The 229,581-nt window shown below is 44.0% G+C and overlaps 2 protein-coding genes, 2 long non-coding RNA genes, 1 other non-coding gene and 2 pseudogenes across 17 annotated transcripts, besides 19 other annotated features; 3 read left to right on the top strand and 4 right to left on the bottom strand.

Annotated features, from left to right (window-relative positions):
• Positions 3,822 to 4,116: a silencer, noted in NCBI's record as "tiled region #4192; K562 Repressive DNase matched - State 5:Enh". NCBI's record gives its function as "represses a minimal TATA promoter and a strong SV40 promoter by Sharpr-MPRA in K562 cells {active_cell/tissue: K562}" and the evidence as "EXISTENCE:reporter gene assay evidence [ECO:0000049][PMID:27701403]".
• On the top strand, positions 17,540 to 17,673 carry LOC124900407 (small nucleolar RNA SNORA70). Its single transcript, XR_007066480.1, has one exon. It is a non-coding gene; the product is annotated as a small nucleolar RNA SNORA70 (small nucleolar RNA).
• Positions 29,573 to 30,522: a silencer, noted in NCBI's record as "silent region_9251". NCBI's record gives its function as "represses an Ori minimal core promoter by ATAC-STARR-seq in GM12878 lymphoblastoid cells {active_cell/tissue: GM12878}" and the evidence as "EXISTENCE:reporter gene assay evidence [ECO:0000049][PMID:35858748]".
• On the top strand, positions 29,963 to 126,113 carry LPIN2 (lipin 2). Of its 8 annotated transcripts, XM_047437958.1 has the most exons (22): positions 29,963 to 30,020; positions 31,148 to 31,389; positions 31,990 to 32,179; positions 82,258 to 82,458; positions 88,508 to 88,603; positions 91,751 to 92,052; positions 102,395 to 102,502; positions 103,504 to 103,627; positions 105,070 to 105,415; positions 108,657 to 108,756; positions 111,664 to 111,851; positions 113,949 to 114,042; positions 114,447 to 114,516; positions 115,296 to 115,385; positions 116,302 to 116,384; positions 117,739 to 117,883; positions 118,561 to 118,709; positions 119,246 to 119,332; positions 120,908 to 121,060; positions 121,460 to 121,574; positions 122,226 to 122,329; positions 122,670 to 126,113. In XM_047437958.1, exons 3-22 carry the CDS (start codon positions 32,177 to 32,179, stop codon positions 122,812 to 122,814), a joined length of 2,703 nt encoding a protein of 900 aa, XP_047293914.1. In that variant the 5' UTR covers positions 29,963 to 30,020; positions 31,148 to 31,389; positions 31,990 to 32,176; the 3' UTR covers positions 122,815 to 126,113. The 8 variants fall into 8 exon arrangements, 7 of the variants coding, with proteins under 7 accessions (XP_047293914.1, NP_001362737.1, NP_001362738.1 ...); NM_001375808.2 differs by lacking the exons at positions 31,148 to 31,389; positions 31,990 to 32,179 and having other exon boundaries at positions 122,670 to 126,108; NM_001375809.1 differs by lacking the exons at positions 31,148 to 31,389; positions 31,990 to 32,179 and having other exon boundaries at positions 29,963 to 30,070; positions 122,670 to 126,108.
• Positions 38,710 to 39,227: an enhancer, noted in NCBI's record as "OCT4-NANOG hESC enhancer chr18:3003878-3004395 (GRCh37/hg19 assembly coordinates)". NCBI's record gives its function as "activates a minimal SCP1, AML or CMV promoter by ChIP-STARR-seq in naive and primed H9 embryonic stem cells {active_cell/tissue: H9 hESC(naive and primed)}" and the evidence as "EXISTENCE:reporter gene assay evidence [ECO:0000049][PMID:30033119]".
• Positions 43,239 to 44,161: an enhancer, noted in NCBI's record as "H3K27ac-H3K4me1 hESC enhancer chr18:2998944-2999866 (GRCh37/hg19 assembly coordinates)". NCBI's record gives its function as "activates a minimal SCP1, AML or CMV promoter by ChIP-STARR-seq in naive H9 embryonic stem cells {active_cell/tissue: H9 hESC(naive)}" and the evidence as "EXISTENCE:reporter gene assay evidence [ECO:0000049][PMID:30033119]".
• Positions 44,276 to 44,375: an enhancer, noted in NCBI's record as "active region_13035". NCBI's record gives its function as "activates an Ori minimal core promoter by ATAC-STARR-seq in GM12878 lymphoblastoid cells {active_cell/tissue: GM12878}" and the evidence as "EXISTENCE:reporter gene assay evidence [ECO:0000049][PMID:35858748]".
• Positions 44,643 to 44,792: an enhancer, noted in NCBI's record as "active region_13034". NCBI's record gives its function as "activates an Ori minimal core promoter by ATAC-STARR-seq in GM12878 lymphoblastoid cells {active_cell/tissue: GM12878}" and the evidence as "EXISTENCE:reporter gene assay evidence [ECO:0000049][PMID:35858748]".
• Positions 44,863 to 44,962: an enhancer, noted in NCBI's record as "active region_13033". NCBI's record gives its function as "activates an Ori minimal core promoter by ATAC-STARR-seq in GM12878 lymphoblastoid cells {active_cell/tissue: GM12878}" and the evidence as "EXISTENCE:reporter gene assay evidence [ECO:0000049][PMID:35858748]".
• On the bottom strand, positions 51,797 to 52,457 carry SNRPCP4 (small nuclear ribonucleoprotein polypeptide C pseudogene 4; annotated as a pseudogene).
• On the bottom strand, positions 57,697 to 64,752 carry LOC124904236 (uncharacterized). The gene is made up of 2 exons (XR_007066268.1): positions 64,137 to 64,752; positions 57,697 to 58,033 (listed from the first exon to the last, which is right to left on the bottom strand). It is a non-coding gene; the product is annotated as an uncharacterized LOC124904236 (long non-coding RNA).
• Positions 67,743 to 68,244: an enhancer, noted in NCBI's record as "H3K4me1 hESC enhancer chr18:2974861-2975362 (GRCh37/hg19 assembly coordinates)". NCBI's record gives its function as "activates a minimal SCP1, AML or CMV promoter by ChIP-STARR-seq in primed H9 embryonic stem cells {active_cell/tissue: H9 hESC(primed)}" and the evidence as "EXISTENCE:reporter gene assay evidence [ECO:0000049][PMID:30033119]".
• Positions 70,356 to 70,505: an enhancer, noted in NCBI's record as "active region_13032". NCBI's record gives its function as "activates an Ori minimal core promoter by ATAC-STARR-seq in GM12878 lymphoblastoid cells {active_cell/tissue: GM12878}" and the evidence as "EXISTENCE:reporter gene assay evidence [ECO:0000049][PMID:35858748]".
• LPIN2-AS2 (LPIN2 antisense RNA 2) lies at positions 72,998 to 76,107 on the bottom strand. The gene is made up of 3 exons (XR_001753322.2): positions 76,065 to 76,107; positions 75,438 to 75,535; positions 72,998 to 73,079 (listed from the first exon to the last, which is right to left on the bottom strand). It is a non-coding gene; the product is annotated as an LPIN2 antisense RNA 2 (long non-coding RNA).
• Positions 82,690 to 82,789: an enhancer, noted in NCBI's record as "active region_13031". NCBI's record gives its function as "activates an Ori minimal core promoter by ATAC-STARR-seq in GM12878 lymphoblastoid cells {active_cell/tissue: GM12878}" and the evidence as "EXISTENCE:reporter gene assay evidence [ECO:0000049][PMID:35858748]".
• Positions 84,974 to 85,133: an enhancer, noted in NCBI's record as "active region_13030". NCBI's record gives its function as "activates an Ori minimal core promoter by ATAC-STARR-seq in GM12878 lymphoblastoid cells {active_cell/tissue: GM12878}" and the evidence as "EXISTENCE:reporter gene assay evidence [ECO:0000049][PMID:35858748]".
• Positions 86,009 to 86,068: an enhancer, noted in NCBI's record as "active region_13029". NCBI's record gives its function as "activates an Ori minimal core promoter by ATAC-STARR-seq in GM12878 lymphoblastoid cells {active_cell/tissue: GM12878}" and the evidence as "EXISTENCE:reporter gene assay evidence [ECO:0000049][PMID:35858748]".
• Positions 96,484 to 99,895, top strand: CHORDC1P4 (CHORDC1 pseudogene 4; annotated as a pseudogene). Its single transcript, NR_026659.1, has one exon. The product of NR_026659.1 is annotated as a CHORDC1 pseudogene 4 (transcript).
• Positions 123,101 to 123,832: an enhancer, noted in NCBI's record as "H3K27ac-H3K4me1 hESC enhancer chr18:2919273-2920004 (GRCh37/hg19 assembly coordinates)". NCBI's record gives its function as "activates a minimal SCP1, AML or CMV promoter by ChIP-STARR-seq in naive H9 embryonic stem cells {active_cell/tissue: H9 hESC(naive)}" and the evidence as "EXISTENCE:reporter gene assay evidence [ECO:0000049][PMID:30033119]".
• On the bottom strand, positions 127,104 to 196,875 carry EMILIN2 (elastin microfibril interfacer 2). 5 transcript variants are annotated; one of them, XM_047437884.1, is made up of 8 exons: positions 196,301 to 196,875; positions 195,176 to 195,298; positions 157,968 to 158,143; positions 150,621 to 152,546; positions 136,022 to 136,324; positions 134,132 to 134,164; positions 133,288 to 133,416; positions 127,104 to 130,040 (listed from the first exon to the last, which is right to left on the bottom strand). In XM_047437884.1, exons 1-8 carry the CDS (start codon positions 196,555 to 196,557, stop codon positions 129,703 to 129,705), a joined length of 3,285 nt encoding a protein of 1,094 aa, XP_047293840.1. In that variant the 5' UTR covers positions 196,558 to 196,875; the 3' UTR covers positions 127,104 to 129,702. The 5 variants fall into 5 exon arrangements, with proteins under 5 accessions (XP_047293840.1, NP_114437.2, XP_047293842.1 ...); NM_032048.3 differs by lacking the exon at positions 196,301 to 196,875 and adding an exon at positions 195,785 to 196,101; XM_047437886.1 differs by lacking the exon at positions 127,104 to 130,040 and adding an exon at positions 131,926 to 132,049.
• Positions 135,323 to 135,522: an enhancer, noted in NCBI's record as "active region_13028". NCBI's record gives its function as "activates an Ori minimal core promoter by ATAC-STARR-seq in GM12878 lymphoblastoid cells {active_cell/tissue: GM12878}" and the evidence as "EXISTENCE:reporter gene assay evidence [ECO:0000049][PMID:35858748]".
• Positions 135,963 to 136,822: a silencer, noted in NCBI's record as "silent region_9250". NCBI's record gives its function as "represses an Ori minimal core promoter by ATAC-STARR-seq in GM12878 lymphoblastoid cells {active_cell/tissue: GM12878}" and the evidence as "EXISTENCE:reporter gene assay evidence [ECO:0000049][PMID:35858748]".
• Positions 188,662 to 188,956: an enhancer, noted in NCBI's record as "tiled region #4434; K562 Activating DNase matched - State 5:Enh". NCBI's record gives its function as "activates a minimal TATA promoter and a strong SV40 promoter by Sharpr-MPRA in K562 cells {active_cell/tissue: K562}" and the evidence as "EXISTENCE:reporter gene assay evidence [ECO:0000049][PMID:27701403]".
• Positions 195,124 to 195,213: a silencer, noted in NCBI's record as "silent region_9249". NCBI's record gives its function as "represses an Ori minimal core promoter by ATAC-STARR-seq in GM12878 lymphoblastoid cells {active_cell/tissue: GM12878}" and the evidence as "EXISTENCE:reporter gene assay evidence [ECO:0000049][PMID:35858748]".
• Positions 195,834 to 195,883: a silencer, noted in NCBI's record as "silent region_9248". NCBI's record gives its function as "represses an Ori minimal core promoter by ATAC-STARR-seq in GM12878 lymphoblastoid cells {active_cell/tissue: GM12878}" and the evidence as "EXISTENCE:reporter gene assay evidence [ECO:0000049][PMID:35858748]".
• Positions 200,682 to 200,976: a silencer, noted in NCBI's record as "tiled region #3375; K562 Repressive non-DNase unmatched - State 20:ReprD". NCBI's record gives its function as "represses a minimal TATA promoter and a strong SV40 promoter by Sharpr-MPRA in K562 cells {active_cell/tissue: K562}" and the evidence as "EXISTENCE:reporter gene assay evidence [ECO:0000049][PMID:27701403]".

The following is a 229,581-nucleotide window of genomic DNA, read 5'->3' as shown; positions in this document are numbered from 1 at the left end:
CATTTTTCCAAGGGTAATTTTCCAAAGGGCAAAAAAACCATATTATCGAAATGAGAGGCCAGACGTAGTGGCTCACACGTGTAATCCCAGCACTTTGGGAGGCCGAGGCGGGCGGATCACAAGGTCAGGAGATCGAGACCATCCTGGCTAACACGGTGAAACCCCGTCTCTACTAAAAATACAAAAAAATTAGCCGGGCGTGGTGGTGGGCGCCTGTGGTCCCAGCTACTCGGGAGGCTGAGGCAGGAGAATGGTGTGAACCCGGGAGGCGGAGCTTGCAGTGAGCCGAGATCGCACCACTGCACTCCAGCCTGGGCGACAGAGCGAGACTCCATCTCAAAAAAAAAGAAATAAGAAAGGCCTCTGTTCCCCTCTGGAATACAGAAATCACTGCAGTATACAAAATCAGGAATTCCTATTTGTGGGATTTTCTTACTGGGGTTGCCTTACAAAATTTACTGAAACTATTTTGTGTATGAAATATGTTTCTAAGTACTTTCATGTGCGTCAAGTAATACGTCACCCCAGTGAGGCAGTTTGTGCTCAGGTTACTGACCTCATTTTATAGATAAGCAAACTAATGTTAAGGGAGGTGAAGTCAATCAAGCCATCAGGGTCAAGTGATATGTAAGGGAGGGAAGAATGAAACCAAGTCTCTCAACACTTCCACCATTGTTATTTTCTTTCCCACAGCCCAGGAGCCCACAGGTGGGAACCCACCTTTGTTCAATGAATCTGTGACCTGCTGCTAGAGTATTCAGAGAACACATGTCCTTGACTAGGTTGGCTGGTGGAAATGACAGCTGCTCCCCAAAAAACCTAAGGATTTCCTCTATTGTGCTGCCTTGGAAAAAGGAAATTCCCATTAGTCTCTTTCTCCTCAGAGTTTACTACTATGGCTGTAATCACTGTCATTTGAGCCGAGGGACAGATGAAAAGTGGGAGAGGATAAAACAGAAGATAAGAATCAGGACAAGAGGCTTGTTCTTGAGGAGGCTTTAATAGTTTCATCAAGACAGATGGCAGCTGTCTATAAAATATGTTTTTGGGTCTTACTTCCTCCTTCACTTTGCTTTGTTGTGACAACTGGAGTTAAGTTTTAGGCAAATAAACATATAAGATCATATTTTCACTCTGAGTATTGGGATAATTAAAGCAACGGGATGCCTCACTTTATGGAAGAAATTTTCTTTCTACAAAGCAGGTTTTACGCTGCTTTCCTGAGGTTTGACGGAGGTGGCGGGACAGCTGGGGAATGTTAGGATCCATTTCTCCCACAGAAACAGCTCCCAATATATGTAACTAATAAGTGAGCCCCAGAGCAGTTGGTCCAGCTTCATTCTTCTTGTTTGTACTCCACACTTTCCTTTTGTGCATTCTGCCTGGAGCCTACTCACCTGATACTGGTTCCTGGTTGATCAAATCTCCAGCCCCTCGGGTTCTGATACCTGTTCTAGATATGCCTCCCATGACAACCCACCCATCCCAAGAACGAGCCTCCTCAAGATGTTCATGTTTGTGCTGCATTTCCTCTGTGCCCTCCAAGCTGAGTGAGAGGATTACTAGTGTAAAATGCTAATCCCTTTGGAAAAACACATTTTATTTTAACAAAGGCCCTTAAAGCTCAGATCTGGGATCTATGTTTTAGAGGAGCAGGTTCTTTCAGAATTCCAGCTGTGCCGCCCCTGCAGAGACAAAGATGGCTGGCGAACAGTGGTGAGGACAATGCCACAATCGTCTCCTGACATAGAGGTCACCTCGGTCTGCCAGTTATCAAGAAAGAGCACCTTTTCTCCCCATCTAATCCACTTACTCATTTTAATAAAAATATGATTGTCAGGATTATTATTATTATTTTTGGAGACGGGGTCTCACTCTGTGGCCTAGGCTGGAGTGTGCAGTGGTGCGATATTGGCTGTCTGCAACCTCTGCCTCCTGCATTCAAGTGATTCTACTGCCCCAGCCTCCTGAGTAGCTGGGATTACGGGTATGTGCCATCACACCTGGCTAATTTTCGTATTTTTTTAGTAGACATTGCGGGGCGGTCTCACCATGTTGGCCAGGCTGGTCTGGAACTCCTGACCTCAAGTGGGCCACCCATCTCGGCCTCCCAAAATGTTGGGCTTACAGGCATGAGCCACCACGCCTGCCAATTATTATTATTATTGAGATGGGGTTTCACTCAGTTGCTTAGGCTGGAGTGCAGTGGCACAGTCATGGCTCATTACAGCCTCGACCTCCCAGGCTCAAGCAATCCTCCTGCCTCAGCCTCCCAAGTAGTTGAGACTACAGACGTTCACCACCACACCTGGCTAATTTTTAATTTTTTTGTAAAGACAGGGTCTACCTATATTGCTCAAGCTGGTCTCAAACTCCTGGGCTCAAGCGATCCTCCCACTTCAGCCTCCCAAAGTGCTGGGATTACAGGTACAAGCCACTGTGCCCAGCCAAAATTATTTTTTAAATGATACATTTAAAACATTTTGAATGATTTCATATTTCTATTCAAGAATCAGCTCATCAGTGATAATTTTCCAGACTATCCTACTTTTTTTTTTCTTTTTTTCAAATTTTACTGCAGGATTGTGTAGGTTTGTTATAGAGGTATATTTTGTGATGCTGCGGTTTGGAGTATAAATGACTCCATCACCCAAGTAGCTAGTATGGTACCCAATAGGTAGTTTTAAAGAAAGAGCATCTTTCCAAATGACTCAAACTAGAATCTCCAGGGGAAAATGCAATACATCATGAATGACTAAAATTCAATAAAGCAAGAACTGAGTAGCAAAGGCCTGGGGGGAAATTAAGTGAAAGATTAAGAGTAAGAAAAACATCTGTAATGACAAGCAATAAAAGGAGACTATACGGAAAGGTGCAGAAATAGAGTTTACAGACATGGAAGGAAACACCAGACAATGAATGTCAGGTAGAATTGAGAGCAAGAAGAAAAAATGAGATACTTCAGAATGGTTGCTTTCGGGTGTGATGAGCATAATTTGACTTGATTAGACTGTCTAGAGTTTCTGATTTACATAATGCAGGAATAAAAGCTCAGGAGTGATGTGGTTACTGTTTACCTTTGAAAAACCCTATGTTTTTTGTCTTCTTTTAAATTCAGATTGGGTGGATCCTTTCATGTTCATTTTTTAATGTCAGTTTGTTTCTTTATAGTATTGTGAGCTGTAAAAAACAGATGAGAAGGGCCGGGCGCAGTGGCTCACGCCTGTAATCCCAGCACTTTGGGAGGCTGAGGCAGGTGGATCACCTGAGGTCGGGAGTTCGAGACCAGCCTGACCTACATGGAGAAACCCCGTCTCTACTAAAAATAGAAAATTAGCCAGGGGTGGTGGCGCATGCCTGTAATCCCAGCTGTTAGGGAGGCTGAGGCAGGAGAATCACTTGAATCTGGGAGGTGGAGGTTGCAGTGAGCCGAGGTCACGCCATTGCACTCCAACCTGGGCAACAAGAGTGAAACTCCGTCTGAAAAAAAAAAAAAGGTGAGAAGCTGCATTTAAAAAAATGACTAAAAAAAATGACAAGACTACCCTCTCCCAAGAAATTAAACATCACCTTTATAATTGAAAGGGAAAGGACATTTTCCCTTTCCCTAAGTCCTTCTGAGGCCTAAAAAAGATACCTCTCTTGTGTTTTTTTTCAAGATTTCTTTTGGTTATACTGCATAATAGATATTAAATGTTTCCTAGTTCTGTATTCCTAATGATTGAGATAACGTTGTTTTTCTGGCTTAAACATGTGAATAGATCAGAACAGAAAACAATGTAAGGGAAAAACTAAATTTTTCAAAGGCATTATGCAAAGTTTCTCATGTGAGCTAATTAGGCTTGTATATTGTGGTGGCTGATGATACAGGCTCTGGGGCCTACTGGGGTCCAATTGCCATTCTGAGCTGCGTGGCCTTAAGCAAAGTAGTTGATCTCAAGGGCATTAGTTTTTCATCTGTAACATGGAGATAATAATAAACTCTAACACTTACAGTCGTTGGGAGGATTGAGTTAATATACATGTAAAGCACTTATTAAGCCTATGTGTTTGTTGTTATTATCCAGTGAATTACAGCCACACTCAGAGAAGCCACAGAGATTAGAGGTTAGGAAAATTTGAATACTTAGAAGAAATCTTTTGGGTAGCAGTATGATTTAATGTATGTTTAAATGCTCTTGGACGAGTGCAGTGGCTCACATCTGTAATCCCAGCACTTTGCGAGGCCAAGGCAAAAGGATCCCTTAAGCCCAGGAGTTTGAGACCAGCTTAGGCAACAAAGTGAGACCTCCATCTCTACAAAAAAATTAAAAATTAGCCAAGCATGGTGGCGTACGCCTGTAGTCCCAACTATTCAGGAGGCTGAGGCGGGCTGAGGTGGAGGATCGCTTGAGCCTGGGAGGTCAAGACTGCAGAGAGCCATTATCACCCCAGTGCACTCTAGCCTGGGTGACAGAGCGAGATCCTATCTCTCTTTTTTATTTTTTGACACGGAGTCTCGCTCTGTCGCCCAGGCTGGAGTGCGGTGACGCGATCTCGGCTCACTGCAAGCTCCGCCTCCCGGGTTCACGTCATTCTCCTGCGTCAGCCTCCCGAGCATCTGGGACTACAGGCGCCCGCCATGATGCCCGGCTAATTTTTTGTATTTTTAGCAGAGACGGGGTTTCACCCTGTTAGCCAGGATGGTCTCGATCTCCTGACCTCGTGATCCACCCGCCTCGGCCCCCCAAAGTGCTGGGATTACAGGCGTGAGCCCGCGCCCAGCCGAAGAGATCCTATCTCAAAAAATAAATAAATAAACAGGCGGGGCACACTGGCTCACGCCTGTAATCCCAGCACTTCAGGAGGCCGAGGCGGGCGGATCACCTGAGGTCAGGAGTTTGAGACCAGCCTGGCCAACATGGTGAAACCTCGTCTCTACTAAAAATACAAAAATTAGCCGAGTGTGGTGGCGGGTGCCCGTAATTCCAGCTGCTTGGGAGGCTGAGGCAGGAGAATCGCTTGAACTGAGGAGGCAGAGGTTGCAGTGAGGCGGGATCACTCCACTGTACTCCAGCCTGGACGACAGAATGATTCCATCTCAATAAATAAACGAACAAATCCTCTTTGCTATTGTGTAAAAAAATCAATTTCTTTTGTAAGTTACTTGCAAAAAGTCCAAACACGAAATGCTAAACAATATGGTTGTAAGAGACCATAAACATCTTAATCTGTAGTTGGAACTAACATATCTTTACCACCAAAGTCTAATAAAGAGCAACTTCCAAGAAGCAAAATGTTTGCCTCCACTTGATAACTTCTGCTTGGAGTTTTAGCCCTGCAGTGGGCATTTGTCCTTTCGCAGCTGCACAAAATCCAAATTCCTTTATTGTGTTAGAGGGAAGATCCTACTATATGAGTCCTGGGAGGGAAAGCCAAACAGCCCAGGCCTTATTGGTTTCTACCTTGTGCTATGTTTAGCCCCCTTCTAGGTACGCAATATATGTTGGCTGAAGTGAAAATGTAAACAGGAAGGAGAAAGGTTTCACAACGAGGAAAGGCTACACGGTGAGTCAGGGCTTTGTGCTCTGTTCCCAACTAGCTCCACTGTGACTAGCTATCTTTGGTCACAAAACTGGCTCAGTTAGTTGCTATTTTCTGCATCAGCATATTTCAAAAGGAAATGAACCTGCTGACTTAAGTGATGTAAGGAGTAATCAATGAATGAAAATTAACTAGAGATATCCATACAAAATTATATTTGTATTTTATACTAAAAGATAAAATATGCCTAACTCACAAATACTCATTATAAGTTTTTTGTTTGTTTGTTTGTTTGTTTGTTTGTTTTTTAGTTTGCTTTAGTTCAGCTCCTAGGAATTTCTATACCATATGTTATTATAAACATTAATTTACTTTATTCTTCATACAATTATAAAATAAAACAGGCCAGGCGTGGTAGCTCATGCCTGTAATCGCAGCACTTTGGGAGGCCGAGGCGGGCGGATCACGAGGTCAGGAGATCGAGACCATCCTGGCTAACACGGTGAAACCCCGTCCCTACTAAAAATACAAAAAATTAGCCTGGCGTGGTGGCGGGCACCTGTAGTCCCAGCTACTCGGAGGCAGGAGAATGGCATGAACCCGGAAGGCGGAGCTTGCAATGAGCCGAGATCGCACCACTGCACTCTATCTAGCCTGGGCGACAGAGCGAGACTCCGTCTCAAAAAAAAAAAAAAAAAAGAATTGTCACTGCTGTTTATTCACCTGCCTTGCCATTTTATGGCTTTTCCCAATGAAAGGAGACAGAAAAACATTTAATGAGAAGTACACACAGTTTGGGAGACATAGCATCTTTAGCAATCTTTACATATTAAATGCTGCACATGTGGGAGCGATAAGATGTAGATCACTTCCTGTAATACCGTTTCCATGTTCCTGAAAATCTGAACATAAAAGGAATTTTTGAAAGTGAAGCTTAATTCTTTTTGAAATCTGCCTTGAATCTTTTTATAAAACAAAGGAGCCTTCTGACATGTGAGCAATAAGCCACCAATTTATCCTGTTTTACCAGCATAGATTTTAGGCTAGAACTAAAACTTCATTGAGCTTTTAGAGGTTTGGTTAACGAATTAACAAATATTGGCTAGGCATGATGGTGCTCATACCTGTAATCCCAGCATTTAGGGAGGGCAAGGTGGGCAGATCACTTGAGTTCAGGAGTTTGAGACAAGCCTGGGCAACATGGTAAAACCCCATCTCTGCAAAAAATACGACAATTAGCCAGGTGTGGGACTACGTGCCTGTAGTCTCAGCTACTCCACAGGCTGAGGTGGGAGGATCCCTTGATCCCAGGAGGTAGAGGTTGCGGTGAGCCAACATTGCATCACTGTGCTCCAGGTTGGGTGACGGAGTGAGACTGTCTCAAGGAAAAAAAAAAAAAAGAATTTACAAATATTAATTGAGCATCTACTAAGTGTCAGGCACTATGCTATGTGCCCAGGTGCATTGGTGAACAAAACAGATAAGATCCTGCTCAAATGAAGTGTGCAGCCTTAAAGGCAAGACAAGCAACAAACAAACAAATAAATGAGATAATTACAAGAGAAAATAAGCAGGACGGTAAGATGGGAGAGTAGGCTGGGTGCAATGGCTCACACCTGTCATCCCAGCATTTTGGGAGGCTGAGGCAGTCTTATTGCTAGAGGCCAGGAGTCCAAAACCAGCCTGATAAACATGGCAAGACCCCGTCTCTACAAAAAAATTTAAAAATTAGCCATGCGTGACGGTGTGTACCTGTAGTCCCAGCTACTCGGGGGTTGAGGTGGGGATTGCTTGTGCCTAGGAGTTTGAGTCTTCAGTGAACTATGATTGCACCACAGCACTCCAGCCTGGGGAACAAAGGGAGACCTCATCTCTACAGAAAAATTTAAAAATAAAAGGAAATGGAGAATAGTGGAGAAAGCAGCCTTAGAAAAGATCACCAGGGGCTGGGCGCAGTGGCTCATGCCTGTAATCCCAGCACTTTGCGAGGCCGAAGCCAGTGGATCATGAGATCAGGAGTTTGAGACTATCTAACACGGTGAAAACCCCGCTCTACTAAAAATACAAAAAATTAGCCTGGCGCGGTGGCAGGTGCCTGTAGTCCCAGCTACTCTGGAGGCTGAGGCAGGAGAATCGCTTGAACCCCGGAGGCGGAGCTTGCAGTGAGTCGACATCGCGCCACTGCACTCCAGCCTGGGCGAGAGAGGGAGACTCTGTCTAAAAAAGAAAAGAAAAGAAAAGAAAAGGTCACCAGGGAAGGTCTCTATGAGGAGGGGTCTTGGGAGCTGAGGCTTGAAGACGGAGAGAAAAGCAGCTTGTGAAGAGCCAAGGAAGGGCATTCAGGTATTAACTTGGGGGAAACTTCATGAGTGCAGGGGCAAAGAAGGGCCCCAGGGAAGGCTTTTTGTTGGAGTTGTGTTTATCCAGTATACATAGAGGAGAAGACTGGAGATAGGAGAGACCAATACCTTGGCTCAGTGCTCTAGTTCTCTTGCTTTTTTGAAAGATGTTGCCTATGATGGCATCTTTGAAATATGATAGTATTTCCTCAGGAATGCATAGGTTGATGAAAAAAACAGGTAAGCACCTGTGTTTCTTCCCTTTTAAAGCTCAGATGCCACAGGACCAGGGCTGGGGGAAAATAGATGGTAATGGAGGCATACTTTTTTTTTTTTTTTTTTTTGAGACGGAGTCTTGCTGTGTTGCCCAGGCTGGAGTGCAGTGGCGCGATCTCTGCTCACTGCAAGCTCCGCCTCCCGGGTTCACACCATTCTCCTGCCTCAGCCTCCCGAGTAGCTGGGACTACAGGCGCCCGCCACCACGCCCGGCTAATTTTTTTTTGTATTTTTAGTAGAGACGGGGTTTCACCATGTTAGCCAGGATGGTCTCGATCTCCTGACCTTGTGATCTGCCCGCCTCGGCCTCCCAAAGTGTTGGGATTACAGGCGTGAGCCACTGCACCTGGCCAGTGGAGGCATTCTTTCAATAATAACAGTAACCTTCTGTTGAGGACTTACTCTGGGAGATTCTAAGAGATTTACATTAATCTCATTTACCCTCATAACCAGACTATGAAATGAGGTACTCATTAGAGATGCACTCAGCTGCAAGTAATAGAAGACCTCAATGACAGTAGCTTAAATCGATGGTAAATGGGAGGATTTTTTCTCATATAGCAAGGACTTCCAAGGTATACAGTCCAAGGCTAGAAGAGCTGCTCAAGGATGCTGTCATGGACTCAGGATCCCTCCATATTTCTGCCCCTCCAGCCTTAAAATGTTGGTTTTTGTTTTCTGCTTATCCCCTTACAGTTACAAGATAGCTGCTACAGCTCTAGCCATTGCATGTGTGTTACAGGCAGAATAAAAGAATACACAGAGGAGAAGGAACAATACCTCAGACTTCATTTATGTCTTACTGGTGATAACTGAACCACTGCCAATTCTGTCTGCAAGAGAAGCTGGAACACACATTCTCCTTTTTTTTTTTTTTTTCCTGAGATGGAGTCTCACTGTGTTGCCCAGGCTGGGGTGCAGTGGTGCGATCTCGGCTCACTGCAACCTCTGCCTCCCAAGTTCAAGTGATTCTCCTGCCTCAGCCTCCCGAATAGCTGGGACTACAGGCGCACGCCACCATGCCCTGCTAATTTTTGTATCTTTAGTAGAGATGGGGTTTCACCATGTTGGCCAGGATGGTCTTGAACTCCTGACCTCATGATCCGCCTGCCTCGGCCTCCCAAAGTGCTGGGATTGCAGGTGTGAGCCACTGCACCTGGCCACATTCTACTTTTTATAGCCCATAAGGTAGAGGTAGATAAGGGAGGAGGGAGTTAGACTGAAGATCAGGTTTGCCAGTCAGTAGTACCTGCCAACATTGGGATATCTTTCCATGTAAGAATCAAATTTAAAAACTGAGGTTTTTGACCAGGTGCGGTGGCTCACGCCTGTAATCCCAGCACTTTGGGAGGCCGAGGCGGGCAGATCATGAGGTCAGGAGTTCAAGACCAGTCTGGCTAACATAGTGAAACTCCGTCTCTACTAAAAATACAAAAAATTAGCCAGGTGTGGTGGTGTACGCCTGTAATCCCAGCTACTTGGGAGGCTGAGGTAGGAGAATAGCATGAAACCAGGTGGAAGGCAGAGATCGCAGTGAGCTGAGATCGCGCCATTGCACTCCAGCCTGGCCGACACTGCAAGACTCCATCTCAAACAAACAAAGAAAAAACTGAGGGTTTTGTTGTTGCTGTTGTTGTTTCTTTTTTTTTTTTTTGAGATGGAGTCTTCCTCTGTCGCCCAGGCTGGAGTGCAGTGGCACAATCTCAGCTCACTGCAAACCTCCACCTCCCAGGCTCAAGCAATTCTCCTGCCTCAGCCTCCCCAGCAGCTGGGACTACAGGCATGCACAACCACGTCTGGCTAATTTTTTGTATTTGTAGTAGAGATGGGGTTTTGCCACGTTGGCCAGGCTGGTCTCGAACTCCTGATCTCATGTGATCCACCCACCTTGGCCTCCCAAAGTGCTGGGATTACAGGCATAAGCCACCGTTCCCAGCCTTTATAAACTGAGTTTTAAAGGAGTTACACTAAGACACAAAGTCACAAGCAAACAAGGGATGGATTCCATGGTTTTAACCACTGCCTATGTCAGCAGACAACCCTTCCATTACTTACAGCGTTCCAGAAATACAAAGGATGTTTGTGGCAGCAACAACATCCTCAAAGCAGCATTAGGAAAAGTGGCACAAGCATTCATAATTATCAGTCATAGTCATCATTACCAAAAACATTTATTACCAAAACTTCTATCCTAAATGACAGGGCTGCAAATAATTAAAGGACATTTTTAGTCCTTGAGGGAGTTACAAGTTAGTTGGATGAACCAGACACGTAGTGGCTCATGCCTGTAATCCCAGCACTTTGGGAGGCTGAGGTGGGCAGATCACCTGAGGACGGCAGTTGGAGACCAGCCTGACCAATATGGTGAAACCTCATCTCTACTAAAAATACAAAAATTAGCTGGGCGTGGTGGCAGGTGCCTGTAATCCCAGCTACTCGGGAGGCTGAGGCAGGGAGAATCACTTGAACCTGGGAGGTGGAGGTTGCAGTGAGCCGGGATGGCACCATTGCACTCCAGCCTGGGCGACAGAGCAAGACTCTGTCTCAAAAAAAAAAAAAAAAAGAAAAGATAAACAACAATGCACGTAAGCAGATAAGCATAGGTTTGGTACCAAGCGAATGGTTGCAACAATATAAGCGCTAGAAGTTCCAAGCATGGAGAGATTAGCATTACAGACTATATTAACCACTGAGGGCTTTGGAGATCAGGTAATTCAAGAACTCATTTTATGAATGAGGAATCAGAGGTCAAGCAGCTAAGCAGAAACTAGGACCCAGAGATAGAGTATTTTAATCCATTCCTTTTCTTCATGGCACACTGCTATCAAGGACTAAACTATTCAAGGAAGGCTTCCTGGTGGAGATGGACTTTAAGCGGAGCCTTGAAGGCAGGGCAAGAATTAGACAATCAGAAGCAGAGAAGTAGAGTGTTTCAAGTCGGCCGAATGTCATAATAAAAGCTGTAGACCTGGGAATGAGTATGATGTTTTCCCACAGTAATGAGGAGATGGGTTTGGCTGGAACAGAGAGAGAAGAAAGGGAAAGCAAGGTTGGAAGTTGGTGGAGGTAAACGCCGTGGACTCTAGCTGTCTGGAAACAGGGCCAGGACACTGCTCACTGTCACGCAACTTTCTTGCCATTGGACATAGCTGTAGGACGCTGTCCACCCACTGAGTAGATCTGTCTTTGCTGGTAAGGCCACATTCATCCATGTGTGCATCATGTGCTTATAGAGGTTCTGCAGTGTAAGACACAGGGCTGAATACTCTTGAGGAAATGACACAAATTAGCCATGCATCAGGCAGGCAAGTATCTAATAATCTGGAAAGGGAGATTGGATTTACACCTAAATAATCATATGCAGGGCCTGTATACAAGGTACACATGTGATCTATTTCAGATACAAACAAGCTGCCTTGCCATTCAATAAAATGAAAGGAAAAATGATGTCTAGTTGGTGAGATGAAGGAAAACTTTTCAGGAGAGGCAGCACTTGCACAGAACCTGGAAGAATTGGTGGAATCAAGGAGCAGGGCAACACTGCAGGAGGGAGCAACTTCAGCAAAGTTGGGTGAGGGGCAGGGAGCGCGTCTAGTTAACAGACAGGATTGGAGGACGCGTGAAGGCAATAGAGAGGATCAGAGTGAGTGGTGCATGTCACCAAACCAATCCCTTTGGGGGCTCATTGGCTGAAGAGGAACTATAGGGTGGCACTGCCATTGTGAATATCTCCAGGTTGCTCGGTTTTCCTCATATAACTGGTCCAGGCATTCAAAGGCTCGCTGTGTCTCCCAGTCTGGAGTGCAATGGTGTGATCAAGGCTCATGGCAGCCTCAACCTCCCAGGCTCAAGCTATCCTCCCTCTTCAGCCTCCTGAGTAGCTGAGACTATAGGCACAGTTAATTTTTATTTTTGTTTTTTGAGAGACGGGGTTTTGCCATCCTGCCCAGGCTGGTCTCAAACTTCTGGGCTCAAACGATCTGCCTGCCTTGGCCTCCCAAAGTGCTGGGATTACAGGTGTGAGCCACCACACCTGGCCCAAAGGCTATTTTTTAAATTGGAAATAGTTGGCTCCTAACAATTGTGTCAGTTACACCAAGCAAACATCCTTCAGGTCCCGCTTTCTTATTTATTTATTTGTTTTTGAGACAGAGTCTTGCTCTGTCTCCCAGGCTGGAGGGCAGTGGCGTGATCTTGGCTCACTGCAACCTCCGCCTCCCAGGTTCAAGCGATTCTCCTGCCTCAGCCTCCCAAGTAGCCGAGATTACAGGCATGCGCCACCATGCCCAGCTAATTTTTGTATTTTTAGTAGAGACAGGGTTTCACCATACTGGCCAGGTTGGTTTCGAACTCCTGACCTCAGGTGATTCGCCCACCTCAGCCTCCCAAAGTGCTGGGATTACAGGTATGAGCAACCGCGCCCGGCCTCTTTTTTATTGTTTTTATTTTTATTTTTAATTTTTAAATTTTTTTTAAATTTTATTTATCTTTTTTTTGAGACGGAGTCTCACTCTGTCATCCAGGCTGGAGTGCAGTGGCACGATCTTGACTCACTGCAAGCTCCGCCTCTCGGGTTCATGCCATTCTCCTGCCTCAGCCTCCCGAGTAGCTGGGACTACAGGTGCCCGCCACCACACCCGGCTAATTTTTCGTATTTTTAGTGGAGACAGAATTTCACCATGTTGGCCAGGATGGTCTCGATCTCCTGACATTGTGATCCGCCCGCCTCGGCCTCCCAAAGTGCTGGGATTACAGGCGTGAGCCACCGTGCCCGGCCTCTTTTTTATTTTTACTTTTTGTAGAGATAGGGTCTCACTTTGTTGCCCAGGCTAGTCTTGAACTCCTGGCTTCAAGTGATCCTCCTGCTTTGGCCTCCCAAAGTGCTGGGATTACAGGCATGAGCCACCGCGCCTCGTCCCTGATCCCACTTTCCAACAGTGATATGAAAGAAAGTTTTATTGAACATTATTAGGAGGTTTTTGAGTGCCACTCAGAAATGAGTTGATAAGACTCTCTGACGCCGGGGGGCTGGCTTTTCAGGAGGCTTCTATCTCCAAAACAATAATAAAAACAAAACAACATGTCCTCTAGGAGGCTAAAAAGGGAAGAGGTAAAGAGATGTCAGCTCTGCAGGAAAAGCTTTCCAGGCCCCGGCATGCTCTTCTATATGGTGATCTAAATTTAGACTCCAATCTGAAAGCAGGAGACAGACTGTTTGTTTCCATTGTAAATTCCACTTTCCCGGTTTGAATTTCCTTTAGAATCTTGTGGAGTCATTTCAAAAACTCCCATCCCAGGCTGCATCTGCTTCCAGACGGTAGACACACAGAGCTGTGTTTTGGGGTACAGGAACACAGGAAGATTACAGAAAACTTCTCAAAAGTTGAGAACCCGTGCAACTTGGAAAGGAAGGTCATTATTTGACTGTGACAGCATCAGCTATGAGGAAGGTTTTCTTCACAGTGCCCTACCTTCGCCCCCACACTGCTCTTGTTTCTTGTCCACAGAGCAGTGGGTTACTAAAGCTGATGGCTGATTGCCGATTGCATGCAGATGCCTGGGGTTCCTCCTTGTCAGCCTCCTCCTTGCCACTCCCCTGTTTGTGCCTTTCTTTTATCGCTTCCCTCCTGGGCTGACACAGAAGGTCTCAGTACTGTGTGTGTTGTGTTTTGAGGGGAGGTTGGAGCCGGAGTGGGATGTGTTATCTGAGGGTGAGGGAGGGTTGGGGACGGCAGAAATTCCAACGAGGAAACATTGGAAAATCTGTCCTTGTTCTTTCTTCCTGTATTCTTTGAGACATGTGATGATGCTTTCTTGTCCTCCTAGAAGTTAGTGGTCACAAACTAGGCCATCCCTGGGTTCAAAAGTAGTCTCCTTATAAAAGTTTTTTTGTTTTGTTTTGAGGAAGGGTCTGTCACCCAGACTAGAGTGCAGTGGTGCAATCTGGGCTCACTGCAACCTCTGCCTCCCAGGCTCAAGCAATCCTCCCACCTCAGCCTCCTGAGTAGCTGGAACTACAGGCATGAGCCACCACACCTAGTTAATTTTTGTATTTTTGTAGAGACGAGGTCTCACCACCTTGCCCAGGTTGGTCTCGAATTCCTGGGCTAAAGCAGTCGGCCCGCATCGCCCTCCCAGAGTGCTGGGATTACAGGTGTGAGCCACCACGCCTGGCTAGATTAGCTAATTTTAATAACTACATAGTGCTTAAAATTACTGAGCATTTATTTCATCACTTCTGGGGATTTTTACTTAATGACGGAAGAATCTCCTAGTGAGAACACTGAAATTCTGTTTCTACCAGAGTAGAAAATAGTCTGCAAAGCCATACACCTTCCCCTTAATTTTTCTAACATTGGGAAAAATTTGTCTAACATTAATAAGCCATTTAGATAAATAAGGAGAAAGAAAACAAAAAACTTTGTGCTGTCAACAAAAATTTATTGAATTAGAAGAACTTTCATGTAGGAGAAAATTGGAAGAGGAAAAAGAAGAGTGAAGTGTGAGAGACAACCACTCTTTTTTGCTGAAATAGAGTCACTTCCCTAACAAGATTTCACTTTCCTGATGTTAAATAAAAATTATGTTCAGGTGTGGTGGTGTATCCCTATAGTCTCAGCTATTAGGGAGGCTGAGGTGGGAGGATCACTTGAGCCCGGGAAGTGGAGGCTGCGGTGAGCCATGATTGTGCCACTGCACTCCAGCCTGGGTGACAGAGCAAGACCCTGTCTCAAAAAAAAAAAAAAAAAGAAAAAAGAAAAAAAAATCATGGGAGGTCGTTGTTTCAGACTAAGCTCCTGCACTAGGCCCCAATAGACCAGACTAAAAATTAAAATGGAGTCATCCATGCTACAGTTTCACATCACCAAACCCAAACTAAATTGTTATTTGACCTTCCAAGCAATCACGAGAGAGATAACAGCCAATTTCCCAAACAGGCCAGTGTAAATCTTCAGTCTGCAGGATAACGGCGTTCCCCCTGCTGTAATTCTTATGTAAAAAAGAAGCAGACTGACCTAATATTAACTAATCAGTTATTTTTGTATTGTTCTGTCTCCCTGTCTCCCCCTTACAAGAAAAATAGCTTTGAAACTAATGCTGGCCTTTGTTCTTGGCTTCTGCTGTCTTCAGCCCTTCCCTGTCTATAAAGACAACCCCTTCTGCTCAGCTCCGGAACACTTAACTCTATTTTATGGAATGAAGTGCTGCCCGATTCTCATCACAGCAAGGGCAATTGAGATCTTTAAACTACATTTGTTGAAAATGTGTCTTTTGACGCTAATGTTTAAGGAGCATCCCTTATCAGGGATCATTGTGCAGAGCACACACCCAAAAACTGAGGAGAAAGAAAGGAGGGGTTTAAACGTGCTTTTTTGAAAGGTTTAAGGAGACCAGACGTACCCTGGGAACATCTTCTTAAGGACAGTTCGCAATAGTTCCAACATTCCATTCAAATTTGTGGCTATTCTGAAAATAATTTAAGACAATGGCTGTTGAACTGAGCAACCTGGAAGCGCCAGGAAATTTTCCGGGCTGGCCTCAGGGTCCTCGCTGTACAGCAGCTTTCAAACACTCTGGCCAGCCGATTTCTTTCTCGGTGAGTGCTTTTAAAAAATCTCTCCTCCCCTCTATAGCTTCTAAAATGTTACTATCATTATTTGTTTAGTTATAATGTAAAATGTGGGATGATGAAGGCTTAGTGTTACAAAGGATCAGTGAAATCACCAAGTGCTAATAAATTAAATCCTTCTCACACAAAATTTACAGAACACATTTTCTCTAAACGGCCCGGTTTTAAACCATGGAAGGCAGTGTGTTCTCCAACAGGATCATGATTTTCAGAGTGAGTCTATAAGCAGGTCTCCTTAGATAGGTCGGCCTGCTGAGTAAAACAACAGCCCTGTCTAATCGCGGAATGAATTGTCCCTGACAAGAACTGCCCATGACCCGAGGGATTCAGACAGGACAAGATTCCAGAGGGGATTTCTGCCGCAGCTGCGGTTCCGTACCTTGGCCTTCAAGATCCCTGGTTTTATGACCTGGCAGCACATGACCGGTGAAAATAAGAAAGTCCATCGACCAACTGGAAGAATCTTTGTGCCCAGGACTAAGAATGATAACCATCCAGTTCAAAGAAAGCAAACAGGTTGGGTGCAGTGGCTCACGCTTGCAATCCCAACGCTTTGGGAGGCAGGCGGAACACGTAAGGCCAGGATTTCGAGGCCAGCCTGGCCAACGTGGCAAAGCCCCATCTCTACTAAAGATACAGAAATTAGCCAGGCATGGTGGTGCAGGTCTGTAATTCCAGCTACTCTGGAGGCTGAGGCATGAGAATCACTTGAACCTGGGAGGTGGCAGTGAGCTGAGATCGTGCCACTGCACTCCAGCCTGGGCGACAGAGGGAGACTCTGTCTCAAAATAAATAAATGAATAAAAAAGCAAACAAACCTAAATGGAGTGATTTGGGGCTATGTATATGTGAGTGACTTATTAGAAGAGTCCTCATGTTTCTACTAGTTTTTCTTTGCACTTCTGACCCATTTTGTGTAACTTATTCTTCCTCACCTTTTACAAAGATTTATTACAAAACAAACTGCAGTGCCTTGTTGAAAAACCATTCCTTGCAGTGCGATAGGAAAGTTCTAAAGAACACTGAGTTTGTCTTCTAAGTGTGAACGGAAATTTACAGAGCTTATAGGAGCACAATAACGTTTTAAAAAATACAGATGTGTGTATGTATTAATTCATTCTCCTTTATCCTTCATTTATTTTAGTTTTTATTGTGAAATAATAATACACACAAACACCTATGTATCCATCACACAGGCCAAGAAACAGCACATTGCCCTGCTCCAGACTTACACCTAACTCGGATTGCACTGTCTCTCTCTTTCCTGCAATTTCTGTCATTTCCTTATTTTTCTTTATAGTTGTTATCACCTATGCTTTTATCTTGAAACAGTATATCATTTTTGGAATAGAATAAGTAGAGTCATACTTTGATCTTGTGATGTTTCTTTGCTTAAGATTTTATTTTTGAAATTCATCCATGTTGATGTAAATCAGTAGGATTTCATTATATGATTACACCACAATCTAAGTATCCATTCCACCTTTAGTGGCCATTCATGTTGTTTCTTTGCAATTATGAGCAATGCTGTTCTATTTTTGTATGTGTCTTTGAGGGCACTTGGGCAAGAACTTCTAGAGGGCATGTACCTAACATTGGAATTACTGGTCCCTGTGTGTGTGCACGTTGAACTTTCTAGATAATATCAAACTGTTTTCTAAAGTTGTTACAGTTTGACTCTGGGTACCCATAGTCCCAGCTACTTGGGAGGCGGAGGCAAGAGGATTGCTAGAGGCCAGGAGTTCAAGTCCTGTCTGGGCAACATAGGGAGATCCCATCTCTTAAATAAAAAGATTTTTTTTTTAAGAAGTTGTACATGTGCAATGGCTGCAAACAGCAGCTTCCTTGGCAGTGTGTGCAGCCTGTTTCTTGTATGGGTTGCTCTAAGGGACCTTGGAGACAGGCCTTTCAGATGGGGGTTCATGTCTCTGACCTTGCACTACCCCAATGTAGGCTCCAAACAGGCATGTGAGGTGCCTTTGGAAAGAAAGCCCCAGGGCACTGTGGCCAGGGTTAACATTGGCCAAGTTATCATGTCCATCCGCACCAAGCTGCAGAACAAGGAGCATGTGATTGAGGCCCTGTGCAGGGCCAAGTTCAAGTTCTCTGGTCACCAGAAGATCCACATCTCAAAGAAGTAGGGCTTCACCAAGTTGAATGCTGATGAATTTGAAGACATGGTGGCTGAGAAGCGGCTCATCCCAGATGGCTGTGGGGTCAAGTACATCCCCATTCGTGGCCCTCTGGATAAGTGGTGGGCCCTGCACTCATGAGGGCTTCCACTGTGCTGCCCCCTCTTAATACTCACCAATAAATTCTACTTTCTGTCCAAAAAAAAAGTTGTACGATTTGGATTTGAACCAGTGATGTGCCTGAATGCTGGTTGATCACTGCATGACCTTAGCATTAGTAACACCTCCAACACTTGGCATTGAACAACTTTAAAATTGTTAACCATTCTGGCCAGGCATGGTGGCTCACACCTGTAATCCCAGCACTTTGGGAGGCCGAGGCAGGCGGATCACATGAGGTCAGGAGTTCCAGACCAACCTGGCCAACATGGCAAAACCCAGTTTCTACTAAAAATACAAAAATTAGCCAGGCCCGTAATCCCAGCTTCTTGGGAGGCTGAGGCACGAGAATTGCTTGAAACCGGGAGGTGGAGATTGCAGTGAGTCAAGATCACGCCACTGCACTCCAGCCTGGGTGACAGAGCAAGACTGTCTGAAAAAAAAAAATTAATTAATTAAAAAAAATTCAGTCGTTCTGATGGGTGTGTGGTGGTATCTCATTGCAGTTTTTTTTCTAACAATTAATTTATTTGAGAGATTCCACAATAACAAAACAGAAACCAAAAACCTTTTTTATTTCTCCCCAAATCTGGTAAGATTAACTTCTGGCATTTCAGATAACCTAACTGTCACAGAGATTTGAAAACATGATCTAATGCACAAATGCTATACAATAAATACAGCTGATAAAAATTTAAAAAAATTTAACAGTAGATAAGCTGTTGTACGTATAATTTGGTATTACACATAAAACAGTTTAACCATGTTATTTAAAATAAGATGCAGATACAGAAAACCACATTAAATGATAGCTTAATGAATTATCTTTCTTTTAATACTTTAAGTTCTAGGGTACATGTGCACAACATGCAGGTTTGTTACATATGTATACATGTGCCGTGTTGGTGTGCTGCACCCATTAACTCATCATTTACATTAGGTATATCTCCTAATGCTATCCCTCCCCCCCTCCCACCCCACAACAGGCCCCAGTGTGTGATGTTCCCCTTCCTGTGTCCAAGTGTTCTCATTGTTCAGTTCCCACCTATGAGTGAGAATATGCGGTGTTTGGTTTTTTGTTCTTGCGATAGTTTGCTGCGAATGATGGTTTCCAGCTTCATCCATGTCCCTGCAAAGGACATGAACTCATCCTTTTTTATGGCTGCATAGTATTCCATGGTGTATATGTGCCACATTTTCTTCATCCAGTCTATCATTGATGGACATTTGGGTTGGTTCCAAGTCTTTGCTATTGTGAATAACTTACTTTCTCCTGATTACTTGTCAGGCCTCTGAGCCCAAGCTAAGCCATCATATCCCCTGCCACCTGCACGTATACAATCCAGATGGCCTGAAGCAACTGAAGATCCACAAAAGAAGTGAAAATAGCCTTAACTGATGACATTCCACCATTGTTATTTGTTTCTGCTCCACCCTGATACGATATATTCTCCCCACTCCCTACCTAAGAAGGTACTTTGTAATATTCTCCCTGCCCTTAAGAAGGTACTTTGTAATATTCTCCCCCCGCCCTTAAGAATGTACCTTGTACACCTATCCCAAACCTATAAGAAGTCATGATAATCCCACCACCCTTTGCAGACTCCTTTTTCGGACTCAGCCCATCTGCACCCAGGTGAGATAAACAGCCTTGTTGCTCACACAAAGCCTGTTTGGTGATCTCTTCACATGGACGCGTGTGACATTACTAATGAAATTAAACATCTTTTCATAAGTTTATGGGCATTTGTGCTTATTTTTTGTGAAATTCATCTTCATTTTTTTTGCTAATTTTTCTACTGATTGCAAAATTTTTACTTACTGATTCATAGGAGTTCTTCATATATTCTGGATTCTAATCTTGGGTTGATTATATATGTTGCAAATATATTCTCCTGGAATGGTGCTTATTTTTGTTTTGTTTTGTTTTACTTTTTTTATGGTCTCTTTTAAAGAAGTCCTAACTTCAATGTAGATAAATGTATCAGTCTTTTCCTTTATAGTTAGTGCTTCTTGTGTCTTGTTTAATAAATCCTTTCACTCAGAATTTGATAGCGTATTCTCCTGTATTGTCTCCTAAAAATTTTATATCACGAATCACGGAGTCTAAGTTGACATTTATTATAAAAAAATCAATCACAATTTCAGAAATGGTAAAATGTGGAAAAGAAAGTATATCCTTGAAATGATGACAGGAGCACAATTTTGATTTCTCATTTAGGTCTTTAATCCAACTAAAGCTGATTTTGGGATATGTTGTTGAGTCTAAATTTAATTTTGCCATATAGATAATCACTATGGTTTGAAGTATTCCCCAAACTTCATGTGTCGGAAATGTAATCCTCAAATTCATATGTTGATGGTACCTGGAGGTGGGGCCTTTGGGAGGTAACTGAGATTAGATAAGGTCATCAGGAGTCCCCATGCTAGGACTGGTGGCTTTATAAGAAGAGGAAGAGGGACTTGAATTAGCATCCCTTGCCCTCTTGCCACCAGAAGCCCCCTGCTAGGTTACAGCACGAAGGCCTTCACCAGATCCGGCCCATCCACCTTGGACTTCCAGCCTGCAGAATTGTGAGCCAGAGAAACTTATTTTCTTTATAAATTACCCAGTGTGGTATTTTGTTATAGCAATGAAAATGAATACAATAATCAACTGCCTCCTAACCATTTATTGAAAAATCCATCTTTTCCCCAATATTCTGAATTGCCCCCTCTGCCATACATCAAGTGTCTGTATGTGTTGAACCTATTTCTGAGCTTTTTCTTACATTTAAAAAAAATGGCTAGGTGTGGTGGCTCACACCTGTAATCCCAGCACTTTGGGAGGTCGAGGGAGGAAGATCACTTGAGTCCAGAAGTTCGAGACCAGCCTGGGCAACATAGTGAGACCCTGTCTTTTTTTTTAAAATCACTTTATTAAAAAATAAAAAATATAATTACTTTTCATATTTTCTTATTTATTTATTTTTATTTTTTAAAATAGAGATGGGGTCTTCCCACATTGTCTAGGCTAGCGTTGAACTCCTGGCCTCAAGCAATCCTCCCACCTTGGCTTCCCAAAGTGCTGGGATTACAGGTGTGAGCCACTGTACCTGGCCTAATTATTAAACTGACAAAAGTTACGTATATTTACGGTGTACAACATGATGTGTTGATACATGCATACATTGTGGAATAGCTAAATCAAACGGATTAACATATTCATTACCTCACATACTTTTTTGTGTGTGTGTGGTGAGAATTTCTATTGCATTTGATTGGCCTATTTGTCTAACTGGCCCCTGAACTAATATGACCCTGCCTTTCATCCTACAGTTTTGATATATAGAAAGGTAATTCCTCCCTCTCTGTTTTTCTTCAAGAGTCTTTTGAAGAAGTAACCTCTATTTTGAATGAAATTGCATTGAATTCATAGATCAATTTATTGAGAATTAATATTTTTATGAGATTGGATCTATCTCCAAATATGGTATTTTTCTAACTAGGTCTTCTTCATAGTTTTTCACTGAAGCTTCTTAATTCTCTTTATGGAGGTCTTGCTGGGCATGGTGGCTCATGCTTGTAATCCCAGCACTTTGGGAGGCTGAGGCAGGAGGGTCACTTAAGCCCAATAGTTCAAGACCAGCCTGGGTAACACAGTGAGACCCTTGTCTCCACAGATTTTTTTTTTTTCTTTTTGAGATGGAGTCTCACTCTGTCGCCCAGGCTGGAGTGCAGTGGTGCGATCTTGGTTCACTGCAGCCTCCATCTTCCAGGTTCAAGCGATTCCCCTGCCTCAGCCTCCCAAGTAGCTGAGACCACAGGTGTTTGCCACCACTCCCAGCTAATTTTTGTATTTTTAGTAGAGACAGGCGGGGCGCGGGGGGGGGGGGGTCTCACCATATTGGCCAGGCTGGTCTCAAACTCCTGACCTCAAATGACCCACCTGCCTTGGCCTCACAAAGTGCTGGGATTACAGGCGTGATACCGCGCCCAGCCTGTCACCACAAAAATTTTTAAACAAGTTAGAAAAAATTTTTTTAATGTGGTGCTGCAAGCCTGTGGTCCCAGCTACTTGGGAGGCTGAGGTGGGAGGATCCCTTGAGCCCAGAAGTTGAGGCTGTAGTGAGCTGTGTTCGTGCCACTGTACTCCAGCCTAGGTGACAGAGTGAGACCCTGTCTCAAAAAAAAAAAAAAAAAAGAATTAAAAAATTAAAGGTCTTGCTCATATTTTGTTAGATTTATTCCTCAGTCGCTTATTTTTTGATATTATTCTAAATGTATCTTTAAAAAAATTTCATTCCAAACTGTTTATTACTGGTATATACAAATGCTAACAATTTTGCATGTTGATTTTAGCATCCAGCAACATTACTAAACTCTCACATTCATTTCAATAGGTTATGTATACATTCTTTTGAATTTTGTACACATACGACCATGTCATTGTGATTTCTTTCTTTCCAATACATACATATTTGATTTCTTTGTCTTACCTTATTCCACTATTAGAACCTCTAGTACTATACTGAATAGAAGTGGAGATGGCTGCACACTTATGTTCCTCATTTTAAAATTTTATTTTATTTTTAATATTTGTTTTTTTTTTTGAGACACAGTCTCACTCTGCCACCCAGGCTGAAGTGCAATGGTGTAATCTTGAATCACTGCAACCTCTGCCTTCCAGGCTGCAATGATCCTCCTGCCTCAGCCTCCCAAGTAGCTGGGACCACAGGCATGCTCTACCATGCCTGGCTAATTTTTTTTTTGTAGAGATGGGGTTTCGCCATGTTGCCCAGGCTGATCTCAAACTCTTGGGCAAGCGATCTGCCTGCCTCAGCCTCCCAAAGTGCTGGGATTACAGGCGTGAGCTACTGCACCCGACCCCTCATTTTTTTTTTTAAAGCAATGATTACTTATGATATTTGCTATACACTTTTGTAAATCTCCCCTTTTTTTCAAGGAAAATATTCCTAGTTTCCTATGAATTTTATCTGGTTGGATACTCCATTTGATCAAAGGCTTTTTCTGAACCTGCTGAGATCATCATAGGATTTTTTTTTCCTTTAATCTTTTAATGTGGTGAATTACATTAATTGATTTTCTCATTTTAAACTAACCTTGCATTCTTGGATAAGCCCGTTTGGTTATAATGTATTACCTTGCTGGATTCACATTGTTGAAATTCAGCTCAGGACTTTTCATGTCTATATATGTAAGAGTGTTTTGGCCTGGGATTTTTGTTTCTGACACTCTCCTGATCAGATTTTGGTATAAGGCAATGCCAGCTTCATAAAGCGAGTTGAGGGATAATCTCTCCTTTTCCATACTTTAGAGTGTGAGATTGGAATTACTTATTACTGGAATGTTCGGTAGAAATCACTGGCAAACTGTTTTAGCTAGATTTTTCTTTGCAGAAAATATTTAACAACAGATTCAAGTTCTTGGACAGTTACGAGTTTCAGTTTTATTAATTTACGCTTCTTGGAATTTCACAAAGTTCTTTTACCTTTGTTAAGTTCCACATCATGTGTGATTATAGCTTTCCCTTTATGCTTCACATTGTGTGTTGTGCCTTCTCCTTTTTCCCTGATCATTTTTCACCAGAAGTTTGAATGCAGTGTTTGGCTTAGTTGGTTCTTTCTATTGCATGTTTGCTTTCAATTTTATTATTTTTAAAATTTTATCTTTATTATTTCCTTTCTTCTATATGACTTTAATTTCCTGTTCTTTTTTAACTTTTTAGCTCTTTACATTTCAAACAATTTTCTCTTGTAATATAAGCTTTTAGTCTATAAGTTTCCCCTTAACAACTTGCTCAGTTTTATCCCTCATATTTTCATACATAGTATCAAATATTTGATATATAGCATTTAAATGTTGTCACATTCCCATAGTGCTGTTCATTGGCTCATGAATTTCCAAACAAATAGGTTTTTCTAGTTACTTCTTAAAAAAATTGATTCTTGTCTTTTTTTTTTTTTTTTTTTTAAGACGGAGTCTCGCTCTGTTGCCCAGGCTGAAGTGCAGTGGCGCAATCTCGGCTCACTGCAAGCTCTGCCTCCTGGGTTCACACCATTCTTCTGCCTCAGCCTCCCAAGTAGCGGGACTACAGGCGCCTGCCACCATGCCCGGCTAATTTTTTTTTTTTTTGGTATTTTTAGTAGAGACGAGATTTCACCGTGTTAGCCAGGATAGTCTCGATCTCCTGACCTCGTGATCTGCCCGCCTCGGCCTCCCAAAGTGCTGGGATTACAGGCGTGAGCCACTGGGCCCGGCCGATTCTTGTCTTAATTGCATTGTGTTCAGAGGATATAGTCTGTATGATAAACATTTTCCTTTCTTTCTTTTCTCTCTCTCTTTCATTCTTCTTGAGACAGGGTCGTGCTCTATTGCCCAGGCTGGAGTGCAGTGGTACAATCTGGGCTCACTGCGACCTTGACCTCTTAGGCTCAATCAATCCTCCCACCTCATCTTCCCGAGTAGCTGGGACTACAGGCACACGCTACCACAGCCAGCTAATTTATTACATTTTTAGTAGAGATGAGGTCTCTCTATGTTGCTCAGGCTGGTCTCAAACTCCTGAGCTCAAGCAATCCTCCCAAGCTCAAGCTATCTTCCTGATTTGGTTTCCTGAAGTGCTGGGATTACAGTTGTGAGCCACTGCGTCTGGCCAATGCATTCAAAATTTTCAGATTTGTTAAGACTTGCTTTATTTATTTTATTTATTTATTTATTTAGTTTTTGAGATGAAGTCTAGCTCTGTTGCTCAGGCTGGAGTGCAGTGGCCCCATCTTGGCTCACTGCCTCTGTGTCTTGGGTTCAAGTGATTCTCCTACCTCAGCCTCCTGAGTAGCTGGGACTACAGTTGTGCGCCACCACACCTGGCTAATTTTTGTGTTTTTAGTAGAGACGGGTTTCACCATGTTGGCCAGGCTAGCCTCGAACTCCTGACCTCAAGTGATCGGCCTGTCTCGGCCTCCCAAAGTGCTGGGATTACAGGTGTGAGCCACTGCACCCGGCCTATATGTGTTTTATATGTTCATATGTTACCAGCTTTAGTGAGGTTTCTGGGTCGGCTTGAGAAGTAATTTTTTTTCTTATTCTACTATTTTGCTTTTGCAATTCTGTATTTATTGGGTCTTCTATTAATCTCCCTACTTAAAGTACATGCTAACCTTTACTTCTGCTGCACAAAACTCCCAAGGCTTCAAAAATCAACGTTCAAACTCACTAGATTCAGCAAAAATCCTCCAGGCATATGCTGACTTTGGGCTCGGCTTACCTCTCTGGGTTCTGACCTTCACCCTGTCCTGGGGCAATTTCTTAATTTCTTGCCAGTTTATAGATGCCTTCCAGAATATATTTTTATTATTTTGCCCAGTATTTTTGTTTTTGTTTTCAGTGAGGGAAAGTTGGTCTAGACACCCAGCTGAGCCTATCAGATGAAATAGAAATCTTCACTTATTTTTCATCACGTATTTACTCAGCACCTACTATGTGTATAATAAGTACTATAATTGTGATCTGTGCAAGGTGGACTAGAGGCATAAGAAAAAATACATCGACTGGGGTAGGGCAGTAGGGCAATTGAGGGAAGGTGGTGGGAGGTAGTTAAAAATACAGGTTTATGCTGGGCCTGGTGGCTCATGCCTGTAATCCCAGCACTTTGGGAGGCTGAGGTGGGCGGATCATTTGAGGCCAGTATTTCGAGACCAGCCTGGGCAACATGGCAAAACCCCATCTCTACTAAAAATAAATTAAAAAAAATAGTTTTGGTTCATTCATTTGATGGCTAAATAATAACTTTTTTAGAAAGAGAAGAAAAAAATATGGGTTTAGGAGTCAAGGAGGGCTGGAGGCAAATTCTATCAACACTGCTGACGAGTTGTGAGATCTGAGGCAAGTTACCCAACATCTCTGTGCCGTAGTTCCTTCCTCTGTAAACTGGTGTTAATGATAGAAGTTGAATTACTAGAAGAGCTGGGCACACAGTGATGGTACAGAAAATGCTAGCTATTCTCTGTCCTCACAGAGAAAGAGATGCAGAAGCTGGGAATAACAAAGCTATTTTTCTAAGGTTGAATCACCTCCCCTGGGAGCTGCCAGACAGGAGGGCATAGGACCACCTCCTTCCAACTCCAGGTCGGGGATACTTGATTCTTATTCTAGAGAAAATCCTTCTCTGCTTTCCAGATTCCCTCAAAGATATGCCTTCTCCCTGGCCCTCTCCCCCTTGACTGAGACAGGTTCCTCACTGAGCATAGTGTTTTGGAAATAAAAGACAGGAAGGAAATGTCTTGCAGACAACTTCTGCTTTCCACTCTGCCAACAACCTCCTGAGACAAGCAGAATGCCTGGGTGCATTCTTATAAGGAGAAGAAGAAAGAGAGAACTCTAAGGAAAAACACAGAAGTTAATATATGAAAAATTATTCTTACCAGCTACTGTGGCTCAAGCCTGTAATTCCAGTACTTTGGGTGGCTAAGGTGGGAGGCTCGATTGAGCCCAGGAGTTTGAGGTTGCAGTGAACCGTGATCACACCACTTCACTTTGGCCTGAACAACAGAGTGAGACCCTGTCTCCAAAAAAAAAAAAAAAATCCTGTTGCAAAAGGGATGATGGAATGGCTGAAGCATACAGACTAGAAGGAGCAGGAGAGAAAATTAGAGAGAAAAGGAGCACACTGGATGCCACGCTAGGGAACTTGGCTTGCTTCGTCAAGACAATGGGTTGCCAACCACCTGTGCCATGGCCAGGTCTGCAATTCAGAGTAGAGGATGCTTAGAATTGGGCAGGACTAGAGGGTAGGGAGACCAGCTGGCATATTCCTACAATGGACCACAAGAGAAATGGCGAGGGCCTAATCACAAGCAGGGGTGAGTGGTGCGACAGAGGACCAAGAGTAGGAATCATGAGGAGGAATAATGAGGAGGAGTGATGGAAACAGCATGGGAGTAGAGGGAAATGAGACTCCCTCCTAGGTTTCTGGCAAGTATGTCTAAACAGATGACAGCGCCATCAGCCAGGATAGGAGATTCAGGTGGAGCAGGTTTGAAGAAGCACAAATAATGGGTTTGAATCTGACATCACTGTGGACCTTGCTGGTTGAGACGTTGAAAGCCACTGAGCACAGGCATGTAGAATTCAGAGGAGTTCCCACTAATGAGGGGAGGAGAGAGTTTCAAGAAGGAAATAATGATCAACAGCATCTTGCCCTGCAGAGATCATGAGGCATGGGACAGGAAAGGGGTCTGTTTTCTTCGGCAACCAGAAGGTCATAGTGACTTTAGCCTGAGCAGTTTCAGGGTTAGAGGAGGAGCAACCCTGTGAAGATGGGAGAAAACCTGAAACTCTTTCAGGTAGCTTGGGTGGGAAGAGAAGCTGTGTGATAAGTCGACAGCCTGAGGGGGAACGGAGGGGCCACAAAAGCTTCTTTTTCAAGTGCAGGAATGAAGCCAGAATTGAGGAAGAGGGGACAATTAGTGGAGTGAGGTTCCTCACCTTGGAGCTGGAAGGTGGTGGGTCAGAGGCCAGTTGAAGGAAGCGCTTTCTTCCTCTGACACTCCAGTGGAGTAGGTGGACCTGGGGTGGCCCCTCCACACTTCCTAGGGCAGGAGGTGAAGGGATTTATCATGCAACAAACATTTAATGAGTCACCACTTAAGTGGTAGTGTAAGCTGGTGGACACGGGAAAATGAGGAAAATATTAGCAATATGAACCAATCGTTCTGAGTGAGGTCTCAAACGCAAGGTTGTTTGGAGGAAGGGAGGGGAGCTCTAGGGCTTCCTGAATGATGAAAGGAAGGAAGGGAGCTTGGCAGAATATTTCCCTCCCAAGGCAGAGATAGAGAAAATAGCCTGAGAGAAACAGGAAAAGTCTAAGTGGGAGAAATGGAAGAAAGGAAAGAAAATAAACGCTAACAGCCTGTTCCAGGTTGCAGACACTAACGTAGGCACTTTATAGGTTATCACGGGGAATCCACAAAACAATTCTGTAAGAAAGACACTACTATCTTTATTTTACTGACGTAGAAACTGAGGATTAAATTCTTTCTCTAGCTTTAATTTTTCTTCTCCATATTTATAAAATCCATTGAATACGGAGGGGGATATTTTAGTCCTCTTCAATTTTTATTTTACTTGTGAAGCCAAGTGAGAAGCAGTGAAATGAGGAAAATTCCTAGTGGTCTTGTGCCAGTGAAACTACCTATGTTTCTGTAGGGCCTTGATTACAGATGGGGCAAAACTTGATCGAGTTTCACAGAAAAGCAGAAGGAACTTCAGTGAAGAAGTGGTCGCCTGCTCCCTGAATCCAAGCACTGCCCAGCTACACCAGGCACTGGTGGGAAGAAACTGGGCTGCAGCTGGATCCTTCAAGGAGCAGCTTTGTGTATGCAAATGCCTATTTCAGTACCCTTAGAACTGTATAAATGATCACACACAAGATGCACCTCATAAATTAACTGCCATTTATATAGAAGTAACATAGGCTTCTGTTCATTACTTTCAATCATAGAATAGTAATAGAATAGGCTGCAAATTAAAAACCAGTGTGCACCAATAGTATATAGCACCAGCAATCCAGTTTTTTTTGTTTTTTTTTTTTTTGAGACAGAGTTTCGCTCCCAGGCTGGAGTGAAGTGGCGCAATCTCTGCTCACTGCAACCTCCGCCCCCCGGGTTCAAGTGATTCTACCGCCTCTGCCTCCTAAGTAGCTGGGATTGCAGCCAACATGCCCGGCTAATTTTTGTATTTTTAGTAGAGGCGGGGTTTTGCCACGTTGGCCAGGCTAGTCTCCAACTCCTGACCTCAGGCGATCGACCCGCCTTGGCCTCCCAAAGTGCTGGGATTACCGGCGTGAGCCACCGCGCCGGGCCCCATTTCTTTTCTTTCTGAGACGGAGTCTCTCTGTCGCCAGGCTGGAGTGCAATAGCGCCATCTCGGCTCACTGCAATCTCCGCCTCCCGGGTTCAACTGATTCTCCTGCCTCAGCCTCCTGAGAAGCTGGGATTACAGGCACGCGCCACCACGCCCGGCTGGTTTTTTGTATTTTTAGTAGAGACGGGGGTTTCACCATGTTGGCCAGGCTGGTCTTGAACTCCTGACCTCAAGTGATCCGCCTGCCTCGGCCTTCCAAAGTGCTAGGATTACAGGCGTGAGCCACCCATTTCTTAAAAAGTATATTTTAATGCTGGGGACGGTGGCTCATGCCTGTAATTCCAGTACTTTGGGAGGCCGAGGTGCGGGGATGCTTGAGCCCAGGAGTTGGAGACCAGCCGGGGTAACAGAGCGATAAAAAGAATAAACAAAAAACAACAGAACCCCGGCATATTTTTAAAAATGAGTTGTGTAATAGGATTTTTTTTTTTTCGGTGGAGATGTAAGTAAGCAAAGGAGATGTGCTACTAGTGATCAAAAGGGGATTATAAAACATTCATTCCCTAGACTTTTTTTGCACTTTAACATTCCTTTTTGGCAATTGGGCTCTCAGTCCCACGTGACCTGCCGCAGGGTTGCCATGGGGACCGGAAGAAACTTTTTTTTTTTAAAACAAAGTAAGGCTCCTGTCGCCCGAGGCACTAGAAAATCGAGGCCCCGCCCTCACTTGGCCAGGGGCCCGGGCGCGCAGCCCAGGGACTGGGAGCGGTGAGAAGCCGCACGCCTGGCGCTCGGCGGCGGGGGCGCGGCGCGCGGCCGGGAGCGCGCGTCACGTGGCTGGGGCGGGGCCTGCGCGCTGCCCGCCCGCCAGCTGCCGGCTCGGCCGCCGCAGCCGCGGCGTCCCATTCATGAGGGCCGCCCGACTCAGCTGCGGCCCAGGCGGCTTCCAAGGCAGCGGCGGCTGCGGGCGCTCCGACCCCGCGCGCGCCCCCGACCGGCCCCGCCCCCTCGGCTTCCCTCCCCGGCGGGTCCTAGCCGTCGCAGTCCAGCCGCCGCCTGCCCTCAGCCGCCCGCTGGCCGGGAGCGGAGCCCCTGTGGGTAAGTGGGCGCGGGCCGGGCTCCTCGCAGGCGTCCCTCCGGGGCTGGCGGTGAGTGTCTGCGCCTGGGGGCTTCCCTTGGCGCGGGCCCGGGGCTGTCCTGCCGGAGGCCGGGACCCTCCGGGGCGGCGCGGGTTGAGCCGCCCCTCCTCGCGCCGCGGTCCCCGCTTCCCGGTCCTCGCGTCCCAGTCCCCGCCTCGCCGCGACCGCGCCACGTAGACGCGGCCCCTACCGCCGCCGCCGCAGGACGGACCGGCGGGGTGCGCGGGGAGCCGGGGGCGTCGGGGCGTCAGTGGTGGCTGCTGAGGACTCTGAACCCGCGCAGTTCCCTCGCCGCCGCCCTGGGGATGGTTACCCGAGACCACCCCTACCCCTGGGTTTGGGGCGCGGAGGGGAGTGCGGAAGGCGCGCGGGAGGCCGCGTCTCCATCCCGCCCCCGGCCCTGCGGGAGGGGGCGCCGGGCACGTGATCTGCGGCGAGGCGGGGGCCGCCGAGTTGCTGGTGTTTCTTCCCCGCCGCGCTTTGCCCCGTACCTCCGCCTTCAAGCTGTGTGGACCGGATTCAAATGTGGTTAGTTTTCTCAAAGCCCCCCAGCCCCCGGTGCAGATCTTAATTTGTGAGGAACACGTTCAGATACAGTTTGTACTGAGAGCCTCTCTGTCCACTTCTAACGCCAGCGGATCACCATTTTCTCCACTCGCCTGAACATTTTAAGACTCTTTTCATTGAAAATTCAAGATGACATTTTTTAGGCATAATTATGCAAACCAGTACCAGAAAGATCACCCTTCCTTTCCGAAAAGTACTGGAACTCTGAATACTTGGAAATGCTTTGAAGGACTACTTAGTAAATGGCCAAACTAATTTTTAATGCACATTTGGGGCTTACCCATTTTTTTTTTAATTGAAAACGAGGCTCTAGACTTGGTGTCAAGGTAGGTCCTGTTGAATGAAGTTCTTTACCCAGTAGTGATGATGGGTGTTACTGTTTATTAAAACTTGGCCTGGCTAGATTATAATGTTTTGACAATACAAAGTCGGTTTTGAAATACATTTTGAAATATTTACGAATTATTTAGTGGCCCATACTGGTTTATGTTTTAACGGTCTGGTGTTGATCGTTCTTAGTGGCTTCAGATTGAGAAGAAGTGGCAGGTGATGCTGAAGCGGGGGAGAAGCGGCAGAGCCGGCCACACAGTGCAGGGGATGGAGACAGGTGCTGGGCTGGTCCTCCTGCAGCATCCTCAGTTGTTGGAGGGCAGTCATCCTCAGGCCGTACCCAGCCAGAGAAGAAAAAGAACAGTGTGAAGCCACGTGTGATAGCCGTCCAACATCGGCTCTTCCCTCCAATTACATTGTAGTTGATTGTGGTATGTCAGACTGAAGTATCTCTTTTATTTCGAGACAGAGTCTCACTCTGTCGCCCAGGCTGGAGTGTAGTTGCGCGATCTCCGATCACTGCAATCTCTGCCTCCTCTGTTAAAGCGATTCTTGTGCCCCAGCCTCCCGAGTAGCTGGGATTACAGGCATGAGCCACCACACTCAGCTAATTTTTGTATTTTTATTAGAGACCGGGGGTTTCACCATGTTGGCCAGGCTGGTCTCGAACTGCCGACCTCAGGTGATCCGCCCCCCTCGGCCTCCCAAAGAGCTGGGATTACAGGCGTGAGCAACCGCCCCAGCCAGACTTAAGGTATCTCCATGCCCAACTTTTGATAGAGGTAGCCATAGAAAGCTAGAAATGAAACGACAGGTTCTGTTTTAACGTTTGATGGCACAGTCGAGAGTCAATAGGCACGCATTATGCTTAAGAGAAGCTGGAAATGAAGTGTTTGAAAACCCTTTAATACTATAGTAAAGCACTGTTAAGAAGCAAATAATAGAGTCAGCTGGGGCTTTGTCTTCTTTATTGCTAGGAGAATGTAGCAATAGAAGTTCTCATCGCCCTGTATTGCACTTTTGGTTTTAAGGACTGGACCCAGAGTTCCTGAAAGCCAAACTCCATAGCTGCTCAGTAAGTTCCAAGCACATAGCCGGCTTTGGGATGCGATTCGGTCGAGGTCTGTTGAATGAAGGTAGACGCAGCAGGCAGTTTGTCCTTACCAGTGACCTGGAAGACGGTGGCACTTCCTGAGTGAGCTCACTTACCTTCCCTGAATGGTGAGGCATGGATGAATATTCCTGGTGGTGCCACGTGTTAGAGGTGGTAAAGGGTCAAATGTTTACTTTTATTAATATTACATTATGGCTTGGTTCTCTGTGTCAGCGATTTTTCTATGCCTTGGGTACTTATTTCCTAATATATATCAGCACAGTAACGCCTAGCTGGAGGCTTTGTCTTGTTAGTTGATAGATTAGTGGTAACAGGTAGATTTGGTTATCTCCCGTAGGTGCTTAGCAATTTACATCAAGAGGCTTTTCTTTAAGTCTGATTTAAGTCTTTCCATCTTTAATTTAAATCCATTTCTTTTTACTCCGACCCCAGTGACTGTCGTTGAGTGTGTATTTGCCCGACTTGCCGTGCCAGATTGGTAGGCAGTGGTTTGGAATCTTCATTTTAAAATCCTGTTTTTCTCTCTCCAATACCCTTCACTGCTTGGTAAGTTTTTATACTTCTCAATGAGACCCAGAGTCTCGTGACCTACCATTTGCCTCCTTCATGATGAAACAACTCACAAGTTGGTAGATAGCCTCCAGTTGGCAGAATCCTATGTATAATGTGTCTTTAAAACTTGAAGAGTTTGAAGGTATTATAGCCTGGAGCAGTAAGTTTTATGGCTATACCTTGGTAATAAGACATTTGAATAACTTGGCTTAGCGGCTTTGGTAATTAACTGTGATTTTTGGAATCCACCTCCCCTGCTGTCAGCTTGAATCTTCATTTTAGTAACACACTATTACTAACACTAAACGCTTATTACATGTGTGTTTCAAGACAAGCGTGAGGGAGTTGCTCACCCTGGGGTCCAAATGAAGCAGTCAGTGGCAACCCATGTGTAGTGGGGAATGGCCAGAATCCTGCCGGGGCCACTTGGTGGGCTGCCTTGCTCTTGATTTTCAGCAGGAAGCTGGTGGAAGCTGGGGTTGGGCATCTGTCTCTGCTCAACTTCTCAGTCAGAAAGGAAGGAGAAGAAAAAAAAATCTGTTGGGAGGTAAACTGTGTTTTAATACAAGATAAAACTCTTAATGTCACTTTCAGGATTAAAATGATGATAAAGTAAACATTTTTACTAATTTGATTCACTGACTGCAATTCAGTCTTTTTCTGCTAAAGCCTTTGAATGTTGTATTTCGGTGATCAGGTTTGTCAGTTTATGTTAAAATTGTTAACAAGAAATGAGGAAGAAGGCTGGGTGCGGTGGTTCACGCCTGTAATCCCAGCACTTTGGGAGGCCGAGGCGGGCGGATCACCTGAGGTCAGGAATTCGAGACCAGCCTGGCCAACGTGGTGAAACCCTGTCTCTACTAAAAATACAAAAGAATTAGCCAGGTGTGGTTATGCATGCCTGTAGACCCAGCTACTCTGGAGGCTGAGGCAGGAGAATCATTTGAACCTGGGAGGCAGAAGTTGCAGTGAGCCGAGATTGTGTCACTGCACTCCAGCCTGGGTGACAGAGCGAGACTCTGTCTCAAAAAACAAACAAACAAAAAATGGTACTTATTTTTATAATCTTTGAATTTAGAATTTTACTAGTGTTTTTTTGTTTGTAACCCAGGCTGGAGTGCAGTGTCATGATCTCGGCTGACTGCAACCTCCGCCTCCCAGGTTCAAGCAATTCTCCTGCCTCAGCCTCCTGAGTAGCTGGGACTACAGGCACGTGCCACCACACCTGGCTAATTTTTTGTATTTTTAGGAGAGACAGGGTTTCACTGTGTTAGCCAGAATAGTGTTGATCTCCTGACCTCGTGATCCTCCTGCCTTGGCCTCCCAAAGTGCTGGGATTACAGACGTGAGCCACCGCGCCTGGCCGAAACAATTCTTTTGAAAGAGAGAAGTCTCCCTGTGTTGCGCAGGCTGGTCTCAGACTCCTGGGGTCAAGTGAGCCTCCTGCTTTCGCCTCCTAAAGTGCTGGGATTACAGGCGTGAGCCACCGCACCCGGACAGATGTGTTGATTTTAAAGTGGGTATGAGGCCTGAGCCCTGGAGTTTGAGACCAGCCTGGACAACATGGCAAGACCCTGTCTCTCCAAAAAAAAAAAAAAAAAAACACAGCTGTGGTAGTGCGGGCACCTGTGTGATCCCAGCTGCTCAGGAGGCTAAGGTCAGAGGATGGCTTCAGCCAAGGAGTTGAGGCTGCAGTGAGCCATGTTCACGCCACTGCTGGATGACACAGTAGAACCCTGAGTCTGAATAAATAAATACATGAGTAAGTGGGAAGGAGGGAAGGAAGGAAGGATCTAGGTTTAAAAATTATTTGGCTTTGGTGGTTATGACTAAGCTGTATTAGATGAAGGGAGGAGCTAAAGATGGGGAAAGCATCCTTCGGAAACTTTAAAGTTGGAACTGGTAATTTTACTCCGCAAAAAATATATGGTACAAAGTAACTTTGTTAGTGACAGATTGAATTTCTGCATTTACCTATTTCTGAAATAAAATGAAAGGGATAAATGACCTTAGAATATTGATTTAAACTTCTATTTTATTTGAGACAAGGTCTCACTTGGTCACCCAGGCTGGAGTGCAGTGGTGCAATCTCGGCTCACTGCAGCCTCCGCTTCTAGGGCTCAAGCGATCCTCCCACCTCGGACTCCCGAGTAGCTGGGACCACAGGGAGGTGCCACCGTGCCCAGCTAATTTTTGTACTTTTCTGTAGGACAAGGTATCATCATGTTGCCCAGGCTGGTCTCGAACTCCTGGACTCAAGTGATCCACCCACCTTGGCCTCCGAAAGTGTTGGGATTACAGGTGTGAGCCACTGTGCCCAGCCTAAGCATCCGTTTTTAAATTTAAAATAAGATGGTCTCTTTTTATAAAAGGAATCATAATTATAAACAAAAAGTTCATTGGTTAGTATGGGATTGCAGTTTGCCTAGAAGACGTTTTATATACCCCTGACTAAACAGTAGAATTGTATGCTGACCAAGATCGTCCTCATCTATTCAGTGCATTATGATATGACATTTATGGTTCCTGGCAAGATAGGTATGTTCAGCTGCACTGGAGACATGGCTTTAAACTTATTCGGAAAGGGAGGTGTCCAGAATGCAAACAGCTCTTAAAAAGTATTTGGAAATAATTTATTCAATATAAGGTCATCTGATCATTTGATTATATGTTTTGAATTGCCCTCCGGTATGTGCCAGCAAAACCATCAGATCGTTAATATGAATTAGAAGCTCTGATTTGGAGCTGCTTGAATTGTTATGGATATTTTTCCTCACAGTTGAGTCTATAAACTTGTGGTGTTTGTAAAACAATGTGCTTTTCTTATGAGCCAACATAAGTTAAGGAATGTTTGGGCTTAGTTGAAGCATTATAGGGGATATAATATATCTTTTGTTTGTTTTAGGAGGCTGTGTTATTTTTTTCTTTGTAAACACTGAGAGACGTCTGTCCACATATTACATTTCTTTAAACTCTTTTAACAGTATTTTTTAAAATTAATAATAGGTACCTGGATAGGTGTGGTGGCTTACGCCTGTAATCCCAGCACTTTGGGAGGCCCAGGCGGGCGGATCACGAGGTCAGGAGATCGAGACCATCCTGGCTAACACAGTGAAACCCCGTCTCTACTAAAAATACAAAAAATTAGCCAGACGTGGTGGGGGGCACCTGTAGTCCCAGCTACTCTGGAGGCTGAGGCAGGGGAATGGCATGAACCTGGGAGGCGGAGCTTGCAGTGAGCCAAGATAGCACCACTGCACTACAGCCCTGGGCGACAGAGCAAGACTCCATCTCAAAAAAGATAAATAAAAATAAATAACTAACTAAATATAATAGGTACCTATTTGACATAGCTGTAATGTCAATTTACATATGAACTATTCGAGAATAAGAGTTATTTAGAGAAATACTACTTGAGAGAGAGATAAAGCTTTGTTTTTGTTATTTAAAATGTTAAACAAATGCTGTTTTTTTTTTTTTAAAGAGACAAGGTCTCACTTTGTCACTGAGGCTGGAGTGCAGTGGGGCTATCTCAGCTCACTGCAGCCTTGACCTCCCCAGCCCAAGCAATCCTCCTACCTCAGCCTCCCCAGTAGCTGGGACTACAGGCCTGCGCCACCATGCTTGGCTACTTTTTTTTTTTTTTGAGACAGAGTCTCGTTCTGTCGCCCAGGCTGGAGTGCAGCGGCGCGATCTCTGCTCACTGCAAGCTCCGCCTCCCGGGTTCATGCCATTCTCCTGCCTCAGCCTCCTGAGTAGCTGGGACTACAGGCTCCCGCCACCACGCCTGGCTAATTTTTTGTATTTTTAGTAGAGACGGGGTTTCACCGTGTTAGCCAGGGTGGTCTCGATCTCCTGATCTTGTGACCTCCCTGCCTCGGCCTCCCAAAGTGTTGGGATTACAGGCTTGAGCCGCTGCGCCCGGCCCATGCTTGGCTAATTTTTGTATTTTTTTGTAGAGACCAGGCTTCACTATGTTGCCCAGGCTGGTCTCGAACTCCTGGGCTCAAGTGATCTGCCAGCTGTCCTGGGATTACAGGTGTGAGCCACTGTGCCCGGTCAACAAATGCTTTGTAAGAAAGGACTGATCTTCTGTTGCAGGATTTTCTAACTGGCTTAGCTGTTAAAAATAACTTACCTAGGTAGCATTATTTGAAATATAGAAATTTGGCATTTTGGGGTCTTTAATATCTAGTCTATCCACTGACATTCTTAGTCTGTTGTAAAGTGGTGCTGATGCCTTCTACTTAGGAACACTAGGTATTTCGAGGAGGTGTTTAATATTTGTAAAAGATTATCATTATTACAGTTATCTTATTGAACAACTTCTTTAGGCATTTTGCTAAGTTTTTTACGTAAAGTATCTCTCTTAAGTCACAACCACTGTACAAAGTACAGATAATAATGCTGTTTTCTAGGTGAGAACCCTGAAGCTGAAAGAGATTTGCCAGAGGCCACAGCCATGTGGTAGCGATGACCTGCCTCCCCACATTGCCTTGTTCCTATGCTGCCCCACTGCCCAAGGACTCTGACAGTTCCTGTGCATTGCTTTATCATCCCTAAGTCAATTTTAGCGTTTTGTTTTTACTTCATTATGATTATTGTTGTTCATTGTTATTTATAGCGATGAGGTCTTGCTGTGTTGCCCAGGTTGGTCTCAAACTTCTGGGCCCAAGCAGTCTTCCCGTTTCTACCTCCCAAAGTGCTGGGATTGCTGAGTTGGGCCACCACACCTGGCCGTTGTTGTTACGTTTATTAGGTAGAACTGGATAAGCTGTGTGTGTGTGTGTGTGTGTGTGTGTGTGTAAGATAGTGTCTTGCTCTGTTGTCCAGGCTGGAGTACAGTGGCACGATTTCAGCTCACTGCAGCCTGGACCTGCTGGGATCAAGCAATCCTCTTGCCTGTGCCTCCTGAGTAGCTGGGACCACAGGCATGTGCCACCATCCCCGGTTAATTTTGGTTTTAATAGACATAAGGGTCTTGCTATATCAGCTGAGGAAGATCTGAAACTTCTGGGCTCAAGCGATCCTCCCACCTCAGCCTCCCAAAGTGCTGAGGGGGTTACAGGCATGAGCCACTGTGCCCTGCCGAGACACTTTTCTTTTCTTTTTCTTTTTCTTTTTTTTTTTTGAGACGGAGTCTTGCTCTGTCACCCAGGCAGGAGTGCAGTGATGCACGATCTTGGCTCGCTGCAGCCTCTACCTCCTGGGTTTAAACGATTCTCCTGCCTTGGCTTCCCTAGTAGCTGGGATTACAGGCACCTGCCACCAAACGCTGCTAATTTTTGTATTTTTAGTAGAGACAGGGTTTCACCATGTTGGCCAGGCTGGTCTCAAACTCCTGACCTCAAGTGATCCACCGACCTTGGCCTCCCAAAGTGCTGGGATTACAAGTATGAGCCACCGCACCTGGCTGAAGCTTTTCTTTATAGATGTCAGCATCTATAAATTGGTAACAGAGAGATAGCACCTACTTTATAGGAGTGTGGGTTTCTCTGGGTTATTTATGTTTTCAAAGGCAATTGTGTCAAGGAGAGAAATACCAGCCGGGAAGATGGGGAGGTGATGTGGCCCTACCATGCCTACTTGGTGCACTTTGGAATGAGTTGGACAAGGTAAACCTGATGTTCTTTGGCCTGTGTTTCACAGCATGAGCATATCGCTGGGCTGAGACTGGATGGAATGTCTAAGCTGTATTTCTCATACAACATGATCCCTAAAACAACCTAAATATTGCTCTCGGGCTCATCCTGATAGGAAGGTGACTAAAGGTGTTGGGGAGGAGGAAATGGGCTCAGTGGGACTATGTGAGACGTGGTATGTCAGTATCCAACATGGTGCCTTCTTCAAGGATTTTCCCTCGTAATTTTGACGGTTCCTGATTTGAGTAAGTGTACACTGTGACTCCTGGGTTACATGGCACTGGACTGTGAGTAGAAGGATCCTTAAGTTAAACAGTTTCAGAGCTGAATAGAGCTTCCAGTCTTTTATTCTGTTCAGTATCGGGGGAACCAGCCCCCAATATTTTAATATAGGTTCTTTCTGTTTTCCCTAAGTGTTGGCCGGTCTGAGAAATAGACAGAGTACAAAGAGAGGAATTTCACAGCTGGGCCTCTGGGGGTGACATCACATATTGGTAGGACCGTAATGATGACCCCGAGCCCCAAACCAGCAAGTTTTTATTAGGGATTTTAAAAGGGGAGGGGGTGTATGAACAGGGAGTAGGTCACAAGGATCCCATGCTTCAAAGGGCAATAAGATCACAAGGCAAAGGCAAAATTAGAATTACTGATGAGGGTCTATGTCCTGCTGTGCACATATTGTCTTGATAAACATCTTAACAGGAAACAGGGTTCAAGAGCAGAGAACCAGTCTGACTAGAATTTACCAGGCTGGAATTTCCCAATCCTAGTAAGCCTGAGGGTACTGTAGGAGACCAGGGCGTATTTCAGTCCTTATCTCAACTGCATAAGACAATCCCAGAGCGGCCGTTAATAGACCTCCCCCCAGGAATGCATTCCTTCCACACGGTATCAATTATTAATATTCCTTGCTGGGAAAAGAATTCAGCGATATCTCTCCTACTTACACGTTCATTTATAGGCTCTCTGCAAGAAGAAAAATATGGCTGTATTCTGCCCGACCCCGCAGGCAGTCAGACCTTATGGTTATCTTCCATTGTTCCCTGAAAATTGCTGTTATTCTGTTCTTTTCAGGGTACAGTGATTTCATATTGTTCAAACACACGTTTTACAATCAGTTTGTACAGTAGTGGTCCTGAGGTGACGTACATTCTCAGCTTATGAAGATAACGTGATTAAGAGATTAAAGTAAAAACAGACATAAGAAATTATAAGATGATTATTAGGGAAGTGACAAAAGTCCATGAAATCTTCACAATTTATGTTCAGAGACTGCAGTAAAGACAGGCTTAAGAAGTTATAAAGGTATTAATTTTGGGAACTGATAAATGTCCATGAAATCTTCACAATTTATGTTCTTCTGCCTCGGCTCCTGCTGGTCCCTCTGTTTAGGGTCCCTGACTTCCTGCAACAGTTCAGAAATCCAGGTCCCATCACATTGTTGGTAGCCAGTGGAAACCCCTAATACAAGTGAGTATCTGAATTCTTTTTGAGCAGATCTGTCTTTTGAACTAGTGCTTTCTTCACTGTATCATTTGACTCACTTGGTAACTACATCTGCAGATGAGCTCCCCGCTAATGGAGTTTTAGTGGTGCTTTACTTAGTGTAATTGAATAAATGAATGATACATCAGCTCTGATGAAGAACCTTTCATTAAATAGAAATATACTCATAGACCTTTGGGAATTCCCAAATTCATGAATATACTTTTGATGTATCATTTACTCAGTTGTCTCTTTTGTAATAGGGAGATAACAATACCTACTTGACAGGCTGGTTCTGAGGATTAAATGAGGTCATATGTTAAACTGGAGCCCGCATCCACCTCTAGGTCTTACTAGGCCAGAGAAGCCAGTGTTGAGAGAGTCATAGGACAAAGGGCGAAAGGTGAATGAATGAACATTCCTCTTGTCCCGAAGTAGCTGATAGTGTCATAGAGGAATCAAGTAGGTCTGCTTCTGCGTAAAGCAGGGTTTTATGAATCAGGGACAGGGAGGGACTTAGAAGGGAGTACTGCTTGAGCGATTGTGGGAAAGTCTGAGGAACTGTCTTGGAGTTAGCTCTGGGCTTATATTTTTAATGTGAGAATTTACTGTTTAGTTAAAAGCTTGTTTTTATCTCAAAGAAAAACATTGTTTAATGTGTTTGCTTAGAATTTCTTTCTTGACCCAGAAAGAAATTTCTTTATTCTCATAGTGCCAAAGTTAGAAATCTTGTATACAAATGTTATGCACAACATGTGTTTATAAATGTAATCCTTAAGATTTTTCCATCATTTCATCTATGGCTGCATGAATTTTGTTAATGTGTGGGCCTGTAGGAGGGACCTTATCTTTGTGTTTAGAATGGGACGTCTAGAAAGCACAGTTGTCTATACCTAGTGTATTGCAGGTGAGCGTTTGACTAAAATTTAAAAATCTGCTGATTAGTTCATAAGGCCTCTAATGTTTTTCTATAAGCTTGAATAATTGATTTTCATTAGAATGGACACTAATTTTCTTAGCTTATAAAACTACATGAAATGTTATTCTCTGCCAGTTGAAAAACGTAGGTACTGGTATACCTATGTTGTTATGGTGGGTTTTTTTTTTTTTTTTTTTTTTGGTCTTTTGAAGGTCATCCTTTTAAATGCTGGCTGAATCTTTCAGTGCTATCCTTGTCATCAAATGGAAATGGACCTTCCCCCTGTAAGTGTGGTATCTTCATGACAGTCAAGAAATAGGACTTTTGTTTTAGGACATCTCCCTGTCCCAAGTGAATTAACTAGATAACTTTGTTGTATTTAAATTTCCTGGTTTGTTTGTTTTGTCTTACTAATGAGACATACCTACAGGTCAGATGGACCATAGGTGCTGATCCTGAGAGTTGGAAAGGAACTTTTCCTAATTAAAAGCAAAACAAAAAAAGCCTTACAATGCTTATATTTGCTTGGTGTTCCTATTTTCCTTCCCTTAAGTAGTTTTCATTTCTGTAAATGTGATTCTTATTCATTAGGCTATATCACATAATAGTTCTATTTATCTTTTAAAATCTTAAGTATTTATTTTTATATGTAATTTAAACATTTAAGTACATAGTACTGTGAGGTTTATTATGAAAAACCCCAGTTCTCTTTCTCACAGCTGATTACTGCTCCCTAGCAAAAGCCCCTTTCATTTCTTTTCTGTGCTTGTGGGATTTGATTCCATGCTTGTATGCATACACTACTGTAGCTTGTTTTTTTCATTTTAGACCTTCTCTATTGATTTCCTACGCTGCAAGATGAAGGTTCATCTCTTATATAACCCTCCTCTCACACGCACAATTCTTTATACTAAGCTCTCAATACCATTTTCTAATTTTCTTAATATTCATTGTTTATATTTTCATGGCTAAATATTGCTTACAGCTGAGCATATGCAGTGATTTTTATTTCTTTGCCAGTTCAAATTTTTCTTTTCTCTGGAGTCAACAATTATTTTATTGGTTTACATTTCTTAGTACCAGTCACAAATTCAGGCCCCCAGTTTCTGATAGGACTACAGAACTCTGCAGTCAACACCTCACTCATCCTGAATCCCAGTAATTTTCTGTGTTGGATTCTGAGTCCTGGATTACACATTGTCTTCTCTCTTGGCATGCCTCCTCATTTTGATGGAGCACATCCTCTAGCAGCTTTTTGAGAAAGGGTTTACAGGGAGGAAATTCTTTGAGAGCTTACGTGTCTGAAAATGTCTTTATTTGAGCCTCCTACCCAACTGATAGGCTAGCTATAGAATGCTAGAATGGAAATAGTTTTCCTTTAGAATTGTTACTTTTGAGAAGTTACCTTTTTTTGAGAAGTCTCAAGTCTTTTTAATTTCTCTCTCTCTCCCTCCCTCTCCCCCCTCTTTTTCCCCATTTTCCTATCCTTTCCCCCCTACCCATTTTTTTTAGCACCTTTCTTTGTTTCTTTTTAAAGTATCTCATTACCATCTCTTGATGAAGCACCTTGGTTTGGGATTTGCCATCTCAGTTTTTGGACGAGACACAGTCTCTTAGGAGGGAACACGGGAAGTACCCACCTTACCTGGCTTCACAGTGAATCCTTACCCCTGGCCTTGTTTCGTTACTTAGACCTGGCTAGCAGGCCCTATGTCACCAGAGTCTCCGCAGGCCAGAGGGCATAAAAACACCCAGAGACTGTAGTGGGTATTTATCAATCCTGGTGAGGCCTCTCCCCACAGGTAGAATCATCTGTAGCTGTGTACACTCATGATGTTGGGGAAGTAGCTGGCACTACGTGCCGTACATCTGATGGAGGGCATGGTGTGTATCCTGCTTTGTGTAGTCGTGCCCATATGGTGATTTTGGAATCCTTTGTGTAGCCTTTAACGTTGTCTATTATTAGCATGTTTCTGTCGTGACTGCCATAGGTGGAGCCCACAACAGTGCAGGTGTTTCTTTATCCTTTGAGCTGGGCACCTGGTGGGAACTTTCAATTTGGAAAATCATGTTTCTGACGCCAGGAAATTTCTTGTATGATTTATTTGATAATATCCAACTCCTGCCTTTCCCTACCTTTTTTTCCTCTCCTGTTTCTGTACTTTAAAAAGTCTACAAGTCAGATATTGGGGCCATTTTGGATTGATGCTCTGATATTCATCTTTTTCCTCCTTTTGCCCATTCCTTTATCCTTGTTGGATTTACTGGGAGATCTGCTTTCTACATTTTCTCCTTCTCCTCCTCCTCCTCCTCCTCCTTCTTCCCCTCCTTCCCCTCTTTCCCCTCTTCCTCCTTCTCCTCTTCCTCCTCCTCCTCCTCTTCTTCTTTTTAAAAGAAAAAAAAAAACAAAACAGAGATAGGGTCTCACTAATGTTGCCCAAGTTGGTCTTGAACTTCCAGCCTTAAGTGATCCTCCCACCTCAGCCTCCTGAAGTGCTGGGATTACAGGTGAGACCCACCGTGCCTGGCTATTTTTTAATTTTTGTAGAGACAGGGTCTTGCTGTGTTTCCCAGGCTGGTATTTATTCTCCAACCCTTCTATAGAATGTCTTAATTTTACAATTGTGTGTTAATTTCCAAGAGCGCTTTCTCATTCTTGGATGTTTATTTTTATTAGCGTCCTCTCCTAGCTGCTGGTGGGTTGCTGGCAGCCTTTGGCGTTCCTTGGCTTGCAGATGCATCACCCCAATCTCTGCCTTTATATTCACATGGCGTTCTTCTGTGTGCATGTCTGTCTCTCTGTCCAGATTTCCTCTTTTTTTTTTTTCTTTTTGAGACGGAGTTTCTCTCTGTCACCCAGGCTGGAGTGCAGTGGCGTGATCTTGGCTCACTGCAAGCTCCGCCTCCCGGGCCATGCCATTCTCCTGCCTCAGCCTCCTGAGTAGCTGGGACTACAGGCGCCTGCAACCGCGCCCGGCTAATTTTTTTTTTTTTTTGTATTTTTAGTAGAGACGGGGTTTCACCATGTTAGCCAGAATGGTCTCGATCTCCTGACCTCGTGATCCGCCCGCTTTGGCCTCCCAGAGTGCTGGGATTACAGGCGTGGGCCACGGCGCCTGGACCAGATTTCCTCTTTTTATAAGGACATCAGTCCTACTGGATTAGGGCCAGCCTTAATGACCTCGTTTTAACTTGAATACCTCTGTAAAGATCCCCTTTCCAAATAAGGTCACATTCTGAGCTACCAGAGGTTAGGAGTTCAGCGTTTCTTTTTTGGAGGATATACTTCAACCCAAACAGTGGGTTTTGAGAGTGGGGATAACACATGTGACATCCTCTGGGTTTAACAGGATGTCTAGTTAGAGCAATATTTTTAAAGATGCTTTTAGTTACACCTATCTTCACTAATGATCAGAAAGAAACTCTTAGGAAGTAATTTTTAGATTACAACTGGAGATTTTTGTTCAGACTTGTGACTGCCAAAATTTCTGCATGTTCCTGAATGTTTAATGACAGTATCTGAGTTGTCTCATTTTCACTCTTGGTTTGTTTCTAAAGTCATTTGAAGGTTGGCAAAATGACTAAAGAAAGAACAGCAGTAGTGTCTTATGAGAAAGTAAACCGTATCTATATCCTGGCATAGTTTCGTGAACATGTTAGCCAGGTTCTCATCATGCTCTGTCCCTCCATGTTATACTCTATTTCTTTTTTCAGATATGAGCCTTCTTGGAGCTTTGTTGCTTAAAAAAAAATCTGTCATGTATTTTCCTGTTCTGGGCTCTACAACGCTTTTCTTTCCTTAAAAGTGGCTCTTCCTGCTCTTCCTCCCTCTCTTCAGGGAGCAGCACCCTCTTTTATTTCCTTTATAATAGTTGTCCCAGCCTAACATATGTTGTTGTTGTTGTTTTCTCCCTCCCCACATTAGAATATAACCACTACAAGGGCAGGTACCTTGTCAGCCAAGTTCACTGCTTGATCCCCAGCTCTCAGAATAGAATAGACACTGCTGTTGAGCAGATCAGTGAGTGAAAGAGGCCTTGTTTTCTGACTTTCAAGTGCTGTTTCGCTGACTTGCTGTTGCTCTTGGAAGTCCTTCTCTCTTGTTGAAGTAGCTTAGTATGCAAGTCAGCTTGTGATAACACACTGGTGCAGCCTTACTTGGCATTTGTTTTGCAAAACTACTTAAAAATAGCCTAAATCTGAGTGATTGGTGGCATTGATTGCAGCAGTGCTGTTGGTATGGCCACAGCCTTTCCCTTTACCCAAGTGTCCTCCCAGAGCCAGGAAAGGGAGGTACCTCTCCTTACGTTTCTGAAGATTCCATTGTGGTCCCAGTGGGCACCATGCAGAATTTAATAAAGCAGGGCATGAAACTTGAGCTGTGTTTTGATTGACATTGGGAAAGACTCCTCTGCAGAACACAGGCACAGGGTGCCTGGAGCTGCCTGGCACTGGAAACTCTGCCTCACGGTCACCATGTTCTGTTTAACTGAGACAAGGAGACACTTCAGGCACTTCCAAAGGAAACAGTAGGGAAGTAGTGAATTCATGCTTACCGATCTAGCAGACTTCCCTCTGGGAAGCTGGGGGACTGCATCCTTGAGAGCTAAAAGCAAGAAATTGGAGATGTTTGAAAAACTAAGTCTGTGGCATGGGGGGTAAGGAATCCTCCTGCTACTTCTGTGACATCAGCTAAGTAAGCTGATGAATTGGTGACTTTTTGTTTCTTTTTGAGTTATACTGCTTTTAGTAATTATGGAAGAGCCTGCTCTCCCCCCACAGGAGTCATTAAACAATGATTGATGCCATATGTAAGGTTTGTGAATTGTTTATGCAGCAGAAGTCACCTTTTGATCAGAATTGGGGCACTGTCTTGGTTTCATTGTGGCACACTGCAGAGTTATAGGCATAGTGGCCTGGTACTCTGATGATGTCTTGAAAGTGACTGCTATAGCTTTGACTTCATTAATGTTCCTTTGAATTTGTTATGTTTAGAAAAATACAAGCCTCTGCCAGGTGCAGTGGCTCATGCTTGTAATCCCAGCACTTTGGGAGGCTGAGGAGGGTGGATCACATGAGGTCAGGAGTTCAAGACCAGCCTGGCCAACAGAGTAAAACCCCATCTCTACTAAAAAAAAACAAAAAACAAAAATGAGTCCAGGCACAGTGGCTCAAGCCTGTAATCCCAGTACTTTGGGACACCAAGGCCGGCGGATCACCTGAGGTCAGGAGTTTGAGACCAGCCTAGCCAACATGGCAAAACCCCGTTTCTACTAAAAATACAAAAATTAGCCAGGCGTGGGGGTGGGTACCTGTAATCCTAGCTACTCGGGAGGCTGAAGCAGGAGAATTGCTTGAATCCGGGAGGTGGAGGTTGCAATGAGCCGAGATCACGCCACCGCACTCCAGCCTGGGTGAGGGAGTGAGACTCTGTCTCAAAAGAAAAAGAAAAATACAAGCCTCCAAAAATGAAATGTACATATTTATGATGTGTTGATTCTGGCACCTCTTATGCAGAAGTTTACCATTAGCAAATATAGCAAACTTGGTGCCATTGGCAAGGCCTTTGTAGAACCAAATGATGCTTTATTTGGAGATGGTGGGATGTGGGTCTGTTATTCTGGGATATATATGATACTCAATAGATAGATAAAGATATTGGTCGAGCGTGGTGGCTCACGCCTGTAATCCCAGCACTTTGGAAGGCCGAGGTGGGTGGATCATGACGTCAGGAGATCGAGACCATCCTGGCTAACACGGTGAAACCCCGTCTCTACTAAAAATACAAAAAATTAGCCAGGCGTGATGGTGGGCACCTGTAGTCCCAGCTACTCGGGAGGCTGAGGCAGGAGAATGGCATGAACCTGGGAGCCGGAGCTTGCAGTGAGCTGAGATGGCGCCACTGCACTCCAGCCTGGGTGACAGAGAGAGACTCTGTCTCAAAAAAAAAAAAAAAAAAAAAAAAAAAAGATATTTTCCTGGGAGGTAAGCATGTAGTCATATCTTTTCTGCAACGTCACCATGCCTGTTGAAATGGAGAGGTTGGATGATGTAATTGATGGACATTATAAAAGAACCAATGTAACACTTTTATTTTTGGGATGAAGTCTTGCACTGTCACCAGGCTGGACTGCAGTGGTGCGATCTCGGCTCACTGCAACCTCCCACTCCCGGGTTCAAGCTATTCTCCTGCCTCAGCCTCCCGAGTAGCTGGGATTACAGGCATGCACCACCACGCTCAGCTAATTTTTTGTATTGTTAGTAGAGATGGGGTTTCACTGTGTTGACCACGATGGTCTCAATCTCCTGACCTCATGATCCGCCCGCCTCGGCCTCCCAAAATGCTGGGATTATAGGTGTGAGCCACAGCGCCCGGCCGTAACATTTTATTAATAAGTCTTAAGTTTGTCCATAGAGCTAATTACCTCTAATTCTTCAGTTTTGTCCTCCGTTATACACATGTAATAAGGAAGCTTGGTACCCTGCTTAAAAAATGTGACTGTGAAGGAATATGACCAGAAACTTACACAATGAAATGTACTTTGCACTTTAGGGACAGCATATACATTTCATCTATGCTGTCATTCTGGAAAACATTTTGAAACACCCCTTCCTTTTTAAATTGCTTTCAGAGTCTCACAGTGTATCCTTTTATCCCCAGCGGTGGAAAATCTTTACCCTTCAAGGTAGATTAGGTTTTTGGAAATAGCCAGAAGCCATTCAAAGCAACATCTGATGAACCACGCATGTCAGATGAATCATATTTACTTTTGGAGTATAAGAGTTCTGTGACTATGTGGTATTGACACTCATTTTTATCCTGTGTGGCACCTAAATTAAATTTAAAGATAGTTCTTTCAGGAAGAAAGGGGAGCCCTCATGTCATGTTACACAGTGGTGTATCAGTGGAATTAATTTATTGTAGCCTTCAGAGGTGATTGATTTAAAAGACAATATTCATACTAGAGTGTAGATGTGACTAAACAGTTTTACACCAAAACTTGGAAGAAGAGAAGACACTGGGGACAAATAGGCTGAAGAGTGGGGTTCAGTTGGATGAGTCTTAAGGCATAGGGAAATGGTTTGGGAAGTTAAAACATGCAAAGAGCTGATGATTGAAGCATTTAGATTTAGAAAGTCATTTGTTTTCCTTTCCAGTGTCCCTCATTATTAAATAGCTCCTTGATGGCTAGAATCCTATCCTAACAGTCATCTGCTAAGCACTTACTGTGGCATAGGTCTTGGAACTATTCAGTTCATAGTTCTTTTTTAATGAGAAGAAAAAAGAAAACTAGCATTTATTAAGCAGCTGGTGGTTTCCAGGCACCACCTCATGGGATCCTCACAGCAGTCCTACCTGACAGGTGCTCTGAACCCTGCTATATGAAGGGGGCCTGTGAAGCTTAGGTTGACCTGAAACTGAAGAAGGTTCCATCCTGGAGGTCTGTATCAAGTGGGAGAGCTGTGGTATAAAACTCCCTGTCTAAATTCAGCCAAGTCATGTGCTTGCCGGCCCACCCCTAACATGTTTGTGGGGACCCAGTCAGAACAGGCTTATCAATACAGGGCCATATACCATCTGTTTAAACCAGTGGTTCTCAGCTGCAGACAATTTTGCCCACACACCGCCCCCACCCGCCGCCGGGGACATTCAGAAATAACCGGAGACATTTTTTTGGCTGTCACCACTGGGGAGGGTGCTACTGGCATCTGGTGGTTGGAGGCCAGGGCTGCTACACTCCTCACCTCCCAAGCAAAGAATTATCTGACCAAAAATGTCAATAGGCTGAGAAAACCTGTATCTAAACTATTAAAAGCTGTAAATCCAAAGAAAAGATAAATGTTCGAGGGGATGGATATCCCATTTACCCTGATTTGAGCATTACACATTGTATACATGTATAAAATATTATTATATGTCCTCCCCAACTATGATATATCATTAAAAAATTTTTTTAAAGCTATAAATCCAGTCACCACCCCCATGGCCCGGCCTCCATGGCCACCAGTGGCCCTGCAGAAGCCTTGTCCTTTGCCAGCTGCCCTAGGGAGCCTGACCATAGGTCTGCTGCACACATCTACACTGACCAGGGCACAGGTCTGGGGCAGCTTGGCTTGTGATAACCACCTGTTCCTTTAGCTAAATTGTCTTCAAAAAACTTTCCTAGAGGTCTGAAATGAAGAAGAAAAACACTTACTGCCTTTGTATTTTGGGTTTATGATACACAGAGCCTTCTAAAGTGCAGGACCCAGGACTAAAGGCAGTATTGGTACCTGAGATATTACAGGCACTGGGCAAGTTCTTGAATGATAGGCGTACATTTATGTACAGTCTGTACTGCTTCATTTTAAGGGCTGTTACTGTGTGGTGTAAGGCTAGATTGAGCATGTTTTAACTACTTTGGCTGGGAAGTAATTGACTTTTTCAATACCTGTATGCTCTCATCTTTCAAATAGCAGTGTGGTTTAGAACCAGAGGTTTTTTACTTGGGGTCTGCAGACTAACCATAGAGGGGTTCCATCGGATCCTCAGAGCACAAATCTGTGTATGGTTGTGTCGGTATACATGTATGCTGCTGGTTTGCATGTTTTCTGTAAAGAGGGTATATTGCAAAGCTTAGTTGGGTTCTCAGAAATGAGAATGGCACAAACTACTCATGGGCTATATATATTCTCTAGGGTTACTTCTAGATGTTTAGAAGCTAAGATTAGGAATTTGTGTTGAGATCAGAAGTGGATTTGTTGTGGTCCAGTGTAATTTTTGACTGAAGGAAGAAGCTCTCTGTTGTGTGTAGGTATACATAAAATGAAAGTTACACGTTAACTTTTTGTTGAAGTTATTGCTGTGGAATCACCAAGCTCGTGGTAAAAACTAAGTTGTGGGAAATACTTTGCTTTCTACTTAGTAGAGTTGAATGCTCAGAAAGCCATAGTTTTCGAAATGTCAGATTGTTTTACCTAGAAGGATACATAGAAATTATCTAGAAATTCACTTTTTGGGTGAGGAAATTGAGGGTTAATGATATTCAGTGAGTTGTTCAAATAACCTAGGAAGTTTGTAACAGTATAGGAATAGAAGATGATATTTATAGCCAAGAACAAATATATTCTCATTTTAAACTATGGACTGTATTGACATTGCTTTACATTTCAATTAGAGTTTTATTGCATAATTTTAATTCCTATTTTTCTTCTCCTACCTTTTTTCTTTCTTCTTTCTTCTTCTTTCTTCTTTGTTCCTTTCTCCTTTCTTCTTTTTTCCTTCTTCCTTTCTTCTTTCTTTTTTCTTCCTCCGTCAGGGTCTCGCTCTGTTTCCCAGGCTGGAGCGCAGTGGTGCAATCATGGCTTACTGCACACTCAAGCTCCTGAGCTCAAGCCATCCTCCCACCTCAGCCTCTGAGTACTACAGATGTACACCACCACACCTGGCTAATATTTAAATTTTTTTTTTTTTTTTTTTTTGAGACGGGTCTCACTGGCTGGAGTGCAGTGGTGCTATCTCAGCTCACTGCAAGCTCCGCCTTCCAGGTTCACGCCATTCTCCTGCCTCAGCCTCCCGAGTAGCTGGGACTACAGGCGCCCGCCACCAGGCCTGGCTAATTTTTTTTTGTATTTTTAGTAGAGACATGGTTTCACTGTGTTAGCCAGGACGGTCTCCATCTCCTGACCTCATGATCTGCCCGCCTCGACCTCCCAAAGTGCTGGGATTACAGGCATGAGCCACCGCACCCGGCCTAAAGATTTTTTATAGAGATGAGATCTCACTACTGTATTGCCCAGGCTGGTCTTGAACTCCTGGAACTCAAGATCTGCCCACCTTGGCCTCCCAAAGTGTTGGGATTACAGGTGTGAGCCACTGTGCCTGGCCCCATTGCATAATTTTCTAATTGTAGTAAGATTCAACCATTTTTGAATGTATGATTTCATGGTATTAACTACCATTTACTATGTTGTACAACCATCACTGCTATTTCCAAAATTTTTCATGACTCTAAACTCTGTAACCATTAAGCAATAACTCTCCATTTCCTCCACCTGGTAACCTCTAATCTACCTTTTATTTATGAATTTGCCTATTCTAGATATTTCACATAATTGGAATCATATGACATTTGTCCTTTTGTGTCAGGCTTATTTCCTTTAGCATGTTTTCAGGGTTCGTCCATGTTGTGGCATGTATCAGAACTTCACTTGTTTTCATGACTGAATGATATTCCATTGTATGAATATAACACATTTTGTTTCTCCATCTGTTGATGGACAGTTGTGTTGTTTCCACATTTTGGCTGTTGTGAATAATGCTGCCGTGAACACTGGTATACAAATGTCTGTTTTCAGTTCTTTTGTGTATGTACCTGGGAGTGAAATTGCTGGATTATATGGCAATTCTATATTTATTTTTTATTGTATTATACTTTTTTTTTTTTTTGAGATGGAGTCTCACTCTGTCGCCCAGGCTAGAGTGCAGTGGCGCTATCTCAGCTCACTGCAACCTCTGCCTCCTGTGTTCGGCAGTTCTCTACCTCAGCCTCCCAAGTAGCTGGGATTACAGGTGCACGCCACCACGCCCAGCTAATTTTTGTATTTTTAGTAGAGATGGGGTTTCGCCATCTTGGCCAGGCTGATCTTGAATTCCTGACCTCATGATCCACCCACCTCCCCCTCCCAAAGTGCTGAGATTATAGGCGTGAGCCACTGTGCCCGGCCTTATTATTATTATTTTTTGAGACAGGCCCTCATTCTGGTGCTCAGGTTGGAGTGTAGTGACATGGTCTCGGCTCACTGCAGCCTCGACCTCTTAGGCTCAAGCAGTCCTCCCACCTCAGCCTTCTCAGGAGCTGTGATTATAGGTGTACAACACCACACCTGGCTCATTTTGTTTATGTTTTGTAGAAACAGGGTCTCACTATGTTGCCTACACTGGTCTCTAACTCCTGGGCTCACATGATCCTCCCACCTTAGTCCGCCCCAGTGTGAGCCACTGTGCCGAGCCTGGTAATTCCATATTTAGCTTTTGAGAAACGACCAAACTTGTTTTCTACAGTGGTTACACCATTTGACATTCTCACCAACAGTGCACAAGTGTTTCAGTTTCTCCAGTTTTCTTTCTAACATATATTTTCCTTTTTTAAAAAAAGTTGACAATTTTATTTTCATATTTCACAATATAGATAAAAACTGCACTTTTTTTGTCCCACTTCTCCACTCCAAAATGATTCTTTCTTTAATAGGAAGGGGGAGCACCTTTTCTGTATCAGACTGATAAGAAAACACCCAGAGTCACAGCATTGTGATCTCCTGGTGAAGCAGAGCAAGCAATATAAAACTGATATAGGGAGGCCTCCCCTCTATCCTTTCTGTCTGCTCGAGTCATTCTGGGCCAAGTGGGCACCATCATGGGACAAGCAAGAGGTCTCATCATTGGGGGCCCAGGCATCATTGGCATGTGGCCTCCCATGGGCAGCCTCATTCCAGGAGCAGGTCCCACTGGCATCATCCCAGGAGGAGGGCCCCGTGTGGGGTGCTGGCATCATACCAGGATGAGGAGGACCCAGAAGACTGGAGGGAGGTAGTATCATTGTCCCTGCCGGCGGGGAACAGAGATTGAAGTAGGAAGTATCTTTCCTTGTTGAAGTGCAACCCTTATTTTGTCAGTCAGGCTCTGAGCCTGTTCTTCCATCCATTTCTAATAGTAATCTTTGACATTCTGTCTCTGTTTCCTACCACTGCAATATGTCTTTCTCATAAATGGAGAGTCATGGATGAGGTGTGTGTTGCAGTAGTCACGGCCATTGGCCACTCTCTTCCTTTTTAACAGAAACTATAGCCATCGTAGTGGGTATGAATTGGTATCTCATTGTGGTTTTGATTTGCCTTTCCCGGATGGTTAATGATGTTGAGCATCTTTTCAAGTATTTATTTGCCATTTTGTATATCTTCTTTGAAGAAGGGTTTATCTAGATCCTTTGCCCATATTTTAATTGAATCATTTGTCTTTTAGTTGTTGTAGGAATTTTTAAATATATTCTAGAGTTAAACTCCCCAATTTGCAAATATTTTCTTACATTCTGTATGATTCTTTTTCTTGATCATGTCCTTTGATACAAAAAAAAGTACTTTTAGTGAAATCCAATTTATCTAGTTTTTGTTACTCATGCTTTTGGTGTTATATCTGAGAATCATTTGCCAAATCCAAGATCATGAAGATTTACCCTATGTTTTCTTCTAAGAGTTTTATGGTTTTAGGTCATTAATCCATTTTGAGTTAATTTTTTAATATGGTGTAAAGTAGGGTTCCAACTTCATTCTTTTGCATATAGAAACTTAGTTGTGTCAGCACCATCCGTTGAGACTATTCCTTCCGCCATGCAGTGGATTTGGTACTCTTGTCAAATATCAATTGGCCATAAATGTTTGGGTTTATTTCTGGACTCTCAAGTCTATTCCATTGGTCTGTATGTCTGTTTTATGCCAGTACTACAATGTTTTGATTACTGTAATTTTTTTTTTTTTTTTTGAGACAGAGTCTCACTCTGTCACCCAGGCTGGAGTGCAGTGGTGCAATCTCAGCTCACTGCAGCTTCCACCTCCTGGGTTCAAGTGATTCTCCTGCCTCAGCCTCCCGAGTGGCTGGGACCACAGGAGCCTGCCACACACCTGCCTAATTTCTGTATTTTTTGTAGAGGCGGGGTTTCACTGTGTTGGCCAAGCTGGTCTCGAACTCCTGACCTCAAGTGTTCTGCCCGCATTGGCCTCCCAAAGTGATGGGATTACAGGCGTCAGCTACTGCACCCAGCCTGATTACTGTAACTTTGAAAGTTTTGAAATCAAGAAATGGAAGTCTTCCAACTTAGCTCTTTTTCAGTATTATTTTGGCTAGTCAGGGCCCCTTGTAACTCCATATGAATTTGAGGCTTTTGGAATTTTGATAGGGATTGCCTTGAATTTGAAGATCGCTTTAGGTAATATTGGCATCTTAACAATATTGAGTCTTCCTATTCACGAACACGGATGTCTTTCTATTTACTGAGGTTATCTTTAATTTTTTTTTTCAGTGATTTTTGCAATTTTATTTGTACAAGCTTTCACCTCCTTGGTTAAATTTATTCCTAGGCATTTTTTTTCTTTTAGATGCATTGCATAATGTTTGAGATTTTAGAAATACTTAGCATAGTAAATCTGAATTTCAGCTTAAATAATGAGTCTAAGAAGGTACTGTGGAAGACATCTTGAGCTCTAGCTGGTTTGTCCTTGGATATTTAACATAACCTCTCTCTAAACCTCCATTTCTTCATCTGTAAAATATAGGGATAAAGCAAATCTGTCTTTCATGAGAATTGTGTAGATCAGAGATAATATATGCAAAGGATTAATTCCAGGGTATGGCTTAGAGTAAATACTAAATAAATAGTGCTTGGCTGCCAGGATTGTGTTTTCTTCTATGATTTCAATATAAATACCTATGTTGTACTTGAAGTATACTTTTTCAAATTGAATACAATTAATTTGTTGCAAAGGCTGAAGATTTTTACACAAACTAAATGCCCTGTTCCTGAGAGAGCTTTTTTATATTAAAGTATGTTGAGTCTGGAAGAAAAATAAAATGAAATGTCACACTTGTTCTGTTTCAATGGTGCTTTATCCTTAGAAGAGGGAGCATTTCTTCTCATGTTGCAACTTTCAGATGCCTCTTTGCTTTTTGAATCCTATCTGTGTCTTGACATTACAAGGTTAAATCTTAGACATTACCAGCATTTAACTTGAAAGAGTAGCAAAGCTGACTAACTTTTCCCCTTTTCTTTTACTACTTAGTGCATTGAGGCTTTACCCTCACTGGAGATTGCAATTACCGTCACCATCTGGAATTGGATTCATCTGTATGTGTAGAATATAACTTACATATAAAGCTGAGTATCAGTGTTTCAGGTTTTCTCTTTTTCTTACACATCTCAGTCAAGCTTTAGATTGAAGTAGGCAGATTCACTGAGTGTAATAATTTAAGAATTCAGTTACTTTCATTTTAATTTAAATTTCACCAATTAAATAAAATTCTTCATAACACTTAAGTATAGCATTAGAATTTCTAAACATTGTGAAACTAAATTCTTTATTCTCATAGCAAAGTATATTAGTCATTTTTGCCGTTTCTCCTGAAGAGCATAAATGAGCCTGCATTCAAGAATATGGAATGTTGTACATTCTGATGGGGAAATAGAGTGGCAGAATATAGTCAGGTTGAGGAGCATGGAAGTTTGAAAAAGAACCAGAAATTTGGAGAGAGAGCTGACCACAGAAACAAAGGAGGGTTGCCAGATTCTGTTGGGGACCCATTTAAGGCTACAGATAAGTAATTTATACTGTTACCCATCTGGCCTGCTGGCAGCACTCATGATGATTCTTTTTTTTTTTTTTTTTTTTTTTTTTGAGACAGTCTCTCACTCTGTCGCCCAGGCTGGAGAACAGTGGTATGATCTTGGCTCACTGCAACCTCCGCCTCAGCCTCCTGAGTAGCTGGGATTACAGGCGTGAGCCACCACACTCAGCTAATTCTTGTATTTTTAGTAGAGATGAGGTTTCACTGTGTTGGCCAGGCTGGTCTTGAACTCCTGACCTCAAGTGATCCACCCTCCTGGATTCTAAGTACACTTAAAATTACAGCAGCCGTTCGTTTCTATAGATGGAAGAAGGTGGCAGGAAGAAGAGTAATTACTAAGAGTAATTTACTAAGTAAAGCTGATTACAAATATCTTTTAAATAAAAAATTTTTAAGTAATTGAAAGAGATCACAGCAACAGAATAATTTAAACAACCATCACCAGTTTTTCAGGTGGTCGAGAAAATCTTGAATTAGAACTGTTGTGAGGAACCAGCTATGGAAGAGAAAATTGGAGTCAAAGATGGACCTGAAATGTCCACGTGGAAAAAAATAAGTCAAGGAATGTGAGGATGAGGGGTTCCTACATGATGCCGATACATTTTGTGATAATTTTCACTTATATTTTCTTTGGATTGTCTTAATGATATAATCAACTCTTGCTCACCTTATTTGTTGTTTGTTGCTGTTTTTGGGGGACAAGCTTTAAGCTATCTCACTTTTTGATCTGGAGTATAGGAACCCAGCACTGGCTTCTTCCAGCACCTTCACTTGGCCTCAGTGTTGTGATGCACTGAGCCACCCCTGTTATTGTGAGTCTATAACAAGTAATTTGTTTCTGAAAAGATTAAAGCACTACACTTTGAAAATTATTTAGTGTTTTAAAATTTGATGATAGTAAGACTTGCATTTCAACAGGATTTTTTGAGTTTGAATGAAATGGGGGTGATATAACCCCAGAACAGAAAATCGTATACCTAAGGGTGTCATCACTGTGCAAACTGCTATTCAGAGGTGAAATGGGAGAAGAAAAAGACATTTAAACAGAAACAATTAGGCAATTAACAGGCCCCCTCTTCACCCCCGACCTCCACCCCTGTCAAGCAACTGAGGCCTCAGGAGTCCTGCCTGAGCAGAACAGAGGGTTTTCCATTTCTTTTGGCTTTATTTTGTTGAAAATGTTGTCCAAAAGTTGTGACACAAGTCAGGCCATAATTACTCTGATCCTAAATTAGGCTGTTCAGCTTTACTCTCTTAATGTTCAGATGCACTTGACTGCTACAGCCAGGCAACTCTCAGTATTGTCTCTCTTGTCTCCAAATAGTGGGTAAAAGCTTGACCTCAAACATTTGTGTTGGAAGGGTTAGACCGCAGAGGTTGTTTGGTCCTAAGCTCCTTAAACTGCGATGTGTACACTGAGCATCCTCTAATTCTTACAGTAAATGTGTTGCATTAACCTTTGAACTTGGAAGAAGAAAGCTTTGGCCAGTTAGTCTTTCTTTTTTTTTTTTTTTTACATTAAAAAAATAGACTTATCACAATAGACTACAAAATGTGTGAATTTTAAAGATAAATGACAAGTCTTCAAAGAAGTTTATCTTTGGGAGAGTCACTTTAAGCTGGGCGTCTGACCTCAGGAGACCCTCCCTTGTTTTTTCTCTTCTGTTCCTGGAAAGATCTGTTTGCATTTGGTTATTCACTCACAGTTCAGTGAAATTGCCAGCCACTAGCTATCTTGTTTAGAATTTTGAGATTATATGAGGATATTATGAAACACTGGAACTTGAGTAAACTATATAACCATTACCCAATGAGCAGTTAAACTACAAATGTTTGAAAAACCCAAGAGTGGTAGCAAGAGGAATTTTATCTTGGTTTTGAATAAAACGTCAGTCCCTTTGGGGTTGTTTTCATAAACAGTGAATTATAAGTGATTCCATTTAGGAGAAGAAACACTTCATATGCTTTGGTGTAGATGGTGAGAGCCATTTGGCTCTAAATGAAAACATTTGTTTCAGGTGAGCCATGGTCCTTTACATGTTCCCTTTGTCATGAGGAGTCTTGAAAATGCAGAAATGCACTTAGGTTCTTCACTATAGAGGAATTCCGGTGGGTATTATGAAATTCTTTGTAATTGAGGTTATAAAATATTTTCATGATTTTTTAATAATCAAAACTTAGTTTTGTCACATCTTCATTGGTAATCCAGGAGCAAGGTGTTGTGTTTCCATAGTATGGCCACTGGGGGGGAGTACAATTATTTTCATGTTTTATGGTAAAATAACATGCTTGTGGTGTAAAGGTATTTCTGTTGAACCAGCTTAGTACAGCTTCAGATAAGCAAATTCTAGCTAGAAAGTTTTAAATAAATCGTTATACCCTCTTAAAAAGCCCTGTATACCTAGTCTTACATACTTATGGGATTAGTAGTAGAAAAAACAAAAACAAAGAAGGTATATATTTTACTTAGCATCATTAAAGCTGTGGAATCTGAACAGGATTCTGTTTTTCCTAACTAGCATTTTAGCTTTGTTTCCCTAAGTTAGACTATTTTTTTTTGAAAGAGTTAAGTCTTGGGAAAAAGACTTCCAAATTCTATGCACTTTTTAAAAAAAAGATCATTGAAGATGTTATACAAAAGTAAAAAGTAGCTTTTTTCAGTAGTCATTTATTTTTATTTTAGCCTGTAGAGAAAAAGTTTGACAATACAGTAGCGTTTTCCTTTGAAAATCATAGGGATGATTAAGAATTGTTGGTTGTGATTTTTAACATTTATCCATCAAGACTGAAAAGTGCCACCTTGCAGATGGTGGGGGTGGAAGCAGAACTTTGGCTACCAGCTTTGAAGGTCAGGGTGATCCACAGGTGGCCATAGGAGGAAACTTTAGGTGTGTGCCTGTTGGCAACACAGATGTTTAGAAAATGAGCTCACTTCTGATGGGTCCATAGTACATGTTCCTTGCAGTCAGGACATTCTGGGAGTCATCAGCTAAAACAAGGAAACAATACAAACACTATCAGGAAACCCCCAAATGACTGGCTTGGGTGCCCCACCTGTTGTGTAAGCTGCATTGTAGGCAAGAGTTGCTGAACAGAATTCTACCCGCTGACCTCTGCCCTGCTGGATCTCCACCACGCCTCACTTGCTAAGCCTTTGCTCCTACCTCTTGTCAGCCTCCTCCTGCTGATCCCCAGCATGTTCTTTCTTGGTCTCTGCTTGGCATAACACAAAAAAGCACTGAACCAGAAACTGGGGGGCTTCTTCTCCCTGGCACCTTTGCTGACCAGTTGAGTGACATTGGGCTAATTGCCTGACCTCTTTCTGGGCCTCAGTTTCCTCACATTTAAAGTGGATATGGTTTTTGTCTTTCTTCTTTCCACCCTCCTTACAGTTTTCCCCTTCTCCTGCTATCCAGTTGAATATTTTCTCATCTCTTCTACATTTTATTTCCTCTGCCCCTCTAACTTTTCTTTTTTTCACCTTCTTAGGTTTCTCTTTAATCTCTCTTTCTCCTACTAGCCTCCCCTTCTTGCTGACCTCTGGCTTCTTCCATTTTTCTCCACCGGCAGCACCCCAATATCCGGTTTTTATCACTACCATCTGATGCCAAGGATCCTGAACTGCAGTAGATCATGGATGAAGAGATTTAAATTTTTATTCATTGCATAAAATTTAGGCCAGAAAAACCTAAACAATTCTCTTCTGGAAGTAGGAGTTTGTGTACATGATGTGTGTTGAATTAGATCGCAAGTGACTGGGCACTTTGGTGTACTGCAGGTCCACGATACTATGCTGGGCTAGAAGGCAAGCAGGAAAACATGCTGCATGCAAGATAAGTTTTGCCATTTCTAATTTTGGTGAAATTGGTTTTTAATTCTGCCACTTAATGTTTTTATTATATGAACCTTGGTGATATGTTACTGTATTAAGCATCACCAGACACCTATTACTTGGTCAAACATTTGAAAATTTTGTCTTTTGTGAAGTTTAGATGCAGAGAAAAGGGTTTAATGTGAAGGTTAAATGGATGTGGATCAGCTAGTATATTGTTGATGAATTAACTAAATACTTTAAAGGAATGATGAACAATCCAGTTGTCCTCAGTTCTTCCTTACCTATAACTTGCCTGAATGGCCTTTTCCCCACCTTGTTCTCAAGATTGTCTCGGGGCCTTAGAGCAGCATTGTCCAATAGAAATATAATGTGAGCCACATGTGTAATTTCAAATTTTCTAGTAATCACATTTTAAAAAGTGGGAAAAAAAAAACTAGGTAAAAGTAAATGTAATTTCTTATTTAACTCAGTATATCCAAAATATCCTTTAAACATGTAGTATATATTAGAAATTATGAGTTTTTTTATTCTCTTTTCATTCTTAGTCATGGAAATCCAGTGTGTATTTTACACTTGGAGCACATTGCAGTTGGTACTGGCCTGATTGCCATTGCTCAGTAGCCACACGTGGCTAATGGCTGTTTGTGATGAACAGCACAATCCTAGACAATGGTATGAAAAAAACAGTGTATCTTAATTCAGAAATCTAATATGTTTGTCCATGTGAGTTGTGTGTTTGCGGTTTTTAGAAAAATTCAGTTAAAATTACTATGTTTTGACTTACTGAGAGCTGCCAAGGAAATACCAGGAATGTTTTAATTTTACAGTGTTGCATTATCATATTCTTGAAATTAATAAATTCTGCTTGTTATATACAGTACTGAGCAGGATATCTCCCAGAATTGTGAAAATACCTTGGGTCACACCAGTCTGACAAAGGAAAAGTGTTCAGTAGTTGGGCTCTTGGAGGCATGTAATCTGGCTGACTTTGGGAAGCTCCCTGCTGCTCGGAAAATGTCTGTAAATTACTTCCCTTACATGATTAGCTTATGTAAGATCACTCTCCATATGTGTAGTAGCTGTTTTTATTTCTAAAAAATGAGGATGTGATTGGTTTAGAGAATCATTAACTCAATCCCTGTCCTGTGTGATGGAAGCTGCAGTGGCCATCATGTGATTGGGCAGGTCTTGGTGCCTATCAGTGTAAACACATGGCACAACCTGTCCCATGCCCCTGCTTATCTCCTTTGGGGAGAAGGGGTTGAGGTATTTTGAGCAAATCTCATTGGTAAACTTGTGTATGCATTGCTTTTTTTTTTTTTAAGAACCATTTCCTTTCAGTTTTAGCCATATAACTGTGTCTGCAAGCAGTTTGTACTCAGTTTGTCAAGAGAGCAGCTTTCTGTTTTGATTATATACCTTCATCTCTGAAAAAAGACATGCTAGTTAAATTTCAAGATGTTTTACTTAGAAGATGACAAGGAAGATGAGGTGGTTTGTAAAGGCTCATTAAGTAAAACTCAAGATGTTTACCATGACAAGTCCCCTCCTGGTATCTTGGTGAGTTACATCTCCCAATGTCCCTGCTCCCTTCGCTGCTTGCTCAATCTGGACACTACTGAGAGACAAGGGGATGGCATCCACCAAAAGAAAAAGACTAATGCCCTTTCTTAGGAAAATGTAATGTTGTAGTGAATTTTATTAACTTCTAAGTGTTATGTTGAACAGAAATCTTTGGCTACCTGCCCTCCTGCATTTACTATGCCATCTTTCTGCTATCTCTATTCGTTGTTATTTAACAAAAGACTTTTTTTTCCTAGGAAAAAAATGAAGTTGCTGTTTTAAACTGAGAATTTTTAAAAATTATGTTTCAAAAATAATATATTTGGTTTCACATTCTCTTTGCATTTAAGTGTAGTAGTAAAAATCATATAAAAGTGTTACAGTTTTTGTTGGCCTAGTCATAATTTTTGGAATGGTAAACTAATATTTTGAAGCTGACGTTGTATTTGGATATATGAGAGTGGCTGCAGTTGCTTTCTTCTGTGATCATAAACAAGAATTTTTGTAAGCTTGAAGTATGTGGGGAAAATATAAATTGTATGAACTTCTTTAATCCAGAGTTTTCTCTCTTGTTACAAAATATAACTTAGAACAAGTTATGTAAGCTTAGTGTAAGTCCCAGAAATCTGCATTAAAGAAACAAAATCAAGTGACTTGAGGACAGTGTAACTCTACCTGTGGAAGCTTTCCTTTAAAAATAATAGGAAGGAAACACTATTTTCAAGGTTATTTTTTAAAATTAAGGATGGATATTTTTATGAAAACAAGCATAAAATCAGTGAGACAAAAATTAGTTTCTAAAATCTGTGGCTCATAACTTGATTTTAGTTTTAAGGTTATACAAATGTTTATTATCTTTAAAAATGTTATCACACTCTGCTTTTTGCTTTTGGATCTGTTAGTGAAAGTGTACTTACTCAGAGTTCTCAGGAACTAATGGAAAGACGTGGTTTGAATATGAATGGAAGAGTCAGGTGCTACCACGGGGGAGGCAGTTTGCTTTTGAAATCAACATTGTAATATTATAGAATGTATACACATATTGGCTCACTCACATTTGTTGTAAAGGTCAGAAGGGAGAATAGAGAACCTTGCTGACTTTTTACGAAATACTTTAAACATTCATATATTAAGTAGCACTAACACACATAAACTCTCCCTCACAGGAAGTTCTTAAGACTTGTGTCTGCTGGTGTTTTCCAGAAAGAGGTCAAGAGGTGTTTGCTTAGGCTGCATTTTATTAACGGTCCCATTTTATGTTGCCGTTAGAACATTGAAGTCTAATGAGTCACCTCCCTGTCCCATGAGAAGCATGAGTTTTCTTAATGCTAACGTTTGGGATAAGGATCTGATATCTGCTTAGTAGCCTGTAATGATTATATAGGAGTTTGACTTTATAACCTGGGTGTGTGTGGTTAGAGGGAGAACCCTGGTTTTCAGGGTCCAGGCCTTCTGTGACCTGAACACTCCTTACAAATCACATCCTTTCTGGGCACCCCTTTTGTAAGGTGACAGTTTCAGTTTTGAAAGAGTCTTTCCTCATGGTTTTGTGATTTGGGAATATAAATGTATCATATCATGATTTGGAAAACCATGAGAAGATTTCTGTGCTTTGTTAGAAATTGGGAAATTTCAAAGACCATGTTTTCATATTTTTTGAAACAAGTGAAGACAATACCTTTATTTGCTAAGGAAAAAGCTAAATTATTTTATATTCAAATAACCTGAAGTCCCAGAATAATCTACTGGCCATATTTTCACCCCATTTAGGGCAGAATATACTACAGGAGTTCTTAGCCAAACTTGTAATCCTCAGAAATGCTTATAGAATTGGAGCTTTTCTGCAGTTTAGAGCTGGGGGGGGACTCTAGAGGTCACCTGACCATTCTTGTTAGAGAGAACCCCCGGCACAGAGCCCAGACCTCTTCTCCAGCGGAAGCGAGACTTGATCTTGAGTCTTCACATCCTCACCAGCTTCAGGGGACTCCAGGAAGCCCTGAGGGCAGTGTCCCTCAATTCTCATCTCTGTGAGCTATTTATCAAAGGACATGGGCACCTCTGGTTGATGCCAAAAAGCTCAACCAGATTTAATAACACAAACAGTGGTCAGAGGTGGCAAGTCACCCTGTAGGTGGGGCACATGATACGAGGCAGCGTGCATCATGCTAAGTTAGGAAACCTTAGTCCACCCAGGATTTGGGGTGGGGCTGAGGTTGGTGGTGGGGAACCATAACACGTTGTCATTACTGATTGCTGCCCAGATTCCTAGAACAACTGGAGGTGAACAAGTCTAAAACTAACTGTGTTCCTCCAGTCTAGCATGGCCAGTGTTCAAAAAAGTAATTATTTAATTGAGTGGAATTTTATTTCCTCATAGAAATAATGTTGCTATGCCTGTCTCATAATTAGCCAGAGAACTCAACCAGAGTTCTGAGTCCTAGAACAAGGGGGAAGAAGGGCTAATGCAAGAATTTCCTCTTTCTTTCTGGATAAGGGCCAAGTTTCGCTAAAATTTTTGAGACAAACATTTTCTGAGTTCCATTTTCAAGCCATGTTTTAGCTCCCACTCTCCATAGCTAGTAACTTTGGGCTTGAAAATGATACCTTTCCTCCCTCCTAACTCCCCTAAGTTTTAGGAGTGTTTGTGCTCTTGCCACTGAGCTGTGAATGGGTGATGGTTCCTTAAGCGCAGCAGAAGTAGCTGCATTGGAGGAAGAGGATTCTAGTAAACCTACAGGTGTGCTTTGGTAGGCTCACTAGCCAAGTGACAGTGTGCACTGAAATGAAAACTCTGAGGCCTGCTAAGAGGATATATTGAGGGACCATACAAGATTACTGGTTAGGCAGTTTGGGGGAGTAAATTCTCTGAAAGTCTTTGTTTTCAAAGCATGCTCGCCACAGATGAACTCAGGAATTTGGGGGGGAGTAGTTTTGGGACTGTGGACATGAATATGTTTCGGCTATTTGAAAATTATTTATTATTCATTTTTATATTTGTGCCCCCATCTGTTTTCAGTAAGGAAGGATTTAGAAGTAGTTTACAATTAAAACATACATGCACACAGACTGCCTCCACACACACTGTATATTGCATAGCTAAGCCTATTAATGTAGAGGAAACAAAATTGTCTTCATTTAGCAAATATTTATTGTACTACAACTGAGTCCAGTAGATGCATGTAAATCAATTTTTTTTTGTTTGCCTCCACTAATATGTCGGAATTTTTTGCTGCTCTGGGTTTATGAATAACACAGCTGGGCAGATATCCAGCAAATGGCTGTATGAATGCTACCATGTTGAGTTTGCCTGGATACTTGGTCCTGATTACATACTCAGCATACTCAGTGCGTTAGAGTGCCTGGTGAGCCCTGTTTTGTAGATGTGATCCAGGTGTAGTCTTCGTGCATTGGGAAAACACACCTTAGTTACATCACTGTGCCTTTAGGTGTCCCAAAAAGTGAGGCTGCTGGCCTGGCCTAGAGGAGATGGACACAACTCTGAAAGGATCTAAATAAAAATCTCAGTTGGGCATGGTGGCTCACACCTGTAATCCTGCACTTTGGGAGGCCCAGGCAGGTAGATCACTTGAGGCCAGGAAGTGAGGCAGGAAAGGAACAGGAACTACTACACCACCCTTCTTCAGCTCTGTTCACTGTCAAGAAAACAAGAGGGTTTGGGAGTCATTCCACCTACCTGTGGTCCTGAGGCACAGCTTGAGATGTGCTACATTCTGGGATCATTTGGAGGCTTTCAAAAGTACTTGCAGTAGAATCTGCAGATGGGGTGGCCTGATCATGAGGATTCCCCAAGCACCTCAGTGACTGCAACGTGCACCGGGGGTGAGAAGTGAGCCCCAAGGACGATGATGCCCACATCTGACTCATCACTGAGTGAATCCCTGTGGAGCTTTCAAAAGAAAATACAGATTTCCCAGACAGACTGAAGCAGAATTGAAGGCAGTAGTGGAGGCCAAGAATAACTGTTTTGTTTTGTTTTGAAAATGAAACTACAGACTTTATTCAGATTCTTCTTACTAATGTCCTTTTTCTGTTCCAGAGCCCAACCTTACCTTGAATTGTCCTGTCTCCTTAGTCTCTTCCAATCGTGACAGTTCTTTAGTCTTTGCTTCTCATGACCTTGATGTTTTGATGAGCACTGGTCAGATATTTTGTTGAATTTGTCTCTACTTCGGTTTGTCTGATGTTGTCTCATAATTAGATTGAGGTTGTGTGTTTTTGGTCAAAATACCTCAAAAGTCCTTTTCAGTGAGTCATACCAGGAGTCCCTGAGGTCAGTGTGTCTTAAGTTTTCCCGATCACTTGATTATGGTGGTGTCTTCCAGGTTTCTCTACTATAGAGTTAAAATTTTTTCCTTTTGTAATGAATGTGTATCTTGGGGAAAATACTTTGAGAATATCCAGACATCTTGTTTATCTTGTTTCTCCTTCAACTTTTTTTTTTATTTTTTATTTTTTAAAAGACAGAGTCTTGCTCTGTCGCCCAGGCTGGAGTGCAGTGGCGCAGTCTTGGCTCACTTCAGCCTCCGCCTCCTGACTTCAAGCAGTTCTCCTGCCTCAGCCTCCTGAGTAGCTGGGACTACAGGTGCCACCACTCCCGGCTTCTTTTTGTGTTTTTAGTAGAGATGGTTTCATCATGTTGATCAGGCTGGTCTTGAACTCTTGACCTCAGGTGATCCACCTTCCTTGGCCTCCCAAAGTGCTGGGATTACAGGTGTAAACCACCGAGCCCGGCCTCTCCTCAAACTTTGTCTTCTGTTTTTAACATCCATTGATGGATCTTGCCTTCCATAAATAATACTGTGATATATTCCAATAGTGAGTTTCTAGTTTCTTCATTTTTTCTTCATTAATTATAATTCATCTGTAAGAGCTGTCATTTCTCACTTATATATTAATTTATTCTATCAGTGAGGACTCAAGAATATTTTATTCAGCTAATTGTAATCTAGTAATCCTGTTTTGTTGCTCAGATTGTCCTGTGTTTAGCTCTTGGGAGTATACTCCTGTTTTTTCTCTGACATACGTTTGCTCTTTTGATTTTGAGCATTTCCCAGTCTCTGACTCCACGAGATGCTCCAGCATTATCTTGTATTTTCCTGCCCACAGCCATGGAATGAATCAACCACTTTTCCAAGGAACCCTGGTTCCTTTTATTGGAGAATGATATTCAGAAAGCAAGATCTGAGCCATAGATATGCACATTGTTTTGAGAGTATCCTTGATTCTAGGTCCTCTTAACAGAGAGTTAGGATATTTGAGTGTGTTTTCTAGCTCAGGTATAAACACATCAGTGCTTGTGCATCTAGTTACCTGTGTATGTACTTTAAAACCATGGGTTCATACCGAGACCTCCAATTCCAGTCCAGCACCACAGGGTTCATTTTAGCTTCCTCTCTAGGAAGTTTTATTTTTAGAAGCTTTCCCAGGTGTTTATGATTTTTTTTTTTTTTTTGACAAGGTCTCACTGCCACCCAGTCTGGAGTGCAGTGTAGGAGGCAACCTCTGCCTCCCAGGCTCAAGCAGTCCTTTCGCCTCAGCCTTCTAAGGAGCTAGGACCTCAGGTACGTGCCACCACACCTGGCTAATTTTTGTATTTTTTTGTGGAGACTGTGTTTCTCCATGTTGCCCAGGCTGGTCTTGAACTCCTGGGCTCAAGTGATCTGCCCACCTTGGCCTCCCAAAGTGCTGGGAATACAGACATGAGCCACCACACCCAGCCCCAGCTGTTTGTGATTAATTAGTCTTGGGGAACGATGACTTTTGGATGTATATCTGTGGATCCAAAGGCTCTTACGGCTTAGTTAAGTACTCTTTGTTAATGAACAGTCTGTTCCATGGTGAAGTATCATTTTCCATAACTGGGTTAATCATCATTTCTTCTTATACTAAAAAGAATTTTTATGTCACTCCTAGCTAGCTCTCATTAGTAAAGTAAGTCCCCTGTTTTGCGTGGGAAGTGGTACAGTTTCATGGCCAGTATGCTTATAAACATTTGTCAGAGAAATTGAGCACACCTCAGGAAATGTTTAGTGGGTTGAATGCCCAGGGAAGCTGTTAAACATTTTAAAAAACATGTAAACAATCCACGCAGACAAATGACAGGCTTACGATTCCACTAAAACCAAATTTATTTTAGTCCTTGAGTTATCTTCTTTTTGATAAGGCAGCCTACATTCTTTTTTCCACGTGTAGCTTGCTTTCTAAAGCAGGTGCTCTATCAGACTTCTTGATAAGAAACCCTTCAACCCCAGTTACTGAGAGTACTGACTGTGAACTTTGGGCCTGCATGTGCTTGTTAATTTAGTAGCTGCCACCTTAGCTACAGGAGTTGCAATGGTAGTCCATCTGGCTGGTTCTTACCCTCATTTACTAGGATACAATATGGTACAGGTTGAGAGACCTTCACCCCAGGGCATTAACACAATTAGGACACGTAATTACTTGACATTTTAAACTTCCCTAATTGTGTTAATGTTAACTGTGATATTAACTAAAGTTCTTTAATGGGTGAGAGAGGATGAGATGGGAAATAAGGGGGATGAGCAAAGTTTAACATGTCCTTCCCTAGACATAGAACCTATAGTAATATATTACTTTGTTTCCAGTCTGGGGCTGTAATTTGGATAGTGGAAGAATCGTACAAATTCCTGACTTCTAGGTCAGTGTGTAAATAGAAAAAACTTCCGATAGAGTTGGAGTGTTTCAAAGTTGGAGTGTTTGAATTTTGGATAAAATTCAAAAAAATTGTATCCCACCAATGTCAGTGATAGTCAACCCTGAAAATACTGCACATGGCTTCTATAGCAACCTGCTGAAATTGTGTGCCTTTTGTATGTGGAATTAAGCCAAATAATCAGATTTCCTGGCTTATTTTAGAGTTGCTTATGGTTATCAATAGTCGCCACCAAAATAGGTTTACTACACAATTCTTTTAGAAGGTTTAGGATAAGGACATACCCCTTAAAACACACTTTTATGTTCATAACGTAATCGTATCTGTAAGACTACTCATAATAAAAGGCTTGGCTAGGCGTGGAATCCCAGCACTTTGGGAGGCAGAGGTGGGTGGATCACCTGAGGTGAGGAGTTCGAGACCAGCTTGACCAACATGGAGAAACCCCGTCGCTACTAAAAATACAAAATTAGCTGGGCATGGTGGCACGCGCCTGTAGTCCCGGCTACTCGAGAGGCTGAGGCAGGAGAATCACTTGAACCCGGGAGGCAGAAGTTGCAGTGAGCTGAGATTGCACCATTGCACTCCAGCCTGGGCAGCAAGAGTAAAACTCCATCTCAAAAAAAAGGCTTAAGATTTTTCATGTATGGTAGCATATGGAAGAATCATCATAGCCTTCTAAAAGCCTTTATGAAATTCCTACCCACACATAGCCTGAAAATTCCATAAATTTTTAGGAGCTGTTTTAGGTTTCAGTGAAACAAGAATGGGTATTTAAGATGGACATACCAGGGCTTTTGTCTGGTCATGTCTCTGGGTAACTGCTAGACTATAGATAAGTTGCTTCTCTGGGCCTCAGTTTTCTTATTAGTACAATGAATATAACATTTACCTCACCTAGTTGTGAGGATTAAATCAGATGAGGTACGTAAAATGGCATTTGGGGTTTAAACAATTTTTGTTTGTTTGTTTGAGTCAGGATCTTGCTCTGTTGCCTAGGCTGGAGTGCAGTGGCACAAACATGGCTCACACTACAGCCTTCACTACCCTGGCTCAGGCATTCCCTCCCACCTCAGCCTCCGGAGTAGCTGGGACTACAGGCATGCGCCACCACACCCAACTACTTTTTAAAAAAATTCTCTGTAGAGATGGAGTCTCCTTACATTGCCCAGGCTGCTCTCCACCTTCTGGGCTCAACTAATTCTTCTGCCTTGGCCTCCCAGAGTGCTGGGATTACAAGTGTGAGCCAACGCACGCAGCCTAAAATGGCAATTGGAAGGGGTAAGTTAGTGCCCTCTCCACTTTTTCCCCCATCATCTCCCTGTAACTAACATTAGGAAGAATAATGAGTAAAACATCTGAATTACAGCTTATGTAATTTGTTGAGGATATACAATGTTTAAAAAGTTAAGACCATGAGAAAATGAATTTGAATTTTCACCAGTATAGAGGTGAATTTACATTTTAAGCAAATCCCACATGTGAAAATCCAAACTTAAAAAACAGTTACGTTATTTTACAAAGGAAGGATTTCTCTAATAACAGGCTCCCCCAAGGACACTGAAGATTCCTTAAAAACAATACCAGTAGAAGCCCAGGCGCGGTGGCTCACGCCTGTTAATCCCAGCACTTTGGGAGTCTGAGGCGGGCGGATCGCGAGGTCAGGAGATCGAGACCATCCTGGCTAACACGGTGAAACCCCATCTCTACTAAAAAATACAAAAAAATTAGCTGGGCGTGGTGGCAGGCGCCCGTAATCCCAGCTACTGAGGAGGCTGAGGAAGGAGAATGGTGTGAACCTGGGAGGCAGATTGCACCACTGCACTCCAGCCTGGGCCACAGAGCAAGACTGCATCTCAAAAAAACAAAACAAAACAACAACAACAACTAAACAATACCAGTAAAATCAACTTTGTAAAAAGATATCTTAGCAATCCCGTTTTAAAATATCCAAATAAAATGAAATTATGTTCACACAAATGCCTGTACACAAATGTTTATAGTACAGAATGAGCATCCCTAATCCAAAAATCTGAAATCCAAAATGCTCTAAAATCCAAAACTCTCTGATGCCACAAGTGGAAAATTCCACACTTGCCCTGGTGATAGGTCCCAGCCAAGATGCAGTTAAAGCTTTGTTTCGTGTGCAAAATTAATTGAAAATATTTTCTATAATTACCTTCAGCCTATGTGTTTAAGGTGTATATGAAACATAAATGAATTTTATGTTTGGACTTGGGTCATTATGTATATGCAAATATTCCAAAATCTGAAAATATCCAAAATTCAAAACATTTCTGGTCCTGAGCATTTTGGATAAGGGGGATACTCAACCTGTAGTTTTATTTGTAATTGCCGAAACCTGGAAACAACCCAGATATCTTCTAGCTAGTGAATGGATAAACATTTGATACATCCATGCAGTGGGGTACTACTTAACAGGGAACAGACTACTGATACATGCAGCAGTATTGATTAATGTCACGTGGACTGTGCTAAGCTAAAGAAGCCAGAATCCAAAGGTACATACTGTATGGTTCTATTTATATGATATTCCAGAGATGGCAAGACTAGGGACAGAAAGCAGATCAGTGATTGGCATGGGTGGGGAAGAGGGATTGACTCCAGATGGGTTTGGGCATTTTGGAGAGCAGTCTGATTGATCTGTATCTTGATTATAGTGGTGGCTACAGCAATGTGTGGTCACAGCTAACAACTGTACACTACAAAAGGGTTAATTTTCCTGCCTGTAAAGTGTATGCTTTTTTTTTTGTTTTAAGAAAAATCTATTTTGAATAGTTCAAGGTACAGCTATTTGTAATCTTAAAACTTCATAGCTAAATTGGCATGAACATTTAGCTGGAATTTTTTCTGTGCTGATAGGTATAACCATTACACAAAGGTTAACTTAAGTAATAGTTTAATATCTTTCATTATTAATTATAAACAGAATGTTGAACTGATTACAGTTCTTAATGATTTTACTTATTGCATTTCTCTCTATTTGCCAGTCAGGTTAAATGTTCCCTGTAACAGCATCTGTCACCTCATGTACAGAGGTCAAAACTGGGCATATTTTAGCCTTGATGGGAACAGACAAGAATTAAATTATCAGAAAGTTTCATGACAAGGTTTTATTTTCATTTTGGGAAATGAAGGGAGAAGCATTAAAGAGAAATGTGGGAACAGGAACCATTTAGTTTTACAGAGCTATGATAGTTTGAAACAAGTTTGGCCATGTGAATGTTGTCGGGGCTGAGGAAGGGAGTTGGGGCCCCCTTTTGAGGGTGCTGCTTACCGTTTTAGGATCTCCTTAAGCCACACATGTTATTTTGAAATTTAACGATAAAATTGAACACTAGTTTTTCTTGCTCTGTACCAGGTTCTATTTCTGAAGAAAATTAATGTTCTGGTACATTATTGAGCACAGGAAAATTAAACTATTGTTTCCAGCCATTTTCCTTAAAGGCTGTGCTCTGTAGCATAATTATATTGGGCATTTTCGTAAAAGTCAGCTGACTAGTAGAAGATGGATAACTTTGTGGTTGTGTTTCACTTTGTTTTCTGTAATAATGCAGTTACGGCACCCTTGCCCCTGCCTCGGCTGACTTCACACTGACTTCCTCTGATGACCAGCAGTCTCTGCCGCGAGTTGCTGCTGCGCTGCTCAGTATTCTCCAGAATGATCTACTTGGCTGTCATTTGTTCTCACGGGGATATTTTTAGATTTACCCATCCTGAGGCGGTGTCATTTTTGTCACTGACATAGACTAGATTTATGCAAGTTTTTCTCTGTGAGGTCTTCAGCAGCTTCTGGAGGAAAGTATTGGTCTGAACACATGGGCATTGCTTTTGGGACTTTGGGTTAACTTCCACCATGGATTTCTTTTCTTTGTTTTTGTTTTTTTGTTTTGTTTTGTTTTTGATATGGAGTTTCACTCTGTCGCCCAGGCTGTAATGCAGTGGCGCGATCTTGGCTCACTGCAACCTCCACCTCCTGGGTTCAAGCGATTCTCGTGTCTCGGCCTCCTGAGTAGCTGGGATTACAGGTGCCCACCACCATGCCTGGCTAATTTTTGTGTTTTTAGTAGAGAGTTTCACCATGTTGGCCAGGCTGGTCTCAAACCCCTGACCTCAGGTGATCCACCCCCCGCCTCGGCCTCCCAAAGTGCTGGGATTACAGTCGTGAGCCACCGCACCCAGCCTGTTTTTTTTTTTTTTTTCCAGTGCATGGTTATATGTATCTTCACTTACCTCTTGAATTTTACTCTAAGTCAGTGAGATAAAACGCAACACTGTGTATATTTCTCCCTCTCCTTGCTGATTCTGTTCACTAGGTCTTGCATTCATTCATTCATTTATTCATTGGTCCATTCATTGATCCAAAACCACTTATTAAGAACCTACTATTGCTAGGCACTGTGCCAAGCTTTCAGGAAGCAGTGAAGCTTGCGGGACTTTTCTCTTCCTTACCGGAACTCAAGAGTTTGAAGGTAGCCTAAATGTTCATGCCGCGTGGTGGGTGCTGTGGTAGGGAGAGGGCAGGGGGCCTTGGGCACTCACAGCAACAGATCCCATCTTGTGACCTCTGCTTTCTTCTCAGCCGCTGAGCCCACACATCCTCCCCTATCATCTTTTTGATCTTTGCCTTTGTGCTCTGGGGATTCACAATCTGTTGTGGATGTACGTTCCTTTTTGATCCCACTTCCTCCTTACCCAGGGAACCTGAAACATCCTTGCTCCTCTTACGAAATACCAGATTAAGATGAAAACTGGTATTGGCTTTTGAAGAATTGTCCAGAAAATTATTGGGCTGATGACTGGGGTGGGTAGAAGATGGGGGCTGGTAATTTTTGAAGATGAAATAGGTGATGTTTATGGTCCTTCCTTAAGTTATACCTGCTGAAAAGCTGAAGTAGACACTGTCGTTGAGTAAAGGTCTGGGCCGCCACTCGGAGAGAGGGTGCATTGCTATACTGGGAAAGCGTCTTCCCTTTTCTGAGCCCTACTCAGTCCAACAAAGCAGTTCATCTGTTTATAGAAAGTGAGTGTGTTGAAATCATCATAGTGAAGTGAACTCAGTGAGCAGAAGTCTGAGCTTTCAGATTCCCTCAAAGGAAATAACATGGTGACAGATCCAAAAATCCTAATTTAAAACTTATCAGCCCTGAGAACTAAGCTTAAGGCCAGCTTCATATTTTCTCATTTTTAAAAAATTAAAAATTTTTTTCTCAACAGATTAAGTTGTTAAGTAGCATAAAGTGTTATCTGGGTTATGTTTGAAGCATGTTCTTGCTAGTTTTGCCAGGCTGATATTTGCAGGAGGGTGTTTTAGGGCTCCAGGTGGCTTTATCCAGTCAGGATCTAGCCTGTCTGATTTAAGTCCTCTGTTGGCAACATTGGAAATGGACTCTGAACAACCACGCAAAGAAACTTATGACTGGCTCATCGTTCAGAGAGATGCCAAGAGGGCAAGAGCCAGGGCCACCTGGGGTGTCAGTGTTCCAAGCTGGTGGGCCTTCTGCATCCCATCTCAGGTAGCCCAGCCCTCCCAGTCTTGGGTGGCCTTGGCTCTCCATATACGTTTCATGAATATCTGTTTGGGCCAGATGTTTCCCACCCCTGTCAGCCAGCAGATACCAAGACCTGGGTCCCGTATTATAGACATGGCTACTGGGGGCCCACCCTTGTGTTTCGGTGCCTCTCTGAGCACTGAAATCATTGAAATCCAGGGAGCCCTGTTTTTACCTTCAGATCTAGCCATTGCATTATGTGTCTGTTTAAATTCCCAAACAGAAATATTGAATCAGAAAATCCCCTCTTCTTACGTATCCCAAAGGTTGATATTGAGTAATATTTGGTTGTAATTGTGGAAGGGGTCCTTAGGCAAGCAGTCTTCCCAGGCCAGAATTTCTGAGTTTTTTCACAGAAGCACTGCCAGTTCTAGAATTTAAGTATCATAAAACAGTCAGGTCAGCTGTCATTAAAATGTCTAAAATTCTATTACTATCTATTGCTTCCACTTCTGATCCACACTTATCAGACCTTGACATCTTTATACGACAGGATGTGAACTTGAGCCCATAACAACTTAGTCTTCATAACAAACTTAATCAGGCTTAAGAGGAGAAAGTTCTTGCAACAGAGCCTAGAGTTAGTTCCCAAACTTGGGTGTCTGTCAGAATCGTGGGTAACAGATTTTTAAGACCTCATTTCCAGCTTTTTATGTAGTAGGTCTGGGTTGGGGTTCATGAGCGTGTATTTGTTTTTATCCCCCTTTCCCGTATTTTTCATGAATGAACCTACATTCTTAAGCACCAAAACTTGCTTCTATTGCAGGCAGTCCAAGGACCACTCTTTGAGAAATACTGACCTAGAGTGTGCTCCTTGCCAGTTTTCCTCATTTAGTGGGGAAAAAGAAGTTAGATATAAAAACCTCCCTGACTGCGACTTCAAACAGTGGAGGTGATGGGGTTGCTCTGATTTAGAAAGACAGAGTTTGTGATCTACGGGGAATTGACTAGAACCTCAGATCCTCCAAAGCACACCTCATCCTGGCTAAATCTCATTCTCTCAGGAGGGAGTCCTCTGAGGCCCAACACCAGCTCAGAACGATTCAAAAACTCCCCTGTACTTTTTCTCTGTAAAAGACAAAGGACAGGACAATTCCCAAGGCTCAGAGCCTTTGTGTAGTCAGTTTTCTGTTGAACTGATTTTGGAAGTAGCACAAAGTAGCAAGAGCTCTTACTTTTACATGGAACTATGCTTCCCTAACCTGGCTCATCTTCATAATTAGTTCTTAAGCTTTAAAACAGTCAGAAATTTGCATTTTTTAAAACCACCCAGAATGATTTTCATGTACACAAACTTTTGAAGCAGTGTGGTAGTAAGTAGTGTTCTTTAAGTTCAACCTTGATAGGAAGTTCCCCACCAGGTCTACTCTTTTTATTTCCATATCTCTAAGTTGGTTCATGCAACAGTCATCAAGACTAACTGATTCTCAGCTCCCTGTGTGTGTCTCTTCTACCATAGAGCTGTGCAGTCTCTTGCCTGAATTTGTTGTGGTGACTTCTGGAGTAGTCTCTCTGCCTTTAGCTACCTCTTCTCTAGTTCATCCTCCCCCTGTGACCTAATCCTGTCGCTTCCCTGAACAGAAGAAGCACTGATTGCACCCATTGCCCACATGATAAACTTGCACAGGGTCAAAGGCCTTGTGGCATCTCACTCTTGTCCCTCAAACTTAGCACACTTTCCCATAAGCTGTTCTCTCTGCCTGGGACTGCCCACTGGGAACCTTCCTTCCTTAATCTGTTCAGCCCTTTACACATACTTGCACTTCTAGAACAAATATTTTCTGCTGCTTGAAGCCTTACCTAACTCTCCCAAGTAGATTTTTTCTCTTTTTGTTCTCTAGTCTTCCTAACAGTCTCCCAAATAGCATTATCATAAGGGATTATATAAGACAGTATTTGTTATATCTCTTTCAAGAACCAAGGTCCTCTGAGAGAGGATGAGGGCAGAATTTTGTTTATCTTCATAAGGACTTACTGTAGTGACTGGCATGAAATAGGTGCTTAATTTTGACTGTGTGAAAACTGAACTGTACCAGAAACAGGCCAGTATAATGGGCATCTTTTTTTGTGATTGTTTCTGAGTTAAACCTGTAGGAGGATTACATCGAGAGGCCTTTCCCGGGTAAGGCTTCTTCCAGATTTCCTTTTTCATTGTGATGAAAAAGCTGTCTGGATACTCGGTGTATTCAGGAAGTTTGCTGGGAGGCACTGGGTTTTCGTTTACAGAGTCTGTACAGGGACTAAATCGTCCTAGAAATGAAGGAGAACACTTTGACCAGTCGCCCTACACTGCTGGGGCAGCAGGAGACCCGCTGTGTTCTTGAGGAGACATTTGGGGCTCTTTCTCCACTGAAGGTCTAGGAGCGGTGAGTGTTAGAGGCTCAGCTGTCAGCACTTCTCATGGGCCATCTTAGCTTCAGGAAGACCGCATGGGCTTTAATGAACCATCTGTTTTGTGCTCCTGGGGGGTAGGCCAGGTTGTTCTTGTGCGGCTGCTATTTTCTATTTCTTGTTTTATAAAGTGAGAATTTAAAGATAGCTAATATAAAATAATACAAAACTAAAGAAACAAATTGGCATTCTACTATGACGGGGAAAAGAAATAACCAGGAAGTACAAAGTAAGGCATTTGCTTGAATTTAAATGTCTGAGAACAGCTTCCCTCGGAAAGGCTGGATTCCCCGTCAGGGCTTGGCGTCGGGAGTCTGTGGCCCTGCTTTCAACTTACCCTAGACTGCGCTGTGTTGTATACTCTTCCTTTCTTCTGTCTAGCTAAGTTGTAACCTCCTTTCGTTCTTTGTAATCCCTTAGCATCTGGTGGGCACACTGTAAATGTTTTGTAAAATGTTGACTCAGTTAAGCACCTACACGATGTGGGCAAGCCCCTGGGGGACTGTCACCCCCTGCCCTCCCTGACCGGGGAGAAGCTTGCGGCAGCTGCTGCGTGGGTACCTTTGCGTTTCATCACTTACTTTTGGGGGGAAGTTTTTACCATCCAGAATCCCCCCCAGATTCATATTGGCCACCTCTAGGTTACTCTGGGATTCTTTGAGAAAACCATAGGGATTTAGTATAACCTGAGTTCAGCCCTCAGATTTTTTTTGCCCTCAGGGACACCACATGACCTTGAGACCCAATGATTTAAGCCATGGGTCAGAGGTAGTGGAGAAAGTTGGGACCCTGAGTATAGGTAGAACTGGGTTCTAGTGAATAGTAGACACCTCTTATCTCAATCTCAAATTTAAAATGAAATTAATAATGCCTGCTAGCATAACCCACATTCTCTTTTTGAAAATCAAATGAGGTATGTTTGAGGAAGTTCTTGAAAAATATTACATGCTAATCAAATGCAAACCGTAATCATGGGTGTCCTGAAGGAGTTTGGTCCAGGAGCACAGGGGCAAGCTGGAATGTTTACCTACATCCTAGGTAACAGTGTCCTGTTGTCTATTTCCTGAAGCATCTGGTGTCTCTCTTCCCTCCTAGCATACTCCTCATGTCCATGAGCAGAAAGTTAGCTGCAATGGCATGTTCTTTGGTAAAAGCTGTTTTAACCTCTGTCCGTAAGCCTCATGACATGTGGCGCTCCCAGGAGTCTGCTTTGTAACACTGGACCATGGTCCAGCGGGAGGGTTAATAGTAGTGGTGTGAGGAGACTTGGAGGGTAAGTATGGCTTCTTTGGATTCCCTGTAATCATTTCATCTTTAAGTAGTCAAGTCGCATTAAGTAAAAATGATACTCAGATTGCTGAAAGCAGCCCACTTGCAGTAAGAAATCTGGAGGCTTCATGAAGGCTTTTATCATGTTTACTTAGAGCATTTCTGTTACTTAGAGATGCAATTAAGGGCTTAGGTTCTAGGCTCATACTTGAGTTTGAATATTAACTCTGCCACTTAATAGTGTGCTGACCTTGGATATTTCTGAACCCGAGTTTCCACATATAAATGGGAATACCAAATCCATGGGTATCTGTGAAGACTACATGAGATAACATACAGGTTAACATAGCACTTGACACATGAGAGACGTGTAACAAGTTTAGTTGTGTGTTCGTTGGTAGTAGTACTAACAATACTAGTACCGATTAGATATTTGGAGATAAACTTAAGAAACAGATTTTGAAACACTTAAAATAGTGGTTTAGAATGTATCCATTTTGAGGCCAGTCGTGGTGGCTCACACTTGTAATCTCAACATTTCGGGAAGCCAAGGCAGGTGGATTGCTTGAGCCCAGGAGTTCAAGACCAACCTGGGCAACATGGCAAAACCCCGTCTCTACAAAAAAATACAAGAATTAGCTGGGCATGGTAGCACATTCCTGTAGTCCCAGCTTCTCCGGAGGCCAAGGTGGGAGCATCGCTTGAGCCCAGGAGGCTGAGGTTACAGTGAGCAGAGATCGCACCATTGCAGTCCAGCCTGGGCAACACAGTGAAACCCTGTCTCAAAATGAAAATAAAAGTAAATAGAATGTGTCCATTTTGTGCTGATAATTTATGAATTTTTTTTATTGTTTTTAAACTACCTTTTATCTCTGATTACTCTTTTCCTTAACAAAAGTTATTTTTGATTGAACACATCAAATAATTGAAATAATTTTAAGCAGTTTTTGTAGGAGGGGGATTGGTATTTGAACCTATTTACTGATGCTTTTTTTTTTTTTTTTTTGAGATTGGGAGTCTCACTCTGTCACCCAGGCTGGAGTGCAGTGGCACGATCTCAGCTCACTGCAACCTCTGCCTCCCGGGTTCAAGCGATTCTCCTGCCTCAGCCTCCCGAGTAGCTGGGGCTACAGGCATGTGTCACGATACAGGCCAATTTTTTTGTATTTTTAGTAGAGATGGGGTTTCACCATATTGGCCAGGCTGGTCTTGAACTCCTGACCTCAAGTGATCTACCTGCCTCGGCCTCCCAAAGTGCTGGGATTACAGGCGTGAGCCACCGCGCCTGGCCCATTTTATTTATAAATCCATACTCCATATAGTGATTATTCATTTTAGTTTCTTTGATGCTCAGCAAAAGATGCTAAGCTGATCTTCAAACTTTTGGTGAATAACGAAATCTTGAAAGCTACCATTCATTCCAGTGTGTGTCCTTTTATACCTTAAAATATTTGATAAGAAAAATATGATAGTGGGCACTGTCAAATTTTATGCATGAAGGACTAATTTGGCGTATTGAATTTTATATGCGAAGGGCCATTTGGTCTCTAATAAGTATTGTAGTTGCTTATTTTCTACTGCTTTTTTTTTTCTTCACTTTTTTATTTGAGTAATCAATAAGTACTTCTTTTCCTTCGGAGCTCCCAATACTTAATCTAGCCCATGGGAAGGTACCTAGGCCTAAACAGCACACTGTATATTACATACACTGTGTAGCAGTCAGGCCACATCTGAGCCATTGTGTCTAGCTGTCTTTAAATATCGTTTTTAAAGATGGACATAAATAATTGTCATAAGAGTCAGAGTAGACCCAATCAGTTCACATATTTTAAGGAACAAGAATGCTTAGCCTAGAATAGAAGAGACTCTGATAAATTCTTTGGTGTGTTGTGGTTTCATTTGGAAGAGCGTGGTAATATTCAGTGTGATTTCTAGTGGACATAATAGTTCTCTGACATTTTTATGGACTTCTTGGTAAAGTAGTGAGTCTCTGTCAACTGTAACGATCCCAAAACTGAAATGCAGCATAGCATGCGATGTTTAAGAAGAGACTTGTCTTAGTCAGCTTGGGGTACTGCAGCAGAATACCATAGATGGTATTTGGCTTAAACAACAGACATTTATTTCTTACCATTCTCACAGATCAAAGTGCCAGCCGATTGGGCTCTCTTCCTGGTTTGCAGACTTCTTGCTGTATTCTCACGAGGAAAGGAAAGAGAGCGTGGTCTGGGTCTCTTTCTCCTCTTAGAAGGACACTAATCCATCACATGGAGGCTCCACCCATGTGACCTCATCTAAACCTAATTACTTCCCAAAGGCCCTGTCTCCAAATACCATCACATTGGGCGTCAGGGCTTCAATATATGAATTTGGTGGTGGTGGGGGACAGAGGGAGGTCATAGATATTACTTAACTTTTCTAACCCTCATTTCTTTTTTTTTTTTTTTTTTTTTTTGAGACGGAGTCTTGCTCTGTCACCCAGGCTTGAGTGCAGTGGTGTGATCTCGGCTCACTGCACCCTCCGCTTCCCAGGTTCAAGTGATTCTCCTGCCTCAGCCTCCCAAGTAGCTGGGACTACAGGCGCACGCCATCACGCCCGGCTAATTTTTTGTATTTTTAGTAAAGACGGGCCTTCACCGTGTTGGCCAGGCTGGTCTTGAACTCCTGACTTCAAGTGATCTGCTTGCCTCAGCCTCTCAGAGTGCTGGGATTACAGGCGTGAGCCACTACACCCAGCCTTAATTGTCTTTAAAAATAGAAATAATACCACCTCTAAAGTAGTTCTGAGATAATAATGTATAAGTTTAAGAATTTGGGATGTTACGAGCTTTCAAAAAAAGAGTTGTTTCCAGTGTGATTATTGTTAGAGTATTTCAGAGATGTGTTAGAAGCATTTTTGGTATTTGTTAAAAGAATGGGCTGGATGTATTCTTCTTGTTCCAAGAATCAGCAAGTGCACTTTAATATTTTTATTTATGCCCGTAAGCCTCAAGATAGGGATGCTGCTCTGTGACCATTTTTCATTTCCACATTTTGCTTTTTGTGTGGGCATCTCCAAATGAGCCTGCCTTTCTGGTTAAATATTCTGTCTTTGCTTTTGCTCTTTTTTCTCTGTGACTTCTTGTTTGTTTCTTTCTGCATGGCTCTCCTTTGGTCTCTGTCACTCTCCATTATTTATTTTGTCCTCCCACATTTTCCCTCATCATTCATGATAAAATAGGAGGAATAGTTTATAGTGTGTTATTTTGCTATATTTTTTAAACATTTGGGTTACATCATTGTGTATCTTTTCTGCTGCTGGTTCAGAGTGTGGCTTTCCCAGGTGTTGACCAGGACAGGTCTGACTTGGTTCTTATTGTGTAGCTATGCTGGGCTAGCATGTAGGAATAAGGTATATGGCACTAGATTCTGCTTCAAGAGCAGGCTGTTTAACATATCCCTCATGCCTATGACGAACAACTGCATTTCCTCCAGACGTAACTAACGGTGAGGAAGCCTCTTTCCCCAGCTCTGTTGGGGTGACCCTTCTAGCAGACAGCTGCTCATCATACCCAGGGTGTAGCATGTTAAGCTACAGGCCTCCCTTTACTTTTGTTTTACCAGCCTTCACAATATAAATGTCATTGTTTCATTATCTGTCAAGAGAAAACCAGTTATTTGACAACCTGTATTTTTCTACATTTAGCAACTGGCATTTACACATTAGGTTTTCCCATATAACAGCACATCCCTTAACCATGGTAGTTAAAATAATCTTGAATAGGTACGGTTACACTTAATTATGAATTTTATGCTGTAGTTGATGGAAGCTTGTTACACATTTATGTTTATAAGACTTGTTTGTGGCTGAATGTCAATGCTTAAAAGTTAGCATTTTTTTGTTTATTTTAAGAAAAGGTCTAACATGTTTTTTTTTTCTTGTAATAAAATTCATTTTAACATTGCCACCACCATTCAAGCAGTAATACCAAGATTGACTGCTTGGATGCTGTTTAATTCATGTGTGTGCCATGTAGGTAAAAAGCATGTTGTGAATATGCATTACCTACAGAATATGAAAAGGATGCATGAGATCTAGCTGTGTTATTTTTTAGAACCACATGTGAATCTACAGTGACCTCAAAATAGGAATTTAATTATTAAAAACATAATGGGATGTTATATGAATATTTTGATGAAACACTATTTCCTCCCCACACTTTTTTTTTATGTTTCTTATTTTTTTAGTCTCATTTATTACTAGTTCATTTGTTCATTCATTCAATAAATGATTATTGAGCACTTGATACATGCTTAATTTGGTTTAGCTATTGAGGTCAAATCAATTATTCCAAAACCATCACCAGATTATAATTGTTTGATATCACATAAAGGATGTCATCTTATTTTGTTATTTAGGAGTAAGTTTTGCAGCACAAGCGTTTTCCAGCTTTTCTATGGGTGCATTTAAGGGCCTTGGTAACATTAGTTTTAAAATATTTTAAAAATTTCTTCCAGGGTAAAATTATCATGGCGATGCTTCATGGTGTAGAACTGATGGGCCTTGATTACACATTCATCCGCGTGTAGGAACAGGAAACAATTTAGAATCAGGGCTCTGCCGTGGCCACTCATCTGTGAAGAGCAGAGTGAATTTCTGTGCAGGCAGATATCCTGGAGGCCCCTGAGTTTTCCCAAGAAGACAGCATTCTTTCTCCCAGTTCAGTTTTGGACTCACTTGGCAACACAGAACATGATCTCTGAAACTTTTCAGAGCATGGACCTTTAAGCTCAAGGCAGCCTCCAAGCTGGGTGTAGAGAAACCACGAGCTGCTTATGGCAGACAGCCTGGAGAGCAGTCAGTCAGTCCTGTGGTTGGGTGAAAGTTGGCCTCTGAATTAGCTGGAGCATTGGAGGGGCTCTTGGTTACTCTCTGTCATTCCAGTCCCCAGAATGGCTTTCACTGAATTGTGCTTTGGCATAATATTAGGGGTGTCAGCATCTAATGAATAAAATGTGGGGGTGTATTCAGTAGCTGGAAGTAAAATCTGACATTAGGACTGAAGGGGGGGATTTGGTTTTTATTAGTGGAAAAGTTGGGGATGGGGCCAAGGCAATAAAGCCACCCCTGGCTTTAGCTGTACTTCCTCTCCTTTGAGCCTTTCTGGAGAACTCCTTGCAGACCTTTTGATTGTGATTTGAATAGTGAATTGAGGTTGAGGAACAAGAGTAAAACCCTTTTCTGTGCTTTGAACTTTGTAGAACTTGATTGCATGTTCCAGTTAGTTATATTGAGTCATTGAAGGGATTTTTCCGTAGAAGTAATGTTATAAATGGGCTAGGCTCAGGCAGACTTGCCAGAGTTTATTTAATCTAGCATGTGTCCGAACCATACTATTCTGGTAATAATAGTTCCTTACAAAATGTAGCTCTCACTAATTTATTACATTGGTTCTGTTGGAAGATGAATCTCTGGTTTCTCCCGGGGATGATGTTTGTTTTTTCTGTTTGGCTGCTATGGCCAAAGTGGATGCAGTAGCCGCAGGTTCCAAAGGGTCTTGGGCAGGAGGTCAGGGTTCTTTGGTGATTCTGTGCTGATCCTGAACTTTGGGGAAAAAGTCCCTAATGGCAGTCAGTACTATCCAGGTTGCTGAGAAAGGAAAGGGAATGCCTCAGGCCCTGGCTGGAGCAGCCTCTCAGATACAAAGGAGAATAGTCTCGGGAGGTCCGTGTGTGGAAATGCGTAGAAACAATGGTAGCATGAGACTGTTAGGTTGAAAATTAATAAGGCTAATGATATGAAATCTGGCATACAAGTGAGTAGTGTCATTTTTGTTACGACTGTTATTTCTTTGTCAATAGATCACAAATTTAGTGTTAACATCTCATCTAATTTTTGTTTCTTGTAGTCTCAAACCATGAATTATGTGGGACAGCTGGCTGGGCAGGTGATTGTCACTGTGAAGGAACTCTACAAGGGCATTAACCAGGCCACCCTCTCTGGGTGCATTGATGTCATCGTGGTACAGCAGCAGGATGGCAGCTATCAGTGTTCACCTTTTCACGTTCGGTTTGGAAAGCTGGGAGTCCTGAGATCCAAAGAGAAAGTGGTGAGTGTCCTCAAGGAGAGGAAAAGTCATCCTGAGATTCAAAGAGAAAGTGAGTGAGTGTCCTCAAGGAGTAGAAAAGTCATCCTCTATGAATAAATCGCTATTGTGAGTTTTCTAGGCCTTTTTTTTTTTTTAACCTGAATGATGTTGAGACAATGTTACGAGAAGTCAACCTTTATGTATTGCTTTTGAAGTTACTTTGAAAACCACAAAGCTCGACTGCAGAAGTCTCTTCAAGGGAAAGGGAAACTGAAAATTATTATAATAATCTTACATGTTGCAACTCAGAAAAGCAAAACAGAAACTAGATGGGGGAACTTAGACATATTTAGAAAAAGAAAAATTTCCTTTACCTTATATAGTATTTTTAAATACTTAGGCTAATACCTTCATACTAATTGTAAATGGAATAGGTGGGTATAATCAAGAACACACACACACACACACACACACACACACACACACACACACACATTTTTGAGTCGGAGTCTCGCTTTGCTGTCCAGGCTGGAGTACAGCGGTGTGATCTTGGCTCACTGCAACCTCCGCCTCCCAGGTTCAAGCGATTCTCCTGCCTCAGCCTCCCAAGTGCCTGGGATTACAGGCACGTGCAACCATGCCCCCCTAATTTTTTGTATTTTTAGTAGAGACGGGGTTTCACCTTGTTGGCTAGGCTGGTCTCGAACTCCTGACCTCAAGTGATCCACCGGCTTCGGCCTCGGCCTCCCAAAGTTCTGGGATTACAGGTGTAGAGCCACCGCACCTGGCCATATTTTTTTTTTTAAAGGAAATTAATTAATGCCACATTTTGTTTGTTTTGACAAAGCTGTAAAAACTTTTGTAATCTAAATTCTGTTGTTGATACCAGGACTTGTCCCCATATTTGACTGAAATGCTAACCAACAGACCATAGGCTGGTTGACTTTTGTTTGTTTTAGGGAAGATTCATTCAGGAAGAAGATATTTGTGTAGGTTTTTCTTATCCTCTTCAGGTTATGGAGCAGCTGGAAGTTTTGCTAGTATATCTGATGTCAATCAAATTAGAAAACAGAGCTAGTAATAACACTTGGCAGGTACACAGATTTCTCTTTCTATTCTTGCCTCGCAGTATCTACTTAAATAACATAGAAAGGCTTTGTCAACATTTTAAAGCACAACAAAAGAGCCTCACCATTTTCTGGCACAGACCTAAAAGTATGTGGTAGAGGACCACTGGTGTAAGTCGAAAACATTTATTTTCAGCTTTTTGCTATTTTATATAGCTGAGCTTTAAATAGAAATTTCCCTCTATTTAATTAAACTTAAATGTTATTTTGAGAGTGAAAGAAAATGGATTTCACAAAACTAGATATTCTTTTTCTTTTTTTCCTCCAGGAAAAACATCTCATTTCTAGGTATTACAAAATCAGTTTCCACTGGAGAACCACATTTCAGGGTAGCAGGGCTTGTGTGGTCTGGCCTCTGTTCAGAGTCACCCTTTAGAAAGCAAAAGCAGTTGCAGTTTACTTAGGGACTTAGAAACTTTCCATTGCAAAACAGTGTTATTTAGCCATAGTTTAGGTTCTCTGAAATTTTTTCTTTCTTTGTGGTAACACCAATAGTACTTTCAGACTGGACCTGTTCTGGGGGAATTGGCAACAAACTGAAATTTCCCATTAGTTGTGTATGGATCTATTGTAAAACTGCTGATAAGGTATCATCATCATTATTTTTTTTTTTTGCTGAGATTGTTTTTTATCACATTGGATCAGTGTCTGGCCTTTCAAAATGGAACCTGAAGGCAGATGTATTTATAAGCATGTATGCATCTGTAAATGGTGACCAAGTAGATAAAACACCTTTTCCTGCTTGCTGTGTGCCTCTAATTTAGGAAATAATACAATTCCTGTGCAAAAGCTACACAATCGTTGTGTTACTATCTTGTCAAAACGTTGCATTTTTAATAGGAATGTACTCATGAGACACAGGAAAAGAGAATTTTTTTCCTCCTACTCCCTTAGTATCTCAGAAACCCAAAGAATATGTTTGGGAGGAAATTTGGCCATTTGATTTACCAAAACAGCTTTCCTGTGAGAAAACTGAAAAACTGTGAGAGTAAAACTGAAATCATGCCTACTTTGAGATACACTGGCAATTTGCATTAACTATTTGTCTTATTTTAAGTCAGTTTGGGTTAGGGAAAGCTGGCCATTGATGTGAAAGTAAGACCCCAAATTTTCAAATACGGGTGTACCTATGAAGTGAATTTGAAATCATGACCACCTTAAAACCACTGTTTAGAGAGATGTAGTATAATAATTTTCCCACTGCCATTGATACGTAATTGTTTGGTAGAACAGCAGTACTCCCAGTAAATTTAGTAACTTAGGAGTTTACTTTTAGAAGGTAAATGTGTACTTGATATTTTAAAATTTATTGATATCAGAAAAAGCTGATTACTTGATTATTTATAAAAGTTTTTTTTTCTTTTTTCTGTTTTTTTTTTTTGTTGTTTTTTTTTTTTTTTTGAGATGGAGTCTCGCTTTGTCGCCCAAGCTGGAGTGCAGTGGGGCGATCTCTGCTCACTGCAACTTCCGCCTCCCTGATTCAAGCGTTTCTCCTGCCTCAGCCTCCCGAGTAGCTGGGATTATAGGCGCGTGCTACCACGCCTGGCTGCTTTTTGTGTTTTTAGTAGAGATGGGGTTTCTCCATGTTGGCTAGGATTACCTGATCTCAGGTAATCCACCCGCCTTGGCCTCCCAAAGTGCTGGGATTACAGGTGTGAGCCACCACGCCTGGTCAGATTATTTATCAAAGTTAAATAACCCAGTGTATTAAAACTATTTTCATTGCTGATAACAGAAATTTACCCTCTACTAGCTTAGGCAAAAAAGCTTGCTGTCAGAATTCCCTTTTTCTTTCCCCACCTCTGCTCTCTGCTTCCACTTCTGTTTTCTCTCTAATGTAAAATGGCCACCAATACCTCCAGGCTCACAATCTGTTAACTCATCAATCCCAGTGGAGAGAGAGCTTCCTACAGAAGTATCAGTATTTAGTCTCCCTGTCAAAGGAACGGACATATCTCTGGGACCAGTTTCTGTAGCTGGGAAAGAGATATATTTATTGGCTTGGACAACAGCCCACCTCTACTCCCTAAAGCCACACCAGAAATACAGGTTGAGTATCCCTTATCTGAAATGCTTGGGACCAGAGCATTTTGGATTTCATTTTTTTCATTTTTTGGAATATTTACACTATACTTACTGGTTGAGCATCCCAAATCTGAAAATCTGACGTCTGAAGTGCTCCAGTGAGCATTATCTTTGAGTGTCATGTAAATGCTCAAGAAGTTTCAGATTTTTGAGCATTTTTAGATTTCAGATTTTTGGATTTGAGACACTCAGCTTGTATATGATTTGAAACAGGATGAATAGACTCCCAAAAGACATTTGAGATATTCTTACCCAAAGAGTGGTAAGCTAGTTCAAAAGTCTAGTACATCGACTGTTTCTCAGAGATACCAGTTTCATTTCAGCATCTTAGTCCTATATTATGTTCAGCACAATTAAGCCACAGTGTAAGAAGTAAGACTATATGGAAATGAGGGGTTATTTTTAAAACTGTTTTACTAGAATTTCATACATCAAATTAGTGTCCTTTTTAAAATAATCACGTTGGTGGGAAGAATTTGTTCCAACTTGGTGTTCTCTCAAAATATTTTTAAAACCTTTGTGTTGTTGTTGCCTGAAGAGTTCACAGCATATTCTTTTAAGTATTGCCAATATTAGCATAATTTGATGTTAGGTTTAATTTTTGGAAAGACCAAACTCCATTTAAAGTCACACAAAGATGATAAGTAGTCACATTGAGAAATGTCATACTTGATCTCTAAAAGTAAGGGCTGTGAAGTGTTAATTTTTCTGAGATAGTGTATGAATAGTTTAGAGTCTGAATTTGCATGTTAAAGAAGCATTCTTCTATTTTCCCAGCTACACTGTTTAAATGGATAGCCTCCAAAAATGAAATTAGTTGCTCAGATTGTCCCAGTTTGACTGTTAGTGTATGTCCTTCAAGTTGAGTTCCTTTGAAATGCTCCCATCAGTTTTTGAACCCTTCCTTCCTGGTACCAGAAGGTGTTCCAGAAGAAGCTACTTTCCCTGCCTCAGCTCTGGCATTAATTATTTTACGCCAGTTCCTTTTATTGAAGAATAGTATTTACGAACAAAGATCTGCTTATTAGGCGTGCTCGTAACTCCTGAGGTATCATTGCTTCTAGGCAGCCCAAGCTGGCAGAGCCAGGAAATGGGTGGATGTGTGCACGTGTACACACACACACACACACACACACACACACACACCCCTGCATCTATATATGAAAATCATGAGGGCACACGGGTTCCTCCAATTCCCATCCACCATCGCAGGCTTCTTTCCCCCTCCTTATTTATAATTTTTTTCTCTTTCAACAGGAAACATGGTTCTGATTATCGTCAGTATATCTGCTTAGTTACTCAATCCTAGGAAACACAAAATAGTTTCAGAATTGCTAACTCAAATCTCTGTGAATGTATTAACTACTGCACAATGTTTGTTTGGAGTAACATATCAAATATGTCTTTAGACTTATAATACAAGTCAAAATACTGTTTCCAAGGTAAGGTTAGTTCCATTCTTCCTCACTTCAGTGTGGTTATGTTATTCATACATAGGAGGTTTTTTTGTTTGTTTTTGTTTTGTTTTGTTTGTTTTTCTTTTTGAGAGAGTTTCGCTTTTGTTGCCCAGGCTGGAGTGCAATGGCGTGATCTCGGCTCACTGCAGCCTCCGCCTCCTGGGTTCAAGCGATTCTCCTGCCTCAGCCTCCCGAGTAGCTGGGATTACAGGCGGGCGCCACCATGCCCAGCCGATTTTGTATTTTTGGTAGAGGCGGGGTTTCACCATGTTGGTCAGGTTGGTCTCGAACTCTTGACCTCAGGTGACCTGCCCACCTTGGTCTCCCAAAGTACTGGGATTACAAGCATGAGCCACTGCACCCGGCCCATACATAGGAGTTTTATAACAAGCATTTTGACAAAATATGTTGATAAGGTTTGGATGTCCCCTCCAAGTCTCATGTTGAAATGTGAACTCCAGTGTTAGAGGTGAGCCTGGTGGGAGGTGTTTGGATCATGGGGGCAGATCCCTCATGGATGGCTTAGCACCATCCACTTGGGGATGAATGAGTTTTTGCTGAGTTGACAAGATCCAATTGTTTTAAAAGTGTGTGGCACCTTTGTGTGGCACCCCCAGTCTCTTGCACCTGCTCTCACTATGTGACGTGTCTGCCCCCACTTCGCCTTTCACCGTGAGTAAAGGTTTCCTGAGTCCTCCCCAGAAACCAAGCAGATGCCAACGCCGTGCTTGTACAGCCTGCAGAACCATGAGCCAGTTAAACCTCTTTTCTTTATAAATTGCCCAGCCTTGTGTATTTCTTTATAGCAAACACAAAAATGGCCCAACGCATATGTCTACCTGAATTTTTTTTTGACATGATATTACTTATCCCATCGTTTCACCTGGTTCTTGGGAAAATGGAACCGCCATCATCAGTGACCAATCACAGCACTGATTGTCACCTGTTACTTACGTAGTGATCTGTGGGCAGAAGAGCTGTCGGTGAAGTTGTACTTGATGCAGTTGCTCACAGCTCACATACTGAGGTTCCTGAAACTTGTGTGTATCTGAACCGTGTGAGGTGAGGCCTGCCTGTGCCATAACTTGGAAAGTGTGCAAATGTTTGACAATAATATTTCCCCCATTTTAAATTTGAAAAATAATTTTAAAATTTTTATATGTTGTAAAAATAGATGGTGAAACACTTTCTTTCAATTCCTGGTTGTCCATCTCTCCCTCTGCCAGCTCCATTTGGCTTCTTAGGGGTTGGGTAGGGGCAAGTAGCAGTGTTTCTCAGAGGCTGTAGTTCTAGGAACCTCAAAACTATGCTAAGTTTGACTTGAGAACTCAGAGTTCTGGTTTAGTTTAACTTGAAGGAAAGACTCCTTGAACATTAAGTCATACTTTGTTTCTCCCATAGATTGATATAGAAATCAACGGCAGTGCAGTGGATCTTCACATGAAGTTGGGTGATAACGGAGAAGCTTTCTTTGTTGAGGAGACTGAAGAAGAATATGTAAGTTTGCATGGGTTACACCCTCCTTACACAGTGTGCTCAGGCCTCTGGTACGTGGCCCAGACGGACCGTTTAGCAGTTTTTTATGGTTGATTGTACAGAGGACTGTTGTTGGCAAGACAAGCTTTAGTTTCATGTTGAAGAACTAAGCTGTCAAAAAGGAACTGAAGGGATGAGGAATTTTTCTCCATACAAAGTTTCAGGGTGCAGGGAGCATGCTGAATGCACATACTTGCACTTTTTCTAAGGGAAGGCACATCACTTTCTAGCTTTAATGAGCTTTCTTACTTAGTGTTGCTTCTGGTTCACATATTGACTTGAATACATTCAGTTCTGCCTGAGTAGGGCATTTCTCTTCTGGCTATGTGTTTATCCACATGTGCCCTTTGGACTGGGACTCATGTTTACCATTTTGGTTGGGATATTACATCCCTCACCTTGAGTAGTCAGGTGAATTAATTTATTATGATCTCAAGAGAGTTAAATTAATTGGCCTATATCCTTTTATAAGTGATTACATGTTTGACTTCTTCTAGCAAACGAGCATGATTTGTTAAAATCCCCCCTCCCCAGCACACACATTCTGTATGTACTGATTTGAACGCTAGTTAACGACGGATTCTTGATGGATTCAATGTGGATCTTTTTATTTATTTATTTATTAATAATAGATTTTACATTCTCACTAAAGAACTCAGATCACGTAATGTGCATCTTTTTAAAAATTCTTTCAAAGGCATCAGTACATCATTCTTCATAAAGAATAAAGTCTCAAATAGCAAAACTGATAAGCATCAAGTTATTAAGGATACAGGACTACTTTTTTGGCTTTGAAGATGAACTTACAGTTTGATACAATAAATTTACAAAGAAAATTATTACCAAAAAATACGATAGCAAAATGAGATTGTTTATCATTTTTTGATTGAGAAACCAACAACTTAGGTACCAGTAGGTAAAGCAGCATTGAAACACTATGATTTATGAAGGGGAAGCTTGATCAGACTGGTGCTTTTTCTAGTTTCTTCATTACTTATCTTTGTAATACCTTGTTTGCATTTACTTGGCCTAAGCAACATTTTTCCTTATCAGAGACAGAGGCAAAGAGCAGAATGAAACATAATAAATGACATCTGTCAAAAAAAAAAACCACTTTTTGTATGTTTCTTAAAATTATTTATAATTCATAACACTGAACTTCTAGATCAGCAGGCACCGTAAGCGAGAGGACTGGGTTATTGATGTTAACCTCGTTTTCATGGCTTATTCTGACAGTTCCGCTAAAAATTATGCTCAGCAAGGACAACTTGGAAAATGTCAACTTTCCAGCCTTTTTCTCCCTATTCCACATATGACTACATTGACCAGAGTTTATCTTGTGTAGTATGCTTCTCCTTAAAATAAAAAATTGTTAATTTATCCAACAAATGTTGGAATTACTACTCTATGCCACATGCTATGAATACAACATGCCTCTGTTCCTCTAGGGGTTCGTCATTTAGAGTAGGATAAAGATGACCAAAAACCCAGTTTGTTGCCATTTATTTGATTTTTTTCTCTCAGATTTTTCTCATTTAATTATATGTCATCAACATTCTTTTCAAGTCTAGTTCTAAACCTAACTCTGTGCTTTTAATAGCTGCACAGTATTCCATAGTATGGACATACCATAGTTTGTTTAACCATTTTCTTGCTGGTAGGCGTTCAGGTTATCTTCATCCTACAAACATTGCTATAATAGAACTAAGAAATACCACCAGAAACAAAAAGAGCTTTCAGTAAGTAAAATAAAGATCATTGAATTAAAAATCCTCAAAGTCAGAGACCACGACCTCTCATCTGGGTTTCTTTTGGACATTCAGAATATCTTATTACAATTTCTCTGTAAGTGTGTGTTTCTGGTGAACACAGATTTCTCCTAGCTAAATCAAACTTTAGCTTCAGGGTAATATGTTTATCAAAGCTAAGTTCAAAAGCTTAATAAAAAAATAATTACAGAAACCTATACATTTTCAGAACTATTGTTTAAAAGCTTGAGTATTTTAAATTATATGAGGTTAATTTTTTTGTTGTTTGTTTTGAGATGGAGTCTCGCTCTGTTGCCCAGGCTGGAGTGCAGTGGCATGATCTCGGCTCACTACAACCTCCCCCTCAGGTCCAAGCAATTCTTCTGCCTCAGCCTCCTGAGTAGCTGGGATTACAGGCATGCATCACCAGGCCCAGCTAATTTTGTATTTTTAGTAGAGACAGGGTTTCACCATGTTAGCCAGGCTGGTCTCAAACTCCTGACCTCAGGTGATCCGCCTGCCTCTGCCTCCCAAAGTGCTGGGATTGCAGGCGTGAGCCACCACGTTCTGCCTGAAGTTAATTTTTATCTCTATTATGTACCTTCCATTTCCTCTGATGATACAAAAAGGAATGAAACAAATGGCTAAGACATGAATTTACTGAACACCAGACTTGATCGTTTATTTAGTATTAGGAGTTTGACTGCTTCTAAATATTGGGCCTTATTTTCTTCTTTTGAATTCCTACAGGAAGGAATATTTCTTATTTTTAAACATAAATGCTTTATGGTTTAAAAATTTACTAATGTCATTTGTTACACGGTATTGTCTCTAATTGCCTTTCTCCAATTAATTTGGCAAAACATAAGCATTGGCCGCTCTGTATCACTGCATCCTCGCGTCACTCACCTGTCCTGCTGCCCTTTGTCTGATGTAGTGTCCTTAATCTCTGCCTTCTGCTTTTTCCTGTTCTGAATGTTCTGTGTGAGTTCTTGAGAGAGTCCTTTGTAACACCTCCTGAGATTTTTGTTGCTGCTTTGATCTTTGCTTTGTGAAGAATTTAATAGGCTTAGCTTTAATTATGGCTTTGGGGTGTTCCATGCTGACTTGGCATGTCAGTTCCTTCAGATGGACTCAGTTACATGTACCCAAGTGGGCTGGTACTTAGCTGCCTCACAGGGGAAAGACCTCGTCAGAGTATAGTAGGCAGTGCCTTAGTTCAGTGGGACTTTCTTGCCTTTAGGGAATATGTATTTTTTTTTTTTTTACCATGGTGAAAATTTATATATTCAAAATATTACTGCTTTAATTCACTGTCGAGTTTGTCATGGATAACTTTTCTTTCTCCATTCTCCTCAAGGAAAAGCTTCCTGCTTACCTTGCCACCTCACCAATTCCTACTGAAGATCAGTTCTTTAAAGATATTGACACCCCTTTGGTGAAATCGGGTGGAGATGAAACACCATCTCAGAGTTCAGACATCTCACACGTCTTGGAAACAGAGACAATTTTTACTCCAAGTTCTGTGAAAAAGAAAAAACGAAGGAGAAAGAAATACAAACAGGACAGTAAGAAGGAAGAGCAGGCCGCATCTGCTGCTGCAGAAGACACATGTGATGTAGGCGTGAGCTCCGATGATGACAAGGGGGCCCAGGCAGCACGGTAGGACTCTCAGCCTGGGAAGGGTCTTGTGCGGGTACCTAGAGTTCATGTGAAGCCAGGAGCTGCCAGTTTTTTTATGGATACACAGTGTGAGGTTTGGGCTTGTTTTCCCCCTTTACAGTTTATTGTGGAATCAAGCAGCAAAGGCAGTTTCTTTGTTCCTTTCAACTATTCTATAAATATGCTACTGAAATGTCATTTGTAGCAGACTGGTTGTGTTTCTTTTCATAAAGAAGTTTCCAGGAGCCAAATAAGTTCTAAGTCAAAAGATCTGAATTAGTGATTTGCCCCTCGGTGAGCAGATCCAGTTGGACACCATGTCATCTCTGGGATTTCCCTACCCAGTGGCCTTAGGCTTGGTATGTTTTTCCTGAGGAGTTGAGTTTTGTTTTATTGGAATTGAAAAGGAATGATTTTTATTTTTTTACATGAGCAGTCTTGATCGCTGCTTATTTACCTGCTCTGTAGAAGAGCTCATTATATGCCATTTTTCATGTCAGCACCGCTTGGGGTTGAAAGGTAGCAGTTGGGAGTAGAACACGTTTTCTTATTCAAGATTCCGTTTTCTTCCACCTGTTGCACTCAGTGGCCACCTTGGCACTAGGACCGTGGTGGGGATTCTCTTTATTGGTGACGACTGGACAAGAAGCTGCTGCCCATGAGTGGCCCTGCATTTCCAGACTCTTTATTTGTGGCGGGAGCTGCTGGTCCACTTGTGTGTTTTCACCCCATCTGTCGAAAAGAGGTCACACCCTACTTCCTGGAAAACAGTGATGTTCAAGTGTTTTTCATCCTAGAATAGAGGGAAATAATTTCTTTCACTAGCTATGGAAACCAAATATATATCAAGAGTAAACCCTAGCTCAATCTGGTATGTGTTTTATTTGCCAATCTTTTGTTTTAAATGGTCAAACCAGGAAAAAAATATGCTTTGTTTTGTTTTGTTTTTTAATTGAGACAGGTTCTCCCTGTGTTGCCCAGGCTGGAGTGCAGTGGTGCAATCATAGCTCACTGTAACATTGAACTCCCGAACTCAAGCAGTCCTCCCACCTCAGCCTCCCAAGTAGCTAGGACTGTATGTGCTTACCCCTACACCCAGCTAGTTTTTAAAAATTTTCTGTAGAGTTGAGGTCTTGCTATGTTGCCCAGGCTGGTCTCAAATTCCTGGCCTCAAGCAACTCTCCCGCCTCAGCCTCCCAAAGTGCTAAGATTACAGGCATGAACCACTGAGCCCAGCAAAAAGTGTTAATTAATGTAGTATTAGTATATTATAATTATACTGCATTAATGAATAACATAGTATAATCCTTTTTTGTAAAACAATTCATTTTCCAAAATTTTGAAATCTAGATTTTAAATCTTAGAATTAAACATCTATATTTGATAGTAATTTTTTACAATTCGATATTATAAGTAACATAGCCATTTTTAATACATGAAATTTTTTTCTACTCCTCTTGTTTTATTGCTCACTAGCTGTCATGTCTGTGGTGTTCTGTCTTACTCCTCCCACGCTGAATATGTAACACTTTGATTTCAGTTCTGATAGAATGCAGAATTTCTCCAATAGAACTAAACAACAAAAGATGGAAAGCAATAGTGGAAAAGTATGTTAAGCTCTACAAACCAGAGTACACTATATTTACAAAATTTTAAAATCCTGAATGAATCAATAAATTTAGGTAATTTTTTTTGTCAGTGTCAAAATACTAGCTGAGAAGAGTTTCATCATAAATGTTCTGAACTCTACTTTTAAATATCATTGATTCCCAAAGAAATTTAAGCTGATAAAAAGTACCAGAATTTCTTAAAAAGAGACTCTTCCTGTCCTTTTCCTTCCTTCATTCAGTCTTTTAAAGGTTATTTGTCCTTCTCTTCACTAGGAGAATAAAGTATGAGATTTTTTACTTTTCTACTGCTTGACTTCAGGAATATTAAAAACATTATTAAAAGGCCGGGCACGGTAGCCCATGCCTGTAATCCCAGCACTTTGGGAGGCCAAGGCGGGAGGATCACCTGAGGTCAGGAGTTGGAGACCAGCCTGGCCAACATGGTGAAACTCCATCTCTACTAAAAATACAGAAATTAGCTGGGTGTGGTGGCAGGCTAATTACTCAGGAGGCTGAGGCAGGAGAATCACTTGAACCTGGGAGGCGGAGGTTACAGTGAGCCAAGATCACACCACTGCCCTCCAGCCCAGGTGACAGAGCAAGACTCTGTCTTTAAAAAAAAAAAAAAAATTATAAACAATTTCCTTTAAAAGTTTTGTCTTATGCATACTAAAATGTGTAGGTGGGCAAGAAACGTATTCTTTTGAGAAAAACTTGAAATGCTTACACATCTTAAGTTTTATTAGGATCAGCCTTGTAATGCTCCCAGAAGTGCTTCGTTCCTGAAAATATTTTTACCAACTAAAATTCTTCCAAGATCTACCAAAAAGAGCACTGAAGTAATGCTTTTGTCTTAGAATTTTGTTGACCTGTGTCCTTTGTCAGACATAATAGAGCAACATTTAGAATTCCTGAACAACCTACAGCTTGGGAAATTAAAACAATTTCTAAAACATATGCCAAGTTCCCTACTAAATTGTACAAGAATCATTATTCTAAAGGAATTTGCAAACGAATGTTGTAAGCCAATTGCAGAAATATTAGTACATACCTTGTTTTTCCTGATGGTGTGAAAGGCTGTATCCACTGTGTACTGATGTGTTTGACAGGTATGAATGGCTGCCAGCCTATCTCTAAGCCAGCAGCTTGCTGGCTTGGTAAGCAGGCATGTCACAACACACGTAAGCTAGGGCCTTGCAGTCGTTTTCAGGAGGTTGGTGTTTTGCTTTTTCTTTAGGTTACCATGGAATAATTGATGCTGCCACCTGGAGGAGCTCTTCCATGAAATTTCCTTAAAATAGAATCTGCTTAAATAATATAGCCAACAGAAATTAGGACTTTAAAAAAAGAAAACAAAATGTAAACATCTGTGAAAATTCAGGTTGTTTTCTGAAATAAGCACTGAGCTAAAAGGTAGACAGACTGGGCCCATTATAGATTGTAGAACAGTAGCCTCTTCATCGCTCAGGGCGTTGGTTTCTTAATCTATAAAGTGAGAGGGTCGAAGGGGCCTTTAAAAGGCCCCTTTCAGCTCAGCACCTAGACTCTGACATTATTTGAGGGAAGCTATTTACGGTCATTAACAGCATATGAAACAACGTGTTCAAAATCTAAGAGAAAAAGAAAAGGAAATCAATTGCTTTTGCAGTTGTGAGGACTAGGAATTACGTGGCGTTGCGGAATTTGCAGCTTTCCTATAGCATATTCTCCTCAGCTCCTACCACTTAGAAAAGAAATTATTTTTCCAGAGAAGATAAATGCATAAAATAGGTTTCTGTTTTGTTTTGACAAATGGCATTTCGTTTAAATTCTTTACTTTTCAAGAATTTTGTTGATAATAGAATTAAGGTTAATTGAGGCTCCTTGAAGGAGGCAGATGGAAGAGGGAATCATTCTTTAAAGCAGATTGCTATAGCACAGCTGGAAGAAACTCATTTCTGGAAATCGGAGAGCTTTAAACTATACACGGCTTTAAAAAACTGTACCTAGTAAGTCTCCCTCCCTTCCTAAAGATGGGCGTTGGGCTTAAATATAACATAGAAGCCTTGTTTGTCCTTCTAGAGGATGGATGGATGTCTTTGTGTGAGAGAGAGATTAAAAACATTGCACCTAGGCATATGTAGCCTTTTGGAGGGAAGAGACTCTGCATATTGGATGGTGTTCTAGCATAATCTTGAGTGCAAATATATGAAACATGCCACCGATGGAAATATTTCAAATACCCAGCAATAGCAAAAATGGAGGCTCAATATCACACCATCAGAAAGGAGTCTCAACTTTTAATCCACTAAAGCAGACTTACTTAAAAGTGATATCTGGGAGCTAAATCCAGGGAGCCTAAGACTTTTCACAGATAGCACCTACTGCTCTGATGATCTGCATACTTCATCTCCTGATCGGTAATTGGCTTCTAGAGAACCCTCCATGTTCTTCTGGGGTGAGTGTAGACACTCAGGGTGACATGGATCTTACAGATGCTCCCTGCCTTTTCTCTCCTTCGTTTCTGACACAGAACACAGAGAGAAGTATTGCAGGGCTCCATATGTCTTACGGGAAATGCTCTGTATCCAAATGCCAGCTGAGATCATTAGCCACGCTGAAATTCGTTGACTCGTACTGTGCTAAGGTTGCTGCTAGACGTTGTTAACAGAGTTAGTGGTCTTTGGTTATGGTGGTTAGCAGCCCCACTTATCTGTTCCATACTACCAGTGAATAGTTTAAAATTCATGTTGCACCTATAATTTATCCCACATAAATAATTCAGGCTATTTATTTTGGCATTCAATTGATTTTTTTCTCACTTTAAAAAACTGAGGTATGGAGACTGGTGCTAGCAACACGGGATTGGCTAACGCATCCTCTTGCTGTTCCCGGTGTTTGGGCCTTGCCTGTGACAGTGGGAAAAAAAATGGCCTTGCTGTGCTACAACCGGAGCTGCGGTCAGCGCTTCGATCCTGAGACCAATTCCGACGATGCTTGCACATATCACCCAGGCGTTCCAGTCTTTCACGATGCATTAAAGGGTTGGTCTTGCTGTAAGAGAAGAACAACTGATTTTTCTGATTTCTTAAGCATTGTAGGCTGTACAAAAGGTAGACATAATAGTGAGAAGCCACCTGAGCCAGTCAAACCTGAGGTCAAGACTACTGAGGAGAAGGAACTATCTGAATTAAAACCAAAATTTCAGGAACACATTCAAGCCCCTAAGACAGTAGACGCGATAAAAAGACCAAGCCCAGATGAACCAATGACAAATTTGGAATTAAAAATATCTGCCTCCCTAAAACAAGCACTTGATAAACTTAAACTGTCATCAGGGAATGAAGAAAATAAGAAAAGAAGACAATGATGAAATTAAGATTGGGACCTCATGTAAGAATGGAGGGTGTTCAAAGACATATCGGGGTCTAGAGAGTCTAGAAGAAGTCTGTGTATATCATTCTGGAGTACCTATTTTCCATGAGGGGACGAAATACTGGAGCTGTTGTAGAAGAAAAACTTCTGATTTTAATACATTCTTAGACCAAGAGGGCTGTACAAAAGAGAAACATGTGGACTAAAAAAGATGCTGGGAAAAAAGTTGTTCCATGTAGACATGACTGGCATCAGACTGGAGGTGAAGTTACCATTTCAGTATAGGCTAAAAATTCACTTCCAGAACTTAGTCGAGTAGAAGCAAATAGCACATTGTTAGATGCGCATATTGTATTTGAAGGAGAGAAGGAATTTGATCAAAATGTGAAATTATGGGGTGTGATTGATGTAAAGCGAAGTTATTAACTATGACTGCAACAAAGATTGAAATCACTATGAGAAAAGCTGAACCGATGCAGTGGGCAAGCCTTGAACTGCCTGCAGCTAAAAAGCAGGAAAAACAAAAAGACGACACAGCAGATTGAGTGGGAGATGGGAGGAAGGCTATTACGTATTTCAGAATTTTTAATACTGTGTGAAGTGGTGGCTTGCTGCTGTCATCTTTTGTTTTGTTGTTGTGTTACTGAATGTGGCATTTCAGGGTTAACATTAGGTTCTTAAAAGCCAAAGTCAGTTTATCTTTTTGTGCCTCTCATCTTTCTTTCGTGTTATGTAAGATTGATTATTCGTTTCTCCCTACTGGTAGGAACCATAGTTGTGTCCTGTACTTGAAGAGGCTGAAAAATAGCCCATAACCATAATTGCAGTATTTCTTTGTATTTCTCTGTTAAGCAAAGAAATATTAAGGAACTTTTTTTATGTCTTTGTATTATTCCATAATTAGTAAAGCTAATTGTGAATGTCCAATTTTAATGAAATGTCCAATTTTAATCAGTTTTTTTCATGGATTTGTGTTCTTACGGTACTTGAAAATATTTAAGGAAGAGATGAAGCTCTGCAGTTTTTTCTATGTGGGATGATTGCTTTTTTAAGGAGGATTAATTCTGAGGTAGTATAGTAAGTAAAGGGGAATATATGAATTGTTAACAAATTAGGATTTGTTTACAACTACTTGAATTTTTAAATTATGTCAAAACTTACATTACTTGCCAAGCAGTATGATGTAAGAGTATAGGAAACATAAATAAGAATACAGAGGTATCAATTTGATTAAAATTCACCATTTTATAAGACTAAGCAATAATCTTAAAAACCTCTTTCCTGAATATTTAAATGTGTTTGTATGGTGTTATGACTAATTGTTACTGATTTACAGACTAAGCCCTCTTAAAACCTTTAGTTAAATATAAAAAGAAATTATATATATCTTGCCTCCCTGATGGAAAACTATGTAAAATTGTAGACTTAAAAGGTTTGTGGAGGCCGGGCGCGGTGGCTCATGCCTGTAATCCCAGCACTTTGGGAGGCCGAGGCGGGCAGATCACGAGGTCAGGAGATCGAGACCATCCTGGCTAACACGGTGAAACCCCGTCTCTACTAGAAATACAAAAATTAGCTGGGCGTAGTGGTGGGTGCCTGTAGTCCCAGCTACTCAGGAGGCTGAGGCAGGAGAATGGCGTGAACCTAAGAGGCGGAGCTGGCAGTGAGCTGAGATTGCGCCACTGCACTCCAGCCTGGGCGACAGAGCCAGACTCCGACTCAAAAAAAAAAAAAAAAAAAAAAAAAAAAAAAAAAAAGTTTGTGGAAATACATTAGGATATCAGAAAACTAAATATATGGAGTTGCTTTATGACTATTACATGTTAAATAAAATAGCTTGTTTTGGAGTTTTTTTTTTTAAAGTCATGAAGAGCTTCACAATTCTAGTGATACAGTGTTGATTATATATTGTGCTTTATTTATTTTAAATATAGGTAACACAGAATTAGATCGTTTGGATAGGTTTTGATGCAGTGCAGAGCTTAAGAAGAAAAATTAGGAAATATTCTGAAGGCCAGAACTCTGGAAGAACTTAGAAAGTTTGGGAATAAATTAAACTTACATAGATTTAAAATTAAAAGGGGTTTATTTCCCAAACCCCTTGAGTCTTTTCTTTTCCTTGGCATTTGCGGAATTCTTACAAAGAAAAATTTACAGAAGTACTATTTTCGTTAATAAAGCATATATATCATTCTACTACCATTAGCAAATAACTTAGTTGTAGTTAATATAATTGTTAAAAGGTTTAGCTCTGTTACAAATAAAAACAAAAAGATCTGGCAACCAGACTCATGATGTTACACTACCATGACAAGAAACTCTGGGCAGTGAAAGTTGGACCCACATGGAGTACATAAACATCTGATACTGGGAGATGTATTTAAAATTTTTCAAGTTATATTCCATGATTTAGGAACCATTTAGAGACATGAAGTCTTTATGGGTTGGGGGAAAGGTTGATACTTAGTTTGATTAAAGGTAATGATTAATATGCCTTTTTGTTAATACTTCTTTCTGAGGCTGTCTTCCCCTAAACAGTATCTTAATCTGTTAAATGTAATTGAAATATTATTTGAAGCAGTGAGTTATTGTAACCTCAGATTAGTTACATTGATCAAAACATTGATTTATACACACACACACACACACACACACACACACGCAGCTTTTATATTTAGTCTGGTTACATTAGTGACCATGGTATTTCCTTTCTTACTTCTTAAGGAGCCTTTGAATTTCTTGTCCAGATAAAAATCTGAATAATATTTATCTTAGACTCATACATAAAGGGACACAGTTACCGTTAGGTAGCATATGTTTTACTATCGGTTTGTCAAAAAAGTTAATAAAAAATGCTTATTGATTTGTTTCTCTAAAAAACAAAACAGAAAAAAAACTGAGGTATAATTTACATACAGCAATATTCACAGACCGTAAGTGTGCAGTTCAGTGCATTTTGGCAGTCATATACATCCATGTAACCTCCGTTAGCTTTTGAATTGGAAAAATGTTAGGCTTAGAAAATGATGCGGAATTTGAAAGATGTGATGTTGTAGCACATCTGTGAGGGCTGGAGTGCCCTGTTCACACTGGCTGTGAACCTCAGCCTCCGAGCCCCCAGCCCTGACTGAAAGTCACCGTTTACATCTTTTGCTCAGTTCTGATGTATTAGCAAAACAGAATCAGTGCTTGTGCTGTTTTCTTCACATTCTACTGTGTACGCTCCACTATAGCCTCACGTCACGTGCTTAGTTTGTTACTCTGTCATGGTTTGCCTTGCAGGTCCCTGTTCTAAGGCATACCTGCCATTTTGAAAGTTCCTAAAAGGTTTCTGGAATTTCTATTTTAATAAAGGAATCTTAGGACTGAAAGGGATCTCAGCATAAATCTTTTCTGTCACTGTAGTGGGCCTAGACTAATGGGCTGTATTTTTGTCAGGATATGACCAAAAAAGGCCACCTCTTGTCTTCCTGGGGCTGTGAATTCAGGTGGTACCTGATCGCTTTTTCAATATTTTACTAAATCCTGTTTGCTTTGCTGAATTCTTCTTGGCTTACCTTTTATACTGCAGTGAAATATGTCCCAAAAGTAAAATATTTGTAATATAAAAATTCCGGTTAGAAATTTGTGTGACTTTTACATTGTTCTTTTCAGACCACTTTCACGTATGGATAGTGATGGGTCAAGCTGATGTGTCCTTTCAGAGTGGGCAAATAAAGACCATTCACAAACCTGATTTTCCCTTTCTCAGGGGAAAATTTGCCTTTTGATATTCCTTTATTGAGAAATAGAGTACTTTTTCCTAGATGTCTTTCTCAGGTATATGTTTTCTCCCCTTCAATGAGTGGTATGCCAGAGTAAGGCCCTAGAGAAAGAAGACCAGAGTTAGGAAAACCTTAAATTAAAAGATTAAGCTATGTGGAAAAACTATTACATGTCAGAGTTAGTGGTAAATAAGAGTATGTTAAGTTAAGATATAAAGGAAGAAGAGTAATATTAAAAAAGAACCTGGTTTTCTATCCCTGTGTTTAGTCCAGCAAACTAAGTGATGTGGATATTCTCATTTACATTTATTATCTGTCCTATTAGAACATTGAATTTTCTATAAGAAGCCTTTAAACTTGTATAATATGGCGCTTTATGCTTTGCAGAGTTTTGTTTGTTTTTGGGATGGAGTCTCTCTCTGTCACCTAGGCTGGAGTGCAGTGGTGCGATCTCCGCTCACTGCAACCTCTGCCTCCTGGGTTCAAGCAGTTCTCTGCCTTAGCCTCCCAAGTAGCTGGGATTACAGGTGCCCGCCACCACACCCGGCTAATTTTTGTATTTTTAGTAGAGACAGGGTTTCACCATCTTGGCCAGGCTGGTCTTGAACCCCTGACCTCGTGATCCACCCGCCTCGGCCTTCCGAAGTGCTGGGATGACAGGCATGAGCCACTGTACCTGGCCAGAGTCTTTCTTTGTGCTTTTCTTTTTACTTTTCAGAGATTTCAACATGCTACACCATGTAACTCTCACATTGACTCTGAAGTAGACAGGACAAATGATAAATTTCCAAGTAAAGATGAAAACGGGGGCCCACAGTGCTTCTGAGGGATGTTTTCAAGGTTATATGGCAAGGTAGTTATAGTAACTGAAAATCTGAGAAACCAACAAGTAAATTGATTAAAATCTTATCAGCAGTAGTGTAACCCCCTACCCAAGGTCCTTTTATGAATCTTAAAAGCATTTGTCATTTTTGGTATCATCTTCACATCTCCACATCTTGTAGATTCCAAGTAAAGGAAACCTTCTCAGATAATCCTTGGGCCAAACAAAGAAGAAAATTAGTCCCAAGGTTTTAAGAGGTTAGGGTATTGTTAAAATTTTGAGCCATAGATCTTGTTTGTCTTCAGCTAATATACATTTTCAAATGTATTCAGTAGAAAGGGGAGAGCAGTGGAAAGAATAAGGGCTTACTTGTTTTGAATCCAACTACTTCCTATCTTTTTGACTTTGAGCAAGTTACTAAATTTCTCTGGATCCTTGATTACTTAAAATCTACAATGAAATATTACCTCATTTTGTAAGGATTGAATGAAATAGACATAAAGCCTTAGTTTTCTTTTAGCCTTTGAATCACCCTTAAGGGATGGAAAAAAGAGAAATCACATTTCTCTTTTGTCCTCCCCCTATTTATTCCATATGTGAATAGTGATTGTGGTGTTTTATAGTGGGTGGCATTGGTGTATCCCCCCTTCTCCTTCATATATTTTAGAGAGAGTTAGTAATCATTTGCCCCTCTTCATTTTGATTGTTTGTAGTATCAGTAGGTTTGGGGGATATTTTAAAGCTGACAAGAATGTCATCGTTCCTGCCTTTCTTTGGTTTCTCCTTCACAGAGGATCTTCAAATGCTTCCTTGAAAGAAGAAGAATGTAAAGAGCCTTTGCTCTTCCATTCTGGGGATCATTACCCCTTATCTGATGGAGATTGGTCCCCTTTAGAGACGTAAGTATCTTTGAAATTTCTTGGTTTCTTGAAAGAGGAAGGAGATGTATTAATTAGCTTTTCTGTTAATCTGTAGTAATGATATTTCCCATTTCTCTCACACAGCCAAGGAACTGAATGTTTACTTGTAACATAAATATGAATCTTTTCTCTCAATAATTATTTTGTTTCTAAATTTGATCTGACTTACTCTAACAGTGTTGGCCAGTTGTAGATCTGTATAATCAGCATGGAATTTAGCCATCTACAGTTATTTTTTTTCTTTTTCTTTTTAGTAGAGACAAGGTCTCGCTCTGTTTTCCCAGCCTGGAGTGCAGTGGCACACTCATAGCTCACTGCAGCCTTAAACCCCTGGGCTCGAGTGATCCTCCCACCTCAGCCTCCTGAGTGACTGGGACTACAGGCACGCACCACTGTGCTCAGCTAAGTTTTAAATTTTTTTGTAGAGACAGAGTCTCGCTATTTTGCCCAGGCTATTCTTGAACTCCTGGCCTCAGGTGATCCTCTCGCCTTGGCCTCCCAAAGCACTGGGATTACAGACATGAGACATTGTGCCCACTCATCTGCAATTCTTAAAAATTCTCATCTTTTAGTGTCAACTGTTGGCTGTAAATGAATAATATAGTGAAAAAAAGTATAGTCATAACTGTTTATTCTGCAATCAGATTCTCAGGTGTTATGTTAATTTGCCTGCTTTTCCTTTCCTACAAAATTATCTTCTTTCTCATTGATTTCTTGTGAAAAGCAAATGAGATTATGAATCTACAGTGTTTGTTTACAAAGGACCTGGTAAGTCCTCTTAAATACTAGTTGGTGTCATTTTTATTATTATTATTAAAGAACTCAAGTGGAAGAAATAATTGATGCTCCCTTCCATAGAGTTTTTATATATGCAGGATAAAGTCAAGATATTCAGATTTGTTTCTTTTAATCTGTCAGGCTCAGCAAGACTGAAGGTTTCCCGACTTTCAAGTCATCGTGTGTCTTTGTTCTCTTTGCAGCACCTATCCCCAGACAGCGTGTCCTAAGAGTGATTCAGAGCTGGAGGTGAAACCTGCGGAGAGCCTGCTCAGATCAGAGTCTCACATGGAGTGGACGTGGGGCGGATTCCCAGAGTCCACCAAGGTACTAGGGTTTACTTGCCTGTGGAAAGTGTGTTAATGATTAAACAAGTGACGAATTCCTCTGCCCATAAGTAAAGGAGGCAATTTCTGACTGAGCTCTCATGAATGTAAATGATAGTGCCCTCATGTCATAAAAGTAAATTCAAAGTTAACATTTTTTGTAACATTTGGACTATATATTTGCAACCGAAGGATTTCAGTAGTATTTTGTGTATATTTCTATTTACTGAATAATAATGATTGTTAATTATTATAAGGACATTTTAAAAGGCATCTTAAACTGAAATTTTCACACTGAATTTTTATTTTTTATTTTTTGGAGACAGAGTTCTTGCTCTGTCACCCATGCTGGAGAGCAGTGGTGCAGCCACAACTCACTGCAGCCTTAACCTCCTGTGCTCAGGTAATTCTCCCACACCAGACTTTCAAGTAGCTGAGACTGCAGGTGTGTGCTACCACACCCAGTTAATTTTTTAGTTTTTATTTTTTGTAGAGACAAGGTCTCGCTATATCAGCTTGGCCTGATCGCAAACTCCTGGGCTCAAGAGATCCTCCTGCCTTGGCCTCCCAGAGTGCTGGGATTACAGGCGTGAGCTGCCATCCCCAGCCAACACTGAAATTTTAAACAAGAAATTGTTAAACCTTTTTTTCCAGCTCATAATGAAAGAAGAAAGAACTGAGAAGATAAATTTCTTGAGAGAGAAAATGTTTAGATCTTCTGTTGAATTTAGGTTTTTAAAATATACATTTTGCATATATTTGTGATCGAATTTAGACTTGCCACTTTTACACTGTTTTAACAGAGCCTTGATGTGGTCCAAGGAGGGTGAAATTTTCATTTAGTTTTCTCCCCCAAAATGAGTATTTTCTACTTCTTAGTAACTGAAAATTGTCAGTTTCCTCAGTCTTCTCCAGTATAACTTCACAGTAGAACATTTAACGTACACCTTTTTTTTTGAGATAAAGTCTTGCTCTGTCACCTAGGCTGGAATGCAGTGGTGCCATCTCGGCTCACTGCAACCTCCATCTCCTGGGTTCAAGAAATTATCTTGCCTCAGCCTCCCGAGTAGCTGAGATTACAGGCGCCTGCCACCATGCCCGGCTAATTTTTGTATTTTTAGTAGAGACAGGGTTTCATCCTGTTGGCCAGGCTAATCTCGAACTCCTGACCTCAAGTGATCTGCCCACCTTGGCCTCCCAAAGTGCTGGGATTATAGGCGTGAGCCACTGTGCCCGGCCAGAACATTTATAAGTATCATGATATTGAACAAAAGGCAATTATTAGTTTTTCTCACTTTATTATGGAATTTTTACATGTACAAACTAAGATACTTAATGAATGTGTTAAGTTAAAAATAGAATGAACACATTGCCAGCTTAGGAAATAGATTATAACAAATACTCTGAAAGTAGTTTAATTTTTAAACAATTTAACTTTTTTAGGTCAGCAAAAGAGAACGATCTGACCATCATCCTAGGACAGCTACAATTACACCATCAGAAAATACTCATTTTCGGGTAATTCCCAGTGAGGACAACCTCATCAGTGAAGTTGAGAAGGATGCTTCCATGGAAGACACTGTCTGTACCATAGTGAAGCCCAAACCCAGAGCCCTGGGTACACAGATGAGCGACCCAACATCTGTGGCAGAGCTTCTCGAACCTCCTCTTGAGAGTACTCAGATTTCATCTATGTTAGATGCTGACCACCTTCCCAACGCAGCCTTAGCGGAGGCGCCCTCAGAATCCAAACCGGCAGCTAAAGTAGACTCGCCGTCAAAGAAGAAAGGTAATCGTTTGTTTAATTTGGCTCCAGGTACTCTCAAATTAGATGGTAAATTATTTCAGTGTTCCACATAACGTGATGGCTGCCTCTGTATTTGTATTCACCAGTCGAAACCCGTCGCACTTTTTTTTTTTTTTTTTTTTTTTTTTTAGCTGGAGTTTCGCTCTTGTTACCCAGGCTGGAGTGCAATTGTGTGATCTCGGCTAACTGCAACTTCCGCCTCCCGGGTTCAAGCAATTCTCCTGCCTCAGCCTTCTGAGTAGCTGGGGTTACAGGCACACACCACCATCCCCGGCTGATTTTTTGTATTTTTAATAGAGATGGCATTTCACCATGTTGGCCAGGCTGGTCTCAAACTCCTGACCTCAGGTGATCTGCCCACCTCGGCCTCCCAAAGTGCTGGGATTACAGGTGTGAGCCACCGTGCCCAGGCCCGTCACTCACTTTCTTACAATTGCTTTCCATGGCGTCCCCCTGGAAAGTCCAGTTGGAGCAGGGCCTGACTTGCACACTGCTGTCTCTTGACTGTTGCTACTCAGTGGGTTCTTGAGAAGCATTTACTGAGAAAACAAATAATGAGTTGTAATCAATTGATGAGTAAAATTAACCACTTTATTGATAAGGTATGTCAGTAAAGTGAAGTAGAATCTTAAAAAATTAGAATAGAGAAAAAATGTTTTCACTTGAAACATCTTAGCTGAGGCTAAATTAGGTAGGTTTTTTAGCAGTAATATCAGATAAAAATCAATGCATACTAATTATGATTATGAGTATGTGCTTTCTTTTGCTGATTATTTCCCTCTAAAATAGGTAGAAGGCTAGGTGCAGTGGCTCACACCTGTAATCCCAGTACTTAGGAAGCTGAGGTGGACAGATCACTTGAGCTCAGGATTTCGAGATCAGCCTGGGCAACATAGTGAAACCCTGTCTCTATCAAACATAAAAAACTGAGCCTGGCATGGTGGCGTTCATCTGTGGTCCCAGCTACTTGGGAGGCTGAGGTGGGAAGATCGCTTGAGCCCTGGGGCAGAGGTTGCAATGAGCCAAGATGAAGCCACTCCATTCCAGCCTGGGTGATAGAGTGAGACCCTGTCTCAAAAATAATAAGAAAAAATAAAAATTACCTTAAGAAGTTATTCTAATCACCTGAGCCCAGGGAGGTCACGACTGCAGTGAGCTGTGATTGCACCACTGCACTCTAACCCATGTGACAGAGTGAGACCCTGTCTCAAAATAAGTAGAGAAAACATCCAACTCTTGGTTCAACAGTTCTTCCTCACTTTTGGAACACAAGTTTAATAAATCAGAACATCCTTACTATTTGAAAATAAAAAGCCAACCATCGATACTTGGTACAGTGGGTCAGAACATACATATTCTGAACTCTGGCCTTGGATCCTATTTTTAGGAAAGTGTGAAACCTTCTCTAAAATTACCCAACATCATATATAGCCAATTACCTATTTCAATTAAAAAAAAATTCTAGCACCAAAGATTAGGTAATTATAAACCAACTTAATATATATTAGGTATGGACCTTCAAGTTCACTCAGAAATAATTTATCTAAAATGAAAGAATGTGACTGTCGAAGGTGTTGGTGGTCAGATAAAACCATCTAGCGAATGGTGGCTTAACTTGGCACCTGCTCTTCCACCAAAGGCCTGTAGCCACTTGTTATGCTCTAAGAAATGTTAAGGGGGGAAATCCAGTTCTTTTAGGATGAATGCTTTGTTTTTGGAACTAATGACTCCTGTTCTTAGCACACAGTGCAGGATCTGACTAGAGACAGGAACCCTGAGTGGTTTTTACTATTCTTTTGGCCTCATTCTTTTTCCCCTCTACTTTTTATTATACATTTTTGCCCTCCCTCTCTCCTCAACCCCTCTCTCCCTACATCTCTCCATTCATCCACATACAGTGTTTTATTAATAAAACATTTGAAAACAAATTGCAGGCATGACATTTCACTCTTAGATATGCCAGGATATACCTTCTAAGAATGTGAACATTCTCTGCATAGCCCCAGTACTATTGTCATCTTGAAGAATTCATGTTTACATTTCCCTAATTGTACCAAGAATATTTTTTTAGCTGGCCTGTTTCCCAAGCCAAAATTGCATCAGGTTTCACATGTTGCATTTGATTTTTATGTTTCTTGTAATCTTTTTTATTTTAGAACTCTCTCTCCTACACCCATCCACACCCTCATGCCCTCTCTACACCCGTGATAGTAACCTTTTAAAGAGCTCAGCCAGTGTCTTCTAGGCTCTCTCACGTTCTGGATTTGTCTGATTGTTTTTTTGAAGGTGACATTCCTATATTTTCTTAACTGGGAGTTAGCTCTAGAACTTACTGTCCACTAGAAATGGAATATGAATCACATGTGTAATTTTGAATCATCTCATTGCCACTTTTAAGGAAGTAAAATAAGGTGAAATTAAGTTTAGTGATATATTTCATCTAAGCCAATAAATCCAAAATATAATTTTAATATGTAATCAATATAAAATTATTAAGGAAGTATCTTAGTGTGTTTTACGCATTTTTAACATTTTGTGTACCTCACTTTAGCAACAGTTTAAATGCTCAGTAGCCACATGTGGCTGGTGGTCACTAGAGTGGGCAGTACAGGTCTAGAGGCTTAGAGTTATTGTTTGAATTGAAGATTAGTTTATTGCATGTATTGGGTACTCATATTGTATCTCATGATGACCACTAATAGTAATGCTGAACGTGATTATTGTTTAAGATGTTATCTGCCACATCTATCCATTGTGAAGTATTTTTTGTCCTTTTGTAGTTAGAAGGTAATGCAGGGTGGATACTTGGGCACCATGTGAATATCCTGTGCCCAGACAACCTTGCCTTCATGGTTTTAGAGTAATGCCCTCGTTCCCAATGCAGGTGGTTGCCTTAAGTTTGGTCATGCTTGTTCTTAGACCTATAAATACAAAAAAGACTTCACCATTAAAATATAAATTATTTAGGGGCTAGTATTACTCAATTAACAGCAAATGAGAGAATGAGTAAAATCAAAGTATATGTATGGAGCACTGAACTTCTCTTCTATTGGCATGGATGGCTGGGAACCAACCTAAGTAAAAAGGCTGGTTGACACCTTTAAAATTAAAACCCTATTCAAATCCTGCTTGTCACTCTTACTGTTTGCAAACGTGCGTGTGTTTTGCAGAGCTGTAAATGAAGAATAACTAAATTCTTACCTCTGATTTTTTTTTTAAACAGGTGTTCACAAAAGAAGCCAACACCAGGGACCTGATGATATTTACCTTGATGACTTAAAGGGTCTAGAACCTGAAGTTGCAGCTCTTTATTTCCCTAAAAGGTAGAGTGGTCCTTATTTATTGAAGGACAGCTCTGAAATAGTCTAGTTATTTCTAGAGTAAAACATTTCATCTCAGGAAAAAGGAACAAGATGATGGTGTCCTTTAGCTAAATCTGATGATGGCTTCAGGTTTTGGAAAATTTAGAAATAGCGCGTGTCTTATTTCAATATAGTGACTTGAAATTAATAATTACTTACGAAGACATTTTCAATACAATGAGGAGAGATATACTAGTTAAACCTACATAAGGGTATATGACTTCTGATTAGCATTTCCTGTAGTGGTTAATACAAACTCAACATGCTTGGGAAAATTTTTTAGCATTTATTTTATTATGTGTTTTAAAAGAAACACATCTTTATTTGAAAATGTTTTCCAAAGAATGTGTTCACTTCTTGGGAGTCTGAGATCCTGAGCCTTTTCTGAACCGGGTCTGGGTCTGGTGGGGCACTGCCCCCGCGCCCCGTGTCCCCACATCCCCTGCAGCTCCACAGCTGCCACCCAGCCTCCCTCACTGTCCCGCACCATTTTCCCTTTGAATTACTTCAAATATGGGCCTCAAATATGATACACTTGGACTGCCTTCCCAAGTTCATTTCTACTCTTAGGGGAATTCTGTTAAACTGCTACTCTGTGGTTAGAAAAAAACAACTTTTCTCCACGGAAAGTATGACTTGAATATACTGAGCCATAGGCACACATAATTAAACACTTGTAAATGAATTACTGAAAAGTATATTTTGTTTTTTATTTGGAATAGAAAGATGGGATTGATATAAAGCTATTTAAATTTTTTACAGGTATTTTGGGAAAGTTCTTAAAACTCCTTTCTAGCTCTGTCCTAAATTTATCTCAACATATCTACTTCATTTGAAGTAATAGTTGGATTTTTTTAAGGTGAAAAAACTGAAACGGCTTTATTTTAACAGTAGGAAAGTTCAAATATAAGCTGTCATAGAATTACCACTTTTCCCCCCACATTTCCCAGGCCTTAATCATTTATTTATATTGGTATTCCTTCGGTATATGTCTTAGTTTCTCTTTTAAAAAGTGAGGAGAGTAACTAAGGTGATGATACCTTACTCCACTCTACTGTAATTTAACTGTTCACAGTCACTGTCCATGCACTAAGTAAGCTTCTTACCTCATTAACTATTTCTTGAAACATTTCATAAATATTTAAAGATAGTGAGTGAGACTCTTGTAATCCATGTAAGCATTAGTCATGTCATGATCCTTAGCATCTTCATTACCAAATTTACAGTATTTGTAATTATCACTAAACTTTAATATAAATCACACACTTTTGTATTTGGTGGCATCCTGAGTCAGACGGCATCCCCATGTGTGTAGATGTTGTTGTTACTGGTTGGGGTAACACTAGCTGCTGTAGAGGTGGAACTCCTGATCTCGTTGGCCTACCACGATGGAATTTTGTTTCTTGCCCCTGTGAAGAATGCTCTGTGTTGGTGTTTAGGGGGAGGCCTTGCCCACAGGGATTCAGGAACACAGGCTCCTTTCACCTTGAGGCTCTCCCATCCCCATAGGGTCTCAGAGTCCAGAGTTTACTGGCAGCAGAGAAAGGAATGAGCATCGCATAGGAGAGGGCCCCTGGGGAGGGGCACCATGTATGCCTTCCGTCCATATTCACGGCTCAGTCATGTGCTCACGTGGCCCCACCTGACTGCAAGGGGGCCTCGCCGTGTGCCCCGGAGAAAGAGGAGACAGGTGTGGTGAACACAGAAGGGTTGGCCTTGCCCCTCACTCCCAGTATAACAACAGTTCTGCTGACTTTGTGTTTCCAGTGAGAACATTCTGTCAGTCCAGTTAATCTCAATTTTGTGGGTATGAGTGTGCATGGCTATTAAGAGGAAAAAATATCCAAAAACCTGAATTTTTTTGTTGATTCAAATGGGAAACAGGTTTTGAAACTGTTACCTAGTTAAAACATAATCTGTAGTCTGCTGCCACCTACTGCTCAAAGATGAGATTTGTTTGAAAGAGCCAGTAAACCTCTGGGTCACTGTTTTTTTAATTCACATAAAAATACTGGCTTTTTGAATAAAATAAGTGAATTTGAAAATTCTCAATATCTCAAATGTGACATTAAATACCTATTCAAAGGGTATAGAGTAGTAAGCATTGGGGACTGTGAGACTTAAGGTGCTGTGCCATTCATGATTATTCTTTCTCAAATTTACACTTCATTGCATAAGGTTTCCCTTGATCACCTTCTGAAACCTGGCTTCTGTGCCTTATCTTGAAAAATGAAAATATTCAGTAACCTCATCTTTAGCTCCTGGAATAACAGTTACATCCAGTTTATTTCTGAATACATTTCTTTTTCTAGGTGGGTCTTGCCTCTAGAGAATTTGCTCGTTTAATTTCTCCTTCCTTCTTTGTGAGGTAATAGGCGAACTTAGAAAAGATTTGGTTTTAAAGAATATAGCCTTGGACTACAGTAATTTTCTACAGGATGTATAAAGTGCCACAGCTTTTTCTAGGACGTTAGGATCAAAGGTTTCCAAACAGCAGATTTTCTTAATTACCCTGTCATTTTCATCATGGAAATGTAAATAAATACTTATAACTATTTTACTCCTTTAATTAAAAATCAGAAAGGCCACAGTTGAAATGTTTGCATTATTGTGAATGACCGTGGTGATTTTGTGACGTATTTACTATATTCACAGTTAATTTCTCACTGGTACTATATTAGGTTATCTTTCATGTCATTTATGATATGATTCTAAACCCTATCTAAGAAAAGTTATGCCTGATTGTAGGTCCATCCGTTCTTTTTAGCGGATGTGTTATTTGGTTTGAGCCCCCAGAGAACCATGCAGTAAACTAGGAATTCAAGGAGTTGTAATAAAGCACATCTTTTCCCCATCCCCTGTCCACAGTGAATCGGAGCCCGGTTCCAGGCAGTGGCCCGAGTCTGACACACTCTCTGGCTCCCAGTCCCCACAGTCCGTGGGAAGCGCAGCTGCAGATAGCGGCACCGAGTGCCTCTCAGATTCTGCCATGGACTTGCCTGACGTTACCCTCTCCCTTTGCGGGGGCCTCAGTGAAAATGGAGAAATTTCAAAAGGTACGTTGGGTGTTTGTGCCCCATCTTCATTTCAGAGAGCAATCTGGTCATCACTTGGTTAAAACTTACCGTGTAGCCATTTCAGGATATTTACATTCTTTAGGGATCTTGTGCAGGTAACAGGTATGTTCTGTAATGTCAGACCCTTATACCCTCACTTAAGGTCTTAATTGACACCTCTTTATGGAGTGGCTTTGAGGTAGTGTGCCCTTAAAGGCTCTAATTTCAAATTAAGAGGTTGGGAGTTATCAGGCCGCCCTGTTTTCTGAGCTGCCAGGGTGCGATCATCACACTGCACCAGTTTTCTCATCTGTAAAGTTACAGAAACATTTGTGGAACTGGGGCCCAGCTGCCCTTCTGGAAAGCACTGGGCCTTAGACATGAATATAGGGCCCTGAAGTTGTAGAAAATTGATTGTCCACTGAGTACGTGGTCTTTCTGGCAAAAATTAGGAGGATTACTTTCTGTATAAGGCTGGAGGGTTGGCCTACGAGAGTAAAGCTTGCTCAGGAATCAGGAGGGAGTTTAGCAGACATGTCAGGATGCCTATAGGCTGGGCTGAGTGCCATGTGCATCCGTCCTCAATTCATCAGCATTTTTTTTTAACCTTCCTTTTAAAACTGAACTCTTAGTATTTCTCAGTTTGGCCTGTGGCCCCTGTATGATTTTCTTCTAAGGGAAAATTTTCTTTCCGTGACTAGTGTCATCTTTTGTCTTCCCTCTCCCTTAGAGGAACTGAAGGTGTGATGTGGCAGACTGCATGGCCAGAGGCTCAGGACCATGTGTTCCTGAAGTCTTTCCTTTCCAGGGTCACAGGAAGCTCATTATGCCTCTTCCCTGTCTCTTCATTGTTTGTTTGCTTTATATTTTGCAAGAAATTTAAAGTGTGTTATGGCCAATGGTTCATTCTAGGGACTAAGTTAAATAGGTCACATTCTTTCTGTAATCCTCTTAAATGTTCAGTTTAAAAAATTATATGCGAGGGAATGCGAAATACAAAATGTAGGTAAAATATAAAAGTTACACCTTTGTTTTAAATATTGGTGACTTAGTCTAGTAGAGTTTATTGGAAGAGGCAGAAATGACAAGTAAATGTAAGTAATACACACATTACCTGGAGAAACAATCCAAGTGAGCAGTTTCTCTGTTAGCCTAGATCTAGGAGAATACAGGTTTAGGAACAGGGTACAAAAATTCATGGGAAGCCCTCATTCACTCTGCAAGAACTTGGGATTTATTTCACAGACCTTGAGCCAAATTCTAGGTTTTTTTGTTTTGCCTTGTTTTGTTTTTTTAATTCTCCAAGCAATTGTAACATGTAATTTTTGTTGTTGTTTTTATTATTTAAGACAGAGCCTTGCTCTGTCACCCAGGCTGGAGTGCAGTGGCACCATCTCAGCTCACTGCAACCTCCATCTCCTGGGTTCAAGTGATTGTCACGCCTGCCTCAGCCTCCCAAGTAGCTGGAATTACAGGTTGGCACCACCATACCCGCCTTATTTTTGTATTTTTAGTAGAGATGGGTTTTCACCGTATTGGCCAGGCTAGTCCCTAACTCCTGACCTCAAGTGATCGGCCCACATCGGCCTCCCAGAGTGTTGGAATTATAGGTGTGAGCCACTGTGCCTGGCCCAAACAATTTTAAGATATGTTTTGATATAATGTAGCTTGCTAAAGCTGTAAGACCCCTATGAATATTCCCCAGTTATGCCGTTGCCTGTCAGTAAAGTTTCTTCCTCTGAGAATAGAACTTCGACAGTTTTCGTGTGTGTGTGTCTGTCTGTCTTTCTGTGTCTGTCTTCCGTCCCTCTCTAGCCACATCTGTATGTATTTTTTTTGAAAGTCTCTGTCATGTCCCTTTTTACTAGTTTGTTTGTTTTCACTGGGAGACAGTGGAAAAGGAGAATAGAAAAGAAGTGTTCTTTCTTGTCCTGGGGAAAAAAAGCGTCTGACATTTTGCTTTTGATGAATATTCAAAAATTAGTTTTTTTAGACAGATGATTTTAGCCTTCAATTTCTGCAATGCAGAGAGTATTATAATCTCATATAGGGATTTATGTAATCTCTAACCAAATTGATTATTATTTTACATTGCAGAAAAATTCATGGAGCATATCATTACTTATCACGAATTTGCAGAAAACCCTGGACTTATAGACAATCCTAACCTTGTAATAAGGATATATAATCGGTAAATACTCCTGCTTTTATAATTGTTAAATACTCTTGCAGTTTTTTTACAAGTGCCATTTTTAACTGTTACTTATAAAAGTGTTCCTTCTTATAAAACTTGTCATCTCATATAAATTAGCCAGTGGGCAATGACTTTGAAGTGAAAGTAAAGCTTCAATTTTATTTTTAAAAGAAGCATTGAAATGTTACTCTGTTTGATAGATTTTACGGCTTCTCTGTTCAGAGAAGTTGTGCTTGAAGCGAAGGTTATTCATGTGACAAAAAATTCAGCTGATCATCTTTATTGAAAAGAATAAGCAATTTTATATGTCACTTCCCTCCTCCCTCCCTCCCTGATTCCCTCCCCTCTCTCTTGCTCACTTTCACTGTGTAATGGTTTTGCACAATTTTTGTTTCTCACAGTTACTATAACTGGGCTTTGGCAGCTCCCATGATCCTTAGCTTGCAAGTATTCCAGAAGAGCTTGCCTAAGGTGAGGCGATCCACCATCTGCTGCCTTTCCGAAAGCATCCGCAGTGTCTAGTACTTACACAAATCCATATGTGCATATTTCTGAACTGGGTACTATTCAAAGTTTTACTTGAGCTTAATATTTAATATAAAAGATCAAAGTCATATGTACCCACTAAAAATATCTCATGCCCAAACTCTGGGAAATTAGCAGGGCTGCCACTTCTTTATTTCATTTTTATTAGACATAAATACTAGTTTCTGATGGTCTGTAAAAGTTGAGAGATTTTACTAATCATAAGTTAAATATGGAATGAATGAAAAAAACTTTTTCTCCCATTAATATGGGAAGAAGCAGCAAGAAGAAGGTGATGTAGCCAAGAGAAGCTTGACATCAGTGTGGTTAGGGCAGATGGTGGCTAACATACCTGTTATATACAAACTCACAATTGGTTTTTAATCTGTCCCCCAAGAAGACATCATCAGCCTAGTTGGTCCTCTTAACTCATGAGAACCACATTTTCCAAAGATAGATAAATGAGATTTGCCCACCTGTCAGCCCCTAAGGTCCTACATAGCAGACCGCCTGGTCTCATGCCACAGAGCTGTGCTGCCATGAAAGCAGGACGGGGTCTGTCTCTCAGAGGTGTTAAAAACGCTAGAGGAATCTGGGAGGTGTGAAGAGAGCATCGGTCACGTTCTCACATTCCATAGTAAGGCCCCGTCCTTCAGGCTAGCATAGAAGGTAGGTGCTGTGTGGCCAGTAGATTGCCCAGACTAACCCAGGTTGGTTGTTTTCAGGCCACAGTTGAGTCCTGGGTGAAAGACAAGATGCCAAAGAAATCTGGTCGCTGGTGGTTTTGGCGAAAGAGAGAAAGCATGACCAAACAGGTAACAGACCTAGAGGTCATTGTTTCCGTGGGCTGAAAGAAATGAATCTTTCATTTATTCAAAAAACCTTTTTGTCAGGCACAGGAATTTGGACTGTATAGGGCTATTTTACCATATAGCAGTTTCCATTTTTGAGCACTTAGGACGTGCAGGTGTTGTCCCAAGTGGTCCTTTACTGTAGCTCAGCACTAGAGATGTTCGAGTTGCCATTTCACAGGTAAGGAAACTTGGGTGCTTCACGAAGTCACATAACTGGTGAGAGACGGAGCTGGGGCAAGACCTTGAGTCTGACTCCAGAGCCTGTGCTCTTTCTGCTTCACTGTATTACCTATCAGATAGGAGCAGAAGGTTATCGTCTGCCTGCATAGTTCCAGATGCAAATAACCAGAATCTGTTCCACCAGGTCTCCATAGAAATTCATCCAGAGAACCATACTAAACAAGCAGCAGAGCAAGTCTTTTTTTCCCCAACACCTTCTGAAAAAGAGGGTTCAGGGAGTTCTCACCTGTTTTTCAAATGTCAGAAGGGAAGTCTTGCCTGAACCAAGTTCATGTCCACGTCAGCAAGGGGGCTGCCTTTCAGTCCCTTCTGCACGTGGTGAGTTACTCCCAGGAGGAGAAGGAAGCTGGGGACCTAACAAGTTTGGGTCGCTTGTATTATGTTTTGTGACTTGAAATGGTGCTCTTAAAATGTTTTCCTTCTGGGTCTGTAGGGACAGTGATTTGCATAGAAGCACATGACTTCTGTCTTAGGTTTCTAATTCTTTGGCTCAGAATAGAGAAAGTCTGGTTTTTGAGCATTTTTAAGTTGTGGGTTCAGAAGGCAGTTGTGTTCTTTCCTAGAGAGGGCTGCTGATGAACTTGGCTTATCTGTAGGGAAAAAATTGCATGTTGCCATTATCATCTTGCTGTTACAGCTGCCAGAATCCAAGGAGGGAAAATCTGAGGCACCGCCAGCCAGTGACCTGCCATCCAGCTCCAAGGAGCCGGCCGGTGCCAGGTGGGTGCCCTGTCCTCTGCCCGGCTCATAGCACTCAGGCCCTCTAGCAGGGCCATTACTTCTAAGTTGATTTTGGCAGCTTGTTTAGTTCTTGGGAGTATCTTCTGCAGATACTACATGCTGTGATATATTTGTGCCACTCAGCAGATGACAACTGCTTTTCTAAAAAACATCACCAGCTTAGAAAAATAAATACCCTGCCTCCTTGTGGAGCCGTGGCGCCAGCGTATGGGAAGGGGCCGTGAGGAACGCTTCAGCCATGTTGGCCCAGGTGCCTCTGCTCCCCCTGCATCCCATCCGGAGCCAAAGGGAGACATACAAAATAATCTCCAGGTTGGCTTGGGTGGGTTTCCTTTCCTGGAAGAAACAGCATTCTTTGGACAGTTAGGGTGAGCAGCCCTGAGAGGAGTTGCTCGCGATACGCCGTGTTCCTGCTTCTGCCTGTCCACCTCCCCCGGCCAGTGCATGCTTGCTTCTCCCAGCCCTTGGCTGTCTCATTTAGTGTCTAAGGCTGAGGGTTTATTTTCTTGCCCCTTACCGCCCCCCATCCTATATCTTTTAAGGGGTGTCTAAAATTTTTCTTACTAGTTTTTGTTTTTTTCTAGAGTCTCACTGTGTCACTCAGGCTGGGGTGCAATGGCATAATCATAGCTCCTCGGCTCATACAATCCTGCCTCGGCCTCCTAAGTAGCTGGGACTACAGGTGTGGGACACCATGCCTGGCTAATTTTTAAATTTGTATTTTGTAGAGACAGGGTCTTGCTGTGTTGCCCAGGCTGGTCTCAAACTCCTGGGCTCAAGCAGTCCTCCTGCCTCAGCCTCCCAAGTAGTTAGGACCACAGACAAGTGTCACTACCCCTGGCTAATTTTTAAATGTTCCGTAGAAACTGGGTCTCCCTATGTTGCCCAGGCTGGTCTCAAACTCCTGGGCTCAAGGTGTCCTCCTAACTCGGCCTCCCAAAGTGTTGGGATTACAGGTGTGAGGCACCGCACCCAGCCGGAGTTTGTTAAATCATTGTAAGCGATTATGTTTTCTTTGATTTGTGCCTTGTGAAACATACATACCCTCTTCAACAAGAGTCAGTAGACCTTCTAGCATTCACTGGGCATAGCAGAAAATAGCAGGTCATAGTCAGAAAGTAAGTGCTTGCCAGTTATGAAAGTGGCCTTATCAGTTAACAATATGAATATTTCAGGCGTACAGAGCTGTGGATATGGGAGAATGGCAGAAGGGATAACTCTACCCATTCCTAGAAAAGATTTAGGATATCTTTATTTTCTTGATCCTAAATGAAAAGCTCTCATCAATAAAATGCCCTGCTGCCTCTTCCGTAACTGGGCTAATGTTGAACAGGCCGGCCGAGAATGACTCCTCGAGTGACGAGGGATCACAGGAGCTCGAAGAATCCATCACAGTGGACCCCATCCCCACAGAGCCCCTGAGCCACGGCAGCACAACTTCATATAAGAAGTCTCTCCGCCTCTCCTCAGACCAGATCGTGAGTCTTGCATGATCTGTGTTGTCCAGTAGGACTTATTTTAGTAATGGTTTAATTTGATGCACATCCTCTTCTGTCCACACGTCCCCAGCTGCATACACGCCACACGGCATGGTCGTGTCAATGCCTATCCACAGTGGAACCACGACCGCCGCCCCCAAGAGCTATCAGGCCCACCTGGGGAACCTGTGGCTTGGGTCCTGCCACCCACCCCAGACCTCCTTCCTCCATCTCTTGAGAGTCAGTCGTACACAGCTAACCCAGCGCTGAGCCAGGTACTGTCTCTTAGGAGCCACAGCAATAGAGAAATGACATTTTAGACACAATTTCTCCTCTTATTTTACACCCTGCCTTTGACCCATTTTCGGTATGAAAAGGTCTTGCTGGGACCAGAGCAGGCTGTGGCTAAAGCAGTAATTCTCAGGTGTGGAGTAAGAGTAGTAGACCTTTTGCTTTGTGGGTGTTCAGAGAAGTCCCTGGAACCCCAAAATACTGTTCAGGCAGTGGCTCCCTCAGCATTGTCAGCTGCGCTGGGCACAGGGTGGGCTGTGTCTAAGACCCCGGAAACCATCCTGCCTCTTGTTGGGATTCCGAGACACCAGTTGTTCTGTAAATTTTTAAATCGTTTCAAACTATGTTTTCAGCTGATTTTCTTTATTCTTATGCTTTTTTAAAAGGCAAAACTGAAGCTCCACGATGGCCCAAATGATGTTGTGTTTAGTATTACAACCCAGTATCAAGGCACCTGTCGCTGTGCAGGGACCATTTACCTGTGGAACTGGAATGACAAGATCATCATTTCTGATATTGATGGGACAATAACCAAGTAAGCTCAATCCTTCAGGTGGGTGGCAAGGAACAGCCCCGTGCTCAGGGAGGGGCAGGCAGTGTGTGGTGGGGAGTTCCTCACCTGGGGCTCGAAGCCCTCAGCCAAGGCATTTTATAAGCCATATGCTCTGAGGCGTCCCCAGTACAGTCCACATGGGGTCATTTTTTTGCATGGAGGAGATGGTGAGGGTGCATAACAAATGTCAAAAATCACTTTTGGAAAGATTAGTTATTTGGTTTCAATTCTGATATGAAAACAAGCCCCTTGACATTGGGGCGGAGGAAAAGAGAAAGTGTGGCAGTCAGTTACCTCCGAACACACACATCTGGCGCTCGTGAGACTCCGCTTTCAGAAGCACCTCAGTGGGTGCGTTTGCATGGGATGGCCTTGCAGTTGCTTGAAGCTGTGATTAAATCCCCTTTCAAGAGTGTCCCGCCACCAATTAGTTATTGGCAGCTGATAGTCAACCAAATAGGAAAACGCTGTATGTGTTTGATTCCTGATAGCTTTTCCTGTTTCTACCGTCTTCTTAGGTCGGATGCTTTGGGACAGATTCTCCCACAGCTGGGCAAAGACTGGACCCACCAGGGTATAGCAAAGCTCTACCATTCCATCAATGAGTAGGTACCCTCCCCACGTTAACTCGCTCTGGTGAGCTGGAAGCTTGCTTTAAGAACTATAGAACAATGGTGTAAGTCTTCAGTCCACATGAGTCATGTGTTTATGCTGAAGCATTCCCGCTCTTCCTCACTCCTTTCCTGTTGATGGTGTGGGAGCCGTGTGCACCTGGCATTGGCATCGAACCTGTGTCATCTCAGTTAATCCTCACAGTGCTGTGTTTCAGGCACTACCTACATCTATAACTAGAATGACAGTTATTTTTTTAGCTAGAATTTAATAAGATAGCTGATTTTCATTTTTGGTTTATTTTCTGGGTATTTTAAATTTTTTTTTTTTTTTTTTTTTTTTTTTTTGAGATGGAGTTTTGCTCTTGTCGCCCAGGCTGAAGTGCAATGGCGCGACCTTGGCTCACTGCAGTCTCCGCCTCCCGGGTTCAAGTGATTCTTCTGCCTCAGTCTCCCGAGTAGCTGGGATTACCGGCACATGCCACCATGCCCAGCTAATTTTGTATTTTTAGTACAGATGGGGTTTCATCATGTTGGTCAGGCTGGTCTTGAACTCCGAACCTCAGGTGATCTCCCCGCCTCGGCCTCCCAAAGTGCTGGGATTACAGGCATGAGCTATTGCGCCCAGCCTTAAAATTGTATTTCTTTGAGTAGATAGTGCACGCATGCATGAGGGAAATAGTTCTTGCATGGGCTGCTCTCTCTTGGGGCACCCTTTGAGGGGAAGATAGCCGTGCCATGGCGTTTGTGGGTTCCTAATACATATATTACATTGATCTGAAGAATCTCAGTGTCTTCAGCATTAGTTGAGAATACCATAATATGAAAATTACGAATATGTCAGTTACCTGGGTATAATTTTGCTTCTTGTCTGATGGAGTGGTTTGCATCTTGCACATTGCCTTTATAAATAATATCCCCTATATTTTTTCTTCACAGTGGGTAATTTAAAGATAGTCCAAGGTTTTTTCTGTCCTCTAATCTGGCTTTCATGGACTAGATGCTGAACATTTTATATCAGTACTTACAAACTTAACATAATCCTTAGTTGCCTGTACCTCCATTTTTTTCCCACGTTTTCCATGGAAGGTGAAACCTCTATAATCCTAAGCAGTTTCCTGCTAAATTTGAGAATTTGGTTTTCACAGTAAATGAGAGGAAGTTTATTTGGATCTTTTAAAAGAAAAGTATGGGTTGAGCATGGTGGCTCACACCTGTAATCCCAGCACTTTGGGAGGCTGAGGTGGGCAGGTTGCCTGAGGTTAGGAGCTTAAGACCAATCTAGCCAACATGGTGAAACCCTGTCTCTACTAAAAAATATAAAAATTAAGCCGGGCATGGTGTCCCATGCCTGTAATCCTAGCTACTTGGGAGGCTGAGGCAGGAGAATTGCTTGAATCCAGGAGGTGGAGGTTGCAGTGAGCCGAGATGGCGCCACAGCACTCCAGCCTGGGTAACAGAGTGAGACTCAAAAAAAAAAGAAAGAAAAGTGTGGGGTTTTTTTTTTGTTTTTTGTTTTCTTTTCCCTTAGCCAGAACATGTGGGCTAACAGGGTGTGTTTTCTTTCAGGAATGGCTACAAGTTTCTGTACTGCTCGGCTCGTGCCATCGGCATGGCCGACATGACCCGTGGCTACCTGCACTGGGTCAATGACAAGGGCACAATCTTGCCCCGGGGCCCCCTGATGCTGTCCCCCAGCAGCTTGTTCTCCGCCTTCCACAGGTACCTCTCCGGCAGGCAGCCCTCTGCCCACCGCCCCAGCATGTGGGCGGGGCTGGGCCCAAGGTGGGGGGATGTGTGGGAACAGAAGTCAGATGTTGGAGCCGCCACGCCTCTCCCAGTTCTTTGGTCCCTGGTGGTGTCCTACCACATACTGCTCACTTGCCATGTGGCGGGCCTGGTGAAGAAAGGCAGGTTCTAGGAACCGTCAAGTTTTCTCCTTCCCTAAACTTCATCACTCAAATTTTCTTAGTTATCAGACTGGCAAAGAAGGAGAAGGAAAGATTCCAGTTACAAAGGGTTGAAGAAATTGGGTGGTTGTGAGCACTAAAATTTTAGGACCACTCACTGGGGAAAACGACCATTTTGAGATTGGTGATTGTATTTGTATTTTTTTCTTAGAGAAGTGATAGAAAAGAAACCAGAGAAGTTCAAAATTGAGTGTCTAAATGATATCAAGAATCTGTTTGCCCCGTCTAAGCAGCCCTTCTATGCTGCCTTTGGAAACCGTCCAAATGTGAGTATCTCCTGGGCTCTGGGTTCTGATGTGGGTGAAATTCAGAGGGATGTACTTCGTGGGGTGTAGCCACGTCCCAATTCTCAAAGCAGTTTTGTAAGCAAAATGAGGCATCTGTTCTGCTTGTTCGGTTTTCACTTGATCTATTCCAAATATCTATAGCAACTGGGGAGGTCCTGCAGGTGCAGATCTGCCCCAGAATTTATACGAAGGACGCTTTTCCATCGTTTCTGTGGCTGCCATTCCATTTCCTCAGGCAGCTCCGGCTCCTCTTCTAAGCAGTTCTGAGCTGCGTCCTTGGATCACCCCAGAGCCAGGGTCAGTGCTGGCCCTTCGCTAGCACTTCCCAACCTGCCTCCCTTCTGCAGGGCCATCGGGCCTCAGGTGTGCAGAAGATGTGGCCTCTCTGGCCTCTTCTGCGCCAGGGACCCTGGCTTCCCCTTGGTGGCTGCCCAAGTTTTCTGACTCTCCAAGCACCACTCTGTAGTTTAGGTTTGTCTAAAGCTCAGTTTTGGTGGCAACTGCACTGTGCCGCCTCCGCATGTTTTCTGTCGAGTCTGTCTGTGCAGTGCTTCTGGCTCACAAGGAGCCTGAGAAGTATCTCCTGAATTCTCCTCCCTGGAATCACCCGCTTGCTATTTTCTTCTGCAGGATGTCTATGCCTACACACAAGTTGGAGTTCCAGACTGTAGAATATTCACCGTGAACCCCAAGGGTGAATTAATACAAGAAAGAACCAAAGGAAACAAGTCATCGTAAGTACATTCTCAGCTCTCAGCCCGGCGCCCTGCAGCCAGGGGTACAGTTGGGGACAGACAGACCCTGTCCTTTTCCCCCTGATCCTTGAGATCAGGCCCTGATCAAAGGATCAGCTACATCTCCTCTGTGGGTATCTCTCTTTCACAATATCTGTTTGAGGGGTCTCTGGTTATCCTAGACTTGTAAGAGGGAGTTTGAGCCCTGTGATGGGACTGAGGCCTGCCTCTGAACCTGCCCACCTGAGCAATCTGAGTGACAGCTTCACAGCCCCCCATCTTGTGCCTTTGACCGATCTTGAAGTAATAGCCTGTGCCTCTTCCCCAACCTTTCTCTTAGGTATCACAGGCTGAGTGAGCTCGTGGAGCATGTGTTCCCCCTTCTCAGTAAGGAGCAGAATTCCGCTTTTCCCTGCCCGGAGTTCAGCTCCTTCTGCTACTGGCGAGACCCGATCCCTGAAGTGGACCTGGATGACCTGTCTTGAGGCGGCACCTCAGTGGGTGGGCAGGGCTTGGTCCCCCTCCCCACAGCAAGGGAAGGCAGCTGGCTCTTCTGCTGACCTCAGATACCAGCCTTCCCCAGCGGGGACGGGTGCTTCTGGAGCTGGTCCCGCCATCCTCCTTTGCCTTCCCAGGCCAGCTGCTCAGGCTCGGCAGGTCTGCAGCTCAGCTCCTGGAAGGAGAAGGGAGGAACTGGGCCTGGGGCTGGAGGCCTGGGATCCCTCCTTTGTGGGTCGCACACATGTTTCCTGCTGTGAGCTGGGGCCTCCTTCCATTGCATCATTTTAAAGGAAGAAAAAAGCAGCTAAAAAAGAGTGGACCAAAACACTGCACACAGTGAAGTGTTCCAGTTTCCACTGGGCAGTTGAGGTGGCTTCTGTAACCAGGGCTGTCTTCAGATGTCAGGGTCCCTGAACTGCTGCGGGCCCAGTCAGTGATGCTGGCTGAAGCTGCCTGTGCACGTTTCTTCTCTGGTCGCCTCATTTCCTGCTACACTGAAGGGGTCAGCTGCTCCAGTGGGCCAAGTTGGGCAGGACCCCCGCCCCTGCAGGGCCCATGCACCAGAGCCACTGAGCCCAGTCCCATAAACCTGGCCCTCTTTGGGGAAAGATCCCCACAGAGCATCCTCCTCTCATCTGTGACAACTCCACGAGCCCTTAATTTCTTAGTCCTCACCAGAAGAACAGGTCTCACAAGTATATATTTGATGTCTGTAATAAAAGTGGGAAGGTGGGTCTTAAAACAGACCAAACCCCGCCCCGCCCCCAACAACTCTGCTTTTAGGGAGGCCTCCGAAATGCAGATAGGCGGTTGAGTGGGGTCCTGGGAAGAGCGCTGAATCCCTCTGCTTGCTGCCTGGTGTGGGCCTTTGGAAAGCATCTTGCCTTGGGACAGGATTTCTAAAATTCTGTGATTCAGATTTGTCAGGGAAGCACAGTGAAGCTTGCTTAAAGGCACTGGCCAGCAGTGTGTGACTTTGGCTTTTGGGATCACACCCTGTAATCGGGCCCGTGGAAGCAGCGTCAAAGAGGGGTCTTGGAGCTCCTATGGAGCAGACTGCCCCCCGAGCAGTGTCCCCAGCCTAGCCCTGTGAGACCCCATGGGGACACGGGTGCCTATGTATTTTCACTAAAATATACATGGTAGCTCCATTTACTGATGCGGTTGTAATGAGCTCACATCGTGTCTGAAGAGATGGCACCAGGGAAAGGTGTGCCATAAGCTGCTCCAGAGCTTTTGGTATGCTGAGTGTTGACAGAGCTGCACTCTTAACATCAAGAGAACTGTCAGGAGCCCAGAACCAACCCCAGGTCTTGGTCTCCATTGGCGAGAACACAGGACGTGGTGGTTCCTGAGCAGAGAGGGATCTGCAGATACAGGCTTGGCGCTCGGGGTGGTCTCGTGGCCAACTCTTCATGCCCCTGCCGTTGTAGTGGAACCTCTACATGTTTTAGTTTGCTTCACCTAAAATAATGCTGATCTAGAGATAGAGAAATAGGGGTGGTTATTTTTCCAGATTGGAGAGTTGAAAGTCCCTGACTGATTTCAGCCATTTTCCTAGTGCTTGTCGGATGCAGAGACAATGTTGAAATCCCCTAAACACAGTTCTCAGTGGCAAAACCTAGGAAGGCTCATGTTCCCAGAGAAGGGACCACATGAGCCTTCTCCCATGCAAAGCTTCCCCCAGCTTAAATAGTTGATAAGGACTAATTGTTTAATGAGTTTATTTATCTACAGTAGGTTAGGGATCCTGGGTTCTGTTTATATGAAGTTCTTCCCAGTTTGTGAATTCTAGTACAGCAGCCATGCAGCCACCTTATTTCATAGATGCCATCTGTGTGTCCTCTTGACTACCTTCTATTTAGAGGAAGAATGAGAGCTTTGTGTGTTTAACTGAGCTTATAGTAGGACTTCTTTGCATATGTATGGTACTGAAAAATCTTAATATACATCTTTAATCCTTTTTAGGTTGTCCTTTAAAGAGTTTTTGACTAGTTTCTTTTTCTTGACAGCTCTTCTCTTTGGACACATGGGCCTTCTTAGAGGGTTCAGTCTAGGACCCGGCTCTCCTGGCCCTGTGTTGAGGGTAGCTGGTCCCTCTGTCCCTGTGTCTGCTAGCACTAGACTTTGTTGCTGCAGATTGATCCAGTGGGTACATAGGCTAATTAATGTGAGTCTTTTTCCTTGTTTAAAGGAGTCCCTCTTGCTGAAAGTAGATGATTACTATTGCTGTAGTGTTAGGAAAGTATTAAGTTTGTGCTGAAAATCCATTGCCATTTGGTACAAATGACATTTGTTCTTTCTGTGAAAGAGATGCCCTCGAGTGTGTTTGTACACAAACCCTTAGGATGGTGAGTTGAAGCATCACCCTCGCGCTATCTTCAGTGACGGGTGACGGCTCAGGGAGATGGCAGGCAGATTGGGCTCTAAGTCATTATTCTCTCAGTTACTCCATTGGTGAAATGGCCCTTTCCCTCTTTGCAGTTCAGTCTAAGTCTCGTATTTGCTTTGCTGTCTGTGTGCTGAAGCTCGTCCCGTGTGAGTTGCTGTCTGCCCCTTGTCAGGCTGTGAGGTGCTCGTGTAGACCTGGAGCATGCAGGCTGCCTCCGTTTTTGGGTACTGTGTTGTGTTTTGCTCTGTCTAAAAACATCTGCATAGTTTTCAACTGGAAAAAGAAAAAACTTAAAAATGGGATGTCCTAAAATGAAAGCTGCTCAAAGTCACAGAACAACCGAGGGACAAAGGAGATTGGATGACTGGGAAGCGCTGGCCCGGAACAGCCCCTGCAACTGTGGGGCCTGCACACAGCCCTTCCACAGTTGGCACTGCAGGTGCAGGCCAACCCTTTAAAGAATAAACAAGGAAGTCAGCTCTTTCACTTTTTACAAGTTGGCAAAAACAGACTTCCGGGGAATTTCGATGTTTTCCCGTGTTGTAGAGCTTCCAGGGTTTAATAAAACTGGTTAAAAATTGAGTCTTTCCCTGAAGTAAGTGCTCTTTCCAGATGAAAACTACTCTTTTGGTTTTGTTTGAAAGTAAGAAAGGGAGGGGAAACTTTGCTCTTTTAATAATTATGTTCAGCCTATGATGAAGTATTTGATTATTAGACAGCAATGTCACTAATAAGTTTTAAGTTGTCCAAAGTTAATTGTAAACATCATCAGTACAGTACTCTTAGTTACAGTAAAGCAATTGTTGCAAGATGAATGGCTAATATTTTGGTGCAGTGTTTGATGTTCAAAACAAAATGTTACAACAATAAACGAACATAACATAAACTGAATGCATTTGGCTCTTTTCTTCAGGGGACATTGAAACCATCTTTCTAGATTCTTGCCAGAAATTGGTAATTTCCATAAATTAGCATCTTGATCTTTGCTGACACTTAAATTTGTCTACAGCAGGAGCTCCTTTTTGTTGCTTATTCTTAAAACCTGGCTTCAGAAGTGCAGCTACACCCCCAGGAACTAACCTCTTGCTTTGTACCTTCTGCCAGGAAATGACCCATCCATATGTGACTTCTGCTGTGGTCTCACGGCTGTCCAGGAGGCTGTGTTTACCTCCTCTCCCTAAGCACTTGAATTCCCTGGGAGTCCTGTCCAGAGCCCCTGGACACCCCACCTTTCCTTAAACCCTTCCTTAGGGTGGGTATGATTTAGCAGTCAATCCTGATGTTTTCATCACAGAGTCAGAGTGACCTTTGATCAAAACCACATCGCATATATTACTTACATGGTGATGTTTTGTCCTCTCAGATTGCTGGGCCCTTACCAGATGCAGCATATGCTGAACCCTGCATCCCAAAGGCCCTCCACAGGAGCGTGTGTTCAGGATGGAAATGTTTGTTTGCATGACGTGATGGCAACCATGGGTCTTTGGGAATGCAAAAGAAGAGCTCAGGGAAATTGGTTACAAAGGAAATGGTCTTTACCCAGAGCAGCTTTGAGGGCTTCAGGGGAGCAGTGAACTTTGCATACCTGAGCTCTGAGGACGTGCCTGCGTGTGGCTTCTCTCTGTTTTGCCCCGCACCCATTGGAGTTGGCATGTGTCCTTCCATTTTCTTTCCCGTTTATAGGATGGCATAAGGAAAATACACATTTATCTTTAGAAAGGGGCTGTGGTGTGGATTGGATATGTGCAAAGCTGGGTTTCCAAGCTTACAGGCATGAACGAAGTGACTCCAATCACAAATACTCCCTGTCAAGCTGCAAATACATAAACTGTGAGAAAATTAGTCACCTGGGAAAGCTAGATTAACATGCCAACCAGGAAGTAATTTCAAATGCAGTTTAAGGTTTGCATTTATTGACGATACCATTTTGTTTTTAATCGTGTAAATGAGGCCATTTGTTAGTGTTACATGGAGGTTTGGAGGGGATGTCACAGTCCTTCTCTACTTAAGAAGTGTCCTGACCTTTTCTCAGCAACAACTTGATATCAGAAGTTGTGAACTTGGCTGGGCGTGGTGGCTCATACCTGTAATCCCAGCACTTTGGGAGGCCGAGGTGGGCGGATTGGCTGAGCTCAGGAGTTCGCGACCAGCCTGGGCAACACGGTGAAACCCCATCTCTACTAAAATACAAAAAATTAACCGGGCGTGGCGGCATGCACCTGTAGTCCCCGCTACTCGGGAGGCTGAGGTAGGAGAATTGCTTGAACCCGGGAGGCGGAGGTTGCAGTGAGCTGAGATCGCGCTACTGCACTCCAGCCTGGGCGACAGAGTAGGACTGTCTCCCCCCAAAAAAAAAAAAAAGTTGTGAACTTGTGCCTGATTCTGTCTCAGGGTTTGGTATGCCTCTGACTGACTCGCAGGCACTACTTCAGGGGTGATGACTTCTTGAAGGGCTGCTTCGAACCCCACAGCCTTAAGCTCAGCTGACCTTGTTGTTCTACTACCTGTACAAAAAGACAGCCTTTCCCTTTCTAAAGATGTCTCCTAAGTGGGCCAGGATCCACCTGTCATCCAGCTTTATCTCAAAGTAGAGGCACGCTCCAGCCATAATGAGGCATATTCTGTTTTGCCTGTCTTGAATACACAGAGCTGAGATTCACCATTGTTGGTGAGTAGAGATGCACTGAGAGGAGGACTGGGTTTTACCCGATGTTCCAGACCCATCTACGGAGTAGGGAAAGCAGCAGGTAGTCATCACCCACCTTTTGCCTGGGCCCTGCCCCTGCAGCTCTTGAGCACGTCCCCTTGGGCGCCGAGTGCGGTCTTTTCAAAAGGAGCGTGAGAGGAGAGGAGAGGGCGATGGCGCGTGCCCACTGGGTTTTCCTGAAAACACTGCTGCACTGGGGCGCTTTCCATGAGTCATTCCTAGGACAGCCAAGGATACTCTCTGACAGCTCTCTTTAGCCAGTTCCCCAGCTGTTGTAATGGGGTGAGATGCCATTCTCCCTCCCGCTCCTGGACAAAGAGGTCCACATTTTAAATAGTAAAACGGCAAACCTTTAGTTCTTGCTGGTCTTCCTAGCTGTGGCGGGGGGAGTAAATAAGGAACTCTGAAGTGTCCAGTGGCCACCCTGTAAATTCATTTGCAAACAATTCTTAAAGCATTTTTTTTACAGCATAAGAGCATCTTGTGGGCCAAGGAAACTGCAGCTCTTGATTCTACCGTCCAAACCTTTCCCCAGTGGGACTTGATTAACCAGTAGGTGTTACCAACCTGATCCACAGAGACTACCTTGAACTAAGGGTGCTGAGAGGTCTCCGTGGCCACTGGTGACAGATTGATACTCCCGGGCCTCCCCTCAGTGGAGGCGTCTCGCTGTGTGAAGATGCCGTGTTCTCAGATGGGCTCAGCTGTCAGCGTGTGGCCAGCGTTAGGTTGAGCTTCCTGCTGCTTAGAAACCCAAGAGCTCGGCGAGCTGTGTCTGCTGGAGATTGGTGCAGTGAAGCAGCAGGGATCAAGTTAGCCTGGGCAGCTGCTGTGGGATCTGAGTGCAGCATCCCCAGAGGAGCCGCTCCAGCTGCAGATGACATGGGGCCTTGACCTCCGTGCACATCTGGTCCGTCTTCACAAGCCAGAAACAAAACCCAAGTGTATAGCTTGGATGCGGAGGGGTAACAGTTTTGTAGCTGAGATTAATTTTACTCAAGGTTACTTTCTGTAGCCCTTTTTGAAACAAAACATTTCTTCAGTTTGCTTTTTAGCAACAACTCCCGATCTGTAAGGGACCACACTTAAATTAACAAAAGTTAACTGGAAATGGCTTTCCATCTTTATTGACACTCCCTGTCTTTGCACTTAAATTGTACATGCCATTTAAGGAGCCCAACAAGCTTTGGGAACAGTCTCTAACGCATCCCTATTTGCAGCTGGGCGAAGGCCCGCCTGAGCAGGTTAAGTCCCAGGCGGCAATGGTGAGCCAAGCGTGGAACAGCCCAAACTAAAGTCGGGGTCTCTGTGCGGCGGCACGGGCCACTTCGGCACTTCAGTGTTTAAACTTCTGCATGCAGTGTAAAGACAGACAGCTGGCCACAGTGCTGCCCTGCAGTAAAGACCAGCCACCGTGACCGGCTCTCCCCTGCCTCCCTCCTCCCAGCCCACAGTCAGACGGAGCCTCTGTGGCAAGCTCAGGCCCAGTCCAGGGCCCTCAGAGTGTAGATACAGGTGGAGGCCTTTCCAAGTCTTCCAGTTGTCCAGTTAGAGTGGCAGAAAAGTCAGTGGCCATGTTCACCGTGTGCCTCACTCCCTGCAGCCTGGCTGGATGCAGTAAGGCATGGTGGCCTCAACAGCGAGGGAAGGCCTTTATGTTGGGGCCTATGTGGAAACTCTAGCCCCGTGCTTCCATTACATACAAACCGAATATATTAAAGCTTTAGAGTTTTTACAACTATCTATCTTTCCCCTGACATCTCCCCAGCCACCTTAGAGGTGGGAAAGGAAAGGATATAAGAAAACCCCACTAAATGTGGAGTACATTTCATCAAAGTCTGTGTGAGCCAGCTTGCCCCCAGTCACCACGACGTTGACTGCATCTCCCGCCTTCAGGTGCACGATGAGGTGGAATGCCCCCGGGCCCCCGCAGGTATGCAAAGCTCCTGGAGGGCGGTGGTATTCCAGGAACTCTCTCCTGTACCCAGCGGTATGCAGCTGGGCCACGCTGGCGTTGGAGACCGACAGCACTGCTTCCACGTAGGCGTCTCTCTCGGGGGTGAGGGTGGCCGTGATCAGGTAGCGCCCATCATAAGGAGCCGTGAAGACCCCTGCGGGGAGAAAGGCAAACCCTGTGCTCACCTGCTGTCGTCACAGCCCTTGCCATGGTAGTAAGTGGCCCCCCAGTGATTAACCTGGGCCTGGGAGACCAGCCATCTCTGTCTTCCCATGGTAGCTGGCTGCCTGCCTCAGCTGCTTTTTATGCTCATCCCCTACAGCCTACCCGTGATGCAGAGGCCACCTTAGCCCATACCACTTTTTGCCATGGGCCTAAGAATGCCTCTTGGAGGCATTCCTTATTGGAAGCACCTAAAGGCTAAAGTCAGCCTCAAAGCTTGGCTGCTGGGCAGAATACCCGGGAGGCAGGGCCAATAAAAACGAAGCTTGCCACCAACCCAGGGAGAGGCAGACATGGCACCTTGTAACCCCAGGGGCCATGCCAGGCTCCTCGTGGAAGAGGCCCATTCTCCCCATGCTGGGCAATGGCCAGAAGTGAGCACTGATACTCAGCCCATGACCCACACGTTCTGGGCCCAGGGTGGGAAAGGAAGTGGTGGCCAAAGGTGAGGAAGGTGGAAAGATCTGTACATGTCACAATTCGCTAAGCAGAAGCAGCTGTAGGTGGCCCCACAGCTAGGAGAGTCAGTGCCAACACCAAATGCCGGCAGGAATGGCCATCACTCACGGGCTCCGCAGCAGACATCGGACCTTGCCGCTGACAACAAGCCAAGAGTGGACATAAAGCGGAGGGCCCAGGAGCTAAAAAGGGTGGTCCTGGCCATGCGTGGTGGCTCACGCCTGTAATCCCAGCACTTTGGGAGGCCAAGGTGGGCAGATCACCTGAGGTCAGGAGTTTGAGACCAGCCTGGCCAACACGGATAACCCCATCTCTACTAAAAATACAAAAAAAATTAGATGGGCGTGGTGGCGTGCACCTGTAGTCGCAACTACTCAGGAGGCTGAGGCACGAGAATCCCTTAAACCCATGTGGCGGAGGTTGCAGTGAGCAGAGATGACACCACTGCACTCCAGCCTGGGTGACAGAACAAGACTGTCTCAGAAAAAAAAAAAAAAAAAAAAAAAAGTGGTTGTCAGGAGCCCAAGCCTTCAATCTGCTCTGGAAAACAGAAGAGGTCTGGCTACCCAGTCCCCTTCCCAACTTTGAACAGCAAGTAACTGAGGGCTTTCCAGATGCTTCCTAAGGTACCTGGCCCTGAGGCCAGCACCAGCCCTGGCGTTTTGAGTGTGGCCTTCACCTTTGTTCAGAGTCGCCTGTGGTGAAGCCTCACTCAGTTCACCCAGAATTTTCTTTCTGCACCTGCTCCATGCAAGACAAGAGATAGCTCTGGGAATGCGAGACTATAGGTCACAGTCCCTGCCTGCAAGCACCACCCAACCTGTCCAAGCAGACGAACCATCCCTATGGCCAAGGCAGTGCAGAGTGACCTGGGGAGCATGGCCTTGTTACAGTCAGGCAGATGGGAGCAGGGCAGGAGAGCCCCTACCCCAACTAGGAATGTCAGGCAACCATCAGATGATGGTCCTGCAGTTGTTAACTGTCTCTCTAAATTAATGATTGGTTGCAGCCAGCACCACAGAAAGGCAGTCGCCCAATAGTCAGACAAAACCTGAAGCTGATGATCAGCTGCTTCCAGATAAGATCTCCGGAGTTGGGCGATGAAGCTCATGCATGTGCATTAAGAGGCAAAAATGATGTTTCAAATGGTGTTTAACTGGTGTGTGACCTCCTGGGAACACTTGACTGGTACAGGAAGAACACCTCACGTGGGCACATGCACAACTCCAGGAAACACTGCGCACGCCCCCCTCTTAGGCACTGGTAGGCCCCTGTGCATGCGGACGGCCCCCCAAGGGAAGAATCAGGAAAGGGACGCAACCCTGGAAGCATGCCAATGTATAAGACCCCAAGTCACCTGTCAGACCGCACTTGAATCTCTCAAGTCGCCCACTTGGCCGTCTTCCGAGTGTACTTTCCTTCCTGCTCTAAAACTTGCCTCAGTCTCACTCTGCCTCATGCCCCTTGGTCAAATTCTTTCTTCTGAGGAGGCAAGCATTGAGGCCTGTATGGATTCCCCTTCCCTGATGTACTGACCCCAAAGGCCACTGCCACTCTGAGCAGAGGCCTGGAGGTCTGTGGGGCCCAGGAGGAAGCTACATGGCGGTGGAAAGTAAGTGGCGTTCCCTCTCGCCCTGACCTTAGATGCCAAGCTCCAGCTTAATCAGCCTGGGGCACTGAGAATTCATTTCTCTGAGTTCTGCAGGTAACTTAGGCTTGCTAACATAACAGTTAAGAGCCACTGACTAAGGACAGATGGGATTTAGCCAGACAGTGACTAGACAGGGCAAACGTGAGGCTGGGGGTGGCTAAAAACTACCAAGAAGGAAACCAAGTCCCCCTCCCTCCCAGTGGCTTATGGGTGGCAAGGCCTCCCTGAAATCCACTGCCCCACCCCCCTCCAGGAGGCCCTGTTCACAGTGCGTGAGCAGAACAGTGACTGCTGAGGGCAGAGAGAGACGTCAGGAAAGACCCCGGGCTGTGGGGACCTCCCCACACCTGCCTGGGAGCTCTGTCCTGATGGGCCCAGGCACCCCTGGACCCTGTTTCCTTGGAGCTGCCCTCCGTCCGGGCAGAGCAGCCCAGCCCAGGTGGACACTGATGGGACACAGGGAACTCGGAGGTAAACTCCACACCCATGATCCTTGGGACCTCCAGCAACAACCCGGGGCAGGGGGACACGCCAGGCGCTGCAGAAAGACTCAGGCTCCCAGCTGAAGGGATTCTGTTGCAGAGCATGAGGCCCTCTGGGGAGCGCAGTCCCTCTTGTGGCTCTGTTCATCATAAACTAGGAGACCCTGAGGGAGCCTCCCGCTTGTCCTGGCCCAGGTTGTCAGGATGACTGTCGGAGCCTGAGAGAGGGGTGCAATGGTGGCTATCAGAGGTGGCCAGGGCATGGCGGGCTGTGCCGGCACAGCCCTCATAACTGCTGTAAAAAATGAATAGCAACCCCAGTGGTGAATGCTGAGGACTAGCGTGTTGACCTCACGACTAGAAAATGTTACACACCCATGCAGCCTGCAGCCCTCGAGCTGGGACACGTTCTACGTGAAAGCCCACAGAGTCGGGCAGAGGAGTGCAGGCCCACTCGGGCATCTGCTCCAGGGTGGCGTCCTCCCTGAGCCCACGGGACGCTGGGAACCAGCCAGCCATGGTGGGAGGGGTCCCACCTGCGTTGGGGTAGGAGGAGGACACAGTACCAGTTCCGTTCAAACACTCACCGGTGCTGGGGTTGTAAACATCCCCGTCGTTCACCAGCACTTTGTTAAAGAGGACAACGCCCCCATCACTGGGGAAAGGCTTCTGGGTGAGCCCCGCAGAAAAAGACACCAGAGAAGGCACCGGAGCTCCTGGAGCAGAGAAAGGATGGAATGGATTGACCCGGGTGCTTCTGTCCTCCAGGGGGAGGGCCTGGAAAACTGAGGCCTACGTGCCAGGCCCAGGTGCCAGGCCCATTTTATTTCACCCAAAGTGGTGAAGCAAACTCCTCATGCCCAACAGCCAGAGGGTTCCCTGTCTGAGGATCAGCAGGCAGGACAGCTGAGGAATCTGAGAAACCGGACAGACTCTTGTTAGGAGGGTGTGTGTGAGGCTGGGCATGTAAGCATATGAGATGAGCATGTGTATGTGCGTGTGAGTGTGTGCACACACTTGTGAGCACACATATTAGGAGGCCAGGCCAGGCAGTGGGTGCATCATCATCTAGGGAGCTGCTTCCTTACTAATAAATCAGTAAAACCTGGAGCCCCAGGAAGCTCATCAGGACCACACAAGGGCAGAGGCCCACCCAGTGATCCCCTTGGGAAACTCAATGAGCTGGGATGATGGAGGAGGGAAGATTCCTTGTCTTGGGCCTGACTCTGACCCTCTCTGGGGAGCAAACCTTGGGGAATTTGGTCCACTATAGTCAGCAGAGGGCTGTCCCAGTGCTGGTGGGTGGGGAAGGGCTGGGCCCAGGCTTGATTTGTGCTAATAGCCTGGAGGGAGGAGGCAGGAGATGCAGAGGAGGGGCAGAGGCCACCAAGGAGACCGCTCCTCCTGCTCCTGGTCTCTCAGCAGACATACCTGGGGAAGCTACAGGAGGTGACTTCGGGTATCCTGAAAAACAGAAAGGAAATGGCATGTCAAACAAGACCCTAAGCACCAGCTCCTTGTTCTGAGCCCCCTTTTTCCTCTGCTCCTCACAAGTTCAAATCGAGTCTTCACTACTATAGAAACAGACATAGAACAAGGGCACCCACTGTCACTGCCCTCCTTCAAGCAGAGGCACATTTGTACCAGCCCGTCCCTGCTTCCTCACTAGCCCATTTATCCCTGGCGGGGAAGAGGGCACTGAGGGCAAGCTGGCTGCAGGAAAGAAAGAGATGGGCACTGGAGCCTTGGAGACTTCTCTGTGACTGAGAGAGTCACACAAGCCAACTAACATTTGCCCTCTAGCAGTGTTATCTGTTCAAGAGCTCTACCTTCAACTAGACTGAATGCAGTACTTATTAAATGGAGGCATGGATGGGTGGGTGCAGAAGTGGAGGGACAAATAGATGGATGAGTGGATGCACACAGGGAAGAGTGCACGGCTTGATGTGTGGAAGGATGTGCACATGCATAGGTGGGTGGACAGATATGTGCATGGATACATGGGTGGGTGGGTCCCTGGGGTGCCCCAGCCTCTGCATATGAGGATGCATATGTGGGTGGATGGATGTATCGATGGGTGGATACACGGATACATGTGTGGGTGGGTGGCTGGATGGAAGGGTGGATGGAAGGGATACACGGATAGATGCATGGGTGAGTGCTGCATGCACGGAAGGGTGCGTGGATGGACAAATGAGGGAACAAATAGCCCAAGAGAGCCTAAGCATCCATGATACATGGAACTAACAGAAGATAAGTGTTATCTTAGAAAATGCAGGACATCTGCTTAAGAGCTGTGATCACCGCAGCTCAGGTGTCTAAGAAGGAATAGAAAAAAGAAAGCTGGTGAGAGAAAATGTCTCCTTGTCTTCTCAGCAGTGACCCAGCCTTCCAGACAGCCGTGGGCATCAGGGGCCATGGGGGCACCAGGCTATCACCGATGGGGAACAACCCCAGCCCTGCCAGTGTCTGCATGTCCCTGATGGTCAGCCTGGTCTGACTCAGAGGGGACTGACTGGTTTGCATTGTTCTATGCATGTATCTATGGCAGATGACATGACCTGCCCCATTCAGGGTCATCTGTTTATCTGTTATAGCCACAAATCTCAGTTTCCTCATCTGTAAAACAACACTGGCTTCACAGTGCCATTGGGAGGGCTGCAGGAGATCCAGATAGGGTTCAGTCCCTGGCACGTGGTGGGTATCCCACAAATGCTCACTTCCTTCTCCTGTCTCTACTCTGACACCACCCCCACTGTCACCACGACAGTAATGGTGCAGACATTCACAACTCATGGGGAGCACTTCCCAGTGGGGCACTGAACTGGGCTTTTCTCCATCCTCACAGTAAGCCTCTGAGGTCCTGCACTCTCCTCATTTTGTGGTTGAAGGAACTGCAGCTCAGAGAGCTCAGGAAGCTGCCCCAAGTCCCGAAGCCCGTGGTAGACAGCCCTCCTGCCTAGCCACGCTGCTGTGCCACCTGCTTTGCTGCTACCCAAGCTCCCAATACCCTTCTGGCTTCCAAGATCCTTCCTGCTGGGAATCAATGAGCTGCCCGTGTGGCACTCGTACTCCAACCGGCGGGGCCACTCAGTATGTCTAAGTACAGACGACTGCACTGTCCCTGAGGTGCCCCGGCCTCCGTGTGCTGGACTAGCATGAGCGGTCCCTCGGGCCTCGGCATCCTTCCAAAGCTGCATTTCGGAACTTGCCCCCCCGAAGGCTGGACCCCGAACCGCCACGCCCCTCAGCAGACCCCGAGGCTCAGGCGGAAGTTCCGGGAGAGCCCCGCGCTCCTCCCCGCGCAGCCCCGGGCCTCACCTGGTGCGCCCGCGAAGCCTTCTGCGCCGGGGACGGTGCCGCTCCCGGTCTGGCCGTCCACGCCCCGCGGCAGACCCCGCCCAGACACGCCTGCGCCTGCGGGGGGCCCGGCCTGGCCCGTCTCCGCGATGACCCCGGTGGAGCCTGGCGGCTGGGGCGGCCTCTCCTCGGGGGGCCGCTGGGGCAGGACGGGCCGTCGCCCAGGGTCCTCTGCGGTTGCGGGGCCGCTGGGCCTCGGCGGGGCGGGCTCGGGCTGCAGCGGCTCCTTCGGGGCCTCTGCGGGCGGCGGGGGCGAGGGCGCCTCTGCCGGGCGTCGGGGAGAAAGAAACACACGGGATTAGGAAACCTCAGCCCTGACTGCCCCGTCAGGGTCCCCTCCATGAGTCCCGGCGAGCGGGGTCCCCGTGAGGACTCTGCGGCCACCCCTGCGACGTCAGGCCAGCGGGACACACGGGCGTCCGCCCGCATCTTCCGAGGACGCCGCGGGCCACCCGGACGCCGCCGGGGACCCCTGCCCGGGGCCGGGGCGTTTCCAGCCTCTCCGGCGCAGACGGCTGCACTTTCCAAACCGGCCTCACTCTTGGCTCCGGCATCAACAATTCCCGATTTCACAGCACGCGGAAACCGCGGGTGCGTCGCAAGTGACTGAAAGGGACCTGAGGCCACCGACCCCCGCACCGTCTCTGAACCACACTCCTGCCGGGGCCCCACGGCCTCTCCCGCGGGCTGCCGAGGGACCCTGCCGGGGGGCCCCAGGGCTGCGCGGAGGCCGTGAGGAGGGCTCAGGCTCCACGAGGGCCGCGGCCACAGCGCCCACGTCGCCAGCGGAAGGGACTTCCAACGGAGGAAGCTCCTGGCGTGCGTCTCCCGGCCCTCTGGGGAAGGCGCCGGAAGCTGCCGCCCTTTCCTCCTTTGAACTCGTTCCCGGAACGAGCCCTCCAGGAAGCCCCTCCCGACCGTCCACGGGACGCCTGACAATACCCGGGCCTGGCTGAGGGACCCGCTCGCCAAGAAACGCCATCCCCGCCGCCCCCGTCAGCCTGGTGCCCACGATGCCCAGAGTTCCAAAGCGCAACACATTTGATTTTTGTTTAGGACCCGACAAAAATCGGCGGCTGCCTCCCGACCTGCCGTCTAGTTTTGTTTTAAAACTCCCTAAGCGGGCCGGGCGCGGTGGCTCACGCCCGTAATCCCAGCACTTTGGGAGGCCGACGCGGCCGGATCACTTGAGCCCCCAAATTCGAGACCAGCCTGACCAAGATGGCGAAACCTCATCTCTTCCAAATATCCAAAAAAAAAAAACAAAAAAACAAAAATTAGCCCGGGGTAGTGGAGCGCACCTGTAATCCCAGCTACTCGGGAGGCTGAGGCAGGAGAATCACTTGAACCCAGGAGGTGGAGGTTGCAGGGAGCCGAGATCGCCCGCTGCACTCCAGCCTCACTAAGCTGGGGAGAAGGGCAGTGGAGGTGGTTGATGGGTTCAAAAATATAGTTAGACAGAGTTAATAAGATCTAGTATCTGATAGCACAACAGGGTGACTGCAGTCAGCAATTATCTTTTGCACATTTTTAAATAAAAGAGTAGAATTGGAATGTCTGTAAAGAAATGGCACATGCTTTGGGTAATAGATACCCTATTACCCCGATTATTATACACTGCATGCCTGTATCAAAATACCTCATGTACCCCATATATATATATATCTACTCTGTACACATAACAACTAAAAATTAAAAAAATAAAACTAAGATAAATATGGCAGATCAAATACATGCCCCCCCCCCGCCCCACCCACAGAGGCAGGTTGCCAGAACACCCTGAGAGAGGCAGTTTCTCCAACAGCCTTTCCTGACCAATGTTCCATGAGAGAAGCCCAAGAGAAAACAATTTGAGTGATTACTCTCTCAGTTTTCCCTGAGGATGATACAGAGCTAATTCCATTCTAGATACAGAGAAGTTAGTTCACGCCATACAATAGAATGGCATCAGGATTTACATCTCTTTAGAACCCTGGTTGAGAAAGGCTGGGTTAGACAGAGAAACTGAGGCAGAGGGATTGAAAAACATGCAGATACCAGCTACAGTGGAAGATAGGAGTAAGATACCAGTCTAAAAACACTAAGCGAAAGTCTGCTCCCTGAATAAGGAGGCTCACAGTCCCCATCCTCTGCTAAGCTCCCAGCCACTTGCTTATACCTCTAGCTGGATATAGGAGGATTCTTCAAATTGACCCTATGATGCCCACAGTCGTGAAACTCTATCTAGTGTCTCCCCATTAAATGTGAACCAAAGTCAAAATCACCTGACATATGAGGAAAGCCGCCTGTGTGAACGACAGGGACCAAAGCAAGCCACACCAACTAAAGAAAAGGAACTCTAAAGAGACAGACACAGTGCAAGAAAATAAACACATCCTACCCTCAGAGAAGTAGAAGATACTGCATCCAAGATGCAAGAATTGATTGCTATACAAAAGGGATAGTCAGAGAATAAGGGTGAGCCTTTGCTGATTAAAAAGGCACTTGCCAAAACCAGAGATTTCCATGAAAGGGTTGGTAGATAAAAATCAAGGAAATCTTTCAGAAGGTAGAACATGATGACGAAATGATGATCAATAGGAAGGAAATCATAAGAAAATTAAAGGGTCAACCTAGGAAGTCCTTCCAGAAAAAAAGAAATCAGAAAAACTGGTATGTAGGGGTAATGGGATGGTAAGGAGAGAATTATCAAATAAACACACAACTTCCCAGAACTGAAGAAAATGAAAGATGCCAGCACAATTACTGAATAAGAGGAATAAACCAAGCCACATTCAGAACACTGAAGATAAAAAGGAGATATTACAAACTTTCAAGGGAAAAAATATAAAAAGTGACTGCAAATCAGGAAGGCATCACCAGGCTTCTCAACAGTATTGGAAACTAGAAGAGAAGGGAACAATGTCATCAAACAATGCTAGAATGTAATTGTCAACCTTGAAATCTGTACCCAGCAAAAATACCCATCAATTACAAGAGTAGAATAAAGATATTTTTAGACAGGCAATATTTAAAAAATTATAAAATGCCATCTCTCACGCACCCTTTCTTAAAAAGGTATTGGGAAATGTGCACTACTGAAACAAGGGAGTAAACCATGAAAAAGCAACAGAGAGTAAAAGAAAGGGGAGAGAGGCTAAAGACTTTTCTAGGATAGTAGTGAAGGCAGGCTCAGATTGAAAGCCTTATTGCAAAAGTCTAGAAAATAACCAGTCCAGGTTAGATCAGAAAGAGCAAGAATTCCAGGAGGGAGGTCAATTTTTAAAAAAAATGGAACTGACAAATGATCTGATACTTTTTATGATGTAGAAAATTGTATTAAGAGGCTGTTGAAGGGTAGGAAGACTCCAAAATAGATACATAGGATATAAGCAACACTACTACCAATTAAGAGAAAAGTAAAAAGGAAAGCAACACAACCTTAGAGAGCTATTGAGCTCAGCATAGCATAGATGTTGCATATTGACTGTAGGATAACTCTGTTGGGAATTGGGAGGAAGGGGGGGTCAATATACAATGTCTAAAGCTGATAAATCAATTTAGAAATACGGAGGTAAGTACCAAAGAAAAGAAACAGCTGGAAGATTTACATGTGGCTGCCTCTGGGGCGTGGGAAGAAGGATGGGGAAGGGAACAGGGGAGCTGGTTTTCATTATGAGCTTCTTAGTGTTATTTTACTTATTTTTATAAAATATAATTGTAGAAGACACTGACGGCCTGTTTCTGCCCTTTCCCCTCTAATCCAAGCACACTTGAGTTGACTCCTCATCTTTCTTTTCTTTCCTCCTCTCTGGACACCGTCTCCCTGGCTCAGAAGCTGGCCTGCCTCCCAGGGCACACGCCTCTGCCTGAGCCCCAGCCCCACCCTCCCTCCTCTTCTTGGATCAGCTCCATCTGACATCACTCCTCTCTCTTCTCAACCTCTCTTTCCTTCCTCCCCACTAGTTTCTTCCTTTTAGCCCAAGCGTATGTCTCTCTATCTAAAACTCAGGGGAAAACAGAATTTTCCTCTGTCCTTCAACCCTCGATAAGTTAGTCAGCAAAGCATCTTAAAATGGCAAAGCACAGGCCACCCAAACTGGCCCTTATTTTCTCCCCTGTCCTCACCAACCCGTCAAATCACCCTTTTCCTCTGAAATCCGCCCTTGTTCTCCCTCATCCAGGCACAGAGTCCTGTTTCACTCTTCCTTCTCCTTTGGTCTCCCCCTCCTGCTCCTTCACACACAAATTTGTTGCTAAGCCCAGCTGATTCTAATTTGGAAATATTGCTTGGATCCTTCATTCACACCTTTTCCAGAATGCTCTTAGAAAGCATTCTAATCATATTATTTTTTGCTCAAAAATCTTCCATTGTTCTCCACTTCTCGTAAAAATCAAACTGACTCTCTCCGGCCTGACGTTCTGAGTCCCCCGCCTCCTTTGGCTGCCATCAGTATGCTCACTGGTACCCAGCTCTCATGTGACTTCCCTGGCTTCGTGCCTTTACCATGTGCACCCCTGAAATGGCCTCTTCCAGCACCCTCACTGAGACAAACGGCACCCACTCCTGAAGTCGCAGTTCAAAACCACCTCTTCCATGAAGCCTTCTTGGATTGGCCCAGCAGGCTTGAACAGTCCTGCCTCTGCACCAGGAAACAACATGAACCTCTGGGGGCTCTTTCTGTGGTTCAGACCTTTCCTCTCTGGCTGACTGATGAGTACTTGAGCATCTTAATTCTCTGCCATCCCCAGGGCCTAGCACAAGGCCTGGTAACTGACATTGAACAATTTAAGTATTGGGTGAATAAAAGAAGGCTCAACCTATCTATGACAGGCGCTATGGGCCATGCACCCTAATTCCTGCCAGCCATTAAGTTGGGAACCCTAATTTTGCCAAAAATAATTGCCATTCTGGGGTCCTAACAAGGCAGTTCTGATACCTATAGGACAGTGATCATTCTGTCTTTTACTATAATCCATTTTAATATATCCATTACACCCTCAACACCCAGACTTGTTACACTAGTGGAAGGCAGAGGAAAAAGAATGAACTAAGATATTCCTTGAGCCAGATATCCTCAGTGGATCTCCTTGGGGAGTCCGTGCATGAGTGCCGTGGATGGCTGAAGGCTCCAAAGCAGCCCGCCACATCATAGCAGAGACAGTCATGAAAAAGCGACGTCTCACTGGGATGGGTGCCCCCAGCCCTGGCCTCTCCTAGCTCTGGCTTAGTCCACAGCATCACGTGGGGTGCCGAACGCACACATTTATGACCAAGTCCTAACAAAGGCTGGATAGCACTCTGCTCATTCTGGAAAGAGACCTCTCCAGCAGCCGACTGCTTTCTGAACTGAACATGTGTTTCTAATTCAAGAACAGACCATTTGAAATGAATTCTTCATAAGAGCCAAGGTTGCTCCTCATGTGTTTTAACTCCTGAGGAATGATAGGGACAGACCAGCCACACTGCACCAGGCCTGCCTGACACTCCGCACGGGTCGGGTAGGGTCACAGCCTCACCATGGGTGAACCTGACGTGTAGGGATTAAAGGCCATTCCCTCTCCTCGAAAGCTCCTATTAAAAGTCAATTTCAAAACCAAACATCAATTTCAACTTTTATTAAAACAAAGACTTTCCTAAGAAAATCCCCAATAATTCATGGGGCTGATGTGCTAAAAACGAGTGTCTTCCCCCTGAACTAACACCCTCGCTCATTACAGGAGTCAGGGGTTGCCTGCTGTCTCCAGGAAGCCCTGCTTTCTGCAAGAGCCCTGAGCAGCTGGGCTGCAGGAGGAGACCTGGGGAAAGGGTTGGCCCTGTTCTTGGCAACTAAGGGGTGTCTTGTCACAGAGAAGAGGCTGTTGGAGAAAGCCTGGCCTTAGCTGTTAGAGCCTGTGGTTGAGACTCGGCTGTGGGAAAGCCACTGAAACCTTGTCCATGCAACGGGCTCAACCTGCAGTGCCCTCCTGTCATCCAGGCAGAAATTGATGCCAATCAGACCAAGCAATGGATGTGGGTGTGCCCTTTTAATGCCCCGCTATTTGTAAAACACTGTGCAAATGTTAAGTGTAATTCATCAGAAGTCCAGTGAAGGTGAAATCTGATCTCCCTGCCATCCAGAAGGTATACCTGCTGACCAAATGCTGAAACTGGAGAAGTATTTTAAAGATGCTGATCAAGACTTCAGACTTTTTTTTAAAAAAAGCATCAAAGTGCTGACATACAGAATGCTAGGCGGATGGATGGAAGATGCTTTCACAGTTGACTGCTCTGCTGAGTGGCAAAGCTCTAGTTCCTGGGAAATAACCCCATACCATCACGGACTGAAGCATGAGAAATGCTGGACTCATCAGAAAATTCAGAGAAACTGTCGCTTGTGGTGCTAAATGGGCCCGGGGTGAGCTTAGATAAAGGGGCTTTTTCGAAGAAACAGTTGGTCTCCCCTGCGGGACAGGAGGGCAGGCCACCAAGGTGGCTCACAAGTAGGCATGTAAAAGTATCCCTGGGGCTGAGAAGGCAAACATGCATTCCCTGGAATAGTTCTACTCCAAGTCGATGTCCATCTCAACACTGCTTTTGAGCTGGGCACTGTGGCTCATGCCTGCAATCCCAGTACATTAGGAGGCTGCAGTGGGAGGATTGCTTGAGGCCAAGAGTTCAAGACCAGCCTTTCAACATAGCCAGACTCTGTCTCGACAAAAAATTTTAAAAAGTAGCTGGGCATGGTAATGTGTGCTTGTAGTTCTGGCTATTCAGGAGGCTGACGCAGGAGGATAGCATGAGCCCAGGAGTTCAAGGCTGTAGTGAGATATAATCACACCACTGTACTCCAGCCTGGGCAACAGAGCAAGACCCTGTCTCAAAAATAAATGAGTAAATAAATAAATGAATGAATGAATGCTGTTTTTGAATTTGGTTTGAATGAAAAAAAAAACCCTCAAGCTTATAAGAGGGAGCACTGTGTTGGTTGTTAAGGCAGAAGGGACCATATTGACACCAAAATAATAAGAATCCAGACATAAGAATGGTGAAACTCGTGGGATAGGGCTAAATATAGAAAATGCGTCTAAATTTCTGCAAAGTACAAACTCGTGGATGTTGAAATATAAATACAGCTTTAGTCATGTGTGCTAAAATCTGTGGCAATACATTTGAGCTGGAAAGTAATTTGCTATCACAGAACCCCGACAGAGAAGGCACTCACTCAGCTGAGCATCAGCAGCTCTTGGAATTTTTAAATTTTTTTTAGAAATTCACAAGCTGGGCCGCGCGCGGTGGCTCACGCCTGTAATCCCAGCACTTTGGGAGGCTGAGGTGGATGGATCACCTGAGGTCAGGAGTTTGAAACCAGCCTGGCCAACATGGTGAAACCCTGTCTCTACTAAAAATACAAAATTAGTGGGTCGTGGTGGTGGGCGCCTGTAATCCCAGCTATTCGGGTGGCTGAGGCAGGAGAATTGCTTGAACCCAGGAGGCAGAGGTTGCAGTGAGCCGAGATTGTGCCACTGCACTCCAGCCTGGGTGACAGAGCAAGACTCCGCTGAAAAAAAATAAAATAGCAAGAAAGAAATTCACAAGCTGTTTCTAAAATTTATATGGAAGCGCATAGGAGGATCTATACTGCTTGATTTTAAGACTCACTATAAAGCTAAATGAGTAAGCCACCAGGAGAGACCTCAAAAACTGGAACAGAATCGAGTCCGTAAGTGGGCTCACACAAAGCTGACTTCTATTGGTGGCGCAGTGTCAGTCAGTGGTTCATTCTGTGTCCTCCCTCCCCCCCACCTCCTCTTTCTTTTTGGGCACAGCTTACCTGGGGTGGGTAGATCCCTCTGCCTCTGGGGTAGCCTTCAATTTCCAGGACTAGAGCTAGCGGTTTTTTTTAGTTATAAATTTAATTACAAATTCCTGGCCCTCACCTCATCCCTGCTGCTGAGCAGCGATCTCCTGAGTGAGCCGAGGAGTTTTTTGTTTTTGTTTTTTTTAAAGATCCCAGAGGCATTTATGCATGCAGCTCTGGGAAAGCTCCATTCTCCGAACACTGCAGCTCTAAGTTCAAGGCTAAGATGCAGTAGAGCAGCTGCGGTTTACACGAACCAAAGGGCATCGTAGAAACCTGGTGCCTACAGGATAAAGGGGGCGAGTTGTCAGGAGTTCCCTATGGCCTGAATATAAGCAATTTATTGAGCCTTTATATGTTTATAAAACTCTAAGTCCATCATGCTACCTTGGGCCTAAACTCTCCCCAAACTCAGCTGATTTTGAGTTGGGGCAAAGGGGTCAGAATGTTGGCATCAGGCAGTGCCCTGGCCAGGCTTTCTGGTTAAATAGTTATTTGACAAGGCTGTGCTTTTTCATTCTTATAGCTTAACTCAATAAAAATAGTACGCTTAAACCTGCAGCACTCCTAAAAGAAACGCTATGATGAAAATTACTCAGAGACATGAGCAGAAAGGGGTGGGAGAGCAGAAAAAGGAAGTGATGCCATTATCTCTAGTGTGCTGAGATCTAAGAGACATCTGTCTCTACTTGGAAGCGTGACATCTGGAAAGAGAAGTCCCCTGCACACAGCTACGTCCCTCTGCCTTCCCTTCCTGCTCGCCACCAGCACCCCTTCCTTCCTCTACCGGGAGAGGAACAGTGGGAAGGCAGGGTCCAGCTGAGGCTCAACCTGTGTGTGGGGCCAGGGGAAGCTAAAGCCAGCTGGGGAGGGCGGGCTGCCCCATTCTCCACATGCTGCTGCCACTGGGCTGCAGGCCGGGCTAGTCCTGGGTCCCAGGCAGGGAGTCAGCCTCTGCTGGTCACCCAGTGCCTGGGAGGCAGACCCTGTGGCCAGGACACACCCCCACTTGTGGGGATACCTGTGAGTAATTCCCTATGAATCACTCATGGGTCACTCAGACTCGAGTGGGGGTAAGGCTGGGCAACTTGGGAAAAAGGAACAAAAGAGGATGCCTGCTGAGAGAGTGTGAAGGCCTGATGCTCCCCGCACCTGTGAAAATGGGAGCGAGTCCATCTGGGAAGGAGGGCTCAACTCCGTGGCTACACTGCATAGGGAATAAAGGGCCTCGAGCCTCCTTTCCATTTATAACCTAATTTGTTCATAAGTGATGAGATTCTGCTCAAAAAAACTATCGATACACGAGATACATGAAGCTGTGAATGCTGAAAAGGGAGATCTCTAGGCTTTTTTTTTTTTTTTAAAGAGACAGGATTATGCTGTACTGCTCAGGCTGGAGTGCAGTGGTGTGATCATAGCTCACTGCAGCCTCAGACTCCTGGGCTCAAGGGGTCCTCCTGCCTCAGCCTCTCAAGTAGGTGGAATCACAGGTGCACATCACCACACCCAGCTAATGTTTAATTTGTACAGACAGGATCTCACTGTGTTGCCCAGGCTGGTCTTGAACGCCTGTGCTCAAGTGATCCTGCTGCCTTGGCCTCCCAAAGTGTTGGGATTACAGGCATGAGCCACCGCGCCCAGCCATTTCTAAGGCTTTTTATACTGTCTATTTGAACGCTAATTTTAAAAACAAGAAAAAGGGAAAGCAAGAAAAACAAAAAAACCTGTGGCCACCTACAGCATCACCGGAGCCACCAGGGCCCTTCACCCTGTGTCTGCTGTGTTTACAGGCCCTCTCTCTTCCAAGGCTGGAGGCCTGGGGGTTTATAGGTAGAGAAAGGGAGAAAAGTTCAGTCATGAATAGATTAAACATCCATTCTAGGGTATGGAGGGTTTAAGTAATAGGTAATTTTCCTGAGTGATTACTAAGTCCAGGACATTAGTTAATCCTCCACTGTTTACAAGCATGGATGAGCAGGGATTTCAACGGAAGTAATCACTCCCCAGCTCAAAATCCTTCAATAGTTTCTCACGGTACTTAAAATCCAACTCCTTTATCACAGCCTAGAAAGCCTGCCTGATCTCATTCCTACCCTCGCTTTGACCTCATTGCTGATGACCTTCTGCCTTGCTTATACGCTTGGCCATACCACTATTCTGGGTTTTTCAAAAGAACTTCCTCATAGCCTTTGAGAATGCTGTTCCCTCTGCCTGGACCATTTTCTCAAAAGTATATATTTTTTTGTATTTTTTGTAGGGACAGGGACTCCCTGTGTTGCCCAGGCTGGTCTCGAACTCTTGGGCTCAAGCGATACACCCGTCTGAGCCTCGCAAAGTGCTGGGATTACAGGCGTAAGCCACTGTGCCCAGACTTGTGGACCTTTTGTCTCCCGACCCCCATCTCCAAAAAAAAAATTGTCCAGGTGCACTGGCTCATGCCCGTAATTCCCAGCACATGTAATTACAGCACATGCCTGAATCCCAGGCTGAGGCAGGCGAATCACTGGAGTCCAAGAGTTTGAGACCAGCCTGGGCAACATGGTGAAACCCATCTCTAAAAAAATAAATAAATAAATAACAAAAAATTAGCTGGGTGCGATGGCACGTGCCAGTAGTACTAGCTACCTGGGTGGCTGAGGTGGGAGGATCACCTGAACCTAGGAAAGTTGAGGCTGCAGTTAGCTGTGATTGCACCACTGTACTCTAGCCTGGGTGACAGAGCAAGATCCTGTCTCAAATATATATATATCTGACCGGGTGCAATGTCTCATGCTTGTAATCCCAGCACTTTGGGAGGCTGAGATGGGTGGATCACCTGAGGTCAGGAGTTCGAGACCAGCCTGACTAACATGGTGAAACCTTGTCTCTACTAAAAATACAAAAATTAGCTGGATGTGGTGGCAGACACCTGTAATCCCAGCTACTTGGGAGGCTGAGGCAGGAGAATCGCTTGAACCCGGGAGGCGGAGGTTGCAGTGAGCCAAGATCACGCCACTGCACTCCAGCCCCAGCAACAAAGGGAGACTCCATCTCAAAAACAATTATATATATTTATTTATTCATTATATATATGCAATATATACATATGCTATATATATATATGCCCTTAACAGAAGGATATAAAAGAGACTTAGATCTATTTAAGCATCAGCTGAAGGCCCTTCTTCTCCCCTGTTGGCTGCTTCTTGGATAATTCAGCCTCACCTCAGTGATGCTTCCAAAGGAAACAGGATCTGTGAAGAGGGCAACAGGCTGAGTAGAAACACCACAGTGTGTGTTCCCGGTCTGGCGATCTGCTTACTGGTCCAAAACCATCACACATCTTCACCTCTGGATCTGTGCTCACTGTGGTAGATATCATGACCACCATTAATCCCCCTTCCCTCCCCAAACATACCAGCCACGTCACCCTTCAAGAGCAGACCTGCTTTGACAATAGAATGTGGCAGTGATGCCACTCCAGCTCTGGGCTAGCCTGTGGGAGGCCCAGCAGCTTCCACTTTCCCTTGACAGTCGCCATAGTCTGACTACTTGACACCGCCATGCTGTGAGGAAGCCCAGGTTGGCCACATGGAGAGAGGGGCCAGGTGGAGGAGCACCGAGGCACCAGACATATGACTGAGTCTTCACAGACCTTCCAGTCAACCGCAAGCTGAATGCAGCTGAGTGGGCGACTCAAGCTGATGCCACATAGAGCAGAAGAACCGCTGAGCCAAGCCCTGCCGGGGTTCCTGACCTACAGAATAATGGAAACTAATACATCTTTGTTGTTTTAAGCCAGCAAGATTTGGAATGGGTTGTTATAAAGCAATAAATAGCTAATCCACAATGTCCTCCCCTCCTGCTTTCTGAATCCCACCCATCCCTCAATCAGATCCAGTAACACCTCCTCCTGGAAGCTTCTCTCATCTCACCTTATTCCTCACCCCATCAGCCTCTGTACTCTGCTCGGTAAATACCTACACTGAGGGCTCAGCTCAGGGCTCTCTCCTGAGAATCCCTCCCTGACTTCCACTGTGGGTGCTTCTCTGAACACTCAAGGTGGCTCATGCACACCACACCCCATTCCTGTGACCATCTGTCTGCTTGTTTCCCCATCAGACTTTTATCCACATACTCCCCCACACAGCCATTACCTACCACATAATAGGGGCTCAGTAAGAGCTTATGAACTAAAGGGATAAACTGCTATGCCACAAACAATCTCATTCATCTCTCTGCAGACCTGTGAGTCTCTTTCCCACTGTGATTGCAAATGCTTTAGAATAAGGATTATGCCTACTTATCTCCAGGTCCCCCAAGAGCCTTGCACATCGTAGGCACTCAATAAACATTCTGTTGACTTTTAACTGATTGACATGTCACTTTCATTGTGACCTTAGCTCCAGATTCTCCCATGCACCTCTGATACTCAGGTTCCAGGTCTCCTAGACCTGGATGCTAGACAAGGGCAGAGGAGGCTCTGCTTGTTTATTTCTGGCTCTTTTCCAATCAATGAAATTCTCAAAACTCCATGCAGTCTACACTCACCACAATGAGTTCAGTCCAAAGGGATAATGTTTTGTATGGCACATTCTCTTTTAAAAGAATTCACCCCCCAACTCCTACTGCAACAGACAAATGCGAAAATGTTAACACAGCTTCCCACGCCACCAGGGAGTTCCAAATCAACTGGAAATATCTGATTCAACCTGTTATCGTAAGACACAGACCAGACAGCGTTGTCACCACAAGGGACAATCATTCTATGAACACATACATGGTCTTGTGACCTCTACTCAACATTCCAGAGATAGAGGAGCTGAGTGGCCCTGGAGTGGGGGAAGGGCTGGGTTATAAATAGTGAGGTGCAGTGGGCTGGACACTCGGGTGGCGGCCAGATTCCTGGTCCTCCTGGGCCTAGGTGACTCGTCATCTGCAAGATAAGCACAGTGCTCTGGGGACATCCAGGGCATTTTCCCACCTACCTCGGACCCTCTCCACCCTCCTGAGCTGCCAGGACCTGGCCCTGGCTCTCCCTGACCAAGCCAGAGCTCGCCTGCTTCCCACGTTCTAGCCTACGCTGCCTTGGGTTTTATGTCTCATCTGGGACTTGATCATAAAATCCCAAGGTTCACAGAGGCCATGAAATCTCAGTTCCTTGTGCAAGGGCCTGTGTCACCCAGAGCGGAACCAGGTCAGGGAGGTAAAAGTCCCAAAGGCAAGGATGGGAGAAAAGAAAACAGGGAGGGGGAGGTCAGGAATAGGTTCCTTCTAGCACAAAGCAGGCCCCTCAACAAGTCCCCATGGACCAAGTAAGTCTGCACTCAGTTCTGGGAGACACACAGTCATCATGGCTGGACTGCAAGAAAACAATTCTTGGACGCAGCCTGGCCTGGTTTCCATCCTGGCTCCCCCACTGAACAGCCACATGACTTTGGGCACATTTTCCCTGTTGGAAAACAGCCTTTCTGTGAGGCCATGATAGGATTCAGTCCCCCTGAAGTGACCAAGCCAGTGCTGTACATAGAAAGTGTTCAAAAACGCGAGCTCCCTCTTCCTTCCTTTCACGCCCAGACTCCGACTAGAGAGGGCTAGCTTATGTCGGAGGCTGTCTCAGAGTACAAACCCAGGTACAAGAGAAGCTCTGTCCTTTGAGAAGGCTGCGTTTAGCACCCACAAGTAACAAAAAAATCTTATTACATATATTATTCATTCATTCACATTCATTCATTCAACAAACATTTGTTGAGTGCCTAAGGTGTAGCCAGCATTGCTCTCAGCACTACTGCTGAGCTTCCTGGATGCAGGCACTATGGAGCTTTAGATACTTCCTGTCCCTAAACTGCTCTCATCCACGGTCCTGTGTCTGGAAACAAATATGACAGCATCCTATCTGCCATCAGCTAAGCCCTGAAGATGATAACGACACAGATAAAAAGTGATGCTTGAAGAGAGGTACGTAGGAGACTCCCTAGGTAGAAGAGAGGACAACACCCACTGCCCCAAGCTGTTATGCCAAAAATCTGACCCCAACTCTGAGCTCACCAGCCTGATTCTACAGATAATATTTGGCTATCCATCTGTGGGAAGAACCAGTTTTCCTTTTTTATTTTCAATGTGTTGTGAACTGATATTTTTGTAAATTACGTAGATCATGTGCTTAAATACTGCAATGTTGTTTGTTTATTTATTTGAGATGGAGCCTCACTCTGTTGCCCAGGCTGGAGTGCAGTGATGCAATCTCGGCTCACCTTAACCTCTGCCTCCCAGGTTCAAGCAATTCTCCCACCTCAGCCTCCCGACTAGCTGGGACTACAGGCGCGTGCCACCACACCCAGCTAATTTTTGTATTTTTAGTAGGGACGGATTTTCGCCATGTTGGCCAGGTTGATCTCGAATGCCTGACCTCAGGTGATCCACCCTCCTTTGACTCCCAGAGTGCTGGGATTACAGGCATGAGCCACTGCAACCAGTCTGTCAAATTATTTTAGAAGTTCCTAAATATTAACACTGAGAATATATATTTATCTTATTGCTACTCAGCACCAGATAATTCAGGCACCAATCTATGAACCACATTTGGGTAGGACTGATGGCATTTAGTTCATTCCGTGAACTGTCCAAAATCTAGCATAATACTGTCACATTTTTACCTCATGAAGTTTCAACAATATCAAAAATGAACAAAAAATTATTTTTAAAATGTTGTTGCGTGCTGCAAAGAAATACAAGAAATAGAATTGTAATATTCAACTTACTTGCTGATGGCTGAAATTTGACCAGATCTTGCAAATCAGTAGAAATCTGGAAGACGTGGCTGTAGAACTGCTGGACTGAATTCTTCAGGCCAGAAATGTCTCTGGAATGCGACCTGAGCGTTCCGTTCATCTGCCTGACACAGTTCCACAGGCTGCTGACATGCTTGTTGAGCCCCTCCTTGATCCTCTGAAGATTTCCTGAGATAGAGTCCAGCTTGCTGCAAGTTTTCTCCATATGAGACACCCTGCCCTCCACCATGGAGACCTCCCTCTGGACCCCCTGCGTGCATTCCTTACAAGCATCCAGCTCCGAGATGACCTGGCTCTGCAACCTCTGCCACCTCTCCTCCAGCTGACTGCAGCAATGAGCCACGGGGTGCTGGGGGGACGGCAGGGTGTCCACTGTCCTTTCTTGCTCACCCACCTTAGTGAACCTACCCATGCCAGCGTTTTCACCTGCTCTACAATTGCTCATTTCCTTTTGAAGATGAGTCACATCATTTTCTGTGTGGTTTAATTGAGAATAAAGAAAACTAAAATCCTGTTGAAGTTTCTGGATGGTTTGTTCGGTTTCTTGAAACTTCCTGTGCATCGTGTCGTTGAGAGATTTCAAAAGGTGCAGGCTGTCGCGTACTGCGCGGTCTTCCCTGTTTGGCAAGGCACCTTCCATCCCATGAGGCTTTCCCTGGATGTTCAGCAGGCAAATGTCTTCAACAACTTGAACTTTGTCCTTCAGGTGGTTTAATTCCATCATGACCCGTTCATCTCCTGACCCTGACACTCCTGGCAGGGCTGCTGCCCCTGGGGGACTGAGCTCTGCACCAGTGTTATTGGTCATCTGTAGGAGAACGCTCCCCAGACGGTCTTCCAGAGACTGTATTTTCTGATCAACAAGCTGCTTCAAGTCACCCACCTCTCCATTAATGGCGCCCCGAAGGGTTTCCTCAATGTAAAAGCAATGTTCTTCAGCGTTCTTCTCCGTCACATTGATCCTTGCATCGAGTTCATTCCATTTTGCATCAAAATCCACATCTGGCTCTGGAACTATAAGGCGGTCAAACTCATTGTCCAGTCTTCCATTCAGCATTCTGGTGGCTTCAGCAACTCTCTCGATTTTCTGGTCCAATGTCTTGATCTGTTGACCAATGTCACCATTCTTTTCACTGTCGCAGCAATTTGCCTGGGCTGAAGGCTCCTGTAGCCGGGCTCGGAGGTTATTTATTTCTTTTCTCAGGCTTGTTTCCTTCTCCCCTATGAGCTCTATCACTCCCAGGTAGCTGCTCCCATAGTCATCACACTGCTGCTGGAGGCCAGTGAGCTTGTACTCACATGAGTTTTTCAGGTCAGCCAGCTTTCTGTCCATGCCCTCCATGAGCTCCTCTCTCAGGGCGTCGATCTTACTGTCCACATAGGCTTGGTAGAGTTCGTTGGTTGTCATGGTCACCGTCGGGCCCTGAGCTGCTTCCTGGAGCTGTCTGAGCTGCCCTTCGTAGCCCTTCACTTTTCCATCCAGCTCTTCCAGCTTGTCACTTTTGTTCTTTAGAGTATCTTTGACTTCAGCCAATTCAGACTTGATGTCCTTCATGCCAGATTCCTTAGTGTTGAAGACACCAGGACTCTGGCCCGTTTCTGTGTCTCCACTAACAGTGGTGTCAGGCTTGGGGTGCTGGCTGCTGAGCCCTGGTGCCCGTGTTCTACTGGCATCATCCTGAGTGGCATGTTTGAGATTTTCACTCACTCCAGCAAGGGAAGACTGGAGGTCAAGAACCGTCCTTGTGAGTCGAAGAACCTTCTCCTCTAGCACCTGTATCTTCTTTTCCTGAAGTTCCTGAGGCCCCTCTTTTGGATCTACCCCCCAGCTTGGTTGTGCTGTACCAGTTGGGGACAAAGTCTTCCTGGGCTCTGAGAATTGGCTGGGTTCATTATCTGTTACAAAGATAAAGTTGGACATGAATGAACATTTTCTACCTTTAGCCAGATTCTGCCAAGACAATAAACAAGGTACCTACAAAATACATGTACATCTTCACTTACAGGTCACTACACAATTGTAGGTAAGTACTGTGGTACAGTAGAAAAGAGTATGGGCTTTGTAGTCAAATAGACCTCTACTTGCATTCTGGCTCTGCTATTTACTGTTTGTCCTTGAGCAAGTTAACTAACTTCTGTGAACTATAATCCTCTCATCTATAAAGAAGAACAGCTTCTAGAGCTGTTAAAATAATATGTACATGACACCTATTAGATAATCAATGGTCTCTTTCACCCTGAGGGGAAATATTCATTATCCGCTTTATCATATGAACACTTCATTCCCATATTAGTGAACTGCAGCCACACCCCAAGAGTTGACTGCATACAGTAAAACCACAAGAAACCACTTTAGCAAGATCCACCCATTAGCTGTTGGATGGTGATATCATATGATATCATATTTTCTGATGTTATCCTCAAAGCAGTGCCTGAATGTTTTGTCCTTTACTTTCATTAACATCTCTGTGCTCAAAGAGTCTCACAGACATTGTTTAGCCCTGCTTGCAGTTTGGGAGACAAAAAGCAACAGAGATAAAGCAACTATTCATCAGTGTCTCCTAGCAACAGCACCGTCTGACCATATATAGTAAGATTCACTACGTCAAAGAATGCAAATATTGAAAGCTGGTCAGGGAGGTGGTGTGTGCCTGTAGTCTCAGTTACTAGGGAGGCAGGAAGATGGCGTGAGCCCAGGAGTTCAAGGGCATCCTTGGCAATATAGCAAGACCCTGTATCTTTAAAAAAAAAAAAAAAAAAAAAAGAAAAGAAAAAAAGAAGAAGAATGCAAACATTGAATTTTGGGTAATCTTATTTTGAGAAAACACCAAGGAAAAAATCCAAAAGAAAGAAACAATTATTAATTTTTAATAAGGGGGGAATGATAGTGATGAGTCATAAAATGAAGATAAATTGATAGACATAGAGGTAAATAAAAAGGAGACTATTGAAACCTGCAGCAATAGGACAATAAGAAACAAACTATGCCCTGAATACAGCAGGATACAAGAAATACTGCATCCAGCCATGATGGCTCATGCCTGTAGTCCCAGCACTTTGGAAGGCTGAGGTGGGTGGATTGCTTGAGGATAGGAGTTCAAGACCAGCCTGGCCAACATGGCGTAACCCCATCTCTACTAAAAATACAAAAATCAGCCAGGTGTGGTGGCTGGTGCCTGTAATCCCAGCTACTAGGGAGGCTGAGACAGAAAAATCGCTTGAACCCAGGAGGCGGAGGTTGCAGTGAGCCGACATAGTGCCGCTGTACTCCAGTCTGGGCAACAGAGAGAGACCCTGTCTCAAAAAAAAAAAAAAAAAAAAAAGAAAAGAAAGAAATGAAAAGGAAAGAAAAAGAAAAAGAAAGAAAGAAATACTGAAAGAGGTTAACACTGACAAACCTGGCAACTATAGTGAGACATATAAAGTGGAAAAAATCAAACACAACATAGGTTGCAATTAAATAAAATGCATTAATATATTACACTGGAAAACATTGGAAATTAATTCAGAATGTTGTAGATATTTGAATTCAACGATCATTGTTTTTTCCTCCTCTGAACTTTTGCACAAGCTCATAATAGCAGCTATTATTTATTAAAATCAAGTTAGTGGTAAAACCAAATCTGAAATTCAGATATCCAAATCCCCAAGAATCATTCTTTTTGCAGAGAGCTACAAATAACACCTTGTTTTCCTTACTGAAATATTTATTCTCTCTCTCTCTCTTTTTTTTTTTTTTTTTGAGACAGAATCTCCCTCTGTTGCCCAGGCTGGAGTGCAGTGGTGCTATCTCGGCTCACTGCAAGCTCTGCCTCTTGGGTTCACGCCATTCTCCTGCCTCAGCCTCCCGAGTAGCTGGGACTACAGGTGCCCACCACCATGCCCGGCTAATTTTTTGTATTTTTGGTAGAGATGGGGTTTCACTGTGTTAGCCAGGATGGTCTCCATCTCCTGACCTTGTGATCCACCCGCCTCGGCCTCCCAAAGTGCTGGGATTACAGACGTGAGCCACCGCGCCCGGCCGTTATTCTCTCTTAAGACACTAAAGAAAAAAACAAGTTACTGAATCATGTGCAAGTGGAATGCTATTCTAAGCAAAGGAAATAAAAACAAAGGGCGGCAAAGGGGGGAAGATTGAGGATGTAAGGAAATGCTTTGCTCATATACCACGGTGACTGTGCAAATTGCATTTTTTTCAAAGGATAATTTGGCAACATGTATCAAAATACTCAGAATCTTTTGACCCTACAATTACACTTCAAGAAATTTATTCTAGTGAATAATCAGAAATGAGTGCAAAAATTTAACAGGAAAAGATGCATATTCATATATTATCTATAATAGTGAAAAATTACAAACAACCTAAGTGACCAACAGTAGAGGATGGTGTTCAATAACTCACATTCTCTCAAGCCATTAAGTAGTATTGTAGAATATTTCATGACATGGAAGGTTGTCCATTATAGGTTATTCAATAAAAAATAAGTTCCAGGTCGAGTGCAGTGGTTCTGCCTGTAACCCCAGCACTTTGGGATGCTGAGGTGGGAGGATCACTTGAGTCCAGGAGTCCAAGGTTGTGAGCAGTAATCATGCCACTACACTCCAGCCTGGGTTACAGAGCAAGACCCTGTCTCTAAAATAGAAAAAGTTGTAAAAATAGTATTTTTTTTATAATGACAGTGAATTCAGGGTATGTTTGTCCATTCTGTATTGAAATAAAGGAATATCTGAGACTGGGTAATTTGTGAAGAAAAGAGGTTTATTTGGCTCACAGTTTTGTAGGCTGTACAAGAAACATGGTGTCAGCAACTGCTTCTGGTCAGGACCTCAGGAAGCTTCTACTCATGACGGAAGGTGAAAAGAGGGCCAGTGTGTCACATGGTAAGAGAGGGAGCGAGAGGGAGCAAGAGGGAAGGGAGAAGGTGCCAGGCTCTTCCAACCAACCAGCTCTCGTGTACTAACAGAGCAAGAACTCATTTATTACCGCAAGGAGGGTACCAAGCCATTCATGAAGGATCAACCTCCATGACCCAAACACCTCCCATGATACCCCATCTCCCACATTGAAGATCACATTGCAACATGAGATTTGGAGGGGACAAACATTCAAACTATATCAGAGGAAAAGCATTTCTTTTTACTCCTTCCTAAAATCCCACTAAAAGGACAAAATAAAAGGAGGAGGGAGACAAAAAAACCTACTCAAGTCACACACAAAAAACTGGGAGTCAGAAAAGTTTTGGTGTTTTTTTAGCAGCAATATTGGAAGCTAGAGAAAAACTGAGCACTATTGTCAAAATTCTGAAGGAAAGTGATTTCTGACCTAGATTTCTGAAGCTAGAATAAAAAATAGTGTTCATACTATAAAGTGGTAAAAAGTTTGCTTCCCATGTAATTGTCTCATGAAGCTACTAAAGGACATGCTCAAGCAAAGCAAGGGGCTAAGCCAAGAAAGAGGGAGCAGGGGACACAGGAAACAGGGAATTCAACAGGAGAGGGGCAAGTTAAGATCCTCGGGTGAAGACAGGAAAAGAGGATGTCCCGTCCAGGTAGGGCAAGTGAGAAGGCTCAAGGGAGACTTCTTCAAGAAGATGAAAATGCTGTGTCTGAACATATGGAGGGGACATTTAGAGAGCCAGAGAAGAGTTGGGTTGAAATAGCAATAAAAAGAGAGAAAACTAAGCAAAGGAAAAACATAAGACAATGATTTAACTGTAAGGAATCAAAAAGCTGCGTAGGAAAGAAAATCTATTCATAGTACACCACATGGCTCAGCTGTAAACATTATCTACATAGTTACTACAATGTAAACACTGAATACTGAGTAAATAAAGAATATGGTCTAACTGTATGGAAGGGATGGGGGGATAGGAGCCATGTGTTGAGGAGTGGATGAAAGGGAGTTAAATTCTCACCTTCCATAATGAAAAACCAATAGATATGGAGGTAAATTCCAAAAGATTCATCTGAAGAGTTTAAAGTACTACCCATGGGAAGGGAAAATGAGAAAAAGGGTTTCAGGGTGGTCATTGTTTTTCCTATTAGTCCTTATAAAGCTATTCAACTTATTAAACTACAATATGCTTAAACTTCTGTCAAACAAAAACTAAAATGAAACAAAACAAAAATAAATGATTACAATCCACCAGCCCCCATGTCATGTTCCCTCCATCCCAGTATCTGTCATGAATTATTGTAATTACTCTCTAATGTCTGCCTTCCATGAAGTCAGGGACTCTGTCTGCCTTTTTTCTCACTTATTCCAAGTACCCAGTATAGAGCCTGACAGATATAGAAGTTCAATAAATATTTGTGAGATAAATGAATTTTTCTTTAACAAAATCAATGTACAGACATAGGAAAGAGAGTAAGGTTCTATAACAAAATGTCAACAGTAGTTCTCATTTAGTCATGAGATTATGTATCCTTAAATATTTTTCAAACATTCTTTAATTGATGTGCATTACTTTTGTAGTTAAAAAGTCATTTTAAAATCTATTTTTACAGACAATGTTGGGAAGAACTACGAGTTTCAAACCTGAGAACACCTCATGGCAAAATATAATCATTTAAGCATCTAATTTCATAAGAAAACCTAGGCTGCATTTATTGTGACTGAACTTAAAAAGATGAAGTGATGGCCAGGCACAGTGGCTCACGCCTGTAATCCCAGCACTTTGGGAGGCCGAGGTGGGCAGATCACTTGAGGTCAGGAGTTGGAGACCAGCCTGGCCAACATGGTGAAACCCCATCTCTACCAAAAGTACAAAAATCAGCCGGGCATGGTGGCAGGCGCCTGTAATCCCAGCTACTCGGAGGCCAAGGCAGGAGAATTGCTTGAACCAGGTAGGCAGAGGTTGCAGTGAACCGAGATTGCGCCACTGCACTCCAGCCTGGGCGACAGAGCGAGACTCCATCTCAAAAAAATAAAAAATAAAAAACAATTTTAACCCCCCTAAATTCAGATGTATGGGCCCAAGTAAAAACAAACAGTACATCATTACATCTGAATCTCTTCACAGCTGTGCCTCCAGGTGACACAAGTCTGAACCCACTGGCATTTCCTACCCTGATGTTTAAGGCATTGGCTTTCACAACAAGCTGGCCCTAGCAAAGCAATTTACTTGCAAGGAAGTTTGTCTTACAATTGCTACTGCTCCTGAGAATAAATTTGTCACATGTGGCTACTGCAGGTATCTATGTGTGTTATTCGAAGGCCATTCAAAGCTCACCATTGTAAAGCACAAATCCTGTTGTTTGAAGGAGCACCGGAAATATTAAAGGTGGCCATACATAATAGCACAAATAAGAAGTTACCTGTGGCTTTCTTCAAGCTGTTTCGAGGCCGAGCCGGCGTGGGGCGGAGGGTCTTCACGGGGTCTTTGGGACCTTCTTGGCAATCTCCCCCTCTAAAGCCAGGACAGCACCTCCATTCCAACTGTGTCACTGTCTTATACCTAGTGACATATCTAGGTCTGAAGTTCACTCGATACCTGTGGACAGAAGGGATGGCATCTCTCTTTACTGGCTGCCGTTACAAGCAACTTCCGGCGCTAGACCCAAATAAAGAGGACTCAGGGCATGCAGGACCCTGCCTGCTCTCCAGGCTGGCCCAGAGGGGATGTTGGTCTCCTCAGTCCAGATCTGACTGGGGGGTTCAGCCTAACTCAGATCAGCCTCAGGAAGGCAGGGGCTCCCCAATCCTCCACCTGCCCTGAGCACCCGTTTCCCAGCAAGGGGAACACACAGCTTAGAAAATCTCCACCAAGACTCCCATTTGAGAAGGATACTTTTCAGCCCCCAAACTGAGCTTTTGTTTCACCAAACTTCTGTTCTACAATTCAGTTTGTGGGGATTTGTTTCAGGTGTCACTAGAGATTGTTTTGTTTTGTGTTTTAAAGAAATATTCCTGGCCGGGCACAGTGGCTCATGCCTGTAATCCCAGCACTTTGGGAGGCTGAGGCCAGCAGATCACTTGAGGCCAGGAGTTCGAGACTAGCCTGGCTAACATGGTGAAATCTAGTCTCTACAAAAAATACGAAACTTAGCCAGGTGTTGTGGCGCATGCCTGTAGTCCCAGCTACCGCTGAGGCACGAGAATTGTTTGAATCCAGAAGGCGGAGGTTGCAGTGAGCTGAGATCACGCCATTGCACTCCAGCCTGGGAGACACAGCGAGACTGTCTCAAAAAAAAGAAAAAGAGGCTGGGCGCGGTGGCTCACGCCTGTAATCTGAGCACTTTGGGAGGCCGAGGCAGGCGGATCACGAGGTCAGGAGATCGAGACCATCCTGGCTAACACGGTGAAACCCCGTCTCTACTAAAAATACAAAAACATTAGCCGGGCGTGATGGCGTGCGCCTGTAGTCCCAGCTCCTTGGGAGGCTGAGGCAGGAGAATGGCGTGAACCCGGGAGGTGGAGCTTGCAGTGAGCCGAGATCGCGCCACTGCACTCCAGCCTGGGTGACAGAGCAAGACTCCAACTCAAAAAAAATAAAAAGAAAGAAAGAAACATCCCTGGCACCCTGCTCTCCATCATGTCTGTGTGTTTACCGCTGCACCTCCCTTTCCTGATGCTAGCAAAGGTAGCCACCAGCTTTTGCAGATGGCAGCTCACACTATTTGTGTCCACTTTTTACAAAGATGCCCTGGTTCATACTGTCAATGACAGAAATCAGGAAGCAGAATTGGAAGCACTCAAAAAGTCCTGTTGACAGTGCACATCCCCTCATGCCCTGGAATATCACACAGAGAGCTTTGCAGTGAGCTGGAAAGTCCTCCAGACTCAAGGCCGGGCCTGGGCCCACAACAGACTTTGACAGCCCTGCAGTCCCGGGCTCACCAGGGAAGGAGCCAGGAGTTCAGCCCCCGCAGCGGCCCCTGCTCACAGCACAGGCAAAAGCCACAGCCACACAGGATGGGGCCTCCCTACTTCAGCCCAATTGTGATTTCCTGCCTTGCAAATCATCTCTCTTGAAGCTCTTCAGCTCCTCTTCATTTCTTACACCAGCACCAGCAGCTGGCCTTCTTCTTGAGCCAATTCCCAGAAAGCAATAGGCTGAGTGTCACTTTTTCAGGGTTGCTGAGAGCTGCCCATGGGGGGAGGCGGGACAATAGCAGCAGCGGGGTTACCCAGCAAAGCAACTCCCTCCCAAGCACCAGCCCTGTGGCAGGTGGACTTCAAAGTTACCTCCCTGAGGAAAGCACAAATCATGTGCTGGACCTTTGACATCCTCCCCGAGGGTCACACACTGACAATTACACTCTGGGTATAGGATCCACCCCGCTGGGACTGGCTAGGCACCCTGCAGAATCCCAAGAGGGCCCTGCCGACAGCTAGGACCCGCCAAGCCCATTAGACCTCCTAGCACCTTCCACTGTCCCTGTTTCCTTTGGTTTTTGTTGTGTTTTTTGTTTTGTAGAGATAAGTATCACTTGGTCGCCCAGGCTGGAGTGCAGTGGTACAATCATGGTACACTGCAACCTCAAACTCCTGGGCTCAAGTGATCCTCCACCTCGGCCTCCCAAAATGCTGAGATTACAGGCACCATGCCTGGGTCATATTTTTTTTTTTTTGAGATGATGTTTCACTCTCGTTGCCCAGGCTGGAGTACAATGGCGCGATCTCGGCTCACTGCAACCTCTGCCTCCCGGGTTCAAGCGATTCGCCTGCCTCAGCCTCCCAAGTAGCTGGGATTACAGGCACCCACCACCATGCCTGGTTATTTTTTGTATTTTTAGTAGAGACATAGTTTCACCATGTTGGCTGGGCTGGTCTTGAACTCCTGACCTCAGGTGATCTACCCACCCTTTAGCCCCCAAAGTGCTGGGATTACAGGTGTGAGCCACTGTGCCCAGCCAATTTAAAAAAATTTTTTTAAGAGATAGGGTCTCACTATGTTGCCCAGGCTGGTCTCGAGCCCATGGCCTCAAGTGATCCCCCAACCTCAAAGTGCTGGGATTACAGGCATGAGCCACCACACCCGGCCTGTTTGCCTTGATCTTTAGGGCAGTGGTTCTTAGCCTGAGCCATCAGAATCACCCAGGAAACTGTGAAAAAATACCCACGCCTGGGTCTCACCCTCAGAGGTTTTGATTTAAGGGGTCTGGGGTGGCAGCCAGGCATGCAGATGTTAGAAAGCTCCAGAGAGCCTTTTCCAAGGAAAACTGAAGAGGAAGCCTGGTAGTAAAATGGAAAAACAAGGGCTGCTCGGGCAGTTGGGAGGATGAGGAGAGGAAAGACCTTCCAGGCTCTTCCTTCTCTCATTGCTGTCCACCTCCACCAAGGCCCTACTATACATTTTCCCCTTTTCACAAGTGAGAAAACAGAGGCTCATGGGGTTAAGCGACTTATCCAAGTTCAAACAGCCCGGAAGGGGCAGGGCCGTTAAACCCAAGCCTCCTCCCTGCACCCCACACAGCCGTTCTCTCAGGCGATGCCTTACATTGGAGGAAGCGGCCCCACCTGGAGATGTTCCAGAAGGCCCTAAGGGCTGGGTAAGAAGGTAGGCAACCCCCACTTCGGCCAACCCATTCCTGAGCATCCCACCCGTGGCCAGGTACACACCAGCCCTCGGTCCCCACCACCACCTAGCAGGAGTCCTCTGTGTGGTCCTTGAAAATGTAAAAAGGGAAGAAAGCATCATTGCGCTGGATTGTTTTGCGTTCTCAAGTAGAGCATAATGCTGGAAGAATGTGTAATCTCAGAAAAACGTGGTTCCTCTGAGCATTCAGACTGAATGTGAAATGTGTTTGCTCTCGGGTTTTGTTCATCGGCCAGGAGATGACGGCCCAGGCCTGCATGAAGCTGTCTCAGAGGAGGCTGAGCCAGGCCAGGCAGAGCACACTCCTGTGCCCATTGAAGAGGAACGGCCCCCACTCCAGCCCAGCAGCGGGCTGTGACCTCTGTCATGCCCCAGAGCGGAAGAAAGGCCTTGCTGTGCCAACACACTTTGTTCTTTTCTTTCAAGGCAATTTTATTTTGGGGCCAGCTCCCCAGCTCCTAATGTAGGAAAGTTCCCTGGAGCCTGGAGCCCCCACCCCTCCCACTCTACACATGTTCCCCACTCCTGCTCCGCGTCTAATCTGCCTGCTGTTGAGTTTCTGGCCAAGGGAGTTCAGGTTGAGGCGCTCCTGACAAGTTTTCAAGTCTAGCATGGGGAAGAGGACTTCCTGGCTGGCATCAACAGTTGGAATCCATCAGCAGCCACCTCCTGCGGTGAGAAAGCTCCCTAGGGATGTCGCATGACGATGACAAAGCTGGATCTCAGAGGTGGCCTTGGGCCCTGCTAGTCAGCCCTCGGGCTCAGTTGGGAGCTCAGGGGGAGGTGGAGATGAAAGGGTTGTCCAATCCCAAATCCCTACTGGGATTTTCCCAGCAGAAAGGGGTTCCCACTAAGACAGTAGCCAGCTAGAAGCTTTCCTAGAGGATGGGGAGCAACAAAGGAGGATTCTGGGTCACCCTCTTCATCACCCAAGGCACTGCAGGAAAATAGCTAGTGAGCTTTAGAAAATGCCAAGGAATTTTCAGCAAAATTATACCTTAATTGGTGGAGGGTGCTCGTACCTTTCTAAAAGTCCCCAAGTCGTTGTCAAGTGCAGCCAAAGTGGAAAAGCCCCAGACCCAGGACCCACTTCCTCCCTTCAGGGAATCGGCCACCCTCCTAAGAGGACCAGGCAGGGGACATGAAACAGAGACAGGCGGCCCAAGCATCCCCAGGGGCCCCGGGCTGTGAGCACACGGGAGATGCTCACTCGATACAGAATCAGTCAACTAACTGCAGTGTGGGGGTGGCCAAGCCGAGGGACCCGCAGCCAGAGGAAAAGTTAAGGCGGCGGGGCTGCGCAGCGCTGGAGGGGCGGACTCGGCTGCAGCCCTGGCTCCCTTCCCAGCCTCGGCTGTGACTGTGATGGTGCCCCAGCCCTCTGGAGAGCCCCGTCCACAGGTGCCTTGGGTATGGGCGGGGGCGGCCCTTGGGGCTGTAACCCTGGGCCTGTCGCCCTGCCGCCTCGCCCCTGTGAACTCTCCCCCATTCCAGCCAAGTCTCCTTTGCCCGCCTCTTCCTCTAAAACCCTTTTCGGAGGTGAAAACAAGGGTTTCCCATTTTAATGGGTTCAGCAACCGTGTCAAGACACTAGACTGGCCCAGGAGATTCTAATGAGAAGGAAGGTGTCAAAAAAAAAAGTCCTGGAAAAGTTGTGTCAGCGTCCAGGGACCATATGACTGGAAGTGTCCCTGTTAAAACAAAATGACAGTACCTCCACTTGATGTCACCCCCACAAAGACTCCTTCTACTGACTCAAGTTGAGACCTCCTTCATAACACGCCTCAGTTCACACTTGTGTTTGCTTACTCCGTGTTTGTCCTCCCTGCCAGACTGTAAGCCCCATGAGGATAGAATTCCTGTTGGTTTTGTTCACTATAACATCCCATTTTTAAAAATTAATATACTAGGCTGGGCACAGTGGCTCATGCCTGCAATCCTAGCACTCTGGGAGGCCAAGGACTGAGGATTGCTGAGCTCAGGAGTTCGAGAACAGCCTGGGCAACATAGCAAAACCTCATCTCTACTAAAAATCTTTAAAAGTTAGCCACGCATGGTGATGCACACCTCTTATCCCAGCTACTTGGGAGGCTGACGCAGGAGGATCATATGAGCCCTTGAATTTGAGACTGCAGTGAGCCATGATCACACCCATTGCACTCCAGCCTGGGCGACAGAGACCATACCTCAAAAAATAAATCAATCAAATTAATATACTTAACTTTCTTTTTTTGGGGGGGGTGTTGGGGGCAGGGAGGACGGAGTCTCTCTCTGTCGCTCAGGCTGGAGTGCAGTGGTGCGATCTTGGCTCACTGCAACCTCTGCCTCCTGGGCTCAAGCGATTCTCCTGCCTCAGCCTCCCTAGTAGCTGGGATTACAGGCATGTGCCACCACGCCTGGCTAATTTTTTTGTATTTTTCTTAGAGACCGGGTTTCTCCATGTTGGTCAGGCTGGTCTCGAACTCCCAACCTCAGGTGATCCGCCCGCCTTGGCCTCCCAAAGGGCTGGGATTACAAGCATGAGCTACTGCGCCTGGCATGGCTGTTAACATTTAAACCAATTAAGATTGAACATTTTGTTCCTCAGTCAAACTAGTGTATTTCACAGACTTAACAGCACAAATGCCAGTGGCCGCACTTGCAGTGTTGGGCAGCGTGAACATCTCCATCATCGCAGAATATTCTACCTGACAGGGCTGCGCTGGGGATTCATGAGACTGTTGAGTAATCAGCAGCAGGCGCGCATCTGTTCACGTCTTGATCCCTAACCCCCATCAACCCATCTTCTCTCTCCCCCGACATCCATTCCAGACCTACGAATGGAATCTTCCCTGAAAATACCCACATGTCCCAGAGGGAATCATCCCAGGGGACCATCTCGCCAGCTGCTCCACAAGGCAAGGCTCCTTGCCTTGTGTTTACAGCACTGACCTGGGTTTTATTTTGACACAGGCTACTAAAACTGCACAGAACCAAAACCCGTTGCCCCCTTGGGGACACTCGCTTAATGGGATTTCTCTGGAGAGCCGACTTTTAGTAAATCCCTCTCCTTCCAGTCATTGGTTGCCCCCAGAGGCCTGGAGCCAGCTCTTCTTGCTCCATTCATGTGTGTGGGAACACAGTATTGACTGGAACGGAGCCGGGAGGATGGAGGAAGAAACCAGAAAGGAGGTGTTTCCCCAGGGATGGTAGGAAGTACCCTAGCCAGGCAGGGGGGAAGAACTGCCTGCCCCAAAGAAGGAAAATGAGCATTGCCAGAAGACTCCAATTCTCACACAGGGCAGACTGGGTTGGGTTACCCGGAATCCGCTACTGCACTAAGTTTCCACAGAGCAGTTCATTCCAGCCACAGTAATTCATTCTTTTCAAGTTTTGGTAAAATACACATAACATGAAATTTAGCCTCTTTTTTTTTTTTCCTTCCTTGAGACAGAGTCTCACTCTGTTGCCCAGGCTGGAGTGCAGTGGCGTGATCTCGGCTCACTGCAACCTCCACCTCCAGGGTTCAAGTGATTCTCCTGCCTCAATCTCGCAAATAGCTAAGATTACAGGCACCTGCCACCACACCTGGCTAAATTTTGTATTTTTAGTAGAGACAGGGTCTTGCCATGTTGGCCAAGCTGGTCTCGAACTCCTGACCTCAGGTGGTCTGCCGGCCTCCGCCTCCCAAAATGCTGGGATTACAGGTGTGAGCCACCACACCCGGCCACCTGAAATTTAGCATCTTAACCACTTTTAAGCATACAATTGTGCGGTGTTAAGCACACTTAACGTTGTTATGTAATCATCACCACTAACCACCTCCAGAACTGTTTCACCTTCCCAAACTGAAAGTCTGTTCCCATTAAACACCATCTCCCCATTCCCCTCTGCCCCCAGTCCCTGGAAACCACCACTGTACATTCTCCATGAATTTGATGACTCTTATACCTCATTTGAGTGCAATCATAGAGTATTTGTCTCTTTGCGACTGGCTTATTTCACTTAGCGTAATGTCCTTAAGGCTCATCCAGGTCACAGTGTGTCAGAATTTCCTTCCTTTTTACACAGCAATTCACTTTTACAAAGTTGACTTCAGTGTTCTAATTTAGAAATTCGCAAGACAGTGGACTGGTTTTCTTTCTTTTTTTTTTTTTTTGAGATGGAATGTCAGTCTGTCACCCAGGCAGGAGTGCAGAGGTGCGATCTCAGCTCACTGCAACCTCCACCTCCTGGGTTCAAGTGATTCTCCTGCCTCAGCCTCCTGAGTAGCTGGGATTACAGGTGCAGGCCACCACGCCTGGCTAATTTTTTGTATTTTTAGTAGAGATGGGGTTTTGCCATGTTGGTCAGGCTGGTCTCAACTACTGACCTCAGGTGGTCCGCCCACCTCAGCCTCCCAAAGTGTTGGGATAACAGGCCACCGCGCCCAGCCAGTAGACTGATTTTCTAGAAACTACTTATGACAAATGTTTTGTTTGTAAAAAAAAAAAAAAAAAACTGTCAGTCAATGAATAAAAAATAAGCTTTTGTCTTAGACGATGTGGTATGAGAAAAAAAAAGAGGGCTTTTTATATTTATTGACACTTTGCTAAACATGTTGGGCAGTAGAGGCTATAAAGTCTGAAATAGGAAGTGATTTCAAAACTAGGTCGAAGGAAAAGTAGTTCTGTCCAGTGGAAGAAACATTTCCCATTTGAATCTACTTTGTCCTACTGACAGTCAAAAATTGGCCATTTGAAACCATGTGCATCTATAAAGCCAATCTCTGCATGTTAGGAGGTGCACTCTGACCCCGGAGATCCCTTCCAATGCAAACATTCCACAGTCTGAAACAGTCTCCCACTCCAGATAAAGTCAAGGAACCAAAGGACCTTCTTGCAGCTTAAAGCACATCAAATGCCAAAATCAGAATTTTCATCTTATCTCTTTCTGCTACATCACATATTTTAATCAGATCTCTACATGGAGAAATTAATAACATGAAAGCAAAGAAATGTGAAATATTTCACTTGGCCTTTTAGGAAAATTCATCTAAATTCTAAAAGCCAGAATGCTCGGGCAAATATATTTCTGAAACACAAAATGTATCCAGTGAATCTAAAAGGTTGAAGAGCCCTGATAAAAATCAGATTACAATGTAGCTTTGTACATATATCTATATATTTTTTGAGACAGAGTCTCACTCTGTCTCCCAGGCTGGAGTGCAGTGGCACTATCTTGGCTCACTGCAAGCTCCGCCTCCCGGGTTCACGCCATTCTCCTGCCTCAGCCTCCCGAGTAGCTGGGACTACAGGCGCCCGCCACCACACCCGGCTAATTTTTTGTATTTTTAGTAGAGACGGGGTTTCACCGTGTTAGCCAGGATGGTCTCGATCTCCTGACCTTGTGATCCACCCACCTCGGCCTCCCAAAGTGCTGGGATTACAGGCGTGAGCCACCGCGCCTGGTGCTTTGTACGTATTTTTAAAATAACAGATCTAAGACCAATGCAGTGTGTTCAAAATGAAAATATTCTACAGGAGACTGTTTCCCAGTACAAAAGATATATCTGCTGGAGAAATCACAATTGTAAGCTGCTTATTTTTCCATTTCCTCTTGAATTAATTTCCTTATCACATAGAGTAACAAGCTAGCTTTTAAAATCTAAAACCCTGGCCGGGCGCGTTGGCTCATGTCTGTAATCCCAGCACTTTGGGAGGCCGAGGCGGGTGGATCACGAGGTCAAGAGATCGAGACCATCCTGGCTAACATTGTGAAACCCCGTCTCTACTAAAAATACAAAAAATTAGCTGGGTGTGGTGGCACGCGCCTGTTGTCTCAGCTTCTCAGGAGGCTGAGGCAGGAGAATCGCTTGAACCCAGGAGGCAGAGGTTGCAGTGAGCTAAGATCGCGCCACTGCACTCCAGCCTGGGTGACAGAGCGAGACTCCATCTCAAAAAAAAAAAAAAAAAAAATCTAAAATCCTTTTCACTTCTCAGTATTTTTGCCCTGATCATATAGGGTAATGAATAGAAGTTTTCCCCACAATTTATCACCCCTCATATCCCAAAAGACAGAACTATTCTACAGTCCAAAAGAAAGGTGATGAAAGAAAACCACAGCAGCTCTGCTGCGAGGCTTGGTCCCAACTTGGCTGCAGCAGACAGTGAAGTTGTTATTCTTAGATTTGCTAGGAGAGCCGTACCTTCCTTCTGAGCAAACTCACATGGCTAAAAATGACATCATCTCCAACTGCAGGCTGCGCCCAACCCCTTGAAATATAGCTCATGCATGCCTTCCACTGTGGGAGACGCATCACAAAACTCAAGGCACTGCCCTAAGCGTGGGGAGGTGGGGAGTGAGTGTGGGGCATCCCACGAGCCTTAGCTAACTGGCATGGCTGAACCATCGAAGACTTGATGGAGGCCCACACACCCTCCTAAAGAATTATTTTGGGGAGGGCCATTGCTGCTGCAGGCTGTTTCAGCCAAATACATTCTATACTATCCCATTCTGAAACAGACATCATGTTTCCTCATTCCTGGAGGCAGAATCACAGAACACTGGTCTCACGATCCCTCCCTCATCAGCTCCCCGAGTGTTCCCACGGCACGGCCATGAGAACATCTGCTGGCCTGAGCCATGAGCGTGGTGCTCACCATGAAGCGACCCTCCCTCCGTGGACTTGTGATCCAACCCTTTCTATTCAGAGCTGCTGAACAACTCTATTTTGATTACTTCCTTTCTTTTTTAATGGCCCAAGTTCTCCTACAAAAGTCACAAGAATGACTGACATCCTTTCTCCTGCTCTTCCCTTGACCTGGGCTTTCACTGGTTTGCAGCACCGGCACCCCTCCCTCTTCAAGGACTTTGGTCACCCTGTGCTTTCTCTTCCCAGGTGCCACATCCTCCAGCCACACTTCAGCATGTAGCTGCCCATCCACTGTTCTCAGTGTTGCTTTTAGATCCTGTACATCAAGAGAAGTGGCCGTGACATCCCACTTGGAATCAATTTCAGACCTTTGGGTGAAGGCCACAGATGCTGACAAGCTCTTAAACAGGCCACGCCTGTAAACGGTGCCAGTCACTCAGAAGCATCGAAAATCTGGAGACATTAAGAGTTTCTTTGCAGATTTAAACATAGTTTCTTCCTTTCGGAAAATTTCTTCTCGTTTTTAAAAAATCTAGATTTGAAAACACAGGAACACTTATATTTCTGTTCTAATTTATGACCATATGGAAGGAAAAGGACCCAAACATTATAACCTAGTTTCAAATTTCTTCCATAGTCCAGGCTAACACAGTATTACTATGTTTTTGAAATTCACACTTCACATAGTGAGGTGCAGATGTTTTCATTCGCCTGTACTCTGCTCAGAAGGGGCATGGTGTTTCTGGAAAAAAGTGCCAGAGCCCAACCCACCTCCAGGCCTGGAGGGATGGACAGCACCAAGGAGGGGAGGGGGCTGCTTAGCGAGATAAAGAGAAGAACTGATGCAAAGTTATTTTCCCCATTCTGTATGTCACCGCATGTCTTCAGCAAATGATGGTACACACACACACACAGGAATCTATCCAACAACAAAAAGTAATCAACTACAGCTGGGTGCAGTGGTGCACACCTGGAGTCCTAGCCACTCAGGAGGCTAAGGAGGAAGGATTACTTAAGCCCAGGAGTTTGAGACCAGCCTGGGCAATATAATGAGACACTGTCTCTTAAAAAAAACAACAACAAGAAGTAATCAACTACTAATACATACTATTATACAACATGAATGTGTTTATTTGCTCTTAAACGGGAGCGGTGATGGAGGAGGTGGCCATGCGGGGGTAAGAAGGAAAGAGGAGCTTTTCTCCAGGACAAATCAGGGTGGCCAACGGACTTTTAAGGTTGGTGACAACTATGATGTCCTTTAAGTCATTTGTGTTTTGACAGTCATCAGTAAAGTCCTCACAGCTTATGCAGGCTTGTGGGACTGTACTTCTATTGGAGAACTTGAGGGTATAAGGTTTGATACCACGGCCAACCCAGAGTGGTTCAGAGAGCTAGCGCAGAACTTAGGAGGCCGCAGGACACTAAGCCTTGGGAATTGCCCGTCTACAGGGAAGATTTGGGGCTGCTACAACTCCTGTACTTCAAGAGGAATGAGACACATATATAGACTTTTGGGGTGAAGAGGAACCCAACTGACATCTGTTCACGATTTTTTCCATTTTTTAAATTTTTATTTATTTATTTATTTATTTTGAGATGGAGTCTTGCTCTGTCGCCCAGGCTGGAGTGCAGTGACGCGATCTTGGCTCACTGCAAGCTCCGCCTCCCGGGTTCACGCCATTCTCCTGCCTCAGCCTCCCGAGTAGCTGGGACTACAGGCGCCCGCCACCACGCCCGGCTAATTTTTTGTATTTTTAGTAGAGATGGGGTTTCACCGTGTTAGCCAGGATGGTCTCGATCTCCTGACCTCGTGATCCACCCGCCTCGGCCTCCCAAAGTGCTGGGATTATAGGCGTGAGCTACCGCGCCCAGCTATTTATTTATTTTGTTGAGACGGAATCTTACTCTGTCACCCAGGCTGGAGTGCAGTGGTACAATCTTGGCTCACTGCAATCTCTGCCTCCTGGGTTCAAGTGATTCTCCTACCTCAACCTCCTGAGTAGCCGGGATTACAGGCATGTGCCACCATGTCTGGGTAATTTTGTATTTTTAGTAGAGATGGGGTTTCGCCATGTTGGCCAGGCTGGTCTTGAACTCCTGACCTCAGGTGATCCACCTGCCTCGGCCTCCCAAAGTGCTAGCATTATAGGCATGAGCCACCATGCCCGGCCCCGGCCTGTAAGTGTTAAATATAGGTGGCTTGCTTCCCATTTCTTTAAAATTAAGTTTTTGGTTTTGTTTTTTTTTTTTAAATCACATAATCTGCATTATTTTGTTGTTTTATTTAAATAAAACACTTAAGATCTGTGGGTTAAGCAGTGTTTCTTGTCCTCTTAATAATAAACATGGGCATAAGCTAGCCCACGACTCAAAAAGACTTCACTTTGCCTCAATCAATTTTTGCAAATAAAATATAAAACCAGACATGGTATTCTCAAAGAAGCCACACAATTAATATTAAAATAATTCCCTATGTGTTTAGTATTCACCTTTTTCAAACAACAGTTATATCTTTGGTCACTGTATCCTCTTGGTAACACCAAACTCTTCTCTATAGTGGCGTGACATGAACCCTCGCAATTTGAAAGCTGTGTCATAGATCAGAGAGTCACTTACAGCTTAGCAAAAAACATGTAAAGGTCACACTGAGATTGCCAAGTAAGTAATCTACATTACAATTTACATCATTACTTTGGTTGATTTAACTAGAACCTACTGTATCACATCATTTTAGCTGCAAGCTACTGCTTTTTCATCGAGTATTAAAAACCATTTTCAGTCCAGGCATGGTGGCTCATGGCTGTAATCCCAGCACTGTGGGAGGCCGAGGCAGGAGGCTCGCTTGAGCATAAGGGTTCGAGGCCAGCCTGGGCAACATGGTGGGACCCCATATGAATTTTTTATTTTAAAAAAACCAATTTCAAAGACTATATCTCTCACAATTCCATTTAAAAAATACAAGCCATGGACAGTTGTTCAAATTTATAGTCTCCATGACTGAAAATTGAAAACCCAACCCAGATCACGTGATTCTTAGTAGAAGGAAAGACAAGCTAAAAACACATGCTTTTTCATCCATTCATTGAGCAACAGCAGCATCCTTTGGATGCCTACCAGGTGGTACCCAGGCACCACGGCCTTTCTTGAGCCGTCAGTATTCAATATGAAGCAATTATACTGATATGGAAACTATATGAACAATAAACTTATCTCTATCATCCATAACAACTGAGGTGCACTAGTCCCAGCTTGGCCAAAGATCAGTTACATCAGACAAGACCCAACCCTGCTCTAATCCTCAGTTACCTCAAATATCAACTAAGATTTATAACATTTGCTCCTCTTTTGCCCCCCAGACATTGAAAGGATAAAAAAGGAAAAAGCTTTGAAACAATAAAGCTTTACAGAAATGAAAATTATATACAATGTATTTATTTACCATAAGGCAAACATTTGCAATAAAACTAAAAACTTGGATTACCTCCGTAATAATGGACTCCATTGCCCACATGAAGGGTTATAGTTAATTTCCGACAATCAGGTGATGAATAATGAGGTCCTGAATGTCTCTCAGATAAAAGCAATCCTGCCATAACCTCCAAATGACAGGCCATGAACTAATTCAACTTCTTTTGCAACACGTGGTCCTTTCTAGCAATACCCTCAACAGAGGAGCACACAGATCCCCGCTCAGTGCCAAATCTCCACGTCCTCAGAACCTGTGGAGCAGGAGGAACTGCGGTCCCAGGCCCAATGCTCACACCCTCCACTGCCAGCTGGGCATCCCCCTCCATTCTGGCACGGACTGCCAGTCTCCTGAGTGAGTCCCTCCTGTGCCCCTCACCCCACATGGTCCCCCAACCCAAGTACGTTTTGCACACACAGCTGGGTAGCATTTGAAAGCACAGCTCTGATGATGTCCCTGCCAGGTGTGGTGGCTCACGCCTGTAATCACAATACTTAGGGAGGCAGAGGCAGGAGGATCACTTGAGCCCAGGAGTTCGAGGCCAGGCTGGGCAACATAGCAAGACCCCATCCTCCACAAAAAGGGGGGAAAAGCCCAAATTTGATGATGTCCCCAATGAAAGCATTCATGACCCTCCTCTGCATGGATAAGAAAGCCCACACTCCCAACCACAGTGTTCTGGACTGAATTGTGTGCCCCCCAGAAAGATATTTTGGAGTCCCAACCCCCAGTACCGGAAAATGTGACTTTATTTGGAGATAGGGTCTTTACAGAGGTGATCAAGTTAAAACAAGTTAAAACAAAGTCATTAGAGTGGGTACTGATCCAATAGGTCTAGTGTCCTTAGAAACCAGGGAAAATTTAGTTAACAGGTAGCTAAAGAAAAAAAGGGTGGTGGGGGAATTTGGAGACAGAGACAGACACACACAGAAGGGAAGATTATGTGAAGAGACACAGGGAGAAGACGGACATCTACAAGCCATGGAGAGAGGCCTGGAACAGATCCTTCCCTCGAAGCCCTCAGGAGAACCAACCCTGCTGATGTCTTGATCTACGACCCCCTGTGGACACCCACCTCCAGGTCCCTGCTCGTGTGTCTTGGCTTACGCTGACCTTGGCCTTCTCTCACATCTGCATATATTCAACTAGAAGCTTCCTTCAAAGCCATAAGACGTCACCACTTGCAAACAAGTTCTCGGATTCCTCCTGGCTGGAAATAACTTTCTTCTACCTCTGAACACCCCAGCACGTTGTGTTTCTCTTACTACAATTCTCATTCCCACCTTTTATGTCGTAATTATTTATGTTTATCTTTCAATTCACTTGCTAGATGTGCACTTCCAGAAGCCAACAGAAAGATCCTTACTGTATCACTGTAGAAACTAGTTCTGGGCCACATGTAGGCTTTGAACAAAAATATTTGTTTAATGAAACAAATAGTCTTCAAATAATAAGTCTTCTTTCAAGCCTGTTGAGCTTTCTGACAATTCAAAATGGCTTATGCTAATTATGAATCCTTAATCCAACATTTTCCAGGGCTATAAATGTGAAATGTTTTTTACTTCATTATGTTTTTATTTTTATTTACTTATTTCTTTTGAGACAGGGTCTGTCACGTAGGCTGGAGTGCAGTGGCACAATCATAGTTCACTGTAGCCTCAACCTCCCCAGCCCAAGCGATCCTCCCACCTCAGCCTCCTGAGTAGCTGGGACCACAGGCGTGCACCACCACGCCCAGCTAATTTTTGTATTTTTGGTAGAGACTGGGTTTTGCCATGTTGCCCAGGCTGGTCTCTAACACCTGAGCCCAAGTGATCCACCTGCCTCAGCCTCCCAAAGTGTCGTGTTACAGGTGTGAGCCACCATGCCTAGTCCATTATTATCTAGTGTTCTATATCTGTAATGTATTTCCCATATCAGTTGTTCTTCAGAAACTCCGAGAAGTATCCTTACTATCAGTAAAAGTTATTTTGCCCACTCTGTATTTCACCACGTCTTCAGCAACTATACAAATGATGGTACACACACACACACACACACACACACAAACACACACACACACACAGAGGAATCTATCCAACAACAAAAAGTAATCAACTACAGCCAGGTGCAGTGGCACACACCTGGAGTCCTAGCCACTCAGGAGGCTGAGGTGGGAGGATCACTTAAGCCCAGGAGTTCAAAAACCAGTCTGGGCAATATAGTGAGATCCCATCTCAAAAAAAAAAATCAGCTACTGATACATACTACAACATGAATGAATCTCAAAATCTTTCTGTTCAATGAAAGAAGCCAGTCAAAAGAGAGTACAACCTGTATGACTCTATTTACATAAAACTTTAAAATATGCAAACTTATCCCTAGTGAGGGAAAGTGGATCAGCAGTTCCCAGGGAGGGGGTACGTGGAGAGAAACTGGAGGGAGAGATTAGCAAGGGATATGTTGATTGTGATGTTGGTTTCACGGGTATATATGTCAAAATATTAAACTGTACAACTTCAAATATGTGGCTTACTCATGTAAATTATACTTCAATTAAGCTTTTTTTTTTTTAACTATGTAATTTCTGCATTAAGGTATTTTTAAATCTCTTCAAATCTGTGAAAGGGAAGTACCAGAGAAGTCTTTTCTTGACTATGCAATAACATATTTCAATTACATAGAAACTAAAATCAGCATCATTAAGTCTTTGTCAAAGTTTCAGAATGTAGGTTTAACTAGAGTTGGTTTTTTAAAAATGTATCAGATTACTCTTCAGACACATAACCAATTGTTTCTGCCTATAGAGAACTCAGGTCTAATATTTACTTTTGTTCTTTTAAAGGTATTGGATCAATGATTAAGGAAGAAAGCCAAACAGGATTAAAAAAAAAAAAAACTCCCTTCAAACTGACATATTGTGTAAAATAACACAAAACATCACAGATGTATGTTAGCATTTTGAAAATACAACAAGAAAAATGTCCAGGACCAGATGGATTCACAGCTAAATCCTAACAGACATTTAAAGAAGAATTGGTCTCCCTCTCCCTCTCCCTCTCCTCTTTCCACGGTCTCCGTCTGATGCCGAGCCGAAGCTGGACTGTGCTGCTGCCATCTCGGCTCACTGCAGCCTCCCTGCCTGATTCTCCTGCCTCAGCCTGCCGAGTGCCTGCGATTGCAGGCGCGCGCCCCCACGCCTGACTGGTTTTCGTATTTTTTTGGTGGAGACGGGGTTTCGCTGTGTTGGCCGGGCTGGTCTCCAGCTCCTAACCGCGAGTGATCCGCCAGCCTCGGCCTCCCGAGGTGCCGGGATTGCAGAGGGAGCCTCGTTCACTCAGTGCTCAATGGTGCCCAGGCTGGAGTGCAGTGGTGTGATCTTGGCTGGCTGCAACCACCTCCCAGCCGCCTGCCTTGGCCTCCCAAAGAGCCGAGATTGCAGTCTCTGCCCAGCCGCCACCCTGTCGGGGAAGTGAGGAGTGTCTCTGCGTGGCCGCCCATCGTCTGGGATGTGAGGAGCCCCTCTGCCTGGCTGCCCAGTCTGGAAAGTGAGGAGCGCCTCTTCCCCGCCGCCATCCCATCTAGGAAGTGAGGAGCGTCTCTGCCTGGCCGCCCATCGTCTGAGATGTGGGGAGCGCCTCTGCCCCGCCGCCCCATCTGGGATGTGAGGAGCGTCTCTGCCCAGCCACCCCGTCTGAGAAGTGAGGAGACCCTCTGCCTGGCAACCGCCCCATCTGAGAAGTCAGGAGTCCCTCCACCCGGCAGCCGCTCCATCTGAGAAGTGAGGAGCCCCGTCCAGCAGCCACCCCGTCTGGGAAGTGAGGAGCATCTCCGCCCGGCAGCCACCCCGTCCGGGAGGGAGGTGGGGGGGTCAGCCCCCTGCCCGGCCAGCCGCCCCGTCCGGGAGGTGAGGGGCGCCTCTGCCCGGCCGCCCCTACTGGGAAGTGAGGAGCCCCTCTGCCCGGCCACCACCCACTCTGGGAGGTGTACCCAACAGCTCATTGAGAACGGGCCATGATGACAATGGCGGTTTTGTGGAATAGAGAGGAGGGAAAGGTGGGGAAAAGACTGAGAAATCGGATGGTTGCCGTGTCTGTGTAGAAAGAAGTAGACATGGGAGACTTTTTGTTTTGTTCTGTACTAAGAAAAGTTATTCTGCCTTGGGATCCTGTTGATCTGTGACCTTACCCCCAACCCTGTGCTCTCTGAAACATGTGCTGTGTCCACTCAGGGTTAAATGGATTAAGGGCGGTGCAAGATGTGCTTTGTTAAACAGATGCTTGAAGGCAGCATGCTCGTTGAGAGTCATCACCACTCCCTAATCTTAAGTACCCAGGGACACAAACACTGCGGAAGGCCGCAGGGTCCTCTGCCTAGGAAAGCCAGAGACCTTTGTTCACTTGTTTATCTGCTGACCTTCCCTCCACTATTGTCCTATGACCCTGCCAAATCCCCCTCTGCGAGAAACACCCAAGAATGATCAATAAATAAATAAATAAATAAATAAAGACCTACAAACAAAATAAATAACTACTATTGTCTTAAAAAAATAAAAAATAAAAATAAAATAAAGAAGAATTGGTACCAATCCTATTGACACTATTCCACAAGACAGAGAAAGAGAGAATCCTCCCTAAATCATTCTATAAAGCCAGTATCCTCCTAATACCAAAACCAGGAAACGACCTAACAAAAAAAGAAAACTACAGACCAATATCCCTGATGAACATAGATGCAAAAATCCTTAACAAAATACTAGCTAACCAAACCAACAGCATATCGAAAAGATAAGCCACCATATCAAGTGGGTTTCATACCAGGGATGCAGGGATGGTTTCACATATGCAAGTCAATAAATGTGATATACCACATAAACCAAATTAAAAACAAAAATCACATGATCATCTCAATAGACGCAGAAAAAGCATTTAATAAAATCCAGCATTGCTTTATGATTAAAATCCTCAGCAAAATCGGCATACAAGAGACATACTTCAATGTAATAAAAGCCATCTATGACAAACCTACAGCCAACATAATACTGAACAGAGAAAAGTTGAAAGCTTTCCCTCTGAGAACTGGAATAAGACAAGGATGCCCACTCTCACCACTTCTCTATTCAACATAGTACTGGAAGTCCTAGCCAGAGCAATCAGACAAGAAAGAAATAAAGGGCATCCAAATCTGTAAAGAGGAAGTCAAACTGTCACTGTTTGCTGATGATATGATTATATACGTAGAAAACCCTAAAACTCCTCCAAAAAGCTCCTAGAACTGATAAGTGAATTCAGCAAAGTTTCAAGATACAAAATTAATGTACACAAATCAGTAGTTCTGATATACACCAAAAGCGTATACACCAAAAGTGACCAAGCTGAGAATCAAATCACAAACTCAACCCCTTTTACAATAGATACAAAAACAAAAACAAAACTTAGGAATATACCTAACCAAGAAGGTAAAAGACCTCCACAAGGAAAACTACAAAACACTGCTGAAAGAAATCATAGAGGGGAAGGAGCCAAGATGGCCAAATAGGAACAGCTCCAGTCTACAGCTCCCAGCGTGAGCGACGCAGAAGACAGGTGATTTCTGCATTTCCAACTGAGGTATCGGGTTCGTCTCACTGGGGAGTGTCGGACAGTGGGTGCAGCACACTCAGTGTGAGCCGAAGCAGGGCGAGGCATTGCCTCACCCAGGAAGGGCAAGGGGTTGGGGAATTCCCTTTCCTAATCAAAGAAAGGGGTGACAGACAGCACCTGGAAAATCAGGTCACTCCCACCCTAATACTGCACTTTTCCAATGGTCTTAGCAAACAGCACACACCAGATTATATCCCGCACCAGGCTCGGAAGGTCCTACACCCATGAAGCCTCGCTCATTGCTAGCACAGCAGTCTGAGATCAAACTGCAAGGTGGCAGTGAGGCTGGGGGAGGGGCACCTGCCATTGCCGACGCTTGAGTAGGTAAACAAAGCGTCTGGGAAGCTTGAACTGGTTGGAGCCCACCGTAGCTCAAGGAGGCCTGCCTGCCTCTGTAGACTGCACCTCTGGGGGCAGGGCATAGCCAAACAAAAGGCAGCAGAAACCTCTGCAGACTTAAATGTCCCAGTCTGACAGCTTTGAAGAGAGTAATGGTTCTCCCAGCACACAGCTGGAGATCTGAGAACGGACAGACTGCCTCCTCAAGTGGGTCCCTGATCCCTGAGTAGCCTAACTGGGAGGCACCCCCCAGTAGGGGCAGACTCACACCTCACATGGCCAGGTGCTCCTCTGAGACAAAACTTCCAGAGGAACGATCAGCCAGCAACATTTGCTGTTCACCAATATCCGCTGTTCTGCAGCCTCCGCTGCTGATACCCAGGCAAACAGGGTCTGGAGTGGACCTCCAGCAAACTCCAACAGACCTGCAGCTGAGGATCCTGACTGTTAGAAGGAAAACTAACAGAAAGGACATCCACACCAAAACCCCAACTGTACGTCACCATCATCAAAGATCAAAGGCAGATAAAACCAAAGATGGGGAAAAACAGAGCAGAAAAACTGGAAACTCTAAAAATCAGATTGCCTCTCCTCCTCCAAAGGAACACAGCTCCTCACCAGCAGCGGAACAAAGCTGGACGCAGAATGACTTTGACAAGTTGAGAGAAGAAGGCTTCAGAAGATCAAACTACTACGAGCTAAAGGAGGAAGTTCAAACCCATGGCAAAGAAGTTAAAAACCTTGAAAAAAAATTAGACAAATGGCTAACTAGAATAACAAATGCAGAGAAGTCCTTAAAGGACCTGATGGAGCTGAAAACCACAGCACAAGAACTACGTGACGAATGCACAAGCCTCAGTAGCTGATGCGATCAACTGGAAGAAAGGGTATCAGTGATGGAAGATCAAATGAATGAAATGAAGTGAGAAGAGAAGTTTAGAGAAAAAAGAATAAAAAGAAACGAACAAAGCCTCCAAGAAATATGGGACTATGTGAAAAGACCAAATCTACGTCTGATTGGTGTACCTGAAAGTGACGGGGAGAATGGAACCAAGTTGGAAAACACTCTGCAGGATATTATCCAGGAGAACTTCCCCAATCTAGTAAGGCAGGCCAACATTCAAATTCAGGAAATACAGAGAATGCCACAAAGAGACTCCTTGAGAAGAGCAACTCCAAGACACATAATTGTCAGATTCACCAAAGTTGAAATGAAGGAAAAAATGTTAAGGGCAGCCAGAGAGAAAGGTCAGGTTACCCACAAAGGGAAGCCCATCAGACTAATAGCTGATCTCTCAGCAGAAACTCTACAAGAAGAGAGTGGGGGCCAATATTCAACATTCTTAAAGAAAAGAATTTTCAACCCAGAATTTCATATCCAGCCAAACTAAGTTTCATAAGTGAAGGAGAAATAAAATACTTTACAGACAAGCAAATGCTGAGAGATTTTGTCACCACCAGGCCTGCCCTAAAAGAGCTCCTGCAGGAAGCACTAAATATGGAAAGGAACAACCGGTACCAGCCACTGCAAAAACATGCCAAAATGTAAAGACCATCAAGGCTAGGAAGAAACTGCATCAACTAATGAGCAAAATAACCAGCTAACAACATAATGACAGGATGAAATTCACACATAACAATATTAACCTTAAATGTAAATGGGCTAAATGCTCCAATTAAAAGACACAGACTGGCAAATTGGATAAAGAGTCAAGACCCAACAGTGTGCTGTATTCAGGAAACCCATCTCATGTGCAGAGACACACATAGACTCAAAATAAAGGGATGGAGGAAGATCTACCAAGCAAATGGAAAACAAAAAAAGGCAGGGGATGCAATCCTAGTCTCTGATAAAACAGACTTTAAACCAACAAAGATCAAAAGAGACAAAGAAGGCCATTACATAATGGTAAAGGGATCAATTCAACAAGAAGAGCTAACTATCCTAAATATATATGCACCCAATACAGGAGCACCAAGATTCATAAAGCAAGTCCTTAGAGACCTACAAAGAGACTTAGACTCCCACACAATAATAATGGGAGACTTTAACACCCCACTGTCAACATTAGACAGATCAACGAGACAGAAAGTTAAGAAGGATATCCAGGAATTGAACTCAGCTCTGCACCAAGTGGACCTAATAGACATCTACAGAACTCTCCACCCCAAATCAACAGAATATACATTCTTCTCAGCACCACATCACACCTATTCCAAAATTGACCACATAGTTGGAAGTAAAGCACTGCTTAGCAAATGTAAAACAACAGAAATTATAACAAACTGTCTCTCAGACCACAGTGCAATCAAACTAGAACTCAGGATTAAGAAACTCACTCAAAACAGCTCAACTACATGGAAACTGAAAAACCTGCTCCTGAATGACTACTGGGTACATAACGAAATGAAGGCAGAAATAAAGATGTTCTGTGAAACCAACGAGAACAAAGACACAACGTACCACAATCTCTGGGACACATTTAAAGCAGTGTGTAGAGGGAAATTTATAGCACTAAATGCCCACAAGAGAAAGCAGGAAAGATCTAAAATTGACACCCTAACATCACAATTAAAAGAACTAGAGAAGCAAGAGCAAACACATTCAAAAGCTAGCAGAAGGCAAGAAATAACTAAGATCAGAGCAGAACTGAAGGAAATAGAGACACAAAAAACCCTTCAAAAGAATCAATGAATCCAGGAGCTGGTTTTTTGAAAGGATCAACAAAATTGATAGACCGCTAGCAAGACTAATAAAGAAAAGAGAGAAGAATCAAATAGATGCAATAGAAAATGATAAAGGGGATATCACCACCGATCCCACAGAAATACAAACTACCATCAGAGAATACTATAAACATCTCTACGCAAATAAACTAGAAAATCTAGAAGAAATGGATAAATTCCTTGACACATATGCCCTCCCAAGACTAAACCAGGAAGAAGTTGAATCTCTGAATAGACCAATAACAGGCTCTGAAATTGAGGCAATAATTAATAGATTTCAAACCAAAAAAAGTCCAGGACCAGATGGATTCACAGCTGTATTCTACCAGAGGTACAAGGAGGAGCTGGTACCATTCCTTCTGAAACTATTCCAATCAATAGAAAAAGAGGCAATCCTCCCTAACTTATTTTATGAGGCCAGCATCATCCTGATACCAAAACCTGGCAGAGACACAACAAAAAAAAGAGAATTTTAGACCAATATCCCTGATGAACATCGATGCAAAAATCGTCAATAAAATACTGGCAAACCGAATCCAGCAGCACATCAAAAAGCTTATCCACCATGATCAAGTGGGCTTCATCCCTGGGATGCAAGGCTGGTTCAACATATGCAAATCAATAAACATAATCCAGCCAATGACAAAAACCACATGATTATCTCAATAGATGCAGAAAAGGCCTTTGACAAAATTCAACAACCTTCATGCTAAAAGCTCTCAATGATTTAGGTATTGATGGGACGTATCTCAAAATAATAAGAGCTATCTATGACAAACCCACAGCAAATATCATACTGAATGGGCAAAAACTGGAAGCATTCCCTTTGAAAACTGGCACAAGACAGGGATGCCCTCTCTCACCACTCCTATTCAACATACTGTTGGAAGTTCTGGCCAGGGCAATGAGGCAGGAGAAGGAAATAAAGGGTATTCAATTAGGAAAGGAGGAAGTCAAATTGTCCCTGTTTGCAGATGACATGATTGTATATCTAGAAAACCCCACTGTCTCAGCCCAAAATCTCCTTAAGCTGATAGGCAACTTCAGCAAAGTCTCAGGATACAAAATCAATGTGCAAAAATCACCAGCATTCTTATACACCAATAACAGACAAACAGAGAGCCAGATCTTGAGTGAACTCCCATTCACAATTGCTTCAAAGAGAATAAAATACCTAGGAATCCAACTTACAAGGATTGTGAAGGACCTCTTCAAGGAGAACTACAAACCACTGCTCAATGAAATAAAAGAGGATACAAACAAATGGAAGAACACTCCATGCTCATGGGTAGGAAGAATCAATATCATGAAAATGGCCATACTGTCCAAGGTAATTTAGAGATTCAATGCCATCCCCATCAAGCTACCAATGACTTTCTTCACAGAATTGGAAAAAACTACTTTAAAGTTCATATGGAACCAAAAAAGAGCCTGCATCGCCAAGTCAATCCTAAGCCAAAAGAACAAAGCTGGAGGCATCACACTACCTGACTTCAAACTATATTACAAGGCTACAGTAACCAAAACAGCATGGTACTGGTACCAAAACAGAGATATAGACCAATGGAACAGAACACAGCCCTCAGAAATAATGCTGCATATCTACAACTATCTGATCTTTGACAAACCTGACAAAAACAAGCAATGGGGAAAGGATTCCCTATTTAATGAATGGTGCTGGGAAAACTGGCTAGCCATATGGAGAAAGCTGAAACTGCATCCCTTCCTTACACCTTATACAAAAATTAATTCAAGATGGATTAAAGACTTAAATGTTAGACCTAAAACCATAAAAACCCTAGAAGAAAACCTAGGCAATCCATTCAGGACATAGGCATGGGCAAGGACTTCATGTCTAAAACACCAAAAGCAATGGCAACAAAAGCCAAAATTGACAAATGGGATTTAATTAAACTAAAGAGCTTCTGCACAGCAAAAGAAACTACCGTCAGAGTGAACAGGCAACCTACAGAATGGGAGAACATTTTTGCAATCTACTCATCTGACAAAGGGCTAATATCCAGAATCTACAATGAACTCAAATTTACAAGAAAAAAAACAAAAAACCCCATCAAAAAGTGGCAAAGGATATGAACAGACCCTTCTCAAAAGAAGACATTTATGCAGCCAAAAGACACATGAAAAAATGCTCATCATCACTGGCCATCAGAGAAATGCAATCAAAACCACAATGAGATACCATCTCACACCAGTTAGAACGGCAATCATTAAAAAGTCAGGAAACAACAGGTGCTGGAGAGGATGTGGAGAAATAGGAACACTTTTACACTGTTGGTGGGACTGTAAACTAGTTCAACCATTGTGGAAGTCAGTGTGGCGATTCCTCAGGGATCTAGAACTAGAAATACCATTTGACCCAGCCATCCCATTACTGGGTATGTACCCAGAGGATTATAAATCATGCTGCTATAAAGACACATGCACATGTATGTTTATTGTGGCACTATTCACAATAGCAAAGACTTGTAGCCAAGCCAAATGTCCAACAATGATAGACTGGATTAAGAAAATGTGGAACATATACACCATGGAATACTATACAGCCATAAAAAAGGATGAGTTCATGTCCTTTGTAGGGACATGGATGAAGCTGGAAACCATCATTCTCAGCAAACTATCACAAGGACAAAAAACCAAACACCACATGTTCTCACTCACAGGTGGGAATTGAACAATGATAACACATGGACACAGGAAGGGGAACATCACACACTGGGGCCTGTTGTGGGGTTGGGGGAAGTGGGAGGGATAGCATTAGGAGATATGCCTAATGTTAAATGACAAGTTAATGGGTGCAGCACACCAACACGGCACATGTATACCTATGTAACGAACCTACACATTGTGCACATGTACCCTAAAACTTAAAGTATATTAAAAAAAAGGAATCATAGATGACATAAACAAATGGAAACACACACCATGTTCATGGATGGGTAGAATCAGTATTGTGAAAATGACCATACTGTCAAGAGCAATCTACAAATTCAATGCAATTCCCATCAAAATAACACCATCATTCTTCACAGAACTAGAAAAAAATCCTAAAATTCTTATAGAACCAAAAAAGAGCCCACATAGCCAAAGCAAAACTAAGCAAAAAGAACAAATCTGGAGGCATCACATTATCTGACTTCAAACTATACTATAAAGCCATAGTCACCAAAACAGCATGGTACTGGTATAAAAATAGGCACATAGACCAATGGAACAGAATAGAGAACCCAGGTATAAACCCAAATACTTACAGCCAACTGATAGTCAATAAAGGAAACAAAAACATAAAGTGGGGAAAGGACACCCTATTTAACAAATGGTTCTGGGATAACTGGCAAGCCACATGTAGAAGAATGAAACTGGATCCTCATCTCTCACCTTACACAAAAATCAACTCAAGATGGATCAAGGACTTAAATCTAGGACCTGAAACTATAAAAATGCTAGAAGATAACATTGGAAAAGCCCTTCTAGACATTGGCTTAGGTAAAGACTTCATCACCAAGAATGCAAAAGCACATGCAACAAAAACAAAGATAAATAGGTGGGACTTAATTAAACTAAAGAGCTTTTGCAAGGCAAAAGGAACAGTCAGCAGGGTAAACAGACAACCCACAGAGTAGGAGAAAATCTTCACAGTCTATACATCTGACAAAGGACTAATATCCAGAATCTACAGCAAACTCAAACAAATTAGCAAGAAGAAAACAAACAATCCCATCAAAAAGTAGGCTAAGGACATGAATGGACAATTCCCAAAAGAAGATGTACAAATGGCCAAAAAACATATGAAAAAATCCTCAACATTACTAATGATCAGGGAAATGAAAATCAAAACCACAATGCGATACCACCTTACTCCCGCAAGAATGGCCATAATCAAAAAAATTTAAAAATAATAGATATTGGCTTGTATGTGGTGAAAAGGGAACACTTCTACACTGCTGATGGGAACGTAAACTAGCCCAACCACTACGGAAAACAGCATGGGGGTTCCTTAAAGAACTAAAAGTAGAACTACCATTTGATCCAGCAACCCCACTACCGGGTATCTACCCAGAGACAAAGAAGTCATTATATGAAAAAGATACTTACACGTAAATATTTACAGCAGCACAATTCGCGATTGCAAAAATGTGGAACCAACCCAAATGTGCATCAATCAACAAGTGGATAAAGAAACTGTGGTATAGGGCCGGGTGTGGTGGCTCACGCCTGTAATCCCAGCACTTTGGGAGGCTGGGGTGGGTGGATCACTTGAGGTCAGGAGTTCGAGACCAGCCTGGCCAACATGGTGAAACCCCGTCTCAACTAAAAATACAAAAATTAGCCGGGCATGGTGGCAGGCACCTGTAATCCCAGCTACTCGGGAGGCTGAGGTGGGACAATCATTTGAACTCAGGAGGCAGAGGTTGCAGTGAGCCGAGATGGCGCCACTGCACTCCAGAGCCTGGGCAACAGAGTGAGAATCAGAAGAAAGAAAAGAAAGAGAAAAAAGAAACTGTGGAACATATATATATATACACATATATATATATATATATACACACACACACACATATATATATATATATATATATATATATATATATATATATATATATATGATGGAATACTACTCAGCTATAAAAAGGGATGAATTAATGGTATTCGCAGCAACCTGGATGGAATTGGAGACTATTATTCTAAATGAAGTAACTCAGGAGTGGAAAACCAAACATTATGTTCTCACTCATAAGTGGGAGCCAAACTATGAGGATGCAAAGGCCTAAGAATGACACAGTGGACTTTGGGGACTCAGGGGAAAAGGATGGGAAGTGGGTGAGAAATAAAAAACTACAAATTGGGTTCCGTGTATACTGCTCAAGTGATGGGTGCACCAAAATCTCATAAATCACCACTAAAGAATTTACTCATGTAACCAAATACCAGCCATTCCCCAAAAACCTATGGAAATAAAAAAAAATAAAAAAGAAAATACAACAAAAAGTGCTTCCTAATTGGGATTACTCATTTTCCGGTAATGATTCTGACAAGGAGTTTCTAGAAAGTGCTTTGCTCTTTGGTTCCAGACACGAGATACAGCGGCATTTCTGCTTTCCCCCTGCACCGGCCGTGAGAAGGAGATCTGTGCCTTGCCTTGCCAGTTATTTTCAGCAGCAATGCAACAGAATGACTCGCAAATCTCGAGAGTGGCCAGGAGGTGATGAAACTTGTTGTGATGGGAAAGGGCGCATTGCCCATCGTGGTGGAGTGGGGGCCCTGACCTTGCTTCCTGGCACCAGCAGGCTGCTGCTCCTGCTGAAAGCTGCCCAAAATCTCCAAGGTCAGAGATGCCTGACATAAACCAGGCCAGAGCATCGTCAGCACAACAGACCGGACTCAAGGTTCTGGAATGTGTGAAATATTAAGAAAGGCTTGACCATGCCTCCCTGCCCCAGTCCTTCATTCAAAGGCTAAAGGCAAGCCAGAGTCGCTTTAATGGAGAGAGGTTCTCCCCAAGAAGGGCTGGATTGCAAAACTCGTCCCACGCCCTGAGTTCTGTCGCAATCGCCCCCTCGGCTTTCCTCCTCCGTTTCAAGATATGTGCAAAAGCTTCAGTTAGCAGAAAAACAAGCAGCATTGTCACCACTATGGTTTAGAAAACACTTTTAGGTCTTTACCTCATTATCCTCTCACAACATCCCTGTCAAGCAGATGTAGGGAAACCACTTCAAGTAAGAGGGAAACATCTTGTGCCTTGTCTTCTGATGGACTGAGAGTAAATCTCTGTAAAACATAACCTAATGAAGGCCATGCATTAGGCAGAACCTGTGCAATCACAAAGGTGCACAGAGATGGGAAAAGTTGGGGAAAAGCTGCAAAGTCTCAGCAAATTCTTCCATTGAAATGATCCACTTAAAAAACTTCACCTACACAGTTTTTCTTTAACCAAACACATAATAAAATACATTGTCCTGAAAGGCTGACACTGCAAAGAGTAATTCTTAGGCGTATTCCCTCATCTTCTAATATTTTCTTAGGTGGAACAAAAAAAGGGCAGCTGAGTCCTTCTGGGTCCTTCTAAGTGACACACCCAGAAACGTTTGCTTTTACAGCATTTTCGAACCAGGAATTTGGCTCATTTGAATGCTCCCTACTTTGTTTCAGCCCTCATCACCATTTTAAAACAGGAAGGAAAGAAGAAAACTTACTGGCATGTTTAGTTTTAGTCATTTCATTATTTTCCCTTCAGTGTGAACTGCTGTCATGTTGAAAAATAAGGGGCTCCTCCCTCGATTCTCCCAGGAAAATGGTTCTTTGTAAGGAGAAATCATGCTCAGCTGTACCATGTTATCAAGTGGTTTGTTGTTATTTTTAAGCCCAGAAAACTACTTCATCAAGGATGGAAGTAGTTAACGCTGAGCAGTAAAGAAGTCACGCGGCCAATGATAAATCAGAACATTTGTGTGGGAGACTAGAAGGAACCTCACCACTGGTACGGTTTCCCCGCTTTTGATTTTTAAAGACAGGATGTAAAGTTCTGTGTAACTGTTGGATGCGGCACCTACTTCATTATGTACACGCAGCACATGTTAGTAACAACAATATTAGGCACACGAGGAAGAGGATTTTTTTCTAAAAGAATTCAAGGAACACATTAGGGGCGGTGGGATAGATCACCTGGGGATTGGCACTAGTTTACCACCACTCACAGCAACATCCACCATCTAGCTAACCTTTCTTTACTGACCTACTCCAGGCACACAGACACCTGCAGAACCAGTAAGAAATACCCACAGGCTACTTCAGCACTGACTTTGACCATAATCACTTATGTGCATTTCCCCAAAGAGACTGCACTGCTGGCTCGGCTTCCAGTGCAATTTCTAAGAATTTCACTTAATTTTTTTACACTTAAATTTTATTTTATTTTTTAGAGAGGGGGGTCTCACTATGTTGCCCAGGCTGGATTCAAACTCCTTGACTCAAGCGATCCTCCCGCCTCAGCCTCCCGAGTAGCTGGAATTACAGGAACATACTACCGTGCCCGGCTGAGCTTCACTTAAAGTTCATCTTAGGCAAGCCAGCATCATTATTATCTTAATTCACTGAATTTAACGATTTCAACCGTGAGCATTTTAGCCTTTCTCCAATGTGTCCGTAAGCATTAACTTCAAACCCAAAGTCCTCAAAGATAAAATCACCTGTGAGGCAATAACATTCCAAACCGACAAACAATGAAAACGGTGAGTGTTCACCAGACGTGCCTGCTGGGTATGCAGTACGTTAGTGTGACAGCGCAATTTTTAAAAGTTCTGTCAGCTGTGTTCCCGCACTGGGGCCTCCTCCCCACAACCCTGTCATGTAGACGTGAGGAAAGTGTGCCTCAGACGGGCTAAGTGACTCGCCTGTGATCACACAGCTTGGTGGTGGGAGATGTCAGGCTGTAGGACAACTCTTCTGTCTCCTCTTCCGAAGCACGTCAGCCACCCACCCAACCTGGATGGAGTTCCCACCCACTTGCCGTTCTCTGCAGCCTGGCCCCACCTGCCTCCCCTTTTCCGGCTACCTCAGGATTTTAACTCAAATACCACGTGCCACCGTGGGTGGAACACATCAACAGAGGAAGACCAGTTACGGAGCTTAATTAAGACAAGTTCTAACAAAAAGCAGGCTGCTTTTCGTAAGGCCATTACCCCTATTTGAATGCTATTCACTGTTGTGTAAGACGAAGGTAGAAAGTGTAGCCCCTCAGCATGAAGTTCTTTTTCCAAGGCCCCAGTCTCGGCCCTGCCTAGTCTCCTGGCTGAACTTGTGGTAAGAATAAAATAATGGTGTGGAAATGTTCTGGAAATGCCGAAGGGCCCTGCAAGCATGGCATCTCCTCCACTGGGAACCTAGGAAGGAGACAGGAACAAGAGAAATAAGAAACCTGAAAGGAAGGTCTGGAGATTCTAGGGAGCAGCCCCAAGGGGCCCATAAGGAATGGAAACCCAAAGAAAGAAACTCAAAATAGCAACAGTCTGCAGCTCTCGAGGGCTGGGCGCCTGGGATTCCAGCCCTCCCGTGCAGGAGTCTCTGACACGAGCTCAGTCTTCCTCAGCTGACTCCAAGTTACCTCCGATGCCAAGGAACAAGCCTCCTAACAGCCAATTGATGGCGAAACTTTTGTTTAAAAGCTGAAGGAAAGAAAATTCCCCCAAAGCTATACACAAAAGGTACTTTTTGAACTGAAAGTTATTCTGTTCCTGGAGATGTAGAAAACAGAAAACTGGCTCTGGAAGATGTAAGCCCTCATTTTCTTTCCCCCGATCCCTGCAGCCTTACATGTTCTGTTCTGGGTTTTTTTGTTTGTTTTGTTTTTGACTCTGTCATCCACGCCTCAGTGCAGTACTGCAATCATGGCTCACTGCAGCCTTCAACTCCCAGGCTCAAGCAATCCTCCCGCCTCAGCCTCTCCAGTAGCTGGGACTACAGGCACGTAGCACCATACCCAGCTAGTTTATTCTATTTTTTGTAAAGACAAGGTCTCACTATGTTAATCAGGCTGGTCTTGAACTCCTGGGTTCAAGCGATCCTCTTGCCTCAGCCTCCCAAAGTGCTGGAATTATAAGCATGAGCCACCACGCCCAGCCAAATGTTCTGTGTGTGTGTGTGTTTTAAGCCACATTTCCTGGCTGAGGTTACTCCCTAATAAGACAAATTTTCTGCCAACTGAACAACCATCTGCTCCCCTCGGAACCTGAGGAGGATTAGAGGTGTCCTGAACTCCACGGAACTCAACACCTGCTGCAAATTCCTGGCAGGCCTTATCTCAGCAGCACAGGCTCTGTGTGTTGGCCCCACCCAGATCCCTCCCCCGACTGGTAAGATCTTTTTAGAAAAAGAGCTAATAGGAAAAATTCCACCAAGATACAACACAGGCCTCGAGGGGCTGAGGGGGGAGGTGGCCAGATGCTGATAAGCCCAAGTCAGTGTGTGGTGTCAGAAAGAGAAAACTCTGGGCCCTACAGAAACTCAGCCCTGAGTTGGGAGGCAAAGTGAACTCAGAGGGAATAATCCTGCCTCACCTCTGGGGTCCTTGGATGTCTTCACCAACAATGCAGGCTATCTGTGGACCAGACACCTCCCAAAGCCCCCAATACTAAAACCATCAGGCTGAGCAGGAGGTGATGGGACAATTTGGAAGCATGAAAGAAAACAACGCCAGTCCAATAAAGAGAAGAAACACGGTGCTGTTTTCTACCAGCCGTACGTCCAAACACTACCAATGGGTATTGGAGGCTGTAAGAAATGTCAGGCCCTTCCCTCCTGCCATTCCACCCTGACAGGGAGGCTGGCAATGCAGCACCCGCTGCGGTAGGCATCACACATGCACCCTCAGGGTGCTCAGCCCGGCTGTGGATTGAGACCTCCAGGGGCTGCCAGGTGTGGAGCGGGAGGAGTGCGAGGCTTGAAAATAACAGGCCTGGGTTTGAAGGCAGGCTCTGCTGCTTCCTAACTACTTGCCCTCCTGTAAAATGGGGGTAGTGACCCCAGAGGGTTGCTATAAGAATGGAAAACAATGAACATGGCAGGGCTCGTCACATTCTCACGATGCACTTTAAGGAAATATTCCCACTGCGGTCAGCCTCAATCCCACGGATGTCAACCTGCCCAGTGCCTCAAAGAATTCCAAGTCACTCCGATTCCATGTCTCCACATATCTGTCCCTAAAACCAGCCCATGACCAAGGCAGAACCTCTGCACTTTTACAGCAGCTCCGGAGAGTCCAGATTCAGAGGCTGCGTCCACCACACTGACGGGCGATCGCTGGGAATGTCCCAAGGGCTGGGGGGGTGGCAGGATCTACCAGACTGTTCAAGCTGCCAAGGGTTTTTAGGATTAATTGGGAAAATTCCCCAATACAATGAAATTTTTAAGAGATTTGGCTTTATTAATGTAGAAGTATAAAGTAAAACAATTACCTCAGGAGGGGAAAACCACCCTTAGACCCACCTTGGGAACTAGGACTGAATGGTAAATGCCTAGCATGCAGCTAGGTGTTATTTAGAGTCCACAGGTCCCTTCTGTGTCCTCTCCTTATCTCCCAGGGGATGGTGCCCCTTTCCTTCTCCTCTTCCTCAGATTCTATTGAGCCACCCTTAGGAATTTACAGAGGGAAGACAAATCATGTTTTGTTGAAGCAATCCTGTGCCCGGAGGATCCAGAGCCCTCCTCACATCTAGTACCTGTGCACTAGAGAGAGACACAGAGAGAGAAGACATCCCAATTTTAAATTCCTAAGTGATGGTGAATCTTTATAGGTGTTAAGAATTATTATTGCGGGCCAGGTGCAATGGCTCACGCCTATAATCCCAGCACTTTGGGAGGCCGAGGCAGGCGGGTCACTTGAGGTCAGGAGTTCGAGAGCAGTCTGGCCAACATGGTGAAACCCTGTGTCTACTAAAAATACAAAAATTAGCTGGGCGTGGTGGTACAGGCCTGTAATCTCAGCTACTCAGCAGGCTGAGGCAGGAGAATCGCTTGAACCCAGGAGGTGGAGGTTGCAGTGAGCCGAGATGGTGCCGCTGCGCTCCAGCCTGGGCAATAGAGCGAGACCCTGTCTCAAAAAAGAAAAAACGAATTTTTGCACAATTACTTACACACAAAACTAGTATCACAACCATTAGGGCATGGGCTTTAAATTCTTTTTCTGGAAGCCTGCTTTTAACACCATTCCCCTGTGACAAGTTTCATGTTGGCAGCTGAGCTCGGGAACATACATGTGGAAGTCCTGAAGCGGTCGAGCTCACTGGTCCATGCAGTATGTCCGATAACTCTCGCCTCTCTAATAACAACTTTAAGCGTTCAATCTGCCAGTGCTTCATTAAAATAAGCCAACAAACTGTATAGTGTGAAAAATGACATAGTTCATGCGTCATAGGCAAATGACCCACAGTAGAGAGGGTTAAGGGCACATGCAGGCACATGCATGCACACGCGCGAATGCACACAGAAATGCATTCTCAACACTTCTATATGAGAATTGCCTTTTATGAAAGAAGGTGTAAATGCTCTTAGTAGTTGAGTACTGTGCAACCTACCGAAAGCACACACTAAGACAAACAAACAGGCACATTCTGCATTGCTATAGAGACAGAGGGCAGTCCGCAAAGCCCTGGATTAGCAGGCGGCTCAGTGGCTACCCTCACGTGATCACAAGCAACTTAGGGAATGGCTCATCTCAGTTTCCTCCTTGGTAAAATGGAGACAATACTATTCAACCCGAAGGGCTGTTGCAGAAACTAAATAAACTAATGTATGGAATGGAAAGCCCTAACATGGGGCCTGGCACATAGAAGGTACTTTATAGTATCAGAAAAGTGATTACTTAAAATGCCCACTTATATAAAAACCCCTTCTGTTCCTGGTTGCACATAACAATATTCAAATTCACAATCTGGAATCTAAGGCTTTTCATACATGTAAACAGGGCACCGTCTAATCCTTCTGACAAGGCACCTGCGGCCTGTAGTCAGTCTCTACAGCTAAGGAGGCTGTCAGGGCCCAGTGACATGGCTGGGCGCAGAAGCCCTCCTCCTGTTATTTAAATGAGTACCTCCATCACACCCCATTTCCCAGCGGTTTCACCCTCAGTCTCGGAGCACTCTCTCTATGGCTACTTTACTTCTGTCCCCAGATAGGCAGAATGCTCTCTCTCTGTGTTTCGAGACAGGATCTCACTCTATCACCCAGGCTGGAGCGCAGTGACGTGATCATAGCTCACTGCAGCCTCGAACTCCTGGGCTCAAGCAATCCTTCTATCTCAGCCTCCCGAGTAGCTGGGACTACAGGTATGCACCACCATGCCCTGCTATTTTTTTTTTTTATAGTGATAGGGTCACACTATGTTGCCCAGGCTAATTTCAAACTCTTGGGCTCAAGTGATCCTCCCGCCTCAGCCTCCCAAAATGTTGGGATTACAGGCAAGAGCCATCCTGCCTGGCCCCGATCTCTCTCTAAGTAATTCTTTACCTGCTTGGCTACTATTCAGCTCCTTTTTTTTTTTTTTTCCATCAGAGCCTTTTTCCCATGATATCATTTTCTGTATAACTAAGTTTCTTCATGACTCACTCCCTCAATCTCACACAAATTACAATGCCTGCACCCCACTGACCTGAATGGCCTCTTTCTGCAGAAACAATTGCTTCCTGCTCACTAACCCATGGCCTTTCTGGAGCCTGAAGCCTCCAGGACTTCTCCTGAGTCTCTAAGATGGGGTTTCCTCCACCAATATCTTTGCTTCACTCTCTCTCCTTGCCCAGCTCTTCCTCTTCCTTCCCCTCCACTGTCCCTAAGAACTCAGCTCTGCTCAACCATGTCAAGGCCTCAGTGATGCCAACCTGTCCGTCACTCTCAACTGCAGAAATGCGTTTCTATCTCCAGCATCTCGGCCAACCTCCAGCCCTGTACTTCCAACACTGCTCACAAATTATCCCTCAGTCACTCTAGAGTGAGTTTCTGAAGAACGTTTTTTTCCAGCCTGGGTAACATAGTGAGACCCCATCCCTAAAAAAATAAAAATAAAAAACTAGCAGGATGCAGTGACTTCTGCTTGTAATCCCAGCTACTCAGGAGGCTGAGGTAGGAGGATCGCTTGAGCCGAACAGTTAGAGGTTGCAGTGAACTATGATGGTGCCACTGCACCCCAGCCTGGGTGACACAGTGAGACCCTGTCTCTAAAAAACAATAATAATAAAAAAGAACCTCAGGTTTCCTTCCACAGGTCCCAGGTGACTCAGGCTTCTGGATTCCTCAGAAAACACTGAACAATTCCATGTGAAACAGCCATTCCTCCTTGTTAAGTATAAAAAGAAGGCTCCTTCCTTTGTCTTCATTCATCCACCAATTCTCAAAACTTAGGGGCCAGACATGGTGGCTCATGCTTGTAATCCTAGCACTTTGGCAGGCTGAGGCGGGCGGATTGCCTGAGCTCAAGTTCGAGACCAGCCTTACCAACATGTTGAAACCCTATCTCTACTAAAAATACAAAAAAAAAAAAAAAAAAAATTAGCTGGGCATGGTGGCACACACCTGTAGTCCCAGCTACTCGGGAGGCTGAGGAATGAGAGTTGCTTGAACCCAGGAGGCAGTTGTTGCAGTGAGCCAAGATCACGCCACTGCACCCCACCTTGGGTGACATGGTAAGACTCTGTCTCAAAACAAAACAAACAAAAAACAAAAAACAAAAAAGAAATCTTAGGAAGCATTCCTCAGTTGAAAAATAAGATAAACCATTCTGTTCCATCCCTAAAGAAACTGAAAAAAGTCAAGACTGAATTTACTGCTGAAGCTAATGTCAAGATTTTCAGGTTCATCAACTCAGTCTTTGTTTCTTAAACTTCACACTTACAGTGCAGTACTTAAAATGTAAAAATGCACTTGTATTGTTTATATGGTTATTATTGAAATAAAACATCCAGGTCACTTATTTTGGCTTTGTTTAATAAAACAACAGAAACATCTGTCATTTTTTATAATAATTCTGTTGTCCTACTCACTGGGTGGCAAAAATGCACTCCCACTGCCTTGCATTGACCTGCCAATCTGGAGGCGATTCACTCCCCACTGACAGCCAAGTTTCACTGAGTTTTGGTCAAATAGAACAATTAAATCATCCTTTGGTTTTCCAAGCAGCTAAAATAATTTGAGAAAATAAAAACAAGCCATCTTTTAAACAAAAATGCATTACCTCCCAAAATGAAAAATTCATTTATCTCCGAATTGTCACCAGTAAGTTTTAAGGTTATAGCAAGCCACACCATGCAGTTCTTGTATAAGATGAATAAAATATTCCTGACTAATAACTCAATTCTAATTTTAAACAAATGCATTCAAACTGAGTTGAATACTTAGTTTGTATCACTCCCACAGTGTAAAAACCTTGCTTGGTTCTGATGTCGTTGACTGCTGGCCATAGACGATGAGGTCTCAATCTTACTAAGAGATTAAGGTTGGATGACAGTACCTTATCTCTCTGACAATGTATCCAACTCAAAGAGATAGCCTAGCTGGGCATTCAATTTCAGCGTTTTCCACTGTATATTAGGAAATGGGGACCTCGTCTAAGTTTCTGTTTGTTTTACTTTGTTTTTGCCGAGCAGGAATTAGCTGAACCCTGTTGGCAGCTCCTCCAGAAGCCCACGTGGGGTGGACCCAGCGACCACTTCCCATAAGACTACAGGCTCATCTACTGTTCTCTGGAATAAGGTTTCCTGGAGTACAAGTTCCAGTCTGTCCCTTGGTTTTGCCAAAGACAGATCCGCCTACTGACTATTCTCTGCTGTAATGACAACTGTGCTCTAAGACAAACAACTTATTCTTAGTGGAAAACAATTAATTTCAGCCATCACATGTGTTCCTCAACAGCCATTTATTCACACTGGCCCATCTTCCGGTATCAGACTGATACAAAACCCCCAAAGACTTGCCTGATGACAATTGAATGAGTGTCATGTATTTAACGGCATTTGTACTTTATTGCATTGCTTCCTGTTTTTTTTTTTTTTTAAGATGGGGAAATCTTTATAAGCAAAAAGATGATTAATTCTTCCCCCTGTCTTTAACGGCCATTCTCTCCCACAATCTCTAGAGAATCTCCAAATCTAAGTTGCGGGGAGGGATGCTGGGGAGCCACACTTTTAAGCAAAGTGTTCCTGAGGTTTTAGCTTAGACATCTACAAAACTGGAAGATTCCGTTTTATGGGGACATACGGACAGAACTCACTCGTTTTAGAACACTACTTAGCCAAACCTCTCAGCGAATCCTATACGGAATAGTCTTTAGCAGTATACATTTTGGAATCTTCTGTGTGCCCCAGAACACACAATATGGATCCAATTAGATTCAGCTGCCTTATGTTACAAACAAACATTGAAAGGGAGAAAACAGAAGTGGGAGTGGGAGCTTTGTTCATCCTCTCCTACGCCCCCGCGACCCCACACTCCCGAGGCGCGCGCATCCTCCCCACTCACTCGGGCAGCACCCACTCCCTAAATAGCCCAGCGTGGCCGGTGCCCCGCGAGCGCTCGGAGCGCTTTTCCGCTGCGGGCTTTTCACCGGATCTGGAAGGGATTTACCGGAGGGACTGGAGCCCAGCGCAGCAACCCCACCCCACCCCCACCGCCCCGGCCCGGGCGCGCCCCGCCCGCTCCCCGGCTCCAGGACTTACACCAGCGCCGACGGACAGGGCATCTGGTTCCAGGCACAGTTGTACTGAGCCTGAATAAAACTCTCACTTCCCTCCAGCACGGAGCAGCTCACATTCTTGTTCACGATGTAGGCGCACCAGTTCCTGGGGTGCAGGAGAGAGAGGGAGAGGGGCACGGGGTAAACCCGGAGAACAATGAGGCCAGGGGAGAGGGGACTGCGGCACCAGACCGAGCGAGGGTCGGGGGGGCCCGTCGCCCTCTGCGGAGGCGGGAGCTTCACCGAGCAGACGCCGGAGGGTGCCCGGGTGCGCCTCTGGAGAGCGCGCGCCTGGACCCGACCAAGACGGGAAAGAAAAGCACCCATGGTCCCAGGGGCTCATGGAATTCCTGGGAGTCGTTTTCGGATCGCCCGGGTCTGCGGGACGCTCTCTGCGCCCACGCCCCCGGAGTCAGCTCTGCCTGAGGCGCCGGCTGCGGAGCGCGCGGTCCCCCGCAGAGGGAGCCGCCCGGGGAAGTCCAAGGGAGGCCCCCGGCTGCCGCTCGTCGTCTTTGGCAGGGCAGCTCTGGGGCTCAACTGGGGGCCGGGGAGGGGTAGGCGGTTTGGGGCCAGCCAAGGGGCGCGCACTTACTTGTTCCTGGCGCTGGGCCGCGCGGGATACCCGGGCTGCGGGCCGGCGTGGCACAGCCCCGCGCCAACCAGGGCCAGCAGCGCCAGCGCCCAGCGCCAGGGCACGCGGGGCCAGGGCCGTCTGGGCTGCCACATCCCGCGCGCAGCGGGCGCGCCCCGCCTGCCCGGGTCCGGAGCGCGGCGGATCGGGGCACCGGCCACAAGGCTGCCGGCGGCCAGGGCGCCGCCCGCGAAGGCAAGAGGCTCGGGCGCTTCGCGGCGCTCCAACCAGTGCTCCGCGGCCGCCCCCTCCGGCTTCTCGTTCCTACTTCTCCTTCTGCAGCCCCGTGCGCCCTGCGCTTCTCCCCGGTCCCTCAATGACGCACAGGTCCCCCCGGGTGCCGCCCTCTTTATTTCACTTCCCTCTCCGAAACGTGACTCTCCCCCCACCAAGTCTCCCCGTCTCCAGTCCCTTCGCTTCTCGGCAGGGGGCTCGGGGTGGAGGGGCGAAAGGGTTTGGGATAAGGGTCTACGTTACAGCATTTCCAATGACTCATTCCTTTGGTCTCTTCCCAGATGCCGAGCGACTCCGCCTCCCACCTTCCGACAGGCTCGCTCCCGGCCCCCCGGGACGCGGCCGCCGTCGGCGAGTCTGGCCGTCCTCGCGTCGTGCCTGGGTGCCAGCCTCCCGGGGCGAATGAGGGACATGTTTATCAGTCCCGCGGGGAGAGGAGTGGGGGCTCGACTCGAATTTCCTCCTCGGGCAAGACAGGGCCGTTCCCCCACCAGCTCCATGGACCTAGAGAGTCCAGGAGGAAACGAACGCTGGTTCTTTCTTTGCCCAACTCTGCCTTAGGCACCATCTGACAGTTTCCGAGGCCACGCGGGGGGCGGCAGGACAGGACAAGCCACAGCCCCGCCAATTCCCAGAGGCTGCTGCAGCTCAGCGTCCGGCTCTATCACTTACTGCAATTCTCCTCCAATTCTTGAAAGGTGATCTCACAGCCTCTGCTTCTGAGGTCCCACTGTGAACTTTCTTTTTCTATTGAAACTAAGGCATTTACTCACGTTTGCTTCTTAACAGTTCAGGCACTGCTAGACATCCGTCTTAAACTTTCTTGTATGTTTTCTGCCTGTTGTTGAGTTACACTAATCTCTACCGATGTCTTTTTGGGATGAAGTACCAGAATGTTAAGTAAAATCACCACCCAAGTGTTGTATTCTAAGGGGTGTTGGAGAGAGCTGTGTGTTTGAGATGACCTGCTGCATCTAATCAATGTACAGGGTCGTGAGTGGCGTGGTTACCAGACTCCACAGATAAAACTGTGGCCTCTGTGAGCTAACCAGACGCTGTTGGCCATGACTCGTTAAGTGAATAAAGCTTTGCTATGGGCCAGGCGGGGTGGCTCACGCCTGTAATCCCAGCACTTTGGGAGGTCGAGGCGGGTGGATCACCTGACGTCGGGAGTTCAAGACCAGCCTGACCAACATGGAGAAACCCCGTCTCTACTAAAAGTACAAAAAAAAAAAAAAAATTTGCCGGGCACGGTGGCACATGCCTGTAATCCCAGCTACTTGGGAGGCTGAGGCAGGAGAATCGCTTGAACCAGAGAGATGGAGGTTGCAGTGAGCCGGGATCTCACCACTGCACTCCAGCCTGGGCAAAAAGAGTGAAAATCTGTCGCAAAAAATAAAAAATAAAAACGTTTGCTATGTTCCTACTTTACTAAATGAAGCCATTGGTCTATTTTGTTTCTAATATTCTTTGATGGTGTTGTTGGACCTTTTGATTTGCAGATGAAAGAAAGAGAAGTCCCTAAGTAGAAACTACAAGGGCCAAGCAGAACATTATACCATGTAAGGACATCATCTGTCCCTGGACTCTTAAGCGGAAGATCATGCAAATAGTGGACTGAAGTCATCCCAGCCTTCAAAAGAGCCACCGTGGGGGGGAAATAACAGAAAGGGATAAAAAGCTGTCTTTCGTAACCCAATCTGTATCTTTCTGTGTGACTTCCCTATCCTGCCTGTCCTAACACCATCTTGGCCGTAAAGACTCATAGAGTAGAAACAGAGTATAGAAATGAAGAAGAGGAAGAGGGGGGGAAATGGGGGAAACACACAAGTTGTGTGTGTCTACAATTAGCAGAGAACAACTCCAATGTGTGTCTGGTACAGGTAAATCTCAAACTTGAAAGTGCATTGAACTGATCAAGTCAATCTGTTTTTTCCGTCAAATCAAAGTTATAATAGGAAGTTGTCTAAGAGTATAAGGGCCAACTTGTCATTGAGATGACCACAATACTATATTTAATCAGCTATCAATAACATTTATTGGTAAATAAATTTCATTCTGAGCATCTGTTACAAGCTAGGCATTGTGCAAAAATACTGAGGATTCATGAGTGAGCCCAAACTGACACGGGGCTTGTGTTTGGAGAGCTTCCAGGCATTGCCATGCAATGAAGGGTGTTAGCGTTCCTGATGGACAGTCAACTAAGTGAGCTAATGTTTATTGCATGTCTTTCTCTAGACATAAGCCCATGTATGTTATTGTGGGTCTGCCCCTGGAAGACAGAACATTCTTGACTTTCAGAAGGTTACTTCCCTCTTTTGTATTTTTATTTATTTATTTGGGGGAAAGGGTCTCACTCTGTCACCCATGCTGGAGTCCAGTGGCATGATCATGGCTCACTGCAGCCTCGACCTCCCAGGCTCAAGCAATCCTCCTACCTTAGCCTCCTGAGTAGCTGAGACCACAGGTGTGTGCCATTACACTCAGCTAATTTTTTGAATTTTTGGTAGTGATGGGATCTCACCACGTTTCCCAGGCTGGTCTTGAACACTTAATCTCAAGCCATCCTCCTGTCTTGGCTTTTTAAAGTGCTGGGATTTCAGGCATGAGCCACTGTGCCCGGCCTATTATTCCATTCTTTTACTTTTTTGTTTTTTTTTTTTCTCTTGAGATGGAGTCTTGCTCTCTCATCTAGGCTGCAGTACAGTGGTGCAATCATGGTGCACTGCAGCCTCGATATCCCTGGGCTCAAGCAATCCTCCTGCCTCAGTCTCCTGAATAGCTGGGACTACAGGCGCACACCACCATAACAGGCTGATTTTTTGTATACCATCACAGCTCACTATAGCCTCCAACTCCTGGGCTCAAGTGATCCTCCTACTTCAGTCTTCTAAGCAGCTAGGAGTACAGGCACACACCACCATGCCCAGCTAATTTTTTATTTTTTGTAGAGATGGGCGGGGGGGTCTAACTTTGTTGCCCAGGTTGATCTTGAACTCCTGGTTTCAAGCAATCCTCCTGCCTTCGCCTCCTAAAGTCTTGGGATTACAGGCATTAGCCACTGTGCCCAGCCACAAGGTTATTTCTTGATTTGAGGCCAAGATCCCAAGAGACCCTCTTTGTTTTCTCTACTCCAGCTGGAGGAAGGGATGCAACAAACTCAGGAACCAGAGAGCCCTGCATAAGAAACAAGACAGAGGGAAGCTTCCGGAGGATAGAGAGCTTCAGCACACTAAGAAACAGACTAATTGGGCAGGACTTCTGATCCCTGCCATGAACAATAACGTGGATATGACTGCCAGAAAGCTGCAAGTATGAATTTTTTATATGCTGCCAAGTACCTTAAGTGAGCACTTGAAAACTATATTTTATATAACAATCTGAAGGAATTTCTTCTGCTTTAAAAACAAGTGTCCCATAGTAACTTGGGACACACACCCTTGATTGTGTGACCAACTTACCTAAAGCAAAAATTCAAGGAAGAACTACTTCATACAATCCATTCTCTTATTCACTTGTGGGTCATGACGTAAGATGTTCATCAGGCTCTGTACGTGTTTAGGGACAGTTCTCTTGGAAGCAGTGAGCCTCTTGGGCCTCCAGCACACCCAGGTGCCCCCTCCATTGCCTGTTGGAAAAGGAAAGTGACTATCACTGAGGCAGCAGGCAAATACATTTCCCCTAGCCCCACCCCCGTCATCTGCGCAGGGGACATTTGATCAAGATGAACTGATTTGCATCTAGGATGTGGTCAAGAATCATGAGATTAGCCTTGTCTTTCCGCCCTTCTGATCCCTCATCTTCCCTTTTTTTTTTTTTTTTTTTTTTTGATACAGGATCTTGCTCTGTCGCCCAGGCTGAAGGGCAGTGGTGCTACCATGGCTCACTACAGCCTCCACCTCTCAGGCTCAAGCAATCCTCCTGCCTCAGCCTCCTGAATAGCTGGGACTACAGGCACGTGCCACCTCATCTGGCTAATTTTTATCAGTTTTTTTGTAGAGATAGGTGTCTTACTATGTTGTCAGCCTGGTCTCGAACTTGTGGCTCAAGCGACCCTCCCGCCTCAGCTCTTTACTTTCTGGAATTCAAAAGTTCAAAAAAACTGTCCCCTGGATTTCTAGGTGTACTTTTAGGTGTCTTTATTGCTTCCTTTTTCTGCTTATTTAATGATGGAAAAACAAAGTTCTTGAAGACTAGATATCTTGAATAAAAGACACCCTTCTTTCTTTTAAAAACAATGAGTTTAATAGGGAAAGAGAAACATCCCCAAGAAAAATGAACTGGCTGCAGCATCTAGCCTGTTCTGTGTTCTGGAATGCCAGGATATGGGCAATACAATTTTGTTTAGCTCCATTTGAAATAGGCATTATGTTGGAGAGGGACCTTCAGAACAATTTTTTTTTCTTTCTTTTTTTTGAGATAGTGTCTGGGTCTGTCACCCAGGCTGGAGTGCGGTGGTACAATCAGGGCTCACTGCAGCCTTGACCTCCTGGGCTCAGGTGATCCTCCCACCTCAGCCTCCTGAGTAGCTGGGACTACAGGTGCACACCACCACACCCAGCTAGTTTTTGTATTTTCAGTAGAGACAGGGTTTCCCCATGTTGCTCAGGCTGGTCTGGAACTCCTGAGATCAAGCAATCCACCTGCTTCGGCCTCCCAAGTGCTGGGATTACAGGCACAAGCCACTGTACCAGAATCGCTAACCCCACTAAAACACTTACCAAGACCTCAACCCCTGACCCCCATGCCTCAGGATACTCCTCAATAGCCATCGCTGTAGTGTACCCAAAGACAACCCTTATTCCCCCCAAATAAATTTAAAAACCATTAAACCCATGTAACCTCCCCCATACCCAGAACAAATTCAGTGAGTCTCCAGACTTCAAAATTTATAAATAACAGCTGCTTTCTTGTCTTGTCAAAAGCTTTGATCAAACAAATGAAATCAAAACAAAGAACACTTGCCCTCTTCAGTTTTTCTTAACTTACTTATTTGTAAATATCTCCTTTGCGATACAAAGCTAAGAAGTCAAAAATCTCCTTGTCCTTTGAACCTAAGACAGACCTTATCAACTGACTGATTAGATGATACTCTCAAGGACTATGGCCATTATTTTAATCATCTTTCATGAGAGATACGGGGAGGAAATGTTTCTATATTGATTAGGGGTGTGTACCTTCATACGTTTTACACTATCACCTGAGAGTTTCAAAACTGTGAAAAATTGAAATCACATGGAAAAAAAGGGTTTTCAGAATTCATGCAGTAGAGTTAGTGTACTGTTCAAAATATGGCACCCTCACCCACTTAGCTGAATGATCTTGGACAAACAATACACCCCTCTATGTTCCATGTTCTTCTCTGAAAATTGGAATCACTCATCTGGCTGTGGGGAGGATTCATTGCATTGCCAGATGTAAACTGTTAACATCGTGCCTGGCACTCAGTGAACGGAGGGTGAATATTTACCATTGTTATTGACATACCCACATCAGTAACAATAACAAATTTGGAGTCAGGTTCAGGGGCTTTATCATTCCTTTTGTTTGCCAGTCAACATGGAAGCTGACCATCTACTGCAGTTCCTTCCAAACATGAAGTGTAAAGAGTGCATGTGTATAACTCAATCAGAATAGCCCTAAGTGCGATTGTCCAGAATAGAATACTGTGCTCTTAGGGGCTCACGCCTGTAGTCCCAGCACTTTGAGAGGTCGAGGTGGGCAGATCACGTGGGGGCAAGAGTTCAAGACCAGCCTGGCCAACATAGCAAAACCCCATCTCTAATCAAAATACAAAAAATTAGCTGGGTGTGGTGGTGGGTGCCTGTAGTCCCAGCTACTCTGGAGAATCACTTGAACCTGGGAGGTGGAGGTTGCAGTGAGCCGAGATGGTGCCACTGTACTCCAGCCTGGGTGACAGAACAAGACTTTGTCTAGAAAAACAAGAATACTGACTTCTAGCCCAGTTTTCTTTCTGCTGCTCCCCAGATAAAGCATGTAGCTCAGCTTATTGTTTAGAAGATTTATCCTCTATACAGCGAAGGATTTTATTTTAGAACAAGGCAGTGAGTTCTTCGAGAGATTGATAATGCTGCGTAAATAAATTCAGATCATCAGGCAATTCGACAGTGAAGATCTTCTTCAAAAAGATGAAATTAGTTACTCCTTCCATATCCCTTAATTTTTTTCAGATGTTTCTTAGATCTAAGAATACTTTCTACAGTTAACAGTATACCATACACTACATTTGAGATGTCATCGCTGACACAGTTATGGTATGGTTTTGAACACATTTTTTTCATCATAAGAAATAACTGACAAAAATAGGCTCTTAGAATTTTTTTGCATGTTTGTTTCCAAGAGAGCTGTAATAGCTTAGGCAATAATGTCTTCATATACATGAGCCACATCAAACTATGTTGTAGTTCATCATTTATTTAAGGAATGTGAGTTGACTGTTCTGGAGTCAACAAAATGTTCTAAATAGGCAAAATGTATTTGGTGATTCTGAAATAAATTATTAAATTTTGGCACAATCATGGTCTATACTCAGAATAGTATGGACTAGTCATGAACAAGTTAAGTCTCTAGTATTTCAGACTGGGCAATTCTAACAATGTTTATTTAAGTATAGTCAGTTCTCTTTATTTGCAGTATTTACGTTTTATAAAGTTGCCGTGAACACTGAACTGGCAAATATTGAACAATTGCTTCTAGGGGAAATACAGCATTAGGTTCTTACAAGCCTCTGGTCAAAAAGTGTTTTTGTCAATCAAGCAATACATAACTTTGTTTTATGTGTGTTTTTATTTAAAGATACCTAGTTTAATATATCTTTTTGATTCACTAACACTGAACTCATGGCCAACCCAACTATAACTCGTGCGGGAATGATGCTTCACACACACACACACACATATTTTTTCCATAAGGCACATCATAGCCTTCTTGTGCTAGGAATGTTACACAGCCCTTCAGCACTATGCCTGGGAGCCATTTTAAACAGTGAAATTGTTACCAGCAGTGAATCTGTATCCGCAGGGGTTCGGCAGCAACCTCAATTCTTGCCTCCTCAGAAGGAAGAATTCAACTAAGGGGCATAAGGCAGAAGGAAAGGCTGAGACAAGTTTTAGAGCACGCCGGGCATGGTGGTTCACGCCTGTAATCTCAACACTTTAGGGGGCCGAGGCAGGCAGATCACATGAGGTCAGGAGTTCGAGACCAGCCTGGCCAACATGGCGAAACCCTGTCTCTACTAAAAATACAAAAATTAGCCAGGTGTGGTGGCAGGCACCTGTAGTCCCAGCTACTCGGGAGGCTGAGGCATGAGAATCGCCTGAACCCAGGAGGTGGAGGTTGCAGCCAGCTGAGATCACACCACTGCACTCCAGCCTGGGCGACAGAGAGAGACTCCGTCTAAAAAAAAATAAAAAAATAAAAAATAAAAAATTTAGAGCAGAAATGAAAGGAAGTACACTTGGAAGAGGGCCAAGCGGGCGACTTCAGAGATCAAGTGTTCGGTTTGACCTTCTGACTTGGGATTTTATACGCTGGCATACTTCTGAGGGTCTTGCATTCCTTCTCCCCTGATTCTGCCCTTGGGCTGGGCTGTCCGCATGTGCAGTGGCCTGCCAGAATTTGGGAGGGGCCGCACGCTCAGTGTGTTTACTGGAATTGTACGCATGCTCATTTGAGACATTCTTCCCTTACCAGTCTAGCATTTCTAGAGGCAGGTGTGATGGGTAATACTGAGTGTTAACTTGATTGGATTGAAGGATACAAAGTATTGATCCTGGGTGTGTCTGTGAGGGTGTTGTCAAAAGAGATTAACATTTGAGTCAGTGGGCTGGGGAAGGCAGATCCGCCCTCAATCTGGTGGGCACAATCTAATCAGCTGCTGGCAATTAAAGCAGGCAGAAAAACGTGAAAAGGAGAGATGGGCCTAGCCTCCCAGCCTACATCTTTCTCCTGTGCTAGATGCTTCCTGCCCTTGAACATTGGACTCCAAGTCCTTCAGTTTTGAGACTCGGACTGGCTCTCCTTGCTCCTCAAGCTTGCAGACAGCCTATTGTGGGACCTTGTGGATCGTGTAAGTTAATACTTAATAAACTCTCCTTTAGTTATGTCCCTCTAGGGAACCCTGACTAATACAGATTTTGGTACCAGGTGTGGTTCTAGAGGAACATAATATTAAGAATGGAGTTATTTCGTTGGTTTTGGGGTTTCTGGAGTTGGCTGCTTAATATGATTAGACCCCAAAATGCTAAGGACTCTACTTCTAACAGTATGGAGAACACGGATAGTCCTTGGCATGAACTGCTTAAAGAGTTATGCAAAATAAATGCATTTGACACTCCTGATTCATCACTCCTGAGAGGCAAGGAGTTTAGTGACTCTATATATAATACCTTTGATCATGTGTGGAGAACCAAGGAACATAATGAAGCTGGTTGTTTGCTCCTAAGTTCAGTGGACAAAGTGATGAAAGAAAATGATGAACTCAGGGATTCTGTCTCCCAGCTTCAGAAGCAGATACTGACCCTCAAATATTCTAAGATTGCCCTGAGTGAGAGTCTTATCTCCTGTAGAGAAAGAGCTGAAATTGTGGAAAAACAGACACAAGCTCGTATCATGCAAGTGGCTGACCTGCAATGAAAGGTGCATGCACAGCCTCGCCAGGTGTCTACTGTTAAAGTGAGGTCATTGATTGGAAAAGAATGGGACCCTGCAACTTGGAATGGGGATGTGTGGGAGGACCCTGATGAAGGTGGGGACACTGAGTTTGTAAACTCTGATGAAACTTTTTTGTGAGAAGGAACAGCTTCCCCATCCCCAGTAGTGGCAACATGCCCTCCCAGACCCATGCTGCCATCAGTCTTTCCACCTTTGTCTGGGGAGATAAACCCTGCGCTGCCTGAGGCAACAGTGATGGCCTCCCCTGAGGCTGTTGCCAGGCAAGGTAATGTTGATTCTCCTCTGGAGCCACCCCCAACACCTGTTTGCTTCTAGACCTATAACTAGACTAAAGTCCCAGTCGGTCCCTAGAGGTGAGGTTGAGAGTGTGACCCATGAGGAGGTATGCTACACTCGAAAAGAACTGTTTGAGTTCTCTAATTTATGTAAACAGAAATCTGGAGAACAGGCATAGGAGTGGATATTACGGGTATGGGATAATGGTAGAAGGAACATAGAGTTAGATCACACTGAATTTATTGATTTGGGCCCACTGAGTAGGGACTCTGCTTTTAATATGGCAGCTTGGGGAGTTAAAAAAGGTTCTAAAAGTGTAATTGCTTAGTTAGCTGAAATATGGATTAAAAGATGGCCCACTGTGAACGAGCTGGAAATGCCTAATCTCCCTTGGTTTAATGTAGAGGAAGGGATCCAAAGGCTTAGGGAGATTGGGATGGTGGAGTGGATTAGTCACTTTAGACCTACTCATCCCAGCTGGGAGGGTCCAAATACCCTTGACCAATGCATTTAGAAATAGATTTGTGAGGGCAGCACCTGCATCTTTGAAGAGCCCTATAATTGCTCTTCTCTGTATGTCAGAGCTAATGGTGGGAACTGCAGTCACTCAACTACAAAATTTAAATACAATGGGAATAATTGGATCCTGAGGTGGCAGGGACCAAGTAGTGGCACTCAACCATCAAAGGCAAGGTGGGAATATCTACTGTAATGGACAGCAGAGGCAAAGTCACAATCAGAATAGTCTGGTGTAGAGCTCTGGCATTGGCTAATTAATCATGGTATTCCTAGAAGTGAAATTGATAGGGAGCCTACTGCATTCCTACTTAATTTATACAAGTGGAAAACTTCTAGGTCGAATAGACAAAAGGCTAATTTGAATTATAAAAACAGAGAATCACGGCCCCTCAATTTCCAGACTTGAGCCAGTTTACGGACCCAGAATCCCTTGAATAAAGGGGAGGTCGGGTCTCCTTGAGGGAGGACCCCACTACATTACCAACAATTTATGCAGTGGATCTTTCTCCCATCCTTCCCCAGAGAGACCTCCAGCCTTTTACCAGTGTGACTGTGCATTGCAGAAAGGGAAATGACCAGACATTTGGGGGACCACTGGACGCTGGCTCTGAGCTGACATTGATTCCAGGGGACCCAAAACATCATTGTGGTCCCCCAGTTAAAGTAGGAGCTTATGGAGGCCAAGTAATTAATGGAGTTTTAGCTCAGGTCTGACTTACAGTGGGTTCAGTGGGTCCCTGGACTCATCCTGTGGTCATTTCCCCGGTGCCAGAATGCATAATTGCCATAGACATACTTAGCAGCTGGCAGAATCCCCCATTGGCTCCCTGACTGGTAGTGTGAAGACTGTTGTGGTGGGAAAGACCAAGTGGAGGCCATTAGAGCTGCCTCTACCTAGAAAAATAGTAAATCAAAAACAATATCACATCCCTGGAGGGACTGCAGAGATTAGTGCCACCATCAAGGACTTGAAAGACGCAGGGGTGGTGATTCCCACAACATCCCCATTCAGCCCTCTTATTTGGCTTGTGCAGAAGACAGATGGATCTTGAGAATGACAGTGGACTATTGTAAGCTTAACCAAGTGGTGATTCCAATTGCAGCTGCTGTATCAGATGTGGTTTCATTGCTTGAGCAAATTAACACATCTCCTGGTACCTGGTATGCAGCCATTGACTTGGCAAATGCCTTTTTCTCCATTCCTGTCCATAAGGCCCAGCAGAAGCAATTTGCCTTCAGCTGGCAAGGCCAGCAATATACCTTTACTGTCCTACCTCAGTGGTATATCAACTCTCCAGCTTTGTGTCATAATCTTATTCGGAGAGACCTTGATTGCTTTTCGCTTCCACTAGATATCACACTGGTCCATTACATTGATGACATTATGCTGATTGGATCCAGTGAGCAAGAAGTAGCAAACACACTGGACTTATTCGTGAGACATTTGCGTGCCAGAGGATGGGAAATAAATCCAACTAAAATTCAGGGACCTTCTACCTCAGTAAAATTTCTAGGGTTCCAGTGGTGTGGGGCCTGTCAAGCTATTCCTTCTAAGATGAGGGATAAGTTGCTGCATTTAGTCCCTCCTACAACCAAGAAAGAGGCACAATGTCTAGTGGGCCTATTTGGGTTTTGGAGATAACACATTTTTTACTTGGGTGTGTTACTCCAACCCATTTATTGAGTAACCTGAAAGGCTGCTAGTTTTGAGTGGTGTCCAGAACAGGAGAAGGCTCTGCAACAGGTCCAGGCTGCTGTACAAGCTGCTCTGCCACTTGGGCCATAGGACCCAGCAGATCCAATGGTGCTTGAGGTGTCAGTGGCAGATAGGGATGCTGTTTGGAGCCTTTGGTAGGCCCCCATAGGTGAATCACAGTGGAGGCCTCTAGGATTTTGGAGCAAGGCCCTGCCATCTTCTGCAGATAACTACTCTCTTTTTGAGAGACAGCTCTTGGCCTGTTACTGGCTTTGGTGGAAACTGAACATTTGACTATAAGTCATCAAGTCACCATGCGACCTGAACTGCCTATCATGAACTGGGTGCTTTTTGACCCATCTAGCCATAAAGTGGGTTGTGCACAGCAGCATTCCATCATCAAATGGAAGTGGTATGTACATGATTGGGCTCGAGCAGGTCCTGAAGGCACAAGTAAGTTACATGAGGAAGTGGCTCAAATGCCCATGGTCTCCACTCCTGCCACCCTGCTTTTTCTCCCCCATCCTGCACCAGTGGCCTCATGGGGAGTTCCCTATGATCAGTTGACAGAGGAAGAGAAGACTAGGGCCTGGTTCACAGATGGTTCTGCACGATATGCAGGCACCACCTGAAAGTGGACAGCTGCAGCACTACAGCCCCTTTCTAGGACATCCCTGAAGGACAGCAGTGAAGGAAAATCTTCCCAGTGGGCAGAACTTTGAGTAGTGCACCTGGTTGTACCCTTTCCATGGAAGGAGAAATGGCCAGATGTGTGATTATATACTGATTCATGTGCTGTAGCCAATGGTTTGGCTGGATGATCAGGGACTTGCAAGAAGCATGAGTGGAAAACTGGTGACAAAGGAATTCGGGGAAGAGGTATGTGGATGGACCTCTCTGAGTGGTCAAAAACTGTGAAGATATTTGTATCCCATGTGAGTGCTCACCAATGGGTGACCTAAGCAGAGGATTATTTTAATAATCAAGTGGATAGGATGACCCATTCTGTGGACACCACTCAGCCTCTTTCCCCAGCCACCCCTGTCATTTCCCAATGGCCCCATGAACAATGTGGCCATGGTGGCAGGGATGGAGGTTATGCATGGGCTCAGCAATGTAGACTTCCACTCACTAAGGCTGACCTGAATACAGCCACCGCTAAGCGCCCAATTTGCCAACAGCAGAGACCAACACTGAGCCCTCAATATGGCACCATTCCTCAGGGTGATCAACCAGCTACCTGGTGGTGGGTTGATTATATGGGATCTCTTCCATCATGGAAAGGGCAGAGGTTTGTCCTCACTGGAATAGATACTTACTCTGGATATGGGTTTGCCTATCCTGCATGCAATGCTTCTGCCAAGACTGCCATTTGTGGACTCACGGAATGCCTTATCCACCATCATGATATCCCACACAGCATTGCCTCTGACCAAGGCACTCACTTTATGGCTAAAGAAGTGCGGCAGTGGGCTCATGATCATGGAATTCACTGGTCTTACCATGTTTCCCATCATCCTGAAGCAGCTGGATTGATAGAATGGTGGAATGGCCTTTTGAAGTCACAATTACAGTGTCAACTAGGTGACAATACTTGGCAGGGCTGGGGCAAAGTTCTCCAGAAGGTCGTGTATGCTCTGAATCAGCATCCAATATATGGTACTGTTTCTCCCATAGCCAAGATTCACAGGTCCAGGAATCAAGGGCTAGAAGTGGCACCACTCACCATCACCCCTAGGGATCCACTAGCAAAATTTTTGCTTCCTTTTCCTGCAACATTACAGTCTGCTGGCCTAGAGGTCTTAGTTCCAGAGGAAGGAACGCTGCCACCAGGAGACACAATGATTCCATTAAACTGGAAGTTAAGATTGCCACCCAGACACTTTGGGCTCCTCCTACCTTTAAATCAACAGGCTAAGAAGGGAGTTACAGTGTTGGCTGGGGTGACTGACCTGGACTATAAAGATGAAATCACTCTCCTACTCCATAATGGAGGTAAGGAAGAGTATGCATGGAATACAGGAGATCCATTAGGGCTTCTCTTAATATTACCATGCCCTATGATTAAGGTCAATGGGAAACTACAACAGCTCAAGCCAGGTGGGACTACAAATGGCTTAGGCCCCTCAGGAATGAAGGTTTGGGTCACTCCACCAGGAAAGAAAACATGACCTGCCGAGGTGTTTGCTGACGGCAAAGGGAATACCGATGGGTAGTAGAAAAAGGTAGTCATCAATACCAGCTATGACCATGCGACCAGCTGCAAAAATGGGGACTGTCATTGTCATGAGTATTTTCTCCTTCTTTTGCTAAAAACATATTTGTGCATGTATATACTTGTACTAAGAAAATATCTTCATTTTATTTCCTTTTCCTTTATCGTGTGACATAAGATTTATTGCCTTTATCTCAGCATTTAAGTATTGTTAACTTTATGTAATAGTATTTGGGTTGGGAATTGATGCGTTTCCATCTGTACGAAGGATAGTTGTATTATGTTAGGCATAATTATGACCTCATTATTGTCTTTATTTGAATATTATGTATGATCTCAGGAGATATATATGGGTTCAAGTTGACAAGGGGTGGACTTGTGATGGTTAACACTGAGTGTCAACTTGATTGGATTGAAGGATGCAAAATATTGATCCTGGGTGTGTCTGTGAGGGTGTTGCCAAAAGAGATTAACTTTTTTTTTTTTTTTGAGACAGAGTCTCGCTCTGTCGCCCAGCTGGAGAGCAGTGGCACAATCTATGCTCACTGCAAGCTCCGCCTCCCGGGTTCACGCCATTCTCCTGCGTCAGCCTTCCGAGTAGCTGGGACTACAGGCACCTGCCACCATGCCCGGCTAATTTTTTTGTATTTTTAGTAGAGACGGGGTTTCACCGTGTTAGCCAGAATGGTCTCGATCTCCTGACCTCATGATCCACTGCCTCGGCCTCCCAAAGTGCTGGGATTACAGGCGTGAACCACAGCGCCCGGCCAAGATTAACATTCGAGTCAGTGGGCTGGGGAAGGCAGATCCACCCTTAATCTGGTGGGCACAATCTAATCAGCTGCTGGCAATTAAAGCACGCTGAAAAACGTGAAAAGGAGAGACAGGCCCAGCCTCCCAGCCTACATCTTCCTCCTGTCCTGGATGCTTCCTGGCCTCGAACATCGGACTCCAAGTCCTTCAATTTTGAGACTCAGACTGGCTCTCCTTGCTCCTCAGCTTGCAGACAGCCTACTGTGAGACCTTGTGATCATGTAAGTTAATACTTAATCAACTGCATAGACAGACAGACAGATAGATAGATAGATATAGATATAGATATAGATATAGATATAGATATATATCCTATTAGTTCTGTCCCTCTAGGGAAACGTTACTAATACAGAAGGTCATATACCAGTTAAACTCTGCCATCTTGTCTTGTGCGCATGCTTAAGCACACTCACCCAGCTCCTGAGATCTTATCCGGAAGCTGCTGATCACCACCTTCAGGTGTTTTCTATCTATTGGGAGCCTGCCCTTCCCTGGCTCTGGCTGAGACCAATTATTATTTTAGAGAGACAGTTAACAACTGCAGAACCATCACCTGATGGTCGCCTGACATTCCTGGTGTGTGTTGGGGGGCGTGCAGGGGAGCTCTCTCCTGCCCTGCTCATGCCTGACTAACTACTATAACAAAATCACCAACAAAAAGCACAAAAATGCAAAAAATATAGTACTGAATTTACCATGAAAAGGATACTTATCTACAGTGTGAGCTGAAACAAGAAGGCAGGGTTTGGCTTTCTTGTACGTTGCTGGCAAACACACACATCAGGCAACACACATTTTTCACCGCTGTGTGCATATCCACAAATGACCATGAAAGTGCCATAAATGTCACTCTTGAGGCTACAAATTTTAGAAAGTGAATTCACAAATAGGGAATCCATGAATAATGAGAATTAATTATATTTCAACTGTCAGAATAATAAGTAAATGCCACGTGGGGGTGGGTGAGGTGAAGAAAAGTTCTTGGAATTTTTGGCCGTCAAAAGATTTCTTTTTTCAGTGAGAATATTGAGGGCTGGGTGCAGTGGTTCATGCCTGTAATCCCAGCACTTTGGGAGACTGAGGCGGGCAGATCACCTGAGGTCAGGAGTTCGAGACCAGCCTGGCCAACATGGTGAAAACCTGTCTCTACTAAAAATACAAAAATTACCTGGGCGTAGTGACGTGCGCCTGTAATCCCAGCTACTCAGGAGGCTGAGGTGGCAGAATCACTTGAACCTGGGAGGCGGAGGTTGCAGTGACCCGAGATAGTGCCACTGCACTCCAGCCTGGGTGACAGAGTGAGACTCAGTCTTAAAAACAAAAAAAGAATATTGAGGACGTGTTGCATATTGAACAGTGTACCAGGCAATCTGGGTGCCAGAGAAAAGCAGTTCTAGTCCTGTCTCATCTTAATGGATGAGTAAGACACAGACATATGAAAATATGCAATGACTTCGGAACACTGTAAATTACAATCAACAAATAGAAGACAGCATAGTGAAAACCTGTGTACCTGGGTGATGATGAAGAAATAGACCTTGAAGCAATCAGAAAAGTTGAACATTAATTAGGAAAGACTGTGGAGTGGTGTGGGTTTGAGCTGAGTGTTCTCTTTCTTGTTTGGTTTGGTTTTGCTTTAAATCAGCCATGATATCCAAAATGAATGTGATTTGCAAGAGAGGGTTAATGTGACCTTGTACACTGGATGTTTTTAATAAATAAGGAAAGGCAGGGCCGGCTGGTAGATTAGCTAGACCGAGATACACGGCCCTGCAGTAGCTAGGAGGGAGAGAGGGCAGGGAACCAGGTAAGATTGAGGAGCGGTGGACTTGAGGAAAGGGTGCAGGATATGCCACTGTGAAAAGATGCAGTGGGCCAGGCGCGGTGGTTCACGCCTGTAATCCCAGCACTTTGGGAGGCTGAGGTGGGCAGATCATTTGAGGTCAGGCATTCAAGACCAGCCTCACCAACATGGTGAAACCCTATCACTACTAAAAAATACAAAAATTAGCCAGGTGTGGTGGGGTGCACCTGTAATCCCAGCTACTCAGGAGGCTGAGGCACAAGAATTGCTTGAACCTGGGAGGCGGCTAGCTCAAAAAAAAAAAAAAAGAAAGAAAAGAAAAAAAGACACAGTAAAGTCTAGTGGGGAAAAAAACCCCAAAAACTCTAGTTTGTTTTCTCCCAGAGAAAAGTAGGGAGACCACATGTCCTGATTTGCCCGGTCAGTCTCAGTTTGCTTGTGTTGTAGGTCGGTAACACTGTTAATTATCTTTAGTGTCTCTTTTCGTCTTCAAAAGTGCCTAGTTTTGGGTAATAAATTATTCGGTGATTCTAAAGGACCCAGAATGAACTGAAAGCCACACGATGTTTAACAAATCTTGATAAAGGCTACATCAGCAAGTATCAATGCACTAGTAAAGTCAGGAAGGGAGACAGAGCTGGACTGTCAGTCATCACTCTTTCCAGGACAGGTTCTTCTCTTATTACCTTATGGATTTTGGTAACTTTTGAAGTTTATATATATGTTTTTTAAGTTGAATAAACACTTGACACTTGGTGGTTTAGTTGGTTGTGGATGAAGCAGGATATTCGCATGTGCTTTCCTTGGCTTTATCTTTGCAGACTTCATTACTTAAAAGTTAATCATCAGAGACATACTTCTCAACTCATCCTCAGGAGCTAAGTAAGAAGAACACAGACGCATGGTGCTATAGTCTATTTAAATGTGCTGGACTGGTTATAGCAAAGTTAAATATCACAGAGCAGGTTCTGCGCATGTGCCGTCCACAACCTAAGCCACGTTGACACCTTAGAACAATTTTTTCTTTTTAGATGGAGTCTCACTCTGTCGCCCAGGCTGGAGTGCAGTGGCGCAATCTTAGCTCACGGCAACCTCCGCCTCCCAAGTTCAAGGGATTCTCCTGCCTCAGCCTCCCGAGTAGCTGGGACTACAGGCATGTGCCACCACACCCGGCTAATTTTTTGTATTTTTAGTAGAGATGGGGTTTCACCATGTTAGCCAGGATCGTCTCGATCTCCTGACCTCATGATCTGCCCGCCTCAGCGTCCCCAAGTGCCGGGATTACAGGCGTGAGCCACTGCATCCAGCCAGAACAATTTTTATTTAAAAAGAGTAAAACATAGCAAGGCACAGTGGCACACGCCATGAGGTCAGGAGTTCAAGATCAGCCTGGCCAAGATGGTGAAATGCCATCTTTACTAAAAAATACAAAAAATAGCCGGGCTTGGTGGTGGGTGCCTGTAATCTCTGCTACTTGGGAGGCTGAGGAGGGAGAATCACTTGAACCCAGGAGGTGGAGGTTACAGTGAGCTGAGATCACGCCACCACACTCCAGCCTAGGCGTCAGAGCGAGACTCCATCTCAAAAACAAAAAAAGACTAAAACAACATAGACAGGCATGGTGGCATGTGCCTGTAGTCCCAGCTACTCAGGCTCTTAGGTTTTTGGTGAGAATGTTATACTTTGATAATATTTACATTAGAAAACTATGATCCACAAATATATTTATTGAGACAGGGTCTCGCTGTGTCACCCAGGCTGGAGTGCAGTGGCATGATCATAGCTCCTTACAGCCTTGAATTCCTAAGCTCAAATGATCCCCCCTGCCTCAGCCTCCCAAGTAACTAGGATTATAGGTGCATGCCACCACTCCTGGCCCACAGACATTTATTTTAAAAACAGCTTTATTAAATTGGAATCCCCAGTAGTGCAGTGAAAGTTTCTTTTAAGATTGCAACACATTGGAACTAAATTAAAGTATCTTTTTTTCTAATGTTCTATTTTTCCCAGAAATCCTGGCATCACTTTGCCCCCAAAAAACCCTTTAGAAAGCAAAACCTCAGAATATTCAAGAAATCAAATACTTTGTTTTTGTGTTTTTTAAAGTTAGGGAAAAACTTGTAAGAGTGCAATAGAATATGAAGGCAGGGTCCTCCTTGACCCCTCGACACTCTCTAAACAGGAAACGCTCATTTCACCTTGCTTTTTCCATTAGTCAAAAGATAGTAGCAGCTTTGATCTGTCCATAGCATGTTTATGTTGTTTTAGTTTTTTCATTTTCCCTGCTTGAGAATTTTTTTTAGGGTTTTTAAACAGTTTTGAGGTCAGAAAGTTCCAAGTTCAAATCATGTGATGATTTTTTTCGTTTTAAGAGATGGTGTTGGGCCAGGCGCGGTGGCTCACGCCTGTAATCCCAGCACTTTGGGAGGCCGAGGCAGGCAGATCACAAGGTCAGGAGATTGAGACCATCCTGGCTAACATGGTGAAACCCCATCTCTACTAAAAAAATACAAAAAAATTAGCCGGGCGTGGTGGCAGGCGCCTGTAGTCCCAGCTACTTGGGAGGCTGGGGCAGGAGAATGGTGTGAAGCTGGGAGGCGGAGCTTGCAGTCAGATGAGATCGTGCCACTGCACTCCAGCCTGGGTGACAGAGCAAGACTCCACCTCAAAAAAAATAAAATAAAATAAAAGAGATTGTGTCTTGCTTTGTCACCCAGGCTGGAGTGCAGTGGCACAACCGCAGCTCATTGCAGCCTCGAATGCCTGGCTCAAGTGACCCTCTCACCTCAGCTGCCTCTTGTACAGCCTGTAGAACCATGAGCCCAATAAACCTCTTTTCTTTACAAATTACCCAGCCTCAGGTATTCCTTTAAAGCAACACAAAACAGACTAAGATAGGGCCTGAACTGGTTCAACTACTTTGGAAAACAGTCTGCATTACTATTTATATTTGAACAGGTGTGTACTCTAAAACCCAGCAATTGCACCCCTAGATATATATACCCTTAAGGAAATCTTGGACAAGTGCACCAGGAGACTTATATTAAAATGGTACCCAGCCTGGGCAACATCATAGATAATCAGCCCAGTGAATTTTCACAAAGTGAACATAGCCATGGAACCAGCATCAGGATCATGAAGCAAAACACGACCACCCCTGGAAAGCCCCTTGTGGCTCCTTCCAGTTATCAACAGTACCCCAAAGTCACATCCGTTCTGACCCCCAACACCAGTTTTTCCTTTTTTTTTTTTTTTTTTTAATAAAGATGGTGTCTTGCTATAGTGCCCAGGCTGGCTTCCAACTCCTGGCCTCGAGTGATCCTCCTGCCTCAGCCTCCCAAAGGGCCGGGATGATAGGTGTGAATCGCTGTGCCCTCCTGTTACTTTTTTTTTTTTTTTTTAAGCAGAATCTTGCTCTTTCATTTAGGCTGGAGTGCAGTGATGCAATCTCAGTTCACTGCAATCTCCGCCTCCTGGGTTCAAACGATTCTCCTGCCTCAGTCTCCTGAGTATCTGGGGCTACAGGTGTGTGCCACCACACCCAGCTAATTTTTGTATTTTTAGTAGAGACAGGTTTTCACCATGTTGACCAGGCTGGTCTCGAACTCCTGGCCTCATGTGATCCGCCCGCCTTGGCCTCCCAAAGTGCTGACATTACAGGAGTGAGCCACCGAACCAAGCCCCAGCTATTAGCTTTGAACAAAGACTCATCAGAGGAAAAGCTTGTTTCTTATTTGTCTTATTCATATTTTATCCCTATGCCTGGCACAGTTCCTGGTGCATAATACTTGTTTAATCACATAGGTCAAATGAGTGAGAACAAGCAGACAGGCATCTGACTTTTACAAGACAGTTGACCAAATTAACATAATAATATACAGGGGGAAAGTGATGCTTGATTTCGATGAGAACTAAGATCCAGGAATGCTAACTCAGAAATGAGTTGAAAATTCAAACTTTGAACAGAAGACTACACTTTAGTTTTCTCTTGTAACAATTGTAAACAACTGTAATCAATCTAAAGCTCTGTAAAGCTTTGCTTAGGACTTCCTCAACTGTCCTACAAACACATGCACTGTCCCTGCTGAGGCCGACCTCCGGGGACCTTGTGTCTCCGTCTCACTTGTCAGCGACCCTGTGTTACAGAGACCCTCCTGCCTGACCAATGCAGCCAAGAAATGACTATTTTCAGCCTTCCCTGCCCGACTCCAGGGCCCGGTCAGTCCGAGGACAGAATAGTCATCCTCTCCCTAGGCCAAGCATGTGACCCCAGCCTGAGTGCTTCCCGCCCCAATGAATGAGATAATGAGAGGCCAAATAAGGTTTCAAAACACGCATTGCCTCAGAATTACAGTTTTCCTTAACTGTACTTTTAAATAGCTGGGATTAAGAGCCAAGCACTGCCAAATCGCAGCTTAGCAAGAGAGATCTGTCAACTGTGAGAGATAACAAAAGAAGAAAACCCATTTCAAGCTTTGAACTGCTGTTCCTAAATGATTCCCAGAGAAATACAAATAAATTATATCTTTTGAAGGGCAGATTCATGATGAATGATCTTGTTAGATTGGGGTTCCAAATACTTATTCAAGATACTTCAGAATTTTAAAGGAGCACTTTGGGAGGCTGAGGCAGGCAGATCACTTGAGGTCAGGAGTTCGAGACCAGCCTGGCCAACATGGTGAAACCCCATCTCTACTAAAAATACAAAAATTAGCTGGGCATGGTGGCAGGCACCTTCTCAGGAGGCTGAGGCAAGAGAATCGCTTGACCTCGAGAGGCTGAGGGTGCAGTGAGCTGAAATCATGCCACTGCACTCCAGCCTGGGCAACAGAGCGAGACTCTGTCTCAAAAAAAAAAAAAAAGGTAAAGGGAGCAAGTCTTGACCATGAAAATGACTTCATTTAGAGGATGCTGTCCTCCAATCTGCCCCACTCTCCTCCCCAAAGATCTGTGGTAATTTCTCAGAGATAAGCCTTCAAAGACTCCAGGCAGAGCTAAAGCCCCAACTGGAGATACACAAATCCATTTTATCCACATTGTAAGCAGTCTTCAAAAACAGGAATGTTCAAGCCAGAAACACATTGAATTTGCCTGAGAAAGCTGAGTGGAGAAAGCAATTCTTTCTCCTTTCTACCTCTTTCCAGTTACGTGTGATTGGAGGCCCTTCAGCCAGTGTAATCTTTGCCCAAGCTGCTCCTCTGTGTGGGATGGCAGGGCTAACCTCGCTGCCTGGAGAACTTCAGCTCCACCTACAAGACCTCTGTCCTCAGCCCTTCTTTGAAGCTTCTCCGGTGCCTCCAGGCCCTCTCAGATGTTACAACAAATAACTGAGAAAGAATTTATGGTGGAACTTAGCAAATCAGCAACAATGACAAATCAACAAGAAAAAGACAAACAATCCAATAGAAAAATAGACAAAAACTGGAATCTGCACTTCAAAGAAATACGAAACTCAAATGGCCAATAAATGCCAATATGCTCAACCTCATTAATAATCATGAAAGTACAAGTTAATACCTACTTCATGAGTTAATATCTAATACAGTCGGATCATGCTACATGCCTGACAGATGGAAAAAAATTTACAAGTCTGACAATGCCCAGTGTCAGTGAGAATATGGAGAGAAACGGTCATGTGCTCCTGGTAGGGGTACGCTATCATTTGGGCCTCTGTCCCTCCAAATCTTATGTTGAAATGTGATCCCCAAGGTTGGAAGAAGGGCCTAATGGGAGATGTTTGGTTCATGGGGCAGGTCCCTCATGAATAGATTATTGCCCTCTCTGGGGAAGGGGGTCAGTTCTCACTCTATTAGTTCTCATGATTGCTGGTTGTTAAAAAGGAGCCTGGCACTCGCCGACTCTCCTGCTTCCTGTCTTGCCTTGTGACCTCTGCACATGTTGGTGTCCCTTTGCCTTCTGCCATGAGTAGGAAGTAGCCTGAGGCCCTCATCAGAAGTAAGTGCTGGGGCCACGCCTCTTGTATAGCCGGTAGAACCATGAGCCCAATAAACCTCTTTTCTTTATAAATAACCCAGCCTCAGGTATTCCTTTAAAGCAACACAAAACAGACGAAGATAGGGTCTGAACTGGTCCAACTACTTTGGAAAACAGTCTGCATTACTATGTATATTTGAACAGGTGTGTACTCTAAAACCCAGCAATTGCACCCCTAGATATATATACCCTTAAGGAAATCTTGGACAAGTGCACCAGGAGACTTATATTAAAATGTTACTCAGCCTGGGCAACATAGTGAGACCCCATCTCAACAAAAAAATTTTAAAAATTAGCTGGGCATGGTGGCATGCACCTATGGTTCCAACTGCTTGGGAGGCTGAGGTGGAAGGATCGTTTGAGCCCAGGAGGTTGAGGCTGCAGTGAGCTGCAATCACACCACTGCACTCCAGCCTGGGTGACAGAGTGAGACCTTGTCTCAAAAAAAATTAAAAAAGTTCCAGTGATGTTTACAATAGCCAAAATGAGAAACAACTGAAATCTTTATTAAAAGTAAAATGGATAAGGCCGGGTGCAGTGGCTCATGGGTGTAACCCCAGCACTTTGGGAGGCCAAGGTGGGCAGATCACTTGAGGTCAGGAGTTCAAGACCAGCGTGGCCAACATGATGAAACCCCATCTCTACTAAAAATACAAAAATTAGCCAGGCGTGGTGGCATGCACCTGTAATCCCAGCTACTCAGGAGGCCGAGGCATGAGAATCACTTGAACCTGGGAGGCAGAGGTTACAGTGAGCTAAATTCACACCACTGAACTCCAGCCTGGGAGACAGAGTGAGACTCTGTCTCAAAAACAAAACAACAAAACAGAAAAAGTAATATAGATAAATTGTGGTACATCCACACTATGGAGTACTATACAGCAGCGAACATGGATGACTACTGATGTGCACATCAATATGAATGAATCTCACAAGCATGTTAAGTGAAAGAAACAAGTTAGAGAAGACTCTTCCATTAAAGTATATATTTTTTATTTCTATGAAGTTCAAAAATGTCAAAACTAACCAGTGGGAGCCTTTGGCAGGTAATTAGGTCCTCAGGAGCCCCCATGAGGGATCAGTTCTCTTATAAGAAGAGGAAGAGAACTAGCTCTCTTTCTGTCATGTAAGGATACAGGGAGAGGTCAGCTCTCTGAAACTGGAAAAATGACCCTCAGCAAGAACCCAACCCTGCTGGCATCCCAATCTGACTTCCAATCTGCAGAACTGTAAGAAAGAAATTGTTGGCTAGGTGCCGTGGCTCACGCCTGTAATCCCAGCACTTTGGGAGGCCAAGGTGGGTGGATCGCTTGAGCCATGGAGTTCAAAACCAGCCTGGGCAACATGGTAAAACTCCATCTCTACAAAAAAATACAAAAATTAGTGGGGTGTGGTGATGCCCACCTGTAGTCCCAACTACTCAGGTGGCTGAGGTGGGCGGTTTGCCTGAGCCCAGGAGGTAATGGCTGCAGTGAGCTGTTATGGTATTACTGCACTCCAGCCTGGGTGACAGAGCAAGACCCTGAAAAAAGAAAGACAAAGAAACAAAGAAAAAAAGAGAAAGAGAGAAAGGAGAGAAAAGAGAGAAAGGAAAAGAAAGGAAGAAAGGAAGAGCAAGAAAGCAAGAAAAAGAAAGGAAGGAAGAGAAGGGAAGGAAGGAAGGAAGGAAGAAAGAGAAGGGAAGGAAGGAAGGAAAGAAAGAAAAGAAAGGAAAGAAAGAAGGGAGGGAGAGAGGGAGAGATTGCTAATCAGAACAGTTCGTGGCATTTTGTTATAGTAGCCCAAGCTGACTAGGACAAGGTGTATTCAGATTTTCTAATTTCTTCATGATTGAGTTTTAGTAAGTTGTGTATTTCTAGGAATGTGTCCATTTCATCTAGCTTATCCAATTGGTTGGCATATCCATACACATTTTAAACTCAGGTTGTAAAAAATCCTCTTTCTCATATTCCCCTTCAAAAAACTATTGCTATTAGTTAAGATTATGATTATTTTATAAATAATATTTTTGTAATATTTTTCTTTAATTCTATGTAGATTGCAATTTTAAAGTTTTTAATTTTCTAACTAATGCTGGCATATAGAAATACAATTGATTTTTATATATTTATTTTGTATCCTGAAATACATCTGGTCTTGTTTCTTTATTCCTAATTATTCCTAATAATGAGGTTGAGCATATCTTCGCTTACTGGCCACTTGAGTTTCCTCTTTTGCAGTGCAGATTCCAGCCTTCTGTCTTTTTTTTTTTTTTTTTCTTTGAGACAGAGTTTTGCTGTTGTTGCCCCAGCTGGAGCTTACTTACTTACTTACTGTCACCCATGCTGGAGTGTGGCGGTGTGACCATGACTCACTACAGCCTCCACCTCCTGAGCTCATGCAATCCTCCTGCCTCCGTCTCCTGAGTACCTGGAACCCCAGGCCTGTGCCACCACACCTGGCTATTTATTTTTTTTTATTTTTGTAGAGAGAAGATCTCACCATATTGCCCGGGCTGGTCTTGAATTCTTGGGTTCAAGTGATCCTCCTGCCTCAGCCTCCCAAAGTGGTGGGATTATAGGTGTGAGCCACCACACCCAGCCCATAATGGCAGGTTATACATGGCATAATGTATAATGGCATATAATGGAATAATGCCATAATGCCATAAAGGCAGGTTATACATTAGCAACATGGACTTCCACTCACCAAGGCCATCCTGGCTATAGCCACTGCTACTGCCCAACCTGCCAGAAGTCAACACTGAACCCCTGATACGGCACTCTTCTCCAAGATGGTCAGCCAGCTACTTGGTGGCAGATTGATTACATTGGACCGCTTCATCATGAAAAGAGGAATGTTTTCTTCTTACTAGGATAGACACTTACTCCGAATATGGATTTGCCTCCCCAACATGCAATGCTCCTGCCAAAACTACCATCTGAGGACTTACAGAATGCCTTATCTTCCATCAAGGCATGCCACACAGCATTGCTTCTGACCAAAGAACTCACCAAAGATGTGTGGCAGTGGGCTCATGCTCATTAAATTCACTGGTCTTACCCTATTACCCACTGTCCTGAAACAGCTGGCTTGACAGAATGGTGAAATATCCTGTGGAAAACTCAGTTACAGGGCCAGCTAGGTGGCAGTACCTTGCAGGCCTGGGGCAAGTTTCTCCAGAAGGCTGTATATGCTCCGAATCAGCGTCCAATATACAGTGCTGTTTCTCTGGTGGCTGGGATTACTCCTAGTGATCCACTAGCACAATTTTTGTTTCCTGTTCCTACAACTTTTTCCTCTGCTGGCCCAGAAGCCTTGGTTCCAAAGGGGGTAGTGTTTCCACCAGGAGACACAACAATGCTTTCACTGAGCTGGAAGTTAAGACTGCCATCTGGCCACGTTGGACTCCTCATGCCTCTGAGTCAACAGGTCCAGAAAGGAGTTACGGTGCTGGCTGGGGTGATTGATCCAGGGTACAAAGGGGAAATTGGACACTACTCCACCATGGAGGTGGGGAAGAGTATGTCTAGAATACAGGAGATCCATTAGGGCATCTGTTGGTACTACCGTGCTCAGTGATTAAACCAATGGAAAAACAACAGCCCAATCCAGGCATGACTAATGACACGGACCCTTCAGGAATGACCCCCCTGGGGGGTCAGCCTACCTGGTAAAGAACTATGTGCTGGGTGGGCATCATCTGGTCCCTTGAAGGAACAAATAGAAAAAAATAGGCAAACTCTCTTTTTTTTCCCTCACTCTCTCTCTCTGTCTGTCTCTCTCTCTCTCTTTCTTTTCTCTCTCTTTTTCTCCTTGAGCTGGGACATCCATCTTCTCTCACCCTTGGAGATGGGACCTCTTGAGTCTTGGGACTTTGGACGCCCCCAGGACATACATCAGCAGCCTCCCTGGTTCTCAGGTCTTGTGTATGGAGTGGGAGTGACACCATTGTCTCCCCTGGTTCTCAGGACTTCAGACTTGGAATAAATGATACCACTGGCTTTCCTGTGTTTCCAGACTGTAGGTGGCATCTTGTGGGACTTTTCAGGCTTCATAATTGCATGAGCCAATTCCCATAATAAACCCCCTTTTTATATAACTATGTATTTATATTGTATTGATTCTGTTTCTCTGGAGAACTGTGACTAATATTGTTGCCATACAAGTATCCATTTCTGTCCCTGTTTTCAATTCTTCAGGTATACTCCTAGGAGTATAAATGCTAGATCATATGGTAATTATACTATATCTTTTTGAAGAATCGCAATGGCACCATTTTTTTTATTCCCATCAGCAATGTATGAGGGTTCCAATGTCTCCATGCCCTTGCCAATTCAGATGCTCCTCAACTTACAATGAAATTGTTATGCCCCAATAAACCCGTCATACACTGAAAATATTGTAAGTTGAAAAGGCTTTTTTTTTTTTTTTTGAGACCGTGTCTCGCTCTGTTGCCCAGACTGGAGTGCAGTGGCACGATCTTGGCTCACTGCATCCTCAACCTCCCAGGCTCAAGCAATCTTCCCACCTCAGCCTCCCAAGTATCTGGGACTACAGGCACATGCCACCATACCTGGCTAATTTTTTTTTTTTTTTTTTGTAGAGACAGGGTTTGACCATGTTGCCCAGGCTGGTCTTGAACTTCTGGACTCAAATGATCTGCCCGCCTCGGCCTCCCAAAGTACTAGGATTACAGGCATGAGCCACCACACCTAGCCAAAAATGCATTTAATACACCTACAACCAGCCCAGAAAAAGATACGGTTTTCTAGTGAATGCATCTTGCTTTTGCACTGTCATAAAGTAAAAAAAATCCTGTCAAACCGTTATAAGTTGGAGATCATTTGTACTTGTTATTTTCTGTAGGTGTTTTGTTTTTTAAATTATAGACATCCTAGTAGATGCGAAGTGGTATTTCTTTGTGGTTTTGATTTACATCTTCCTAATAACTAAGAATGTTGAGCATCTTTTTATGTGTTTATTGGCTATATATTTTCTTTGGAGTAATGTCAGTTCAAATCCTTTGCCCATTTAACAATTGGATTTTCTTTTTGTTTTTGAGTTTTAGGAGCTCTTCAACTATTTGGGATATTAAATCCCTATGAGATATATGATTTACATATGAGAATCATATATGATGTCTCTTATTCTGTAGCTTAGCTTTTTCACTTTTTTGATAATGTCCTTTGGTGCAGAGAAGTTTTGAGTTTTGATGAAGTCCAATTTATTTATTTTTAATTTTGGTGTTGGTGTTTTTGTTGTCACATATAAGAATTTATTGCTGATTCCAAGGCCATTATGATTTACCCCCATATTTTATTCTAAGAGTTTTATCATTTTAGCCCTTGTATTTAGGCTGTTGATCATTCTGAGTTAATTTTTACTTACAGTATGAGGTAGGCATCCAACTTCATTCTTTCCCATGTGGAAATCTAGTTTTCCCAGTACTATTTTTTGAAGAGTCTATTCTTCCCCCATCAAAGGGACTTGGTACCATTGTCAAAAATTGGTTATAGGCTGAGCGTGGTGGCTTATGCCTGTAATCCCAGCACTTTGGGAGGCCAAGGCAGGTGGATCACCTGAGGTCAGGAGTTTGAGACCAGCCTGGCCTACATGGCAAAACCCCGTTTCTACTACAAATACAAAAATTTGCCAGGCATGGTGGCAGGTACCTGTAATCTCAGCAGGCACCTTGAACCCAGGAGGCGAGGTTGCTGTGAGCCGAGATTGCACCACTGCACTCCAGCCTGGGCCACAGAGCAAGACTCTGTCTCAAAAAAAAAAAATTGGTAATAGATGTATGGGTTTATTTCTGGACTCTCAATTCCATTGCATTGGTATATCTATCTTAATGCCAGTACTGCATTGTTTTGATTACAGTAGGTTTGTATTAAGTTTGAAATGAGGAAGTGTGAGTCTTCTGACTTTGTTCTTTTTCAGGATGATTTTTTTCTGTGCCCCTTGCAATTCCATATGAATATAAGGATCTATTTTCCTTTTTTGCAAAAAAGAAAAAAAGCTGTTGTTATTGTGGTAAGAATTGTGTTTACTTTGTAGATCACCTTGGGTGGTTTTGACGTCTTAGTATTCAGTCTTCCTACCTAAGAATATGGGGTGTTTGTCCATTTATTTAGATCCTTAATTTCTTTCAGCAATATTTGTAGTTTTCAGTGTACAAGTCTTTCTGCTCATTGTTTAAATTTATTTCTATGTATTGTCTTCTTGAAGATACTATTATAATTAATCACTTTCATAATTCCTTTTCTGATTTATTGCCAGTGTTTAGAAATTCAACTGATGTTTGCATGTTTATCTTGTACTCTACAACTCTGCTGAATTCCTTTATTAGGTCTAATAGCTTTCTTGTGGATTCCTTGGGATTTTCATATATAGGATCATAACTTAGAATAGATGGTTTTGCTTATTCCTTTTTAATTTGAGTGCCTTTTTTTTCTTTTACTTGTCTAATTGCTCTGGCTAGTGCTTCCAGTACCATGTTGAATACCAGTTGTGAAGGCAGCATTCTTGTCTTGTTCCTGATCTTAGGGGAAGAATTTCAGTCTTTCATCATTGAATATAATGTTAGCTGTGGGTTTTTCATAAAGGCCCTTTCATTATGTTGAGAACATTCCCTTCCATGTCTAGTTTTCTGAGTGTTTTTATCATGAAAGAATGTTGGGTTTTGTTAAATTCCTTTACTACATTAAGATGATCATGTGATTTTTTTTCATTCATTCTATTAATGTGATATATCTGTTGGTTTTTCTTTTCTTTTCTTTTCTTTTTTTTTTGAGACAGAATCTCACTTTGTTGCCTAGGCTGGAGTGCAGTTATGCAATCAAGGCTGACTGTAGCCTCAACCTCTCAGGCTCTAGCAATCTTCCCAGCTCAGCCTCCTGAGTAGCTGGAATTACAGGCATGCACCACCACATCTGGCTAATTTTTGTGTTTTTTGCAGGGACTGGGTCTCACTATATTGCCCAGGCTGGTCTCGAATTCCTGACCTCAAGCAATTCACCCATCTTGTCCTCCCAAAGTACTGTGATTAGTTTTTTAAATTTTAAGACAGGATCTCTCTGTCTCTGCAGCCCAGGCTTGAGTACAGTGGTACAATCATGGCTCACTGCAGCCTCAACCTTCTGGGCTCAAGAAATCCTCCTGCCTCAGCCTCCCAAACAGCTAGGAGCACAGGTGTGCACCACCACACCCAGCTAATTTTTTTTTGTTTTTTGTAGAGACAAGGTTGCGCCGTGTTGCCCAGGCTAGTCTTGAACTCCTGGGCTCAAGCAATCCTCCCGCCTTGGCTTCCCAAAGTGCTGGGATTACAGGTTTGAGCCACTGCTCCTATTTAATTGAGGAGTTTAATCCATTTACATTTACATTTAAGGTAATTTCTGAGGATTACTTTTGCCATTTTGCTATGTTCTGTAGTCTTATACATTTGTCCCTCATTTCCTCCAATACTTCCTTGTGTTTAGTTGAGTTTTTTTTTTGTTTGGTTGGTTGTTTTTTTTTTTTTTTTTTTTTCATTTGTGGGGAACGATTTTGATTCCCTCCTCATTTATCTATGTAGGTTTTTTTTTAAGATATCTTCTTTGTTGTTCACATGAAGTTTGCATTTAACTTTCTAAATATATGACAATATAATTTGAATAGCATTTGAGATAGAAAAAAATGAAGTAGCTTTCCTGCCATCACACACTCATCACAGAATACTTCACTTCTGGTCACCAAAATATGTGGAAGTTTTTCCCCACACACCACGCGATTCTCCAGTAGACAGCAACTGGGTGTCCTACAAGTCAATTCAACAGTGATACTATCTACTTGGAGTTAGAGTCAGAGCCCACAGGTTATGGGCTCAATTGCACGGGATAGCCTGCCCTTTCATATGCCAAGTACAAGTAGTAGCTTGTCACCTATTTTTCTGTCCAAGTGGCTATAAATTGGAGTTCCAATGACCACATCCTTAGTTTCAGTTAATTTTCTAAGAAGGCTCACACGACTCAGGAAACTTGTATTTACTGGTTTGTTATAAATATATTACAAAGGATACAGATGAAGAAATACATAGGGCAAGGTATGTGGGAAGAGGCATAGACCTCCCATGCCCTCTCCAGGCACACTACCTTCCAGGCACCTCCAAGTGTTCAGCAATCCAGAAACTCTTTAAACTCTGTCCTTTTCTTTTTTTCTTTTTTTTTTTTTTTTAATGGAGGCTTCATTAGATAGGCACAACTGATAATATTGGCCACTGGCAATTATCTCAAACTTCAGTTGCTCTGTCTTCCCCAGATGTTGGGAGAGTTCTTTTGGCAATCAGCCCCCATCCTGAGGCTTTCCAGGTGCACCCAGCCACCAGTCATCTCATTAGCATACAAAAAGACATTTATCACTTAAGACATTCCGAGGATTTTAGGAACTGTGTACCAGAAAATGGGGAGGGAGGGAAGACCAACTATGTATTTCTTACTCTAAATCACAGTATCACAGTAGTTACCAACTTAACCTCAATAGTATACAAAAACATTGCTCCTATCAACTTTGCCTCCCCCAACTCTTTTTTTTTTTTTTTTGAGACAGTCTCGCTCTGTCGCCCAGGCTGGAGTGCAGTGGTCCCATCTCAGCTCACTGAAAACTCCGCCTCCTGGGTTCACGCCATTCTGCCTCAGCCTCCCGAGTAGCTGGGACTACAGGCACCCACCACCACACCCGGCTAATTTTTTGCATTTTTAGTAGAGACAGGGTTTCACCGTTTTAGCCGGGATGGTCTCAATCTCCTCACCTCGTGATCCACCTGCCTCGGCCTCCCAAAGTGCTGGGATTACAGGTGTGAGCCACCGTGCCTGGCCCTACCTCACCCAACTCTTACATTGTTACACGTTACATCTTCATATATGTATTTCTTACTCTAAATCACAGTATCACAATAGTTACCAACTTAACCTCAATAGTATACAAGAACACTGTTCCTATCAACTTTGCCTCCCCCAACTCTTACATTGTCACGTTACATCTTCATACATGTGTGCCCAATAAGAGAGTTATAATAATAGTTATTATTATTATTATTATTATTATTATTATTATTAGTTTGAGACAGAGTCTTGCTCTGTTGCCCAGGCTGGAGTGCAGTGGCTCGATCTCAGCTCACTGCAGCCTCCACTTCCTGGGCTCAAACGATTCTCCTGCCTCAGCCTCCCAAGTAGCTGGGATTACAGGCATGCTCCACCATGCCTGGCTAATTTTTGTATTTTTAGTAGAGAGGGGGTTTTGCCATGTTGCCCAGTCTGGTCTCAACTACTGGCCTCAAGTGATCTGCCTCCCCAAGAGCTGAGATTAGAGGCATGAGCCACCATATCCAGCGAATTCATAATTATTTTTCATGCATTTGTACTTAAATCCTGTAGGAAATAAAAATTATAGTTACAAACAAAAAGTAGAACACTGGCTTTTATATTTGTCCATGCATTTACCTCTACTTGAGATCTTTATTTCTTTATATGGCTTTAACTGTCTAGCATTATTTTATTGCAACCTGAAGGACTCCCTTTATCATTTGTTGTAGAGCAAGATTGGTAGTAAAGAACTCCGTCAGCCTTTGTTTAACTGGAATGTCTTAATTTCTCCCTTTTTTAAAGAAAAGTTTTGCTGTATATATAATTCCTGATTGATTTTTTTTCCTTTTATCACTTTATATATGCCATCTCAACCCATGGCATCAATGGTTTCTGATGAGAAATCCGCTGTCAATTTTATTGAGGATTACTTATATGTAATGAGCCACTTCTCTCTTGTGTCTTTCAAAATTCTTCTCCTTTGTTTTTCAACAGTGTGATTATAATGTGTCATGGTGTGGCTCTGTTAGAGTTTATCCTACTTAGAGTTCATTGAGCATTTTGGATTTGTAGATTCATGTATTTCATCTAATCTGGGAACTTTGGGCCATTATTTCTTAAAATATTCTTCATTGTTTGTGTTTCTATCTGCTCCTCAGATGCAATAATTTCAAGTGTCCTTCATGATCACTGATTTTTTTCATTTTTGTGCTTACGACTGCTGTTGTACTCTCTTAGTGAGTTTTTTATTTCAGTTATTATACTTTTTAATCTCAAGAACTTCTCTTTGGTTCCTTTTTACAGTTTATCTTCACTGATATTCTCATTTTGTTCATACATTGTTTTCTGATTTCCTTTAGTTCTTTGTCCATGTTTTCCTTTAACTCTTTGAGCATATTTAAGATAATTGGTTTAAAGTCTTTTTTTTTTTTTTTGAGACAGAGTCTTGCTCTGTCGCCCAGGCTGGAGTGCAGTGGCGCAATCTCTGCTCACTGCAAGCTCTGCCTCCTGGGTTCACGCCATTCTCCTGCCTCAGCCTCCTGAGTAGCTGGGACTACAGGCGCCCGCCACCACGCCCGGCTAATTTTTTTTTGTATTTTTAGTAGAGACGGGGTTTCACCATGTTAGCCAGGATGGTCTTGATCTCCTGACCTTGTGATCTGCCTGCCTCGGCCTCCCAAAGTGCTGGGATTACAGGCATGAGCCACCGTACCCGGCTAAAGTCTTTGTATAATAAGTCTGATCTGGACTTTCCCAGGGACAGTTTTTGTCCATTTATTATTCCATTAAATGAACGACAGTTTCCTGTTTCTTTGTATGCTTTGTGATTGTTGTCGTTGTTAACTGAACATTTGAATAGTATAATACTACAATGTGACAACTCTGAGAATCTCCTCCCTAAAGTTTGCTCTGTGTGTGTGTGTGTGTGTGTGTGTGCGCGTATGTGTATGTGTTAAGGCTGTAGTAGTCTACTCAGTTAGTGATTTCCCAAACTATTTTTGCAAAGACTATTCCTTGTTGTATATGGTCACTGAAGTCTCTTCCTTAACTAGTGTTCAGCTGATGTTTTGACAAGTTTCCTGGAGTACCAGGAACTAAAAAATCAACAGCCCTCTCCCAGTCTTCGCAGGTTGACTTTGTGTTAGGGCCCTCCTTCAACACTTAACTAGGCTTGTCCTAAGCCTAGGGATTAGCCTGAGGTGAAAACTTATGGTCTTCTCAAGTCTTTCCTGAGCATTCATCTTGCCTGGGCAAATATGTGGCTTTTTAAATAGCCACATATATATGTATACATGATACTTTTTTTTTTTTTGAGACAGGATCTGTCTCTAGCTCCCTGCAGCATTGATCTCCTGGGCTCAAGTGATCCTCCCCCCATAGCTTCCCAGGTACTGGGACTATAGGTGTGCATCACCATGTCTGGCTAAGTTTTAAAAATTTTTGGTACAGATGAGTTCTCGCTATGTTGCCCAAGCCAGTCTCAAACTTCTGAACTCAAGCAATCCCCCGGCCTTGGCCTCCCAAAGTATTGGGGTTATAGGCGTGAGCCACCAACCCTGGCCTCCATGATACTTTTGAATGATTTTAATTTTCCAAGGAAACTCTCCCCAGCTTTTCCTCCTAGGCCTTAAGCAGTCTATTGTATATTTTTATCATAATCTTTTCCCCAGACATCTATGGTTTATTAATGTA

Source organism: Homo sapiens, chromosome 18 (assembly GCF_000001405.40).
Source record: "Homo sapiens chromosome 18, GRCh38.p14 Primary Assembly".
Lineage (NCBI taxonomy): Eukaryota > Metazoa > Chordata > Mammalia > Primates > Hominidae > Homo > Homo sapiens.
This window is presented reverse-complemented; position numbering and strand designations above follow the sequence as displayed.

What these genes read in the sequence shown, in the direction of transcription:
- EMILIN2 (XM_047437884.1), bottom strand. Translation starts at nt 196,557, where the DNA reads ATGGAGCTGGTGGGGGAACGGCCCTGTCTTGCCCGAGGAGGAAATTCG. An exon ending in CCCTGTCCGTCGGCGCTGGT is followed by an intron (nt 158,144 to 195,175) that starts GTAAGTCCTGGA and finishes TTCTGTCCACAG; the next exon opens with GTATCGAGTGAACTTCAGAC. An exon ending in ACCTCCTGTAGCTTCCCCAG is followed by an intron (nt 133,417 to 134,131) that starts GTATGTCTGCTG and finishes TCTCTGCTCCAG; the next exon opens with GAGCTCCGGTGCCTTCTCTG.
- LPIN2 (XM_005258177.5), top strand. Translation starts at nt 60,338, where the DNA reads ATGTTTTACTTAGAAGATGACAAGGAAGATGAGGTGGTTTGTAAAGGC. An exon ending in AAGGAGCCGGCCGGTGCCAG is followed by an intron (nt 116,385 to 117,738) that starts GTGGGTGCCCTG and finishes AATGTTGAACAG; the next exon opens with GCCGGCCGAGAATGACTCCT. An exon ending in CTCTACCATTCCATCAATGA is followed by an intron (nt 119,333 to 120,907) that starts GTAGGTACCCTC and finishes GTTTTCTTTCAG; the next exon opens with GAATGGCTACAAGTTTCTGT.